Source organism: Caloenas nicobarica, chromosome 5 (genome assembly GCF_036013445.1).
Source record: "Caloenas nicobarica isolate bCalNic1 chromosome 5, bCalNic1.hap1, whole genome shotgun sequence".
Taxonomy (NCBI): Eukaryota; Metazoa; Chordata; class Aves; order Columbiformes; family Columbidae; genus Caloenas; species Caloenas nicobarica.
Window position 1 is genome coordinate 15189292 of NC_088249.1, and position 288358 is coordinate 15477649.

The 288358-nt window shown below is 40.9% G+C and overlaps 2 protein-coding genes across 5 annotated transcripts; both read left to right on the forward strand.

The window, feature by feature from the left end:
• The first annotated feature begins 35934 nt into the window (after positions 1-35934).
• CLMN (calmin) lies at positions 35935-113165 on the forward strand. The gene is made up of 13 exons (XM_065636746.1): positions 35935-36210; positions 87226-87287; positions 89780-89875; positions 91356-91439; positions 94198-94290; positions 95567-95757; positions 97537-97730; positions 98687-98769; positions 100221-101537; positions 102572-102753; positions 103502-103562; positions 104585-104646; positions 106307-113165. Exons 1-13 carry the CDS (start codon positions 36129-36131, stop codon positions 106458-106460), a joined length of 2661 nt encoding a protein of 886 aa, XP_065492818.1. The 5' UTR covers positions 35935-36128; the 3' UTR covers positions 106461-113165.
• Positions 113166-119474: 6309 nt separating this feature from the next.
• DICER1 (dicer 1, ribonuclease III) lies at positions 119475-187293 on the forward strand. 4 transcript variants are annotated; one of them, XM_065636744.1, is made up of 30 exons: positions 119692-119769; positions 121215-121288; positions 138454-138519; positions 139418-139518; positions 144789-144981; positions 145922-146084; positions 146521-146651; positions 147818-147952; positions 148705-148865; positions 150105-150273; positions 152338-152810; positions 156858-156990; positions 157390-157632; positions 157731-157885; positions 159208-159340; positions 159845-159920; positions 161053-161192; positions 164480-164659; positions 165428-165641; positions 166019-166172; positions 168349-168531; positions 168916-169021; positions 169118-169293; positions 169575-170358; positions 171762-171917; positions 175921-176803; positions 178993-179261; positions 181872-182034; positions 182125-182200; positions 182490-187293. In XM_065636744.1, the coding sequence occupies exons 5-30, from the start codon at positions 144838-144840 to the stop codon at positions 182653-182655; spliced, it is 5766 nt and encodes a 1921-aa protein (XP_065492816.1). In that variant the 5' UTR covers positions 119692-119769; positions 121215-121288; positions 138454-138519; positions 139418-139518; positions 144789-144837; the 3' UTR covers positions 182656-187293. The 4 variants fall into 4 exon arrangements, with proteins under 4 accessions (XP_065492814.1, XP_065492816.1, XP_065492813.1 ...); XM_065636742.1 differs by lacking the exons at positions 119692-119769; positions 121215-121288 and adding an exon at positions 119475-119552; XM_065636741.1 differs by lacking the exon at positions 121215-121288.
• Positions 187294-288358: the final 101065 nt, after the last annotated feature.

Consider the following 288358-nt stretch of genomic DNA (forward strand, 5'->3'; position numbering starts at 1 on the left):
TCACTCTACCCCTCTAAGATTTAAGAGAAGATGTCAGCTTTTCCGTAAGACTGTGCAGTTGTTTGAATAGAGTTCTAGCAAACCCAAAGAAAATGTGTATTTGCTAAATCACATTACAATTCAGTATGATTTCTTATGGTGTTGGCCTCTGACACACTCTCTCTGTGGGGTTGCCCTCAGTCCCAAACTCGCTAAGACAGGGGAATTTTTTGAGGATGCCAATCCTGTGTAGTGAGTGAGCAGTGTATTAGTTAAGCCACTGCTGATTTCTCTGAATAATTACTGCAGCATGTATGTGCGGATGCACAACTCTCATTAGCATCCAGTTAATTGCAGGTTTCTTTCCTTAATCTTTATGAGATAGAGTCTGCCAGGATCTCTGACATCAAAGGGCTCCAGGGGCAGTTACTTCTGGAGGAGTGGAAAACCACTATGATTTTTTGGTGAACCTATGGGCTAGGTTCCCTGTTGCCTTTATGAACACACAGAGCTTCACCCAGGTCTTTGACTTCTCTCAGGTAGCTGGACCATGTGGTCCTGTGCCTTCCTATGAGCTGTATCACGCTAAGCGCCCAAAAGTACAAGTGCAAACACTTCAGCTGATCACAGCTGTGCCAAGATCAGAGCAGCAGCTCAAATCCCTCCGAGAAGAGAACGGGGTAAAACAAGTCAGTGACATTCCCATAAGGGCTACAATTAGTACACGAAAGAAATTTCTGTTCTTACAATTTTTCTTCTCCTTCGCAATGCATTTTTTTCATCTTGCATTTTTTTTTTTTTGTGGAGCCAGAAAGTCAGCTTCTTTGTGTATATCAGGCCTGTTCTTCTGGAACCAGCACAGAAACTTGGGACATGATTTTGTCCCAGACACTGTACGTAGACCAGGAAAGACTGTCGTCCAGCAGGGAGCTAAAGTGCCTGACAACAGATAAAACAGCTCACACTTGTATGTATTTTGTTGACTAGGTTCAGGCTGCAAACAACTCTACAGCTGATCGGTGGGAGTTGAGATGGTCAATGAGAATTATTATAAACACTTTTAGAGGACAATGAAATACTCCGGGCAGTTATAAATCTCTTAGGTCATATATTACTAGAGAAACACCTGCTTTAGATAGCAACCCGGCTGCTAAAGGATGGAAGTATCTGTTTAGGTTGTAGCAGCGAAAGGTGGCAAGTTCAATAAATAAAAATAATAGGGTAAGACACTCTAGTGGAGTAAATCAGTGTAGCTTCATTGAAGCTGTTGGAACTAAGTCAATTTACAGCAGTAAGAATCTGGCTTGTAGTCAACAGGGATTTTACAGAATGCTTAAAATCTCTCCGGTTGGAGAGTTCTGTGTCTTACACCTGTGCACTAAATCGTGTCTGCACGAAAGTCCTTGCCGGTATAATGAGGTCATTTCGGATGTGAGCGTTCATTATATGCTTAGGTAAATTAAGGGAAAAAAACCCCGTAATTACCAAAGTCTTAAATAAAGGATGGAGCCAGGTTAGCGAGTGAGAACTATTTAAATAAAATCAGTCTCAGCCCTGGAGAGTTAATGAGGAGTGGCTTTCTATGGAAAAAGGCTGATGTTATGTTGATGCTGCACATAGAAGCTGAGCGCTGTGGCCATGAAAGATTAAAAGCAGGGACTGAGGTTTTTTTCTAGCTTAATGTTTCAAGCTTTCTAAATTTGATTCTTTGACATACCGTGACTGCAGCCTCAGTTTCCAACAGCAGAAAAACGCTCTGATAAACACATATTGCTGGAGCAAATGAAACTGAAGGCTCATCCGGTTTTACTGTAGCACTCGTGGTATTAAGAGGGATTGTAATATAATCCTCTTCAATGAATAACCCTAACAGATGTTATCAGGGTTGCTCTGTACGAGCCGTGGACCTCTCACTAGAACTCCCTCTGTGGAAGTCCAGTTCATAAATTGTCCTAATGGGCTGCCTGCCTCGTCCCACTGCTGCAGCAGCATGAAAGGGAGGTGGTTACCAGCGGCCCTGAAAGCCGGCATTATTCCCATCTGGTTTGCATTACAATTCTGCTAAATATTTCATGCTTTTTGTTTTACAAACAAATAAAAGCAGAACTAATCTTTTTGTTTAATGTTCCTTGATTGACGTTTCAGTGAGGGGAAAAAAGTTTTGGGTTTGTTTTGATTCTTTTTTTCTTTACTTCAGATCTTAACGTGGCTCTGCAAAAGCTTTTAATGGAAGATAGAGCAAATCACCGTCGACTTTTCTGGTGGGCTTTTTATGGCACCATTGATACAGGAAAAGATACGGGGGAAGTCCGGATGATTAATATGCTGTTCAATCATGTGGGATTTCTTTGCTTGCGAGGAGATAACTCGATGAAGTGCAAACAGAGACAGGGAGCAGACGCTGACTGCTTGTCAGCTGTGTACAGAGCTATCTCTGGCTGGGGCTGCTGGAAAGCACAGCAGCTATTAGTCCCCCTCTGCCCTTTCACAGCGCCCTGTCAGAGGGTCCCCAAGCACCCAGCAGGAGCCATCCATTACACCAGCCTGGGTAATCACCCCCTTCGCAGGGAGGGGGGGATTCAGATGGCATTTTAACCTCCTGCTTCCCCAAACTCCTGCGGAGGTGGATGGGGGAAGGTGTTCCCGCGGGGCTCAGCATCTCGGGCAGTGGCTGCTGCCTCTGCCCCCACGGGACAAGGGCAGACCCCTCCATGCAGGGACCCTCACCCATGGGCAGGCTGGCGTTCTCAGGAGCCCCCCTGGGATGCACAGCCTCCCCACAGGCACCCGCTGGTGGAAATGCCGAAAGTTTTGGGTGGTTTCTTTCCAATCCGAAGCAAATCCCGGCACAGAGCAGGGCCTCTCCGCCGACACTTCTCCGCTCGAACAGCCGCATCGTCTGGTTTATCTGGTGTTTGGACAAATATCTTCACTAGGGCTCCCCTCGGGCTGTGGCAGCTGTGAGGCCTAACCGCAGGCTGGGATGAAAAGTATGAAGTGTCACTCAGAAAGGGCTAAACAGTGAGGAAAGGTAAATATTCATTCTCTCAGCCTGTTGCAGCTTGGCCCTGCAATGGTGCGTTGGTGCAGATAGTTAAACCATCTTACTATTTTTGACTAGTAATATTTTTTATATCATTGCACAAACAGAAATGAGTTTTTCCTATACTTTCTTGAGATTAATTCTCTGCAGTTATTGCAGGATGAATTTTTCCCTGATGGCTGATGCATCAGTCCACCCATCCCTTCCTCCCGCAACCGCTGGCCTGAATTCAGAGGCAAAAGCGAGTCTCAGGTACTGACCCTAATGCTTGCCTGCAAATAGGTTTTATGACTTATGCAGAGCAAGGCACCCAAGCAGTAAAATTAGAAACTGCTTTCTGTATTATGTTTCTTATTTTTACTGGCATTTTCCTCCCAAGTATCTCAAGGCACACTGCAAGGTTTGACTTATTCTCAACATTCGTCTGTGAATTAAGTTCTTTTTGCTAATTACAGCTGAAATACTGTTGCCAGAGCAGAAGATTGCGATTCTTGAGCATCTCTCTGTAATAGTACATGGTAGTTTCACTTAGGATTGTAAAAATAAATTGTAACTTGTAACTGCTGCAGCTCCTTGCATTCAATCATTTTGATGGTGGATTTTGACGTTCTACGTAAAAAAATTCAAATCCAGGAATAGTAAATGCCGAGTCATAAAAGCTTAGGAAATGGGTCAAATCCAGAGTGCAAGGCAGCAGTACAGTGTCTGATCTGCTGTCTCTGATAATACCCTCACAAGACAAGGGTCTCTTTTTTTTTGCATGCTGGAACAAATGAATTGCAGCATGTACGAAATCTCCAGAGGCCATCTGTGACTGTAATTCATCTACCCACTGTATTGTGGAGCAGATTTTCCAGTGAGTTAAAAACTTGGGAAAGGAGGGGAAGGGAATAGTATGATGAGAAGGATCTGTGATCCATATCTAAAAATAAGAATATTATTCAATTGTCATATTTGATGGATAAAGTGTCTGACACACCAGGCGAAGCCATAGAAATAAGATAAATATGTTTAAAACATTTAATTTTGGTACATTAAGAACGAGTTGAAGCAGGGGCTTATCGACACTGAAACTAAGCAGACATTTCTAAGTTCCTAAAAGCTTCTGATTTTGTTTAGCTTGGAGGAAATTTTGCTGTAGATAACTTGGAAGTGCAAGGGGAAGTTAGACTTGCTGCACAAAGGAGTAGCTCTGGCAGGTCAGGACTAGCAATTACCCTTCTTCATCATCTGTTATTTTCCAAGTGCCCACAGCCCCTACCTGATCTGCGTTAGACCACACGAGGCCCCTCGGCAAACTTACAGACCCCTGGCTTCTGCCTTTAAATTGAAATCAGTACGTTCCTTTATGACCTTAGCTGCTACAAAAATATTTTGGTATATAAGGCGCTCTCAATATTTCTGTAGTGCTGTTAACGTTCAGTAATTGTAATTAGTAACACATCCTCATGAGCAGCCAATTAGTTATGTGGCTGTAAGCATCAAATTTCCTCCCTGAGTAATTCCAAGGAGGTCACCGAAGTTACAGCAGGAATGAATTCAGCCCACGCTGGCTGGCAGGGTGAGTGTTTACACTGCCTGTCATGTTGGTACCCACCAAAGATTTTACAGTCTGCACCAGGTCCTGTGTTTCTTCACAAAGTGATACCATGGAGAAGAGGGAAACAGTGCAAACTTCTAAAAAGTGTTTTCTGTGGACATCTGAGCTAGAGTTGTGGCAGAAGGAGGAAAAAGTTCATTTCCACGCAGTAATTATGGGGCTGCATCTGAGCAGAGAGGGGTGGAAAGGAAGGCAAGAGAAGGAGTGACACCCAGGAGGAGCAATTTCTCTCTCTGTCAGTCTGGAATCAATGAAAAGTGCTGCACCGAGCCTTTCGCCCGCAGCCCCTGACACCTGTAAGCGCCAGCGACAACCTTTTCCTCATAATGCATCAAGCCCTGAAATGTCTTTCTTCTGAGCCAGTGCAGAACTGAAGAAGGAGAAGGGTGTGCGGCTCCTGGGTCGTGCAAAGCAAGCCGAGGGTGCTTGGGGCTGAATGAAGCCTAGTTCTGCTAATACGGCTTCATTACTGCTTTCAACATGACCATCACAGCCCATTAGGGATGAAGTAGCTGCAGATTGTGTTGGTTTGGGGTTTTTTTGCTCATGCCTTCACATCCATAGCAGATAAAACACCTTGCAGAGTTTCCATAATGCTGAGTGAAGCTTTTTGACTGAAATTACAGAATACTGGCAAAACATTCAGTGACGTGGTTTACACCAGCAAAGCTGCATTTTTTTAACAACATCATTTATTTTTCCAGTGGAGAACTAAGACATATTGGCAGAAATACGCTTTCACTGGTGTAACTGTATCTATGCAATAGGCTTTTTTTTACGTGCCTATATATATATACACACCATGATAGTCATGATCAGCAACATTTGTAGTGTAAGGCTTGCCTTAGTGAATGCAGACACCTGAAAGAGGTGAGTAGCTCAGTTCTGTCCATTACTCTTCAAAGAACTGGGGAAGATGTGACTGCTTTGGCATTATCACTTAATTTACACAGACTGGCAATTTGGTCCCAGAAAACTGAAATCAAACTCAAAGAAAAGCAAAAATCATTCAAAATCCAAACTGTCCAAGACAAAACCAAAGAAATGGAAATAAAGGAAAGATGCAGCAGGCTTAAAAAAAATAAAATAAAATAAAAATACCATTTACATATGGACAATAGAGAAGGTAAACGAAAAATGAAGTGACAGCTTTCTAACAGAGGGAAGAGGAAAGCGGGGTGAGCTGCGGATGGAAATGCTGTTTTGGGGGGAAGAGGAGGGTCCCAGTGGGGATGAAGGAGGGGGCTACACACGATGCTGAGTGCAGGGCTAGCCCAGTGGGAGGCTGACATAGAGGTAACAGCTGAATGCCACAACGGGCCTTTTGCAGAGGCACCAGACGGGGCTGGGATCTCTGTTCTGCCTCCGGCTGGTTCACAGGTGTCCTCCAGCCACTTGAGGAACTGGGGTGAAATCCTCCTCTCCACGGGAAATCACCGCCAAAACTCCCCTTGGCTTTCATTGATTTCACAGTGGAATGGTGATTTCGCACTTGGGGAGTCTGGCTCACAAAAGTGCAGAAGAGTTTGGAGGGGGCTCAATATTTTCTGTGATCAGCTGTGGGTACCTGACTTGCAGGAGACCTGTGAGAGGCAGGACTCGGAGCTGGAGCAAAGGCACAGCCTCAGGCACGGCCACGTGCTCCACAGGGCACGAGAGCTGCATCCTGCTGCTGCCAGGGGATGCTGGTGCCACCTGCCATCCACCCCAGACAGCTGAGGTGCAGGGAGACCTCCAGGAGCTGACCTGGAAAGTGAGGATAGACATGGCTCCACAATGCTTCCTACGGGTCTGGTGAAATTCACACCCCAGCTACACAACCTGAAGCAGTGCTGGGTTTCCCAAGGGAAGAGGAGGCAGCAGGGCAGCATCTTGGGCAGCCAGGCTCTGGTCTGGGCACAGCCACCAGCCTGCAGGGGCACAGCCATGCCAGGGATCTGCTGCCCATGCTTCAGCCTGCTTCCTCGGAGCCAAGCAGAAAAGCAAAATGCCTTGTGCTAAAAAACATGTCTAGAGACGCTTTCTTGTAGCATTTCCAGTCAGGAGTCACATTGCTCATGGTAAGGAATTTCAAACTGATCTTCTTCCATATTGTCACTGCCTTGCTGCATTTGGCTCTCCAGCTCTCTTTCGGCAGCTAGCCGGGAGGAAGAGGGCTCCTGGAGCAGGGGGGTGCCCGATGCCCCTGCAGAGGAGCCAGAGACCACACATCAGCCCACCCTGGCCCCTCTCGCCACTGGCAGCGAACCTGTGAGGCTGATGTCCATCAGACGTTTGGCAGAAGTAACCCATATCCACAGGTTCCTTATAGCCAGCAGTTTTCTAATGGCTCATTTCCCCCCCAAAAACCATCTTGACAGTGTTGTACTGCAAGGCTGAGGCCAACAGAGATTGGCTTCTGGCCATGCCCATTGCCACACGGCACCCACAAGCCACGTCTTTGCTTCCCGGGCTGTCTTCAGACATGCTGGACAGTCGCAGTCCTTCCTTCAGCCCTTGCCATGGGTTGTTGGCGCGGGCTGCGCGGGTGCTTGCCAGCACCACAGTCTCCTCCAGAGGACACCTGGTAAAGCTTGAGAAAAGCCAGAGGGTTGTTGGAGAGTAAGATTAAATATCTGCACGAACACAGTCAGTCTCTGCTAGTGCCTGCCTGCCATGCTAGAAGGGCAGCTGGTGAGGTTGGTGTGTCCTATCACTTCAGAGAAGCCCCAAAAGGTGAAGTTTCATCCCAGGATGTGCAAGCTGGGCTGGTCTTGTCTTCCTGGGGTCAAATTTTGAGAAGAGCTGTTCCTGCTTTTGTACGCAGTGCCCTTTACTAACAGAGATGAGTTGTTCATATTTGTCCTTGATGGAAGCCTACTCGTCTGAGTTATTTTTATGGTATTTTAACCACTAGTCATCCACCTCGGTTTTGCTGTAGGAAGAGCTAAATACAACAATTAGAATGAACCGGCACAGTGCCACAATATTTTGTGATGTGTTTGGCGGCTCTGTCCCCTGCCCACCCCGTGTGGCAGAGATTTGACTTGGTAGGGCTAGTGCAGGTGGGAATGGTCAATACATACATTGCTGGGAGGTTCCTCCAGGACAGCAAAAAGGTATTTAATTTCTTATGATAGAAAACAGGGTCAAGAGAAGAAGACTCACATTAAGCAGGAGGAAGAGAAATGTAAGCATTTCCTTTGGTGCCACTTTCTTCCTAGCCTCTGAAAATGGAAATCAGCATCCTGGAGAGCTGTGTTGGACCAAGCTGGTAATCCAAAGTAGCAAACACTACTGCAAACACAGGTTTCATGGTATTGTTATAGTACCTGGAGTTGGATGTCACATTGCTCTGGCCATCTTTGCCTCAACTTGGGCTGAATCAAAACTGAAACTAGTTGTGTTAGGGTACAGGCAGCTCTTGCTTGCATTTGTGCAAATCCATTGATATTGGAGAGAGGAGAAAACCAGAACATTTTTACTGGCATCTATCAAATATCTAACAAAAGACACACTCAGGTGAGAGTACCGTGCTGCTTGCTCTCTGCTCAGATGAGCGCAGGCAGAAATGCCAGCAGCTGGCAGAAAAAGAACCACTTCTATTTTTAAACCCATTCCTGTTAGCATCGTACCCATGAGGAGCCTGGGTGCGCAGGCAGCAGCGAGAAAAGCTGGGCAGTGCCACCAGCAGAGAAACCCGCGAGGTCTGTGGGCCAGGGCCACCCATCTGAGAGCCTGGGAGCCTCACAGAGAGGTGTATTCCCATGGTGCTGGACACTCAGTAGAAAGTTGCCAGATGAGAGCAGCTGTGGCCAAACTGTGATCTGCAGAATGAAAGATTATCTGATTTATTTATTTATTTTTAATTTTCGAGGACTTGGCTGATAAGACCCTCCTTGGAGACTCCATGTGCTGACTTTGGATGCAATCGGGTTCTTAGTTTATATCTCCAGTTTGCACTCTGGAAAGCTCTTTCGGGGGCACACCTTTGTGCACACACGCACGAGGCTGTGTGTGCTGCTCAGGGGACTGGGCGGTCTCCGTTACTCTGCCCCTTTCGTACCACGGCCTGAAACATTTGTGTTTAAATTCCATCACATCGTGCAAAACCTCTCGTTTCAACTGGCCAAAACCAGCTGCTATTTCTTCTTTTGTTTGAAATAGCAATCCAAAACAGTGTTTACTTTAATTCTTCAGAGTGTCACAGATAATCTGTGCGATGGAGTCCTCATTTTCCATTTGCTCCGAAACCACCGGGTGTCACGCACAGCTGTCGGTAGTACAAAAAATTAAATCAAGTTGTTCAGCTCAGACAAAAGCAAACGAAAGTTCTGTGTGTGTTTTCTTGTAAGAAAAAAAAAAAAAGGAGGAAGGGATGAGGAGAACAATCTTAGTATAAAAGAAATGTGAGGATTTTAGAGACTCACAGGAGGATAAAAGAATCTGAAATCTGCCAGTAAAGAGGGATCTGTTGCCTTCCTGAAGCACGGGGATCTAATGACTCTTTTTTTCCCCTCCTTCATTATAAAGCAACTATCACAGAGCATAAATGACCTTGTAGACTCACTAGATATTCCTGCCAAAAAGCATATCCATTATCAAGCAATACATTTTCTGCTTGTGTAGCTCCAGTGTGTTCTTTTGAAAAGCAGTAAGTTCTCTTCTGACTCCCTTATCACATTTCAGGATGCCTGTAGTCATGGGACTCTGCTTATTCAGTAGTTCATGTCAAATTTACTTTAGTAAGCAAAACATAGAGTTCTTTGAGAGTTGCTTTCGTATTCCCCAGTGAGGGAGCTGTTGGGCTTGCTCCTTCTCTCACTAAAATATGTTTGAGGTTTGCTGTTGATTTCATGGAGGCCATGAAGGCACGAAACAATACTTCTTGAGAGCAAGTTGCTTTGGAGCTATGCTAATTCACACCATCTGAAGTGTCTTTTTGCAGTAAATCTTTTTACATTAAAACAAAAACAACAAGAAAACAAAACCAACAAGCAAACAAAAAAAACCCCAAACAAACAAAAAAATACATTTGGGACAAGCACTTCAAAAAGTTAGAAACACCTATGGAAGTGAGTCTGCAGAATTTTAATAGTTCTTCATATTTCAAATCATCCCAACTGGCTCTATTGCTACACAACTTGCATATCATGAAACCTAGGTCTCTGATAGGGAACAGCTTTAGATGGAAGTCACACAGCAATAATTCTTGACAAACAAAAAAACCCAAACACTAGAAGCCATCTAAAAAAGGTGGCTGCACCCCAGTGCTGTTGGGGGACTGTCATGGCCAGCCCTCCCTCCTGAGCTCTGCCCAACAGCAGCTCAGGACTGTGCCAGTTGTCATCGCCTGCAACCCACCCATGCACCATCTCAGCAGGTTAACCACAGAAATGACCGTGCAGTGCTTATGGTCACTGCAAAAAGCAGTAATTTAGACACAGTTTAGGGTCCCAAGTTCGGTTAAGAACATTGGCCTCTGATGCCGAAACCTGAACGTGTGTGCTTTGCTTCATGATACATTAAGTGCCACAATGGTGAAAGATTATAGGTTTATTAAGAGTGAAAAAATATCCACTACTTTTGGCTTAGAGAGTGAGCCTTTTGTTTGTTCAAAATAACTCATAAATGGGAGTTGTACCCTTAAGAATATAGATACTTGTTTTCATTTAAGAAAAATTAAAATTGCTATTGTTATTGTGCCATAGATTTTAGTAAATCATAATGGTACTCTGGTTTTTATTATTTATAAAGCATTTGGGTATTTCAGTCCCACAGAGGCATGAAACACCAACCGTTCGTGTGTGATGCATCTTTTAACTGCAGGTTTGCAACAAAAGGGGAAAAAAGGAAGAAAAACTTTAAAAGGAGTTTTCAACAAAAGAATCAAAGAAATGCAGAAAATAATTTTCATTTTTTTAAAAGATGTTTCTTGTTAGTACCTGTCAGTCATGACAGCCATGCTGAAATAGCGAGTGTCCCACGTTCACACCAGGGTCATTCTGTGTGCACCCAGGGGAAGGCACGTTCCCTCTGTCATTTTGTGATACCTGATTTTTGGCGTGAAGCAAGACAGACTTACTCTGTTCTGCACCTACAGAGTTCAGATATTTCAGGCTTTCTCAACATAAGAAGTCCAGTGTCATCACCAGGCTGAGGTTCATGGCTCTTTCCAACTCCAATCTCGCCTCTCACCCATCCTCTTGGCACATGGAAAGAGGGCAACATCTGGCTGTGCTTTAGTACAAGTCCAAGCCATTGCTCAACAGGCTAGACAAATGAAGCTTGGTGTGGACAAATAGTCCACTTCAGCCTCAAATACTTTGGTTTTGGCATGATTAAGTGTCGTGGTTTAACCTGAGCTAGTAATACAACCATGATAGCCGCTCACTCACCCTCTCCCCACCCCCTGAATAGGGGAGAGAATCGAAAGGCAAGGGAGAAACTTGGATTGAGATAAACGCAGTTTAATAAAATAACAAAATACTAATACACTACTAGTAAATATATGTATAAAATAGAAATAGAATATAAAATAAAAGGTACTCAATGCAATTCCTCACGAACTCCGTCCACACCGAGCAGCCAGTCCCAGGAAACAGCACCTGGTCCCAACAGCCGATCCCAGAGAGAGAAGAGAGAGAAAAAAAGGCAGAAAGGCCCAGAGGCCTCTGCAAAACGGCAGGATGGCAAAAGGCCGAACTAATGAAAGTCCCGAACTGAACTCCCCTGAACAGGTCTCTGAGAGTGAAGAAAAGAGAGAGACTCTCTCTCTGGCTCTCCTTAAATACGAAGTATGACGCTAACGGGATGGAATACTCTTATTGATCAGTCTGGGTGTCAGCCAAGCTCTGCCCCATCTATCCCCCCTTCCTTGATGCCTCACACCTGTGGGCAGAGTGCTCAGAATGTCCTTGGCTCTCAGGCAAGAGCAATTACAAACATTACCTCTGTGCTGAGGTGTTATCTCTTGTTCTCAGACTAAGTCCAAATAATGACCGTGCTAGCTAGGAAAAAGAAAGGTTTCTAACTGCATTAAGAAAACTAACTCATTTTCAGTCAAACCAGCACATTAAGCCTCCTCTTAACTTCTCATTGCAGATGGGGCCAGAAAGTTCTTTTGCAGGATCTGGAGTGACCCATACCTAGCTTTATTACTACATACATTATTACATACTAGCATTATGTTCCTGGAAATAATAATAAATACTTGAGAGAAAATGCCCTTCAAGGTTTGTGTCATTGTCCCCACTTACAGAGGGACAAGGAGGGGCCACAGGCTGCCTTGCACAGGATTACTCAGCAGCATGGCCTCAGGATGAGAAGGCTGGTGTGATGGGTCCCTCACAAGAAATCCAATTTTGGGGGTGGGAGAGCTTTTCCTGAGCCCAGCATCCCTCTTGAGCTGAGCAGTTCATGCTCTAGGGAGAGAGGTGCCTGAGGTGGCACCTGGATGTCGAACCTTCCTGCCCGCTGTGCTCCATCACTGTCTGCATCTCCCCCAGCTGGGTAAAACAAACCTGGTTTCTGGGTCCATTGAAGGAATCAAGGGGCAATCCCCATTGCTTCTGCAGGAACACGGCTTCTGGTTGAATGTTCAAGAGCCACTGATTCATTCTGCCAAATAGTCTCTAACAGCTCACCACAAAGTTCTCCACATTGATCTGAACTGAGTGGATAAAAATTAAGTATTTACAGGTTCTGTTTTCATTTCTGTTGACCATTTCAAATTTTTCTTTTTGTCTGCAAAATATGCAAGTAAATTCTTTTTAGATGAGCTTTTTCCCTACTGGTAGTGTCCCAGTAACTTCATCTGGGTGGATGTGACTCCTGGGATCCTTCCAGTCTACTGCTAACCCAGGAATGGTTCAGTCAGATCACCTGTAGACTCCAGGCAAGTCAAGGCTATCAGTCTCACTGTTCTCTAGTTTTCTTTTTTTTGAGGTAAATTATAGCATAGGATTAGACAGTTCTACCCTTCTCTATCCCTGGTAAACACCTTTATGCTGAAGGAGAAATGGTTTTCTAGGTAAGGAAGTGGACTCGTTTGATATGGACTGTCTTCATTGCTCTGCCATTGATTTCCTATGTGACCTGGGAAAACCTGCTCATCCCAAAATACAAACTTTCCCTCTCATTAATAAGGATATTAATATGCGTAGCACATTAAATGGAAAAAAGTATCGATATTTTTGAGACTACTAATAAAAAAATGCCATAGAACAGCTTTATAACTACCTCTAAGCAAATATCCACATCTATCAGCATCAGAAGCAGCAGATCCTGGTTTCAAGTGAATTTGCATCTTGTAGTTGACTTTTTTTAACTGGGTTAGGTTAAAGTTGCAACATGCGTTTGTGAGAGGAGAGAAGACTTTATGAATGTCCTTAGCACCGGAAAAAGCTCAATCAGAATTACCCTTTATTACACACAGGATATGTACTTCATCTGCAAAAGACAACCTGAATGATGGATGGATTTTTGTGTCTAATAAAGCATTAACCGCAATCTAAACTTTTCCTCCAGTTAAAGTATTTAGAACCGCTCTTTCCTGTGCAGATTCTCTGATGTCTCTCTCCACTACTTGGCTGCTTATTTAACAAAGAAATTGCAGGAGCATCCAATCTTTGCGATTTCTACTCCTCAATCAAATCTGATTGAAATTGGTCCATGAGTTCCAAAGCTATTATGGGAAGGGCAGATACAGATACACAAACACAGACTGCAATCATATAAGCTTTTTTATCCAAGCTAAAAATAGAAAACCAATGAAATACCCCAAAATTACTTTCAAAGATGAAGTTTGGGCTGCAGACAATTTTTTTCATCTCCAGTATTAACCACCAGTATTTTGCCGTCTGGCCTCAGCATGTCTATGGGGCGTGGGGTAACCCACTGGCCCCAGCAGTGGTTCCTGTGATTTAAACCCCAGGCGGCTGTACCACAACCTCCTCACCTGAAGGACTAGCATATGGGTGCAAATGTCACCTTTGGGGAGGAAAAGCTTCTGGTCATACCCTGCACAGCTGGGTTACCAAACCATCCCTTCTACACCAGCCTCTCCAGGGAATGCCACTGCCCCCTGATTTCAATATTTTGATATCACAAATAACCATGGAAATGGGATTAAGCCAAGATTCAGATGGGAATTTCTGTTGAAATTTGGATCAAAATCCTGATAGCAGGGCCCTGGGCAGCCTGGGAGACTCCAGCATTGGTACCTTGCTGACAATCCTGCCAGGGTGGGCCACTCATTCCCCACAGGATCTTCCCTAGGACAGCAAACACACCAGCCCATAAGACACTGAATCTCTCTCTCTTAAAGCAGACGAAGTACCCTGAGGTACCTCCACAGAATATGGCCTATCCCAAGCAAAAACATCAGATCATTTTATCAAAGACCAGCTTCTTGCAGGCTTGTGACTTGCTTTTCTCTGTCTACCCAAAGCCTAAGATTTCTTGATTTTGCAGAGAACCATTCCCATTCCACCTGTTGCCTGCCACAAAGGTATAGTTGTGCTGCCACGCAAAACGGAGACGGCTGCAGAAAAGCACCCAGACTGTCTCAACAAAAGGCCCTAAACATGAGGGAAACATAAAAAAAAAAAAAAAAGCAGGAGATGTAGCTCAGCCAATGCAAACATGTAAGAAACTGTGCAAGGGCTCAGAAGAGAAACCAGATTGCTGTTGAAATAGCTGGTTAACATTTTGTCTGGAAGCACAGCTTCAATAAAATAGGTAAGGAAACCAGCTAAGGACCCCCAATGGCAAACGTATTTATTGAGAATCCAATAAAAGTCTCAGAACAAACAGCCTGAAGGACCTGTAGACACAGTCTCTGCTGTAATAAAAATGCAATACAAGGCATCAGGGAAATTGTAAGGGAAAAGGGCTGCTCCATGAGAAAACCAAACAAGAATCCCAGAGCACGAGGCCTGGAGACACAGGCTGGGATGTAATAAAATAACTGCCATTGGGGAAAAAGAAAGAAAAACAAAACATCTAACAAAGGCACAAAGAAGCCCCAGATACCCTAGCTAGCCTAGAAAATCACCATGAGTTGCCATAAAAACACATGGGAAAATAGGAAAAGAATAATGGCTGCAAAGTGATTGACTCCTACAGGTACCTAAAGGCAGCGCATAGGCAAAAGTCCACAGGAAGCCATGTGAGCTGCAGTAAACGCTGAGGGTGCCTAGGAGACAAACCTGTAAAAGGTGACAAAACAGCGGCCCTGGGGGGGCTAAATCTCTGCACTGGTGAGAGAGTTACATTAAATGCATACCCCCACACCGCACAGAGCTGTGATTTTTGTTTTATTTATCTTGGTGAGCAAGACTTTTCAGTGGATACAAAAAGATGCTAGAGAACTTCTATTACAAGTGCACAGGAATAATTGGCTTCAGAGACATCTGTTAGCTCATAGGGTGCAAACCCACTTATTGTGAATGTCTATGTACTGTAAAAGCAGACAGAAAAATGTGCGATTATTTATCATCAAAGTCATTGTCATGTTAAGTACTGTTAATGAAAATGACATAAAATAAGGGTTCATAGGAATAAGCAAGATTTTTTTTTTATTAAGGCAAACAAGTAAATTGAGAAAGAAGGTGATTTTCATTTCCTGGCTTCAGTCACACGCTGCAGGTCACAGCCATAAAAGAGCGTTTGCCTGTCACAAAGCAAGGATCCACATTCTTGGGCTGCGCTGCTCCCTGGAGCCCGGCCGGGCTACCAGAAAGCGAGTCTGGACAGGGCATAGAATCATAGAATGACTTTTTCTGTTTTATTTAAGCTTATCATAGAATCATAGAATGTCCTGAGTTGGAAGGGACCCACATGGATCATAAAGTCCAACTCCTGTCCCTGCACATGACAACCCCACAGTTCACACCATGTGTCTGAGGGCGTTCTCCAGTCTCTTCTTGAACACTGTCAGGCTTGGGGCCGGGACACCTCCCTGGGGAGCCTGTTCCAGGGCTCCACCGCCTGCTGGGTGAAGAACCTTTTCCTAATGTCCAACCTGAACCTCCCCTGGCACATCTTCCTGCCATTCCCTCAGGCAGGTGTAGGCTGGCATCTCGGCAGCACGTCCTCCTGGCTGGTGGCAATGTAGCGTGCCTTGCTGCAGAGAGATGTTTCAATACAGGCAGCTCTGCCACGGACGTTCCTCTTTGCTGCCCCTGGTTTTATCATCAGTGAGCAAGGGCAGCATATGGCAGTGCTGCCTGTGTCTGGGTAAGGATGCCCTCAGGACAACCCAAGGTGCAGATGTCATCTGATTTTCTCCAGATAAATACCAGCTTTGGAGGAGCTGTTGCACACCCACATCCTACAAACGACCCAGCTCTGCAGTTGGGATCTTTGAGTCTCTTCAAAAATTCGTTCAATCCATGCCCAGAGCTTTTGACTTTTTTTTTTTTTTTAAATATATATACTTCTTCTGGAACAATCACAGAATTAATTTGCTTAGAAATGTGTTAGAAGTTGGCAGTAACAAAGTATTTTTTTGTTTACAAGCCTCTGAACTACGATACCTAACACCGATAATGCTAAGTCAGACCTATGAATCTACTTGTCAAGTTTTAATTTCCTTTCTGGCAAAAAAAGTACGTGCTTTTTCAGCAAAAAGTATGTGCTCCTTCTACCTGTTTGTATGTGCTCTTTCAACAAAAAGTATGTGCTCCTTCTACCTGTTTGTTAGCTATGTTCCTTACGCAAATCCCTCTACACTGCCTGCGCTCCTGAAATTGTCCTTCCTGAACTGGGATTCTTGGGCTGCAACAGTCTTAGGGTTTGCTGGGCACATGGTTTAATGACAGAAGATGGTATTTTCAAGGTTTCTGAATGACTCTCCAGCCAAGCAGGCAGCAGGCTGTTCCTCACAGCCTAGATGTCTGCATCTCCCATCAATACCTTTGAGTGCATTTTGCCCTCCCCCAGTTATTCACAGCAACACTCCGTGCCAAGGAGACCTCAAGTTACAGCCACTTCTTCCAGCTGTCAGGCCACCTGATGTGGATTTATCCATCACTACCCAAGTAGTTTCCGTCTGCTGCTGTGCCATGAAGTGCTCTGAGGACACGGCGGTGTCTGCAGTTCACAAAGCCATACGTGCAGGGGTGCTCTCATCACGCACAGGTCTGGAAGGAAGAAAACCTGGAAAGACCAGTTACAGCAAAAAGGTTAAGCTGTTACGTCTGCGGTCCAAAAGAGTGGCGAGCTGAGCTCATTCCACCAAGTCCCTTGCTAAGCTGGTGCTCTCATGGGTGCGAAATATTATCAGCTGTTAGAGTTATTAACCAGTGTTAACCAGGTAGTGCATGCACTGAGCTGTGCTTAAGGTTAACTATGCCATTAAGGGCTTACAAACTCAATTAAAGATTTTAGTGTTCAACAGTTAATGGTTAATTTCTGCAGATGTCCTGTTTCCAATTACTATTCATATATAATGTAAGCAGCATGGCATCACACTTCAACTCAGACAGACTGATTTTTTTTTTTTTAAATATGTTTTATACCAGCAGAAGGTTTCACTTAATTGTGTAATACCCAATATTTAGTATTCCTGGAGTGTCTTTGAAATCCCACTTAAATCCTGAGTATTTTCACTTTTCTTTTTCTATTATTATCACCGCTCCCTGCCTCGCTTGTGCTGATCTGACCCCGCAAGGGTACGGAGGTTTTCTCCGCATTGTGCCATGACCCTGCTGCCTGATGGGGAGGAAGGCACCCTGAACAGTGTTTCCCCTGGTCCCCACAGCCACAGGGCGGTCTCATGGCTTTTCTTTTTTCTCTCTTACTGGAAATGACTTGAGAAGCTCACAACCCCCAAGTGTACTGAGGAGCTCGGATGCGGATTTAAAAGCCTACATTTGAGGCCGTTGAGTTTGGAAAATTTTAAGCAACAATAACCCCCTTGTAAGGCAAACTGTGATAAGGGAGCATTTGACTAAATCTGCAGATGGAGTTAACTGGAAAGTTCTGAGTCCTGGAGTTACACCCAGGTGAAAAGAAACCTGCTACTGTCAGTAAAGAGAAAGAGTGAATAAATCAGCTCTCCACTAATGAGGCAAATAAATTCATAACTGGAAGCTGCATTCTTACCAACTCACCCATTAGGAAAAATCAATTCCTTTCTATACACGCAATTGTGATATTCCTCCTGAGAAAAACTCTCAGTTCAGCAAAGAACATGAACACATACCTAACTCTGCACATGCGGGTAAATCTCTGCTTATCATAAATTTAAGTTAAGAATATAATTAAATTGAAATTAAATATGAAATGCCCAGGGAATTACTCATGAGCTTGAAATTCAGGCATTTAAATGCAATGTTGAACTGGGGCATCTGGGACAAAAGGACTCAGGGAGATGCATATGGCGCTAGGCTTGCAGAATTCTCTGAGATGGTTTCACAAGCACTTTCAGGCATCTGATGATTGCACTGTTATTAAAAAGGCATGTCCTACCTCTTCCCATCACCATGCTCAGTACAGCAATTGTCCAGGCTGTTTGGCCAACTGAATCAGCAAACTGATCTGGACAAAAAACAAACCTACACAGAAACCAATCATTTCCAGATGGGGGTGTTCTCTGGCTGATCTTAAACATGTGGCCACACAACTGCAGGCACTGGCCTGTGAGACAGAGGGTGAGAGGACAGGGGTCCCAACACCTCTTGTGGTGGCTGCAGAATCTTCAGCTGGTCAAGCTGATAAGGAAACCTCATGCTTTGAGGGCCCGTTACAAAGTTCATGTCTTTTGGAAAGTCTTTGCAGTCACTTCTGGTCTGTTCTATTGCATGTGAAATCTTGGCTGTTCAAGTCAGTCTTTCAGGTAGAGGAGCTTTCTGGAGGACATCTAAGGAGATAATGTTCTTTGAGATCCACAGAGGTGCAGCACCAGTTTCTCCTGGGGCTCTATGGGCTATAGTTAGCCTCTGCAGAAAAGACGTGAGCCACCCAATGGTAGAGATGTAATTTTTTTCTAAAAGAAATGTCAAGAGGAGTCATTAAGCCCAGTGGCTTAAGTTCATGTGATGGCATATATAAAAATTATCATGGATGGAGATAATAGATGGTTGGGGCCCAGAATTTGTGTAGGCATCTCCAAAGTTTTTGGGGTGAGATCCATTCTTCTCAGGTATATGGAGGTTTTATGGTGCAGGTAGAGCTGCTCTGGACAGAAGCCTCAACTGTTCTGGTTGTTCAGAACCTGTGGGAGAAACTCCAGCAAGATGTAAGGCCCATCCTGATCCTCAGTGCTTTTTGCTCCAAATGTTAGGAGTGCTTTTTAACCTTGTTGTCTCCCACAGAAATGCAGATTATTGGGCACCTCTAAATGTCCCCCACCAAGACTCCATACAGGAGAGACCAGCCCACAAAAGCCTGTAGACAGAGCGCATGTGAGAGGAGGAATGAAGCATGTATGACAGATATTCATCACGTCCTTCACAGCATCACTGGATGAGGTTCACGCAAGCCATACAAGTACGAGCTGTGTAGAACAGATCAGAAAAGTAGCATTTGTCTACTCAAAGACAATGTGTGGCTGACATTTTCCCTTCATTTAAGCTAGTGAAAATGAAGGGACAGACAATCCTGCTTAAGGACCTGTTTCCACTTAGTGCTGAGTACCCCACTGAAGACATCTGTTTTTATCAGGCATTTATTTTACAATTGTGGTGGCACCTCTAACCAAGACCAGGCCACCAGAGTAGAGAATAACCCCAGCTCCCTCCAAGGAGATGAAATCAACTGACAGGTTGAAAGGGTTTCTCAGACCTCATAGGATTTTTCTTTGCTTTTTTTTTTTTTTTTTCCTCAGTGGAAACTCAGAAAAGCACTCAAGTGGATGGCAACATGTCTCACAAATATCTTGTATAGTTTGGCAACCACCATTTCCCACATCTGATTTCATTACAGGACATTAAATGTTTGAGGGTTTTTTACAATGGTTTTTGCACCTTTAACAACATGTTGATTATTGTGTTTTCAAATAACTCACTTCTTTAAGAATAGCTTAAGTGAAAATTTCATTTAGAATTGCAACACCTGGAGAAAATCAACATCATGTGACTTGTAGGCACTTCTAAACAGGAAATACTCCATTTATTTTTTTAGCTGTGTTTGTGTAATAAAGTCTAGCATCCAAGTGTGAGCAACACATTTTCTTGTTTTATTAAACAGCATGAAAGCCTTTATTACCTCTCCACTGAATGCACTTCTGGCACAAAATGGAGCTGGACAATAATTGTCAGGCACTGAGTTTAACATTACGAGAAAACACCTTTGGTGGAGCTCAGAGTTTATTGTGTAATGAAAAATACACCTAGATGGTGAGGCTTCCTTTGAGAATTTGCTTGGTGAGTGTAATCTCAGGTACTGCTGCTTAAGAAATTGGATTCTTTGAAATATAAATTAAAGTACTGAAATAATATCTAAGAAGGTTATTTTTCTTTTCCTCCTCCAGCTACGAGAAGTTCCTTGAGGAGGAAAATAGAGGGAACAGAGAACATTTCTTTTACCACTCAACAGGCTAGGGCTGTGAGATGCTCTCAAAGAGCCGTGTACCACACTTGGGACTTTCCTCCCTGTCTCCTCTGATCTTTCTCAGCTGTGCTGGCTGCTCCTGTTACCGCAGTCCCAGCCCAGGCCCGAGCCAGGTGTGAAGGATTTTCCTCTCTGTTCTTACTCCTTGTATTGTAAAGGAAAGGTTGCCCTGGGCAGGGTAGAAGCCTTGAGGATGGGCTTGGCTGGAGAGAAGTTGCTGAGTGTTTTGCAGGTGTGCAGCATTCTTGCACTCTCAGGAGTCCCCCAGAAATGGACACTGATGAGAAAAGGGGGAGATGTGGTTAAAATCCGAATCCTGCTCTTCAGAGGACGAGCAGAGGGGAACGCCCTGCAGCACTGTGCTCACCAGCTCCCTGCACCCTGTACAGGCAAACATGTCTGCGAACAGAGGCTGGAAATTGGGCACAGCAGAGCCTCATGCTCATTTGACACTTCACAAATGACTGCTCAAGGTCAAAATAAGCAAAAGACCCTGCATATCTCTATGGGCCTGGACTAGACAAATTCTCCCCAAGGTCTCAGTGGAGCATTGCAGCACTCAGCATTTGATTCGTTCTCCACTGAGACTGGCAGTGCATGCGTTAGACGTTTCAGGTTAACTACAGGAATGGGAAAATGCTTTGCACAATCCCCAGATTAGAGGTTCTGACTAATGAAAATGCTCTCCCATTGACTGCCTTTCTCGGTTGAGGATGGCAGGCTCGGCCCTGCTGCACGTCTGGCTCAGCTGCCCTGGTGGGGAATGCACGAAGATGGGGAGGACGTCATGGAAGGGGCCAGTCCCCCAAATGCAGGGAAACACTGAAAAACTTTTTAGTGAGAATTACCACAGTCTCTGTCTTTTAATCATTAGCGACTCCCCTTTAGTGATGTGTAAATGCGTCTGTCGGGTTATAACCAGAGAACCTCACTTCTTTTTTTGGTGTTTTTTTTTTGCATCGTGCCTGGTGTGTCCCTGTGGCGCGGGTCCAGCCCTCCCACACCCCAGCGCCACATCAGCAGCTCGCACAGGCGCCCCCGAGCGAGCCGAGATGCGGGCAGGCGCCGGGAGGAGGCAGCGGTGCCCGGGGCTGGGCGGCGGCCGGACCCTCCGCGGAGCTGCAGCCCCGGCCCGGGGCGGGGAGCGCGCACACACCGGCTGCGTCCACCACAGGGGCTGCACGTTTGCTTCATGGCTGAGGTTCCTTGTTTCCGTTCGCGGTCACCCCGAAGAGGGCACCCGTGTCCTGGTGCATCCAGCGCAGCATCGCCAGCCGGGCAGGGAGGGGATTGTCCCGCTCTGCTCTGCACTGGGGCGGCCTCACCTGGAGCACTGGGTGCAGGTCTGGGCACCACAGGATAAACAGGACATAAAGCTACTGGAGAGTGTCCAGAAGAGGGCTACGAAGTTGGTGAAGGGTTTGGAGGGGAAGCCGTATGAGGAGTGGCTAAAGTCACTGGGTTTGTTCAGCCTGGAGGAGACTGAGGGGAGACCTCATCATAATCTACAGCTCCCTCACAAGGTGAGGAGGAGCGGCAGATGTCGAACTCTTCTCTTTGGCGACCAGTGACAGAACCCGAGGCAATGGCAGGAAGATGTGCCGGTGGAGGTTCAGGTTGGACATCAGGAAAAGGTTCTTCACCCAGCGGGCGGTGGAGCCCTGGAACAGGCTCCCCAGGGAGATGTCCCGGCCCCAACCTGACAGTGTTCAAGAAGAGACTGGAGAACGCCCTCAGACACATGGTGTGAACTGTGGGGTTGTCATGTGCAGGGACAGGAGTTGGACTCGATGATCCTTGTGGGTCCCTTCCAACTCAGGGCATTCTACGATCTATGATCCAAATCACATGGTGCATTAATCATCAGACATACAGAAATTCTTCTTGCAATTGCTCAGCTGTAGCACAGGTTTTAACGCCAAGAAGGGACCTTTAGAGTGAGGCAGTCTGACCTCTTGTCTGAGTTGGGCCTTGCAACATGATCCCTGCAAACAGCACAGATCCCTTTGGAGACCTCTCCTGTGTGTTTGTAACACAGAGCATGGTGTATGTGCGGTGGGAAAGAGTGGTCCTCCTCTGCCGGCCTCTCCTCTGGTCCCCGCAGGGCTCCCACAAGCTTGGCCTGGCCCTTCTGACCCGGGGGATGCATGTGCATGTGTAGAGCAGGGAAAGCAGCACCAGAGGAGGGAAGGAGGAAAGTGGCCTTTAGCCAGCATGGAAACCACCCTTCCAGAAAAGCTACCAGGCTGACAGCCAAAGGAGTACAGAATGGACACAACAAAGATATCTACAGATCAGGACTGTTGCGGGAATGCTGGTTTTCCCCATCTTGTCACATCAGAAAAGAGGGCCTTGCCAGAAACGTGAAGATGGTGAAATCAAATAGGTCTTCATCTTTCACACGACCAGGTAGCGCAAAAGCAGCTCCTAGGACAAATTCAGAAGTTCTGCATTGGCCGATTTAATCTGTTACCAGATGTGTGCATAGGTATCACTAATATCCAGAATTGCATTAGTTAGCATAGACCAAAAAATAGCAGAAACAACGTTAAAAATAATGTGTCAGCTTTTAGGTCAATCTCTGTTTAAGGAACCAGAAAGGCTTCCAACACAGGGGACAGACTAATTCATGGATATTTAGCAAGAGGTTCTTGCATCTTTTAATTCTCCCAATGCCAGTCATGGTTCCAGGAGAGGACGCCAGACAAGAAGCCCCTCCTGGCTGACCCCGTCTGATCAACTCTGTGTTCCCATTTTTCCATAGCAAAGAAGAGCTGCCATGTATGTTTATTGGCTACTTTCAGTTGCTTTTTGTGAGCTTAAATGATCCTTTTTGTTTGGATGTACTGCAGAACTCATTGGCAATGTGTGAGAACCACAGATGAAGCAAACTGGAAACAAAAGGAAAACCTGTCTATATGAGCCTCTGCTTCCTGCACTCACTGAAGGAAATACAGAAAATCAGGGCCAGTAAATATATCTAAAAGTCATATAAATCTCCAAAACTGTTTATGCTTTTACACACTAATGTTTTGATCCAGAAAACAGTTGCGCGCATAATTAATGTTACCACCATGGTAATCCCATCATGGCACATTTGCTGTAGGTATTTGCATTTTTGTAGAACCAAAAGCCATATAAGGTCTTTCAGTTCTACCTCAGTTATGCAAGTTGCAGGATATTACGTCCTTATGAACTTGTGGATAAATGACGTTTTGAGGAAAATTATTATCATCGGTAGATATTATAGGCTGAAGACCTCATTATAAATAACAAGGTCATTGCTAAAATGAGGATACTTCCCAATCAATTTTAAAATTTGTCTGGAAAAAAATAGGTCAGGCCACCCTAAATATCGTTTGCAGTATGCTTCCAGGCAGTTCTCAAATCAGTTTAGAGGAACTGATTTAAAACCTACATGAGCTGTATCATACAAATTATATCCTCAGGAAAACTCTCATTGTATTTATGTGATTCTGCTCTGAGCATGAAACTTTGGTTTCAAAAAGCAGAATAATACCTGAACCTAAGAAATCAAATGTGAGAGAGAGGTGATCAGAAAATGTCCTGAAAACAGTCTTTCTCTTATAGGTATGTATGGGAAATGAATTATGACATTTGGAAGCAGTTCTGAGGGCCGTCCTCATCGACTTCATAATTCTCACTCCTCACAGATCATAGATGTCTCCTTGCAATCAGACCCTGGGGTCGCTGATCCAGGGCATCTAGCCTTCATTTGGCTGGGAAATGACTCCTGAGTATTGCAGTCGCACACAAAGGTATGCACTGTATGAAGGCCTGTTCCTATGGAAAAATGCAGCTGGGATTTGAGCCATTGCTTATATTTATACTTGGTCTGTTTTTTCATGAAAGGTCTATCCTGTATGATACTGATGGCAATTCTTGGGTGACTAGACAGCCCTGTGCCTGGAGACTGTTTCCACAGATCCTAGTCTGATAACTCATATTGGTGAAACTGAAGTCCGGTAGGAGAAAAAATAATTAGAAGTATTTTTTAAAAATGTGTCTACTTCCAAGTTTCTACACAAAAATCTAGAGCTGGCATTTTTAGCTCATGTTAACAGACAGGACCTTGTTCCTGTCTGATGATTCAGCAAAGCAGCTGAGCATGTGCTTAGATATGAGCAACAGCAGGGGTGGATGGAGGGAGAAAACCATGATCAAATGTACAGTTCTTCCTAGGTGGGCCTGGACCTTGGAGGTGTCTTGGGATAAGGAGGTGGTGATTAGAAATCAGGTAATTACATCAGGTTTAGGCAGAGAAGATTACCTCTCAAGAGGCAAGGGAATTGGGAAGACCCACATGGCATTGACAAAACATATGACAACCTAAAATGAAGCCAATAAATATACAGCCAGCCACCAGGTGAAGTCCTCTCTGGCGTCATCTCCATGAAACGCATGCATGTGGCAATAATTCCATTGCCCCAGGCTCTGGGACCTGTGCAGGAAAAGGTTAATTCCCTCTCAGCCTTTGTGGCACAAAGTAAAAGCTCTTGTTATTTTTGTTTTGTTTAAAAAAAAAAAAAAAAGTGTAGAGAAAGAGGCAGGCTTTAAATATTTGCGTAGGCTGCTTGGCAACAAACTGCATGTGATCTTTGTAAAAACAATGAGTTCTCATAGAATTTACATTGTGTCTGAACTGGGTGCTGATGGCTCCTGACCAGTGCTCAGTGACTGGTTTGTAGGAAGAAACAGCCAGAGCGTGTTATATTGTGCATTGTGTGCTGCGACTCCAGCTCTCTGAGAAAGACCAAGCTGTCAGAAATCGAGGACCAAGGTGAGAATAAAACTGTGGCTTTTGCAGTAAATAAAATGCAGGAGGTGAGAGCTGGCACTGGCGGTGGTTGTGCCCTTAGGGGCACTGCTGTGGGGTGTGATCCGCACACACGACGTGGGGCTCCGCAGTGCACCTGAGGGCTGCAGGCCTGTCTTCTCCCATCTCAGGAAATGAGCTGCGCATCCAACATTTTTCCTTCAGAAATGATGTCTACTTGTCTGTGGTAAAGGTGCTGTTAAGCAGATTGTAATCCTTCATCCTTTCCCTGCCAGTGAGGGCTGTCGCCTGTTCAGCCGTGCAGGAAAAGCAGAGCAAACCCGCACTTCCAGCTGCTCAAAGATTGTTGAAATCAGCTCAGAAATAATGAGATTTCTCAAAACAGCAAGCACTGTTTACTTCTTTTTTTTTCTTTCCCCTCCATTTCGGCCCTTTCACCTTTAGGATACGACTGAAGCATGTTTTCTTAAATTTCTTCCACTGCTGCTGAAGCCAAAACCGTACTTCACTCCCCCCAAAAAATTCTCTTCCTGGCAGGAAAACGGAATTTTAAGTTAATATCTCGCAAAAGCAGTGAGAGGAAAACAATGAGAATTTCTGGTATTGGATTTGCAACCCCTTCCATAATCTGGGGAGGTTACACAGTTGCCCTGCACTAATGGCATCCAGTTAGAACCTTTTGAACCATTCCTGGTGAGGGTAGAGGGGTTAAGTATGTGTAATACCAACCAGGTTGCTCTAAAAGAGGATACAAAAAAGAGTTGAACACAAGCGCATCTGATACCCTACCTTAACATGTGCGTGAATAAAAACTCTGATCACTGTTGCTTCTCTTTCACCAGCTAAAATACAGCCATTGCTGTCTGTTTACACAGGTAATAATGAAACCACATGGCCTTCCTGAAACTTCCCCGATGTGAAAACACGTGAATGTAGCAGCTCACAAGAGCTGGAAGAAGCAGGGCATGGTAAGCAAACACCAGCCAGTCCTGTAAATAAGACAATATGAATTCAGAGAAGTGACTTACATATGATCATGTATGCCCTAAGCCAGAGCCAAAGCCGAACCAATGTCCGGATTTTCCAAATTCAGGTGCTCTGAATTCAGTGGATGATGATGATAACTTTGTGTTGGGGGTAGCTATTTATGTTTTAGCTCTCAGAACTATGTAAATGGGGAAAAGGAGTTTTTCAAAAGTGTTGCCCAGTAGCAGGGCACCCACTGACTATCTGCATCACTCTCTGCAGATATCATGGGAATGTTACGCGTCTTCGTGAAATTGCATGAGAGGAGCATGAGGCAGTGGCTCCTTGTGTACAGATGTGTACAACTGGTAGAGATGGCACTGAATGAACACAGACGTGTTCACATGTTCATGTTCCACCAACAACACTCTTCTGTTTACTCCCGGATTCATTAATTCCATATATATGTATATGTGCATACATAGATAATTTTACACACCTATGGTTGAAAGGATGTACAGGTTACATACATACACAGGTAGAACTGTGCTATAACAAATATCTAGCAACATGTGACTTTAAACTTTGTGGCAAGGGTTTTGTCTATAAATGTGGGATAAACTTGCAAAAATGGACCGTGTGTTTTAGTGACTGTCTTGCTGGATTGATAGCAGAGGATTAAATTATGACTATGAAATGATTCACCTTTGCCAATGGATCTAATCACAATCTGTTTGATAGTGACAAAAAAAAGCCGTCTGATGGCAGCTTTGTAGTTTTGTGAATGAGTGAATTAGTTACCACTGGCTGAGCTCTAACTGCAAACTGTTATCACTTTGCAGCTGCTGTTACTACTTTTGCTTTGCTCAATGGCTTGATTTTTCAAGGTAGAAATCTGTAAGGAATGGAATTAAAAATCTTTGACCGAGTGTGTGTAAGAGCTGGAAAAATGAAAAGAAAAACAATACCCTTTTAAGATAAACCTCACAAAACTAAAGGCAAAGGACCATTAGACAGATCCTCTGATCCGGCATATGTATTATGGGCCTTTACACTTCGCACAATTAACCCACTTGTAAATAAACTGTACTGTGTTTGAGTAAGGCACATCTTCTAGAAAGGCATGGTCTCTCTCTGAAGACAGTAAGTTGGCAAATTGTCATTTCTCTGGATGACTGACTCACTATTAAAATCTCCTCATTTGGATTCATCTTGGCTTCAGCTTCTGGCCATTGGTTTTTGTCTTTCTCATCCCCGGTGCATTTAAAAATGCCTTGATGCCTGGTCCTTTCTTCTTACGAAGAAAATTAACTATATGCATGAAAAGCCCTGAACACTTTGTCTCTTCATGTAACACTTCAGTGGTATGTCAGCAATCATCATAAGAAAGAGCTGCTGGACATATACACATTTTTTTAACCAATTGTGCAATAAAATGCAACAAGGTGTGTAAAAGCAGGTAAAAATCACCGAATACAAAAGGCAGAACTCTTCAGCGTGTTGGCATGTGGTCATACTTTCACCTCATCCTGGAATTTTGAAGAGCTCCCATAAAAGTTTGTTTGAATCAAATGAGATAAGCCCTTGATTTGTATGAAAACACATGAGATATAACAAAGAAAACCCTTGATTGTTCAAGCTCTGGGCTATTGGGCAGCCTTACCAGATCTTACCAAAGACAGAAAATCTGGCAGATTTTTTCACTGGCAGTTCTGCAGTCTTGGAAACAGTTATTGCTGTTGGGACTTTCATTCAAACCCCTCACTCGCTGCTGTGTTGGTTTTGGCAGGTAGGAAATTGCACCGAATGTATTTTTTGGGTTTTTACCAGTTCTTCTAAGGGCAGAATTACAGAATATCATCTGCCAATTCAAGCCAAGTGATTTATAACATAAATGGACATATTCCTGAGCCTTTCTCAGAAGCAAAGTACAAACATTTCTGTCAAAGCTGAATTGAGAATATTTGCCAAATGATGCCTCATACTCTTGTCTTCCTGCTTAACTGCTGTTCATTTTTGCAAATAAGTTATTAAATCAGGGAAAACAATGCATAAATACATACAAAACCATCAATTTTTCAGCCCCTCAGCACTCACCTCTGCAATCCAGGCATGACTGGGTGATGCAGGGGGAGGTTGGACATAGGTAAAGGCAACTTTATTGAAATCCCTGTGCTGAACCATTGGCAAGTTATCACTTCAGCCTGCATTTCTCTGCCCATGCACACACAAATACCTACAAACTGAGTGCAATAAGTTCTTTTTTGGTGCCCCGCACCCCACGGATACCACTGTTCATTTTCTCTCCAGAATTTTCTGTTTGAAGGATGTGATTGAAATCCAGAGCTCAATTCTCACCTGTTCTCATCCCCCTTTACCAAATGCACAGTGATAAGAAGCAGGCAGCCACCTCGCACTAGAAACAGATCCTTACTGGGGTGCTACCCTCCAACCCAACATCGAGGCCCCTGCTGACCCCAGCAAAGCTAGGACATCAACATTTGCTTCAGCAAGGGCTCCACTGTTTTCTAACATGACTTTTAAAGTGATCAGTCTTTAATGTCATATCGGTTAAGAGGTTGATAAACCCTGACAGATGCTTGCAGTTAATTGTGGTGAGGTAACACCAACTATGACTTCTAAACTGCCATCTACAGCAACCACAAGGACATATCTGACATTGGTAGCACTCCTCAAGGCCACGCTTTGAAAGATGGTGAAGAGAAACTTTTGAAATCATTGTCCTCCTTCTGCTAGGGAATCACTGCTAGGTTTTAATTCTCCCTATTTTCAGAAGCTTCTGGCAGAACTGTGGCATTAAATATTCAGTGAAATACAAGTAAGGTTTGAAAATGCCTGCTCCAAAAGAGCTTGGAACCATTAGGGCATCTCACACTGAAAAAGCCTCTGCCCAGTAAGTTATGCATCGGAGTCATCTGCTTTTTACCTCAAAAAATGATCAGCTTATTTATCAGCTACAGGGAACCTCCCCTTCATTTGAAACATTAATATATTTCTGTTACTTGCAAAGCTAATGCTTTTTGGGAAGGACAGGGAAAGAATCTCTTCCCACATCTCTTTCAGTCAAGCTGACTTGACATTGGATGTAAAATTGGAACCACTTCTTCAAATAGAAACAAAAAATGGAAGAAAGGTTGAATTACTTCTGAAGGGAGATGCATCGACAGGCAGTTTAGCTGAATGTTGCATTTGGAGAATATTCGACATCTCCAGTGCTGTGGAAGAGGTCAGGCAGTTCAAAAGAAGCCTTCTCACTTACTTGCTTTTAAGAAACTAATTCATTTTGTTATGATGAAGTACGGAGAATAGATCATGCATAATTCATTCTTCCATAAACATTTTATTGCAAAAATATGCAGGTTGTTTTCTATGATATAAAATATTATTTCAGAGCTTGTAGATTTTGTTTCAGGCAGATTAAGCCAGGAAATTACACAAAATTGCAATATACAAGAGATTTGAGATCTGCAGATGGAAAGCTGTGTATAAAAGCCAGCCATGTTATCATTACTTTTATAGCATCTACAACTGCAGTGCTTAAACACTGTAATAACTACCTGCTGCCTTGCTTCTAGTCCTTGTATTCACAGGGCAAAAAATAGACCATGCAATCTCCATTTCTGACTTGAAGCATTCACTTTTGGTTGGTGCTGGAGATGGCCGATTTATAATTTATACCGTGTTCAATATTTGTAGTTATATCCAGAAATAGTATTTGCCAGTGAATATTATTGCAGAGACCTTGACTTGTATCTGTTGTGTACACAGTGAAAGTATCCTAAGTTTCTCTAATCAAGATAATTGAAGCAGAAGAAGGTAAGCTGGCCAGCTAAGTTCACCTGGAGCTGAACATTGTGCAGCAGAGTTGGTCTGCCCAACCATGTTATGGGAGCAGGTTGTGGAAGAGTTGGAAATTCCTAGAACACACTCAGATACTCTCACGATGAGAGCCTTACTTCATGGGTCTTTTTCCTGGCCTTTAGGGTGCTACACAACATCTACAGCCAGAAAAACGATCCCCTTACTGCTACACAGTGCAACCCTTGTTCAAGTATCTACCAGGGCAACAAATCTTCATAGCATGCTGGAGCGTACGGAAGGGAATCCTAAGGTCCTGAATTCAGTTGGTTGCACACAACTGAGACCAAGTCAAGCTCAAAGGGGAAGAATTACACAATACTGTCACATGGATGAGACCATCTGTATCCTGCGTCCATCAGAAACAGAGAAAAAAATAGGAAGGGAAAAAAAGGGAAAAACAATGAACAGGTTTCCAAAAACTAGATGGAATTTTTACTGTGTCAAGTCTTCTCTGAATCAAGGAAGGGTTTTGCCCCAGTAAAGGGAGAGATTGTGAATGAAAGGCCCATGGCAACAGAAACAAATCAGCTCTACAAGTACATAATATTCAAATGAGTTTTACATAACTACTCTCCTTTTCTTCCAGCCTTCGGACTGCATGAAAGAATGGCAGAAAACCAAACTGAATATGAGAAAACCAGCCTGCAGGCCAGGGAAGGATCTTTCCCATTGCCTCTGTAAAATAAAGCATGCATGTTCCCAATAAATCACACCTTAAAATAAACCACAGTCACCAAAGCAAATGAAAAAACCAAGAGGAAGGGCTGGGAGTGGCCCACACAACCCTGCTCCCACCATGCCAGCTGCCCTGCTGAAGAATCACAAGGACCTCACCTGCACAGCTCTCACATGTGGAAGCTGTCCCTGATGTGACGCCATCATCCCAAAGGACCCAGTCCTGGAAATACCACTGCCCACTGGAAAGTGCATTTTACTGTTGTTGGTACAAAATTCACCTTGGTAGCAAGCAAATAAAACAAATTCAGCTGAACGTATCCAAGTTAGAAGCCACTGTAACTCCTGGCATTTTTGGAGACTGTGTGGTGAAACTTATCTACAGCACATAGAGACTTTCTAGCAACTCCCACAGTCTACTTATTGCTTCTATGTGGCTACAGTGGTCATGAATCAGTGTGGCTTGTAAGTGTGGCCTGTGTGGTGCACTTCTGGGAGTCAATGAAGGAGAATACACAACAGAGTAGAAGGGAGGCTGGTCAACAGCGAGAGTTTGGACATATGCTCAGCAGCACATTGAGGCAGTGCCAACAGTCACCACACCTTTTCCCCTGATAGCATCTGAAAGGGACCTAAGATGAGGACTGGTTTAGTGGTGCACAGCACTCCTGTGTCTAAGCAGGTATTGGGTTGATTGATTATATCAATTTTGTCAATTAATTAATTGCTTGTTATCAAACTTTGGTTGGAGAAGTAGAACACACATTTTAGTGTACTATCCCTTGCGTTTAAAGTCATAAAGCACTTACATTTTATAGCTTGTTTATTTTTTGCACATGATCTCACTTCTTCCAGTTGCTTAATCCTCATATTACAATATATCTCATTTGGTTTGCACCTTTTCCTGAGTGTCTCCTGTTTACTTGGTCAAATTAATCTGTCTTTTTTCTCCCAACTTTTCTTGTGTTTTGCTTTGAAAGTCTATTTTACATGGTATCCCTCCCATTGTTTACATGTGTGTGGGAAGAGAAGCCAGACTAAGGGGTGGCTGCTGTCGGACAGGGTAATAGAACCTAAATCTTCACTTAGATAAACGTCTGGCACAGCTAATGAGTTTCTTCTCGTGGTTGGCACTTCTTGGTGGTTCAGATATGGGCTAAACAAGGAAAATTAAGTATTTATGAGACCTATGGTGGCATGACTATTGCCTTGAAATAGAGTCACCATTCAGGTCAGGTTGTACTGTATCTGTAAAATATGAAAGTTAAATAAGAATTTGGATTACTTTCCTGTTTACAGACTTCAACTTTCCTCCCTTTTCCTCATTCGACTATAGGCTAATAAAGCCTCCATTTTCAGTCCTCCTCCAGAAAGACTTCAGAAAAACTAAACAGATTAGAAATTGAGTGAGATCCTCACCTTCTCTGTAGCCCCTTTTTAAGGAGCCAGAAGAGCACAAAGACGTGAGGGCTACACCAGCAGTGCAGGGGCAGGACCCTAAAGCCCACACCTTTCCAGAAACAGAACTTCTCACGGGCAGAGGGGCACCTTGCAGGCCTGTGCTGTGCAACAAGGACATTTTGGGAGTGCGAGCTAAGGGAGCGTCTAACAGGCATCGATGTGGAGTTATTTTTGTAGCTCTTTGACCAGGGCAGTTGGGGATGGCTAAGACATGTCTGCATATGAAGTTATGCTTCTGTGAGGTTTGGGTTGAATATACACCGTGTCCTCATGTGGATGTACCTATTGCAAAACAGACAACATCTTTGTCTGGTTACCACTGGTCTGGAACTGCTTTAAACAAAGGCAGAAAATAATCCATTCCTGGAATGATTGTCCATATGGGGAACTCTGTTTATAAAGCCAAAGCAATTTAGCTACAATGGCATAAATATCTTCCTAATTCCATGAATAGCTTCCTTTGTGTCAGACACCTTCCCTTGCCATTTTAGCAGGAGCCACAAGGCACCATCCATCTGGACAGGCACAAAGCCTAGCGGTAAGATTTTAGGGTTTTGTTGCTACTATCAGATAATCTTCAATTATAAATTTTATTCTCAAACTAAGAATTCAAGTCATTAAATCACTCATATGTAAGACATGCAAAGGACGGTAAACTAAAAGGTTTTTAACATCTTTATTCTGCATGCACTAAAAAGAAAAAAGATGAAGGTGATGTAGAACAGTGGTGAGTTCCCCATGAACTTCCTATTAGACTCCCTGCCTTCTCATATGTGACCAAAATCTTTTTTTAATAAACTTGTTATTATAGTTCAGAGTCTCTGCCAAGTGTTTACAGTGTTGCCCTGAGCAACAAGTCTGAGCCAAGGGACTTAATTAAATGTAACCTGCTTTTTCAGTTATAGAATTGTCCTTAAACATCAAAAGGCAAGTGAACTTTAATAACAAAATCTGAAATCACTTTTTGTTTAAGATAAGTTATTTACTCCTCAAGATATATAATCAGTTACTTCTTAGAAAGCATATAGTATTTTCACAGATAATATCCCACAAGTATTTACAGATTTTATGACAAGTAACATAACTTTTGGAGTTCTGGCTTTATGTGAGAATCTCAGATTTCATACTTTCTTCTCGAGCTGATTCATAGACCACATGGTTGCAGAGAAGAACATAAAAACTTAAGAAAAATGTTTATAAAGGATGGCCCTTTTGATCTCACAATATTTTAGTGTCTTTACAATTTTAAAGCCTTAACTTTTCATTTTGGAGCACTTGGTTCTGCACATGTTGCAATTTTTTTTACAGTCACCTCGGAGGAGTTTCTACCGGTGAGGGCTTCTGCTAACTGCAAAGCTGGTTTAGGAAAGGTGCTGAAGAGTGACCCGAAAGTCTCGGATGGACAAACACAGGTGACAAGGCTGCTGCCTCCCTGGACAGAGCTGCACGCTTGCTAAGTGAAACTGGACCAGAGTTTTCATTCACAGCAGTTCATGGCCCAGTGTATTGATGTAAGATGAGGATGATGCAGCTTATATTGATGTGCTGGGCTAGAAACCAGAGTGGCCAACTTGCCGAATGGGCCTGCACCTCAGGCCGAGGTTGAGGTCCTGTCTGACTCGCGGTCAGGAGGAGAGGCTGTGATGTGGATGCTCTCGCCTCCCCTCAGTGCGGGAAGGGCAGGCGGTCCCAGCCAGTGCTGGACCACACCAGCCAGTGCCCTTTTGCCGGGCCGCTCTCCTTCAGAGGCTGCGGGTGCACAGAGCGGATGCTTTCCCAGGTGAGAAAGTTTCAATGCCTTTCTCCTCTCCCTCTGCGGAAGTTTTAACTTCCCTGTTCCCACAACGTTAATCATTTACAACATCTTAAATGCAAGCTGACCCTGAGACCCAGACTGCAGGTCAAATGCAGCTGCCTGGCAGGCCTGAAGATGTCAGAGGGACCAGGGCTGCACCTTCAGCCACCCTGATAGTGGAGCTGGGCAGCTCTTGCACAGGGACCAGGGCGAAGGCAGTAATTAGCCCCAGAAAAATGTGCAGAGAGCAATGAATCACAGCTGTAACATCACACGTCAGGTGGGGCTGGCAGCAAGGACCTACTGGATTGTTTCCTCTGACCTTTGCTCCTTCTGCCGCACCTCGGTGTGCACCTTCTGCTGCTGAAGGTTGTGGACTTGTTCCACTTCTCCATGTTCGTTTACCTCCATCTCATACCAACTCCCTGTCTCCAGCTGGCATACTGACCACAGCAAGTGGTCACTGGGAGGTCTCACGAGCAGGCCAGTGCAGACCGGGACAGGTTATCTGGAGAGCTCATGAAACCCCAACCCCTGGAGGGTGCCCACACACGTGAGACAAAGCTCCAGCTGTCCCCATCCAGTGTGGACTGTAGTCCTGCTTTGAGCAGCAGTGTGGACTAAGGACCTCTAGCTGTCCCTTCTGGAGAGGATTTCACCAATGCTGTGAAATCATTCACCTGCTTTTCCCACAGCCACACTGGCTCAGTTTCCAACTCCACCTCTAAAGACGGTACCAATGCATCCAGCCCACTTGGATACCTCCCGGAAAAAACAGGTCGTCCCAGTGCAAAATGAAGTCAAAGCCTGGCATTGTGATTTGTGTGAATCTGGTTGATTTCACATGCATTTTCCTTTTCACAAGCTCTTTCTTCTACTCCTTGAATTCAGGCTTATGAAGTCTTCAGTACGGAATTCTGCTGTCTTTACATTTGTGCAAAACCTTTCAGCCTTGACATGTAAACAGTAATAAAGCTGAAGATCGCTCCAGACTCTTAGAGACTGGATTGTGGGACAGTTGCTTGGTGTGTGTTACAGCAGTGATAAATAGTTCACCTATTAGATGCTTTATGGTTGACTTTGCCTACTCACCATCTCCATCTGATTTTGGATGGTAACAGAGAAATCACTGGAGCAGGCTGTGGGAAGAGCACTGCATTCCTGAGCTGGGTGAAACAACTGGTTGTGTGGAGTAAGCATTTACTTGAGATCACATAAACACTTCCAACTTGAAAGAACCACAATCTCTAGATCCCAGTTTGTTTATATTTAATTTTGTACATCTCAGCTTGTGTGTTTTGCTAGTCTAACTAATGATGCTATACTAGTCTGACTGGATTGTGTCAAAATTTTCTGTTTACATTATGCAGTCTTCATGGTTTGAAAACAAAATAGGCACAAAATACAAATAGTGGTATATTGTAATGAAATGCTCTCTACGTAGAGGAAATGCTCGTGCTCTTCACTAAGTTTGTAGAGCAGATCTTAGTGATACTGAAGAGCCTTGATAATAATTACCGTCCAATTTTGATGAAAAAGTGTAAATGAAGATATTCGATGTGAAAATTTACCACAAAGGAAATTTGACAGCCTAAATGGACCAGCATGACCAGGCTAAATAAGTATGCAAATGGCATACTAGTGCTTTTAATTTATAGTGGTGCACATTTCATCTCCATGAGGAAAACCTCTTTGCCGTTCACACTTTCTTCTTCCACTTCTGCCGAGAATGCGTGACATTTATTCCAGGGCACGACGCTTCTCCCGTCCCCAGGCACACCAAAGAGAAAGAGGGCAAGAGCTCGGTATTGTTTGCAGCCCCCATGCTGCCTCAGCAAGAAAAACGTATTTATTTAGAGTGCCAACAGCCCGCTCCGGAGCGGGATGGGGCGAGGGGCAGCGCGGCAGGCGCTCCGGCCGGGGGCAGCACCGCCGGGCCGGGGGCCGCGGGGGCGCCGGGGGCCGCGGGGGCTCCGCAGCGCGGGGGCCGGACCCGCCTGCGCCCGACGGGGCGGTCGGTGCCGGGGCCGCGCCGCCGCCCACGCCGCTCTCTGGGGAGGCGACGCGGGAGCCCCGCTGCGGGTAAGAGCAGGCAGGGGGCGGCAGGCGGAGAACCGCCCGCGGCGCAGGGCACGGCCGGACGCCCACCCCACTCCGCCCCGCGCTCCGCCGCTCCCGGCCGGGCGGAGGGACGGAGGGAGGCGGGCGGGCGGGGAGGGGAGGGCCGCGGGGCGGAGCGCAGCGCGGCGCGGAGAGCGGCCGCCCCCCCCGCCCGCTCCGCGGCCGCCGTCGGTGCCGGTGAAGGCGGCGGTGGCGGTGCCGCCGGCTCCCGCCGCCCCCTCTTCACCTCGCCCCGACCCCGGAGCGGGCGGCCCCGCGTCCCCCCGTCCCCATGGCCGGGCAGGAGTGGGATTGGTTCCAGCGCGAGGAGCTCATCGGGCACATCAGCGACATCCGAGTGCAGAACCTCCAAGGTAAACCAACACCCCCGGAGAAACCCCTCCCTCCGCCCCCGCGCCGCCCCGCTCCCCTTCCTCGCCGTGCCGGTCCTTCCTCCTCCGCCTCTCCCCGTGCCCTGGCGTGGGGCTGCCGCGGGCTCCCCAGCCCGCCCCCCCGGGCCGCCGTGTGGGACTCCCCGGCTCCCCGAGGCGGGGGCGGTGCGGGTGTGGGGCCGGAGCTGCCGAGGGGGAGGACGGCGGGGCCCAAAGTTTCTCCCGGGCGCGGCGCCGGGCCCGTCGTGCCCGCCGAGAGCCCCGGCGCTGGGGCGAGCGGTGCCGGGCCCCACGGGACGGACGGGGCGCGGGGGCTCCGCGGGCGCTGGGGATGCTGCGGCGGCGGGGGGCGGCACAGCCGGTGTCCCCGCCCCGGGGGGACACTGCCACCCACAGCCTTCTCCTGCGGGCGGTCGCGGAGGGGGCTGCCGGCTCCCCTCGCTCCCCATCGGGTGCACCTCACCGGCTGGGCGGTGCCGGGGCTCTCCCTGCCCCGCGGCAGCGGGGGCTTTGCCTTTTGCTGCTCAGGAGCCCCATAAACTGGGGGGGCAGAGCCCGCCCCGCCACTCCGACCTGGAGATTTGGAGGTACTCGGCCGCAGCCAGGATACGGCTCTAGGTCCGTATCAGCACAATCTGAAGGGAAGCCGATGGCTAAGTACTCAATTGAATGTACCTTCTCATAAGCTTCTTTTGAATAAACATGGACAGAGCTTTTGGATAAATCATCTACGAGATGCTCTCCTATTCAGCCACAGGCTGTGCTGGCGGAAAGGATGCAAATACCTAGATTTGAATGTAGTTTGGTACCAATGTAGTACTTCCTCCGAAGTTATGCTTGCCCCTCACCAGTTAACTCTCCGTGATTGGCAGGGACAGCAAGAATCGATGAAAGAAGAAAAAGCAGCAGTGGTTTATGGGAGAACAATTTGTTTAATGTAATATACCAATCTTAATCAACGGCTCACGTTACACTGCAATGTATCTCCATGTTCCACAAAAAATAATAGACTTGAATTATAGGTCATTATCTCTTCCTGTTTATGCATAATGATATTAGGGACCTGTCTACTGGCAGAGGCAGTGCAGTTGCTGAAAATTAGTTTGGGTTTGGCCTGATTATAGAAGGTGTATAATTTATCAGAAGAGACCCTCAAATTAGCCATTCTTTCAGCTCTTATGTTGTATTTATACAGTTAAATGCTGATGGGGTCACAGCACACCATTTTGACCTGCATCATCATGACCTCTGAAATTCAGATTTTGAGTACAGCCAGGACTGTTGGTTCCAGGTTGAACTCCCCTTGGGTTTTGACAGTCTCTCATTACAGTATAATTCTACAGTTCTACATCTCTGACTCCTGGCTCTGTCTCTTGATTCTGTGTATTAGTGTGGATGGCCCGCATCTGATCTCTTTTTGCTCAAAACTGTAGCAATTAAACCAGGTTTAACCATTAATTCATGGCCAGTTTTTGAGAAGGAATAGAAATCTGTTCTTAAAAAGAGTAACGTGTTTTTGGTTTTGCCTCTCAGCCATTTGTGTAAGAAGGAGTTAAACTCATTTTCTTTTCTGGAACTTAAAATGCATTTATACAGATGCACACAGCCTTCTCTAAAATTCCTATAGTCCTGTAGGAGAAAGTCATCCTACAGGGCAAATTCTTTTGAATAACATGTTCATGAAAAAACCCTCTTGTTCCCTTCTTGCCATACAAGAGGAAATTTGAGAGATGTATTAGTTGTCACCTTGCTTGCACTGCTAAATAGGGTTTTAAGAAGTTTGATGCCTGGCGTGGGCTATTATAGGAGACAAAAGGCATTTCTTCTAAGGTGCTGCTCCAAAGCAAGTGATAATATCTATCGCTTGCAGTATATATGATTCGTAACACATAGTTCTCACATTTTCTTCTGGAGATGAAAAACGTTTTACAGATGGTGAGTCTGATACTCGGGAGAGTGTGATTTTTGTCACTTGGGAGCTCAGTGGCAAAGCATGGTGCTTCTCTTCAGTGTGGTTTCTTGTAAAATGGCAGCATATGCTCTATGTTCAAATGTAGTAATTAAACTTGCTCCTGCTGTATAATTCAAAATTCATTCTCTTCAAAACAATGCAATCTGAGTCACTGCTAGTAGCATTGTCACTTGCAGAATCAATAATAGTTTTGATGTGCTAGAAAGTCATGAGTCTAGGATGAAAAACCAGCGGAGGCTGATGCAGAGTTCCCAGCGGCACCAGCAGAGCTCCTGCAGGGTCACGCTGCTCAGGGCCACGCGAAGGACCTCAGGTGCTGAGCGTCCCCATCTGCTGCTGCGTCTCCTGTTCCTGCAGCGCTCTCTTGCAAGACCAGCTGTGTTTGGGGTGGGTGCTGTGAAGCTGATGGCTTGCCTTATTCCAGAATGCTTCCTTTCAATGTGACATTTTACGTATGTGAGGGTGCTTCCCAGTCTCTGGGGCCCCCATGACATGAATTTAGACCCGAGTGGTGTCCGCAGTACACAGGGAGTATGTTGTAAGGAGAGGAGGAAAGGTAGCAGCTAAATATTTGCAGATGTGAACAATACAGGAACACACTGGCATGTCTGCATGGAGATGGACACTGACAACCTTCTTCTGTTGATGCACAGAGCCAGCCAAATATGAGGTCTTTCAGGTCTAGAAGACAGACAGCAGCATTATCGTCATGCTGTGTCCAAGCCATCCTGCCGAGCCGCTGATTGGACGTGGTTTGGTCCTAGAGTTAGGTGATGGTTGGACTCGATCTCAAGGGTCTCGTCCAACCAGAATGATTCTGTGATTGAAGAGCCAAACAAGATGAACCCAAGTGGTGATGACCATGAGAAATGGTGCCACTAGCACCTGAGCAGCCTACCTGGTATTAAAAGTTTCTGCAGGCATCATACAGCCATCTGCTGTAGCAGTTTTCCATACCCTTTCTGCCTCCTTTTTAAAAAGCTAGAATTATTCATTTCTCTTGAAAATTTCTTAGTTATGTCTTAGCTAAGCTATAGAGCACTGCTGACGAAAAATACTATTTGAAGACGGCATATGCTGTTTCAGTCTGTTGCATCTTCCCTCTTCTAGTTTGGCAGTTCCAAATCCAGGAAGGACCCAGGATGCTGGTTACTGGGAAGTGTCTGCTCTCATGGTGGTGCTTTTGCAGTGGTATGATCCCACTGAATTCAGGAGTTGTTCTAGGTGCGTGTGCTGGGTGCAGAAGTAGCCTCAGGGACTATATATTCTGTCATATAACCGATGGATGAAATTATGGCATCTGTGAGGCTTTCATCTGTTTCACCGGGAGACTAAAACTGACAGCCAGGGGTGAAATTTGCTAAAGTGACTGGACTTAGGGGGAAAAAAAAGATGGTTTTAAAAATGGAGTTACAGCCGAATGTTTAGACATGAGCATATGATGATGGGCTTTTATTTTTCTCTTTCCATCAAGATCAGAGATTTTCCATTTTATTTTTTCAATGAAGGAAGTGATAGTTCAAAGCTGTTTCAAGTAAGTGATGCTAAAAGCCAGGCACACTGCTTCTATTCTCGACAGAGGTAATTTCAGGGAACAGAGGCAAAAGTGACAATCTGATGGGGAAGAGGAGAGGGGAACGTAAAAAGGGAATCAGCACCAGGTGTGGTGATGCACAAAGTTCCTTACTCCAGGTCTGTTTGGTTTCTAGACACATTTAATAAACTGATATGCAATTTGTTCTATTTGTATATTCTCCATAGTGAATTTCTCCACATACTGAAAGAGAAAAATGGAAAGCCTGCGCAGAATGTAGGAGCACATCATCAAGCAGTGGAATGCTCAATAATTAATTTCCTGCCAGGAGATGGGCTTTTTTTTTTCTCTTTCTTTCATTACAACACCAGCGGGAACATTTTGTTACAACACAAGAATATTTTAAAATCTTCCCTACTGGAAGCTTGGTATAGGATCATCAAAAATATACTCCCTTATGTGGTGAATTGCACTCACTAGAAAGAGGCAACATCCTCTCCAGGAATTATTCTCTTTTAGATAATATTTTAGTCCTGTGCTTTGCAGTAGTCTGGATGTATATTTAGTATTATGTATCTTCCATTAAATTCCTTGGAATTAAATATGTGGAGATGAATACTTGTGCAGTCAGGTATTATTGGCCATCTCTGACAAACAAGTACCGTTACGACCATTTAAAATAATTACGGTTTGAATGTCTATTTCTTATAACAGAGTACATGGGCTGGGATGGTAGAACTCTACCATTTTTCTGTCAGAGGACTAGACAAGGAGCCCGAAGTCCTGCTACTCATCATTTTGCTACTCACTCAGGGTTTGATCCAGAACTCACGGAAATTCATAGATGTTTATTCTTTGATTTCAGTACATTTCAATACTTTCTTGAGTCTCAGGTTTGCTCTGCTGAGGGTTGCATGGCCTTCAAACATACTTGGAGGGCTATACAGGAACATACTGTAGTGATGTCACAAATAATGCCAAAACCACTGGTGACAGGCTGAAAGAAATAAACTGAGCAATACCAGCCCCACTAGCTCCCCATCCTTGCCCTAGTTTGTACCTTTTCATTAATCACTTGCTCATAAACTCACAGCAGTCTCTGATTTTGATTGTCTTTCTGTTTGGATCCTTAAGATTTAGACTTTCGTAAGCTGTGGACAGCAGTAACTATAGTTGTTACTGATATGAACCTCAGCTTCCTTTGAGATAACGGGTCCCAAAAGCTGTGTCTTAAGAGGCAGTGAGGGTGCTCAACTCCTAATAGTTAACTCTGTCTTTCAGTGAGAGTATCTACATATCTTTTCTTTGGGGACCTTAAGCATCTCTGATGGACATCCATCAGGAACTGCTCATAGGCAGTCAGGAACTCTTGAAAATGTTTCTCTCTCTATTTTTGCATATCCATTTATGTATGAAGCATAATTCTTCTGACCATTGCACCTAACTAGATAAAGTAATCTTCTTTTTTTTTTTTTAATTATAAGATACAGCAGCATTCAGTCTGTTTGCTATAGTTTGTCATGCCTTTCAAACACATGGAAATTTTACAAGTGGAAGGAAACCTTTTTTAATGTATCCATTCATTCTGACAGAAGTAAGGTGCTGTAACTGTTCATTACTTTAATTTGTCTGTAACTTGTCCCCATATCTAGAGGGATTTCATTCTGCCTGTAGACATGTTAATTTCAGTGGAGCTCTTTGTAGATTAAGGTGACATTTAGAAAGATTAAATTGCTTGGAGAACCTTAGGTGAAGCCCTATAGAACCACAAAGTGATGCTATTCTATGTAAAAGTGAAGTTAAATAGGCCTGAGAGTTATAAATGTGAACCCTCAAAATAGAGATTCAAATCCAGGTATAAGAAGCCAAAGATAATGCTGGAAACATAAGTCTTCTGGTGGGGATGGTCTCCATAAGGGCACTCTCATACCTGGCAGTATTTGACAGCAATGGAAGGAAAACTTACCTGCTGCGGATGGAGGGAGCCCTGGCAGTGACATGAAGGAGCAGTGAGAGGCAAGGTACAGATTGCATGTTTCAGCATGCAGTTTTAACAAGGTCAATGCCTCATTTCTCTAACAAATTAGAAGTCTGGTCTCTCTGTCCCATTGCATGGATGAAATTACACCAAATTCAAATCATGCCCAGTAGCTCTGCAGTCAAATGAACTCTTACACCTGTGTATTAACACCTCACCGTAAGAGAGACTGTGTTTGGCATCCAAGCATGGACCTGACTCGAGGCATGGGGTTGATCCGTTGTCACTTGCCAACATCACCTTCTCTTTTCTTTCCTTGGTGAGCTGTTGTTCAGTCACTGATAGCCTTGGTGTTAGGAGATCTGGTGACATCTCAGACCCTATCGCTTGCCTGAAGTTGAATGGCAGTTTAAAAATGACAGTCTTTAAAACACAGTGATTAAACCAGCACTGATTAAAAACTGTACTGTACTTTTCATAGTTTCTCCTGCTTGTTTTTTGCTTTGTTCACTCAGCTTGGACAGAAATTCAAAAAATGTTCTTTCTCCTAAAGACCATGTTAAGGTTATGTCACTTGCATTCTGAAGTATTTCTCACCTTTACTTTGAAAATATTACAAAAGAATTAATTTGTTTCCTTTTTCCATTTTAAAGACAGCTTCCTGTTGGACTAGAAGAAGCAACCTTGGGCATTTTGGCTTGTCAATGTCCGTTTAAACATTATTGTTTATGTCCTATGCTGTTTAAACTTAGTGTTATTGCAGAATGATTGTTAAGGGGAAGTGCCAAATGTTATCTGTCTCTTCATGTAGAAGTCAAAAATATTCTTAAAATTATATATTCAGAAGAAGAAATTACCTCTGTGTCAGTGCCGGGGTGGTGAAGGGCATCACAGCACCTTTTAAGAAATCTTTTTCTACATGTTTCTCTACCTGCTATTCTATTTTTACCTCTCCCCAACCAGTTAAATACAGGGACTGTAGGTGGAGGATTGCAGGATGGATTTTGCTTCATTATAATTGCTGCATATTTCTGCACAAACAGCTGAGCTGTGTTTTAGCTGTAGTTTGAGGCTTTATCGCCACAAACACGAGTTTAAATTGACATCTTGTAAGGAGGCTCGTAATAGCAACAGCCCGGATATCTACAGAATGAACACTTGTGGACATGTAACCTCAAGCAGAGAGCATTTCCTTCTAAAACCAGAAACACCACTGCATCTGAAAAGATGTTATCAAAAGCACTTGAAAGAAAACACTCATCTCTATGCCTGTTACTTAATTTGATGGCATGATTCATGGCATTTGTGTAATACTTTGAGGGATTTTGTTAATTATTTTCCACTAACTCAGACATATAGAAAAATATATTTTAACTGTAGTATCTTAAAAGTTACTTCTGATATATATCAGTGTAATTCAGACCCAGCGAATCTATGAACAATGAGTTTCCCTGTTTCTTATACTTTTTATGTTAGCATCTTTTACTGTTGTTAGTCAGAAATGAGATCTTTCTCATTCATCATTCTCTAGACCAATGCTGTTGATTTGCTTCACTGGGGAGATTTTTGTGTTTTTCTCCTTTGGTAGTATAATTCTAGTTTACAAAATAAACGCTCACGAAATATGTGCCACAGGATTAATTTCAAATAGAAACATTTATATTCCAGTCCTTGTTGCCTTTAATGCATGGATGCCTTTGGATCTTCATCCTACTCTAATTAAGACTGGAGATGAGTGCATTTCATAGTGTCCCGAGCTGGACAAAGAAGCCTCTGCTTTTGCGCAGTGTCCATTATCAGGAAACACGGCTGTTTAGTGGTGTTTAGATTGGCAGGGCAGGCAGACCCCAGCCCTGCAGCGCGGACCCCTCAGGCTGCGGTGCTGCCTCGCTCACCCCCGCCATGCCCCGTACGTCTGAGCCCATGCGGAGCCCCGCTAAAGTCAGGGATGCTCTGCCCATGAAATGGCCCAGCGAGATCAGATTGTGTCACCGGGGCCTTCATGTGCGCATGGATTTTAAGTAGAAGGCCAAATCTCGGCTGAAGGCAGCAAATCATGTTCGGCTCGTCTGTACCAGGGTATTTGTGGCTTTTCAGGCAACTGGACTTCTCAGTTTTCTCTTTCACGTTTGGGTTAGAGTTAGATGGCAATGAGTTAGAGGCTCTTGTAGTTACTTGGTTGTGAAATGAGTCTCGAGTGTCTAATTAACTGCCATCCCAGTGAACACCATGGTGCTCCTGTTCTTATACTGGGACCCCCAGGGTGGGTGCTTCATGTTTTAGCCAGACTCAGATGGAAGCTCGCATTTAGGTCTTGCACCGCAGGTTGTCCCTCAGAGGGACCAAGCAGCTGTTGTTCACTGTGGCTCAGCAGTTGCAGTCTCCATGTTAACAGAGAGACCTTAAAAGAAAATATTTTGTATGTTGCACCAGGAAGAAAGTATTTACAAGGGAGAAGATGAACGTTGAATACACTGCCTACATGCATTTTTTCCCTCCTCACACAGGTTACTGTCACTGTAGGAGGTTACCAATTCTGTCAGTGGTGACATGGCAGGTCTTACTGTTTTGGACCTGTCCCCCACAGTAATTCACTTGTTAGCACTTCTGAAACCCATGAAAGGTCTCCGATGTGCACTAATCTTGCTGTTGCCTTCTAACTCTGAAGTGCTTATGGTAAGCTACATTTTTATTCTTCCAGCATGTTTTTCCTACGTTTTCTTCAAGAAGCCCAAATAGCGGTACAATAAACCCCTTGACGATCCGGCGGCCGTGCGTTATTCATATGTTGTGAGAGCCGTATCACAGCCCAAAGTGTCCGTTTCACGGGGCTCCAGCTGAAGCTCTGAGTTGCTGCCAAGGCACAGGGACAGGTTACGAGCACGGGCTGTCTTTCTGTTGTGCACTAATGGTCAGATACAAGTACTTTGCCATTTTCTTTTATTCTTTGCAAAGAACACCCTGATGTATGTCAATAAGTGTTTTGCATATGTAGTCAATGTAGTTCATGACCAAGGGCTGATTAAGCTTCTCTTGGCTCGGTGAAAAATAGGAAAGGCAAGAGGCTCCTGGCACCGTGACAAATGAGAGCAATGCCAACGAAGATAACTTTGTTAAAATCTAATCCTTCATATGACTGCATCTGGACACATGATTAAAGCTTTCTGCCTCTTGCTGATGTTCATGATGAACACAAACTGCAGTTATAACTTAATAAAGATATTGAATTTATAAATAACATAGTATGAAATGTCCACTTCAGACTTATTGTCTGGGATATGTATAAGGAAATAAACATAAATCTGTCTGGGCTGTTTGCCCAGGGAGAGTAACCAGGCAAACAGAGGTAGGCAGATGGGGAAGAGCCATGGAAAAGCAGAGTGCCCGATCCCAGCTGCCTGGTCCTCAGAAGCCTGATGGTAGCGCAGGAGGGGCTGCGGCCAGCACTTTCATGGGGCACTTGAAATCAGTGAATCGTGAAAATCCTGCCCAAATGAGAAGATGAGATTCCAGAGACAAAATTCCCATTGATTCTCCCTTTTTCACAAGGTAGTTGGTAGACCTGTTTCTGTTACAAATCCTGAGTGATTCCAGCAGTTATTGTTCAGAGTAGCTGGAGAAGTGTTTGGTCCCTGTCCTTGTTCTCAGGTTCCACGCTAGGCAGGGGACTTCCCAGCCCTGATGATTAATGCCACTGAACAGCATTTAGTTCCTTTTGCTCTCAGTTGTTTTTTTTTTTGTCTTTTTTTTTTTTCAAGATCTTCCTGGGTACAGGGCAAGGAGTGATTTAAAGTTGTAGAGACTCTTGTGTGAGGTTTTCCATTTCAGCTCATTATAAAGAAAAAAGTTTTTAAGGGGCCTAATGTTAGTTAAAAAGAATTTGTGCTTAGCCTTCTTCCAGAAGTTAATACAACTATTTACCTTGGCTGAGAGAAGACAGAGTACGAATTTTTGCTGGCTAAGCTGTATTTCTTCTTTTGAAGGTAGATGGTCTTTTCGATGTATTCAATTTTGACTTTTCAAAACTTTAAAACATTGTGTGTTTATCAGAAGGACCAAAGACAGGAGCTTTAATTGTCTTCAAAAACTGAATATCAAGAGGAAGCACCATGTATTAGCTGCTGATACAGCTAAGGGATGCTATAAAGTCCTTCATCTGTAACGCTGCAGTTGACAGTATCAGTCATCATGAGTTCATTTTAATTTAAGAACTTGGAGGTCACACCTCCTGAAGTCAGGAAGCGGTTGTGACCCTGGTGGTGGTAGCCCATGTCTGCAGGACAAGGTCAGCGCTGCTTCCCATCCAGTCCTGGATGTCACCGAGAGGGACTGTCCTCAGGTGCTGAGGGATCCAGATGTAGCTGGGGAGGTCTGGAAAGCTGATACCTGTCTGTCTCACAAGACTGTTTGGAAACTAATTAAAGCATCCAATTATATTCAGATTTTTTTTTCAGATGGTCAGATCTTGGGTAACTTTCAAGTCCTTGACTTCCTTTAATTTTGCAGGGAGTGTCTAAACATTTTTTCATTGCCTATCCCACAGATGGCTCTAGAGCAATTATTTTCATGCAAGACCCCAATTTTTTCATGCATATTGAGTCCTTCACTTCTGTGCTGAGACTGATGATGAAAACCTGTTGCTGAGGTGGGCTGGGTACCTACAGCAAGCTCAGATGAGACCCCTGTGTTGCATCACTCAAGCCGATAGACAGCTTTGCCATTCAGGCACTTAATTATGAACCGAATGTTCACTTGACCTCTTATATCCCCATTTCACTAATGAACCAAAACTTAACAAAGAGTGACTGACTGCAGAGCTGCTGCAGTTTGGGCTCTGTGAGCCAAAGTTTCCGCTTATTTCATTTATCACACTAATGATCAGTTTTGGATCTCGAACACAGGCTGCCTCTCAGGAGCTGCATGGAAAACACAGCTTAACGTGCTAACCTGATGCCCACGTGACAAAAAGATTGGCATGGGCTGCCCACTTCATTTTGACTTGCTGGTCCTGCTACATGTGTATGTTATTGCACGCTGCATCCTTACAGAAAGAGGGGGCTGCTCTGGGTGTGGAAGTCGCATTTCATAACTGTGGTTTTACAGAGGGGGTCCAGGCTTGAGTTCTGGTACTCAGATAATATTGATGCCCATAGGCTTTGCTTTCCCACTGCTCTGCATTTGTCTTGACTAAAATTGAAATGTGTTCTTAATACATTCCAGCAGGGAGTTATTTCTGTTTCTTTCAGCATCTCCTGGTTTTGATGCATTTGACACCCCTACCTTAGGGTTGGAGATTAATTGCACATGAAAGCCAGAGGGCTTGTTTCAAGTTTATCCAGACAGCCTAATGACATACTTTTCTGTGTGTGAACACGGAAAGCTTTGGTAGAGCAGGCCTCCAACCATGGTCTTCTCTTTCCAAAGTGATCATTGTAACTACCTGACCAAATTCCTGTCTTCACACCTTCTTTTTTCTTTCCTTCACTATCTGACAGTAAAAGCTAATAATGTCATCTAACAATTCGCATGAACCGTAATACGTATATGCTGCCTTCTCTATTTTAAGTTTTTAAAACTTGCTAATTCACAGGAGTTACCAACCCATCTTTTGTCCCAGCATGTGGTGTTCCCATGTTTGGCAGTGGGTGGTTTCCTTCTGGGTTTGCTCGTGCTTGTTGGTGTTTTCTCCAGCGCACACCAGTTGGTGGAAAGGCTGAGTGCAATCAGATTTCATTTTGGCTTGCCTTAGGGTTTTTTAATGCAAGAAGAACAAAATGTTTGTGGAATGGAGTCCAGCTGCTTTCTTCTACTTCTCCCTGTTTGTGAAGATGTATTTTTGAAGTCTCTTGTTGATCATCTTTGTAAATTACTATTTTATCACCTTCAGGTAAATTTGTTTTTTTCCAAGTGCTTTAGAATAATCTCAGTCAAGATCCAAATCAGCTGTGCTCCTTCTGCCTCTTCTTACTATGCTTTCAGTTCACTGAGTTTGTTCCAGGGGTTTTGTTTGCTTTGGTTTGAGTATGTGTTGCTAGAAAGGAGATAAAGCGGAGCTGGGGAAGAGAGAAAACTTGCTACTAGAAGCGGGAAGAGGGTAATTCGTGGTGAACATCTCCAGGAACTATGATTTGTTTTCTTTGAGGAATGTATGCTAATAAAAGCTTTCTGTTTGCATGCATAAATGAATCAGATTAAATTTTATCCCAGGCTGAACTTGCTGCCAAATCATACTCTTCAGTCCTCCAAATCATCCAAATATTATTTTAACAGACAGCAGTGTTACATCCAGTGTCCTGAAGCCCTGTCTCCCTTGCGCATGGGTCTGAAAGAGATCGATGGTGTAGAGAGGAAGACCAAGGGAGAGCTTACTTAGGACATGGATGAGACATGTTTATCTTACATGAATGTAGAGAGATATCTACCTAAAAATGTCTTTCTGCCCTGGATGATTATAATGACATGTTCTGCAAGAGAAGGAAGCCAGAGAGTTTAGAGAAACAAAATTAGAAATAGGACAACAATCAGATTCTGTTTTTCCTTTCTGCAAAGGTCAGACGGCATTAATTGCCTCACCTTGAAATGTGGTTTATGGTGGAAGTTCTGTGATACCATAGAGTGTAAGCTGCCTTGAAGGTAGTTGTAGTTGGTGTCGTGTGGCGTTACAGCTTGATAAATAAGCCATTCTGACCTGCTCCTGGAAGACTCCTTTTTTTCTTCATTTTCTTTTCCCAGTTTCTCAAGCTTTTTGGTGTCTGGTGATCTCCATCTGGACTTGGCTTCATGGCATGAGCAGAGGAGAGCATTGCTGTTTCGTTTCATGACTCTTAGAGTTCAATTATTATTGCTAAAGAAATGAACAGATGACAGGCGCTTTGCTGAGCCCTTTCTCCCCGCTTTCTCCATCTTTCCTGTCACCGGAGCACGGGAAGTGCTGAGACCTGGCAACTCCTGGAACAGCCCAGGCGAGGCCTCCCCGTGGCACTCGGGCACTGACTTGAGATCAGTGTGTGCGTAGGAGCTGATCCATTACTTAAGGCTTGTTTGGGAACCCCGAAGAACAATAATATCCTGTTGACTAGGATTTTACTATTTATATCCATCAGCTGAGCAACCGCCTCCTCCTCTGCCCGCTCCCTGGTTACCAGTCTGTAAATCTCTCTTTGGGCCACGTTGTCTGTTGCATGGTTGACAATATGATTTTTAATTTCAAAATGAATTTGCTTGAGACACTTAGAAGGGCAAATACACTAATGAAGAAAGGTGTCAGCTTTTCTTGCTTAGTTAACGTGTTAGCTTTTTGGACATCAGGCAAAGAGACTGGCAGGATGCTAACCTAAAAATAAGGGGTATCATTAGAAAACAGTACAAACCTATAGCAATGCAAAGAGGAAAACAATTAGATCCCTTATAGGTATGTTTGTGGAGAAGTGCTGACATATACCTGTCAGATTAAAGACCGAATCCTGCCACCCACATACTCTCCCAGCAGTTTATTCCTTTCTTTTTTTCTTCTTTTTTTTTTTTTTTTCTGCAGCAGATTTTCAATGTACTTGAGTAGAAAAGGTGTCATCTTTCAGAAAAACCCTTCTCTGGCTTTGAAACATAGGGAAAAACATGTCAAATTTAGCCTGGTGTTTTCTAGACTGTTTTTTTAAAGGCGAACCTTTTGAGAGGGGCTTTACAATTTATTTCGGAGAGAAAAAATACAGTCAAACCTGTGGGAGTCTGCTAGGATGAAGTGAAAAGAGTGCAATTATTTCACTATGAGCTTTTAGGAAGATTTTTGAGGCTCCTTTCAGAAACTGAAGTGTGTTAATAATACAACTTATTCATAAAGCCCAATTGCTTTGGCTCCAATATGGATAAACCCTGTCGCGGTGGGAGGGGATTACACCTGATCCGAATCAGAAGCAGCCACTGCTCCGAGTTGGAGCTGTTTTTAACTGTGTGAACATGGATCGCTTAGTTCCCTTGTTTTGCTTTGGTGCCATCCTGCATGACCAGAGACCTGTTCTTTTCTGAAGACCTTACTGGTGTATCCCCCAGGGAAGCACCGCATAGCCTTCGGCTCCCCAATTGCTTCTTCTCCGCACTTTGGGAATGCGATGGTTCTGCACAGCTCCCCTCTGCCACTCCCCAGCTCTGCCATTTGAGGTTTTCTAGTGAATATACATCCTCCTTGTTAAAGCACTGCAAGCAAAATACAGGGCATGTTGAGCAGTTAAAAGTGAGCTGGGAATACTCAGAGAAACCAGTGTATTTGCTGAAACGATTTTTTAATTATAGTGAAAGCTTTCTGCTTATAGAAAGTTTGGAGTATTTTTGTTACCATCTGGATACCTAAGCTTGGACAACAAATCACTTCTGACATAATGACGACAGCGTATAATACTGTGTTCTTCTAACCCATGTCTCATTAATGTGGAAGCACATGGATTTTCCTGCAAAATGTTGATTCGCCATCTGTGCTAGTATTCTCTGTACGAAGTGAAAGACTGCCTTTTGTGTTGCGATTGCAGTAGACCCGTTCTGCTTTTACTGACTCTGTCTTGGACCAAATGGGTAGGTCACAGAACAAAATAAAACTGCACCAAGCAGTACTTCCTGCTACTGCTTATTTACCTTGCTTCCAATGTGGCAGCTATCAAAATTTATTAAAGGTGGAACTCAAAAAGATTTAGTGACATTTTTTGTTGTTCTCACTTTTCCTTTCCCGTGCTTTGGCTTTAATTTGCTTACTTGGGCTGTAAGCCCCTGGTTTTGGGGAAACTGTAAATTCCGTGTATGCCTGTTGTAGCTGTAAAAAACTAAATTGGAGAGTGTGTAAAGGACAGTAACATTGCTGAAGTTAAAATGGTTTAGGTAGATTTAAAGTGGTTTAGGTAGGAGTTGCCCAATGAATGGGTTGCAGTGTGAGTCATGTTGCACTTCAATTATTATATAAAGTAGCTTAGAGGTTATTTACCTTCAGAGCTAGGCATTAGCATTTTGAGTCTGGTCTAAGTCTGGGGATCCTCAGCTTCATTGTACTTCTCCACTGACTTTTGAATTGTGCCTTAAATTTTTCTGCCTTCAATGTGAGGCGTTTCATATTTACAGATTAATAGTTAAGATTCTTATAAAGAAGGTGTCACAAAGCAATCTGTCTCTTCACCATCATGTTATTTGAAGTATCACAAAAAAGATGTTTTACTTGCTCTGAAACTTTATTCCGCTACCATATAATTGGTAACTTGTCTCATACTCACAAACCAGTATTGGTGGTTTCCAGATTAAACCCATCAAACCCGGGGATCTTTAATCATCTTATTTTTTCATTATCTCTCTTGAGCTTTGCTTTTTCATGTTCTTGACCCTGAGAAAAAGATGGAACATCTCTAAGTAAATAGGTATATTAGCACTAAAAATTTCATCTGCTTCAGTAAATTCATCAACATAGTATGTTTTAGCACAGTACAATTAAGGGACAGATTCTGTTGAACTTTTGGTAGTTTTACTTCTGCAACCTCATGGAGATCAGCTGCTTTGTGGAAGATATTAATCTACATTTTATTAATGAATTTTTAAGGTAATTTTGCTACATCAGTAGATAAAACCAAAGCGGGAGGAAAGGGCTTAAAAAGAGATTCTTTCTGATGTTTTGTGAAACAAAATCCTCTACTGCTGGGGAGGACAGACAGGACAGCAAGGAGCAGCCTGCTCTGGTGGGGCTGGAGATGGAGAAGCTGGTGGAGCAGGAAGGTGACTGATCCCTGTTCTTTAGAGGCAAGTCCATCTCTCTTCAGACACAGTGAAAGACTCTGACTGGATTCAGTAACAAATTGGAAACAGCCATAGTGAAGCCTTTCTCAGCTCCTTGAGGCTAACTTCTTCTGGTGGGGTCTAACAAAGTGGAAGCAGCAGCGGCCGGCTGCAGTTGGCAGGATATTATCAGCCAATTGGTTGGAATAGCGTTTTTTGAAATGAGAGACTGTGAATAGGAGACACCTGAACATGTAGGTAGATAAAAGCCTATGATTTTGCCTGCTGGGATGAGAAAATCCAAAGGTGTTTGCTGGTGGCATGGAGGAGGAGGTTACGGCATAGGAAGCTAAAAGATATTTTGATGCTTTGTTCTTGACTTGGATCCACTAAATTATGCACATGTGCAAACCTCTGTAACTATAAGCTGTTACGCTTGCCTTCATCCTCCCTACTTGTCATATTAATATCCTTGCCTGCAACTGGGATCTGATCTTGCACCCACTGAATTTTTTGCCGTTGAGCTCAGTGGGGCTAAATCTGGCAGCTGCGGTGGCGGAGCCGCCCCTCTCTGCCGGGCCCACGAGCGCAGAGTTGCATGCTGAAGGCTCCGAGCACACTGTGAGGGTCCCCCAAGGGCTGCAGCATGGCCACAGGCAGTTTATGTAAATATATCTTCCTGCAGCCCAAAAACCTGAGTATACAGAAATACATACCAGAATTAGATACAGATCCTCGGATCAGCCTGACATCCCGTGCAGTTGTCCCTGGTTGGCGTGTTGTCAGATGGGCCAGCAGCACATGTGTGCAAGAGGGGTGATGTGGAAGCCCCTAGGTGGATGTTACAACAGCTTTATGCATATATTTGTCTAGGCGTAGGAGTCATTATTGTGGCTTCTGGCCTACTTCTCAGCAAAGCAATTAGCAAGTCCGAAAGGTCTTGCCTTAAGGCTCTCACAAGCCATGAATTATGCATTTAATTCTGTATCCTGCCTTCCATTTCTCTAACCTGCTCTTTCAGAAGATTGTGTAATATCTGTTTACCCCCTCGTTTTCCCTGTAAAAATTCGGCAGCCTGGTGCCCAGAGCAGGGGAACAGGAAAGAGTTTTTGTCATTGCTTTGCAACATACAACCTTTTTTTTTTTTTTCTTTTCAGGTGCTGTTTATGAAAGAAAATGCTTGTTGCCAGACAATAATATCTTTAGGCTATCCAGTACCTTCCCTGATGTGAGTCCTGAGAGCAATAGCAATCTGCTGGGCATTCAGCAGCAACAGCTGCTGCCTGTCTCATACCATTAAAACACAGATTTAGCATTTATTTACAGCACCACAGAGCAATGAACCTGGCTGCTGCCACTCTGATATGATGTACCTGAAGAGTAACCTAGGGTGCGTCTACATGAATACACTCAAAAGTTAACCCAAATTAACTTTCCTCAAAGTCAATTAACTAAACCCCTCTGGATGCTGGTGTGGTGGTTCCTCTGCAGAACGGAGGTGGCTCTATTTCAGGTGTTGATAGTTAAATGTAAACTGAATTAAGGATGCTTTTTTCCCCGGTGGTGTTTTGAGACAAGCTGTTACCAGCACAGGTCTATTGCTGCCTGTTTGGAGTTGACCCAAGTCCTGGCAGCAGAGGTGGATGCAGAGCAAGTGGTGAGGGTGGCAGAGAAGAGGACCCTGACCTCAGGGTCTGGACCATCGGGCTAAGCGTGTGCTTTGTACCAGGCTCAGCACAGGTGGAGCTGGGCTGGTCACAGCTGCCGGCACTAAGAGGCGAGCAGAGGAGCGGTTTGGCTGGAAAGGCTGAATGCAGAGCCCTGTCCTGCCAGAGCAGTGGGGCCGAGGCTCATTTGTGTGTGATTCTGGCTTTTGCTTTTGCCTCGCCTTGAGGCAGTGAGGAGGAATCATGTGGCTACTCTAAACAAAAATAGGTGAGCAGAGAAATGGATGAGTATCTCCCTGCATTTCTGTCTCCATGAGAAGCGCTTCTTATAACAAGGATGCTTAGAAAGGGCCAGGTGTCTGTGTGTGGGGGTATGTTTACTTGCATTTGACAAGGCAGAGTTATGTACCTCAATGTGCTTGTTTCCTGGAAGCAGGTTGTGGGTCCTCTCCAGACTTTGGGATGCTCCAGGGAAACCTCTGCACCCCTAAACTCTCCTGGTTGTCCCTGCACTGCCCCATGGCTGTACATTACCTGTTCATGTGCCGATCCATGGGATACAATAATTCCTCCAACTCCACAGAAAATGCTTTCCTAATTCAGTGCCGTGACAGTGAATGTGGGATGAAGAATGGCTTTCAGCCGCTTCAGGAGCTCGCTGCTGCCTCTCAGGAGTCCCCAAGGAATCCTTCACTCCTGCTCATCTCTCAGATCAGTTTTTTGGGATACAGACCCACCCACGCTAGCGATGGTAACTCCGCGCAGGGTCAGCTGGGAGGTAATTTGGTCCCAAGGGCCATCGTTTTGCTGCTGGGACTTCTCCGTGGATGCCAGGATTGCAGCGTGTGGGGGTGGAGGAGCTCGCAGATCCAGCGCCCACGCTGGCAACACCACACAGGCTTTGTTTCCCGTTCCGGTGTTCCTGTGCTTGCTTTGCCCTTCTGCACTGAAAACCCTGTGTAGTTACAAAAGTCAGTTATAAACTGAGGCTGCTCTTGGGCTTCCAGTAAATCTAAGATTTAGTTGTCAGGATGAGAAATATTTGGGTAGTGAAGTTGCTGCCATGGTATAAGCAAGGTGAGGTTTGTAGGGAGAGGTAATGTCTTTTATTAGGCTGGCTGATAAGTTGCTTTGTTGTTTTTCCAGCTCCTCTTTGTTGACCTAATAAAAGCTCCTGCCTCCCTCAGACTTTTTTTTTTGTGGCATGCTTATCTGAGTAATAGAAATCAATGAAGTTAGCCTAGTGCAAGTGGTCATGCTTCCAGATTGCAAACTATAAAACAAATTCAACATTAATTTGTATAAATCCAGATTATTTATTGCATTGCTTATGTTGCTTTTGTGGTCTAATTTGTGACTACTGGGAAAAAATATGTTCTTTCATTTATACAGAATAATCTCTTGAAAATACATCATTGCTTCAATAGCATGACTACAAATAAGTAAGATTACAGCAGTGACTGAGAATGACAAGAAACCAAAAAGCACAGCCAGGTCCAGCCTGACTGCAGTTGCAAAATGTGAAATTTTGGCCTTGATAGGTATCAAATGGATGGATTAAATTAAAACTGTAAGCAGGAGAACATTGTTTAGCTATGCTGCCATAACCCAAGTTCTCTGGGGACTGCCTGGTCCCTGAACAACGTCACCTAGTAGTGTTTCATGGTAAAAAGCAACACATAAAATGCACCTATCCAGTTTGCAGCTTGTTAGTAATTCCAGCATGTATAATATATTAAAACAAGAAGTTTCATTGCTTGAAATGTAAATATTACAAATCATACATACGTTTTCCCTAGCTTATTTGACTGCATAGGGCGAGGTCTATTTGAAGTTCCTCCTACCTTAGTTTATCTATGCATGGAAAGCACTTGAGGAGGACTCCAGGGAGGAGGTACAAGCAGAGGCTTGGAGATCCCTGAGTGTTTCCCAAACCCTTGCCAGACTGTCAGTGTTGTTCCAGGATCCCAGGAGCAGCCGCAGTGTTGAATTCACCTTTTCTGTTCTTGCGATGGCTGGCAGAGCAAAGTGGGAACGTGCTTTAATTTACTAAAGCAGGGTTCAATTTACTAATGAAAGAGCTACGTTTGAGAGAGCTGCAGTGTAAGCAGTAGGGAGGTTGCTTAGACTGCTCACCTCAAAACTATTTTGGCAAATGTTTCCTTGATGAAAATATAGTCTGCTCCTATCTGCAGTCACCGTAACTGCTGGTATTACACGCTTGGAAAGTCCCTTGTGTTGACTTACCCTCATTAAAGCTCTGCATTTCTCATAGCAGTGACTGTTAATGACAAAGACTTTGAGTCGTGGCACTTTGCAGTGGCTGGATGCGATTCCTGAGCCGAGCTGTCCTGTCTCGTAAGACCTCTGGGACTCTCTTTGCAATTTTGGTTTAATGGGTGGCATTTCTCTTTCTTAAGCCCGAGCTGTCTGGAAGCTGCACCTCCTCAGCTAGTTGTGTAGACTTCCTCTGGAGCCATGATTTTTCCGTGGTTTTGATGGTTATTTGCAGTAAGTGAGAATGTGAAATGCTAAATGCTGAGCTAGGAAAGGACTCTAATTTGCTGTTAGAGAATTAGGCTCAATTTCTGCCTCTGCTGTAACTCTGAAACATAGAAAAAGATTTGAGGCCAGCAATGTAAACAGTGCAACTACAGTGTAAGCCCCGCTGCCAGTGAAATGGCAGGAGTGGCAAGGGGGAGGCAGAGGTCACCCCGATTTCCTTCTGACAGAATCAGCAAACACTAATCCTTCTCTGCCAAAGGAAAGTTGCCCCACTCACTCGTGGGGAGCCCTCGGTCACGTCAGCCCGTGTTTATGCACCGCACATGGTATGAGCGCAAATAAAAGAGCAGAGTGTTCTCAGCTAAGCCTTCCCCGTCCTACATAAACACTGCCTTGTTTCGGCAGCTTGGCTGGTAGTTTTTATTTCATTTTGCTGGAGCAAACTCCTTCCCTTTTTCTTCCATGGTGTTTATAGAAGAGTGCAATCCATCTATTAATTGCATGTGGTCCTTGCTCACCGTGTCTGCTTTAGAAACCTCCAGGTTTGCACATCTGCACTGCCCTGGGTGGTGACCGTGATGTTACTGGTCAGAGTCAGTTCCTCTCTGCCACTGTATATTCTGAACCCAGACTTATCTGCTTACCCACATTCCTTGTTTTCTTCCCTAATCCAGATTGAATATCAAGTGTTTATGCACAGATAAAACTGTGTTTGTTAGAATTGAGTCAATCAGGTTAATGCTGAATTAATGGGACAACTAAGTGGGGAAAAAAAAACCAAACAGGTATGGTTGGGATGTTCATCTCTGGAGCAAGGCAGGGTGTTCTGACTTGCTTGGCAGGGATCCATTCATGCCCAAAGAGCATTTTGCTGTGGAAAAGAACAAATGACTCTTCCAAATCTGTTTTTCTGTTAACCTAAAAAAAGTTGTCAGCTGAATTCAGCTTTTGGTCTTTTTTCCATGTTCTTACTTTGTTCCCTTGTCCTCCTCTTCCTCATCCCACCAGCTTGAAATCATCAAATATCATTAAATAACTTCTAAGAAAATCAGAGCTCTGATGGCTGCAAACTTGACTTTGCTCATTGCTTTTCATAGCAAAGCATGCAAATGTGGAGCAGAAGACAACTCTAGTCCTTCATGTCTGAAAAAAAAAAAAATCTTTCCCAGGTCAAAGAGAGAATTTTCAAGTGCAGAATTTAAACTCAAAATGTAACTTTATTCTAGTGGTGTTAACTGTTTTTAAACAAGTGGTGTTGCAAAAAACCCAGTGGAAAGCCCGACAACACCCGTCACGTAGGTGATAACTCTTTAGAAGTGCCACGTGGCTACGGTCTCCCTGTCACTTCTCCTGTAGCATGGTGTGCCACCTTGCACATGTCTAAACTACGCTGAGCTGGTCAGGAAAGAGCCTGCAAGTGCTTCAGGGTAGGAGCCTTGTGTGTGCGTAGCTATGCAGTCTGGATCAAACTCTCTCTGATTTTCAGCCCTGCTAATAATTAACCCTCTGCTTGTAATAACTAGCCAGCGTAATGACAACCACACTGCTGGCTCTTGTCTACAAGGTTCTTAGGTACGTACTACACAGCATCTCCCTTCCACTCTGTGTCTGAGAGCTGATGTCTGTGAATGTGAATGAATGTGCAATCATCTAAATTAGGTATGCTTCCCAGTATCTTTTTCTGAATTCTGTTACTTTTTAGGCAGATCTCAGTTCATCTGTCCTTTGACCTGTTACATCAGGCTTGGAGAGCATTCTTCTTCAGAAGCTCTCAAGCGCACATTGTGGACTGTGCTGTCATGTTTGCATTAGTGATGGTGCTTTTTCATGTTAAACTGGTTTGACTGTAAAGTGTGCGAGATTAAGTCCACATCTGTTATATCTAGATCATTTTTTCCTACTTCCATGTTATGTGGGTTAACAAAGCAGTAGTTGGGCGTCTGTGCTTTTCATCAGTCTTTCTCTCCAACTCCTTGAGGTATGGGAGATGCAGATAGGCAGCGACTGTGTTTATTGCTGTCTATCACCAATGCTTCGGCAGCTCACATAGAAAACATTATTAAAAGGCGCAGAAATTAATGTAATTTTCGCTTAAAATATCATCTGCTTTAAATATCAGCTGCACTTTCTTGTTGGATACTTATTCCCTTTGCCCTAGCAGTGTTCCCTCAACTGATTACCATCCAAGCCGAAATCCTGGCACAGGCGATTTCAGCTGTGGAGCTGCACAATTGACTCTCGTTCTGGTGGCTGAAACTCTGCGAGGCGAAACTTTTCGTTGCAAACCAAAGGGAGCTCACACAGCCCGGGAAGGGGAGCAGAAGACCCCTCTTCCCCCGTTCTGCTGCCCGACCTGGCGCATGGTGACCCCGCATCTCACTCCGCAGATGGGCCGTCCGAGTCTCCCAAGCGGCCGATTTACTGCCTCTCTTTAAATACTTCTGCGAAGGAAGGGGAAAACTGAGCTGTAGTTAATCTCATGTTTCCAGGCAACCAGGTAATTCTCTGCAGCCGATCTCTAAAGGGAAATTCCTGTTTTCCTGCACCCCTGCCCAGCTGCAGCAGAGGACACCAGGCTCTCTGCCCCCTCCAGCTCCTGGCACTTGGGGCGGTGGAGTCTGAGGATGGTTACCGCTTTTCAGCATTTCTCCAAATGTTGTGGGGGAGGGCAAAGAAGCACAAAAAGGAAGCTTTGTTAATGGTCTGTAACAGGTAAGGGAGTGTTCATTGCAAAGTCAGGAGAATAGAGGAAGCGTCAAAAGTTTAAATATTTTTACCCATGGCTAAACTGAAAATCACAGTCACAAGCAGGGGCTTCCTCTGCTCCAAAAAGCATCGAAATTTCTGAATAATGTATTGCAAATCTTGTTTACAGTGAACCCTCCGTTCGCTATGAAGTTTTGGTGATAAAAATGACTGAATTCTGTTTTGAGTCTGTTTGAGCCCCTTGGGGTGACTGTAAGGAACTAGCCTTTTATTAATAAATGATCCCTGAACTTGAGACTGTCAAGAATTAGAGGAAATGATGATCAAATGAGATCTCTGAGCTTCTCCACCGTCTGAATAATTTGAATGCCTGGTTGGTGCCCCAGAATAATAATTACTAGACTCTTCTTGTTGGAAGCTACATGAACTGTACACAAGTAGTTATTCTGGGGAAACTTAAATCTGCTCAGCCCCACTACTAAAGGTGATGTGTGGTGAACCCAGAGGTGTGCTGGAATGGTGTGGGGAACCGGGCAGTTAACCCACATCACAGCTCCCGCCCCAGCTGGGAACCTCAGCACCTGCTCAGTGAAGAAGGGCTGGAGAACTTGAGAAATGCTCCTATGGGTCCAGGGACATGTTTCTCCCTTGCTGAAGGCTGCCCATTTGATGAAATATAAATGCTGTTAGACTGGGAAAAAAAAACACCTGAAGGAATACAATGGTAGTCAACAGGAGGGAATATAGTTAAGAGAAATGGACATGCCTTGGCCATGCAGGACAGATGCATCACTTACTCAGGGTTTGGGCTTTTTGACTTGCCCGCTGTTCAATAATCTGACACTCAACTGAGAACTAGTCCCTTTTGTCTTTTGCCCTGTGTATTGGCAAATACGTGATTTCAGCAGATGAGATTCTGGGTCAGATGGACCAGATCTGATCCAGCCTGATCACGGTCCAGAAAAGTGCACACCGAACCGCCTGCATGAGGGTTTTACAGCTTCGTTAACCACATGCTGGCAACGCATTTCTTTAGCATAAGCCTACAAGCCTGAAGCGTGTAAGCCTGTAACAGGTATGCCCTTTTATGATATGGAGTGTTGGAGTAGGTAAACTTTTGACAATATTCCTTCAGAGTGTGTTGTATCCTGAGTTGTAATTTGTGTGAAGGGTACTTGTGAGATGGACCCGCCTTTGGCCGAAGGCCTGACCAGGCGTGGCTCCTCGTCCCGTGTAGCTCCTCGCTGACCCCAGGAGAGCCAGGGAGCCACGCTGCTGTAATGGCCAAGTACCTTGTTCCCCAGCATCGCCCTGGCACTGCACTGGTTTACCTACTTGTAACACAACTGGAGATTCACCTAGACATGACCAACCCAAGGGCTGCCCTGCCTGTCGTGCGGCCTGTGCAGGGAGGGGACGGCTTTCTTTTCAAGGCAGGAAGTGTTGTCAGGGCAGATTATGTGAAATGACCAGGAAATCTTCCAGATAACTCATTTTAATCTTGGGTCTGGATATGTTTATGTCCTCTCATATAGCCATAGGAGAGTGTGTATCACAGGGCAGCGTGGGTCACAGGCTTCCGCTCCAAGTTCATTTGTGCAGCTGACATCAGCACGGCAGGTCCTGTGCCATTACATGAGGCCGTGGGTGATACCAAGGAGCAGTGTCTGGCTGATATCTGGCAGCGTGTACAGAGTAGTAAGAAGCACAGTGAGTTTCTTCCTCTCTTGTACCTTTGTTGAGGATCTGACCATGGGCAAAAGGAGAGATTAATGGGCAGGAAATGCCTGAGAAGACTGAGAGATTAAAGCTGTTGTAATTTTGGTTTGGGAACAGGGCAGAAATATTCTAGCTGACACCACCAAAGCTGCATTTGAGGTAGCTGTTTTCTGTCAGGCGTGTCTCCCCTCAGCACCAACATGGGCTTTCATCTGTCCTTAAATTAGTGTTAATTACAAGTTATTAATTTTTTTTTTTAAATGGCAAAATGCAGCTGAAAGCAATTACTCCTAATTGCTAATTAGTGTATGTACACCCAAAATGGTAATCTCTTCATCTGAACACCCAGTTCTCACTGGAGTCAGTCGATGTGTTTTTGCTACCATTTTTTATTTCAATTTGGGATGGCCTGACAGTTATTCTTTTTAGTGGCTTCTCTGAAAGCTACAGAACCTCTTCGTACAAGTGCTGCAATCATCTTGAAAGCGTGATCTTGTTAACAAGGCCTCAGTGAAGAGATGTTCTTTGGTTTTGGAAGTACAGCTTAAATGGCAGTAATTGACATTGGGGATTACTCAATTCTTGCAAGTTGTGCCTAAAATGCACCTGAATTTCTGTTGGGTCTCGATTTCATCTGTGAACAACATCATCCTTTTTCAGTGTGGTAAAAGCCCCACAGACTGCTGTTCTGCTGATAAATTCATGGTACAGTTCAGTGCTGACCTCTGCAATCCTAGGTCTCAAATTGTTTTGTACTTTAAAAAATTAATTCAGAGATATCATGGCTTCTCTTTCCATCTGTGTATTTTCATCCTTGCCAGTGTGGGAAAGATTCAAAGCTGCCAAATTCTGCCAGTGGGAAATGGCCTTTCTGATACTGCAGACACAATCTGGTAGAACAGATTGTTCGGTGGGTTGAAAACTGATGGGACCACTTTTGGCTGGACTCCAGGAGATCAAAGGGCTGACATCCAGCTGGCAGCAAGTAGTGAGCAGAGCACTCAGGGCTCAATACTGGGGTCCACATTGCTCGACATTTTCATCGGAGGGCTGGTGAAGACACAGAGTGTGCCTTCTCCATATGTGTTGATGGAGCTAAATTAGGTGAAGCAACTGACATGGCAAATGGGAAAACCTAAATCCAGATGCATAAACCTGGAGACTAGGCCAACATGAAGGTCGTGGACCTTGGCCAGAACAACCCCTTGCATTGGTAGAGGGTGGGAAGTGATGTATGACTTGTAGCCCAGCTGATACAGACATGGGTGTTACCCAGGATGCCAAAAGATGCCAGTAGAAATGGAAGTTGCAAACAACCCAACCGTGCACAGTGATTGCGAATAAGGCAAACCCTTTAATAGGCTACATTGAGAAGGTCACTGCCAGCAGATCATGGGAAATTACAATGGCCCTCTACTTGGTTAATGGGGAGGCCACAGCTGAAGTGCTGTTTCCAGTGTTACCCCCCCACCCCAGGTCAACAGTGATGTGGAGAGGGTCTGTTTTTTCACCACTGTTCTTCTTGAACTCTGCCTGTTCACACTAAAATATAAATATGCTAAGGCAGGAAAAATGTTAATGGATAATCACCAATCATTAAAACAATGGCTTTTATTCATCTAAAATAGCCCAGCTTTTAAAAAGATCTGAAGGAGAAAATAGAAGTGATTTTGATGCCACGTAATCTTAGCGACGTTACAGAACTGCCTGCCCTGTTTAGAAGAAATGCAGTGCTGCAGGTGCTCAGGAATTCCTTTCCAGAGGCCAAGACCCGCACCTGAGCCCAGTGCCTGCTCGGCACGCTGCCCTTCGGGCTGCCATTCCCACAGCCAGCAAATGCCAACACAATGTGATCACTCCTCAGAGAATATCAGTTGTGGCTGATGCTGAAATGCTTCATCCTACGGCAGCAAGGACTCACTCATAACTGGAAGCGGACAGAGGACTCTTCCATGATCTGTCTTCAGGTGTTTTAGTTCAGTTTGGTAAGCTCAGCATTCAAAGGGACTTTTTCTTCAAAACCTGTTCTCTGATTTTACTTTTCACATCCTTGACTCAAATGATAGATCCACCTCTTAGCCCGAGGTATATCTGTAGTATTTTCCTCCCACTAGTAAGGGTAAAAGAGCTTCTGACTGTGCCGCTGGCACTTCAAAGCTGTCAGGCTGTTAAGGAGGAAAGTGCAGCTGCCAGCTGTACTGCAGACCTCGCACATGTCTGTGGGCTGCAGCGCCAGCCTCCCTCGCTGGGCTGTAATGGAGATTTCTGGTGTACAGAAGCATTTTTCTACCTCTGGTCCTGCCTGGCAAGGTGAGGATCATGCTGTGTGTGCCCAGCCGATCCCTGTGAGCCCCAGCAGGGCCGGCAGCACCGAGCCCCCTTCGAGGGGCCGCCAGGGACGGCAGCTAGCAGCCAGCTTTGCAGCTATAGTGAGAGCAGGGCTTTTAGTGGGCTTCACCTATGGAAAGTGATTTTGTAGGCCTGGTCTATATTTAGCCGGCTTCTGTTTGTGCAGCGTTAAGTCATCGGAACAAGATAAGTTTATTGTTTCATTTCCACCAGTGTGGCATCTTGCAGCTAATGCAAGTCAAATCCCACAGCCTGAGTGCAGCTCTCGTTTAACCATGGGGCATGTTTCATCCTGGAGCAACTTGTAAAATTAAACCGAAAGAGAGAGAATCTTCATCTGCCTGTAACCTACCACCAGCGTGGGGAAAAGAGGGCAGCTGTGTGAGTCCTGTGCGAGGCAGGGCTGGGGACACGTTACCCCGCTGGATCCAGCGTGACTCAGGAGCGGTGGGTGTGCGCTGTACACGTCAAACCTCCGCTGCAAGTCCGCTCTGCACACGTCCAAGTGATTGATCTGTGACTCTGCTAAGCTTTTTCATATATATGAAAGTCTTGATCTGTTAGATTTTGTTCTGCTCCTAACTAAACATTTAGTTCTTGTACAGAATACCTACTGCCTTTTTGTTATTCATTCCTTCAGATATGAAATAACCAATATAAAGGATCCTTTTATGGTCAGCTGGATTTAAAAGGTAGCAGCCCCTTGTGATTCTGATATTTAACGCATGAGCAGGGACTGAATCCTGCTGTCAGGCCTCCTGAGATAGAGCATCAGCTGCTGCCTTTGGGCAGCATAGTGCACAGATGCCTGAGGGGCATTTTGTTCATTTCGTCCTGACCTGAAATGTTATAGCTGGAGTGACTAAGTATTTGTAATGCTCTTCTAACCACAGCTATCTCAGAGCACCATCAGAAATGGGTTGTGCATTGTTCTGGTTTTCTAACTTGTTGTCTGGTAAGGAAGGGAACTACCTCTGTAGATCCGTGCCACTTTATCTACTGTGAGACGGAAAGAACGAACAGAGAAGGGAAGAGGAACAGATAACTATGTACCAAGATTACAGACAAGATCAAAGGCTGAATGGGGAAATCAGCACCAACAAATCAGAGGGGCAGGAATGATGAATGCAAGGAAGGCAATGAAGAGGGTGGTTCTAGATCCTTACGTCTTCAGCCACTTATGCAAAACAAGTTCCTCCATTTACATCGTTGGGAGTAGGACTAGGATGAGCAGCTAACAAAATGTGTAATTTCACTGTTCTAAATCAACAGTACATATATTTTATTCTGTGGCTTATCACAGGATATGTGGAGGTAAGGATTAGGGACAAAAGGGAGAGAGAAATGGAATGAACTCTTAAGAACTTCTCTTGTAGTGCAGGCATACAGTCTTGGAGCAGCCCTGCAAACACACAGGAGAGAATGTACAGCCACCCTGTTAACATACATTTATTTGGTTTGTATCACGGCTCTGTGTTACGTTTTTAAATGCTTTGAAGAATCTCAAGAATCTTTTGTCCATTATTTTTTCATAGACATGCAATCGAAATATTGACTCTCATCCCGAGACCTTACAAAGTGCTTATGAAAGGTGGTGACACTGGGGCATGGAGACAAATTCTTTTGTTTGCTTCTCTCATGTTGGTAGCATATCTCAGCAATCCTCTGCTGTAACTACCAGACTGAAAATACAACCATTACATACAGCCATTGGATCACTGAATATTTGATTAGACATATCATAATTTTCCATCCTGTGTGACGACTCATGCTTTGTTTATGAAGTGTCTCCAGTCTGGACAGCAGCAAAAATCTGTGTGATGTATGTGTGACTCAGGAGACTAAATAAAATGGCTCAAGGGCTATTAAGACATACTTTTACATACAGTTTAAATAGAAATAAGCCAGTGCTGCTGCCAAGACAGGCAGAGCTATAACACACCCTTTTCCCCCTTGGCTCATACAAGCACATGTGTTTGTATGACTGTGCAGTGAATTGGATTGAGTGAGCAAGTTAAAATAAACCCTTTTGTCCACCAGGTTAATTTTAGATGGCATCAAATCCTGCATCTGGTTTCCCATAGAATCACAGAAGGATTCAGACCACTCTTCCCTATCTCCCACTTTGCAAAGGCCATTTGTGTTTGTGAATTGCTGGAGAACGTTAAGCAAATCTTGGGTAAGGGCTGTCTGCATGCCCTCATCTGGTATGTAAACTATGAATCCATGATAAAGGTACGGAAAAACCAGATGTGGCCCTACACATCAAATTTAGTCATGTAGCACTGAACGACAAAAAGAAAGCAAGTCATCATTCTGTTGGGTCTTTTCTACCTGATGAGATACCAGATTAGTACTTCAGACTTGCAGTAGTGAAATAAGATACATATTATGTAGCTGATGAAGACTGTTGTAGGCATTTATTCTTCCATTTCTGCATTTCTGCTTTTGATTGCTTCCCAGGATGAAGGTTTGAATCCATCTACGTTAACATTTCTAAGTTAGAGAGATAGTTTAGTGTTTTAGTTACAACTGTTCTTTCTAAGACCAGGTAATAATGAATGACATGTGACTGAGTTATAAACCTATTCAAAAATGATATTCAGACTGTCTCTCACTGCCTTCCATGAGAGTACCCTTTCCCTTGTGAATAAGTTCTGATCCAGGCTCTCCCAGCCAGTGTATTTACAGGTTTAAAGGCTTTAGTTTGCTTCCAGACCTTTATCAGCAAAGAACTGAGGGCAAAGTGGGACAGGAAGAATCTGCTGTTCTTGTTCTGCATTTGGATACCCTCAGTGGGTATAAAAAGGAGTTTGAGGCTGTCCTGGGTTGGATGGCAGCTGGCTGTGCTAAAATACAAGATGAACCAAGATGACCTGACATTAATTTTTTCCCTCCTGTTTGATGCCAGGACCTGGTGCATAGGCTAATGTGTGACAGCCTAACTCATGAAGAAAGTGTTTCCTAATGCCCCAACTCATTAAAACCAGGGGTTATTTTAGCACTACCTAGCCCATAGCTGTTAATATTGAATATATGTTGTTACTGTACAATAAAACAACACAGAGGTGATCCAGATCACATGCGGGCTCGCTTCTCTGTTGAAGTCACCAGAACGTGCAAGGAAGAGTTTGGCAGCTCTACACTTACATGCCAGCTATGGGAGACTAGATAAGAAACTGATGGCTTCTAAAACTTCGTGGAACAAAGTTGCCTTGCAACATGTTTTAAGTAATAAAGCTGCTAGATTAAGTTTATATTAGTTCAGCATTTTGTATGATGTGGGTTTTAAAAGAAATCTGGTTCTACAAGCTTTAGGATGGATTTACTGTACTGTTGAACCACAGTGGTGTTCTTTGCTGCTTATGCTATTAGGTTACTATGTTTATCTCTGAAGATAATGAAAATGAACTCAAAATTGACCTTGCTTTGCAAAGCTTTTAGGTGGTAAACTCTTAGCTAGGGAAACCAGCCTCAACCCAGTGTTATGAGTGTCTTTTTGAATGATTTTCTGGAAAAAATAGAAAACCTACATTTGGTACGCAAATTACTGGGGAAAATAGAGAAATTGAATGCATATGGGGAAAAAAATCACACTGTCTCTAATTTCTTTTCTTGTCTTGTGTCTTGGAACATCATTAAATGTTAAAATAAATAAATGACATTTTTATAAGGGTAGGGTGTATTTTTATGAAAGCATTAAGCAAATACTTCAGCTGTTTCAGAATGTAGCATAAAAACGAAGCTGGCAAAGGAATAAAAGATCATGGAAATAATACTATTAAAAAAAAACATGTCCAGAAAACACTGGCACATTGCTGAAGAAATATCCAGTGAGTCATTTCAACAGTCTGTTAAACAACAGGTATATTGTTCGGGCTTCTAACATGTAGGTGACGTGAAATCTCCAAGTAACGCTTCAGGCTCCGGAGGTGCGCCAGGATATCTGTCCTTTCCCATGAACAGCACCAGTCTCCCTGTGGCACCTTCTTATCTCATTCTTTTCCAGCTTCTGTGCCAGGAGAGGAGTCTCAGGTGTCTGTCTGCAAACGTGGCTGCCGGGCTCATACGCTATTCGCAGTTTAAAGATATTTTGCAATTAGCAGGATTAGATTTTGGCTTTTGTAATAAAAACATTCCTTCTGATAGGCAGAGAGAATAAACCGGTTAGAAATTCAACAGATCTCTTCCTTTCTTATGATTCAATAAAACTCAGTACACTTTGCATCAAAACCAAAACCAACCAAACCAAACCAAAAAACACCAAACAACCCCAAATCTGGAAGCTAGTATAACTTTAACGAAAACTTAGAGAAACTTAATGTTTCAGTAAATTGCAGTTGGATTGGACAGTCCTTCTTTGGAGCTACAAAAATATATGAAATGCTGACACTGATATGAAGAGAGAATCTAGAGATGGATATATACTTAATAATGTGTGTAAATCCTTTCCTTCCTTCCTTCCTTCCTTCCTTCCTTCCTTCCTTCCTTCCTTCCTTCCTTCCTTCCTTCCTTCCTTCCTTCCTTCCTTCCTTCCTTCCTTCCTTCCTTTCCTCTTGGCATGGAAGGTATTCTTTTCCATCACTTTGCAATTGCATGGCCCTTTTTGATGCACTTTCCACAAACTCTGAGCTGCTGATTAATCTTATTAAAGAGTCCTACCCAAATTATGCAACAGGAGTCAGTGATCCTTTCAGAAATCATAATAAATAGTGTCGAGTCAGCTGAGGAATAATGTGCTTACTGATGAAGGTGATGCTTTTTAAAGGAAGTGGCAGACATAGCTGATTCCTAATTGTTGAAAAAATTTAAACTAGAACCAGTTTAAAAACAATGCTGCTTCTGTAAAGGAACCTTTCATGTCTTGGAATTCTTTACAATGCTAGTCTGCTGTGCTTGTTCTTCTATCTGCTTTTCACATATGCAGAAAAAAATGAAATATAAAATGTTTGCGATTTGCGTCCACATTTTTTCCTTGCTCTTGAATGAAAGGAGATGATTTTTTTGTCACAAGAGTGTAAAAGGATGTTCCTACTAGAGGTCTAATTATCAAAGCTAGAGAAAGATGGGGGAGTAGTATGTCTATGAGGAACCACAAGAACTGCTAAAAAACAAGATGGAGAAATTTGCATTCAACTTCGAGGAAGAAACACAGGTTACAGAGGGGAGGAATTTGGAGAGCACCAGCAAGATGGTCTGTGTGCACCCAGTGAGATACAAACCATCCTTGCAGTGCTTCCACAAGCTGCTCCTGGAATTAGCCCAGGCCTTTCTGATACCAGCCTTTTCTTTTCTTTTCTGAAACATGATCTTTTCTGGTACATACTATGTGTAATAGAGTTGAAGTTGTCAGCTTAGCAAATAAAGAATAGAAAGGGAAAGCAAAGTAATGATAACTAGAAAGACTATACATCCAGCAGAAAGTACCTGGAAAAGGGGGCTTCTTGGCAAAAAAATGCTTGTGTGCACGTGGAAACAAGAACAGAACCTGAGTGCAGGGAGAACCATCGGAGAACAACAAAAAAAAGTGCCGTACTTAATTTTATTGTCTAGTGGTAGAATGGTGGAGGAGATGACAAGCTGGTGAATCTGCGTTATTTCTTTCTGCTATTTGAAGTATTCGTTACATCAGTTCTTAATGGGATGGAATGTACTTTTTGGGGAAAGAGGTGTGCAGTTTGTTTTTTTCTTTTCTGACTTGATTCAAGAAACAGAAGAGAGATGGATGGTGGGATAATATGTGGAACATGTGACTCTATGTCCCAGGAAAAACTGAGTTTCAACCCTAGAGAAATGCCTGTAAATAGCAAAGGCAGCTGAACTCTTTGGGGAAAGTCTAAAATAATACCAGCCACGAGTGTGGAAAAATTTTCCAGGCTGCAATTAAAGGAACTTGAAGAGATTAACAAAGGCAGAAGAAGCAGCATCTTGTCCACTGCACCTATTTTAGACAGCGGGATGCAAAGTATGAAGTAAAACTCATGGCAGGTTGGGGCAAGGGAGGAAGGGCAGCACCGTGCGTGTCCAGGGCTGGCAGAAATCTTCTTAGGGCAGCACGGGTTGTCTGCAGGGTTTGGGGAACCCAGCTCTGGGCAGAGGTGGAGCTCCAGCCACGGTATCCCTGCGCCCGGGGTCTGCCGTGTCACCAGTGTGGGACCTTCTGTCACGGCTCGGCCGCTGTGGTTGCACAGGGGCTTCAGCAAATGGGGATCATTTTGACAGAACAGGCTTAGCAGTGAGTTTCTCTGCAGTTTTGAGAAGAACTGGAAGGAGGGTACAAATCTGGGACGGTGATCTGGGACGCTGACAGTGGTGACGTGCAGCACAAGGGCACGTGTCTACAAATGGGTGCCCGGGGACGTGGATAGTTGAATTAGGCCTCATTGGGTCTGTAACTTCATAATGAGGAAGAAACTTCTTTTTCTGTCTAAAATAACCAAACTGAGGACAGAAATAATCCATTTCCAAGGACTAATAAGCTTGATACTACTCATACCATCAACTATAATCAGGGCAGAGGGTTTCCCTGTTTTAAACCAGGAATGAGTATACTGGTTTGCAGATGTCACTTATGAACGTCCTGACTACAGAGAACTGCAGATGTTAACTTGGTTTTGTGGATCTTTTGGTACAATTTGAAGCAAGTACTAGAAGGGTATCTAAGGGAAAAGCACAAGCTGGTGCTTCCAAACCGAAGGTGGAAATTCAGGTGTGCCATACTGGCCATTGAACTCTCATTGATCCATGCTACAACCTGAGAAACTATAAGTCGTTAAAGAAATGTCTTCTCCAAAATATGCGGATTGCTGACAGTGTTCTTTGGTGTGGAACAATTCCACCTTCTCATCTACATGTCTGAAGTGGATACGGAGTCTCAAAGCCTTAAGAAACTGCTGATGAGTGTGTCCAGAGCGATGCAGATCATTTGAGGTTTAAAGAGTACAGAGCAAGAAGCTCCTGCCCAGAAGCTGCACGTGGTGGCAGATAGACTGAATGGGACATGTCCTTGGGAGTGTAGCACAGGTGACTTTGTGGAAAAAGTGCTTGAATGTGTGCCTTACGTGTAGGTCATGAGATGGATAGTTGCTGCGCTTGGGGACTGAACTGCTTCCTCAGTAAGAACACAGAGTCCTTTTTGATAACTGTGGGGTTCTTCTGCTCCAGGTGCAATTCCTAAAAATTACTGGTTAAGAAATACTGCTTTTTTTTTTTCTTCAGAAAAGAACAGAGGTCGCAATGAGATGCTTTGCATTAAAAGAACATTCTCATAGCACCACACTGGCAGAATTTGTCAAAGTCAAATTCTTAGCTTGGTATTTGACTGACAACTTCGCTGCCCAGATAACTTCTCTGTCCCAGGATGCTCTTATGGGCCAACAGCAAGTACATTGGACAGTAGGTGCCAGCACTCCTGGAAGCTGCAGATTTCTTTAAAAACACTCAGTTGGTGTTGTAATGTTTCCTTCTTAAAGCAATTAAACACAATGGTGACCTTGTCTGTCAAGAAATTACATGATTAGGAAAAACTTTTAATAGCAGCATTTTCCATATCCCTAGCTGTTCAGCAAGCCTACATTTTAGTACAAGAATGTCTCCTGATGAAGGAAGGGGAAGAAGAAAGCTGTTCATACAGCCTGGTCAGCCCAAGGTAAAGCAGGCGAAAGTGGCACTTTCTGATCTCTGGGATGCAATTAGAGGACAGGCTGAACTAAACGGATACACAAGGGGATGAAGAAATAAATCTCTAGAAAGTGCTTGCATTGGTGAAAGTAGTGCTCACTATGTGAGTAAGAGAAAGTAACTGCTCTTTGAATTGTAGTCCAGATCCGGCAGACTGTTTCTGGTCTAAAAATATTCTCTCTGGTGACCTGTCTGAGAATAATTTTGCATCACTTTCCTGACTTTATTTCTGGCTTTCGATTTCCCATAGAGATCTGGAGTCTGATGGATTACACTTGTTTCTGGGAGTGATTGTGGCAGTCCTGTCTCGGCAAGGAAGGGCCTCGTATCTGGAATGTGCTTTCCTTGGCAAGTGCTGGGTGGTGGCAACCTTCAGGGTGTGACAGGAGGCCTATTTATTTACTTTGGTTCTTATGCTTACAGTAGGGGTTTTTCTGTGTGTGTCCAACTTTAGATGCCAATACTTCCCTCCCACCCACGGGCTCAGTGACAGCTACGCCCTGTAAGACACAGGCTGCGGAAATTTTTCATGGCTGTTTTATTAACAGACGACTGGTTTAACAAGGCCAGCTGTTTTATAAATAGGGTAATACATTTTAAATTAATAAAGTAATTTGTTAAAAGAGTTGACTTTAACAAGTGGTTTTATTTTTTTACCAGTAAAAGTGAGTAAAAAGCTCTTGGAGCCAAAAGGGTTGTCCTATCCAGGTCCTTCACTCTCCCCTTTTTTTTTTTTTTTGGTGTTTCTATCTCTCTAAGGATGGAACCATCCCAGATCATTCAAAGAAGACTGTAAAGTGATGTCAAATAGGGTAACAGTCATCTACTTGTCTGCAGTGTGAAGCCCTGCAGTAGATTGGACAGAGTGGGCAATAGTAAAAGAGAAGACCAAACCGAAACCTCTCACCTTCTCATGAGCCCATGGATTGCTATATGAGCATGGAACTACAAAGGCTTCTCACTTCTTCTTTATCTCTCAGTGCCTTTTATTCCAAATGCTCTTTTGCTTCAGCCTAGCAATATGACAGAGCGCCTTCAGGCCGGGTTCTCTCTGGCTTGTGCTGCCGCTGAGACTCATTCACTGTAATACGCAACAGAAGAATGCGCTGGACTCCGTGTAGTCACACCAGAGCTCTATCTAGCCAAGTATCTCTGACAGTGGCCAAAATGTGGTACCTAGTATAAGAACCGGGCAAGCACTTTTCACAGTTTCTTTGTGTGCAGCCATTTTGCAAACCAGGGATTTCCAGAGCCAGAATGGAGTTCATCGTAGTTAATAAGCACGGGTGGATTTCCCTTCTGTGACTTACCTTCCCTTGAGCCCTCACTAAATGTGTTGAATTCGCAGTGTCTGGCTGTGAGGACTTCCACAATGTAACTATGATGTGTATGAAGAGGCAATTTCCTTAATTTTGCTTTTAAACCTGCCCCCTGATGTTTTCATTTGATGTTCCCTAGTTCTTTTGCTGGGAGAGGCAACAACAAATTAGTCTCTCTCAACACCACTTATGATGTTGCAGACCTTGCACAATGAGAAAAAAAATATTCTGTCAAATATTAAGTATTTTTTTTCTTCAGATCAAATAAACTTTCTCTTGCTACCTCTCATATATCAAAAGATAAAAGAATTGTTTGTCACCAACAAAAATCCATCTGCCAAGTAGGTAGTCACAAGAGATTAGCGTTATGTCTTCCAGCACTTCTGGTAAAGCATAAAGAAGACAGGACAAAGGCTGATATCACCCACCCACTTTTTTTTCAGAGCCGCCTCTTCCTATGCAGAGGCACAAACCAGTAAATACTCTGCCAAACCCACTGCAACTTGGAGATCTTGTTAGGAAACATGCCAGGACCAGCGCTGCCTCCTAGTTGTAGGTGGATATTGGCAAGAAGTTCAGTGCAGGGTAACCAGACAGGATGCTGGAAATATGCAGCTCCTTCTTGCACTCTCACAGTGAAGTATTCACCAGCATTTATGCTTTATCCTTGAAGAAACTAAGACTAATGCTTACATAAGTGCCTGGGCAAGGACAGAACCCATCTCCTAAATCCAAGCACCATGGTGACTTCACGGATTTCCCCCACTGGTTCCCAGGAGCTCCTCAGAAATGTGCATTTCATCATTGCTGAGCTGGGGCAGCTCTGGGTCCTTTTTTTGTAAGTGACTGTGCTCCAGGCATGATACAAACTCAGGGTACAGTCCCTTTCCTGAGGTGCCCATGGCTCCTGCTCAAGCACCAGCTGTCTCAGTTTTGAAGAATGTTTAGCAGGAGCGTGTCCCCACTTTTATGCCAAAGGTCAAAAATCTGTTAGTACTCCTCCTAATGCATGAGGACTTGCATCTATTGACTTTTGGAAATAACTCGGACCACAGGTTACTGTTGTTGCTCTCTCAGTTATTAAAAATAGATGGATCCTGAGAAATTATGAGATTTGAGCACAGCAGGCAAGTTTCAGGGATACTAACTCAGCACTGATAAGCCGTCTCCGTACTTGAGGAACACACTGTTAGTACCAGATATGAGTGGAGCAACTGTATTTAGAAACATGTTTCCAGGGAAACATTAGTTTCTCTGGAAGACAACCCTGAGACACGAAATTTTACGTGACTCTTGGGACAAATGTAAGTTTGAAGACTTTCCCCCCCACACACTTTTTATAGCAAGTACATTCTGCTCCGGATTTATCTGTTTCAGACCTGTATGGTAAAACCTATTTTAACCGTGGAGTCCAGTATCTCAGTGGATTTCATTAAGAAAAGGGCGCACACAAGCTGCAATTTAGAGCTCCATCACTTGCATAGCAACTGCAATCAAATCAGCCCTTTCTAAGCATATCCTTACATAACATGCAAAGTGTCACATCAAGAGCAAGGCTCAAGATGTAACTTGGCTTCTTGTGTGGCATTAGACAAGTCAATTAACTGTAACTTGTTTGTAGAATCAGCATAGTGATAATTTCTTACCTTTGCTCCCCCAAATGTAAGGAACACTTTATTAAGCTTCTAGAAATCCAGAGAAAAAGGGCCAGTTTGTACTGGCTGAAAGTTTTTCCTTCGACTAGCTCTTCCTCCTGACACCAGACAAAGTTTCATCTCTTAAGCCCTTGGCAGCTTCTTTTCCAGGCAAGTTCCCTAGAAGACTGTTGGCTCTCATGTGGTGAACAGAGTGTATGTTCTTTGTACTAAGGAGGTTTCTGTTGAAATTGCAAATACTGTGAACTTGTATAAATATTTTTGTCATTATTTTGTAAATTGTGATTTACTTAGGAACTCAAAGTTTTTTTCTTGCCTGCAAGACAAAAAAACATGTCCTTTGCTGTATGATTGTATTTCTGTACTAGATAGTATAATTTTTTATTTTATTTCTTTAATGGAGAAAGTGGACTGGCAGTATGTTAAGTAAAAGGAATTACATAATTAAACACAGAAGTAAATGGATTGGTTATTATTTTCCAACAGAGACGTATGAGCCAATACTGGCAGTAATAAAAGTCAGCATTTATTTCCATTTTTAGTTTTCTGACCAAGGTAGGAGAGGGCAGATAAAGTTTGTCTTTTGAGTTTGAAAGGCCCATGGTCCTCGCTTCTCATCTGTTAACGTCAAAGAGTCTTTGTTTGCTTGTATGTGTGAGGTTTAATGTGAACATCCGTAAAACAGCTATAAAATTAAACCTTTTCAGCGTCGAAAGAAGAGAGTAACTGTTATTTATGTCATAATAAAATGGAGTAGGGATTCAATCTGTTTGTTTTAGAAGACAACACCTGACTCCTGGTGCCTGTCCTTAGCTGTGGGCGCTGCCAAGGCCGTTCTGTGGGACACGGCTGTGTCCAGGGCGCTGTGAGCTGAGCGGGGGATGAAGTATCTCCAGACCTTAGCAAAGGTGTGCAGCGTGTTGTGGTGTCATAGCATCAAATCCTGATTAAATTATGTGCTTGGGGATTTCTGACAAGCTTTTCCTACTTAAATGCCACCCACGTGTTTCATCTGGCATAGAACTGTAGGTAATTATATTGCTGTCTTTGGTCCATACTTGCCTTCTTTGCTTTTATCACCTGCTGATCTCCAGCAAAGCAGGAAAAGCCCTCCTCTGACAACCTGTCTCCAGTCAAATGGTTCCCACCTACTCTGCACACACCACGGAATGTGAAAATAAAGAGTGTGCATGTTATTGGTATTGCTATTGCTGACCGTTTGAAAACAAACAAAAAGTGAAATAACTGGTCTGGCAGCCAGACACAGCTGTAGTCAATAGTGTGAGCTGACTGGCAGTAAAGCAACATGGAGTGAAGTTATTTTTCAATCAAGTTAGGCTTTACCGTACTAATCCACTAAAACTGCAAAGGCTGTTTTCAGTAAACTCGTCACTTTATTAAATGGGAGCCAAAGGCAGAGGAAATCCACTTAAGAAGGAAAAGTTAAACAATGTAATTCTGCAGCTGTAGAAATAAATTGAAATAGAGAAGGTGTATTTTCAAAGCCATTCTTACAGCTAAATTGCAGTCGTTATTATTTATGGAGAAATAAACCAAAAGATCATCATAAGAAGTTTAATTCCCTTTTTCCAAGTGAAGTTGCACCAAACAAAATGCCCATCCTGCCTTGCTTATGAGTGTAACGCTGGCGAGCAAGGGAAGAATGGTCTGCTCATGAAGTTTAGTTCTAACTTTTTCTCCAGTATCAGAGGGTTAGGAGGTAAAAGGTGTTGCTGTCTTTACAACTTTGCTGCACCGAGGTTGAACTTTATGCAGGTGCAAACAGAACTAGCAGAAGAGTGGCACGCTGCTGTATCAAGTCCTGTTGGCATTCCTTTCTTGGCTATGTAAATGATGTTATTGATCAGCAGTTCTGATATTGTTAGATAGATGCATCACAAAAATCATCTCATGAATTGTTTATTTTCTAAACGTTAGGGCCAGACTGCGTAGTTGTCACCACAGTATCTGACTGCCTTTGCAGTCATTGTTTGTGGATTTAATTTCAAGATCTTTTCAAAGCATGAATCATTCCACTGTTAAACATGAGAAGCACAGAGATCATGGAAATTTGCCCAAGGTCAGAAAGGGCTTGCTTCAGACATTTAAGACTTTGAGCCTTCTCCTCACCATCTTCTGTACAGTATTTTTAAATGGAGATCACGCTGTGGTATCCATGACCTTACTAGCAATATGTTGTAGCAGAGTTTAAATGCTGTTTGGCATTGCGATTCCTTTTATTTTTTTTAATGATACCTCGGTTTCAAAGTAGCATCTTTTGCCTAAAGACTTACTGTTTCCCTGTTGCCGTGCAAGAGGCTGCAATCAGGTAGTTACATTCCTGATTATTTTTTTTTCTCTATGAAGATTTCGTTGTGTTTATAATCCTGAGGGAAACTGACTGTATGATCATGTTTTAGTCATGATTACTCAGTTCTCTGGTCTGACTTATACCCTGTGTGCTGTGAATGCTTTGATGAAGCTCATTGCCATGCACACTTCAAGCCTGCCAGAGTCCTTGGAATACTTAATAATGTCTTTCCATGAGCCCAAAATGACAGACATTGGAGATGTATGGACTCAGGCTCTCAAAACCCATGAGTCAGGTCTCATATTCCTGAAATGTTTGTGTTGCCTTAGGTCTTTTCATACAGCTGTAAAGAGTAGAAACTCTTCACAAGAGTTAAGCTTCTCACCTTAAAACCAGGCTCTCAAAACTAAGTGGTTGCTGAATACTGTGAGTAAGGCAGGGCACTGATTGCTGCACAGGACCTTGACCATCTGCAAAAGCTTCTCAGCTTAAAGCACCATGAGAAGACAGAAGGGCACTGTGAGATCCATGGGGTTTTTAGAATAAGAATCTTATATAATAATAATAATAATAATAATCATCATCATCATCATCATCCTACATAAGAATCTTATACAAGTCTTATACGAATAGTACTAAACCAGCTTTGAAGTCTCTAGGTCTAAGCATAGACATGGCCTTAGTGAAAAGAACATCTCATCGTCCTCTGTCACCCAGAATTCAATGTCCATGCTTGTACTAACTCAGCTGATCTCGGTGTTGTTGATAAGGCGTTGCTGACATCAGAGGCTGCGTGCAGTGCAACCTTCCTGGTGCTTTTGATCTCTTTTCCTATTTTACTGGATTGTCCAGCTTAGGTGCTGTAAGGAACTGCAGTGTGTAGTCCCAAAGGCAGCGGTGTCCTCACTGTCCTCTTCTGTTGCTCATCCACCCATCTCACATCCTACAGATGAGGAAAAATAGAGGCTGGATGGTGATTTTCCTGTTGGAAAGCATGCACATTCCAGCTCCATAGGTACCTGTAGGCCTAAGGAAGGTGGATATATCACCTGTTAACCACATTCAGCACATACACATGTCCCCTGTGGTAGAAGTAGCAGATGTGCCTGTCAGAGTGAGAAGAAGAGGCAGAACAGGCGCTGACTGATCAGAGCTCTTCTGACTCCCACAGCAGTAGGAATGCTGTCAGTCCTCATGCTCCGCGTTATTCCCATTGCACAACGTTCATGTTTTGATGTGGCAAATGGATAAAAAATGCGAGGAACACGCATTAAACAGAATCCTGTCGTTCGGGCTTGGGGTGAGATGCAAGGCAGCGCAAGAGCAACGTTAGGGGGAGGCATGAGCTAATGTGGTAGTGTCTAGACATATAAGGGCTGATGTACACAGCAAGCCAGCTCTGCTGCCAAAAAGCAGTTTGATGCCCTCCCTTGTGCCAGCCAAAGCGTTTGCTAAGCCTTTTAGTGGCAGTGTGGATCTGTACTGGCTTAAAGGGTGTGTGAAACTGTGCTTCTGCGTGGTGCGGCTTTGAAGTCCCACCAAGCACGCTGCAGCGACTGAATGGTTCCTTGTCTTCATCTCTGTAATAGTCTTGGGGAGTGGCCAAGAGCACCAGGAAGCTTGGAGAAAATCATTTTAATTGGCATTAAAAGAAAAATAAAAGTAGAGAACTGACTCAAAAGGCTGCAGAAACCAGACCCTTTGACAGAAGCTTCCTCTCTTTCCAAAGTGCTTTTATTCCTCTTGTGCTATGGACTATGACATATATTTGAAGGTCTGCCTTTCTTTGGGATGTCTGATTACTTTTCTTCTGAGTACAAGCTAACAGAGCAAATAAAATGGCTTACGTCCCATTTTGAAGTATATCTCTTAAACACAGCTCAGGAGGGATCGTTACGTGTGTTGAGCACAGTTCAAAGCAACAAAATAGGTTTTCTTTCCATGAGTTTTGTTTTTTTTTTTTAAACCTGCTTTTTGGAAAAACGTGATGTCAAAGGAACACCATTGAGTGTATTAAATGAAGGGCTTGTTCCTTGCATGATAATTAGTCCCTGAAGTTCTTGGTGCTTCCATTTTCTCCTTTGTAAGAGGAGACAATGCTATGTCTTGTCCTCAGGGATGTGAAAGTCTGATAAGGAGGATCACAGAGCTCATTGAGTTGAAGGTATTGTGCAAACACAGAGTATAACTATATGGTAATGAGTTTTTGCTTGAAAGAAGATTATCTTGCTATGAGTAATACTGTACTTGAGGAATGCCTCTCTGCTAAATTTTGTTTCTGTAGATGTCCATAAATAACAAAAATATTTCTTTGGCACTTAAGTCCAAATTATTTTATGTTTGCTTTTTCTTCTGGGTAGATGTTCCATGTGGGCCATGAAGGAGAAAGAGTGAGTTTTCATGGTTCCTGCCCTGTTCTTGTTTGAATTTTAGAAAAGAGCTGCAAAAAATACAGAAGGAGAAAGGTGATGGTTTTCCTGGGGGTTACAAGTGAGCTACTTAATGACAGAGGCAGGAGGCATGACAGCATCAGTGTTGAAGATGCGTGTAGTGTCTGCAGCTCATTGTGCTCTGGTTTTTTGATGGCATCGATTTAATGCCATGAAATGGTACTATTTTAGTGTTGGATCCTCAGCACAAGAGAACCTGTATACACATTTATTTTCCTTGGGCTTTCATCCTGGCAGATTTGCTGAAACCTACCTTCAGGGATACAGCCGAAAATGTGGAGCCTCCATCAGGAGCTACAGTCAGTCACCTGAGGGCTGCACTGCCACATTCTGGGAGACTGGTAGCAAGAACTGGGATCCTGAGTGTTACAGCAGGCCTTAGTCCAAGCCCAGGCCAAGGTTTTGTCTGACACCTAGTTTTGATTAATTGGTAAGCTGTGCCAATGCTATTTCCGAACGATCTTCACACGTTATAGCATGGTTTCAAAGCCTGCTGGAGCAAAGAAAGACTGCTGCTGACTTCAGAAAAATAATTTCTCTGCTAACTTTTGTCAGCTGGATAGCATCACCCAGAATAATGCCCAGAACTTGCAACTCATGGTTCCTTATGCTACCTAGAGCAATGCTCACCAGTGTACAGAGGGGACTAGACTTTCTGCAGAGGGGACAAAGCCTGTGTTAGGGTTAGACGGGGACAGAATTAGGGTCAGAGTCTTGTCAGGGAAGTTACATAATTGACTTAGTTGAACATGGACAAGTTTGCCATCCTTGATCTGCCTGTATCTTCTTCTGTGGCAGCTACCCTTTTCTTGGAAAAGCAAGTGTAACCCTCTTGAAGAATACCTCCTAGAAGGTCACTTAAGACAAATGGCAACTCCTCAGAGGTATCCACTGCATCTTAACAAGGACCTCTACTGTAGTTCAGCTTTTTAGCTATTTTCATCTAACTTTGGCAGCTTACATTCTGCCTTCATCCATTTTTAAATAGCAGTTGCCTTGCTCTGTGACACAGCACCTTACAGTGTAGCTCGTGTCTCTTACGTTGAGTTTTTGGTTTTGTTTTCCTCTCCATCACTCCAAGAACGGCTTCGTACCCTCCACTTCAGATCACGTGTCTGACCCACAATGGACAAAGCATCTGCTTATTCCTCCAAAGCCATAGGATTTTGCGCTACTTAATATTAATCTCCCTAAATCTCTTCAATCTTTTGCTTTTAGAGGTGCATGTATTTCTGCATGTTTCCAATATTCATCCGACTACCATGCTTCTCACTCTGTTTCTTCTGTTCTGCTTAGTGGCTTTGATAAGAGACATTAAAGGGGTGGATGAGTGGGAGAGAGGCAGAACTCAGTGTGATTCTGTGTAGGTTTGGTGGTCCATGCAGTGGATTACTCTTTCTGGCTTTAATAGTGTTTTTGCAGTACGGTCCATGTATAATTGTTACTTCTGAACGTTTTCTAGTGCTGTGCTGTCCTGCTCAGAAGGTTTCACGAGCATTTATTTCTTGTTTTGGATAATGTGCTTGGCTGGGTAATGCCCCCAAGTTGTTTGGGGACAATGAGGGAAGCAGAAAAGAAAGATCCAGAAGCCACAGGAACCCCAACAGGCTGTTCTTTGTGATTTCGTGGCTTCTGCAAGGCAGTTCTGTGTCACGCCATGTTTGTGGTTGCCTTTCCTTACCTGATCTTAGAAAATGAAACTATTGTCTTCTAAGTACAAGTTTCCCACAGGTAAAGGCAAATTCCAAAGAAGATTATACGTCTCTGGCAGTTGTCTCCTCAGCCCTTCTGTACCATCTCCTAGTTCTTTGAAGGTTCTGGTTACTAATTGTGAGAGTTCAAATGTTGCATTAGAGGCTGACTCTTGCAAAGGAGCTCAGGAAGCTGCCTGGGATGTGTTGCTGGTCGTCTGTGCCTGCGTTGTCTTCCTTCTACTCACAATTTCAGTTACAACATTATCGAATGCATAAAAGTAGAGTTAACCACCAACTTATTAACATTAACTGACAAATATAGGAAACAGTGGGATTCTGGGCACACACTAGTTCTCATCTGACTCTGAATGTCAAGAAATAACCCTGACACATAGTGTGGGTTTTGTTGGGCTTCTTTGCTCATCTCAAATTATTCAGGCTTTAGCACTGTTGTCAGAACAGATGTAAAGCAGAATATCTTGTTGCATTTCAGCTTTTGATGTCTCAAAAAAAATTAGCAGCCAAAAGGATTTTTTTTTCCTCTCTGGAAGGAAAAACCATAAACAATAAGGAATGTTTCACAGACTAGGCTTTCTAGGTTTGCCACAACAAATAAAGGTAAATGCAGAGCAGTGGAGATGAAACGGACTGGACTTTGTGACTCACCCTTACTTGGTTGAAGTAGGATGGCTTCTGGAAGCTCTTCTTTAATTCTTAGATGCTAGAGAATGAGCACCGAGATCTTTGGTTAGGAGTGATACATAGATATTGGTGCAGATATTGGTTGAGGTACGAGACATTCTTCTCCATGTCAGTGGGAGGGAAAGTGCTAGTGCTAGTAAAACCATGTTGGTGTGAAGTTGATTCAAGAGTCATTCCCGTAGCTAACCAGAAGACAGGGCTGACTGGTACCTGGCTGAATGCACAGACTACAATTCCATTATTTTCAGAAAGGCACTCCTGATTTTATTTCAGAGCAAGTTAAGAGAATCAACCCTGATATACTCAAGTAGGTAGAAAAGTTTCAAGAAGAGGTTGAAATGGAAGTTAGGCATTGCCTTTTGAAGCAGAGTTCAGCACTCAGGCAATGGCAAGTGTTGGACATTTTGCCCAGTGCAGAGCTGGGGACCTAAATACCTCCAAGAAACATCAGCAGTCCCAGGAGGTGAACCGTTCATAGAAATCAGTACTAGTGCAGCAAACAGCACTGGAATATGGTGAACCCTGGGCCAAGAGCAACTCCTGAACCACGATATTATCGGTGTGCATTGCTCCTACTGGCCATTGCCGGTAATAGCAAATCCTGTTCATTTTCATGTACAGAAGGAGGTTTTATGCTCCTTGTACGGCATGTAATATACCACAAGAAGTGGTGTGCAGAGTCTGAAAACCCCTTGCCAGGTCAGCACTTAAATCACTTGTTAAGATCAATCCCAAATCCATTGAATTTAACCTAATTACTACTTTGTCAGGTCCAGTAACCTTCCCAGTAAAAATGATGTTTATTTCATTCAAAGTGTTCAGAGCAGAACTGTATTTCTCTTTTTTAAAATTGTCAAAGTCTGTTTCATAAGAATATTCCTGGTATGTAAATGAGAAATTTTGTTAATCTGTTCAGTATCATTTTCTACGTGTATAAAAAGTCATGACAACAAAGATGCTTCCTTGTGATTGAAGGGTACAGGGAGGGGAATCTTTACCATCTGCCAATACCAAATTACTTTCCAAGGGGGAAAAATAAATCCCTCTCATTGGAAGCTATTTTGATCAGCTCTAATAGTAATATTTTATGTAGGATTTCTCTTCCAGAGCCCAGTGGAATTTATAAGTAAATTCATCTTTTAATGCTTTGGTAAGAGGAACATCTGTCTCAGACATTATGAGGACTGAAGCACTAAGTTTTTTAGAAATCTCATATTCATCCTGCAATATTTGTCTGGTGTATGTAATCCTAATATACCAATTGCAGCAGTAAATATTTTGTTATAACCAGACGTAGAACTCAAAAGAAACCTGTTTAGCTGCAGCTAAGGAAAATGTAATGCCCATGATCCTGTGATGTTTGTGTTCTGCAGCACAAATCTGAGTTTTAAAGAATTTTGAACTAAGACTCAGACTCTGCAACTTTGATGGAATGAAAAAGCTTCAAGCTTTCAACACCTGCCATAGAAATTTAATAAGGACCCTAATAAATGGGTCAGTTTCAACAAACAATTAACTTAACAACTTCGTCTGGAAGACTTAGAGACCTTGTTTCGTAGGAGGTAACTTGAGAGCAGTCTCATGTTATATAGTGTAGTTAATGTTTCCTTTAGAAAACCAGATTTAATATTTCATGTGCTCCAAATTACATCAAATTGGCATTTGGTACACAACAAACCCCTGTATAGATCAAAAAGAAAATTTATATTAATCTTTTAAGCTGTTTGGGGGTTTCTTGAGCACAAGGAATATGTACAATTCCCAGGAATTCTGAAGCTTATAAAACAAATTTTGTAGGCAATTTGGATCAAATTATTCCTTATACTTTGATTATGCCATTAAAATTCACACTCCTACAAATACGGAGATTTTCTTATAAGTACTCAGTACTCACTGAGCAGTGCAGCTTGGCTGAACCATATAGACTTGAGAGGAAGGTGTTTATCTACACATTGTTTTATGTTGTGAGCTATTTTTTTCAGCCTCTTGTAAACATATAGAGTAGAGATTAAATCTGTCAGGGTTCATAGTTCAATGTGTTTAACGTAACTCTGTGTTGAGATGAAACAAAAGTAGAAAATGTAATTGCACTTTTCCCTGCCCTACTTTACACGTTTCATCTTAAAGTCTCCATCTATTGTGCTGTCACTAGCTGCCCCTCACCCAGTCTCCTTTTCTTACCCCCCCTTTTTTTTTTGTCACAGCTCACCGCTAACCACCCTTCCCAGGTCAGATGTGTTGCTTGCATGTGCCCTGTCTTTTGTCTTTGCATCTGAACTTTGTCTCCCGTGTTGTGTTTGAACAGCACCAGGTCTCCTGGACAAGGATCTGTGCTTCCTTACAGCTGTCAATATCCTGTGCCCAACATCCACGTCCTGTATCTAATGTCTGACCGCTTATTGTAACTAATGGCATGGCCTTTATTTGCCCATATGGCACATGCAATTACTTGTATCTATATAGGCAAAAAAAAAAAAAGGTAGAACAGCATGCTAGAATTCATGTGTCCCAGCTGCATTGTGTACAGAAGCTTATTGAGGCAAATCTTAAAGTCAGATATCAACCTCTTTTTGCTAGTTTCACACCAAAATTCAACCTGGCTACTCAGTGCCATCAGTCTGGGTCTATGCAAAGGTACAAGCACCTAATTAAAACAAAAATCTACCAAGTTCTCTTTAGCTAAAGGTATTGCTGGCAGCCTTGTCATGATCTCTAAAAACAACATGGGCTTTCATGTCTGGAAACTCACTCTGTGGTGTTTGAGACATAGTAGCACAAGCTCGGAACATTGCAAAGGAGCGATTTTAGGTAAAATTGATTTTCTAAGGTGTCAGTCTGGCTTCCTTCATGAACATTAATTTCGCAGAGAAAACAGTATTCAAACTTGGTAGTTTGATGACTGGTAATCAGAAACACCTAGGCAGAATCACAGTGCAGGAACACCATGAACCCCAGTTTAAAATCCAGTTCTCATTTTATTTAGTGGCCTGAAGTTTGGGTTTTTCAAAGATAGATTGTTCAATGTATGTTCATTAGAGACCGATTGATTGTTTGGCTATGTGAACTGGGGTTTTGGGGTGAGGAAGGCAGAAGAGCAGGAATTTGCATTTCCCAAGACTTAGGGTGGCTGAACCAGATGTTTCATTGTGGAGTTAGGCTATAGTATTTGAACTTCATACATTTGCCCATATATTTTTGTTGTTTAATAACAAGTGCCATTTTCTTCAGATCTAAGACTTTGGCAGATGCTCTGATACCTCCAGAGCCATAAAGGTTATGAGCTCGTTCTGTGGTGGCCGTTGGTAACTGATGAGGTGGTTATGGGATGATTCTCCTGGCAAGTTATTGCCTCTGGAGCCAAGGGCAGTCAGGGCATCCTCTTTCACAGTTAGATGCCCAACACCCCATTTGTGTCTTGGAAACTTGCTTAACATTAATAACAGGTCTATCTTGTATCTATAGAGGTAATAACCTGTGGTGGAAATGAGGAAGCTGCCTTCCGTGCATGTTACAAAACTAGTACTTAACAAGATGACTTGAAGGTAAAGTTGCAAGTGGATTTAAAAGCCAACTTGGCCTGTTGTGAGGGTTTTAATGTCATCTGCTGATGATATTATCCTGGATGAAATGCTAATAGCTGTGGAAACAAATTTAAGTGACTTTCTGCTTTGCTTTGGGAGTAATATCCATACGTGGAAATCAAGCAGTTTTCTGAAGCTGTGTGATTACACACGGACAAGTGTTCCACTCACATCAGCTTCCACGTTTCGTAGTTCCCCTGTATGCCCAGCCCCATGGTGGTATGCCCCAGAGGATTATTCATAACTGGTTTTACAACAACAGAATAAATAGTATTTAAAAGCAAATCAATATTTGCTATCTCCAATTTGCTGTTGCACATAGAGGCTGTTACGGGATTGGCTTCTTGTAGATATTGCAACAGTAGTGACCTTTGAGGAGGTTTGAAGGAGGAAGAAATGGCATTAGCCTTAGACCTTACTGTGAAAGCTTGTTGCACTTGAGCTTATTGGAAGAGTATGGAAGACCCAGCTTCTCTGTGATGGTCAAAATTCCTTTTTATAATTTTTCTCTTATGTCAAGGTCTGAGCTGAGCTGAACCAAAATGGGCATTCCTAACTTTTTACTAACTTCCAGCATTGCATCTTTGAATCCAACCCTCACAGCAGGCATCCTTCTTTTCCAGCATAGGATTTGCGTGCAGGCCTGCCATATGGTGTGTGTAATTATTATTTTATAATGATGTTATTGCTCTCTAGTTGCCCAGTAAACCCAGTGCAGTTTCAGTAAACTATATACATAAGCATAGGAACTTTAGACTTGAGTGATTTTCTTCACTTTTATACAATAGTAGGTGCAAAGGAGAAAAAAAGATTCCATTTGATTTATAGAAACTGTATAAAGTTTATAGAGTCTCTACAATTGTCTCAAATGAAAAGGTTGTGGAGGAGAGGGGCTGTCCCGAAACTGGGAGGTCCACAAAGCTGGAGAATAACAGTTAAAGGCACATATCAGTAAATACCTGTGCTGAACTTTTCCCATTAACTCTACCATCGAACATATGGACTGCATTAGGAGTTTGTCTGCCTTAGGGATTTTATATGCACATTTCCTGCCCTTTCCTCTTCCCTGTCCTGTTACTATTGCTTTAGACTGTTACAGAATCAAATAGTGACCATTCTGGGGTTATCATTCTTACTGGAAAGTGGCTGTTTGCTGTAGGAATGTTCACCGATTAGTGTCAGAAACCTGTGTATATATGCAAGTGCTTTCCTGAATATGCCTGAGGTTTGGTTTTTTTGGTGTGTGGACTTCCTAAAGCAGTAATACCAGCTTGGCTTGCCCATCCTTTCAGGCATATGTGTAACTCTGATTTGCATCGATGCCACAATTTCTGCAGCAAAATTAGGAGCCAATGTGTGCTCAGCTTTATGAATGATCGGTAAATAAACACAGCTCTCTTTTGCATCCTTATTTACCCTGAAAACGAAGGTTGCCAAAGTGACTGGTGAAAAACAGGACCCGAAACCAAGCCTCTGATGAAGTCAGAAAACATTAATTTTGCTTCCATGTACCCTTCTGTGTTTCCTCTTTGATTTTGGTGAACACTGGAAGCCTGTATAGCCAGCCTGTTCGATAAGGTCTTCTGTACTTCCCGAAACCTGTCACTGCCCATCTGAGCATTCCTGAGCGCTTCAGACAAGCACGAGAAAGAGGTGGCCCCATGTCCTGCCCCTGGCTCCTGCGCCCGTCCTGCCTTCCCCGGTGCACCAACACATGTATTTAAACAAAACAAAGTGTATCTGGGAACAGATCTGGCTTAACATTAACCTCCACCCACCCTCAAAAGTTAATTTGAATGGGCCGGTGGTGGAAGTTACGCCCTGGGTGACACACAGCACTTGTACTGCGCAGAGGTGGATGTGTGAGCGCAGGGAAAGCCAGTGCTGGGGTCAAGGTGCTGAAGGAAGGGAAGCCCAAGAAAGATGTGACACGACTGTTCGTGTATTGTACTTTGAGATTTGTAGGTGGTAAATGCTGTGGGTCTTTTACAGATGCTCTGGAACCCTAATATAATTTGCAGTTGCATTTGTAGAGAGCTGTTTCAAATCTGTGCACATTCTTCTAAGATATTTTAAAAGAAAAGCCAACAGCAATAATTAGTTTGGCATTTTCCATGTTTTCTAAAGCACTTAAGGAGTAAGGACTTTTTTTAACCAATCTTACATAAAATCAGGTTTTACAGGAATAAGGGGACTTACAAGGCCTGAATGGCTGTCAGGGACAGATGTAATTCATGCAAAAAGCTCTATTCCAGTACATCAAAATAAGGAAAACAATTATACATATGATTAGAGGCTGCTGACCCTTCAGTTAAAATGATCAAAAAGAACAATATTAAAAGTTGATTTACGGAAGCTACTACTTAACTTATAATTACTCTGACCAATAAAAACAAACCAGACTTTTACAGAATGTGATTTCTCAGTAGATAGGTTAGCTATTTTTGTAAGTCTGAAGAAAGACAAAGTAGTTTTAAAATATATTTGATATGCTCTATGAGTAAATTGAAATACAGCATATAATGAGTTTTAATGGTTTTTTGTTCATAAATTGCCAGATTTCCTTAATTCAAGTGAAATTTGAGAACCGCTTGAGAATAATTGTCTCTAAAATGAAATATTATTTTGTCAGTCTACTTCATTTATATTAAATATATGGTTTACTTTTTCGTATTAGAAAGTAAATGAAAGCTTGTCAGTAATATGACTCCCCCCTTACACTTTTGGTGTAGTTCACTGTGGAAATGGATTCTGGAAATGGCCGATGTGATTAAAAACTCCTCAGCCAGCCCAAGAACTGTTTGTACAGCACCCAGCATACAGCACTTCTGGCAAGGATCAAGCACTCTTCATCTTATTGCAATATAAATAAAATAATTCTTCAGTGTAGGGACTTGGAATTTTCATTTTAAGTGCACTATTTAAGAGATTGGGAAGATGAGATTTGATGAGGCTTTTCCATTCATAAGAATGAAGACACAATTGTTGTGCTGGCTAATGCGGTCCTCCCGTTCCTTGTGCATGCAAGTAAGTACATTGGAATCCACGCCAGCCCAATTTGCATGAGGGTGTCAGAGCAATAATCCTATAAATTGACATGGAAGGGTCAAGCTGGCTGCTCAAACATCACTGGAGAGCTGTGCACAACATGTAAATATCCACCTCTCAAAAGCTACACTAAAGATTGCGAAACTAAGAGAGACTTCTTCCTGTGTTCTTTAGAACACATCTACAAGTGTATAGCTCATGTCTGGGCAAAGAAACTGAATGAAACACTACAGCTCAACCTTATATCTCCTGATTTGGAACATATTTATTTTATTTACAGGCCTCGCATGAATTCCAGCTTTTTTGCACATCACTTTTTGAAATTTCCTACGAACTTCCCCTCTTCCGGAAACTTAAGTGCTGTTTTTTGTTTTTGATATTTCTAGTGGAACGGGAAAATGTACAGAAGAGGACTTTTACCAGATGGATAAACCTACATTTGGGAAAGGTAAGACTGATGGTCTTGATATTGAGATACAAGGACACAACAGTAGACAGAATGCAGTTAATAGAATTTGGAAGCAAACTTGACTTCTGTGTATATAGGGAGGCTTGGAGGAGAATGAGGGGAAGCTGAAAGCGTGTTTCTGGTTAAATGAAAATTGCTTTTCAGGTGCAACAAATACTTGGCTGGCTTTAGTTCATCTCAGGTGCATTTAAGTCTTCAGTACGAATGACTGTTATCATGGGGCTAGAATTTTCCCACAGAACAAACCCACATAAAATCAAGTGTGGCTTAGGCTGCTCTGAGGTGACAATGTTTGTGTTCTTCCCTGGACTGGAAGTTTGAACATCTGAGGTATCATGGCCAAAGAGAGATGTTCTTCAGGACCTGGCTTCATCCCAGATCTGCAGATGGGCAACATTACTTCTGTGTCAGTCATGTTGGGAGGGGGGCTATATGATGGGATCTTTACATATCTACTTATATTACAGAACTAATTTTTGGACATCACTTCATATTTTTAAGATGTAATTGTTCCTTAATCACACCATAATATGTCTATTGAACCTAATTTACTGTCATTATTGATAGTAGACAAGTACTAACTCTCCTGAGTAGTCTGCCATCCAGACGATTTTCCTGCTGTTGAGGATGAAAAGACAAAAAAAAAATCTTAATATTACTGAGACAGCAGCAATGCTTAGTGAAGGATCAAGGAATGAGACCAGATTCCTGATCTAGACAAAGTCGTAACTCAGACTGGAGTTTGAGCTTCACAGTGCTTTTAGTATCTGTGGCTAAATTTCATAAAGTACAGACTGGGACTAAGTTTGAGGTACAAGATGACTCTCAGTCTAGCTCGTGTCGTTCTTGGGAAGTGATTGAATGTCAGACATAGTAAAGGGGTTTTAGAAGAAAGGCGTCACATATATAGTTGCTTAAGTCCACTGCTCTGCAGTGAGTGTTGCTGAAGGAATAAAGGGACCCTCTTAAATCTCACTGGAAGAGCAACATAAGGCTAGTTGGAAGTGTTTTCACTAGCAATTGCTCCCAAAGGTCCCTCAGAACAAAGACAGTGTTAGGCAATTCCTTTGTGAATCAGACTCTAGGGCTTTAAACTAACTGCAATTTTGGTAAAATGATTGTCAAATATGTGACTGTGGAGAAGGTCTTTGATTTACAGAAGGAATTAGATCATGCAAAAGGCTGTAGGGTGCTGTTAATTCTGCTGTGCCAAGCATATGAAGTCTTAGAAACTGTGGGCAGGTAGAACTGTTTTCTCTGGAGTGCATACAAATTCTTTTCCTCTCTGATTCAACAAAAAAAAATTGCTTTTCTGAAGCGAGGTCAAAAGTCTGCTGCTGTATTTATGTTTCTCCTGGAAGGGGCATAATAAACATATCCATGTAAATAGTGAGAGCTTCGCTAAAGCTCTAATTACAGGTGGACATCCTCTAATTCCCTGAGAACACCCACTGAGGAAGGTGGCTTCTGCTTTTATCCTCAAAAAAGCAGCACTTCTTGCAGAGTAGCTTCTTTCTTTTATGGCAGCAGTGAAGTCTTCTTCTTGTACTTCTTCAGGCAAGTTATGGTGTGTTGTGTCCCCTTTTGGAGCAGACCATCCCATGTAGGTCATCTTTTGAGAGGAGCTGGCTTTGCTCGTCACGGGGTAATAGGGAGCAGTCTGCATCTTCTGAGTTCTGGTTGTTCTTATCTTACGTACTGAAAGAATAAAAAAGGTTTGGGTTTGAGGCTTTCAGATAGGTAATTTGATTTTGAAATGAACAGTACTTTGCTTTCTTTCAGTGTGGAGCATTGTTTAGTACTCTTGACTGAAGACTAGTAAAGAAAATGTACGGTCTCAGTTTACCAGAAGCAGTGCTTAACCAAGCAGTAGTGCATTGCACAACCAAAGATGAAAAGATTTGGCTCTTCGGGGACACGTGAGTGACAACTGAACAGAGTGTAATTGCAGCAGCCGAGACTGCCCCTAAGGGCTGAGCCAACTTGGCCACGTGCCTCGTATCACACACATCATCAGACACCTCGGTGAAGTGAGGAGATAGATCCCTTTGGAGGAGTTTGCTGAGAAGAGAGAGACACAATACAAGAAGCTGCTATTTAAAGTATTTAGAAAATACTGGGAAACAGAATGGCACCACCAGAAACTTTACAGAGAGACAGGACATTGTGGCCGGCTGGGTCACAGGCTTATTTCAGCAAAAAGTGAGATTTGCTTCTGCTGGACTTGTCTTAGACTGAGGGAATAAGTCATTGTCTGATCTTAATTTTATGAGCACTATATCTCAGTTTCAGCTCAGACGCTCCTAGGACAAAATTGACACCGATGTGAAGAATAGTCTGCCCTTTCTTCCTGCAGGCTTAGAATTATTTCTAGTATCTGTCTTGTAAAATTCTCCTTCTTACTCTCTGAAATCATGGTGATGTACCAAGCAGTACTGCTTTAGAAGGTACCTGGTTTCTTTTCTTCACAGTGCAAGCCTCCTCTGAAAGTGAAGGACTTGTTTGTTGATATACAAGATGGCAAAATCTTGATGGCCCTGCTGGAAGTCCTGTCAGGACAAAAGCTGGTATGTATACAAGAGGGAGAAACCTCCATAGGTATGGAGCTCTCTATGTTACGAGCAACAATGTATGGACATCCAAAGAGTATGGTGAATTTGGTCCTGTGTCTTGGGTGTAGTAACAAGCATGACAGCAAATTTGTTGTGATTTCCTAATGTTACAGGCTGGTGTCCTGAGTTGTAACTTAGATTTCAAGGAAATACATAACAATGAGCTGTAAATGGTGTGTGGTCAGTGTAAATGTTCTTACCCCTCAGGTTTTTTAACATTTCAATACATTAATGCTCACATATTCTGTTCGGAGATCACCCAAGTCACGTTACCGATAAAAGATATATTTGCAGTATTATTTTTAATCCATAAATATTGTTTCTACATGTCTATGATCATGACACTTAATAGGTCTGCTGATGGTGGCTGTAGTTGTGAGTTTAGGTCTGGTATCCTGGTTTAGGTTTCATTAGTCTTACTGATATGGCCTAAATCAGAAGGGCAAAGTTTCACTTATCAGAATCTATTTCTCCCCTCTTTTGTTTATAAAAGCTGTATAAAGTTCCACATACCAGAGATGGAAACACCCAGTGCAAACATAAATGAGAAATTACAGTTGATTTAATGTTTTCTTTCTACATCAATCTTGCCAGCAAGGACACTCTTCTGTGTGGGTGTCACGCTTGGATAAGAGGAGAGACCTGTTCTGCAGCCGTTCCACCACCGCAGACACGCTTGCAGTCACAGAACCATCTCCATACTGCAGCATGAATGGCCACAGTGGTCATAGACTCAGAACCGCCTATTTTTTAACATTCTTGCAGTTTTGGGGAGCTGTAGCAGGAGCAGCAGTGTCTCTGTGTGCTTTCACACAGATTGCAATGAGAGCCAGTCTGGAAAGGGGAAAACCCACCATGGCAAACCCCAGGTGTGCCCTGGCAGTTCAGGGAGGAGGGTGAGGAAGGAGGAAGGGTCAACTGGCCAAACTTCTTGTGCTGGCAGTTAAGTGTTCCTGCTCACATGTGGTAAAAACAGTGTGCCAAAGTGGAATTGCGGAGAGACAGGCATGCAACAGATCTGTTTCATTTCTGCCCAAATGAAAGCCTCTGGCTCCCACCTGCCTGTGCCTGCTATGAGAACTGCTCATGCTTCCTAATTAGGATTATTTAATTTAATTCAATGGAAGAAAAAATCTATTATTACAAATTTTCAGGTAAATTTGATCCTGTGACTGAATGTGGTTGGGGAGTGATTACACAAATAATCAACGTGGCAGGTCCAAGAGAGTGATAACATCTGGAGAGCAGGAAAGCTCATTGTGAACCCTGTTTTGCTACAGCGAGGGTAGATCATGTAGTTGGAACACTGTACTAATCAGAAAAGATGGCAAGATTTCCTTAGCTTTATTTTGCCTCTGTAGGTTTTTTAAGCTTTGTATGAAGTGGTGAATAATTGGACCATTTTTGAAAACAGCATGTCTCTTATTTTTTCTAGATGCACGAATACAAATCTTCAACTCATCGCATTTTTCGTTTGAACAACATAGCCAAAGCTCTTAAGTTCTTGGAAGACAGTAATGTGAGTATTTTCAAAGGCTGGTCTGAATACCTTCTCTCGATGTGTATTGCAAATTGTAATTGTTGTAATTGTGTTTAGTTTGATGCGCTGCATGTACATAAGAGCAATGCACTGCTTAAAGGCTCTGTGACTTACCTTAGCAGCATGGCTGAAAAGCCACGCAAAAATGCACAACAAGAACACCTACGAAGTCTAAAACAAGGATTATTTGTTCATTTTATAACGTAAAAGTTCAGCAGGATTTAAGGATCAGGAACCCAATATTAAAAGAAAATAGAAAAGAAATGCAAGTAATCTTTATGAACTGTGTCTTAGTGGCATTGCTTCAGTTACGCTGAAGGTAGATGACTTTCTTTCATCAGAAATACTTTCAGTATTACAAATCATGTATTTATCTGGTAAACTGCTGCTGCAGCTGATCATGAGTCAAAGGCAAGAGAAAATTAAATCTGGGAACATGACATAAATGCATGATTCCGAGAATCAAAACCTTACAAGGACATAGCTTCCCTCATAGTCAGTGTGGCACTACTGCAACATCAATTCCTCAAGTTGTAAGAGACCAAGCAAGATCAGACCCTGTAGCCTGAAATGGTTCAATCTTTTTTTTCTTTTTTGATTTCTCCTATTAGGGCTTTATTCCAAAGCCCTATGGATGCCACCTCTGTCTTGAAAACCCTCTGCTCTTGAAAAGTGTTGGGAAGCAATGGTATCAAGAGAAGTCTCAGCCATATCACAGCTCATACACCTGGCATACCCAGATCTCTCAGAAAGAGAAAACTAATATCAGACCATGTCCCACAAAAGACTGCAGCATTCTTGCAGTACTGCAAGATCGTTTTATCTAGTATCTGCAATAAAGTTTTGCGGCTTCTCCAGTATACTCTCTGGGAAGAAAATGTAATTGATGATCCTGTTGACTCCAGGGTGCAAGTATTCTATAGAGATTAAACTTCATGGGTGAGGAGGGATCCGGTGTGTGCGCAGGGGCAAAACCCTGCCTGGCATGGAATAGCACAACAGCAACTGATGCCACTTTGCTGCTTCCCTGCAATGAATTTCCCTCTGGTTTCAGAGATCCAGCATCAGTGTGAGCCATGCAGGAGAGTCCCTGCAACCCCAGTGTAGGAAAGAGCATGATGTGAGGCCTCAGCATATCTCTTACAACCTGATAGATGTGGGAGGTTTAACCTCCTTCATCTTTTTCCCCAGGACAGGGATGTGAAAGGTCAAGTTGTCCAATAACTTCCAGGTGTTCCCAGTCTCCTTTTGGCAACTCCACCAGTAGGGCTGCTCTGGCCCTAAATGTGTATGTCTACATATCCTACTTTAGAACTGCTACAAAATATTTTGCAAGTTGTCACATTTCTTAACAGTTTCCCAGTTGGTGGTTTCTACCCAAATCCAGCTAAGACCTACTGGCAGATGAAGTTTTTTCTCTCTGTTGATATCAGCGTATCGAAGGGCTGTAGCTGAAGCATATCTGGTTGCCAGGAGCTCACTAGGGATCAACCTAGAACCTCAGTGAGCAAGGCCAGGCAGAGAAGCCTTGGACACAGGTGGCCTTTTTATTAGTAGTGCTACGACACCTACTTTTCTATGGATTTGTTGTTTCCTTAAGAATAAACAGCCAGTATCTTCTAGCTGGTTATCTCTGCTGTGCTGGGTGACAAACATAAGCAGCACTAACAGGACAGAGCAGATGCCAAGAGCAGTCTAATGATAAATGCCACTTGCTCCCCGTTTTGGAGAAACTGCTATTAAAATGTACTATGTCTTAACGGTTTTCCCATGCCAAATACCTTGGAGCTAGCAAGAAATCTGAGCCTTGAAATACGACAGCTAGAGGTGTCTTCTCGCTAAGATTGAAAACTGTTGTGCGAACCACTAGATTAAAAGTTACTTTGCTTTCCTTTTTTCAGTTTAACCAAACCGGTTAGTGAAGGGTGGTGATTAAAGTGTTGGCAAAATGCCCTGGCTGCCAAGAGCTTCAAGGTTAGATATTAAGCCACAGTGGGTGGAACCCGTCAGCAAACGCTTCCGTAGAACTGGGACAGCAGGGTAAAGCACTGCTAAATAATTCATCATGTACAGGATTTCTCAGTGGTAAATGGGCTGTATACTGGGCTTTAAATCGCTCTGAGTGCCATGTACAGTGCTGGCAGCTTCCTTGCTTCCTCCCTCCTCCATGACCTTTGCCAAAACCAAGTCTGTGTTGTCTAAGAGAATAACATCCTGATGTTATCAGGTGGAAGAAACCTCAGTGTGGGAAAGTCTGGAGTTTGCCTGGATTAGGCAACCCTATCCTTTGCTAACTGATTTAATCAGAACTCTGTGGCAAGCTGTGTGAGGTGAGATAAGCAAGGAGAAAAGAGATGCATAGCAAAACAGAAGTAAGCAGATCTTATTAGGATTTTAATTTTTTGTATGAGAATTGACTCTACTTTTTGAGAATATGATCCAGTGGAAGGAGCGCTATCTTGTTTTATTTTTGTATAGAGGAAATATATTTGTGGTTTTGAAGATGTAGAACTGGGCTCACTTCTGTTCTGCAGACTGTGCTGGGGGCTTGAGATGAGTTCCATGAGCAGGGTGGTTGTGAACAGGGCAAATTATCATTAACAAAAGATTTCAGTCTTGCTTTTTGCCTGCCAGTCAGTAGCAGAAGTGTCCTGGACATATCCCCTAGTCTCAGTGCATTGTTTGCATTTACCTTGCTTCTTTGAGTTCAGTTCTGAATTTATGATCTCTTCTACAGGTAAAGCTTGTTAGCATCGATGCAGCAGAAATAGCAGATGGAAATTCCTCTCTGGTACTTGGACTAATATGGAATATAATCTTGTTTTTTCAGGTAATAAAACTTGAATACTTTAATCATAAGTGAACAATCTTCATGGCATCAATCTATTCCAGCTGAATACTGATTTTTAAACCTAAAGAACATAATTAAACATACTAAACCTGATCTTTTTGCTCCTAATATATGCTAATTTTATACATGCAGCTATGCAGCTGCTTTCGTTTTATTTCATTGGACCTATTTTGGCATAAATAGACAATTTAAGCCCTAGTTTGACTCGGACCAAAATTAGAGCTTCAGATTACTACTTTCCCTTCTCTCCTGTGCCTTCTCAGGGTTCTACTCCAGATTCCTTGGATGTGAATCAACATCTTGGGTTTGGTTCCAGGTCACAGTTTATTTTCAATCGCCTTTTCTGGATTTGATCCAATGTGGTGGGAAATTCCATGTAGAATCACTGATCTCCAGAGAGTTACTCAACATGGCAAAAATTCACAACTGATGTAGAGGGCCAGATGAAAGGTCTTGAAGGGCCTGGAACTGATAAAACTGATTTGAACCTGAAAATTGATTTAGTCCGGGCTTAGTTTAAAACTGCTCCCTAATCTTACATGTATTTTGAAAACGCACGTCTAGAAAATACCAAATTCTAATGAACAGAGGGAGATGGAGGGAGGGTTCTGCAACTCTCATAAGACTGGGAGGCTCTTTCTTTCTCGAGCTTGTTTCAAAAATGGCTATAGGTTTAAAAAATAATCTCAAAGTTGCGCTGGGGTTCCTGTCCCTGGCTGAGCTAATCACACTGAACAGTGGTGCCCAGCACCGGCCTGGCCAGACAGACTCGCAGGCAGAGATGCTGTGACCAGACCCTGGCAGCCTGGCAGCAGTGGGAATGAAGGACCAAAGAGCAGCAGGGTGGATAATCTGGACTCAAATAGCAATGCTGACCAGGACAGGAGTGCTGCTGCAGGTCACCATTTCTTGACTAAAAATATTTAAACTCAAGCAAGTCCTGTGAAGAGGAAGAACAATTTCAGTTAAACTGACTTGTCTTTCAAGGACATGGATCTTTGCTTTTTGTTTAACATGAATTTGCTCGGTTCAGCCTGAACTGACACCTTGCCCTGCTTGTCTCCTGGGGTTGCCACTGGGCTGCTGCTGCCTGTCACACCCGTGCAATACAAGTCAGGAGTTATAATGGACAGGACTAAAATTAATTACCTCTTAAAATTCAGTTACAGCACAGTTATCTTTAAAGTTTACGAGAAAACAAGTGCTGAGTTCTGCATGTTAAACGAAACACTGCGTGTTCCACCTTTTATTACAGATTAAGGAGCTGACAGGCAACCTCAACAGGAACTCCTCCTCCTCCAGCTTGTCCTCTGGTCCCAGTGGTCCTGAGTCAGACACGTCCCACCCCAGCACTCCCAGCGTGGAGAGGAACATGTCGATTACCGTGAAGGACCAGCGGAAAGCCATCAGAGCCCTTTTAATCTGGGTTCAGAGGAAAACCAGAAAGTAAGCTAACAAACTCTCGTGGAAAACCATGTTTTGCCACCTGCACTTTTGAAGCGGAATCTCTTCACTCTCCCGCCCTGCTTGTGTATTATCATGTGCTGTGGCTGCTTCTGCTTTTGAAGTTTGCAGGCACAAGGTCTCTACAGGGGTTTTGTCACTATGGCCGTGTGGCTACAGCGGCCGTCTGACCTTGAAGCCGTCTGCATCGCTGGCTTCGTGATTTGAGTGTTAAATGTTAACTTACACTAATCTGCTTGGCACTGTTGAAAACAGAGTCATTCCCTCCTCCCCTTATCCCCTGGCTTTTGTGCAGTCTGTTTGATATATTATGCTAATTAAAGGGTAGGCATAAGCAACGGGTGAACTGAAAAAATAAATATATTGAAAGGCTTTAGCAACACTTTCAAATTCAGCAGAAGCCATGTGGGAGCTTCTCTGTGCTGCAGAGTGCCTTGAAGGACAGAGCCCCTATTAGAGTCCCTCTTCCTCAGATTTAAAGAGGGGAAGGAGGTGAATCTTAAGTCACTTCTCATGAATGTGTAACATTTAGGTCCATTTCTGTTGCTCAACACCTCTCTCTCCTCTTTAACAAAAAAGCAGATCTTTCGCCAAAGCATTTTGTCTAGTAATGCTTTAACCTGGCAGAGTTACTGTCAGGTTAAAAAACTTGAGTGTAAGATGTCTAGTGCACATGTAAATATTTGGAGTGTATTTTACATATATTATCTGAAGTGATGACTGTCAGAGAGTTTTAAAGAGGGCATGGGTCAAACATACTTAGAGAAGTTGGAGAGCTGAATGTTTGGCATTTTTGTCTGTTGATGGATTTATATGTCCAAATGTGCCTGTGAACAAAAATGTTAGTGTTGAAGATACCAATTTACATCTTAAATACTTGGTCCTGTGGGCCACATCATCCCATCGTTGTCTTCAGTGAAGCTAAGGGTGCTTGTTGTTCAGATAAACTTGTCACATTGAGTTCTGCAGTTCACTGCTGCCAGTGCAGACCATAGAGGAAGCACAGTTGTAGTCCCAAAATAGTGCTGATATTAACAGAGAGGAGGTACAAGGGAAGTGAGGACCAGAGAAGTAAAGGCCATAGACTTTTCAGTCCAGTCAAAGAGTACAAATTGAAAACCTCTAATAGGAGAAAATTGTTCTTGCACGTGCACTATTAAAAACATAACAACATCATTATAATCCTGTTATCCCGTGACCTGTGCAGAATTTTCTGTTATGGGTCTGTATTTCATTGCAAGTTTGATGGCTATTTTTTCCTCCAAAACTTTAGGCATCTAACACACTTGTGCTTTATACATATACTGACACCATTTGCATTTGGCAAAACACAATTTTCTGCTATAGAAGGCCAAGTACACAGGCTGTGAATCGTTTATGCTTATGTTTTTAAATACTTAAGTGTTGGCAGTCTTCCCAAGCTATGGCATTAAAATGCTGGAGAGCAACAGAAACAGGAATCTCAGAGACATTTGGGTTTGTGAGTGTTAAATGTGGTCGCTGAGTTCTTGAGGGCTTTGTTTTTACTAACTACTTCCTACAAGCAGGTTGATGTCAGCTGTTAGCCACAGCAATCTAGTTTGTGAATTCTGCTCTATGGATGTATTTTGTGCATTTTGAAATCCAGGAGGATCTCAAATGTGACTTGTGCAACACAGCAACCTTACTTTTTAACTTTCAGGAGTCTTTGAAAATAATGATGCCTTTACTTTGGATTTTGTAACACAACCACTCATGTAAACTGTATGCAATTCTGTTCAGGTACGGTGTTGCAGTTCAGGATTTTGCCAGCAGTTGGAGGAGTGGCCTCGCTTTCTTAGCTATCATAAAAGCAATAGACTCTACTTTGATAGATATGAAGCAAGCGCTGGAGAAATCATCTCGAGAAAACCTGGAGGATGCTTTCAGCATAGCACAAAATAAGCTGGGTGTTCCTCGGCTCCTAGAACCAGAAGGTAAGACGCCTACATCGACTTTGTTGGGTAACATTCAAGCTATAATGAATTCATGAATATCGCAGTATGATACCTACCAAAAACCTCCCAGTGATGAGGCTGTTGATGTGATTGGTGTGTTGGGCTGATGAATAAGAAAAATAGAAATGAATTGGTCACTGGTTTGCAGCCGTATGCTTCCAGTCATACTCGTAAGCTCTTCGGGGCAGAGATCTTACCACTGCTCCTGGTTAATGTTTAGATGCTATGTGACATCTGCATTACTAGCTGGCATTAATCACCACCCTGTTGTGCTGAGAGGTGTCTCAATGCAAGAGCTCCATTTCGTAATGCCTACAGTCTGCAGAGACTAAGTGTCACTCCAGGATGATGTATGCGAGTCTGCCAGGAAAATGGGTAGATACCTATTTGAATGTATTTGCATCTCCCAGTTTTTCTTTTACAATGCATATATACACATATATATATCTTAATATATGTAAACATAAGCATATGTGTATATAAATGGAACTGCTTCTTGCAGTGTTTTTTACCCAACTCTTCTAGAGAGGTGTTAGGCCTTGATTTTCTGATTGAAAGCACAAATTGGTCATTTGTACTTTCATGGGTCACCGGTTAGACAAACGGGCCATCCTGCTAAAAATAAACCTTTGAGCAGTCACTCAACAAGATCACTGTCTAGTGACAACAACATAAATGACAATATGAAGGTGGATGAAAAGGAACCCTGACCAGGATTTGGTATGTATTTGGAAACAGGACAAAATAAGATGTTGAGAACTCTTTTGAGTACCATCCACAGGGAAAAGTATTTCTCTTATCTGTCAAAAAAAGAAAAGCTTTTGTAGCTGTTATTTGTCTTATCATAAAGGCAGGATAAACGACTGACAATCTGTTCCTCTGCAAGAGCGTTTTAAAGCCATGTGTACTCAAGCCCCTTGCGTCTGTCTCTATAGATATCATGGTGGAATCACCCGATGAACAGTCAATTGTGACATACGTGGCACAATTTCTGGAACACTTTCCGGAGCTGGAAGGGGTATGTGTTTACTCCTAAATCACGTCATTTTTTTAATCTGCTTTGGTGTAGTTTATAAAGTCAAATAGTGCTGTATTTATCTTCTAGGTTTCTTTCTAAGCTATTTAAAATAAACCACAAACTCAGATTTAATTTTTCACATTTTTGTTAAATCCAGTCAAATAGGCTTTCATTGGCAATCGCTAACACATTTTAGGTAGAACTGTGCTTTCAAACATTTACATCGAATTATAACTTCCAGAGGTTAGAACTGGCTACATAGGGGTCTACTACTTTGCTATATTAGTCTTAAATAAGGCTGAAATTTATCCCTTCATCTATGATGATTCATTGGACTTTGAATGCCATTTTGACTTGTCTTCTCAAGCTTGAGGGCCACAATCAACCTGTATTTGGCAGCTATCAGACACAAAATACCAGAGGCTGAATCTTGTCAATGCAGCAGTCAAAAGCACTCATTGTAAGCATGAAATAAATTGCAGCTTAAAGGACCAGGACTTTAATGCAGTCTTTATCAAAAATAAAAGAATAGAGGAGCAAGCAGAGATTGACAGTGTCAGGGATTGACAAAGGACGTTTGGAGAAACAGAGGATAAACTTACAGAGGAACTTTGAGACAGGAAACTTGAGGAAAATGGGAAGTCCCAAGATCTGGAGAACTGATTTGCATAAGCTGAAAAACTGTTCTGGAGGCTGCTTGTAGTTCCAGACAAACCTAGTTCAACATAGTCTTTTTGGTTTCAAAGGGTCCCCAAGGGACTCGGCGTCCCTTCAGTATCTGGGTAAGTTTTTATGCTAGAGTATATGCACATAAATGATGGTTCCTACATGAAAGGCATTTCCTTTAATTTCTTGACTGAAGATTCCAGTTGATATGTATTTTGTAGCTTATAAAATTGGTGTGCATTATTAAAGTCACTGGAATTAAAATTATTATAATAGTGTAATTATTGTTATTAGATTATATGAGCAGTAAGATTTGTTGGCATTAAGACTTGTGGGCATTTTAATGGACAAAAAGAAGCCTACTTTTATTTTTTTTTAAATACAATCTGTTGGAATGGAATAATCTAGTATGATAATATATTTCACAGTGGATTTATTAGACTTATTAGATTTATTTTATTCCCAGGGTTTGTGATTGTGTGAAAAAGCCAAGTCAGTTGCATCCACAGGTGCAGCAGGGAGAGATGAATACATTAATAACTGAGAAGTAGGCTTGTCTGCATTCTAATCTTCCTGTACAAGTGGCTTCTTGACGCGCAGCTTTGTTCAAGTCACTTGACTTGCCAAGTTGGTTTCCCTGCTTTGAAAATAAGTGAGTCACTAATTGGCCGTTCACAAGGTAATCGGCTGATGGGCTAGGTAGTTATTCTTTCTGTAGTGTTTGGGAAAAGTAAAATGGTACCTGAGGTATGATTTGGCTTGTAATGGTGTATCATCACTTACAGGAAGACTTTACAGATCCTGACAAGGAGCTTCCGATTGAGTCCACATATGTGCACATCAAAGACACACCTTCAGAAAAGGAAAGCAAAATCTTGATTTTAAGTAGAAGTGAAGAAAACATGTATACTGTTAATCACGAAAGGAGTCATCCTGCTCCTCCAAAGGTTCACATACATGACACCCCTGAGATAATCCCATCAGAAACCGTTCCTGAAAAATGTAATGGGAAATTGAGTCAAGTGTTTGATGATTCACAGGAGGGATCTGAAGAGGAGCCTCAGAGGCCTACCTCACTGAAAATTACAGGATCTACCAGTTTTGAATCCAATTCCTCTTGGGAGGTTCTAAGCGATAAATTCATGTCAGGTGAAGGGGGCATATCTGATGATCCACTGAAACAGAACAATGACCTTTCTCCAGCTGTTCTGACAGATCAGAAAAATTCTGTTGACTCTTTTGAAGACTACTCTGAAGAATTAACTAAAGAAACCTCTACTGAATATGACAACGAAACTAAGAGCCTTTCAGCCAATACTTCTTCCTTGAGTCCATTATCCTGGACTTCAGGTATACTTACAGATGAATCTATAAATAAAGTAGACGAGAGCAAAGCCCAGACTTCAATTATTTTACCAGAAGATACCTCAAAACAAGAAGATACGCATAAGTATGTCCTTCACCTTCTAAATGAGGAAATACTGAAAATTCCACAAAATGAACACACAAAGCAATCACCTGGCTTTGAGGCAATAGAAACTAACCATAGTTCACTGAATGATTCTTATCTCAAAAGCCAAGAACTACCTACACAGCACAAAATATCTGATGACTCTCTCTCAGATGTACCTAAAAATTCAGAGGACCCAGACAGCTGTGATGAAGCTGAGTCTTCACCTGAAGTGCTACCCAGTTCTTCAAAAGTATCTATTATACCCCACGATCTCTTTTATTATCCACATTATAATGTTCCCATATCAGCTGTTTTGAACGCTTACCTTGAGCCTTCTGTTGAAGATTATGATATTGGAAATGACAAAGCTGCTTCTGAAGCAGTGATGGATGTTTTGCATGAGAAGGGCTTACCAGAACAGAACTACAAGGAAGATGCTCCAGAGCCAGACTTGGGGAATAAGCTGGGTGTCTCTCCATCAGAAGTAGATACTGAGAACAGTGAGGAGGAAATAACTGATATTAACAGTCCTATGAATTCTTCTGATGAAAAAGAAGTGCCATTACTAGAAGGAGAAGAGTTAGAAATTGAAAAAGATGACAAAAAAGCCACCAACCATGAAGATTCCACTATTCCACAACATCCTGAGGTATTTTATTTTTTTATTGCCAGCATTTTTTGGTGTGTATTTGGGGAATTATGATCTGACCTCAATGGTTTTCATTTGCTTTCATTTTGCAATGTTTTGGAAAAATATGTAAAATGCATTTTGTTTCCTGTCCCATAACACTGTTTGCCACAGCCCTCTACTGGAATGAAAGGAATTGCAGATCCCTGAAGCGATCTGACATTAAAAGAGAGAATAAGCCCTAATACTAATAATACTGCACAAATGTGAATTCTGATTGTGTTTTAAAGTAGTTTGAGGCTCCTGTATAATCCCTAGACATAAAAGATTATCACAGAGGGTATTTTTAATCATTTGTAATGAGATTAAGAGAAAGTAGTATTGCTGATGTAGAAAGAATACAGGCAAAGGTAACTTTTTTCTGAATGCAAATAAGTTTGCCTGCAAAAACTTAAACCAATTCAAGTAGGATAAGTTATGTGGGTAAAATGAAGGCTTGTCTACACTGAAAGAGGGGGGATTTTTGGTAATTATTCTGAGTATTGGATTTAGGAAATTTGCTACGGCATCTCTTCTTGCAGACACTGATTTTGAATTGTTTTAGATGTTTTCCAGTGCAGTAATTTTAGACGGTGTTTTTCAAGAATGAGCGTCCATTTAATGTTACTCTAGCTGTTGCTTAGACAAGTTGCTTGGACATGTTTTGGTGCTGACATTTACTAGAGCATTGAAGTCAATTTGCTGTTAGCTTCAAAGACTAATTGGGGATAGATTAAAAACAGTCTTAGCGCATTACTTCGAGGAGCCATGTCATGTCATGACTTCTTTTTATATAAAAAGAACTGACAACTAATTGTATGTATGTTGAACTGATGATACTCAATGTATACGAAATGATTTTCAGTAAATGAATTGCTTTTTTTCTCTCTTTAGTGAGACTTTCAATCTCATACTACATGCAAATTAGCATCTGAGTGGGCTGCACCACTAAGATATTTGGAAGGATGGGGAATCAGTCTTGTTGTCTAATGCAAAATGTTTTTTAATTTCAACAGGCCATAGAAAAACATCCAGAGGATTTATCAAAAGCCATACAGAGACAAGAAAAAAATAGTAATAGGGAGGAAGAAGAGAAAAATATTATCAAAGCAGAAGACCTGCAGATCTCAGATGTTGCCACAACTATTCTGTCACAAGATAAAGTGGAAGAAATGGCTGATTGTCAGGAGTTTACCAGGTATTTCACATTAACTTTGTCTTAAATACACCTAACTGGCATGAATGCCTGGTCTATTGAAGGGTGCCTGTCCATTGGATGTTTCTTGTAGACTTCTTTTAGGAGCAGTGTACTGGGACTCATTGGCTTCTTCCTGTGTTTCTCTTAAACATGTTGAGTGATTCTGTGCCAGTGGGACTTGATTTGATGTTGCTGTACAAACTTTGCTACACAAACCCCAACTGAAACCCCAGTGCATTTTGAACATGGCAGTGTTATAACTGGTTTTTTCCAACAGAAAAAGTGTTTTGTAATTTAGATTAAATAATCCATGTGCATTGTGACACTATGTGGAAGCCTGACATTGCTTCACTCCAGTAGGTATTTGTTGGCCTTTTTTTCTGTCTGTGAACAAGTGAACCAGAGCGTGGTAGGCTGACCTTGGCTGGCCACCATGTGTCCACCAAGCCACTCTCTCACTCCCCGTCCTCAACAGGATGGGGGCAGAAGATAAGATGAAAAATTCATGGGTCAAGGCAAAAGCAGTTGAATGAAAAAAAGCGAAGGCCACATTTGGAAGCAAAGCAAAAGGAGACAAAAAAAAAATTTCTCTACTTCCCATCAGCAGGTCCGTATTATAACACATGCAACAACACGTGTGGTTCTGCATAGCTTAAAACTAGCATGTGCAATTTCAGTGGCTATCTTTGAAATTAACCCAAAACTTAGCTTTATGAATTTTAACACTTAGCTTTTACATATGCTTCAGAACCAGTGACAGTGATTCCAACATTTGTCTCCGAAAAAGATCTCCTAATCCTTCTGAGGAGGTATGTGGAAATTTACTTATCTCTGCTTCTCTATTTCTCTTCAACTTCAAAACTTCACATACTGTAAAAGGCTCTCCTGTCTAAATAAAGCTCTGTGATAATACAAAAGCCCTGTGACTTCTAATAATTTTAGTGCCAAAACCAGGCATAGCTGAAAAGCTTTACTCAACTCTCCTAAATACATGGAACTTAACCTTATTGAACTCTGAACAAACCACAGAGGAGTACCTAGTACTACAATTAAATATATTGTAACTTTCAGGCTTAACTTTGCCATAACTGTCGAGCTGCAATAATTTGCGTCTTTGAAGCTCCCTTTATGTGCTGCTCCAGTGTCTTTTAGTTTGTGCATTCTCTCTTTGTATGTTGGTGTTCCTGCAAACATGCTGGGTGTCTCTTGAACTGCAGTAGTTCTTTCCCTGTCCTTCATAGTAGCTATGTATTACCTCCATAGCAGCAGCTAAACCTAAAAGAATTTTAGTTGTAATGTGAAACTGCATCGTTAATGGCAGATGTAATTCATACTGGTTTCTTGAGAGCACACTATACAACTGAGCTCTGGATTTTTAAGTCTGAAGGAATGGACATCATCAGTAATCGGGGCTCACTGAGCAAGCATAGGAATATGGCTCTTTTCAGCGCAGAATAAAATTCTGACTGTCTCGAAGTTTTAAAGAAATGCTGCCACTAATGTTCAATGAAACGGAGGTTTCACACCTTTAGTTCTTTAGTTCTGCAACACTGTCAGAGCTACTAGAAATACATATGAATAAGGGGAGCTTTATTCAACTGAATGATAGGAGTTGAAAGCAAAAAAATCTTATTTCACAATGTTTTTTCTTTTTCTATGTGCACACCAGACTGCAGTCGTGGATGTGCTGGCAGGGAATAGATTTATAAGTACACTTTCATTTTATTTGAGCAAATGTTAAACATACTCTGGATAAAATACCCACACAATTACGATATTTGCGAAATGCTGATTTTTTTTCCTTATATAATCCCTTCCTGGTTTGTTTAAGGAAATCTGTGGTGTAAACAAGCAGAAGATGACAGATATAAGTGAAAATCCATCAGTCATCAGGTGAGTCATACTTATTCAGGCAAAGCCTTTTGCAAGGAATTAGTAACTCCTAGCTACTTCTAACAAAGTTACAAAGGGAAATGAAAATTAACTGTAATGGTAGACACTGACTGGATGCCTCGTGCAATAGCTCCAAGTCCATATTTCCCATAGGTGTAAGATAGGAGTCACCATCCCTGGAGGTGTTGAAAAGGCGTTTAGACGAGGTTCTTAGGGACATGGTTTAGTGCTAGAGTTAGGACTCGATGATCCTGAGGGTCTCTTCCAACCAAAACGCATCAATGATTCTATAGAAAACTTCTTTATTGCTTCATCTCCCCCTTGAGAGGAAAGACTCAACTGTCAAAGCAAGATTGTGAGCACTTTCCCCACATCATGGATATTTCAGCCACAAAAAGATTGGGAGGACTTCAAATATGAGGCCCTCTGGCAGTAATGACTCTTTCCAGGTTTGGAAGACTGACAGGACAATATTTCTTGTGGTCAGTGCTAGGGAAAGACAATACTTCAGTGAAGTTCTGGCCTCTGTTAGAGCACCCATGAGTTTTTATAATTTGTACGTGTGTTTAGTTTAGATTTAGGATGATAGATCCTGAACCCAGAGTGTGTATCCCTTTGGTATTAGGGTGTCCATATCTATAAGAAACAAGGATTGCTTTAGGTTTTCCCTCTCAGTTGATATTGAATAGTACCTCCCAGAACTTCTAGTTAAAACGATGGTTGCATTTAAATGCAGAAAACACACAAAATACTATTGGGATCCAGTGTGCTGGTCTCATGCTTCTGTTAAAAAAATACATGAATAGCTGTCACAGTTATGCCTGTTTGCAGACTGATGATATTGAGCAAGTTTTGTGTAATAGTCAGGTATATATCCAGTATAATATCTGAGCAAGTAGGATGCTCCAAGCCAGAAAAAGGGCTCATTAAAATAGGCCAAAACCCAGTTTTCTCCAAAAGCAGATATAAGAAAAGTATACCAGAGGGTGATTCGTATAGTATTTTAAAATTATAAAATGACTGTGCCGTCTTGTGTCTTTTTAAAATAAGACCTTTTCTTGTCTTTGTGAGAGCTCAGTGCTGCTGGCAGAGTCCATCAGGCTTTGCCCTTATGAGCCACAGCTGGAATTTTGGAAAGTTGGAATTTTGGGGTTGTCCTACAAAACCCCAACTGCTAGTTGGTCTCTGGAATTTGTGGGCTTTTTCTGTTTAATTTTCTGGTGTCTGACATGAGAAGCTTTTAAAGTAGATGATTTGGGGAAAGTATATCAAGTCAGATACAGTGCATAAGTAAAATTGTGAAAGTGTGATATGTGTTGCCCAGAGCTATGTTTACTGTTCTGAATATAAAAAGGCATCTTTTTGACTAGTGGAAATCACCTTAGATCAAAGGACTGTACTGTAACGGCAGCTATTTAAACTACCTGAAAATTTGTCCAGAATTTTCAGAGGACAAATTGTTTGCACATTGGCTCCTAAGGGAACACACTGCTGAATTCCATTGTGCACCTCCTAATCTAGCTTGGACTCCAATGACCAGATTGAAATGGTTCCTTAAAGTGCTGTCTTTTAGTCCACCCTCTGATCTTTACAATATATATTAACAGTGAGAGGTTTTTTTCTTTTTCCTGCCTCTTACCAAATTCTCTCCTGTTTTCAGGAAGAAAAAGGATTTGGAAGCAAGTGAGACTCCAGCACCAACTCATGCGAATACGATGGTTGAGCAGCCAGATATTTTCTACTTCATCATTTTCTTCTGGGTTCTGGTCTACTGCCTTTTACTCCTTCCACAGCTTCTTAGCAACAAAGTTTGATCTCTCTGAGGTGTGGAAAAATAAAGGACGGGAGCTGGATTGCTTTGTGTATCTGCATATGAATATGTTCCTTCAGGTGAAGCACAAACAGAATTATATTAATAGGACCTGGTATTTATGTTTATTATCAGGTTGTCCTCAATTCCTCTACTGTTGTGCTATGACAGTGTCTAAGCACATTTTATATTACGGTAATTGTGTAAATATATATAAAAATTACCTGATTTAGTAGATGCGATTTTGTACATTTGTGCCTTGCTTTATAAGATGCTAAATAAACCCAGATAATTATCAGTAGAAAGATGAACAATTCAGAGCTCTAGTCTTCAAAAATAATTCTTCTGGCGTCATTTACTTATGTAGGGCTTGACAGCTGTGGAAGAGGGGTGGTGTTGACTTGCCCACCTGCAAGGGCAAGGCTGGAAATGCTTTTACACATTTTCCATGAAATTCTTTGAGAGAGTTGGAGGCAGAGCAGAGCGGCAGGTGATGGAACATGCTGACCTCAGGAACTGATCACAATTCCCATGGCAATCCAGTGGAGCAACAAAATCAGTTTCAGGGTTTATTTGGGTAGAGGAGTTTGGTTTTTTAGGATTTAAATTAATTTTTATCCTGCACCTTTTGTTATGTCTAATTCGTAGGAATAAATTGGTTGTGGAGAAGTGTGAAGAACATACATGCTAGCTGCTTCTTAGGAAGGATCGCATGGGAAATCTTAGACCAGAAACTTCTGTAGAGAATACCTGAAGAAATACACTTCTTCTATGTTACTGATGGTCACCATCTTTGAAAAGAAATTAAAGAAGCTTAATAATTAATAAAATCAGGAATAGATACCGTGGTTTTAGTTTTGGTACCTCACTGTTTCTAAGGCTGCTTCTGCTTCCTTTTTTCCACTGCTTTTACTTAGCAGATGATGTGAAGATTTCTCTTTTTTGAAGATACAAAAGATAATAGGTAACTTACTTTGCTGAGGCTACTCTAAAGGCACAAGTGCATGGTAAAAGGATTAGCAATATCCCTTAAGTGCCCAAATCAATAAAGAAAGAGATGACAGATGGAAAACTAAATACAGAGAAACATTGACAGGCGGTGTTGACTTCGTAGTGCAACTGAAGAGACTCTCATGGCTTGTCCATAGACACAGTTGAGCCACTTCTGCATCTTGTAATATTTTGTCCACATCAGTGATCCCTTCAGGATACTTGATTTAGGATTTTTGCCAGAGGAGGTGTTCCCGTGCATTACAGGACAAAAGAGAGGGCCTCAAATTCAATTGAACAGCGGTAACTTTTCTCTGTGTGACTTTCAGTGAAATCAATCTTTTTTATCAGCACAGTTTTAGTTTCACAGTATACTTTGTGAGACTACTTGATGTTGCTGCTTCCACTTGAAAATTCACAAGGTTGACTGCAATGTTCTTCATAAATGAGGAGTTCAATAATTTACATGGAAACTTACAACATGTGGCTATAAGCTTTACATATTTTGTTTTAGAATAAGGTTTATCTCTGCCCTGGCTTAGTTTTCAGCTGAACTAATGGTACCCGGTGTCAGGACACATCTGAATATATAGTAACTCGTTTGCAGGTATTTAAAACCTGTTTTCAGTCATGTCATCTGCTGGGCTAATCCTAACCATCCATCACACTTCACTCTTCTTTATAAGTTTTCTGTTTCCCTGGGATTTTTCTTCTGAGCTGCAGTTAGAATTCAATAGCGGCAGTGCCTGGCAGGAGATCTTAAACATTGAAGATAAAAATCTGAATCTATTTCAGTCAACAGAATGCTGAAATCTTTTCTATTCTGTCCTGTCACTGTTGACTAGAGCTGGATTCACCCTGTGAATCTAAAAATAAGACCCTTTGTGCTTTGTGAGGAACAGATCCAAACTTCCCAACTTAATTCAGTGTAAATCAACATAAGTAAAAAAAGATGGTCTTTCATCTTGCTGATGAAAATGTTCAGTATTTTGAATCATCTGATTTTGTGATGCATGAACCTATTTGTGCTTGTCGATGAAGACCGTGATACTTTTTTCTGAAAGAAAACCTATTTTAGAATTCTCGAAGATGCTTTTTTTAAGTAGGCTAAAATATAACATTGAAGGTCTGGTGCTTTTTCTCTGAAAGAATAAAACTTAATGCAAGAAACTTTATATCCTCATCTTGAAAATCAGTGAATACCAGGCTGGAGCTGGCAGCTATTTAATAGCAGCAAGTAGCAATGTACGTTATTTTGGAGGAAAAGTGTTGACAACTCTTAATTATCTGCCAGCCTTCACAGGCTACTTTGGTTTATGACAACTTTTTCTCAGCCTTTGTACCTTATTCTCTGGTTCTTCCATGTTTCTTAGTCTTTGGCAGAGATTATCTGGAGTTGAATTCAGTCTCTTCATAGAACTTTACAGCTAGCAAAGTTTAATCAAATAAAATAAGCTCCCTTCTTGTCTTCTCGCCTTCCTCCCAAGAAAATTAATCAGAATGAGGAGGTCTTTGGTTGTCTCATCTAAACAACTGACATCCTTAAAGAATGGAAAACTGAATGGGAATGCACTGATGCTGGCAGTTTCATTACACAGTATTTTCTTCCAAGAGGAGGAAAAGCCAGGGCTTGCTTTCTTGGCTCCCACTGATGAACAGTGACTGAAACAGTGAATTAAATGTGCAGTTTAAATGTCAAACGGCATCCAGCAATTGTCTTCATCATCCCACCCGATGTTTGAACTGAAGTACGCTTTCCAGCCTATCCGGTGAAGAGATGGGGGATTGCTTCTTCCCTGCAAAACAGGTGAACCCCCCTGCCCCCCAGATTAGTCCATGATACTTGGTATTAAGTTGCTTTCTGCATTTGGGTTTGTTTGTTCATTTGTTTTTTGCTATAACAGAAGTAGTCTACCTTAGCCCTTCCATGGGTAAGAAGATCCAGGGTAAAGAGTTGAGTGATTATACTGGTGTAGTCAACTGTGCATGAAAAGAGACTGAACTCTTCAGGATTTTTGCCATTACTCAGAACTGCAAAAAATGACATCTGCATAGCCAGCAGCTTCCTCCACTTAAATTGACTAGTAAGCCTGCGTCTCTTCTTCCACTGTGCAAAATCCAGTCCCTCGATGCAAGTGCCCCATTCTGAAAACATGGCTTCTCGTTGGACTTTGTGTCCTATTCTTAGCTTAGAGGCTAAAAGTCTGATTGTGAAGCATTCACTATGGCAAAGCCTGTTTGAACTTGCTGGCTAAACAACTGGCTTGAGGTAGCAGAGGTTTTAAAGGCTGGTGGGAAATCTCTCATCTATCCATTTTCCAACAAATATGTGCACTGTCTGAATAAGGAAGTTTTTCCTGAATTTTTGCTTGGAGTTTTGAAAAGTGCTAATCTTGAACTGACCGCATTTGGTACTTTGATTTAGCAGTAGAATTCAGATACACAAGGGTACTGATCTGTTGAGACTGTTTCTAGAACCCGTTGTTGAGTTGTGTGGGTAGCAGCGTAATGTGGAGTCTAAGTGTTGGGAAGTGCTTGAGGATCACTGGACAAAGGATGTTTGATGTTCACAGAAGCATCATTAAAGTCTGAGAGACAACTGTAACAGAATGGTTCAATGTTATTGTAGTCATGTAACTTAACTGCAAAGTGTTTTATTGTGATTTTATAGAAAGTGCAAGGAAGGATATGCTAGTAAAGACAGATTCCTGCTAAATATTTATGGGGCAGATGTCTTAGAGTTGACAAAATGAGTTAAACAGCCACATAATCTACAAACCGAATTGAATACAGCCTTTGCCAAATTGTTGGAAATGATCAATGCAAATATAGGGAAAGCAGATTACAGAAAAAAATGACAATCACTTTTCCATGCCATGAATATTTTTGATGGATTGAGCTCTAAAATGTATTTTTATTGAGTTTCTAGATTGTAATGAATGTGTCTAAAGAATTTTATGCAAAGCTTGAGAGTTCAGCTGTTTTAAAATGATTTTTTTATATAGCAGTGATTATTTTATCTATATATTTAATAGAACTGTAAAACCATTTTAAGAGTACCTGTAAAATTCTATGTATGTGATATCACTATTTATTAATTATGACTCATGAGAATGAACGTTAAGCTATGCATTAGTTGTGTCATCCATTTTAAAACTGGAAACTCCAAACAGGAGAAGAGATTTCATGAACAGTAGACTCGAAAAACATGAGAAATGATTGAATACAATTGTGTGACTCTTAAAGCTGCATAGCAATATGTCATTTTGTGATGTTAAACTTTCAGCTAAAGTTGCAAAATATACTGAGTGATTAAGCTACTTTCTTCCATTAAAACTTCCTGAGGCTGAAACTTCTACATGTTGATATTTGGTGTCTAAACACACTTAAATCCTCTACATCTTCTGGAGACTGCCCATTTACTCCAGCTCAGTATGACTATAACTTCTTCATTCAAGTAGTGAGCCACTGAGTTTACGGGGGTACCATGCAATACCCAGTGGGTTTTTTTAGGGTTTTCTGCACCAATCCCCACAGAATCAGAGCTTTAGAAGATTAATTTGGCCAGCGTATATGGTATCATATTCAGCCACCTAACAAGATAATAGTTATAATAGTGCATTATCACTTATGCCAGCTTTAAGTACTTGGAGTCCCTTCTTGCCAAGCGCAAACCTGAATGCATCCATCCAGTCACGTGTTCAGTTCCTCTACTTCTGTGGAAGTCAATGCCGCACATCTGTGTGCTCAGCACATGCTGCAGGATCTGGCCCTGAGGGGACTTAAATTGACTTTAATGACATAAGCCAGGAAGTAGCTGAAACCCTTAGCGCTGGATCTCCCCAATTCCAATGTACAGAAACAATGCCACTGACTTCAGGTAACCCCTCTGTACATACAGCATTTGTTTGCCTAAATTCTGCAGGATCCATCCTCTCTTTCTTGTGGGAATTTAACATCTACTTCCATTTTTGATTAAGAGAACAGTGGCGGGAAACAAATGGCTGGAAGATGAGGGTGAGGTTACCGGCTGGAGTGTGGCTGTGACAGCTCCCAAACCGCTACAGCCGAAAGCTCTGACCCTGAAGACAGGTTGCCCACTGTTTTCCATTGCACTAATAAGTAGTGGATCTGAATGCAGGTAAAAAAAAACCTTTAAGGTTTTGTATTTCCACATTGTGCAGTTTTTTGTCAGGTAAATAAAATTCTTCCCCTGGGCGTACCAGTGATAACACTAATTTACAAATTGCTCATACTCCAGGTCTGTATCTAGACGGGACTTGCAGTACGGCTTGTTCCCATGCACGCTGCCCTAACAGGTGAAGCTGTTCCTGCAGGAGGATGAGAGGTACATGCACATTAAATGATATGGAAAAGTCATATTCCAAACGGGATAGCTTGCTCACTCTGTCCATTGCTTGACACAACTCTAGAGACCACAAAGAGTGAAAAATTAACCCCTTTATTTTCAAGTGCCATGTCCATTTCAGGGTTATCTTAACTGAAATTGTGCAACATCAAAGTATTTCTTTCCTCCTCTAAGTGCGAGATGTGTAAAGCTTCCTTCCACCTCAGTGGCACTTTTGATGACTCCAGGCAGCTGCCACTGCTGATATTGGAAAACAAGAACTGTTTTATTTTCTCACCGTGAAGGGAATGTCCAGGTTTCTCTGGAACATAAAATTGGCCCCAGGGTGATTTATATACTTCTTTATTCATAAAAAGGCTAGAAGGGGCAATAAAAATAATTAATTTTACCTCAGCAAGAAATACTAAAACCAACCATTCCAAGAGAGGCTAGATCCTGGCCTTCACTGCTGCATTCAGATCAGGTAATATTTTATACCCCAATTAGTTTCATTACTTTCACTGGACCTTCCTGGAATCTCTTTGATTCACAGAATAGATTTGCTCTGTGTTCAAGGACCAATTCATATGGGGGGTCCTGATCCATGGCCATTACTAGACCGTAACAGAAAATCACCAGTGTTTACTTGGAAATGACTGGTCTGATTTAAGTCAAGTAACTTTCAAATTATATGCTGCTCATTTTTTGAGAGAAATAATGCAGTTATTTTTTAATGCCAAATAACTTACAGAAGTCAAATAAGTCTATTTTTATCATAATAAAAAATAAACTTCTGCTTTTGTCTTGAACAAAATGTATTTTAGTAGGCATACCACTTTGTGCTATTGTATTCTGCTGTGTAAAAAGCTGAAGAAAGCGTTTTACCCTTCTTGTTAGTTCTCCAGTTTAAAATGAAATCTGTCAAGAGCTAGTTTGCTAAAGAGTTAATGAGGGACTTTTATCGTGAAGAAATCATTTGTAAGTAAGGAATGTGGTATTTAGAATACATGCTGCCCTTTGGCAAGTGGTGAGCAATGATGGCTATTTAAATGAGAACAAATGCTGGGAGGATTTGAGTGGTAGCAAAAGATACACTGAAGGAGATGCATTTTTGTGTACTTTCAAATACATTTCTGAATGCTTTCAACCAGTGGTTTGTATTGAATGTTTGCACTTGTTGCTCAAAGATAACTTTTGTGAGAAAGAAATATTCTTTATAGTTGGTATGCCAGAAGAGTAGATGTTTTTAGAAACTGTTACACTGTAATAAGAGTAGTATTTACTAGTGAATAGTTCCACTTTATTTTATAAAATCTCCAATTTTGAAATAAATGGACAGGCTTCCTGTATATTATCTGTTATCTGTGGGTTTGTCCTTGTCCTCCTCAAAAAAAAATCTTCAAACATCTCATTTCAGGAGAGATCACCATTTTGTTCTTACTTTATTTATTTATTCATTACTATTATATCTACTATATAAGGTATATATTATTTTTATTTATGTATTCATTTTCATACCCAGAAACAATATTCACTTTTTAGCAGAGATGATCTCAGTAAACACAGCAAATTTGTAAAGTGCATTGTTTCCCCATCTACCCAAAAAGTGACTTTTAATTTGGGGGGAAGAATCTCAACTTTTATTCCAGTCTACAAACAGAATGAATTTTAAATTTTTATAAAAGTGAAGATTTATTAATTCATTAATGCATAGAAACTGGCATTATAGTGGCAAGCCGTGAGAAAGTTTACAGCAACAGTTGTGCTGAATTATATACTGTTCTTACAATTCAGTTTATCTGGCCTGTTTCTATGTAAATGTTTAGACGAGTGGATTAGTAAATTACTAGGTGCAGTACTGATTCATATTTACTATGTTCCTCCCCCTACACCTTAATTCCCTTTGCAGTATAGGATAAAAGGAAAATAAAGTACAACAGAGATGCAGTACAGTTCAGAATCAGCCTCATGATCTGTCTCCTGAAAAAAATACCTAAACTGGATAAACACAGAGAAAGAAAGTAGCATATGGGGGATGGAGTCGCAGTGCTTCTCTGTGGGTATCGTGCTTTAGGAATTGTATCTGTTCCTCTGTGCCTTCTACAAAATCAAACCCACGTTCTCTCTTCAGCACTAATGATACCTGATGGGTAAACAAAGCCAGCAGAGGCAGGACAACCTTCAAATCACTGGGCAGATAGAACAAAGACTTAGATTTGAGCTGTGATTTCTATTAAGGAACTAATACACATCAATAATATTTTCTTGAGTTGCTGTTTCTATTTATGTTACAAGGATTTTTTCCAGAAGAGTTAATTGCAGTAATTTATTAAATGCCTTTTAGTGTCTAACTCCATTCCTTGGTTAGACGGTACCATTGGCAGCTCTCTGTCCTTGCCAAACTGTACCGTTTACCTTGGAATATCATGTAACATATGATCAAAGCAAAATGTATAGCTCCATCTGCTGTAAATGCTTTGAAGTTATTATTTTTGCATTACATTTTTATGGCTGATCTGTACCCTGGAAAACAGATTTATCACTTTGCTGATAAGTATTTTCTGCATGTTAGTAGGAATCAGCATAAATACAGCAGCTAAGTACACTTACACATTGTGAAGTGATACTTCTCAGTTCTCAGGCAGAAAGGAGCACAAAAAAAGTATTTGAAGGACATTAGGAACTCCTGTTAATTGCCGTATGATGGATCTTTTGTACTGAGTCACTGCAGCTGTTTGTGAAATGTAGAAATTACGTGACTTGCTTAAAGTAACCTTGAGTCAGTGATGGATGGGAAGAGATTCCCAGTTACACTTCTGCTAAGCAATGGCTCTCCAGAAACAGCAACATTTTTTTAGGCAGTAGTCAGCAATGTGTGATTGTAAAGCTGCATAGGAAGACTGACTGAGTTGATATCCCATTTTTTATGCCAATTTCTACTGATTTGAAAAGGTGGACCAACAGTTTAACAAGGTAAAACAAACAAACAACAGTAAAGCAGTTAAAACCACTGACGCTTCTCTTGCACTAGGGAAAACATCCTTATTTAAAGTTATGAAGTCTGGGTCACTGAAGCATGAAAGCACACCAAAAAACATTTTAAAGAGCGTCTTAGGGGAAATAAAAAGTTTGTGCAACCTAACACCTTTTTAAAATCTCAACTCCAATTTTAGGAATGGAATCTGTTCAAAATAGGTTCTTTCTTTTTTTCTTCCAACTTCGTCCATAATCATACTTGCAGCTTTTTCTCATAATATATTGCAGGTGTTACTATTATGACTGTGGTTTAAAATGTTTGTAACTGCTCTTTTCTGCAGTGATTCACAGTTATGAACTGAAAAACCTGGTAGCCAGACCAGGGGCCGTTTGAGAGGAAAGTCTCAAACTAAACTTTCTCAAATGGGGTGCAGAATAGACACGTCCTTTCCTGGCCAGAAACTTGAACGCAACACTCCAGCCCATATTTTCTTGATAACTGCCAGCTTGTTTCAATGTGGGTTATTGAAATAGTGTGTGATGCTATGACAAAATAGCATCATGGCTGGTATCAACAGGAGGGAACAACAGAGGTCACCATTGTCTCGCGGGAAGGAATCTCCTCATTTTAGAACCTGATGAGGTGCATAGACCCAAAAAGCACAAAGTCTGGTTTCCGCTGCTGTGATTACACCATTCTACAGCATGAACAAAGACAACCACTCATGACACAGTGATTTTTTTTTTTACATTGCAATTTTCCTCTTTTCTAACCCAAACACTTTTTTTCTTACTCTTACCCAGTATGAAAAAAACAGAAACAGCCCCCACATCCCTTATTGATATGATTTTTTAAAAAGGGGTGATAAATAATATGTCTGTTTTCTTGTTGTGTTACAAGTTATCCCATAGAGTAAAACATTGGTATCTCCCATACTATAGATATGGGTGAATCTGTAATTTGGTACATTACTACTTATTCTGTTCTGGATTTTAATTAGTTGGGCTATTCCATTCTTTTCATCCAACGGCCTGTTTGCTTTGGTTCTAGGGTTGGTTGTGTAGTTTTTACCAGACACTGAATGCCAAACAGTTTGAAATACGTGGAATTTTTTAGAGTTGTGTATCACATTGATGACTTCATCTCACTTTTCTTTAAAAATCTTTGTAAGAAATTTGTGAAATCAACATAAAAGTCAATTTTTTGTTTGAGCTTTAAACTCTAGAGGTTAGCTATCATTATACAAGCATATGACATAAAAAATCCATTTCTTACGAAGGAAAGAGGATAGTGGTGATGGACTAGTAAGGAATAGCACAAATTTTATCCTAACTGCACTTTTAAATCAGAAACGCCTATCAGCATGCAGCCTTCATAAAGACATAACTGTGGAGGACATCCTTTTCTATCACGAAAATAACATCCAGAATTCTCCTGACATTAATGTGTTTTGTTTTCTGTGTTGTAAGTATTCTGCTTGTCTTCTCTTTGAACATACACAAATTGGATAAAATTCATTGTTAAATTATGGCCTGCAGAGGATTAAGGAGGGTTTATTTCTGCTCTATTTTACATTAGAAATAATTGATAATGCCAATTTCCTTCAGTACTTTAGGTAAAACTGGAAAAATAGACCCATATGTTCTGACAGCTCCCACTGGATAAGACTGAATAGCTGCTTCTCTTGCTAAGCTTTTGTCATGGGGTGTAATTATACTTCCATCCATAAAAAACCAGAAGGATGTCCCTTCAATACTGTAAAGTACCTAATACTGCAATATTTAACAACATGGGCATTACAGAAGACGTGCTATAAAGAGCCACAGAGGTTTGAGCCAAGAAAACACTTAATTTGATAATACCCCAGGCCTCTGTATCACTTTTAATCTGAAATAATTTTACTAAGGTTTATTTAAATGAATTTTAGAGTGCCCCAGTTAGCTCTATTGTCTTATACAGATTTTGTAGGCACAGTTATATTAAGGAAGATGCCAAGTCTGTGATAGAGTGCAGATGGAATGGGGGAGACTGGACCCCCAGTGACAGGCCTTCTGCTGCATAAACATGCCTTCAGCACAACTTCAAATGGGAGCGGCTGGCCACAAGTGGCTTTGCATTGCATTTATGGTTGTTGCCTTCTTTATTAGGCAACAAGGATGATCTCCAGGCCTTGCACAAGTGTCTTTGATCTAAGGAGACTCCTGACTTGGTCACCTAGTTGGACACAAGTGGATCTGGTGCTGCACCTGCGTACCTGACACATCCTGCAGGGTTTTGCAACAGGGCAAACAGGATCAGCAAAACACAGCACACAACCAAGTTGGTCCACCATGGAAAGGAGGTGTCAGGAGGAGGCAGAATGGGGCAAGCAACGTGTATGTACATTATTTAGAAATTTCCTTCCACCAGAGTGACCACATTGCCCACATGTGGCTATATCTTTACATTTTTGGTGTGGTGATTTGCATGAGTAGTCAGTCCATAGATCTGACCGCTCACTAGCACTACAGGTAGGCCTGTTCTGAGCTTTAAGTGTGTGTATCCCATCATGATGGTAAATTATCATAAAATACAGTATTTTTTTTTTCTTGCAGACGAATTAAGAAAACTACTGAAAAGTAACAGAGCTTTTGGACGTGTGTGAATGAAGGTCAGGGAGTAAGAGTTCAGCTTCAAAACTGAATTGTGCATTTAACAGTCAAAATGATACCAAAGGAAACTGGGGTCCCTAACAGTACAGATTTTTACCACTTACATCCATCTTTTGGCACAGTCCTTTTTTTTTCCATGCTCAGAAAACCAAAACCAAAACCACACAAAACAAGTAAAACCAACCAAAACCACACAAAACAAGTAAAACCAACCACAACCAAGCCCTTTCCTGTTGGTCAGCAATTTCATCTCTCCATAATGTAAATGAAATCCTGAGAAGGGTATCAAGGTAAAAAGGTGGAGCTATCAGCTCCATGGAGACTATTACAGAAAATCTTAACAGCTGAACATTGACAGTGACAAACATTCTGACTTTTGTGGAAGATGAGCACAATGCGTTGATGAACAGGTAGAGTGATTTGAGCCAGACGCGGCGTTTTCATGGTCACTTCCAAACACGGCTCTTCAGGAGTAAAGCAGCAGTTTTGTGCTCCACCACTACAGTAACTGACGACTAGATATTCAGCAGGACGAGTCCTCTCTGGTTTCATAAAACTGCCATTTATTTGGGGATGTGACTAGACATAAGCGTGATGTGATTATTGCATTTCAGCTCTTTGACAATCCATCAGGACTTACACTAGGCCAAGGAACTTTCAGACTCCAAATTTAAATTTACAAGAGTTACCTGTTTCATTACATGCCCTAACCACCTATCTGATCCAGGCTGTGGCTACAGATCTAAGCCATGCAGTAATTAAGCTTAGAGGTTTGGTGATCAGCTACATCTCTGTGAGGAGGGCTCAGTCTTCTCACCAGTCGCAAAGAGAATGCTGTTGGCAAGCGATGCCCTGTGAGGTAGGAACTAGGGAATTAACTGAGATTGGAATTAAAATAAACTGTAACGTAGCTCCAAACGCGCTACTTCTCATACACTAATTCACTCCAGTCCTACATCCTTCCTTACTGACCAGCTCTTCACACTTACAACTGAACATTCTCCTACATCATGCACTGTATAGCAGTTTTGTTGTGTTACAGCCCAGTTCAGGAAGATAATTTGTTCAAACGTTTCTCATTGTCTTACAAGTGTCCCCACAGTTTTGCAAGGACACAGCTTGCAGATTCCTGTCAATTGTCATTAAAGCTGCAAATCGGCAGCATGAGAGGCACAAGAAAAATTGTGTTCCTGTGTTTCAGCACCACGCGTCTCCCTTCGGTTCACCTGCGCTGAAGGGTTTTGATGGTGGAAAAGCTACCCTGCATCAACTGACTAACCCAAGAAATTTCAGGACATTTCTCAAAAAATTTAGTAGTAGCAGCTTGTAACATCACTCAAGCAACTGCGTGTCGGCAAGAACCCGAAGTGAGACCAGTGGCCCAGGTAGTCAACAGCCTGCCTTAAGCAATGGCAAAAGGAGATGCTGCTTAGGGAGTCCACGCAATCCAACCACCCCCGGGGGGCCTTTCTTCGCGTTCCGGGCTCAGCAAAAGCAAGGCCGCAGGGCACCAGCTTCCTGCTGGAAAAGCAGCACTTTGGCAGGAAGGCCCAGAGCGACCAGAAAGCTCAGTGCCGCTCAGGCCAGGCACTGGCCAGAGTCACCCAGCACTCCCCGCTGCTGCCAAAGGGATCACCTTTCTGCCGGGGCTTGCCTGGCGCCGTTCGGCAGCACAACCCCGCTCCCCCAGACCCGCCCCAGCCCGCAGCTCCCGCCGCCCCCGCTGCCCTGACCCAAGATGGCGGCCGCCGCCCTCGCCTCAGCGCGGCCGCCTCCCGCGCGCCACACCCGCCCAAGCGCGTGCACGGAGGGGAGGGCCGGCGGCCGCGAGCCTCGCAGGGCTCCGCGGGGGGAGGGGAGCGCGCGCACACACACACGCGCGCACACATACGCGCGCGCGCGCGCGCACACACACACACACACGTGAGCCCCAGGACCACCCGGCGGCTCCCGAACGGCTGCTGTATCCCGCTGTCGCATTGGCTGTCCCATGAACCTTTCACCTTTTACCCGCCTTTCTCCGCCAATCGCCTGGCTCCTTTCATAGCGTGGGGATGTGGAGTGTGTGAGCTGCGCAGGGTGGAATTCTCGGAGCGGGCTTGCGTTGCGGGCGTTGGGCGGCTCCTGTTGGTACGGGTGGGAGGGGTGGGGGAGGTGCTCCGTTTGCGTAGGGCCGGCAGCGCAGGGGGAAGGGAGGGGGAGGAGGTTGTCCCGGGCCCAGGTGAATGGAGGAACCTGACAGTTGGGGGGAGTGAGGCGGCGGCGGCGGCGGGGAAATGGCGGCGGCAGCACAATGAGACGCGGCCTGTAGTGGGGGGAAGCGCCAGGCTGGGTCCCGTCCGAGCAGGTAGGAGACAGCGGCCCGGGCACGCCGGCCCCTCGCACGGGAGCTGCGTGGCGGCTGAGCACGGGTGCTGGAGCCCGCCGGCCTGAGCTCCCGCAGCCCCGGCGCCGCCGCCGAGCGGGGTGGGATGGCGGCGGTAGCTCCCTGCTGCAGATGGGGCCCGCTTAGGTCTGCCCCGCCTCCGTCCCAGCGCCCGGCCTTGTCCCCGCGGGGCCCCGCCGGTCCCAGGGCCGAGACCACCGACCTCCGGGCCTCGGGATCGGCCTCGGAAACTTCCCGCGGGCCGCGGCGCCGGCAGGGCCCGCGTCCCGCGCGTGGGGCGGCGGCAGGGCCCGTGCGGCGGGGGCCGCGCTCCGGCCCCGCTCGGCTTTGTCTCCTCGGGCTCCGCGCCCCCCCACCCAAGGCGGCCGCGCGGGAGGCCCGGCCGGCCGGGCGCTCGGAGCGGCCGCGCCCGGGGCTGGGGGTCTCCGGAGCCCGCCTGCCGCGTCGCGATGGGCTCGGGGAAAGCAGCGCGGGGTGGTGAAAGAGTTTCTGCTCGGAAGTGTTAAAGGCAGTATAAGAAACTCTTAGCTCCTCTCTGTGCTTCCTTTTCGTTCTCTTCCAGTTCAAATGAAGGCAGCACATGGGGTGAAAAAAGGTAGTGGTAGTGTGATTAAGGCAAACCTTGGGCTGTGTGATCTTAACAAAAGGTTAAAAAGACAAATATTTTTGCACTGGAATTTGTTGCTGTGTTAAGTAATCTTAAAAAAACCCCTCGAATGAGTGGCGAAAATGGGTGGTGATACTGACATCTGAAAAACAAAAAGGATATCTTTTTGTGCATCATCATGAACCGTAAATGTTCGAACAAAGTCAATGTCTTAGTGGTTAACTTCAACTGCTAAAAGTCTGGAGGATGTTTGGCACTTCAGATGATCACTTATGAGTATTTTTGACGTTAAGATTCCGAACTTCAGGTTGTGTGGTGGGCTCAAGTGGTGGAAGTGTGTAGGCTGGTAGGTGATTTCCACTTTTAGAGAAACAAGACAAAATGGAAAATTGAAACAGAATTAACTTTGCAGACACTCAGTTTACACTATGTTCTATTTAGTCTTATGCTTTAGCTTTTTAAAAGCCATTTTGGGTGCTGTCTTGAAGTGCAAACTGCAGGTGTATGCTTAGTAAGTTGCGTGATGGTGTTTGTTTTAATAAGTTGATACAAATGCAAACTGAAACTGATATATCTTTTGCCATAATTATGCTCCTAAATCCTTCTCTTAAGAGAGTCTTTCCCATTGTCTGTGAGATAAGCTGTAGCCTACTTTAAAGCTTTGGAGATGCTGCTAAATGTTTTCAGCTGGAAGGTGCTTTTACATGCGTAATCATTGGATTGTTGCTTCATTATTTATTAATCCATAGGATTAAAAAATATATATGTATTTATTCAGAAGTCCTTTTTTCTGAATTAGGTACTGCTGTTCACGAAAGCATCTTGGTGATACAGCTCTCTGAAAGTGGCAGCTCAGTGCTCAGCAATCAAAAGGTGAATAATGCTAGAATTGGCAATTAATTGAAAAGAAAATGTCATCAGTATGCCATTTTATAAATCCTTTCTGGGGCCATATATTTAATACTAAATGCAGGTTAGGTATTTTCACTTTCACTCTTTCTACCTCAGAAAGGTTGTGTTAGTCTAAGAGAAAGAGGTACATCAAAAACTGACAAGGGCTTTCCACCTGGGGAAAGAGATACCAGTGGTGGGATAAGAGACATTATGAAACAAAGTAGATAGGGAGCTGTTGTTTTTTTTGTTTGTTTTCCTCTGTTTTTGAAAGATTTCTGTATTCTACAAATTCAGAACAAACATGATACTCCTTTACACCATGTGTAACTAAAATACCTGGTGCAGCAACATATTGTGAATGCCAAAAGTTTACAAGGAAGTTGAAACAATTAGTCTCTGGTGTTCCCTACAAATTATCAGTCACAGGAGTATCTTCCCAGGCTCAGCAAACATCGAAGTGGCTGGTCAGTGGAAGGTATTCCTGCAGGCTCCGCTATTATATTCTTTGGTACATGTCCTCCATTGCTCACTGGCAGGGAAGCCAACCAGCTAGAAAGCTATTTTGTCTGACATAACATTATATTAACATTTTAATAGAAGTAACAGGGTGGTTTGTTTGGGGTTTTTTTGAGAAATAATTTGATCTTCTGTAGCCTACGAGAAGAAAAAAAAGCAGAACATGCAGTTCAAAAAAAGTTTTCGTGGGTTTTGTGTAGTCTCTAGAGGTTTCTTATTTCCCATCTCAAAAATTTGAAAAGTACGTTTACTGACTTTCACAAAGATTAATGGATTACATTAAGTTGTTTTAGCACAGCCGATTAGAGTCTGAGTATCACTACTTCACCCATGTTCACTTTCAGTATGAGTTGACCAAATGTGCATTGATCTGTAACTGAATGCGAATTACTGGCAAAAACAAATAGAAAAACGTGTATCCTTAGAAGAGCAAGGAGCCATTTAGTAAAATGGATATGGTGAATTTGGGAGTTGAAATACTCTGAATTTTTTTTTTTTTTTTTGGATAATCTGTAGAATATAAGTGAGAGCAAAAGTTCGGGAAGATTTTGAAGAGGTTCATACGTTTTAGGAATGATGAGCGTTATAGTAATTGCTAAGACTACGGACAAGAGTTTTATTTCAGGGCATAATCTAGTCTATCAAGGAGCAGGTGGAACATCAAAACATTATTTGAGATGGGTTATTCCTTTATTCCATAATTCCCTGTGAGGAAATCCAAGGTTTTTGCTTTTGTGCAGGTGGTACAAACTAGCGAGAGTACTGAGCTTGATAGATTGTTGGCAGAACAGTGAGATGGTTCCTGTGTTCTGCTTCCCTCCTGTCCTAATGCCTAGCTGTGTAACCACTGACCATCTGTGTCCCATCACCTTCATATTTTCAACAGTAATTTCTTCAGACTGATAGTATAGAATTTCGATTTTTTTTCTTTTTTTCTATTTTTCTTTTTTTTCCCAGGAAGTGGCTCCTTTTAAAGAAAGTAAAAGTGTAATTATGGTATTGTATAGAACAGGAGTCTCTATATAATTGTCTGCAATATGCTTTTAGAGCACTCTACCCCAAAGACTAAGAATGATTGGAGTAGAGGAGGAAGCATGATTTTTCTTTGCACCAGACCTCTTCATCCTTTAACTTGACTTCCATATGTGTCATGACAAATCAGAAGAGAAGAAATCTGATATATAGCAAAAACTAAAAGTTCATTTGCTAGCTGAAGTTACTGCAGTCTGTGGTTGGGATTTGAAAATTGGGTGTTCAAAATGTGGTGGTTGTTTGGGGGTATGGATGGGTGTAGGAATGTCATTAAAATAACCATTCTAAAAGACTTAATGTACAGGACAAAGCAGTGCCCACTTTAATCTTGATATTGTATAAGGTGAACTATTGATTTTGGTAGTTCCTGCATACCTTACCTAGTTGTATCATTTTTCAAGTTTGAACGTTGAGCAGTATATTGCATATTCCCTTGCTATTTCTGCTCTGTGTTGCAGACTGAGTTAGTTAAGTAAATTTTCCATTATGTTTGTCATCTTTAAATTCCTGCAGCTTTTGGAGTCATGAAGCACAGAACTGAAACTAGTATCAAGGAATTTACTTGCATCACTGCACAGCTGGAGGTGCTGAACTCTCTTTCTCCTGTGGGAAAAGAAGGAAGAGCAATATTCTTCAACTTGCATAAATATTCCTGAATTCAAGAGACTTTAGTACCTCATGTCGTGGCTTTTACTTAAGTGCAACACACTTGTGAATCTGTGATCCTGGTTTTCATTGGCACAGGTGTTACTTTTGGGTCCTTTCTTACCAAGGAAAAAGAACCAAAAGTGTTTGTTCTTGATCCTTGCTAATACATGACAGTATTTTCTGCTTTTTTTTTTTTATATCCATAGCTTAGTACTTACGCGATGTAAACTGGCACAATCAGTTTCTGCCTATGTTTTGCATCTTCTGTTACTCTTCATAAATGCTCGTTCCTTTGGGTTCACCAAATAAGTGTGCGTTTATGTCTGAGATGCAGCAGGGTGGCTGCTGACTTTAGGGATTGGTTGCTGGAAACAGAAGTGGTCAGATTGGGACTGTTTTAGCTGGCATTGGGATTTTTGTTTTGGTTTAAATTGCTTGTCAATATCCTTGTGTGTTTTTTTTTCATTTGTACACCAAAAAACCCTAACCAACCAACAAAACCCCAACCCACAAATAAACAACGACAAAACCAAAACAAATCCACAAAAAACAACCCCAAACCCTTCACTGTTAATTATTAAAACCTGATTTCAGTACCTGTCTCCTCTTTTGGAATCCGATTCCTGATAAATTGTCAAGCCATGTAGCAGCCTTTTCCTCAGCAGAGATGCTAATAGTAGGTAGTGGTAAAAAAAAAAAAAAAATGGTCTCCTTGAAAACTTAAGAATTTAGGATTTCTTTTGACAATCTTTTATTTTTGAAAACTGGTTTGGAATTTTAGACCTGCTCACTTACTGATAGCATAAATTTCCTTTCCTTAAGATGTCAGGCAAACACAGCTTGCTTTTTAAAGTTAATTTGTTTGACTCCATTGAGATGATTTGGCTCTGCAAGCATGTCTGGGCTGGCTAACTTGACAATTCATGTGTCTTTTGTTTGCAAATCTGCTTTGTTTCTGATCTAGATCAAGCTTCTTATGGTTTTCTTGCAACTGTTACTGGCTTTTTATGGTGATTTAGGCTGTATATTTTCTTGTTCAAGAATAAACGAACAAGGCTTAATTACGTAAAAGTGAAGTTGAAAGTAGATAGTTGATAGTAAAAACTTCTAGATGTGATTTAGTGGTTAGGACATTGTCCAGGATTCAGAAGACCTGATTTCTCTCACTGACTCTGAGTTTTGGCAATTTAATTTGGGTATCTCTTTTAATCTCGTCCTTTGAGTTTAACTTTCAAGTGCTTAAATCAAAGACAGTTTTTAGGTGTTTATATTCTGCCTCTGTACTTCAAAACATTTAAATGTATCTAAGCCGACTTATTAATTGTGGTTTTATGAATTCACAATGTTCACTGGTTATATTCTTTAATCAGGAGATTAGTGCCTGGGATCAATCTCAAGTAAGACTTTTAGTTCCTCACTTAAGCTTTGTATTTCTGAGCAGACAAACCTGTCTGCCTTGCTGTCTTCATGGTCAGTGGCTAGTAGATTTTCATTCTTGGAAGAATTTTGCCATGTTTCCAGTAAAGTTGAGTGCCTCCTAAAGGAGAGCTACAAGAAAGCTGGAGGGGTACTTTTTGCAAGGGCATGTAGTGATAGGACAGGGGTAATGGCTTTAAACTGAAAGAGGGTAGATTTAGATTTGATATGAGGAAGAAATTCTTCACCATGAGGGTGATGAGGCACAGGAGCAGGTTGCGCAGAGAAGGTGGAAGTGTTCAGGGCCAGGTTGGAGGGGGCTTTGGGCAACCTGGTCCAGTGGAAGGTGTTTCTGCCCATGGCAGGGGGGGCTGGAACTAGATGGTCTTTAAGGTCCCTTCCAACCCAAACCATTCTCTGATTCTATATTATCAATTTGTTATGTAAAGTTATTAAGAAGTAAAATGAAGTCTGTGAAAAATTTCTTGGGGAAAAAAAGACATGCTTCTTGCCCCCACAGTTACTGAAGATCCCTCTTTGTTACTCTTGCTGTCTAATGTAGTGCTGTCTCAGTGATCCCCAAGACTTCAGAAACCAAATTACTGTTGGAGGTGGATAATGGCCATGAAAAAGTACACAGTTTCTAAAAAGAAAGATTTGAACCTCTGTTTCTGCTGTCTGTTCTGTGAGTTCCCAGGAAGTTATGTGTGCATTCTTCATTTACTCTTCTTGCTACTTATGCTTTCCTGTTTCTGTGAGGCAAAATAAGAGGAAAATTGACCCTAGGATAGTTTCTCCTATTGTACTGAATGGAGTCATCATGAATGGCAGACACTGTAAGAGTAGAGTGACAGAAGCATGTTACTAAGAGCCATGGGGTTATGTTTCTGTCTCCCTCTCATTATTTCTACAGTTATTGTAAGCAAGATCTGCATTTTTTGTTAGCTTATGAAGATTAAAAAAAATGCCATGGACTGCCTTGTCGTTTTTTAGTACTTGTAAAAAAAGCATGGGGGGGAAGTTTTTCCTTCATTGTTTCCAAAGTATATTGAACTGTGTCTGTGTCAGCCTCCTGAGTTGACATATTTTGACAACAAAGAAACACAGCAAGCTGTAACTGGTAGGGCAAGAAGAAGCTGTCTGTGTATTTTCAAAGGTTGTAAAGTTTAAAATGAGAATTGTATACCCACGTATTCAAGTCGATAGGTTTATATGCTGAATGGATCAGTTGATTTGTTTACCGTGTAATCAGAAAGACTACAACCTGCTGAAATCCTTCCCTGAAGAAGTGTGTCTATGCCATCTACTGAGGAATTTATCTCATGGGATTTGAGAGGAAAGAGTTTGAGCTGTGACAGGTGGTAGAGCTCTGGAGGAGGAGGTGTGTGGGTTTTATGAAGGTAATGGGCAATGTAGGTTTGCATTTTTACCTCCAAGGATTTAATTGAAAAAGGACTGGGAGAGTGCCAAAAACATTTATGAGCTCTCTGGGTCTTTGAAAGACATACAGTCAACTTCCAAGAGATGAGTAATTTTCCCTGTGGTAATCTTTGCATAGTTAATGCACTGCTATGCAGAAGTTGGAAAGTGAAATCTGCCTTGATTAGTACTAAATTGTCTGGAAAATAGTCTTCTCAAGACTGTGTGTAACCTAAACTGAATAGAAGATGAATTTTCAGTTATGAAATTTGTGATGTGTTAAAACTGTCTGCTGACCGGTTGTTATCTCATGGATGAGGGTCTACAAAGACTTACTGGATGATTTGACGGCCTATAGTGACTGGCATAAGAATGAAGCAAGTGCTGATTTCTGCCAAGTATTTTTAGTTGCATGCCAGTAATTCTACTAATGTATATGTTGATGGCCAGCTATTAACAGTTAAAATCTTTTATTGGTTCATCCTGTTATTGCTGTCTGCTGCCACTAGGTGTTTCCTTTGGCTGCATTCAGTTAGTTTTGGGCAAGACAGCAAAAAGTGTTGTTTCTGGAATTTTTAGGTTTATTGTCACTAGTGTAACATATTTCAGCAACAGCTGACAGTAGAGAAGAGAAGCTGGTGTCTGGTTTTGAGTGACAGTCGGAAAACCTGTTGAATCCAATTTGTTTGTTTTCTGTAATGTAGGCAGCCTAGTGGCTGTCAAAATGGATGACAACTGTCTCCTCATGCCAGCTCTAATACTCATCTGATCCCCAACAACTACTTAATTCAGCTTGCTGAACCAGCAGAAAACTTGCCTAGGTCAAGGAAAAAAAAATCACTTGGTTAGTGTGCTGAACTATTTTTTTTCTCAGAGAGTCAGACAACTGTCAAAGCTGTTTAGAGAAGCGAAGGAGCACTTACAGTGAGGTTGCTTCATCTAACATGGGGTTGCCTTGGGATTGGATCCACAGTAGTGTGAAATCTAATCCCAAAATAGTTTGAACTTAATTGTCTTCCTTATAGTATGAATATTGATGATTTTTTTTTTCTTCTCAGCTAGTAATTAAAAAGTTTCATATTTTTTCCAACCTTCCACTTTCTTGCTTATTGTTAATAGCTGCTGTTATAAGCAGGTGTATTATTACAGTATTTTGTAGGTTTTTTAAAATATGAAAATAATCTGTGGTAAATCCAGGATTTGAAGCAATGTGGAGGGGAAAAGCCTATGGTGTGTTATGAAAATGGAATAAAAATTCCATTAGATTTAACTACATTTCTTTAACGAGTAATATTCTGAGGCTTTAACAGCTTCTTAATGAAGGTAACAACCATCAGAAAGTACAGTAGTCAAGATGGAACACTTAGGCTCTAGCAATTAGCTTGGGAAGTTCAGATCTGAAGTTATGCCCAGTTTAAAACCTCTAATTTTTATCTAGTGGTAATTTGTAGTTGTGACTCCAAAATTAGGGAACCATGCAAGAAACCGCTTAAAATTTAAGTACATCTTTTCCAGTTTTCCTGAAGTGTGGTGATCATATATTCCAAGATACTAATATAATCAAATAAAAGCTGAATAAAAAATGAATGTCTTCCTTTATCCAGTTTTCCATTGTTCTGCAAGGCTGTTGTGTGTTCAAGTTCTCAGTTATACTTTGATTAGCTTTAAAAGCTCTTCAAAGCAGAGTGGTTAGGCTTCAGTGAGGGAAAGGCAAGTCATTGTCCTGATAAAAAAACCCAAACCAGACCAAAACAAACCCCACAAAACCCCAAAAAACAACCCCAAAACAAACAAACCCAAACAAGACACACACACACAACCCCAAACAAGCAAACAACAAAAGCAAAAAACAACCACCAAAAACAACCTAAAAGACCCTATGCACAGATACAAAACCAGAAACAAACAAACAACTCCCTACCAACATGGTAGAGATCTGTAACCTTTAATTTGAACGCAAAGCTTTAGGACCCCACACTATCCACAGCAGTACTCTTTGTATAACTACGTAGAAAGTTCAAAAATAATAACTTGGACTAGTTGAGAGAGGCAAGTCACCTTTGTAAATCAGGAAAACGTTCTGATTTTTCATTTTTCCCCAACTCGAGTAAGGATCTGTTTCTCCCTACCCCATAAATTTGCTTTCCGAGTAGAGCTGGAGGTGAGGTTAGGCTATACAGATTTTCCAGACTGTGGTGTTTGTGTCGTCATTGTCATTGTTTTTTTTCCATAGGCGAAACTTGGGTTTATGGTGAAAATTGACTGCGTTTTTTGTTAAAACATATAATTGAGTGGTGGTAGTACAGTTGAGATACATCAAATCTTTGAGCAAGAGTATCCAAAATGTAAACGTGCTTTTCAGTATTCAGAGCTCAGCACTTAGTGTGGGCTAAACTTTTGTATCCCGTTGGATTTATGGGATAAACAATATTTACAAATTTCAATTTGCAGGCATACTTCTGAGAACATTAGTTGAATGTATATATAATTTTCATATGAAATAGTAGCCAACACTTAATGCAAGAGTATTTGCATTTGATATTATTATACTGTCTAGAGGGTTAATTAAAAAGACAAAAGCAGAAAAGTTTCGTATAAAATATTCATATTCTCTAAAAGTTTGCATTCTAATTAGGGAATATATGATCATGGAAGTACTGTGCAAAACAGCAAATCCTTTTTCCTGTTAGGCATCCAAGGTGTATAGGCTGTATCTCGGGCTATAGTTTGACATGCATTTTAGATGGCATTTCTGCCTAGAAAGAAAATACCTGTATGTCTCCAGCTAGTGGTATTTGTTGTTAAGCTTTATTGGTGCAAGCGTTTCTGAAGTTGTATGGTAAAGTGGATTAATGAGACTTAATTCATCAAAGAAACAATTTTATTCTGTGTGATTTCTTTATTCTGTTATGGTCTGTCTCTAGATGTGGCACAAATAGCCTGGAAAGAGTCGTGCTGGGATAAGAGTGTGTTGGTGGCAGCCTGTATGTTGAAGAGTACGTATAGCAGTGCCACATTAAATGCATGTTAAAATGTGGTCTGAGCGCCTTTATTGTAGAGCATTTTGCCTCACTGCTGTGTGAAAGCGAAAAAAAAAAGTGATAAAATACAAAGTTCCTTTTCTATATTTTGTCTGCACCAGAGAGATCCTATTTCTTATGTTAGTATTTTAGAAAAGTTTGACTGTACAACCAGACACAGATTTTTATGAGCATATTTGAGAGAGTTAAAATGAAATACCAATCTGGTGAAATTACAGTCTGTTAAACCGCTGCATATGCTCTGAGTTTAATCCTACCAGAAGAGGAATAAGAAGGTCACTCAGTGACAGCTTGCCCATAAGGGCTTAACTCACTTTTACTTTTTGAATGAACTTCATCGCCTTATTTGATTAGTCTTAGTTTCTATAAGCTCTTGTTTGTGCAGCGAAGTCAGACTTTTAAAAACAAAATTTAAAATTTAATTTCAAAACTATTTCTATATTGCAAGTCTTAAGGGCCTAGATGTATAGCTTGGGATTTTGTTTGGTTTGAGATACTTTCACCAGTTAGTTTTAGTATGTGTCTGAAAGATGCTGAAGTAGCTGAAATTGTAAATTCTGAAAATTGACATTTTTTTAATGAATTATGTGTAGCTATGGAGAAAGGGAAAGTTTTTGAGTATTGGAATTGTATCCTGCCTTCAGTAAGTATCTGTCTATTCAGTCTTTAAGATGCTTAGAGCCTAGATTTTTGCAAATAATAGTACTTTTCAATTTTGTTGTGCAAGAAAGGTGTTGTAATTAATCTGTTAACTAAAAAGAAGTTAGATTTCCTCTTGCTCAGGGCTGAGAAAGCAAAGCTGAGGAAGAAGTGGGAAATCCTTCAAATCTCTATTGAAAGTTAGGCATGTAATCTGCTTAAATCATTCTGAAAGTCATACCAATCAATTATCTGCCTCTTTAGGCTTCTTACTGCATCTGTTTATGCCTACTCAAATAAGTCAGCTCATGAACTACAGCTGATAAAAGCAAATGATTAGTCAATGAAGTTGAAAGCCAGTTATATTTAAATATTCATTTTGCATAATAAAAAGTTTTGTTTATTATAACTTCAGATATATTTGCACTGAGTTGTAAATTCTTTTCAAATACACTGTAATGTGCATAATAGGCAGGGGAAAAATTGTTCTATATAATGGAACATACCAGTTAATAAGAAAAATTATCTAATTACTTGAGTGTTAATGGCTGTGACACTACCCTCCTAATTAATTAGGTGCCTGCATTTGATAGTTGCAAATCAAGGTAAATTATATCAATATGGAAGCACTTGTTTCTAAAGAAAACTACAAAACAAGTTTCTAACTGATAGTAAGGTTAGTTATATAAGAAACCTTATATGCAAGGTTTCCAAAAATAAATTTAATCTTGATAGATTAAGGGGTGTTAATGCCTTTGATTTAATCAGACTTGCTGTATTTGGATGTTATGGTGGAGTAATTTACCTTAAAATGCTTGATTATTTGCCTGCTTTTAAACTAAATTATTTGGTATCTTAAGACTCTTAATAAGGTGGGGGTTTTCTTTAAGCAGGAGTATCTCTACTTTTCCAAGGCTTTGATTGCCTTTATGTTTTCCTGGTTTGCTTCTAGAAATCTGTTCTTTTCCTTTTATTCCCTCATAACTAGATCGATTCTGTCTCATTTAAATGCTGGCAGTGGTTCTTCTCATCCTGCCTAAAGTGTTACATATTCATTACAGCTGCTCTGCTCTCCATCAGGTTCTCTGCTGCTTCGTGGATGCCTTCAGAGACTCTGGATTTGACTGACCGCTGGAGAACTGCGTGTTCAGTCAGTCTGACCTGCCAGAATTGGTCATCTCCAGGGTACTGTGAGGATAAATGAGGGCAAGAAAGTACTCCTAATGCAGTACTCATTGCTAAGTGAAAGTACTGAAGTATTTGCAGAGCTGCCCAATGAAAAGGTGTCAAGAAATGTTTCCATTACGTGTCTGCCATTGAAAGAGTCATAGAATGTCAAACACGGGATTTTCTTGAATTAATTCAGATTGAGAGAATGATATGGTGATAACTGAAAAAGATCATGTGTGAATATGTATTTTACTTTTCTAAATTCAAAATTACAGAGATGTGTTCTGCTGCTTATGTGATTCTCCTGTAATCTCCCAGTCTTTTTTTTGTCAATGACCAGGATTTCTGCAGTGAATGTACCTGCTAGGCTGTCACTTTTTTGTAGGTCCTGATGTGTCCAGAGTAGAAGCTGAGGACATGGGCAGAAAGGGGAGATAGTCCAAGCTCTGCTGATGCTGCTGTCGGGGAGACCTCACAGAATTTGGCTGTTTTCTTTCTCGGAAAACGCAGAACTAATGAAATAGTAAAACACCTCAAAGTTTTTGCTGATGATTGCTTGATGTCAGCTGCTTAATGTTGCTGCAATTAAGGAAGCTGTAAAATGTCTGCTATTATACTTCTGGTAATTTAGTGATATTAGGCATAATGATAGGTTGTTTGGCAACTTCCCTGCAAACTACAGTTGATGTGGTATGAAAAGGACAGAATTCTTTCTTTTGCTTCATATTTTCTGGGTTTTGGTAGTACTATGATTTGATAACCAGTGCCATGGAGCTGGTAGTTGAGGTAAAGCAAAATCTACAGTGATAGTTTTAGAAAAGAGGCTCTACTGTAACTAGTAAATTTGTGTTTAGTCCAGAAAATGCAGTTCACAACTGCTTGAATTACAGAACTATAGTTTAGTGTCATGGAAGAGAGGAACTCCCCTCAACTGATGGCTGTGGACTGGGCTCTGTCTGTCTTTCCAGTGCAGTATTGTGCCAGTTATTGAGAGAGGGTCTGGAATTGAAAGAAGCATAGGAATATATTCATTCTGAGTTGTGCTCAGCAGGAAAGTTAATTGGCAGGTGCAATACTATATTAATTTAGTTGTATTGCTTCCAGAACCCAAGCTAGTGTCAGAAACCCTCAACTGCTCCATTTACAGGGATTTAACTCCTTTAAAACATTATTTCTCATTCTAGAGTGGTTTTAGATAATAATGTACAAAACTGGAATTGTTTAGCAATATTCCATTATCTTCTGCCTCAATAATTGTTAAACGAGTGATGCAATATTCAGTAAACCACAACTGCTTTGAAGTTTGGAGCCATCCTTTCATTTGCATAGCTGGGAATGCTTTTACTTACATGCAGAAGTAGCTTTCAATCCATTCTGTGAAACGAAGGGTAAAAAATTAGATTATCTCCCCCCACCTCCCATCCCACTTTTTTAAATGGTGGCTGTAGCAAAACAGCTTACTTCAGTTTTTAAAGCTTTTTTTATATCATTCGACAAGGAGGAACAACTTGGATACTTTTTTTTAGCTACATAGTCTGAGTACCCATTACTATATATATAGTGCGCAGAGTTGATGTGAAAGATTAGACTAATGCTGCACTCGACTGAAGATATTCTTAACTGTAATGTAGACTTGGCATTGGGCAAAAATACCTATTAATATACATTCAGAGAAATCCATCAGGGCTACCTATATTAGCTTCAGTTATTCTTTTTCTTCTTGCCTTCATTCTGCTACTGTGGAAGACGATGCTACTGTGACAGATGATTGAATCAGGAATGGGTCTCTTTTCTGATTTGTGCCTGTGCACTGGGAGTGTTACTAGTGCTTAGTTCCATCAGTATTGGAGCTAAGGGACCCTTGAGAATGGGTTACATCACAACTCTGGCATGTAGGCTTTCACCTTGTGCTATCTTTCATAGTTGATCAGAATGTGAAAAGCTTTCAAAGGAGGAAAAAAGGCTTTAAAATTTGAAATGTCTCTGTCAATATTTAGACATTTGTGATCCCACATATTGGGGAGAGGAAGCTATTTCAGTTTTATTTTGTGGGTCGTGATGATTTTATTTTTTCAAAGTCAATCATTATTCAATATTTAAACCTAATCTTAAACCTAAGATTTCCACTTAGGGCACCTGTGAAAAGTAAAGGTTTATTTCTTCAATGAAAACTTCAAGTTATACGGCACAAGATGAAGTCCTCAAATCTTTGCAAACCACTCCAGTTTTTCTTAACTATAGTTCAGGACTGAAAATACACAAAACAAGTATTTCTCATCACATACTGTTATTTTTTGCTGCTTTACCTCAGATAATAACTTCAGCTCTCTTATCACTACCTTTTCCCCAAGTAAATTCTTAAATATATTTGAATCCGTTTCAGCATGATGTCGATTGTTCTTGAAGGTCAACAGTGCTACAAATTACATGTGATATGAAAATACTACATAAGCCTTCTAGCTTTATACTGTTAAAATGTAGTATTTATGGCTTCTTACCAGTTTAAAACCCCAGTCAGTAAACAATGTGCTTTATTGGACAATATTGAAAAGTGAAGATTGATTCATTAAAATAAATAAAAATTGTTAGTTGATGTGACCTGCTGAAGTCTTATATTAGTTTAAAGAATGTAAATGAATGATCATCTTCTATTCTAAATGTATATATTTACATGGAGGGAAATAATACTACCTATTAAAAAGCTACAGCATTTTATAGAATGTTCATTGTATTCAACTAGGTATGTATGATCTCAGTATCTGCTTCTATGCTAAGGCCTAATGCTTCAGTAGAATATAAAAGCCTCTGCCTTAAAGACTGCAGCTCTTTTTAGTTTGACTCTAATAGGAAACATTAATTACTGTTAAGTTAAAAGTTATTTTAATTTTTATGAATAGAAAATTCAGAATACTTGGAACCTATGTAAAGTGCTCCATGGTGCTCGAAGTTTTTTAGTGCTGCAGAATGCACTGCACTTGTTGATTTGAGATTATCATCACATGGATAATTAATGCTGAACTGGTTGATTCTTGGCTCTTTAAAGAAGAAATGGCTCAACATAAAAGCCTTTTCTGGCTGCTCTGTATAGTGAGTTGGATAGCCAGAAATGTAGGTTAAGATACGTAAGTATTTAATTTTCTAATTACCTTTCCCATTCTGGAATTAATGCAGATCATTTTACAATCAGGCACACTTATTCTTTTCTTGCAATCAGAACATGAGAATTCTGTTCTTCACATCTTGCGTGAGAGCCCTTGTAACACTGTAATCCACAGAGCATTTTCATCTACACCTTTAGATATTCTTACATATTCTGGGGAAAAAAATTGGTGGGCCTATGGAAATGTCTTACCAATGGTTCAGGTTTTTTTTCTGCAATAAATGAAGGAATCAGTTATGTTTGTTTGGTTGTTTATGGTGTTATCTATCAGGAGACTGGATTCTGTGGCATCTGAGCAGCATTGAATGTCTTCTAAATTTGGGAGCAAAAATAGTCTCTTATACTACATATTTTTACGAACTTACTATTGACTTCATCCCAGCTTCACACAAAAGAAAATTCCTGTAGAGTGCCTTCAAGTTCTTTGCAGGGAAAGAACATGTGTAGACATGTAGTGCAACTGGTGAGAAACTTATTTTTTAGGAAGACATTAAAAACTACAAAGCCCAAAATGTAATTGGAGTAAATAATGTGCTAATCAGTACATAATACTTCGGTATTTTAAGGTTGCATTAGCATGAGTTAGTCTGATGCACTGTTAATAACAAATACATTATTTTTTTCAAAATAAGCCAACTGTTTCTACACCGATTCTTGGGCGATACAGAAATTGATATTATGACCAACTATAGGAGATTTGAACTCTTATTTTAGACTTAGAAATTCTAGGGGGTGACTTAACCCCCAAATATCTGCTGGTTTTGCATCATACAATTAATGACTTCAGAGAAAGGGTTTTGTTATATAGGAGTTTTGGTAATTTTTGATGTTCTGGCACAGAGAACAGAACACTCTTTCGGGAAGCATGACTTTTTGCCACATGGAGAGAACGGATTTATGTTTATGCAAATAATGGGATCGAAATCCCCACATGGGGTTGTATTCAGGGGGCAGCTGCTACTTTTACTTATCATAAGGAAGAATAATTGGTGCTTTGGAACTGTCCTTGCCTCGCAGCTTGTCCAGGGTTTGGGGAAGAGAGAAATCCCTGCCTTAATGTCTGCTTAATTGCCTTCCTGTCCAAAGACATAGGTGCCTGAAACGCTTGAATGTAACCTTTAAATACATTAAATAATCACAAGTAAATAATTTGGTAACCAAGTAGAGGACCAAATGATAAATAAATTCACAGATATGGTCAGTTATCCCTTCTTGTGATATTGATATCATAGTATAGTTACCTGCATAAGTTAGGATCTATAAATTTAGCTGCGAATCTTCTGTGGGTTAGTTTTCAATCAGCAGCTTGGAAAAAAAAATACATGGAATAATTTAATTCTACTTACTGTTCAATCTATTAAATGTGTTTCTGAGGGTCCATATAGCTCAGAATTTTTTCTTTATTTATATAGCTAGAGAGATGTGTCCTGAGTGTGATTTTTTTTCATGACTGCCATGGAGAAGACTTAGTTCCTTGGATGCTAAGAGCATTTTGTTTCAGAGTTAGTCTGAGGCAGTAGGGAGTTTGTACTGTGGTTTCTGATGAATTTTATTGTTTGTACCATAATAAACCAAAGAAAAATATTTGAAATATAAGGTTGCTGGAATAACATATGGAAGAGAAGGATGAGTCCTGTTTTGTAGTCACCCCCTCCCCCGCTTCCAGCATCTGTTACCAGCTGTAATTAGCGAGAGACAGGATGCCAGTCCAGATGGACTTCTTCCTCCCAATCCTAATGGTAGTCTTTAACCATACCCCCTTTGATGCGGTGCGGGACTTTTTGATTCACACCGGAATGCATTTGTATTTGGATGAAGGTAATTCACTTCATAATAGCTCCATTGTGAACTTAAGAGTCCAATTGCATAGTTCTTCTTGAAAGATAAGAACCTCTTTTTCAAGTCGTTAACAGTTTGAACAATGCTTTAATTAAATAGTAACATTATTATTGAGATGGGGGAAGTAGTTGTGTAATTTCAAACTGTAGAAGCTGTTGAGGAATGAGAACGTCGATAGTCCTGTTGACTGTTGTGTGTCAGTAGGTCTTTTACTTCTAAAATTTCAGTCCTCCTTTTTCTGACAGTATTTAATAGCCACAATTAGATATCACATTAACATGATTACTTTCAAATACTGAATTATAAAACCAGGAAATAAAAATAAAACCTGTTGCTATATCCTTTTGTTTACTCTTTGATAGATTGGGACACTCGTGTTTTGTATTAGCAAATGTTTAAGTAGTAAATAGCCGGGATACTTGAAGATCTTGGTGGAGATTTGCAGAAGTGACTGATGTGTCACTTCTCAGCTGCTTCTCTTCATGTCTTTATAGGAACTGATTTTTTTTTTCCATGTTGCTACTTTATTCTTGGAATATTTTATGTGTGTGGTGTGTCTAGGTAGGCGCTGCAAATGGCTAGTTACCTTGGAACTCTCTTCTTCTACCTTTAGATAAAATATGTGAATGTTGAGCTCTTCGTAGAGCTCTTTGTTTTCTTAAAAAAATAAATGGTGGCATTACTGTTCAATAAAAGACATTCCAGAAGTCTAGTTTTTAGCAGTATCAGTGCTATGCACTTTCCATTTTTGTCCCTTTTGCCCTCTTTTAACAAGATCCCCAATCACTGTAGAGTCAAATGAGATGTATAGTTTGTTGTTGTGTGGTGGGTTTTTTGTTTGTGTTTGGTTTGTTTTGCTTGGGTGAGTGTTTTTGTTTTGTGGGTTTTGTTTGTTTGGGGTTTTTTTGTGGTTTGTGGGGGGTTTTTTTATTTTTATTTTTTTACATTTTTTGCTGTAAAACCCCGTTGCCGGGTCTGAGTGCGGGGGTCGGTGCGACTGTTCGCGGGCAGCCCCGGCCGGGCGGGTTGTGCCCGCGGAGGGAGGGGCCGCCCCGTCCCCCCCGCCTTTGTCCGGGGGTGCAGCGGCACCATTGAGATGCTAATGGTATCACCGCCCGGTTTTGTACTAGAACTTGACTGCATCTCAGGAATGTTGCCTGTCTGGTTTCGTGTTGGCTTCGGCACTGAACGTGCCTACTGTAATTCATGGCTGCCGATCGATTAAAGCTGCAGTCTGCCGGTTTGCGGCTTTGATGTGCCAAAGGAAATTGTTGGGGTTGGTGGAGAATTAAAATTTTTTTTGGTTCTCCCAGATCTTACCTGCTGATCTGTATGCTTTTTGTTTGCTATCTACGTTCAGGGAATAAAGTAAATTTGCTGTTTGAAGTAATATGTGGCATTAGCTTTACTGGCAGTGTTGAACCTTTTTTTTCCTGTTCATATTTGTTATATGGTGGGGGAACTGAATGCTATATTGTTCCTTTCTGCTTTTATTGCAGATATAAAGGGGAAGTATCTTTTGGTATTTTTACTGGAGATGTGACAGTTTCCTGTTGTTAGGCTATTTTCTGGTTCAATGGAATATGTATTCTGCTTCGTGTTTTAGATGCGGTGAATAAATTAATAACCTTGGTGTAACAGGGACGTGTTATAATAAATTTAAGTTCTAGTCACTGCGTCTTAAGAGCAATTTGCTGGGTTTTGTGCAGAAAAAAGATGCGTCTATGGTGCAAACACGAATTTAAAGAGTAGCCCTGGGAATAACATTTCTGCAGGTCTGTTTTGTACACAAATGCAGTACTCATCAGATTTTCTGTGCTGCACTCCCTACATATTCTTGTTGTAAAATAAAACAATAACTGTTGATGTTGTTTTCTCCAAACACATTCTTTAAGATTTTTTTTTTTTAATAAATGTGTTGAATGATAAGTTTCTTCAAGATTTCATTACTGTATTAGGTGAAACATGCATGAAGGGAGCACAGGGGAGAAAAATTGTAAATCTAGTTGGACTCAGCCAGCAGTTACTTTAGCAGATAAAATAAAATATGCAAATATCTGCTGACCACTCTAAGGCTGATCTTTCAGACACTGACTGTCTGTATCCTTTGCCAAAAAAGGACATATGATAATTAGATTTTGAAGGACCATGTGCTGTTGCTACAGAGCTAAATATTAAAATGCAAGAAAGCAGACTACCACATGGCACAATTGATTTTTATGGCAGTTCATGTTAAAATGCTCTCTTTTTATATTGCCTTTTAGGTTACCTAGGGTGAAACAAAATTACAGGCTTGGAGACTCTGGAAAAGCTCAGCATCAGCATTTGAGGTAAAATTGAACATACTGAAGTAATCTTGGGAGTGTCCTTCTTGTTAACTTTATGGAACTGATTGGAGTAGAAATTTTCATCGAGATCCATTTTGCATTTAAGTTTTCAGTATTGATTTAAAAAAAATTAACATCAGAATCTCTCTTCAGGTCTGGGAAAACTCATAGTTTAGGTGAATATATTGTGTAAATGTTTTATTTTAGAGCTTTGAGAACATCGTAGATCTGCTTACATCAGGTATTTTTAAGTTGTATTGTAGAATGCTTAATATATCTATGAAATTCTTTGTCATGTCTTTCCTTATTTTACTTTTATAGCTAAATGTATTTTTATGCAAATCAGTCTTTATTGTGCAATATTTTTCCTGTTATTAAAAAACATGTGTTAGTTTACTTAGGAAGAATGGTTGTTGCTTTTTCATGAGTTTACTGTATTAACCGTGGCTTCAAATTAAAATACTTTAAATTTGCATTCAGATTTTATTTTATGTTTTTTAACGTTTAACTTAAATGAAATGAAAATACATATGCATAATAAAAGCAGTACAATTAGACCGAACAAAACAAAATTATGTAGAACATACTACTGCTGTATTTCTCACATGAACCAGTTATATTAATTTTAGTAAGCTGTAAATAGGATTAGGGAAGTATGCTTTCCTCGTACATTTAAACTACAAAAAAATAGCTTTTAAAGCATTCTTTTCAACTTTTCTAATACTGAATTAATTAATGTTCAGGATGGACTTAAGTAGTTCATTTTCTGTCAGCAAGTTATAGTGTAGGATTGACACATTTAAATGTTTATAAGCAACTGAATTCCTACAGTTATTCCTGCTATTGTAGTTCCTTTTTCAAACCGTTTTTGTAGTTCATAGGTTTTGTTGTTGTTTTTAAGAGCCGAAGCTTGCAAATTATGTGATTAATCTACAAGCTGATATCATGATGTCAAAATGCAGTTCGGGAAGCATAAACACAGAGACTGCGGAAATTAAAACGGTAAGACTGTGCTTTGTAGTACGAGAGAAACAGCTTTTTGTGTATCGCTTCACTGTATTCTCCTATTTTATGTTTAAAGCTTCTTCAGGACCTTTAAAGTAACTTCCATGTGTGACGTTATAGAAATTTACTGTGAATTTCTTTGGAAAGAATAATGAAATGAGCTACTTTTTTATCCATAGAAGGTTAGATACAGCAATGGCATAGATAAAAATGTTTGTCATTAAACACATGCTTTGATATCTCTTATGAAGCTGAATATGATTAGAAATGTATTCATTTTTTAAAAGGGTATGTATTTAAATATTTCTTGTGGTTTTTATATTCAAATATGGTTGTGTTGGTGAAATACAATCAATTAAAAAAAAAAAAAGAGGAAAGGGGAGATACGAAGGTTTGGAATTAGAATTTAATTTATATGTTGTTCCCAATAGGAGATACAAAGTAAATGGTGAGGAAAGTAAATGACAGGTAAATTATTAAGGCCTTGGTTTCAATAACATGCTTCAGTTTGAATTAGGAGTTCAACAAAAATGGGAAAAGAGGCTATCTGATTAAAGCTATGTAAAAGAAAAAACTATATGTAGTTTGCTAACATAGGGAAGGCAGAAATGTATCCAGTTTTACTGGTGCTCACCCTGTCTTCCATCTTAGCTGCCACACAATTTAGGTTTTATCTTTCGTCCTTTGTGTTAAGGAGGTAAAAGAAGAACAATCTGCATAGCACCAGTTCTGCACCACTGATTAAGAAACTGCATAGTTAGGACTGTTGCACAGGGCCTTATACACATCATTTTAAAAAATAATTTGTTCCAGAATCAGGGTACATGTCTGTATTTGTTAAAATTGAAACACCCCCTTTCTAAACTTCTATCCTGAATGCTTCAGGTACTGGTGTCACTATAGAGATGCTAGAAAACTGATTTATTTTTTTTTCATGTTTTCTTTCTGTACTGGTAAATGCCTTACAGCCCATGTACATTATGCTGATATATGGTGGTATAATCCTTTTGCTTTAAAGACTTTTACAGTGTACAGCAGCATAACTTTGGTATGAGCTGGGTCTTGCTGGCTCTGTTGATAGAGCTAGACTAATTGCAACAGAAAACGTTTATTAGGCTTTTGCCTCAAATCCAGGCTTGATCATACTGGTGATGAAAATTAGATGAAGGACTTGAGGGGTTGTGTGTTTCTCGGAGTCTGCTAAGTGTCATGTTGTACTCCATTTCTCTCCTATATACAGACATTCAGGAGGAGTCTGCCAGGAATTCCAGCTGTTAACTATACTGTATTGCTTGTAGAAGTGCTTCAGAAGCAGCTCTCTCAAATCTAGAGCCTCAGTGTAATCTTCATTTAATAAGCTCTTTAATGAAACTTTTCTGAACAACGGAAAGCAGCTTTTGCTGCTCTAGTCTGTCTTGGTGTGCTATTGGAGACCGATGTTCTGCTTGTGCTGTGAGACTGGTCCTGTATCAAAAACAGAACAACTAAAATTCTTCCAGTTCAAGATGAACATTCACAATGAATATTGATTATTGTGCTAGGGAAACCAGGGAAGCTGGTTCATATAGGAATGCTTACATTTGAGCTTTGTAAGCATTTATGCATTCTGTTTGCCCTTCTTGAAAGGGAAGAGGTTGGATTTTTTTTTTTCCCCTTTAAGAATATTGTAAGACCAAATAGAAAAACTGCTGTTAAGCAGTGCATGTGGTGAAGGTCTTTGAAGTATAACACATAAGGAGTGTCTCGTGCAGCTGTGTTGTATGTTAAAGGTAGCATAACATAAGAGATTTCTGATTCACCCTGTTGAATGATATGTTTTGACAGTATTTCCTTATTTTAGACCTTCTGGGCCAAATTATGTGATTTAGAAACTTTGAATTTCGAGTTGGAAGCAGAAATCTCAATGCTTAATTTTCAAAGTATCCTACATACCAGCTGCTATATGGAGGAGACAAAGCCTTTTCCCATGAAAACGAAACTTTTTCGCTGATGTCTGGGATAGTTGCGGTTTGTTTTGGTTTTTTGTTTTGGTTTGGTTTTTTTGTTGTGTTTTTTGGTTTTTTTTTAATTTTTTTTTTTTAGTTCTCTAAGAGAACTAAAGTTGCAGGTGTTATATTCACAAATACGCTTTTGTAATGCTTTTGGACTATCACAGAAAAAGTCAAATCCTTTTAAAAAGTATACTTGTAAAAGCATGTTTAGAAACCAGATGACGTAGGACATCTTGTATGTTGACCTCACTTGGGCAAAACCAAATCTTGCCACTGAATACTTATAGTTTAACTAGAAGTTGCTTTATTGCAGATTTCTGCAGTAGTTGGTATAGAACAGGGGTGTCAAACTCATTTTAGGACTGTCCTAAAATTACATTTGGCCCTTTGAAGGCACCCACGAGGCTGATGTGACCCCTGGTGAAAATGAGTTTGACACCCCAAGTATAGAACATCCTTAGTGAATACTTTACATTTTGTAAGTTAACTTTTATTTTCTACTCTGTATTTTGTTATAGTTTACAGTTTTCTTTTTGTTCGTTCATCCATTACCCAAGTAAGTATTTTCTGTGTTAGATCTTTCAGCAAATTAATGTTTCATGTAGCATTCGGACATAAAACTTATTATAAAGCTTGGGAAGATGTGTATTGGGCTAGTGTCCTTGCCATGCAAATGCTTTCATTTGGTTAGTCACATACTGACTAACATGAGTACATTTGATGTGCACATACTCAGTAGATCAGAATGCCAAGGATGATCATCTTTGCTACGTGCCACTGTATAGCACATACATATCTTGGCTGCTAGTTGTCTCCTGTCACCCAGAGCTGTGGAGTCCTGGTGGAGGAGCAATCATGAAGCAACTAGTTCCAAAGATGGATTGAACCAAAATATCTTTTAGTTGTTCCTGACTTCAATGCTCTATGACGTTACCAGTTGAATTGTTAGAACATAACCTGCATGTGCTTGTGTGCATTGTTTAAAATGTATAAAAAAATTTAAAATTTACAGGATTTTTTTTTATTATAACTGAAATGAATAACGATGTACTACTGATTTTATGGTGTGTGTAGACTATGTTGTTTTCTATTTGCAGCTAAATTAAGCAATATCATGTTGATCCATTTTATCTATTTACATCTGAAAAACTCTGGCTGAAATGGTAGCTTAGGTTACAGGACTGAAAAAGGAAATGAGGAGATTTGCATGAGTTTGGAGATTGATACAAAAGCAACTGGAAAAAAAATCAGATAATATTTCAAGACGATTATTTAGTACATCTTGTGAAAATGTACATTCATTCCCTTTTTTCTTTAAACAATGGAACATTTGAATACATCTCTTCTTTTTGGGGTCTTCTCACCCTGACAGTTTGTCTGAAGCTCAAATTAAAATATCAGCTAAGATTCCTGCAGTATCAACACAGTTTTCTTAGTGAAGAAATACTATTTTTAATGGTGGGGGAAGCGCACTGATTACTAAGCCAAAACTCAAGAAGTTTACCCTCTTTCACTAAGTAGCATTTGCTAACGAATGTTTGTCTTCAAAAGAGAAATAATTACTTAGAACGAAGCAGAACAATGTTACTTAACCACACTATCCTTCAGGACTCCTCTGTCCCTTTGGGGAAAAAAAAAAAAACAGAGACAAAGCTTTCTCTCTGAATACTTTCTATAAAGTGGCATTACTCTGCATGAGTCTGCAAGAGGAATGATCATGTAATTCAATGTATTACTTTTTCTGTAATTTACAAGATATACCGGAGGCGGGAAAATAGAGAGAATCGATTTGATCTCTTTTGTCAGAGCTTCCAATAGTTATCCAATATTAGTGAAGTTAGAATATAAATCATAATCCAGACGTGGCCCAAATTATAATATTTAATTTAAAATTGTGAATATACAACAAAGAGCTACAGTGTTTTATAATATGAGTTGAAAACTAGGTTAAGTAAAATTTATCTTGGTACAAATACAAAAATAAATTATCTTTTTAATTTTTACTGCTTTATTTGTAATCTCTCAAGGCAGTTATTCCTCCAAACTATTACTGGTTAATATTTTTTTATTGGATACTACCTCATACTTTTCTCCTTTTTTTTTTTTTCCTGCTGCACATTTTCAAAACCTAACCAGTCTTCCTGTTATATGGAAAAGCAAGGACATTTCTATGCAATAGTATGATAGTTACCTTTTTCTCATGTATTTCTAATGAGTGATTACATTTGAAAGCATTTGTCAATTTTACGCAGGTATCATTTTGAGATTGATGCTAAAATGAATATAGAGCATCTAGGAATTTTGAGGAAAACTGACTTGAAAATGTTTTGTTGAAAAGGGTATGTATCTGATCTGACAGGGAAATATTCAGATTTCTTAGATTTGATGCCATATGTTTGTTATACTTCAGCAATATTTTTCTGCATCGTCAGGCCTTAATCAGTTTCCCTGGGCAAGGCAGAATTTTTTTTTTTCACCTTAGTCATTCCTGACAGAAAGCAAACATTTTAAAAAAGTCCCAGTGATGAGGACTTCATAGCCTTAGTAGGAAAGTGTTTTCCAGTCCGTTATCAAGTTGTGAATGGTTTGTGTATTTATCAATTAGAATATCTTTCTGGAAATAGGTGGTTAACTTGATAAGGGTCCTTTTCTCCATTAGTCTTTATCAGAGTCATCAGCAATTATTTATAATACTTCTGCCAGTTCGTTAAACAGATAACCTTATCAGAATCTGTTGATTGGAAAATACTGAGGTTCTTGTGTCGTTCCTGTTCTTTTCCCATTGATTAGAATAAAGTTACTGTTGCATGTGAGTTTGTAAAGCTTTTAACTGGTCATAGAGACTTTCGGGTTGGAAAGAAAAGTGGAAAACATGATACTTATTTATGCCTGTGTTCTACAAAAATAAATCTTTCTTGAAGTAAAGCTAAAACAGCTTTATTTTAAAAAAAGTGTTTTAAAAGATGTTTTAAATGGAATTCTGTCAGAACATAAATGGAGCTTTATTCTGAAACATACATGCATAAATCCAAATGCCTAGGATGAACTTTGCCCCATAAAGTACAGCTCCTTTTGAATTTCTTTGTACTTTGATGAACACCTATATTTAGTTGGAAAAGTGCCCATAAATTTAAAATTAACATTTTCTGCTGAAAATAATATGAAATTTAGCACTTACTGGAAGTAAAATCAAGTACTGTCCTTTTCTTAGAATAAATGTTCTGTTCTTGCTTTATATTGTGACATATCTAATACTGTTTCTTTTTCTTCTCACAGTAGGCTGTGCTGGAACAAAAATGCAATGAAAGAAACACTGGATGAATGAATGAAAAGCCCTGCTTTGCAATCCCTCAGCATGGCGGGACTGCAGCTCATGACCCCTGCTTCCTCCCCAATGGGTCCATTTTTTGGACTGCCATGGCAACAAGAAGCAATTCACGATAACATTTACACACCAAGAAAATATCAGGTACTAGTGATAATACTAATACAGTAATGTTATTTTAAAAAGTACAATTAAATCTATTAACTTCATAGAAAAAGCACCAGAGCAGCTGGAGAATGTGTGGTGTTGCACACAGTCTAGGCATGTCCCTCTCACAGCTTCACCCATTGGGAGTTAATTGTGTCTCTTTTTCTTTGGTTTGGTTGTGTTCTACATTTGTAATATCCCCCATTCCCTCTTCTCAGTTTGGTTAATGAGCAGAGCAGAGCAGATTTTAAGCTGAGTATTCTCTTGCTGCTTTCTGCAAAATGCTGTTAGGGACAAACACTGTAAACATTGCACCGTGCATCTCGATTGTGTGCATACAATCATGTCTCCGCCTCTGATCTTTGTTCTACATGGTGAATGTTAATTTTTGGTTCACATACTGGTCAGAGCAGCTCAGTAAGGTCAGAAACACTATCAGGGCACTTTGATTTTCATTTTGTTAAGCAAACCTGTTTCTGGGTTCTAGAATTTCAGTCCTCTTTGCACTGCAGAGGTGCTGGAAAGCTACCATTTGGTTAGTATTACTGAAGCGCTTAGATCACCTTGAGCTAATATACTTGCTTATTTGGCTGAATTGATGTATACAGTTAGATTTAAGAGCTCTAACTTCTTCACACAATGCGTCTAGCTAGCAACAGAATCATCTATTAAAAGGATATGGTTAGAAAGCTACTTAAAACAGCAGCAAATTGTGATACTAAAGGATTTTAGATTTAGAAGATCGCCTATATATAAAGTTTGTTAATATTTTTTTGAAAACTAGTTTTTTATGAAGGAGACATAGTCTATGGCACTGAAAAGATCTCTAAAAAAACTACTGAATTGTCTGTAGTTTATTTACCATTTGTGTTATTTTTGTTGTCAGCTTTTTCACTGCATTTCTGCAAGTAAGGTCATTATTATTTTTTAAACCCAGGTTGAACTGCTTGAAGCAGCTTTGGATCATAATACAATAGTCTGCTTAAACACTGGCTCAGGGAAGACTTTTATTGCAGTACTACTCACTAAAGAGCTGTCCTATCAGATCAGGGGAGATTTCAACAAAAATGGAAAAAGAACTGTGTTCTTGGTCAACTCAGGTAAGAGGAAAAGGACACTGAGTTCCTAAACATGCTGCTAATATTTCCAAGGAATGTTCCTTAATAGAAGTTTGTGTGAAAGCAAAGATGGGAGAAACTTTTGCATAAAATCCTGCTAAACTGATTAAAGGATGTAACACATTTAATCTTTTGCTTATAATCCATTTAATACAACCTGTTTGTCTCTGACATCTTCTGTTTCCTGGTTTAAAATTAAGATGTAGAATCTGAAGTGCAATTTAGTCAGCAATCTGTTTCCTTGCTGTGGCTTTTTACATGGAGGCAGTTGCTGCATACACCTGATTTAACATTAGTCTAAGCTAAAGATTGTTACAAAACTCACTACTAGGTAATATGACACACATCTTGAAAATTTATGTATGAAAAGACCTTTATGTGATTGAGATTTTTTTTTTAATATTTTTTTTTTCTTAAGCAAATCAAGTTGCTCAACAAGTGTCAGCTGTCAGGACACATTCAGATCTTAAAGTGGGAGAGTATTCAAGTTTAGAGTTAACTGAATCATGGACAAAAGAGAAGTGGAGTCAGGAATTCTCTAAGCATCAGGTAATGTATTAACTATAAACCGCAAATATAAGCAGAATCTACAGTATGTTATGCTTGATCAGAAGTGATCGTTTCTTCCAATTATACGTAAACTTTTTTTTTCTAACAAGTTCAGCATATTGTTGTTATTTGTATACCAGTTTTGATGCAAAACATGTATAGGGCTTCTCAGGTTGTTTTTAAAAAGCTGTCCTTTTAATCCTTTGTTTTCAGTCTCCTTGACTTGTGGTTTGTGATGGTGGTGATTGCAGGAGAAATTTTGAGTGTTCATAGTGTACTTTAAGTGCCATTAAAAGATATTTAAATATTAGGTAATAAAGAAGATTATAAAATTGAATGTTCTCTGAGGATGCAGCACATCCTCTTTGGTGCGCATTTTTTTCTGCCTTTTTGGGCACACTGTTTGTGTACAGTTCTTTTTAGATGGAAAGTCATTAGTTTCAATGGTAACATTTTTCCTTGGTGGTTCTTGAACTCTTTCTGTTATAATATTTTTTCTATACTGACCTAAGTATCTTGCAGTTACACAAATATTTGTAATTTCTGGTTGGTTTTTTTTTCTCCAGCATTTCGTAGTGGCCTGTGAAATATGTCCAAGGAACTCTAACAAGCTAAAGTGTTATGATACTTAGTGGAGTTCAAAGTTAACATAAAAATAGTGCATAATTTTATCAAGCAACTCAACTTTTTATCTGTGATATGTACAAGATATGAGTTTTCCTTTAAAAAGAATTTTGGTAACATCCTGCTTTTCTCTTACAGCTGCAGGTGGTTATAAATTTATGAAGAATTATCTTTCTTTCCAGAGACATGATGGTGGGACACATAACGAACACTAACTTGTTATGGATTTAATGACATTCGTTCTGTGTAGTCTGGCTGGTGTTGACATAATCTGTTTGTTGTATTCTTTTTTTTTTTTTTCTAGGCATGTGACTGGAGATATATATAAGACGTTCAGACAGCTTACTTTCTCAAGTAGAGAATGTTTTATTCTCTTTTGTCTCTACCTGGTGTATGTAGTTGAACACGAGTCAATATTTGCTAATCCTGTCCAGGAAGACCTGCAGATGGCTTTCCTACTTTCTTGACCTAAGACAGCTTGCACTTTTCTTATACTGATGCTTTTTGTTTTGTTTTGTTTTGTTTTTTTCCCTTCAAACTAGGTTCTGGTTATGACGTGTCATGTTGCTTTGACTGTTTTGAGAAATGAGTATTTATCCCTGTCAAATATTAACCTTCTGGTGTTTGATGAGTGCCATCTTGCAATCCAGGATCATGCATACCGTGAAATTATGAAGGTTGGTTTCCATTGCGTGAATGTTTTAATACTTGTTAGAGGAGGAGTCGTCAGGTGGGAGGGCTGGAGAAGTGGGAACTATTTTAGGGCAGCTTTTGTGACCAAGGAAAAATATTGGTGGAACCATATTTTAGCATGTTTGGGACTGTGGAATTACTATAATGAATTAAGACCTCCGTGATATCATGAGATAGGAAAATAATGTATTTAGTGCATTTTATTTTACAGTGGGGATTAAAGAACAATCTGGTGTTAACAGAGAAGAGAAGCTAAATTTATGGAATTAGGGGAATTGTGTAAATTCATTAATAAAATATTTGAGTTTGAGAATGGGATGCACTAACCATTTTTTATTATTTTTAAGATACTGATTGCTAAAGATTGTTGTAGGCCTCTTTCGGGGTATTCTTGGCTCCATGTGGTGTTTGGCTTATACAACACGAGAAACCTGGTCTTCCCGAATCCTCCTTCAAGTTTAACTAGATCATGTGTCTCTCTAATTTTTTTAGATTATGCTTTAGTTTTTACATGGTGTGGAAGTATTATGATATGTGTTTTACAAATGTTGGATATTCTGTGCAATGCTGTTTATTTCTTTATATTTTTCCAGATTGTAAATATTTATCTTTAAAGATTATTTCTGTTAAATGTTACTCAGTTTCCAACTAAGCATCTAGGTTTGCAGTCTGCTAGCTTGATGGTAGATTTGCATGATAACTGTCCTAAGGTATTTTATTCTGTTTCACTTTGCAGATCTGTGAGGGTTATCCATCATGTCCTCGAATCTTGGGATTAACAGCTTCCATTTTAAATGGGAAGTGTGATCCTGCTGAGTTAGAAGAGAAGATCCAGAAACTGGAGAAAATTTTGAAGAGCAATGCTGAAACTGCAACTGATTTGGTGGTCTTAGACAGGTATGTTGTACAATTATGGCTGTTAAAAACGCAGGCATCATTTTATTTTGGATAGAGGACTAAGCCAGTAGAAATATTTCCTCTTTTAAATTTTAAGAAAGTTTGTGTGTATGTGATGCCATTATTTATATTTAGGTCAGGGAGGGTATGTTAAATTGCTTTTTGAGTAACCAGTGTTGAAGTACATCTTTCCTTAATGTTAGGTCAAAGGCTGATTGGCTCTGATACTCAAACAAAAAATCCAGCCAACCAAAAAATCCCAAACCCCAACACACCACCAACCTAAAAGAATCACGTTACACGTTTTTGACTTTGTAAAATGCACCTTCTTATGCTTGGAGAATAAATGGTTCATGTTTAGTGTGTGCCGGAATGTTACTATTTAATTTAGTGAAATGTTGTAACATCCACAGTACAAGATGTTCTTAATGCCAGAAGAGTTGCATGATTTTTCTTTATTTTTTTTTTTAATTGAGTAGCCTTGGCTTAGAGGGTGATGAAAGACAGAGAGAGATGTGAGGAAGCAGTAAAAACTATTGAAGCAGCAGAGCAAGCGGGTGTTTTCCTCTGTGTTCCTACGGAGTGTAGAATCCTGTGAATGATGATTTGTTGTAGAGGGAAATTATTGTGAAATCATTCATATGTAGCATGTTTTCTTGCACCAGCTGTACTGTGTTGTATGAACTGAGTTTCAAAGTCGGTTATTTCATGTTCTGTAACAGGTGTTTTGTGGGTGTTTTTTAAAATGCATTTTTCTGAACTTGTGTGAACTATTTGCTTTTAAGAATTTCTCACTCGTATCTCTACCATTCAAGAAGAGCAATTGCTTGTGTAAGTGTGTATATATAGAACCTAAATTGACATTATGTGGATTATATTTGGTATGTCAAACAAAAAAGTACGCATTGCAAAACCAGAAGTGAAGGTGGTGGTCAAATAAATTCAATTTGCTTTGCCTTAACTTTTCCAATATTTGAAATGAAGATAGTGATATTGAACTTTCTTTAAGGAGTGTATTAGAAAGAACGGTATTTTAGAATGAAGTATTTGGTGTGGTGTTTTTTTTACTTTAAAGTATTTAACTGTTTAACTGTTCATCATTATTAATTCATGGTGAGAAAAGAAATGTACACCAACGTGCTTCATGTTGCTGTTGTTATTTGCTGTATAATCTTAACAGGCTGAAATAGCTCTGGCTTCCAAAAGCTGTGTTTAACTTGATCTTTGCCCTCAATTAAGATATACTTCTCAGCCGTGTGAGATTGTTGTAGACTGTGGACCATATACTGACAAAAGTGGGTTGTATGGAAGATTACTGAAGGAGTTGGATGAAGCACTTACTTTTCTAAATGACTGCAACATATCTGTACATTCAAAAGAAAGAGATTCTACCTTAATTTCTAAGCAGGTAAGGACATTAAGCTATGTGAAAAAACTGAAGAATAGAAATCTTGCTATTGTTTTTCTTTGCTGTGTGTGTTACATTACCAAAACTTTCTAAGCTAGTCATCCTGGACTATCTGAGCAAAAAGACTTCTGATTTTTGTACTCACTCAGTGGAGGTCTTTTCATAAATGAGTGGGGCTTGAATGTCAGTCATTGATTAGAACTTCATCTAGTTTGAGATTCACGTTTGCTTAAGGCAGTAAAATAGTTCTGCACCCTGATGTTGTGGGTCCTTTTTTCCAAAGTCAAGAACTTCTCCATGATCTCTCATGACCTTGGATAATTCAGTACAGAAGAGAAAATAATGCCTCAGGACCTAGTTGGGAAAACCATACCCAGGTGTATTAAAAGACAATAAAGTAAGAATTCAGGCAAAAATTCCAGCCGTAATTCTACAATTTTGCAATTTCTGCAGCTTATCTTAGAACAATATTGGACTAGTGCCACACTTTGCTGGAATGGAATTTGAATCTCAAGCTCGTCCCAGCTTTCTATGTGTTTGCCCCATGTTGTCATGTGATATGGCAGAGTAGAGTCCAGGAGGCACGGTGTGTTGAGCGGGGACCTCTCACACATGACATCCAGGCAGCTTTTTACCTTCTCGGGCTTTGTGGGTTGGAATTGCCTCCTGAGGTACAACTATGTAGGTATGTAAGTCTCTGTTTAGCAAGAAATCAGTAATGGATCACATTTCTATAATAGTCCATGAGGAAGTTGCAGAACATTTGTATTTCTTCAGCCCAAAGTATTCCAGTTTCCTTTAGCATTTATAGAAACCTAGAACTCTGACACTGTCCAGAAGATCATTTGGGCCAAGGATGATAGTTAAGGCAGCCTATCACAGCTGCATGGGAAAAGGAAGTCCTGGTTACTTTTGTGCTAAAATATAATAGGCCAAAATACATAGGGAATGCTGACAGCTGAGGGCAATCCCTGGGATTTGCATAGTCCAGAAAGGTGGATTAACTGGTATGTTTCTAATGCATGTAACCCTCTGTCCTTGTTTTCTGATCCAGTAGCTCTCCAAGAAGATGGAGGCACTCATCTTAAGAAAAAGAAATCAGTTTTCAACCTGAGGTGCCTTGGTCATCAAGCCTCAATATGCGGTTACAATTAGTTTAGATAAAATTTGCCCTTAATTAAGTCTTACAGCTAACAAGCTTCAGGGAGGGTAGTGTAAAGAGGATGATAACCTGTTATTCTTCACAGAAGGGAAGAAGGGAGATAAAACAGCAGCTGAAAACTGTATCATGGTGACTGTTATAGTTCTGTCATAGTTCTTCTGTTATAATAGTACATCCAAATCCTGAGTCTTTTTGATAGTGTTATCAATGTTTTTAGATTCTTAGTTTGTTGTTTGACCACTTATCTCTTCAGGAGGAAACAACTTGCCATGGCATAAGATGTTGATGATGCTCAAGTGCCTATACTATGCTCTTTGAGTATGATATAGTTCCCTGGTTTTGCTCTTCCACCCACACATACAAACCCCTAATTTTTTTCCTTTGAGAGGCTAGATTTGCTGAGATTACCCTAAGGCCACCCTATAACTTTCTGGCTAAATACTTTTGAAACCATGGCAAGTATCAGTAACAAATAAACTAAAATTCCCAGTAAAGTGTTTATTTTATTAGTTCTATGTTAAATATAAAAGATAATTTCTGCTTTGTTTGTCTAGCTGCCTCAAGAATTATTCTTCTTTTTAGCATAATTGTCTTAAGGTAAACTTCAAATTACAATTACACAAAATTCTAAAATATTCTTCAAACTTGTTTTTTTAAAGATTCAGAAATGTTCAAAGTTTAATTGTAGTAATTTAAGGGGGAGGAAAAAACTTCCTCCAGTAGAAACACTAAAGTTCCCAAGGTTGTCTAAAGAACAAAAGCAGACTTCTGAATATATTTGTAATAGAACAATTGTCATAATCCGTATAAAGATTGTGCTATATGAGAAACAAGATACTGGTCTTAAATGAATGGTTCATGAATGTACACTTTGAACTGATATTTGAATTCATTTGTTGTAGATATTATCAGACTGTCGAGCTGTGTTGGTTGTTCTGGGACCCTGGTGTGCAGATAAGGTAGCTGGGATGATGGTGAGAGAGCTACAGAAGTATATCAAACACGAACAAGAGGAGCTGCACAGGAAATTTTTATTGTTTACAGACACTTTCCTAAGGAAAATACATGCACTCTGTGAAGAGCATTTCTCACCTGCCTCACTTGACCTGAAATTTGTAACCCCTAAAGTAATAAAGCTGCTTGAAATCTTGCGCAAATATAAACCATATGAACGGCAGCAGTTTGAAAGTGTTGAATGGTATAACAATAGGAATCAGGATAATTACGTATCTTGGAGTGATTCTGAAGATGATGATGAGGATGAAGAAATTGAGGAGAAAGAGAAGCCAGAGACTAATTTCCCATCTCCCTTTACTAATATTTTATGTGGAATTATTTTTGTGGAAAGAAGATACACAGCAGTTGTTCTAAATAGGTAACGCTTTTTATTTTAAAAAAAAATCATTTAAAAAAAAAAAAGGGCAAAAAGGCAGACTCAGCTGCCAGTACATGGATGTTAATATCAGGAATATGTAAAGATTGTCTTGTATTTTCAGAACTCTGTTTTAAAGTTGGTTAAGGAGATCATACTGGATCTGCATAAATAACAAAAAAATAGTAATTCAGGATATGCGTATATGGGGTGGATGTGTCTTTGAAAATGGTACTCAAGGGCTTGTTTTGAACCTGAGTTTGTAATTTAATTCCTTTAGAAAGCAAAATCTGAAATACTATACTTAACCTGTGAAATAGCCATATAGTGATCTGTCTTAATTAGTCTTTAAATTTATATTTGCCAATGGATGCTGGAAACTTCTCTAGTCTACTGAGTGCAATACTTTTGGAAATTTTAACCTTACCTTGCTAAATCACGTTATTATATGTTCCACGTTTACAGCAAATCAAATTTGCCCTTGCACAAATATCTCTTAAGATTTACCGGTACTACTTTAACAGTTGGTGTTTATAAAATGCCTATTCGGTCAAACACTAAGCGCTTTCTTACAGTCTCCACCAAGAAAAATATGGACCCTGGAATATTTGCCAAGGTATACTTTGCAGTACTCTAATTCCTTATCAGTTCTTATTCCTGAATATGATCCATGTTAGTTATACATAACACTTAATTGTTAAATGCTATTTGTGACAAACAATGAATGACATCCGATTTATTCACCTATCTCGATTTTTTTTTTTGTTTTTTTTGTTTTGTTTTGGTAGATTGTTTTGATAGTGTGCCAAATGTCCTATGCAGTTTGTGTATTGCATTCTGGATACATCTGGATCTGACCCTTCTGTTAACTTTTTGCCTGAGTCAGTAGTTTGAGTGCGTAATATATTCTTTGACCTGCAGACTTGCCAATGTATTTTTGTAAACTTCATCTTTTTTCTTTGCCTTTTTGCATTTATAAATATATTTACATATATATGCAACATGAGGCAAACTAAGCCATTCAGTGAAATGAACATATTCTGTTAATACCTCCTAAAGAAATAACATTAACAGATTCTGATAAATTCTACTGAGCTGAAATGAGTATTTCATTATTCTCCAGGGAACAGAGTTGTGATTTTTTTTTTTTTCCTGTTAAGTCACAAGTGTCATTTAAATTATACTCTTTTTCCATTGCGTTCTTTTAGACTGATTTATGCACTATACTATATCGTAACTGCTGATGAACCTGAGAAAATATTGTTTCTACATCAAATAGGTAACCAAATTCTGCCATTTTTAAGCACCTTTGGTACAGGTTATTGGCAGTGAAAAAATAAAACCATATGTAATTTTATCCACTTCTGAAAGCTGGCTAGCAGACTCACAAAATGCTCCTTTACCTCATGTAACACACCTGGTTTCAAAATACCTGGATGATCAGCAGATGTGAGCTGTTGGAATGAAGACTGAAAGCCTTCAGTGGAAACCTCACTGTAGGTTCCCTTCAACTGAGTGGATTTGGTTCTAGCACCTCTGCTGATTGCAGCTGAATAAGGAAATCTTGACTGTTTGAATTAGTGTATCAAAATCACTCAAGCTTCCAGTAATCCAGTATGGATCACTATACAGAACTAAGTTAAAGCAGAGGTTTATTTTTTTTTTCTTAAAATATTTATTATGGTAGTAGTATTTAGAGACTGGAATCCCATTTTATGAAGTCCATGATGACTGAGGAAGGGCAAAATTCATGGCATGTGGTGTATTTTCTGGGAGAAATGGGTAGGAATTTTCCCTGAAGCAGTAATTAGAGCTAATCTCTTTCTTCAGAGACCTTTAGCAGTGGCCACTGCACATATACACATACTACGAATTAGAAGGAAAAAACCCGCAAAACAAAAAACTTATTCTTTTATTATTGCACACGACCAATGAAGTGGCTCACTTACTGTTTTGTTCAGTGTATATGGTTGAGTTCTGGTGCCTGTAAGCTCTTTTTCAGAAGACAAAAGATTTTTCTAAAGCCCAGTTTCCTTCTATTTTCATTGTGTTGCCTCTTGACTCCCTTAGAGCGGATCTGAAAGCAGAAGTCTTTGTATCTATTTGAAAAACACCACCTGTTACCTACCACTAATAACACTTTTTTTTTAACTGCAAGGTTGGAATCTTGAATGTTTCTCAAGAACTTGCCATAGATGTGCACAGCGAAATGTTTATTCAGATGTTTAATTGTCCATTTCTATAATAAGTGAGATACAGTAATAATGTTTGGGATGCTTAGTAGCTACTTATAGTGAAGCTATATAACTTGATAGAAATGCCACGAAGAAAAAAGAAATAGAACAAAAATAATTAGGGTTATCGCCCAGTTATTAACCCATACTTTCTTAGTATGTCTTTCTCAAGAGCCTAGTCTACATACAGAAATGTGAATCCATTTAGCCTTGAACTAGCAATTCACATTTTAGTACAGGAGCATGCTTGTAGTCCATTTCTGTAAGGATAGCAAACCATTTACCACTTTCCCATTTTGTGGCCTATATGCCCTGTCCCAGTTTTAACGGATTACAAAGGAAGGAAGTCTTCCAGGTGTTTTATGTTCTCATCAGTCTTGTTTAAAACAGTGACCAGGTAAAGGGGAGAGACTTCAGTAGTTTTCCAAAGGTAGAAAGGGCAGGAAGAACTTTGCCGTTTTCCACCTGGGTTGGCAGCAGCTGGCTGGGCGAGTGGTGGGCATGTAGCTGGGGACTGGCACAGCACCCGTCTTACGTGTGAGGCAGAGCTGCTGGAGGTATAATTGGGAAAGGTTTGAATTCCTGTTGGAGGTACACAGAGACAGGCTGTCCTTTCGTTATGAGGGCAACCTGGTAATGGATATAATGGATGTGCTGTCAGCAAAGTGGTACTGGGATGGCTGTAGTGAGACATAGAATCATAAAATCGTTTTGATTGGAAGAGACCCTTAAAATCATAGAGTCCAAACATAACCTAACTCGAGCACTAAACCATGTCCCTAAGAGTCTCATCTATGTGTCTTTTAAACACCTCCAGGGATGGTGACTCTACGGCTTCCCTGGGCAGCCTGTTCCAGTGCTTCACAACATGCAAGGGATGTCATTTTTTTTTGTATGTGATCCCTTGATTTTTATTGGCTCTGCTGCTCAAACTCTGCTGTTATGGTTGAGAAATCCCAGGTTCTTTCAATGCTGAAAAACAGGTCAAGTAAAGATGCTACAGCATCATTACTTTGATTGCACAATGTAATTATGCTTTTAAATCCATAAATGCCTAGTTCTAGATTTAGTGTATTATTTATATCTTATCTGTGAAATCAAAACCCTGCAGAAATGAGCCTTTTCTGCTTCGGTAATCTATAATCTAAAGAAAGATGTAGGGGAATAAACTGATAGCATGGATGATCCTCACCGCCCTCTTCAGTATTCCTTTTAAAGAATTGGATTAAATCCTCCAACTGTATGTAGTTGTATTTGAATTAATTTCAAGAGTAGTAAATATCTCACTGGGTAGGCTGAGCATGGCTCTTTAGAAAAACAGGTCAACATTTTGTCATTAGTATACCTGAACAGAATATATATTTTAATACAGAGAAGAATAACAATGTATGTTTTAACCTAAAAATGAACACCTTATATTGAGGAAACATATTTTGTTGAGGATGGATTTACAGGTCTTTCTGCTAAAATCAGTCATAATTTACAGAAAATGAGATTAACTAAAGCAGTTGTGAGTAGGGTGCCTTAACAGCAGGGAGCCTTAGAATAATAGATTGGTTTAAAAACATCTGGTTTTAACGTGATAGGTCTGAAATGTGTGTGATGCATGCACACTCATCCTGTGTATGTGTGCAGTCTTTTTATTGTCCTTACAGAGGTTTTCACTAGAACTAGTGGTTTTTAGAGAAGACTAAGGTCAGGTTATGTGCGAGCATGTCTTGTCATGCTTTCGCTTTTGATGTAGATCATGCAAACAATAGATTGTCTTCCATAGTATGGGTTGTGTAACGTCTAAAAACACATCTCATATTTTTAGGCTGATAAAAGAAGCTGGCAAGCAAGATCCAGAACTAGCTTACATCAGCAGCAATTTCATAACTGGACATGGCATTGGCAAGAACCAGCCTCGTAACAAGCAGATGGAAGTGGAATTCAGAAAACAGGAAGAGGTAACTTGAAGAAAAATAATTGAAATTAGCAGTACCTTCAGAGCCTTTGGCTTGCTTTTTTTTTTTTTAATTGGTGTATGTGTCTTTAAAAACAAAACAAACCAACAGGCAGAATCGGGGGCACAGTCATGGGAAGTTTCCAGAATGCCCTTGGTCTAACAAATATATTTATTTGAGATACAGATGTTCCTCATTTAAAAAAAAAAGGCAGCAGGTCTGGAGACATCGGTATGTCATATTACACAAACAGAAATTAAAACTTCGTGTAAAATCATGTTTGTGTCTAGTCAGATCATCAACCATCTAATTTTTATGCATTGGGTTAGTAGTAATATAGTTCCGATGATGGAAACAGGTCTCAGACTTAATCTCTCAAATTTGTCTTCATTACTTTTGCAGGTTCTTAGAAAATTTCGAGCACATGAGACCAACCTACTTATTGCTACTAGTATTGTGGAAGAGGGTGTTGACATACCAAAATGCAACTTGGTGGTGCGTTTTGATCTGCCTACAGAGTACCGTTCCTATGTGCAGTCTAAAGGAAGAGCTAGAGCACCAATTTCCAATTACATCATGTTAGCAGATACAGACAAAATAAAAAGTTTTGAAGAAGATCTTAAGACATACAAAGCAATTGAGAAGGTATGATGTCAAAGGAATGTGCCACGTTTTGTTAAATTTATCATAGTATTTTTTAAGGGAAAAAATCTCTCACCGTGTTCTGTTCTTGAAATGTTAAGATCCTCAGAAACAAGTGCTCAAAATCTGTTGATACTAATGAAACCGAAACGGAACCCATCATTGATGATGATGATGTATTTCCACCCTATGTCTTGAGGCCAGATGAGAACAGTCCGAGAGTTACTATTAACACTGCTATTGGACACATAAATAGGTAAGAGGCATGTTTATTTTTTACTTCTTGTCCTTGAATAAAAAGTTTCTTAGTCTGTCTTGCAACATGGAAGCATAGGCTGGGGCATTGTACACATTTCCTCTTGGGAATCTTAACAGGATCTTCTCTCCTAAACAAAGTGGTCAGAGTGGTTTGAACAGATAATTTGCTTTTTGTGTCTTTATCCTACAGAGGTTCTAATTCTGATAATAAATTTAGTGATATTGATTCCTGTTTAATTAAAAGCTGCACTGAAAACAAACAAAAAAAAGTGACTTGCTAAAACCGTAGTAAAATCTTCCAGTTCTAATATTCACATTTGTAATAGCAATCTGTTGTCATGTTTAGAAACAAAAATGTAGTAAGCAAGCTGAATATATAATACAAGTCCACAAGACAGGATGGTTCGCTTCCAAGGGAGCTTGCCAAATATCAGCTCTGTAAGGCCAATTAGAGGAGGTCCTCAGTGACAGGAAAAGGTAAAAGTTATGGCACTTCAAACAAGACAAGAAGATCCAGGGAGCTACAGACTGGGTAATTTTACCTTAGTCATATGGAATATAATGGACTAAGTCCTCATGGAATCTGTTTCCAGGCACATAAAGAGTTTGGCAGCAGCCAACAGGGTTTTATCGAGGGCAGGTTTGGCTGACCCACCTTGTTGTCTCCTGTGTGATGAAGTGATTGACTGTATGAACAGGGGAAAAGCAGTGAATGTCATTTACTTAAGTAAATCTTTCAATGCAATTACCATAGTACCTTAATAGCCAAATTCTTGAGATGTAGACCATTTCAGTGGACTGCTTCGTACATAAAACCTGGCAAAGTAGTCAGATTCAAGGGATGGAATGGTAGATGGTTCAAAGGGTAGCTGACATTACTCATGGGCTATTAGGAGGTCCAGTGTGGTTTAACATCAGCACATTTGCATTTGACACCAAGTTGTGATCAGGGAAAGAGAGTGCAGTAGATGTAAGGCCACCATTCAGATGGGAACAATGAGAAATAGGAGGAATAGGACAACAGTAAACTCAGGTTAAGCGAAGATATATGCAAACTGTGGGACCTGAGATGGAATAGCCTTGTGCATCTTTAAAACCTTGGAACTGGCTTGCTGGGGACCAGCTTTGTGGTAAAGGACTTTGAGATCTTCTGCTCAGCAGCTAGTTGAATATGAGTCAGAAGTGTGCTCTTGCAGTGCTCTGTATGGCCTGAAATCATCTTCTGTAGTGTTTATTACCAGTAAGGCAAGATTCCATTGAAATATATTTAGGTTTTAATTTGCAGGTTTTGATAATTTGTAAAATGTTTTGTCAACTTAGGTACTGCGCTAGATTACCAAGCGATCCATTTACACACCTAGCTCCCAAATGTAAAACCCGAGAACTACCTGATCATACGTTTTACTCTACTCTCTACCTGCCAATCAACTCACCTCTTCGAGCTTCAATTGTTGTAGGTATTTGGTGAAATAAAAACATCGAAATAAGTGAATGTGTTGGTATAGATGTGTCTATGCCCTTTCTAGAATTAGTTTCATGGTTGTTGATTAAAATCATGTGATTTTTTTTCTTTTCCTGTTTTGTGCTCTGTAACTGTATTTAGATCTGTTTGTATCTGTTATAATCTCTTTTCCAGCAGTTACTGTTTATTCCAAAGGCAAAAATATTTAGATATTCTTCCCAGTGCCTTGTTTTTTCACACACTCATGTATCAGTTGTAGGGCAATGTCCTTTATTGATTTAGATCAATAGTATGTTGAGTTAAAAAACTTGTAATTTTGGCTTCTGTGGAAAAACAACATAAGCCTGAGTTTCTTCAGAAAACTGTCATCAGTGTAATTTTTTGTGAAGTTTTGCTCACCTAATATGTTTGTGTTAAATTAAACTGTTTGTAACATGTATAATAAGTAATGTGCTATTCAACCAAAGTTTTTAAGAATTATGTAAATGTTTATAGGGTCCTCCAATGAGTTGCGCAAGATTGGCTGAGAGAGTTGTAGCTCTTATTTGCTGTGAAAAACTGCACAAAATTGGTAAGAACTGGAAAAGCAACACCTTTGATAAAAAATATTTTATAATTGAGAAACTGAACATGGTGCTGATGTTCTGCATATATGTGCATTTCTGCTCTAGCCATCTACTACAGCTTCCTTTCTCTTGCCTTGTTTCGTGATATGATCATGTACTTACTAATTTAACTTACACCTCATAAGCTAAAGATAAGTTTTCCAGGGCAATCTTGTTATTTAATATATTTTGTCTTAAACAGCAAATGCAATGTTAGTACAAGACACTCAGATTATGACATTGAATATACTTAATAAAGGCAAAAAGTCGTCTTCTCTAGAAGATTTTGGTTATAGGTCAGGGACTACATCCTGCAGACAAAAAAATAACTTATTCTTTAAAGTGAATTGTAACAAATAATAAATAAAATACACAGCCCTAAATTTATTGTATTCTCTACTGTATCATAAGTCATGTTCCAAAAAATAGGACCTGGCAGGATTATTTAATCTCTCTTGTCTCCAGTAAATATAATGGAGCATATTCTTCACTGTGGAATGTTTTAAAGAGAATTCCGTGTTATGGGTGCTTTGATAAAGTACAGAAGTATTTATGTATCTTTTAAGCAAAAAAATTTGTAGGTCTGGGGTTGGTATTTTTTTTTCTGTCTGAGTTAAAACTTTTGATCACTGAATTCGTACCCATAAATGTATCCAAGAATAACACCATGATGGCTCAAGTCAGTCTTGAGAGTGCACATTTGACAGTAGTAATTCCCTTTTTAGAATGATACAGAAATATAACTCTTCTCGCTTTCTTGGCTTAACTCCATGCGAGTGATTTTTTTAAAATGAATATTTCAGTCACTGACAGTTTTTATGGGCAAAAGGAGTTTATTTTGTTTTCATATTTTCATTATAGAATTATTTTTTTAATTAAAATTTCACATATTTTTACTATAAATAAATATTCTTGCCAAAAAATCAACCTGTATCACACTTTCCCCAAAGTTATACTCTTGGAGCCTTCCAGTACTCACTGTAGTTTAAAAACTTAGGTGAGGTGTTTTCATGAGCAATCACACCTACTGCGTAGTGTCTGAAGGAACCAAGATTGGATGTTCATAATGCTATTTCTTTGTACTCTCATAATATTCAGGTGAACTGGATGATCATTTGATGCCAGTTGGTAAAGAAACGGTTAAGTATGAGGAGGAGCTTGATTTACATGATGAAGAAGAAACCAGCGTTCCGGGAAGGCCAGGCTCTACAAAACGAAGACAGTGCTATCCTAAAGCTGTTCGTATCACTTGCTGCTCTCCACGTCTCCCATCAAATGCTTTATGTAGTGATAAGAAAACAAAATTGCCAACTCTAAATCTTAATCAATAAGAATCTTTTACAACAAGTATTGCATTTATAGTGGAGATACTGTGCAGTTTTAACAGTATAGAAGCTTGCACTAGTACCTGAATGAACATATGGGACCGTATGCTCTGGAAGCATGCCTGTACTTTCTGTGAAGTTGTTTCACTCTATTTGCCTAGTATAGAAATAACTCGGAGGAAAAATTGTCATGCATTAATAATCTATAAAAACTTTAAGTTTTCTGGTAAATACACTAGAACAAAGGAAGAATTACTGGCTTTCTAGACAATTGAAGATTGAAGGAGATGCCCAGGGGTCAAAGTTATCTGGCAGGTGCTAAACACAGACTTTTATATATGCTTGCTTTAGTTTGACTTTACTGATCAAACACAGAATTCCATAATTTTGGTTTAAATCTTAAATTATCAAGTATATTTTTAGTATTATTTACTTTTAAAATAGTCTCAAATATTATATTTAAAACACTAAAGGAGTCGCATAAGATATTTACTCTAGCTCTGCATTGTTAGGTAACTTACTGTTATGACAGCCACATCAGTTTGTAGAAGTAAACTTTAGATGGTATTTGGGGGGGGATGTCAAATACTTTAAGAGAAAGTGGGAAAAAGAAACTTTGTCAGAGTATTTTGCAACTACTTCAGAACCTTCCTTCTTCCCCTGCAGTTGTTACAGGTTCTGTCTGAAGTCCTTTGACCAGTATTATTCAATATATTCATCAATGATTTGGATGAGGGAATTGAGTGTACTATCAGCAAGTTTGCTGATGACACCAAGCTGGGAGGAGTGGCTGACACGCCAGAAGGCTGTGCTGCCATCCAAGCGAGATCTGGACAGGCTGGAGAGTTGGGCAGGGAAAAATTTAATGAAATATAACAAGGGAAAATGTAGAGTCTTACATCTGGGCAGGAACAACCCCAGGTTCCAGTATAGGTTGGGGAATGACCTATTAGAGAGCAGTGTAGGGGAAAGGGACCTGGGGGTCCTGGTGGACAGCAGGATGACCATGAGCCAGCACTGTGCCCTTGTGGCCAGGAAGGCCAGTGGCATCCTGGGGTGTATTTAAAAGGGGGGTGGTTAGTAAGCTGAGAGAGGTTCTGCTTCCCCTCTACTCTGCCCTGGTGAGACCTCATCTGGAATATTGTGTCCAGTTCTGGGGCCCTCAGTTCAAGAAGGACAGGGATCTGCTGGAGAGAGTCCAGTGCAGAGCAACGAAGATGATGAAGGGAGTGGAGCATCTCCCTTATGAGGAAAGGCTGAGGGAGCTGGGTCTCTTTAGCTTGGAGAAGAGGAGACTGAGGGGTGACCTCATTGATGTTTATAAATATATAAAGGGTGGGTGTCACGAGGATGGAGCCAGGCTCTTCTTGGTGACAACCAATGATAGGATATGGGGTAATGGGTATAAACTGGAACACAGGAGGTTCCACTTAAATATGAGAAGAAACTTCTTCACAGTGAGGGTGACAGAACACTGGAACAGGCTGCCCAGGGAGGTTGTGGAGTCTCCTTCTCTGGAGACATTCAAAACCTGCCTGGACGCCTTCCTGTGTAACCTCACCTAGGTGTTCCTGCTCTGGCAGAGGGATTGGACTAGATGATTTTTTGAGGTCCCTTCCAATCCCTAACATTCTATGATTCTATGAAAAGGATGGGTAACTCGTTCAGAACAGATTGCCTGGTAGCTTCTGATCATCTTTGCCTTTTACAAAGAAACCTACAGGCTTTGGTCACATGTAGGAATGTCACGATGTACACTCAAGTGGTAGGTTACAGTGCTGTGTTGTACGTTCAGGTGCAGCCTCAGGTATGGTGGTAACCTGTAAGTAATTCCATTTGTGGCATCCTCCACATGCCCAATTTGTGTTAGTAGTTTAAACAATTACTTATTGGGAAAGTTTAGGAAAGGATACCGTAGCATAACAATATATTACAGACAGTGACAGACAAGAAAACCTTTTTCTTACAAGACTTAATGAACAGTTTGAATCTTTGCGCAGTGTTTCTTGGTGCTTCTTGTTAAAAGTGCCTTTCTCAGTCTTACCTTGCTAGTGATTTTTGGAATCAGGGTCATTCGTAAAATCCACAATTACAGTATCTCTCATTCAGAGGAGATGATTTGTCAAGTGATGCATCATTCTTACTCAGTTATTTTTTTAATACAGAATCCAAGAATACTTTCCCTTTTGTCCCAACTTTTCACATCTGGAAAAGAAGCCTTGGCAAATGTTTAAGGTCTACAAGATCCTCTTGGGCTTAATATAGTTATTAAACTTATGAGTAATTTTCCAGTAAGCCAAGAGCATAGTTCTGCTACAGTATAACTTTAAAATCCAGAACTACATGTATTGCAATTTAGTTTCAGATAAACAAGAGGATTATTTTTGAGACTTACAAAGTAATGAACTCCTACCAAACATAAAACATGGTTTCTTAAGGTCTATGACAGATACGAGCAGCAGAGTTAAAAATGCTTATGGCTGTTTTGAGTATTCAGATCTGCAAACTAGAGTTGTTATCATAAAAGTTCTATAGTGTAGTGCCTGGGCAAAGAGGCAGTGTATCAAATTTTGTGTGTTTGTTCCAAGTATATGAAAGACGTTTTTGATACTTTTAAACAGTTCTGCCGGGAAAAACAAGTCCCTGTTAATGGAGCTGTAAGTTCACCTAACCTTTGTTGTGGTGGTTTTTTTTTCTTTGTTCTGTGTACGCACGTATTTCTTTTTTTTTTTTTTTTTTTTTTCCTTCTGCTGTTATGGTCCAAAGACCTTGGATATAATATGTGCTCCAGAGTTACTGGCTAAATATGGAAATTGGCATTGAAGCTTAAGTTATATTTTTGGTGAAGTGCTGTCTGTGTTCTATAGTTAGACTTGCATTTCTACCAGAGGGTGGGTATGAAGGAAGTTTAGGGATGTAATGGAAGTTGCCTCTTGGCAAATAGGAAGATCTCGGAGCATCGTGCACCCTTGATACAGGTGTTCTCACAGATCTCACGGTTGCCAGGCCAGGCTGCTGACCTAATGATTTCGCTTAAAAATGAAATTATTACTTGAGTCCAGATTAATTTTTTTTTATTCCTCATTCTTAGCAATACCTTTTCAAATAAACATGTGAAAGCTTGTTCAAAGAATAGTCTTTGGCTGAAGTTTGCTGGTTTTTATCACTTTAATGTTTTCCCTTTTTTTATATATTTTTAGATTCCAGAATGTTTGAGGGATAGTTATCCCAAACCTGATCAGCCCTGTTACTTGTATGTAATAGGAATGGTGTTAACGACTCCTCTACCTGATGAGCTCAACTTCAGGAGACGAAAGCTATATCCTCCTGAGGATACAACAAGATGTTTCGGCATATTGACAGCCAAACCTATACCTCAGGTAATGAGTCTAGCTCCTTTCCTTGTTCTACATGCCTTACAACCTGTCATTTTCCACTTACTCCCCACCCCCAGACTGAGGAGTTGGAAATGACCCTAAGTGCTGCTTGTATCAAGTTACCTTCAGAAAATAAGCGATAATATCAATCCAATCCAGTAACCACTGCATTTTATGCATTTAGTGATGTAACTGTTGTTTCACAACTTAAATTTTGCAGTGGCAAATTCAAAATGTTCCTCCTTTTTTTTATGAGATAGGAGTGGTGTATCAGCTACCGAGATGGCCTGAAGCACTACCTTATCTACATGAAAGCTATAGTAACAACTCCCCTCAGCATTCCTAGTCTGCAGCAGCAGAAAAATTAGGCACCTCTTGCTTAGGAAAGTTTTTAATAGACATTTTCTGTGGATGAGATTCAGTTGCAGAAGATTTTCTCAAATCGTATTTCCTATTGTCCACAGAAGAAAACATTTCAGGAATGTTGTTGGTTTTCACATTTCTTCCTCCATAATGGAAGGCTTCCATTTTTACTTAGTCTTACATAAAGAGAAGTGCTGTAAAACACAAGGAGAACTATTAAAAAAATCTGTCATTCTTCATGCCTTCAAAATCTCATCTATAACTGAAGGTCATCAAAGGTCAAAATTTTGATCCAGTTTGTGCTGGGGTCAGGCAAGCACTACCTCTTTATTTGACCTAAACAACTGGTACTCTGTAGAGGATTCACACTCTGGATTTTCTCTCATTATTTGTTTTTCTCGTATTTAGATTCCTCACTTTCCTGTGTATACTCGCTCTGGAGAGGTTACAATATCTATTGAGCTTAAGAAGTCTGGTTTTACTCTGTCTCTGCAAATGCTTGAGCTGATAACGCGACTCCACCAGTACATTTTTTCACATATTCTTCGTCTTGAGAAACCTGCACTAGAGTTCAAACCCACAGAAGCTGATTCAGCCTATTGTGTTCTACCTCTTAATGTTGGTAAGAACAGAGCTTTTGTTTTTTATTCACTTTGAATTCCTTTAGCAACGTTTGTTAATGTTTTATGTTAAATTTCTGGTGGTAGCTGTAGAAATAATACCACATGTGGTAGTGTGAAAATTTGTCAGTTATATTTTTATTACTTCTTCATGATTCCAAATTAATTTTAACTTGGTGATGTGAATTGATTTATAGTAGGTTCCAGCTGACTCTATAAGGGTCTAAAATCATATATATGTCTCCTTCTGAAATTTTTTTTTAAATAATCAAATATGTGTACAGAGTAAGGAAAAATATTGTAACTTACTACTTCCCAGAAAAGTTCCGCCTGGAAAACTCGCCTCTGAATAACTGAGTTATGCATTTTCTTTTTTAAGTTGATGACTCCAGCACTTTGGACATTGACTTTAAGTTTATGGAAGACATTGAGAAATCTGAGGCACGTACAGGCATTCCCAGTACACAATATACAAAAGAAATGCCTTTTATTTTCAAGTTAGAGGATTACCAGGATGCAGTTATCATTCCAAGGTGAGTACTGTGTACATACTTTAGGTATGTACCTATTGTATTTATACGAACACTTGTAATATGGAGATGTTAGTATCTGCACAGAATTGCTTGTAAGAAATGTGTGCCATTAACCTGAAGGTATCTGATGATGTCTTAAATAATTTAAAGATATTTTATAGCCAATAATTAATCTTGTATAGTAGGATATAAGTGTTTAGGCCTCCCAAGACTCATTACTTTTTATTAGGAATAGTAGATAAGTAGATAAGTAGATAGTAGGATACTACAGAAGTTTTGTAGTATCTGATAAAATGTTGCGACTTCATCAAGAGCTGGCCTACTGACAGCAATATTAATTTGGAAGATTCAGTGGAAATCCTGTTCTCTGGTTACTGCTTATTCATGCCAAAGGCCTGCTAAAGAAAGATATGCTCTTGGTAGATGGAAAAATTAACAAGTGATAAAGAACAGTTAAAAGAATCTTTCTATTGAGTGGTATTTAGAAGAGAAATTTACTTAATTTTATGTACTGTTGTCCAGAATTGGTATGTTGTCATGATGTGAAAAAAGAAAATGGACTGACTGGCTTGTCCTTGTACCTAGTATATTGTAAACTACAGTAGTTGCAGAATATATATGGAAGATAAATGTTAGTACTTTGTTTTAGCCTCATCTGTGTTAGACTTTTTTTTTTTCTTCCTTTAAATGTCTTCCTACCAGTTTAGATGACCACTGTGGTAAAAACGCTAGTGTAAAAAAGTCGTGACGGGCCATCACTCTGTGTAAGCATTACTTTGTATGATCAAGCTAATGCCATAGAAGTAGCTCCCAGGTGGTGCAGCTGAGCGCAGTTGCTGGACTTCAATGAAGTTATGGTATTTCACCTGTCTGAAGATTTGGCCAAAGTGCCTAAAACCTCTCATTTATGTTTGTTTGTTTGTTTTAATTTGAGAGTGGAGCTGGAGTAGGCAGCTGAGTACATCTTATGAGAATTATTAGTTGCTGTCTGTTAATATCCTGGCTTGAGAGAAGCCAAAAATTTTTGACCTGGTTTCACACACTAAGAGATCTCAGAATTTCAAGTGCTTTTGTTTTCAGTCAACATAAAAATGGTGGAAATATGTGCTTGTCCTTCTCTGTCCTGCTTGGTTGTAAGCTCCTCAGAGGAAGCATAATACCATGACTGTGTATTGGTACAGTTCCGATGGCATTCTTCAGAACAGGCATGATTGTGAATAAGATAAGAAAAAAGTATTTCCTGAAGGCTCCTTTAACCAACATGTTCTTCAGTGAAGAAGTTCAAAGAGCCTGGGAACATGGTTTTCATGTTTGTTTTTTTTTTTTTCTCTTTGGAAGAAAGCTAAACAGACTCATTAATAGTGTGTTAATTTTATTTAGAGATGTATATTTAGATATTTGAATAGAAGCTTAAGCTGATAGATGGAGCAGATCAAAGTATGAAATAAGCTAATATGCAGATCTAAATATTGAATGTTGATTTCATTGTTTTTAATTACTATTATTATTTTCCTGTGCATGTTTATCATCATATTACCCAATGAGCATCAGTAGCCACATTAAAGCTGTTGCTGCATTCTGGCTCTATTTTTCTAATATTCTGCCTATATTACAAGAATCGCATAGTACTTGGTAGGCTTGTGAATTTACCTTCCTAGGTACTTGTGGTTTTGTATTTTAACTTTATTTGGAGGTTGACTTGGTTAAAATGCCTGTTTAGATGTGAGTTGGTACAACTCTGTATGCAGTAGAACTCCATTTCTACTGATTGTAGCACATAGGAGACTAGACATTAAAAAGTCAAATTATAAAGTTTAATTGTTAGGTGTTTGGAATCAAGAAATTGTGATTTGCAGCATTACTCCTGGAGATTGCTGTCCAGTGCTTCATTTTATATTAGATATTGAAGACATAAATCCTGCATTGAACTTAAAACATTTCTGTAGAGGGAATTCTTTAGATTATAGGTTGGCTTTATTCTTCCTTATTTTATAGCACACTTCTCATTTAGTATTTGAGTTAGCTGAACAAATGGTTTCTACAACAGAAAAAGCCCACCGACCAAAAACCTCAAGTGAGCTATTTAACTGTTTTTCACCTGGCCATATTAGAACATGAAAAACTTAGCACAAGCTTTACCCTAACATATGCCCTTTTTTTTTTTTTTTTTGGTTAGGTATCGAAATTTTGATCAGCCTCATCGATTCTACGTTGCTGATGTATACACTGATCTTACTCCACTCAGTAAATTCCCTTCCCCTGAATATGAAACTTTTGCTGAATATTATAAAACAAAGTATAATCTTGACCTGACCAATCTCAACCAGCCACTGCTGGATGTGGACCACACATCTTCAAGGTAACAACAGTGACATTTGTATCTGATGAGACAATGAAGTGTCTCTTCTTTTTTTTTTTTTTTTTTTTTTTTTTAATTATGGGATACGGCTGAGGGCTTGTGTTTTCCAAAATCATTAGGTAGGGCTTTTTTGTGTGTTGGGGTTTTTGTTTGTTTGTGGTTTTGGTTTTGTTTTGTTTTGTTTTGTTTTTTCTTGAGGTATACTTGACTTACTTTGTAGCAACCATAACTTGAGGCCACTTTTTTCCAGAGGTAACTGTGCTGTCACTTCACAATGCATTAAGGTTAAATACTAAGAATAAGTCATCACTTAGAAAGTTTAGGCTAGTAAGTTCTGTTCGTTAATTATGTACTTACGTTAAAGTATTTTCACATGGTTTTTAGACTTAATCTTTTGACTCCTCGCCATTTGAATCAGAAGGGGAAAGCACTTCCACTAAGCAGTGCTGAGAAGAGGAAAGCAAAGTGGGAAAGTTTGCAGAATAAGCAGGTAAAACAGAAGTATCTAATTCAAGTCGCCTCTTTCTTAACGGTAATCTGACAACTACCTTTACAGGTAAAATTCTTTTCTTCCTCCTCTCCCCAGATACTGGTTCCAGAGCTCTGTGCTATACATCCTATTCCAGCATCTTTGTGGAGAAAAGCAGTTTGTCTCCCCAGCATACTTTATCGCCTGCACTGCCTCTTGACAGCAGAGGAACTAAGAGCTCAAACAGCCACAGATGCTGGTGTAGGGGTTAAATCACTTCCTGCAGATTTCAGGCACGTAATTTTTCAATATGTATTTTTCCATATGATATCTGACTTCATTGGAAAATGAGGTGAAAACAGTTACTGCATGAATTTAAAACTGATACCCTGTATTTAACTCATCTCAGTTTTCAGTGAAACATAGTTTAAAAAGACTCGATTGTGAATGGTAAAGTTAAGTGCTGCAGTCACTGTTCTTTTCAGAAGAATGTAGCTTTTTAAAAATATGTATGTGCATATAGTCATCTTGTGCTAATATTTTTTTTTAACAAAATCAGCATGTATCTTTACAGATATCCTAACTTGGACTTCGGATGGAAAAAGTCTATTGACAGCAAATCCTTCATCTCTATTCCTAACTCCTCTTTAGTAGAGAATGAAAATTACTGTAAGCACAGCACAATTGTAGTCCCTGAAAATGCTGCACATCAAGGTGCTAATAGAACCTCTTCTGCAGAAAACCATGACCAAATGTCTGTGAGTTACAGAACATTGCTCAATGAGTCACCCAGTAAACTCCAAATTGATGTCTCGGCAGAACTTGCAGCAATTAATGGTGTTTCTTATAATAAAAATCTTGCCAATGGCAGTTGTGATTTAGTTAACAGAGACTTTTGCCAAGGAAATCAGCTGAATTACTGCAGGCAGGAAATACCTGTCCAACCAACTACCTCATATCCCATTCAGAATTTATACAGCAGTGAGAACCAGCCCAAGCCCAGCAATGAATGTACTCTACTGAGTAATAAATACCTTGATGGAAATGTTAACAGATCTACCTCAGATGGATGCCCCAAAATGGCTGTGACCACCAGTACTTCAAAAGCTATTAATCTTTCAAAAGACAGAGCAGATACTGAAAAGAACCTTTCCAGTGGGTACTCCTCAAAAACTCTCGGTCCTAATCCTGGTCTCATTCTTCAAGCTTTGACTCTTTCAAATGCTAGTGATGGATTTAATCTGGAGCGGCTAGAAATGCTTGGTGATTCATTTTTAAAGCATGCCATCACTACATACTTGTTTTGCACTTACCCTGATGCTCATGAGGGACGGCTGTCATATATGAGAAGCAAAAAAGTAAGTAGTAACAATCCAATGATATTATGTAAAAGGCATGCTATAACAAGCCATAGATATAAAAAACGTACTAGAAAATTGAATAGCAACAGGTTGATTTAATTCCACAACTTTACTAATTATATACTGGGTAGTGTGCATATTAGGAATAAAAATACAAGACTACAGGATTAATGTTGCCATAAGTGTGGTTGATTTGAACTTGTTTTCTACATTTCATTTCAAAACCTAAATCAGCTCATTACCTGCCTAAGAAAGGATGGGACTGAACAGAACTAAAAGTTCTGGGTTAGTGAAGACATTTAGTGAACTGAACACTACAGTCGTATTGAGTAGAAACTCTTTAACAGGAGTGCTTGAACAAGGTGTGAGAGATAACAGCACGGAGCCTTAGGCTGTAGCTTTATTCGACCTTTCCTTTTTTATTTGTTGCTCAATAAGCTACTTTCCTTGAAAAATTTTAGCATGGCCTTACAGGAACACTCAAAATGAATCCACAAAAAAAAAAAAAACTTACAGAACTGTTGCATCAAAACTTTTAGAAGTATTTTGAGGTAAATGTAAACAGTAGTGAGCAGAGCCTTCAATTCTACTGCTGTTTTTAAATGCTGGAATAATCAATCATGAAAGTTTGCTTTGTTTGGGGTGTTTTCCTCACATAATGCGATAACTTGAATTAAATGCTACCTCTGATAAAACACATCACTGAGAATTAAATGATTGAGTAGTTCAATCTTGGAAAATAAGGAGGGCTAAATAAATTGCACAGTTGAAATAAAGCAAGTGATTGAATCTTCAAGTTCAAATTTCAAGACTTTTAAAAGAAGCATGGAAAGTGTGTGTAAAATAAGAAACAAATATCGGAAGTTGATAGTTAAAAAGGAAAAGGAAGTACATTTTTGTGAGAGTGCTTTTTCCTCTTCCCTTTAAAATATTTAAAAGAATTTTAGAGGCTATCAGAATAACGTCTGGATTATGACTTAATAAGATTTGTTATATGTAACTATTTTAACACTTTCTACTGCCAAGGTTTAGGTCAATCTATCCGTAACAGCAGTTATTTTTCATTCTAAATCTAGTCTGAATGGTGATTATTAATGCTGGTAATTAATGACACTTGTACAGCTTATATTTACTATTATTTTAAAACCAGCAATAATTTTATTTTGCAAAGATAATGTAATCTGTCAGATTTCTTTAGCTGAAATTATCATAGCTAAAATGCTTGACCTTAAAAAAACAAACAAACAAACAAAAACCTGAATTCCCTTTTGAGAACTAGAGAACATGCCTGATGGTACAAGATCTGGCTTGATATGTAAAATTGTTTTGCTCCTTTTGCTTTTTAACCTGTTTTCATGTAAATGTATGTCTAGAAGTTTACCAAAATGTTTTTCTTGAAGGTCAGCAACTGTAACTTGTATCGCCTTGGAAAGAAGAAAGGACTGCCCAGTCGTATGGTGGTATCGATTTTTGATCCCCCGGTCAATTGGCTTCCTCCTGGTTACATAGTCAACCAGGACAAGAGCAACACAGATAAATGGGAGAAAGATGAAATGGTAAGACTTTATTTAACTATGTTGAGGTGTAATTATTTGTGTGTCTGTATTCTCTCACCACTGCCTCCTCCCAGCCCCCAGATATTTTGCAGTTTTCAGTAAAATAATGTAAATCTGTATCATTGTTTCCTTTCTAAAATGTCACTGTAACTTACGGAAAATGAGAGGAAAACCAATCCTGAATAGAACCCAAAGTAAGGAAATGTACTGAACATCATCCAATAATGAGTGTATATATTAATAGAAAAGCAAGGAAGAAAAACATTTTCCATGTGGTTAGCATGCTCTCAGGAGTTTTTCTGAAATTTTTCTTGGAAGTTTTAAATGGAATTATCATTACTGGTTTTGTTGTAATATGTATAGACAGAAGACTGTTTCATTTTAATAAATAATGAGTTAACCTTCATAGAATATATGAAAAGGAGTTTCTGGTTTTTGTAGTGCTGAGGCAGAAGGAGGATTAGAACTGTCTTAAGAAGATGTTCAGCATTGGTTGCTGTTAGCTAAACCATGGGTACGACTGAGACTCCTTCTTGTCCAAAATACAGTGTTGGCTTAGATACCCTCACTGTCTTATCACCAAAAGCTTCAGAATGACAGATCTTAATGAGGAACAATTCAAATTATTTTCTAACTAAACTCATTGTATTTTGAGAGTAGAAGTGCCTGTTGAAGCAATATCACTAGTTGCAGTAGTCAGTAACATAATCTTTAAGTGTTTGAGACAAGTTTGGAGGTTGGGGGAAGGGGGTGGAGGGATATATATATATATATATTTTTTTTTTCCCCCCTCCCCCCCCCCCCCCCCATTCTGAAGACCATGCTTGGATTGTGGAACCACCAGAGGGCACATGAGAGGACTGTTAGGTAGAGGCACTGTACAAATAAATATTTATTGCAGAATAAAACTACCTGATTATTGTGGTTCCATATTGAGCCAAGATTTCAGCTCAAAGAGACTTACTGCTGTACCCTTCTAAAAATAGAATAGCACATTAGGGGCAGGAGCTAATCATTGCTTTTGAATAGCTTTCAGTTCTCCATAACTTTTCAGTGGCCTCTTCTACTTTGCTAGTCACTGTTTATTTGTAAACAATCCACACAATTTCAGACCAAAATGCAGGTAGTGATGCAACTAAGAAGTGGTTTCTTTGTGCCAAATAGATATATGGCTTTCTTTGGATGTGAATTTCATTCTCCATCCATGGGCTGATGGTCTATGACTGGGGCTAGAAATCTCATATCATAATGATGAATTATTACAAAAACATCCTAGTCAAATGTTAGTATTTTTTGTGTTACCAAGCTTAATTAAGGGGAAGAGTCTTCCTTTGTTCATTTGACCAAATAGCTGATTTCTAAAGAGCATGAAAAAAGTACATACATCAGAGGTGTCAAGCTCATTTTCACCGGGGGCCACATCAGCCTCGCGGTTGCCTTCAAAGAGCCAAGTGTAATTTTAGGACTTTAAAAATGTAATTACTCCTACATTTATACCCCTGACTTACATGTATTTATCTTCAGCTTGTAAGTGTCCATTACTTATTCAAAATCAATCAAGTATTTAAGAAAAGGTTTGTTCTTCTGGAGTTCATTCTTGATTTGTTTTTGAAATGCTGTCTAATGATGAAACAATCAACTACCAGAATTACCTCCTGGCTCCTTTACCTACTATTCATTTTCAAAACTTTTTTTTTTTTTTTATACAAGAAACAATGTGTAGACAATGTTAGAGTAGTTCATGTACCTGTCGTGCTAAGTAAAATTAATTTGATTTTGAGAAACCTGTTAAGGAAATTTTAGTAAAAAATGAAATATTTATTAAATCTTTGCAAAAACGGACACCAAAATCTGTTTTGAATCATCCATATAGACATGTCTCATTCAGAGAGTGTATTTTTATTTCACTGACGGATAAGACAGGTAGTGTGTAACAAGAAAAAAATGAGCACTAAAATAACTATTTCAAACCAAAATTTTGTCGTCTCTTTCTGATCAATTAAAGTTAGAGAAATCCTATATGTGAGATGGGTAATGACAACAGCAGAAATTATTTGGGCAAAATGTCTACTCTATTAATCTCTATAGACATTTTTATTTCCCTCTTCTCTCATTACTAATCCTGCTCCACCCTGATGAAGAACATCGTGATCTCTTTGATCCTTAGATGGTTTCGAGTGCTGCCTGGTGCGCCTTAGAGATGCCACTCATCTGCACCTCTGGAGAGTTGTGCCCTTGGCCCAAAGGGAGAGGTCCCCAGTGGTAGTATATGGTTCAGAGATTTCCAAGATTAAATGGTGGAGACCTACAACATGACGTACCTAGACTGAGGGCAGATCTAGGCTGCTTCACTTGATTCAGAATAGTGCTGGCTTTCAGGACCCAATCCAGAAAAGCTCTTGGAAACTGATCTTGGCTCCTATCAAATGCAGGGGCAGAATTCCCACTGACATCAGGGATGCTGGCTTGAGCCTGTGAATAGTCCTTTTGATGTTAGAAAGACTACTTGTGCATTTAGCAAATATGTTTATGTGCTTTCCTGGATTGGGCCCATGGGAAATTATGCAGCGTTGTATATAGCTTGGGCATATCTGTACTCGGTTTGTAACTTACATCAGTCTATACCAACTTGCTCAATATCGGCAGGGGAAAGACATGAGACATCAATAGTTTTACTGTTGTGGATATGTATGTAAATATCAGAAAATTGGTGTCAACTTTAACTTTTAATTAGTTAAGGCTATACGTGTAGCCTGAAAAAAGCAAACAAACAAAAACCACCACCACACCAAAAAAAAAAAAACAAACCCAAAAAACAAAAACACACAAAAAACCAAACTTGAAACAAATATATACTTGTTTAGAGGACAGGATTAATACTAGTTGTCTTTGCATTTGGTTATTATCCTATTTCAGGATTTAATGTATATGCTAATATTCAGCTTAAAAACAGACAACAAAAACCCATGTTACAGAAGTGTGCATTTTTTTCTGTTTTTCCATTTTTGGACCTGCTATACTGAGTTCCTGGTAATATTAAATGTATGACAAACTGGAGAGATGTCATGTTTGTTAAAATTAGGAACCATAGTACAAGTTTGTAATTCTTACAGAACCAAAAATTGGCCTATACCTAACAACTAATAAGCAGCAAGATCACTTACTGAATCTCCAACACATGTAGTCAAGACTGTCACCCAGATAAGCATTAGATTCTTGCCATCTAACTGGTATTAGATTCTCTTATGTGATCTGTAGTATAAAAATCACCTACACTGATTCACTAAACTTTTTACTAGTTTGCCAAGTAGACTGAATTAATTTGCAGCTATGTTTGAGAGCATAGATGAACGTATTTTGTTGCTTCAAGTGATGATTATTGAGGGACTAGAGTAAGGAAGTTCTTACAGTTGTTTCATTGAATGTGTTCTCCGTTTGTTTGTTCCAAAATCGAGACTATGATTGTGACTACTGTAAACCCTGCAAGCCCCTTAATATTTGCCATAGAAGGGTGTCGAAAGAATCTTCAGCCTTACATTGATTGAACATTTGTAATAGCCTTACTTAGCACTTAGAGAGAAGGATGCACCCAAAACTGTTTGTTGTATTTCTCTAAATTTGTTAATTTAAAATTCTTTCTTTTGTTCACTTTGGCTTGCAAGCATATAATGTTTTGTGGTTTTAAAATTAATTCTATGTGGGTCACATTCAAGTATAAGCATGAGTTCCTATGAAATGCAGCATGTGTTATATGTAGAACGTATGATATTGTGGGTTAGTAATAAAGGATTTTGTATTCCAGGACAATTATTTTACTCTTAGGATGTAAGTGTTAATTGAGGTTTTTTTGTGTATCTGATCAGACAATGTAATTAGCAACATTAATTTAAAAAATCCATCTTACTATTAGCAGAAAATACTCAAATCATGCTCTTCGGACAGTTCTGGAATAAAAGTTACTAATTTCCCTCTTCAGTACCATATTTTTTGTGTTCCTTCATAGACAAAGGAGAACCTGTTGGCTAATGGTAAACTTGATGATTATGATGATGATGAAGAGGATGAAGACCTAATGTGGAGGCTACCCAAGGAAGAAACAGACTTTGAAGATGATTTTCTGGAGTATGATCAGGAGCATATCAAATTCATTGATAATATGCTAATGGGATCAGGGGCTTTTGTGAAGAAAATTTCTCTCTCACACTTTTCAACCACTGATTCAAACTATGAATGGAAAGTACCCAAAAAGTCATCCCTGGGTAACATTCAGTTTTCATCGGATTTTGATGATTTTGACTACAGCTCTTGGGATGCTATGTGCTACCTGGATCCTAGCAAGGCTGTTGAAGAGGATGATTTTGTAGTGGGCTTCTGGAATCCATCAGAAGAAAACTGTGGTGTTGATGCAGGAAAACAGTCTATCTCGTATGACTTGCATACAGAGCAGTGTATTGCTGACAAGAGCATTGCGGACTGTGTGGAAGCCCTGTTGGGCTGCTATCTGACCAGCTGTGGTGAAAGAGCTGCTCAGCTTTTCCTGTGTTCACTGGGGCTGAAGGTGCTCCCTGTAATTAAAAAGACTGATTGGGAAGGCACTTTGTGTGCTACCAGAGAAAACTGTAACAGCGAGCAGAAAAATCCTTCACCAAACTCTTTTTCTGCTTCTGTAGCTAATTCAGAGCCTTCTCTGTATAAAGACCTGGAGTATGGCTGTTTGAAGATTCCACCGAGGTGTATGTTTGATCACCCAGATGCTGAAAAAACCCTGAATCACCTTATTTCTGGTTTTGAAAACTTTGAGAAGAAAATAAACTACAGTTTTAAGAACAAGGCTTATCTTCTTCAGGCATTTACTCATGCCTCGTACCATTATAATACCATTACTGGTAAGTTGTCTTAAATTATTTTTTTATTATATCGTAAATGCAAGAGAAGTAGTATAGGTTGTGTTCTCATACATAGTCTTTTTTTAGACATCACATGTTACTTTAAGAAGTTCATAGTGTCTGAATACAAAATCTTAGAAAATAATATCTTGCCCCTTATTTAGAGGGGGATACTTGTTGAAGCTGTATCTCAATGATTATTCATAGTTTGACTTGATACAGATAGAAGATTTACTAAAGCCTAACCAAGTTTTGGGAAAGAGCAGTGTTTTTCATCTCTGGTGCTATATCACTAGTTATATATGACTGACATTAAGCCCTCATTTAGCTGAAATTAGTTCTTGTAGAACTCTGGAAAATTGCACCGTGCTTCTAGAAGTAGCGATCATTTTTTGCAAATATATTTAGCAAATCTGTTCCATAATTTAATGCCAAGAATATTTCCCTTTGACTGTACTTCTGAAGATTAAAAGTAGACTATACAACTTACATTAGCTGAATAGTCTATAGGATAGCAAAATATGGAGACTTCCATTTGAAGTTGTGAATTGGAAGGCTTAATTTAAATCTAGGCATTTGATCGTGTAAATATTTAAGGTAGAAGTTTGAAGCAGTTGACTAAATCAGACTAAATATTAATTTCAGGTTAACTGCTTAATGTTTCTGTACATGAACTGAAAAGCAGCAGTACAAATTTGTATTTCTGTAATCTTCTTGAATTACTTTGGCTTATACTAATTAACTTAGTATTCGTTCATTCTAAAACTTTAAATATTTTCCTGTGATAATACGCAATTAAGAACAAACCGTGGTGGAATTCCAACTCTATTTCAAGTGACTGGCAGATTCCTGTGCGGTCACCAGTCTAAATTTTTCCTGGTGGTGAATTGGTTCCTTGTTCCAAGAAGAAACGTTTGCTTTAATTAAAGAAATAAGTCATTTTGAAATGTTAGTACATTGAGAAACAGTTCTGACAACACACTGAAATGATCCTTTGGTTTTTCATTCTAGGTAATGTAACCCACATGTATATTTACTTTTGACAAATATTTCACAAAACACATAGAAGGTAGATGATTCCTTTTTATATGTGTGCTAATGGACAGAAACCTTGAGGCATAGTGTCTAGATAAAATTACATTATTGGTAGCAGAACCTTTTGATTCCATTTCTATTTACCAAGTAAGACAACTGTGAGTTGCTGTTACCTATAACTTTTCTCTTAAGGAGTAACTAGCGGTTGAGATCTGGCAGCATCTATGTTCAGCTGCTGGAAAAGCAACTTAGTATTAGCCATTTCCCTCTCATGTTACTTTTGTAGTAATTTTGTCTTTCTTCTTTCTCTACTAATCTATCCCTATTTGCTTTCAAGAGGCATTTTTGCTTTTGTTTATATTCTAAAACCAGACCTCTGTAGCTCTCCGTTCCTGTGTCCCCTGTCAATTTTCCGAACAGCAGAGTCTTGGCAATTTTAGTTTCCAGTTAAAAAGACCCATTCTGAATGGGAGTATTTGCTCAGTGCTTTTTAAGAAATTTAAATGTGTGAAAAATTAGATTAAAAATCTTAGATTGTATGTTCCCCCTGCTTTTAATACATTGATTTCTTTATTAATTTTTTGGAGGTTTAACTGTTACGGTTTTCAGATCAACCTGCTGGTGGAATCTCTTGATTTTACTTTTTGATGTTTCTCAGCACAATGTGAAGATCTTGAGGAAAATCATTAATTGATATAAACACATTGGTTTTGCTAGCCTGACAAATTAACATTGGGTTCAAAAGTGACTTTATGATTAGGTATAACTTCTGGGTTTTCTCTTTCTTTTTTGTTTGTTTGTTTTGGGTTGGTGTTTTGTTTGGTTGGGGGGGTGTTTTTTGCTTTTGTTTGTTTTGAGTTTGGGTTTGGTTGTGTGTGGTGGTGTTTTTTTTTTTTTGCGGGGGGGTGTTGTGTTGTTTTTTTTAATATTTCAATAACACTCTTTTTAAACACAAATATGCCGGTTCTAAAAAAAAAAAAAAAAACAACAAACAAACAAACAAAAAACCAACAGATTGTCTTCTCTGAGCGTTGGTTAGTTTGTGGAATTTACATGGCAGTGTACCAAACCTCCTATCCAGAAAGGCCTGGAAGGAATGTGTGTGTTAAACTTAATTGTATTGTTTTACATTCCTCTATTTCCAATGCTTTAAGATTGTTACCAGCGCCTAGAATTCCTGGGAGATGCAATTTTGGACTACCTCATAACCAAGCACCTTTATGAAGACCCACGGCAACACTCTCCCGGAGTTCTTACTGACCTACGATCTGCTCTAGTCAACAATACCATTTTTGCATCGTTAGCTGTAAAGTATGATTACCACAAGTACTTCAAAGCTGTCTCTCCGGAACTGTTTCATGTTATTGATGACTTTGTGCAGTTTCAAATGGAAAAGAATGAAATGCAAGGAATGGATTCTGAGGTTAGTGGATTTAGAAGAAATGTATCTGATTCAGTATCTGATTTGAAGCATGTCGCTGGATTTCTTAGCATGATGTGCATTTTTGTAATGTTTTAGTTTTACGCACATGGCAGCCATAGAAGCAGGCTCTCAGTAATAAAGCCTGTAATATGCAAAGTAAAATACAGTCTTCAGAAAGTGCCAAGTCAGTAAGAACGTTCAGAAAATAATCAAGTTGAAACTAGTTTGCCTCTAGATTTTTCTGTGATGCTTGATTTTATTCACTATTTTGCTTTTGTGGTGGTGTTAGAACAGTATGTTGGGGGGAAACACTTAGCTTGCTTTTGTCACTGACACGTTGGAAGCACTACTGTACCATAAAATTTTGATGAAGGGTTACTAAGTCACGTAATGCTGACTCAGGATGTCCATTCAACATCATGAACAGTACTACCTTGGCACAATGCTGGGATTACTTCATGTAGCACACTGACAGAGATTTCTGCTGGTTTTCGTCTGACAATTTCTGTGAGAGCAGGTGTCATTGCACTGTGCTCAAGGGTCTTTCACATGCTCCCTGGTAGCCAGGGAAACATTATACGTGTCTTTCAAATAAACCACTTGAAAAATAGTTTAACTGAAGACTTGCAAACTCAGATCATATCTGTGCTATGCAGGAAAGCTAATGATAGTGATAATTTGCTAGAGAATAGACTAAAACTAACTGATTTAGATGAACTAGTCAGAAAATATATGAGAGCAAGGGCCTTGCGAGTCAAATTCTAATCAGAGTCCTGGAAGAGATGGACCTTCTCATTATCCTTTCTTTAAAAGTGTTATCCAATAGCTATCTCTAATAGTTAGTCTCCTGAAAAACTGATCAATCTCTTAGAAAATATTCTGAGAATACTGCAGCACTAAACAAACATGTTATCTTTGTCTTTAGTAATTTATTCTTTCTGATACACAATTTAAAAGCTTGGGAAGCAAAATAATTCAGTTACATAAATGTGTTTATAGCCCATGCACTCTGTTGCAAAGTGAACTCCATATGTTTTATGGAAAGGTTCAAGAAGACATTGGCTAATAAATTTGTCACTGAGATGTAGAGAATATAAATTATTTTACATTGGAGGATTAAACTCCGTTATCTGTTTTGTTTTCTTCATAATATGAGTGAAAAGGCTGAAGGCTTATTTAAAGAGCTCATAGTAGTTATTTTTAGCTTTGTTCAGTTTTTGTTAGTATGCAAAAAGATTGCCTAGAAACTTCCGCCAAAGTTGCAACTGAATTGTGTGATAGCTGTTTCAAATAAAATTCTTGTTTCGCTCTCCCTACGCCTGCTCCTTATCTTGGTCTGGCACTGAATTACTGGAACTCTTATTTCATCAGAGTTAATGCAAGAGTCTTTGTTTCTGCAGTTCGTGCCAGCTAGACTGGTTTCCATGTGTGTCTCCGTGTCATCGGCTTTTCTTTTTTCAAATCTCACTCCTGAAACATCTGTCGTCCCTTGCCTTATAGTTCGTAGTTTCTCTCTCCTTCTGTTACTTCAGTATAACTCAGAAGTGTGGCACTTTGCACTTGGTGTGAAATGTGCTATTCAAAAGAGTTGAATTTGGTTTTTAAACCTCAAAATTCCCATTTGGAGTGTGTACACATCAAGTCTAACTTCTTGTTTGATTTATTTTAGGTAGAAATATTGAGTGGGACTAGTTTGTGAAGTAGTACGGTGACTCTTAAAGAGGACAGAATCGACTTTAAAACCCCAAATAGGGGCCAGAGGGAGAGGGTAGCTGCTGGGGGAAAAGACTGACAAACTTATTCCTCTTCAGCCAGAGGAGAATAATGGTCAAACTTTTTGTTTTCAGCTTACTTTGTTATGACTTAGGTGAATGTATATTAGATGTACTTGAGTTATTTTCAGTAAAGGATTAGATTAAGTCAAGACCTTTAAGACATATACTGCAAGTTTAGTTTTAATAATGAGAATAGACTGTTGTCTGAAATTAGTAGCGTAGAAGAAAACACGGCCTGATACATTTAAAAATACCTAAATATGCCTGTTAGTTCAGACTGATGTTGCTGGTTATCAGTTATTTATGGCTTGTTTTACTAATGCTTGTTTCATGCTTGTCTTCTGGGGTAAATGAGGTAAGGAAAAGTACATCCAACTTTCATCCAGAGATTAGACTTATAGATTTTAAAGTCTCATTCTAAGAGATGTTTAATGTATGAACTCTTCCTTTGTTATGAGTAGCTTTCTCATATTAACTGATAGAGCCAAGTCTGTTTCTAATTGGAAAAAACAGACCCATGGTGAAATCCTACAGAATTATTTCAGGAGAAATTCACAAAGCATATGAGGTCTCTGTACGCAATGGTGGTTGGGATTTTTTTTTTTTTTCACATTTGAAAAATGATATATCCAGCAATTTGGTTTGGGGATAAAAGAACTATTTCACTGTGGAAAGTTGTCAATGAAAAACTTAAAGGAAGCAGCTCGGGATAGGATGTGAGCGCGCTTAAATTTCTGAAGATCTTTGTTTTATTTTAAAAGAAGTAATTGTTTCTCTCTTTTCTCCTCCCTTTCTTTCTCCCTCCCCCTCCTTGGCTTTTTTAAATTGCAAACAGCTCAGAAGATCTGAAGAAGACGAAGAAAAAGAGGAAGACATTGAAGTACCAAAGGCCATGGGGGATATATTTGAGTCCCTTGCTGGTGCCATTTATATGGATAGTGGAATGTCTTTGGAAATGGTTTGGCAAGTGTATTATCCAATGATGAGGCCATTAATAGGTATTGTCAGCTTTCAGAAAAAAAAAATAATTAAGTGCCATCTGCTATGAAGAGAACAAAGCTATTTTTTTTTTTTTTTTCCCCAAATAGAAAAATTTTCTGCTAATGTGCCCCGTTCACCAGTGCGAGAGCTGCTGGAGATGGAGCCAGAGACAGCCAAATTTAGGTAAGAATATACTTCCTTTGGTATACGCTGCCATAAAATGTTTTTAAGCTGTGCTTCATAAATCACTGATCTTTAAATGTCAGGAATTACTTTTAATTTCTGTTGCACTAAGCAGCTAGCATGGTCATTTGTTCACTGATTTTTATTTCTTTGCCTTGCATATCTTTCTGAGACAAGTAATGATTTGTTGAACTATACTGCTTTAACTTCTGTAGAAAAGAGAATGTAGGTCTCTTATTTAATGTTAACTTGCCTGGGCATTGAGTAATTCTTGCGTATATTTTTGCAGTCCTGCAGAAAGAACTTACGATGGAAAGGTCAGAGTAACAGTGGAAGTTGTAGGAAAGGGAAAGTTTAAAGGTGTTGGCAGAAGCTACAGGATTGCCAAATCTGCAGCTGCGAGAAGAGCACTACGAAGCCTCAAAGCAAATCAACCTCAGGTCCCAAACAGCTGAGACTCCTCTTAAAAATAAATAAAATGGGGGAAAAAAACCACATACGGATAAAGCAAATTTTTAAAAATGTTGATGTTGAGAGGAACAAATTGGAAGACAGAATTTAAAGTTTGTTTGATAACAAAATAGATAACAAAGCATTTAACATGTATAAAATTTTGGAACTAATTGTAGTTATAGTTTTTTGCGCAAACACAATCTTGTCTTCTTTCCTCACTTCTGCTTTGTTTAATCACGAGAGTGCTTTAATGATGACATTTAGCAAGTGTTCAGAATAATTGTTGTCAGGTCTTTTTGGTTTACTTTTATTGTCAGTACAGCTTTGCTTAGTATTAGAAGGCCAGGGATCTTATGCCTAATGCAGTTGCTAGATTTATATATAGTAATCTTGAAATCCTTCAATCTGTGCACTAGTGCCAGTCATAAAGCAGTTGATAAACTGTACTGGATGATTTGGTATAAGAAAGAATAAGTGTGCCAGTATTCTTTTTCCTTTTTTTTTTTTTTTTTTTTTTTCCTCTCCATGTCATCTTTTGACATTAAGATGGCATTCCCAATCATTATTGCACTTATTTGTTAGGGACAGATTTTAATTGAAATGGCTGGCATACTGGTAGAATGAAGCTCCAGTTTCTTTATGCCACACAGTCTTGCATAAAAAAAGGTTCTTGCCTTAAAAATAAATAAACCCTCATTAATAATCTTTAATTTCTGATCTTTTTTGGAACAAACTGTTTTACATTCCCTTCATTTTGTTGTGCATTTTACAATGATACAGCTCTATATTTACAGTACAACTCATTACTATAGCTGTGACTTATTACAGGATTATAATAGAAATTGTATTCATATATATGTAATTAGGTTATTTTTAACAATTCTGAGGAGGTGATTAGTCTACAATTTTTTTTTTATACCATAAACAAAATATGGTCTTTGGCTAAAATTCCAATTTTACACAAACATGCAAGCTAGATAGTTCCAATACTGGAAACAGTAATGAATTGCACAGTGCAAACTGTCACTCTAACAAAAATAACCTTAGACATATCACACCTAAAATATGCTGCAGATTTTATAGTCAATTGGTTACGTATTTAACAAACAGAGCACCTTTACACTTAAGAGATATTTCCACGTAAATTTCTTACTGTACTTTTCAGAGTTGCATGCATATTTCACCTACCAAAGCTGTGCTGTTAAATAACATGAAAGTTGATGTTTGAGGTATAACTGCCGTACTTTTGATACATCTGTGATTTAGGTCCTTAATTTAGAGAAACTAGGTCATTGGTGTTTTGGTCTACTGGGGGCGGGGGGGAAATCATACTTTTATTTGTAGGCTTTGCCTATACTTTAATTAGATTTTTGTAGGCACTCTTCACTTAAATACCTCAGTTCTTTTTTTCTGTTCTTTTCCTTCTTTTTTTGCATGCGTTGTTTTTTTTTCTGTTTTGGTGCTATGTTTATATATTATGCTTGAAATTTTAATTTTTTGCACTGTAACTATAATACCTCTTAATTTACCTTTTAAAAAAGCTGTGGGTCTCGTATTCCCACCAATATCAATAGAGGTTTGCTGCAATTTTGCCCTGTTAATTATGCTTGAAGTTTGAGAAAGCAGAGCAAGGTGTTTTAACGTTTTCCAGCACAATAGTTTGAACTTGATGCTGTGTCTTATGTATTAAATTACAAATAAATACTGTATTTCCTGCTTTTAAACCCTATTCCTTTCCTCACAAATGCACACTAAAACAAGACAAAAACTGTCAGCTCTTGCTTTCTTAACAAACAAAAAAAAAGCCTTTGTGACAAGGAGTAGACATTAAGCTTTTCTGAAATACAGTTCTCAGAAGTTCATATATTTTCTATCTCAGTCATTTTTCATTCTGTGAAACGGACCATTCTTGTATTTGAAAGCAGCATTGTTACAGTGGTCAGACCAAGAATTAAAATACTAGCTTACAAAAAATTCTAGCACATTTGTTTGGTACTTTAGTCATGAAAATACAACAGGGAAGTATAAGACATGCAAGTCTTGATGTGTATGAAACAAATGTGAATGAGACAGAACACTGAAAACATGCATCTAAATTGTCGAAGGTAAATAGCTTTGAGTTCGCTGTTTAGAAAAAAATATCACCTATTTAAATTATAGCTCTTTCCTCATGGTAGAAGTGAAGTTTCTTAGAGAAAATACATGATCACTAATGGTAACAATTCTGTGTTTCTGGCCAGACATCAATCAGCAGATAAGAACAAACCATCTAGAAAGTCTTGAGTAGTTTTAACTGCATTATGAAAAACTAAAATTTCGGTTGGTCTTTGAATGCCTCAAATTCTATATTGGCTGTTACAAGGTTATAGATTCTCAGGGGTTTCATGTAATTATTTGCATAAAAAGCTGTAGGGTGTTCTGATGCCAAGAATATTAAGTGAACTTGCTCTGTGTTTCAGAATAGTTTAATGATCACTTTGTTACTAAATAAAGCCTACAAATTGGAAATCTGAAATATGTAGTGGCTGACTATAAAGTAGTTTCTGCTGCTCATGCGTTTTTAAATGCTTTTAAAATGCCGTAATTTTTTTCCAGTGTGACCTCATTGAAATATTTTTTATTCTTTGAGATAGAAAATTCATATTAGTTTCCATGTTATACATCTGTGTGTTTTACCCTGCAGTTGATATGATTTTGATATTGGACAGTGTATGCTATTAAAGACCTAAATCTGATCATTTGAAGGTTGGGATAGAAATCACTTGACATGCTATAAGCACAAGTGTAAGTGGACTGTTGCAACCCATCTTCAAAAGCAACCACACAGGCTCATCATAAATAGTGTGGGGGTTAGTTGGCATGAACCTTGTTTGTTTTTTTTTTATCTAAGTCGTGTTATACTGTACTTTAAACAGTCCTCCTAACTATGCTGCATTTTTATTTTTATGGCTTTTTTTTGCGCTGTTCTGTTCATGTAGCACAAATAAGCATTGCACTTGGTACCATGCTTTACCTCATTTCAAGGAAAAAATACTTAACAGAGAGGAAAAATGTGGTTTGGCCTTGCTGCTGTTCTGATTTACTGAATTTGAAAATGATAATTATAATGCCTGCAATGTGTCATTTACTTGCACAACTTAAATAGGTCATTTGTAATGTCTGTGGCATTTTTACTCTATGTGGAAAAATACGACGAAGATGTGTAACAACTCTTGATTGTATTTTTAAAGCTATTGTTTCTCTACTACATCATTTTACTGTTATGTGAAGTAATTAAAATTAGAATGACCTCTGACACTCCAGTAATTATCTCTGAAGAAACCAACATATGATGTGTATAATGTAGTTTTTGCGAGAAGACAGCCCCTAGTAGTATGGTCAACCTCAACTAAATAGCTCCTCAGTCTGAATATTGAATGCTCAGTAGCGACTTGTGAAGCGTTTGTTCAGCTCGATGCTGCTAAAGTCCATACAGAAAAAAAGCCTGCTATTTTTAAGTCTCATGACACAATAGTATGTTGTGACTGCAGAGGACAGAACTTGGATGAGAACCAGTTTCCGTGCTGGGGAGGAATGTAGCGGTGCCCAGGGATGAGGTGCCAGATCCTCGGCTGGTGCAAATTGATGTGGTATCATTTTAACCGATGGAACTGCATCCTTTTACATACCTGAAGATCTTGTGCTTATATGTATGTTGCAAAGTTTGGGTTTTCCTCCTTGTAAGGAAATACAGAACTAGAAACTGGAAAATGTGATTTTTATGTTACTGCATATGACATAACTATGCGACCTGCATTTGTTGGTATAGAAAGTGAAATCTTTGCATCCCAGTCACAGCAGCACACGTAACCCGAGAATGACAGATGGCATCGGGGTCTGCTGTGAAACTGCGCTTGCCTTTATCTGACAGTATTCTGGGTTTGTGTGTTTTGGGTGGGGTTCCTTACAAAAACATTCTAATGGAAATCTCTGTATTTGTTACGTGAGTAAAGCAAGAAGGATTTTGATTTTTGGTACTTAATTACTGACATTGATCTTGTTCCAATTGCTCTAATTTTCAATAAGTTAATTTCTTTACTTTCATATTAGGTTTAAAAGTTAAAAACACTACAGTTTATGACCATGAAGTGTAATCTAAATATCAACTGTAACTCAGTCTGAATTATGTTAGCAAATATCTAGAGGTCATTGTAGTATACTCCACTAGCAGTTAAAATTAACTTCTGTCAAAGCTAACTACATTTCTAAATTTTATCCAATAAAGTCCTCGGGTTTTTTCCCTCTTTTATTTGAATGGCAACCACAGACTACTTTAATTGCTTTGTAGATGCACTCAGAATTTACTGCAGCAGCAAGTTGGAGAGAAAAATGTTTGTGAACAAGAATTGGAAATTGCAGGCATTTTTATTGTAAATAGTTTGACTGAAAAGATGGTTAAAATCAAGTAGAATGAATAACAAATATAATTTGATGGACAATAAAATATTTACCATCACATGCTGCAGCTGTCTTTAAGGGACATAAAATGTAATTCATTCATACTGTAATCATGCTGCAGAAGTTTGCAATCTGCACCTTATGGATCACAATTACCTTTAATAGTTTTTTGTAATAATTGTAGCTGAGTATATCTCCAATAAAGTTATGGTCTGTTCACCTTGTATTGTCTTTTTGCATTTGTTTTTAGTTCCTTTTAATCTTTCCATAAATCTTCTAGAGTTTACAAAATATTGCTTTTCAGTCTGGGTCTAAATAAAAAAAAAAATTGTGAAAACATTAATTCTTTACCTTGTTTAAAGACAAGTCTGCTTGTCTCTTTCCTCTGATGAATGAACTGTATTCATAGCTATGTGGACTCATAAGGGACACTCAGGTTAAAAATGATGATGTACGTGCTACAATTTGATCTCTGGGTTGACCATTTTACCTGCAACATTTCTGTTGGAGTTGGGAGGCCCCAGAGCACGAGGGTTTGGTAACACGCAGTTTGGCACATCTTTTAAGAACAAGTTAATCTTTCCTTATAGTCTCAAAATTAATAAAATTTATTTTAATTATTTTTCCAGTTGTTTTCTATTAGTATTTCACGCTAAATTTTGAAAGCCTGTTTGTAGAGTGTTTTGACTGGCTCACCAGCATCATGTCTGTTTTACGGAGATGAGCCAGACCTGTCAGTCAAAGATCAGGAGTTTCCCTTTTAGAAAACTTCCCCATGCAGTTTCTGGACATTGCAACGGGCAACTTCTACCACATGTTTGGTCTTAGCTGGTAGAGAAAAACCTGCAGAACTGCTGATGGGCATGGTGGTACCTTCTTCTGGGACTTGGAGGAGGACCAAATCACCCAAGTCTTTCAACGGTGTCAGTTTGTTCCTTGTCTCAGCTGTAATGATGCAAGCAATTCTCAGCTGAGAATCCTGAGGAACCCTGTGGATCTTCTGGGGCTTTCCAGCTCATTTTCCCCCTCTAGGTTCCACCCTGACACTGAGGGCACCAGTAGGTAAGGCCCTTTAGGCTCCAGTGTGTAGGCTAGTGAGCTGTAGTAGGGGATGACAACACAACCGCTGACCCCATGTTCTAGCAGCTGGATTAAATGAGAAAACTATTTCCCAAAATGTTCTACAGGAAAATAGGCCTGAAAATAATAAATTTTTTAAAAAGTTCCTTGTGGAGAAACAAGATGAGGAGTGGCCATCTAAACCCGAGTCCCAAAGGCAGTGGTCCATCCCCTGCCAGGCAGTGATGTGAAGCATCCAGAGTTCTCCAGAAAGTCAATGTGTAAAATCAAAGGTTCTGCGTCAAAGGCAGGTGGCTGCATTTTTCCCCAGTATGGGAGCATCACCTGTTCACTGTAGATTTTGAGTACAGCTGATTAGCAATTGTGTTGGAACTGCACAACATAAAAAAAAAAAATCCTTTTAGGTTTTTTTTAGAATGCAGCAACGACCGGGTTCTTCCTCTCTCCTGAAGGAACATCAGGCTTGACTTAAAAAGAGGAATAATTTACTAACACTATAACATCAAACCACAAATTTTCAGGATAGTTACCACGTGTCATCCTGACAGGCCTCAGTGGCCACTCTATAGGAATTGAAAAGAGAATGTCTCTGTGTCTATCTGAAGAAGATTTCCCAAGTACTGGTTTTCTCATCTTATTATAAGAATAAATGTTTCATAATTGCATCAATGAAGTTACGATAGCTATTTGGTTAGGTGTTAAATAAAACCATACAGAAAAAGGAATTTGAGTAAAAACTGAGAGGAATAACTTTCTGAAAATGTTTGCACTGAAAAGAGGTAGTAACAAAGCTAATCATAACTTCAAGTCCAAAATCAGAGGAGCAGATCTGGTGCTTGGCTGGGCTTCCCTTAACGCTTCTGCTGGAGTCCAGGTGCAGGATCTGTTCCTTAGAGGAAATCTCCGTGTCAGTGGACACAGGCTGTACTGACATGTAAGTGGGTTTTATTATTCTCATAACCGTGATTATGTCCTTATTGTAGAACATGAACAATACTTTCATTTTGGTGAGTAAAATAACCAAGGACCTTCCATATGTTATGAAAATGGTATCATTTACTTTGCAGCTTAACCACCTCCACTTACTTGGCTTATATCATTTATTTTTCAACATTATTTTATATATATATATATTTTATTGGAAGCTTCATGCTAACTTTTAAATTGAAGTAATTTTCTTCTGTTGACTTGGATATTTCCTACAGTTTTGGATTCCTGTCCAGCTCCCATTGAAGTCACTGGAAAGACATCTACTTGGGCTCTGTAATTAGTGTGCGTTTGAACTTAACACAAAAGTCCTTCAGATATAATAAGTGTAAATTCCAGACATCAAGTAAAAGTTGAGAAATGCAGTGATGTGAAATAGGAGCCTGTTCTGCTTTGCTTCTATTTTTGAGGCTTCTAAGTAAAAAGGGTGGCACATTTGCCAGCTACCTGCTTCTGAGATAGCCCACCTGTTGTAGTGAATATCCAACTGCTTGGGCAACGTTTAGAGGGGAGGAAGGAGGGCAACCGTCCTCACAGCTTTTATTAACATCTAGGATGCTTCAGCTCGCTTCAGGCTTGTGCTCTGTGGGCAGCTGCACCTGGGCTAACTCATCTCATCTGTCTCTTCTGCTTTCAGCAGGGCACATCAGCAGCCGCAGGGCACCGTTCGGTTTTCGTGCCCTTACATCACCCTTTTAAAATGAGATGAGTTGAATGGGAGGGAGAGGGCCCTTGCTCCCCAACCTGGGCCTGGCACTCAGCTCGTGGGATGGATCGCGCACTGTAGGCTGAAGCTGGACATGTTTATTCGGGGCAAAGAGAAGCGGAGACTGCATCGGGCTGCGGTGTGGCCAGGCAGTCACTAGTTACTCCAGGGTCACGCTCACTTCTTGCTAAGATGAGGGTGATCCGCCCTTTACTGCCACTCAGCCTGGAGCATGGGAGTGAGCATGAACTGTTGCAGCTGCTCCAGCATTTGTAATAAAATGGTGCTGTTTGCAGGCTTCAGTTACCAAACACTGAAGCACCGAGCTGCAGGAGGGGACTGCAGGATCGTCAGCCCAGTCTTCAAAGATACATTCCTTTGAGAAAGTAATTTTCATAGAGGTACTCGAATGTCACTTTGCCGTGTGTTTTAGAGTAAGGTTTTTAACTTCTAATGAGAATCTAAGTAACACAGAGGAGCAGCACTACAGTTGTGTGTTGCCCATTGCACAACTACTAGCATAGCACAAGCGTCAGTGAACACAGGTCTCACTAAACACAGACATCTTCTTCCATGTTCTTATACCACAGATGTCTACACCAGACATTTTTACTTTCACGTGTTCACTCTCCAGTCACCTGAATTTAGGCAAGACCCTGGTGTCAGAACAACACCCTCCCTGCATTCAGTCAAGCCCCAGTGTCATGATAGCTAAGATCTGCCCTATTCTAACACATCTATAGCAATTACTAGTATTTTGCAGCACCAATTTTAGAGTTAAGAAATTATTGCTTTCAGGGTGATTCTAGCTGGAATAGCAGGGCATTATGTTCCTGCCAGCAACACTCATCACCTTCCTCTCAGCTTTACATAGTATATGTGCTCCAGCCAAAAGAGATCTCATTATATAAACAGGCATGGCACAAGCAGCCGCACTCCCCGTCTCGCCAACTGGCTGCTGTGCAGGGCCGTGCCAGCAAAAAGCTCGCTTAAAACAAGGGCAAAAGTTCCCAGGACTCTGCCTTAACAACGGTGTTGAAGTTGCTGGTGGTGGAGATCAGAAGGGATCTGTGGAAGATGTAGTATCCTTTTTTTCCCGGACCGAATGCCCTTGCTGATCTTTAAAAAATTGCCTTTTGTGTGGAATCCACCAGCTAGAGGGGCTCCTGTGCTGAGCACCAAGCATGGCCTGCTGTGGGGGGCTGAGCTCCCACAGAGCTCCCGTGTCCCCAGCAGGTACAGCCAGGCAGAGGAGGGCAGTTTGGACCTTCCTGACCCACCCTGTAGAGCTGAATCAAATACACATCCCTGTGCGTGTGCATTGCAAGGGTGCTCCTTATTTTACTTAATGTTTTGTTGCAAGCTGCTAAATCAGTGTAAAATAGCCATACAGCAACCTCTGTGGAAGATTTCTTTTAATGTTGGTTTGTTGGCAGTTTAGTCAAAGTGAAGGGTTTTATAATGCAGCAGCTCAAAAAAATCACAGCAGAGCCTATGGCACATAGGCTGCAGGAATTAAACTAAATACAAGCATGAAATCTATGCTAGATATATAGCAGCTGCTTTTTGTATAGGATATGGTGTGTTGATGTGTGTCAGAAAATCCCAGAAACTGGAGTGACTGGGGCAAGGAATGATGGGGGACCTGCATAAACACCTGAAATGTATCAACAAATAGAGAAATTTGTAGGCTGGAAGTATTTCAGAGAAAATGCTAAGATTTAGAGGCACACAAATACAGAGAGGAAAGGGAACAGACCTGGGCAACTCAGCTCTTAAATCAGCTCCCCAAAAAGGGGTGAGCATCGTGGAGAAGAGCTGGGCAATGGTGGAAACGGGCAGAGCCAAAATTGTCTTATTCCAGCATCAGGTTTTAAGGTGACGGTAGAACATGTGGGAGGGACTGAGATCAAGTGAAGCAGAGCCATACAAGAAGCAGGAGTCGAGCTTGGCCGCCAGATACTGCAGAAGTCACTTATCAGTTTTTGCCACTTCCAATAAACTTTAAGACTCAGATATCCCTGAACTTAGTCCTCTGAGGTCCAAAATGTCCTGTGGTCCAGGACCTGAACATTGCCTCCTCCTGCAAAAGTTCAGAGCTCGTGACTCTTTGCATTGTCACTCCTGTGAGAGTTCCATGTTTTAACCGCAATAGCGAAAACTCTGTCTTGCATCTAACACAGGCTTGTGGGGAGAAGAGCTGTGGTCTGTCCTCTGTACCCCCAGTAAAGGTGCAGTTTCTGTGCCAGCCATGCCACACACAGCAGGCACAGGAGGGTTGTGTTTGGTAGGTGGGAAACTGGTTTTGCTGTCAAAGGTAAGACTATAGTTGTGGCCTTCTGGCATCACTCAGCTTAAAATCCCCTGCTGTTTTTCACCTCGTGATTATTCACATTGAGAACTATATTTGCTCATCTCCTATTGGCACAGTCTTCGGTCCTTTTTGAAAAGGTACCTCTGCCCTGAGCCTTGACCAAGATAACATATCTCAAACTACAGAGAAGCAATTGCATCTTAGGACTTTTGTTGTCTGGTTGAAGTCTAGTAGTCAGGATTAAGCACATCAGTGGCGATTTTCAGGGGACAGTTTTAAGCTTTCAACTGATTTTCTTGCAAAGCTAAATCTAACCTGATGTTTAGAAGTTGATTCCTCACTGTGATCAAAGACGTTCTGAGAAGGTCCTGACTGAGACCAGGCTGGAGATATTTGGGGCTGATGTGAAGCTGCAGGAGACTGCTTTGGCAATTATGGCAAGTATTAAGAAGCAGATGAAACTGCAATTGCAGGCAATGAGGAACACAAACGTTTTGCAGTGGTGTAGGTAACTGCAGTCTTTGATGGTCAAGGTCCAACCAGGTCAACGGTCCAGACATAAACCCATGCATCTGCCAGATTTTTCTCTAATGTTGCATTATTTTTGGATTATTTCACCCACTTGCCCACCACAGAGGTCTCCGGTCAGGGAGCTCCCGTTGTCCCATGGTTTTCTGGAAGTGCAGCCGGGGTTGGGTTGTCTTTGGAGAATCTGAGCAATGCAGCGTGAGAATGCTGGAGATGGGACCTTCAGCGCAACTCCCTCAGCAGCCAGGGGCTGCACCGTGGGGAGGCTCATCCCGTTCCCTGCCCCTGCCTGGGGGCTGGAGCCAAAGGCCGTGGCCTGACCCTACGGTCAGGACTCGTCACGGGTACTGCAAGGATACCCCAAATCAGCTCATGTCCTGCCATGGCTGCCTGCGCCTCTCCCTCGCCTGCAACTCGGGTTGTGCCTTTTACATTGTGCTCCGGAGACTTGGATAGGATTCTGTCCACTCCCCATTGCCAAGCATCTCTCTCGACTGTCAGTGTTTATAACTGCTGCGACAATTTCCCTCCTTCCCAAATCCCCTTTCCACCCCAGAGGCAGCTGTATTTCCACAGCAAATGAAGCTGTTCCTGTATGGGTGATTTTGAAGTGCTTCGAGAGCTTTGGGAGAGAAGGTGCTATTGTATAAGATATTATTAAAACAGGAATCTGCATAATGGGTGATAAATTTTAATACTGTATGTTTAATATAATATGACGGTTGTAAATCCAGTGAATTACCATAGGTATTTGCTGTGCAGTGTGTTTATGAATTGTTTGGGCAGGTGTTTTTCAAGTCCCAGTTTTTCACGTGAAATGTGAATTATAGGGCAGTTTAGTAATATTCCTTACTAGAGTCCAATATGCCACAGTTATATCATAAATGTTATCACTTGATGGCTGAGTTTGGTTTCTGATTAAGTCCATGTAAAAGAAGGTAAATGAAAAAAAGCAGCACAGAGAAGAGATCTGCAGAAGTAAACTTTTAGATCTGTCTTTGATCTCTTCGAAGCAAAAAGCAAATATCTTTTAAAGCTGCAGAAATTAATAGGTTTGGTATTGTCCAACTGTATTTTACATGTGCTTCCATATAGGTTAGAAGCAGTTTATTTTGATTGCAATAATGAAATGATTCCCTAAAAGTTTATATTCAATAGATATACTATTAATATTTATTGATGTGAAGGGATATCCGTACTGCACATGTTGTTTGAATCAAACCTTGCTGGATAGTTTTTAAATCAGATCCAAAATAACGTAATTCAGGATTACATAGGGTCAGAATATCTTATTTTTATTTTTTACTGACTTCCACATAAAAAAGACTTATAAGACCTTGAAAAAAACCTTTCCCTTCTCTGAAGAAGACAAAAGTGCTCTATTTCACTCTTCCATCTGCTTTTGTACTATGAGCTGAATCTCATCCTGTGTGGACATTACCGAATAGCACAGCAGTGAACTATCTAGAGGTCAGGCCAGGTAGAGGTTATTAAACTTAGTAACCGAAGAACACATCTTCTCCGTCACTAGGATCTTGTGAGTGTAAGCTGGGCTGTCAGTAGTTTTATTAAAGCCTATCACTGGTGTTCTTTGAGGTGTGGAGCCCTTCGCTTTTCACGTAGGTGTTTGCAGCTCCAGGGGCTTTGCCGTGACTTACGCACCTCTGCAGCCATTGCTGGCACCTTCCAGGCGAGCAGGACCCAGGGACGCGTTTTGGAGGTCCTGTGCTCCCACCGCTCCAGCTGACGTCCAGGGTGGCTGAAGGCGCTGGGCATCCCCACCCGCCTCTCCAAGCCCCGTCCTGCTGCGGCTCGTGCCTCCCTGAGCGCCCAGGAGCTCAGCGCTGCCAGGATCAGACCCGTCATTGAGCGTAGCTGGATCTCACCACAGCGAAGTTACAAGCTGGTAGCTGGGGTGCAGGTTTACTTCAACGTTTTGTTTCCACTCGACTGCTGTACGGAAGGCGTTTGCAGCCCGTCTCCCCTCCCCGCGCCGTGCCTTGTGTATGTGTAAAAGCTGCCCTTGGCCCCAGATGATATGTTTGCATTTCATAATTAATGCTGAGCTCGACTTGAGGCAGATACCAAAGGACGATTTTTTAAACAGATGTTGCAGGTCACTTGTAAGTTATTTGTCAAATAAGTTTCGGAGCGCAAGCCGCTGCTTTTGCCATTGTAACCAAAGGCGTATGCTGTTCAGCAGCAGTAATTACAAAGCCAGGGCAACGCAGGGAAAATTCATCTTATTTAAAAGTGTTTTAGTGTCACCAAACAGCTTGCTATGCCATTAGGCAAGTTTTGCTAGACACGTTCAAGTTGAGGATTTTAATTTGTTTGAAGTATTCTCTAAAACAGAATTATGTTGGAGTTTACATAAAATGAGAGAATGACATGAAAAGTTTTAACTTAAGCAGCAAAATATAAAGGCTAATCTTATTTAAAAGTAATATGTGTGTCTTGATTGAGTGCCCAGATACACTCAACTGGGACATTTTAGTGGAATCGGTTCTAAGCTGTTACACTGAGTTATACAGAGTAGGTTTTCCTGAGCTCACATTGCCAGACCTGGAATACTCTTGTGGCTGCATTTAATAAAGAAACGAAAGTCTTGGGTAAGGGGATATGATTTTTTATGACAGAAGGAATGCAAATAACTTTTAGTCTCATTGCCTAGACCGGGTTTGGTCTGATTTGATGGAGTTTAATAATGACTTATAACCTGTGCTGACAATGTGCAGACCCGCACAACGTCATTTAACTCATTTATTCTGCTTGCTGTAAAAACAAAGAGATGGCAAATAAATATATGGAAAGTTCATTGTTTGTCAGAGGGCCCAAGCCAAAAGTTTTCAGTGACCTTTTAAAATATGGTCCCAGGCTAGTACTAAAATGTCTGTCACTCAGCGCACACACTTGCACAATTTGGCCTTTTAACCCGTGCATCTTGTTTTTCTCTCTTTCAACTGGTTGTATGAATTTCAAATCAGCTGCAGCTATTTAAGTTTTTGCATTGGAGGATTACTGTAAATTGCAGTCTGACAATTACAATGTACAGCGCACAGGAGAGTTATTAATGGATAGGCCTACTGATGGCCTTTCAGCGCTGACGAGGGCCTGGTGTTCCTCACCCCTAATTAGATCCAGTGGTCGGGGCCTGTGCGGATGAGGCAGGGGAGGGGGTCGGCCGTGGAGCACCGCTTTATCAGAGGAAGATATCAATTGATCAGAGATAGTTACTATCGGCGACGTCTAAATCTCTAATTCACCTTCTTCTTAATGACTTGTATTGGCTTAAGAAGCTAAGTTATTTGACAGCGCAGAGCTCAGCTGACAAAGCCGCGCAGGTGGTTTTAATAGAGGATTTCTGTTGCTCGAGATTTCACCAAAGACGGAGCAACAGTTCAACAGACACAACAGAGGCCAGTAAAAACCCCGGTCTGCTGCTCTGCTCGTCGAGGATACCAGCGGGGCTCGGGCTGCAGCGAGCCACCGCTCCCACGTACGCGACACTTCTTCCCTTTGCAAACACCGCACAAGGGTTTTCTCCGAGGTTTCAGGATTTATTTTAAGGAACGAATCTTATGTGGGCATAAATTATATTTGACAAATGAAAACCCTTTGGGGGGGATTTTTTAAAAAATTTTTACTGCCCTATGAGAAACATTTTCCAGAACATAATGTTCCCGAAAAATTAAATATGCTTTTTAGGACAAAGAGAGTCCAGTGCCCAGGAAGAATGAGTAGGCTTCGTAAAAGGGGAAGACAATGGTCATTTACCATCAGTAAACCCAGAAAATAAACTGACTGCAAGTCAAGTGCTTAGATTAGATATGGCGTCATGAACCAAAATCTCAGCTTTTTAATGAAGTAACCCAAGAAGCAACAGTTTTGTGCTTACATTATCACAGTGTAAATCCAATAAAGGATGGGCACCTAACTCCCCGAGGTGCTGCTGATCCAGCCCTGATTCTTTCTAGTAGGATTGCAACCACCTGCCGGGAAGTTTTCCATGCAGTAGAGCGTGTAGCCAATCTGATGTTCATGGTGTGTTCCAGAGGTTTTTTATCACTGTTATTCAGATTATATATACCCATGGTGAATACAGGTTTGAGTCTGTTAAGGCTTTTTTTGGGGTAAACGTTCGTTTAAAATCTTGTTCCAATCTCTTAACCCATATTGAAGTAAAATCTAATTGAGTAGATCACTGGCATAGGTGGAACTTTCAGTTGTTCAGTAGTTCTGTGAGACTTTGAGTGGAAACATACTTATCAGTACAAAGACTGCTTTTTTAATTGATTCTGGAATTAGCAAAGCTGATGGACCTGTCTTCTGGTTTCACTACCAGGTTCGTGAGCTCACTCCCTATATCGCTTCTGGGTTCACTTCACAGTTTCTACTTGTGAGAACAGATTTGCCATTTGCACTTCCACTGTACTTGCAACCCATGTCTGTGAGCTATGGCTTTGCAGCTTCTTGGTCAGAGACCACTTGCCTGAAGTGCTAAGAGTAAATACACTGCATGCTTGTAGTGTGCTGTTATCTCAAGATTTCAAAGTACCTTTGAAACTTGCTACCTATGGTTTTATGGAGCTCTGAGTGTTATCCCTGTCAAAGAAGAAAAAGGCAGAGGGAAATAAGTAACTCTCCCAAAAGCAATAAATTGTTAAATGGTACATGAAGTGATTCACCCACACAGGGATACAGACTGAGCTGGAACATGGATTGAAATCCTGATTCTTTGATGCTGACGGTAAGACGACCATTGGCTTCAGTCTTGTCATGAGCTCATGGACTTTTTTTTGCTTTACAAGAGAAGAGCACCCAGGCACAAAAGTCATGGATGAGTTATGACATAATTAGCAGCTTTCCTAGTTAAAATGAGAGCTGTCATTTTGGAGCTGATCGAGCTAGCTAGCTGGGGTGCCAGTGTCACCCTGTCTCTAACATGGAAGTACCAGCAGAAAGCTGACTGGAGAATGGTGCTGCGGGGGAGGGCTTTTTCTCTTTACCATGAAGCAAAGAAAAAGCATAGTGATAGCAGTCTTTTTCAACCCAAAATGTAGCTATTCTGCCATGAACGATGAGAGATGTCCAAAAAGTCCTTTTTGGAATAGGTGTGTGAATCAGCTGTTTGTTATAAAACCTGTGTTTATTTTACAGTTGCATGTGCTTACGCCCTCAGACTTCTGCTTTTTGTGTTTGAAGTTACCTTGAGCAATGAAGGTTTCTTCACTCACGTTTGTAGAGCAACCTAAACAGTTAAAAAGCCATCACTGATGGATGTTATTATATATTAATGAATGAGTAGCGATGGTGGGGACAATAAGCAATGTGGCTCCACAAGAGCCCTGTGCCCCACAGGAAAGTTTCTCTCCGATTCCAGTCTTTAGAGAGCTGCCGGGTATCGGTGTTAGGGCAGCCTGAGTCTCAGCTCTGTCTGCAAGTACGTGCCAAATAGGCAAAAGTTTAACTTCTCACTGAGGAAGACTTTGGCACCAAGAGTCAAGCACGATCCTTTGTCTTGCTGTAAGTCTGTCTTTTTTATTACTTAATTTTCTTGTACGTATGGATTGGAATGTTTCAAGTACTTTATTTTCCTTTACCTGTGTTCAAGGACTTGCCGAAAGAATTCGTTTGGATGCAAAGAGCAAACCTTGGTCACCCAGCCCTTGAAGGTGACAGTTTTGGCACATTTGGAGGGTTCAGAGCAGGGGGGCCATATTCTTTCCTCTTATAAACAGGGGAACCTCTGCTGACTTAGTCAAGCTCTGTTCATTTACACAGAGAAGACTGGGCCCAATGGTTTGCTCTGTAATGGTTGACATAAGAGACATCTCAGCTCAGTCCCTGTAATAGTCTGTGTGGTGTGAATGATCACCAAGCTGTTAGCAATTTTGAGCAAGCATGTTAGCACCATGATTTGATCAGCTGAGTTTTGCAGAGAGACGTCGCTGACCTGTTCTGTTGCTCACAGCTGTGTTGCTCTTGAAGTTCACGTCTTCCTATGGGGCAGCGTAACGTGGGAGCTGCCAGTATTCGGTGGCTTTTCCCCCTTTTACTGCCCAGTGATGACTGTGCCCCACCGTGTGGTATTTCAATTCAAACATGCTTATTAAATTCAATGACTTTGAAGACAGTTGCTTTCATGTTTAATGCCCATTAGCTAGTGACATTGGAGTCAGCTGGTCAAAAGAGGGTACATGGTAGGTGACCCTATTCTACCAGTGTGCCCGCAAATCAAGACCAAAACATGATTTTTTATGCACTGGAGCATGTATCTATAGCTCCTTCTTCTTCCCCAAGTAAAAAATTTACCAGTTTAGTCTTTAGTGTGTATATATATACACACACCTTATATATGTGTATATGACCTGCTCATATATGACTTGCATGTCAAGTCATCTTATGACAAAGCAAAGAAAACAACCAGCTCTGCAGCTTCTGACACGAAGCACTGCTGCAAAAAGCATTATAATGAATAACTGACTTCTGTCTTAGTGGTGCCTTCATCTTTTTATTCCTTTTTAAAACAAAGTCTGTTTTGACTGCTTTGCTATACTGTTAACAGACAGATACACTCAAAATGTTGGCAGTTATGTTCGAGGCTGGATTAATATAGGTTTGTTATTTTACTAGCATATCCAAAGGCAAATACTCCTACTGGACTCCACCCTTCAGCTGTGAAGCAGGTTGTAAATCAGTCCCTTTTTTGTTGTTTTTAAAGTAGTTTAGGGGCTTTAAAATGGTATTTAACATTATTACAGTCTGCTTGAATATTATACAGTTTCTAACTATGTCTTCTTTTTTATATCCACTTTTCTGCCACTCAGAAGCTTCTAAAGAAAACAATACAGTCACTACTAATGCCAAGGTGTTGCAGAAGTGCTTATAATGTTCTTAATGACTGTTCTCCCCAAAGTATTTTGGTGCCATAATTTTTACCTTGCCAAAAAACCCCAACATTTTCACATGTACAGAGGGAAAGAATGGAAGCCAGATTTTCAGATTTTGTCCCTTTGTCTCTGAGGCTGAAACGGGTAAATTTGTCCTTACTTCTTTCCCTACGAAAGCTCTAGTAGGTGCACGGCCAGCTGTCCTTGTCCTTGTGCTGCCTTCCTTAATGTATCAATAAGACTATGGAAAAAAAATGTTCTGCATCTGGAAACATGGAAGGAAGTGACCACGGGGTCAGAAGCCAGCAGTTCTGATGCTAGTACATGTTCAGCCACATTCATCAAGCACTCTGTGACCTGTGAAAATTATATCCTAAAATATCCCTATTCATTTGTTTCTAATTTGAAATTGTGGACTCCGGGTTTATTCTCTTTCCTCCAAGTCAGAGCAATGTAATCTGAACACTGGAGGAACTGTTGTTTGAGCTGATCTTCTTGAATTCTTGACTGATTCTAAAAATAGTGCCCTCCTATCCATTAAGATAAGACTGAAACGCTGGTGACATTAAGCATGGCTAATAGCTTTGGTGGTCTGGTCTGCAAAAAAATGTCCATCCTGTCTAGTAGGTCCATTGTGTCTGTCTGGTCTCTCAGACTTGGGTTAGAGGCTCCAGTCTATGAAGTGTCACCTCCCACTGTGTCCTGGCAGCTACCGTCCCCACAGGGAGGGACCCAGTGAACATACGGTGTTTCAGAGCTCTTGTGATAAAGGTTGTGTGCCCTGGAAGACCAGTCGGCTTCTACCTCACCTTGTTCCCCTCATATTTCATGTCCCTGAAGCCCCCTGTGCTGTTTGTTTTTATTTTCTTTGCAAGACTGCCTTTTTTTTTAACTCCTGCTGGGTGTCACATTCCCTTTTGCATCCTGTCCCTGTGCTGGGTAGTATTTGTGGGAGGAACGCAGTGTGTGCACCCAGCCGGACTGGCATCTGTCTGCAACCTCTTGTGCAAGCCCAAGGCTGCGTGTTTAGAGCTTCCCAAATGTAAGGACCAAAAGGTGAAGAAATTATTATTTTTCAATCCCTGCAAACTAAGCACAATGTAGATTGACATGCAAGCCTTGCTTTCCTGCCCTCCTCTGCCCTGCCAGCGCTGTGTTCCTGCCGCTCCCCCAGCTCCAGCAGCGGTGTTTGTGGACTGCACGCTGAGCTGGGTGGGAGAACTATCCCCACCGCAGCCTACCTTTGGGTGTTGTTTTGTTTTATGGTCACGTCAGTTTCCAGTTGCATAGGGTCTCTCACCTGACCTACCGCATAACTTCAGGAGCACCAGCATCAACAGGAGGGAGAAGGCAGGGCTGCTGAAGGTGAGAAAGCACGAGCTGGCACCAGTCTCCGCTTGCCCTGGTTGCGAGCGTCTGTGGGACCACAAGCTGTGTGCTCCCACCCCATCACACCGACCGCGGGAGCGTCACCGGGATCAGCTCCTGACCTGATGCTCAGGTAACTCAACGAGCCAATGTGTCTGCGTGTGGCCGTGTGATCCCAGCACAAAGCAAGTGCTGGAAATGGATGAGGATGGGCAGGAGAGAGAGAGCCGGGCCACTGCTCCTGGGAGCAGCCCGTGGCTGGGTCAGACTGGCTGTGGTGTGAAACCGAGCCTGCGTGGAGCAACAGATCAAAGCACCATCTCAACGTGTTCATGTCAGACACAGCAAGCGTTTAGCAATTTACTTCGGTGGTGAGATAGAAGAAGTTTATTTAATACTTCTGTGAGATATCAGTCTGCGTGCTGTGGCTCGCTCCCACTCACCTCCTTCCCTGTCTGCTACTCACACACACGCACACAATGTCCTCTTTGTGGTACGGAAAAACACTCCACGGGGAGCTGCACATCCCAGAACGCAGCTCTGTTTGCGTCTCAAGTCATGATGGATCACTGTGGGGAACCTTAAATCTCTGCAGCTCGCAGATCTCTATCAAAATGGGGGCAGCTGGACTACGCTCCATTTAACGCAAACTACATGCATAGCTGGATTTCTTACCACCTTGTCAATGCCACCCCCAGCTGCCAAGGTCTGAGAGCCCCTGAGTCTACCGAAACCAAAGGGAGGTGAGGATTTTCTTTGACTTGGATGCAGGTTTTTTAGAGGGAACTTGGGAAATAATTAACACATAATTAACCTGTGGAACTTTCTGCCAGGAAGTATTACTGAGGCCAACTGCTCTGCAGGGTTAGGAATTTATACGAATAATAAGAGGTCCAAAGTGGAAAAGGTATCAGCCTTCAAAGTAAAGAGGACATCGTTAACCAAAATGAGCTAAAGAGATGGTTTTCTTATGGATAAATTATTTCCTAGTGGTCTATTATGGGATATCTTGTGCCTTTCTGTGAAGCCTCTGGGAATAAGTAGGTATGAAGACAATAGAGCACTGGTCTGATCCACTTCGGCAAATGTTTCCTATTAAATATTCAGTATTGCAGATGATGTTCTCTAGAGCTAATGGAGCTGCACCCATCCTGGTTCCTACTCTGCTCCAGGAAGTAATTGATTGTTCAACTGATTTAAAAAATATATCTTATTTGATCTCAGATCTGTTACTCTTGTAGATTGCCATTATTTGAATGATTCATTGCCACCTCATCTTACTGGCCAGTTGTTCATTAGAAATGAAAAAATACACATGGAGAAAGCCAGTGTGTTTGGGGAATGAACTACGTAAGGATGTGACATAAAGCTGTCAGAACAGGTCACACCAAACAACCACCCAGCCCAAGATGCACCTTTGCAGTGGTCTGTCGGTGTCAGAGGAAAGAATATAAGCAATGGAGTAAGTGTAGAGTTATCCTTCCTGGTAGATCATCTGATTGTGACACTTAATGACTTGTGGACTCCTGGAGCTTGAGGCTGTCTCCCCTTGATAGCCACTGAAGTTTTTTATTCCTTCTGCAACCCTTTTTATATTTTGGCCTCCACTACATCCTGCGGCAATTGCATTCAATGTTGTAATTACATCCTGGATGAGAAGGTGCCTCCTTTTGGTTATTCTGAGCTTGTTTGGCCTCATCCCATGGGATGGACAAGAGTGAACAATCATTCCCACAAGTTGTTACGGCACCAGAAACATCTCTCATATCTTCTGCCTCCTGCCTTCTCCCAGGTTATCATCCAGAAGATTCTGAGATATCTCAGAGCTTCAGGGTGCTCCCTTACTCCCTTCCTCCAAATAAGAGCTGAAGCACTTCTTTCCAGATGGGTTCAGCAAGAGACGCTGAGGCTCCGAAATATTTATCTTTGTTTTGCACCCTGTCCCCAAAGCAACAGATTTGACTTCCTTTTCTCCTTGTCCTTGCAACGCATCTAAGCTTTTGCTATCTACTTTCTCTGTAGCATTTGTGATTTTACATCCTTCTACTGCATCTCCTTACCCTCTCCATCCACAATACAGTCATTTCTTTTCCACTGTCTGCTTCTGTGTATGAAATTTCAGTATATCCTCGTCTTTTACTGCCTTTGGTGGACTTTTCTCCAATATCCTTGTAGCCTTTCCCTTTTGTAGTTCTGCTGCATCCTGCTAGAGACGGGGTGGCCGAAACAGCTCCCAGGATTGACAAAGAGGGGGCACCGTGCATTGACACAGTGGGGCAGCAAGCACTGCTGTTGTATTCTCCTAACCCTAAAATGATATTTGTCTTTTGGACTGCTGTGAATCCCAGAGCTGGCACTGTCAGAGGCCAAACTGTAGTGATACCCAGACCTCTTTCCTAAACAGTTTTTGAGCTTGCTTGAGGAGCACAGCTCCAGGAAGAATTCCTTGAGACAATTCCTTGTGGGTATTTTCTCTGCACTGGGGAAATGAAACATGGTTCTTCTAGCTTCTTCACAGGAATGAAACTATGGCCATATCGGATCAGACCAGAAGTGCATCTTGTCCACAATCCTGTCTCTGATAGTGGCTTGTGGATGCCTAGGGGAAGAATCAGGTGATATATTGTGATGTTTTCTGTATATATTTTCCATATTAGGCCAGTCTGTGTCTTGGAAACTTCTTGGCCAGGAGGTTGCCTCTGTTTGGGTTCTCACAGTCCTTGGGGGACCTTTCCTCTTTCACTTTCACGTGGACTTTTGAATATCTTTTATTTGAGCCATTTATTAAACCACAAGAGGAACTTGCCCTTATCCTTGAAGAGCCTAGTCTAAGGAAAAGCAGGTAAGAACTCTTTGCTTTTTGACCTTTTTCCGAAACTCTAGACTCATTCATCTGACGGCCATAATAGCCATTGGCATAATCTATTTGAAAAGTATCTTTTTTCTAATATAGCCTCCTTGTCCATTTTGTCTATCCATGTCAGAAACCTAAGGGGACCAAAGCTCCAGAAACCCTCCAACCTCGCTTGAAACTAGGCAGCCTCAGAGTGCTTGGAGATGACAGCGGGGACTACAGCCCTCAATGGGTTATTCAGCCTTCTGCTGCCATGACCACAGCGTTATCAGTACCCAGCAAGCCAGATGAAAGCTAGCTCCACTGTCTGCTCAAGTTGTAGTCACACCTCCAGGCTGCAGCACAGACACCCACTCCGTCTGAGAGTGTTACACTACATGAGTTCTTCCAGTTATAATAAATTAACAGTGAAATATTAAACACTGGCATGTACAATTTTTTGGCAAAAAGAAGTGAAAGTTGGAATCTGAATTTAAAACTGTAATGCAACAAGTGAACATGCAGATTTATGGGTTTAACAAACACACACAACTTTTGAGACGTGCCTAGCAGACATCATGCTTTTAAAATGTCGCAGTTCGTGTAGCTGTCACTTCAAACACTAAGGAAACTGGCACCCCAAAGTGCTAGAAATCTCTAACTGGACAGTAACAAGACTCAGAGGCCTAAAATTAAAAACTGTCCAAGAAAACATATAACTTCTTAAAGACCTCATTCCGAATGTTTTATACCACACTCCAGTTTGCAAAGAAATGGTTGTCTGGTCAGCTAAATAGAAATGAGATGTTTCCACCACACCTTTGGTAGAGGAAACAGAGCTGTCTGTAATGGAGCAGCTTCCATGGGGAGCGTTTTGAGCCCTGCTGATTGAAGAATGTCTTCTCCTACGAGGTTTGCTCGCATTTCTCTGGCAGACGTCTAATCAGTGAAGCTGACGTGTTTTATGCAGTGGCCCATCTGAATGTCGCTGATGAATAGGATGTATTCTAGCTCTGCAGTTATCAAAAGCCTCATTTCAGTTCACATGTCAGATAATTTTTCTTTCTGTTACAGTATTCTAGTAATGTCAGCTTGGAAATCTCATTGCAGCCTGTTTCAGCAAGTGAGGTACACTGACCTAATTGAGACCTCTAGTATAAACAGAGAAAATTCCCTGGGTTTTTGAGACCTGCTGCGCTTCTCCTCCTAACAGCAGCAGACAGACACCCCTGTGGAAGCATCTTTCTCCTGCTGAAATGCACCAAATCATTTGATAAATGAACCTTTTTCTTCTGGTGCTCCAGAAAGTTAAAATAAATATCAGAGCCCAGAATACAAGAACACGTATTATGAATTCCAAGCAGACTTCACTCTTCAAAGAAACATGTTTGTGTTTGAGTTTGGGAATTTAAAAATACAAATTTTCTGGTGAACTGAGACACGAGAACTCCAGAGTGAATTTATTCTCTGTTAACAGGATACTCTACTGATGCACAGCATTAAAAAAATTTAGATCAGATGTTGTAAATGTTATTTTCCATATACCTGGGTGTAGTTTTACAACCAGCTGCACCCTCCACCTCATCCCAGAGACATACTGCTTGTATTGGATTTTCCTGTCCTTTCCCTTAGGTTTAGTTCTCAGCCAGATCAACTCCCTCATCCAATTGACCTCACCCCCTCAAATCCTGCTGTGAACTCGTTGAGGCACAAGGTACATGTGGCTGAGCATGGAGGAAAGAACATCTCATGTCCTTTCAGCTGCAGGCTCAATATTACCTTTTTCAAACCTCTGATGCAGCTTTTGGACACTAATTAGTGCACTGATTACCTCGTTCCACTGAATTCTTTGTTTCCCTCAGTGGCTCCAGTCACACTTCCAAGCCGAAGGTTTCTACTGGGTACAGTGAGACTTTGCACTTTGGCTTAATTAAAGCACATAACAGAAGCACAGCTAGGCCTCATCTATAAAAGTGGAAGTGAACCACAAAAGGACAAAGAGTTTTGTTGTAGTGTCCTCTTCTAAGAAGAGTTGCTTTTGTGAGGCAACCGGAAATAAAGCAGAAAAATAAGGAAGTCCATTAAAATCCTAGGACTAAAAAAGAAGACAAGAAAAGAAACAACTCCTGCATTGCCACCAAGGGACACAGCAAAAATGAGTGTTGTCTTTCAGTGATGGTCAAGTTCCTTTTCTTATCTCCCCTTAAAGAACTGAAGACAGCAGCAAGACCCACAATGCCATTGCACTTCTCAGTTTACTGATCTCCATTCTTGCCTCTACCAAGCTGCCATGCTCCTGAAAAAAGCCTTTCAGTTCATGAAAAGTTCAAGGATTGCTAGCTTGCACATAGAAGGACTGAAATAAGAGACTTTAATTAAATTCCAGACTTGTTATTGAGGTAGAGTATTGTCACAACAAACCTTTTTATCTTGGAGATTTTTTTTTTTCTTTTAACATACAGCACAAAACTAAGTAGACCAAAATGAAATTTCTTCAAGAAAGTGAGGAAAAGTGGAATCTCCAGTCTTGGGGTTATCAGATCCTTTTTGCTCAGAGATTGTTACAGGCATGTGGTGGGATACAATGGGGTACAGTACTTTTTGAACAATACTACAAAAATGCTTTCAAAAAAAGTACTTCTTGCTTTCATGGATAACTTCCTTCTCATTTGGGTGGGCAAGGCTCCTTGCTCATGACTGCAGCTGGAGGGTTACTGCCCAAAACATGGTAGCAGTTTTACCAACTGAGGACAAATGTACACAATCTCAGCTGGACTCAAGGATCTGCCTTTCCTGAAGCAGTTACCGGGAGAAGCCATCACAGGCTTTTTAATGCCTTTCCAGTAAGTAGGGCCACTTTTCTCAGACTGAGTCCCACGGTTGGCTCCTTGGGAACACAGCTGCCAAAAACTTGAATTTTCCATGTATGACCACACGTCCTGCATGTCTTTCCCCTTCCAGTGCATGTGCATTGCAAGCCTCCTGCTTCCAGCCGGGCTGATTAGGTGTGTGGATAGACTTGACCGGCTATTTGGGATGATTTCTTTAATTACTCCACTGGGAAGATTAAACTATTTCCCTAGCTGTGTCCAATGAGCTGACCATGTATTTGACACCCTCTATTTACAAGGAGATGACAAGGCAAAACATTTGGTATTGGGTGTAACGGATGGATGGATTATGCAGAAATTTGGAGGCGGAGTAAGCAGCATATTAAGAGAAGCATAAATGTGTAGATTGAAACACTTAGATTAAAAACCTATGAAAGATTTGAGTCCTTTTATACTTCTGCTGCCCTAGATACCAACAGAAGAGTGAAATGAAAGAGTGGCTTATCGAGAGCTCCTTGGGTTCATGGAGTATCTTCCCAGAGAACAAAGGGGTTTTGAAGCTGACCTGAGGTGAAAAGGGAGACTTGTGAGGGGCAGCAGGTCACTCGCATGCCAGTGTCCCTTGTGCTATCATGACCAGTTTCTGGAGGATCTGAAGTCTCTTCTACCAGTCCCATGGGGACCTGTGGTGGCTTGGCTGCTGCGTAGATCAGGGTATACGTTTGCACTGCCACCTCCCAGCATTGAGTGCTGTGTTCACATCAAACTCCACAAAAGAGTACGACATAAGCTGTTTCTCACAAAAACTTCTGTCTTTAGCTAAGGAACTAATAAGAATGATGCAGAGAATGAAGGCCAAATGCCTGATGGGGCAGTGTGGCGTGGGCAGGCTAGGTGGTGACAGCCTCTCCCCTGGGACACCACATGTGTGCCTGGGCAGATCTAGCAGGGGACATGGCCCCTGTTACCCTCCACTCGGCAGTGTACATTTGTCACCACAAGGCATTACATATTTAATATCTCACAAGACTTGTATGACTTCCAAGGCCCATGTGTCACGAATGAGATGAAATATTTTTCAAAGTGTAAAAAACCCCCTTTTTAATCCCAGGGACAGCAACCCTAGATTTTTATGTTGATTCTATCATGTTTCTCCTGAGCCCAGAAGCAGCCTGTGGTTTCTCTGGTTCGTCCATTAAGTTCTGTCATGATCCCTTCAGTGGCACACAGGCTGTCTAGCAGAGCTTGATCCTTCTTCACCAGGTGGAGAGGCTGCAGGTCTTGCTGGATGTGCATGCTGAAATTAATGCAGATAACTGCCTGCACTGTCTTTAGCTGTAAAGCTCTCCCATAATTAAAAAAAAAGAGATTTATGGACAGAAGATGCTTGTCTGGTGTATTGGTAATAGCTTTCTCCTTGTAGAAATATATATTCAAAAAGATACAGAAATGTTGAGCTGTCAAAAGAGTGATTGAAGCAGCTACCTATTATCTTTCAGGGAAAAAATTCTCATTTGTCATAGACCATCTTCTCTTGATGTCGTTATCCCCAATTAGGGTAAAAGTGCTAGAATTACAATATAGTGTCTGCCAATTTAGCTTTACAATGGCTTGATAATTACAGAGCAGGAAAACAGTATGTATGGAAAGGTGTTAACTGAAGAGCAAGGGGCCGTGAAAATAAACTTGACAATGATATAGAAAGGCAAGAAAAAGACACTACTGGATAACAATGTTATGGTGTGCAGGAGTTATTTACATGCAACCAGAGCTTGTCATGAATAATGAGAATTAGAGAAAAGCCCCTGCCCTTGCAAGCCAGGCTTGCCATGCAACCTCTTTGCTTCAAAAACGCCAACATGGGAGTTTAATTTGCTTTCTGTGTTGCACAAAACAATGTCTTCTGACTGGGCCTAAAATGAGGTCACAGTGTCAGCCTCCACCTACCAGATCTCTAGGCAAGTTCCTCTTTCAGAGGACAATTAGCTCCGGAAAAACGTGGGAAGGGGAATATGGGACATGCAGAAATGTTTGTTTGTTTGTTTTTTGTAGAAACTATGGGGTTTGGGTGGTGGGGGAACTCCAAAGAGCTGTAAGACCTCATGGTAAAAACCACAAGAGCTAGCGACACTAGATACTGCTCTGGCCTTCCCTTCATCATCAAATAGCGCTTACAGAAAGATTAAACAAAACTTCTATTGATTTCTATGGATTTCACCAGAGACTTTTATGGCTTCATAAGGTCTTCAGCTTCTTTTATATGTAAAGAATATTAAAATGCAGCACAAATTCCTGCATCCTTTGCCTACTTAAAATAACAGCTTCTGCAATCCACTTGTAGAGCTTCTCAGCTCTATTAATTATTAGAAAAGTAAATTAATATAGACACAACACCGTGCTAACATGACCCCGTTGCTTTTAGCCTTCTCTGAGCATGTGCAGAGTGAGCTGATGTTTGCCTGGAGAACACTGTGTAAATGTTCTTTTCCCTAAATTAAAAGGAAGGCTTGTACAGCATCCAGCAGAAGGTCCTGCTCTGCGGCAAGGTCTTTTATCTGCACTGAAAAATAAACAAAGATCATATCCGTAGCTAATAAATATCTTCAGGATTTGGCCCATAGAAATGATAAATTGGCTAGGTCTGTCAGATTATGAGGTGTACGTAAGATTTCTCAATTTTTCTTTTTCTAACTGCGGCTGTGCATTAATGGAGTCACTATGCCAAAAACTACTAAGTATCATGATACCTGTATAGCGCATAATGCCCCACTATGTCAGTAGGAAAAAAAAACGCAAAAGCAAACCTAAACAAACAATATTCCTTCTTCTCTGAATGCAGAAATGTAAATTTTTAGATGTCATGGTGACACGGAAAGCTAGATGCAAGCTCAGTATTCAGGATTGAAGAGCAGGAAAGCAGGCAGCAGTTGCCCTGCATTTTTAAGTACATCAATTGTATGGATTATTTTTAAGTCATTGTCCTGATTTTGTAGGGCTGCACTGCTCTTCTTGCACAGGGAGGCTGCTTCCCACTGCCTGTTTCCCCTCTCTGGAATCACATTGCCTCCCTGTGGTTTTCCAGCAAACACTTTGACATAGGGAAAGTAATGTTGCACAAAGTTTCACATTTTTAAAATTTCTTTAAATGCAACAAAGCGTCTGTGAATAAGGGGAGAAGAGAGCCTTTGTCTACAAGCCAGCAGGTGCCCCCTGGATTTCCAGTGGCCAGTGCCACACAGCCTGGTTGGGTTCTCACCTATAGATGGCTCAGTAACGTACCATGTAGCATCCTGCGATGTTAAACATCCTGTGTGAGAAAAGCTCTACCACTCTCCTTAAGAGCCATTTCCCGGCTCAGTAAGTCTCATACTGACAGTTTTCAGAAAAATCACAATTATCCAATTCGCCCCATGAAGAACTGTTTTCCATCAAAGCGGTTAATGCCCAACCGTACCCAAGGTTGCTGCTTGCATTGCTGGTGAAGTGCTGCCTGTGAGCGTACACAGTAATGTTACAGCAGAATGCCTGACGGGATCACTGAAGTTCAGCTCAGCAAGTGCCTTCACCACCCTACACACTTTCTTATTCATCTTCGCACTTTATACCATTCCTGGCCTCAACTATTCTGCCAAGGCTGCTTGTATGAGTGCCTTGGGCTTGAACAGAGTTAACTGATGTGGATAACAGCATTCGTTTTCATCTGGGGTGTGTACAAATACAGCCTACCACAGCTGTGCTATGTTGGGTGTCTTCCAATCTTCTTTTCTAGTCAGGTTTCATATCTCTATCTAGGGATACGTAAATATTTCTGAATCTGGCTTTAAGCGATGAAGGTGCCTTAACACCATCTATTTTCTCTGAAACAGGCCGTATTCTTCCCGTCTTCTTTGGTCCCATGCCATCCCACAAAGGCTCCTCTCCAGTATTTCGAAAGGTTGGTGAGTCCTCCTCACCTGCGCTCTCTCCTGTCCCCTCCTGTGCTGCCCCGCGCACCAGGCTGATAGCACACGCTGAGCAGCAGTGCGGGGGTCTGTGACCCTCCAGCCCCGCACAAGGCATCGCTCTGGGGATGTCTGAACCTCACATTCAGCAGGACCTTCCTGTGGCGGCGGGGAGCTCCTCTCCCACTACTTTGCTGTTGCCCCTTTCTCCTTTACCTGCCTGTGGCTGGGCTGAAGACACCTGCCTGCTCCCCGGGCAGCCTTGCATTGGTGGGACACCTCTCGTTATGTGTTTGTTCATAGGAGACTTTGAACACTGTACAACAGCGTGTGTTTTTCCTGGTGGTTTCAAGATATTGCGAACTGCATGAGAACAGAGGCATGTCCGGGGCTCAGAAACATCATTCAGGGTGAGTGTGGGCCTGGGACAAGCCAAGGTCTCAGGGGATTCAAGATTTCATATTAATACTTCCTGGTAATGCACCCAGCAATTAAGAAGTCCTTTTCAGTTCCTGTGCTTCAATAGAGATTTGCCCTGGTTTATATCCTTCAAAAACTGGTTATGTTACACATCAAAATGGCAAAAATACTCAGTAGGATCTCAGCTGTTAAGTCTTCCTAGCCTGGCATCTATCTCAGATGCCTGAGCTCTTCCCTCCTCACTCACACTCCCGTGACTTGGGGGAGTCAAGCATATGGGCACTTTTTAAAAAAATCCCCTTAAGAGTCTGTCTGCTTCTCCAGTCACTTAAATATTCACAAAACTATGGCCTGTTGGCCCCTTAATAAGTTTTATCTCTACATATTTCGTGTATTTCCAGGAGCACCCAGAGTTTGGGAGCACAGGTGCCCTTCAAATTCTCTAACCAAATAAGCTGATTACCAAACATACTGAATAACTAAGAGAAAATTAGCAACCTAATAGTATGGCTACTTTGCATCCTTTTCATGGTTTTGTTTCATTTCCATTCGCTTGCAAAGAACCCGACTAAAGGGCAAAAATAAATACATATAGAGTCACCGGGCCAAACACATTCCTGATGTAAGTCCAATGAAGCTGCACTTGGGACAAATTTAGCTCAGTGGATTTAGGTATGCCTCTGTTTTCCCTGTCAAAGGGCTCACAGCTGGTAGAAAGCACATCTCAGCACAGTCACGCAATCCATGAAATGAACCTATGTTTCATGTTGTTTAAATCTGAAGACATACTGTATGTTTCATATTTCACATCAAGTAGCCCTCAGAAAGCTATTTCAGGCTACTTCTGTCCTTCGTGATGGAATCACCCACAAAAGCCGAGGTAACTGGTCTTTTAGGGACTTTTGCCTCTTCAGGCATGCCTCAGTGGATGGAGCAGAGCCAGGGCAGCAGGATAAATGTGTAACACAGAGTTATACAAAATGAATTCAGACCAAAGCATCTGAGCCTCCATCCAGTGCCTCCCTGCAGAAGAGAGCAGGGGAGCCATAGAGAATGGGGAATGCACGAGAGCAGCATAGATGTGGTTTCCCTTTGGGCCAAGCACACGACAAAACAGCAGTTTGCAGTTACCTTTCTGTCCTCTCCTTATCATACTCGAGCCCTGCTGTTGTGAGCTTTGCGCGTCAGATCCCAAGGATCTATCCAAAAATATTTAGCTCATTTTGTACATATTACCTTCAAGAAATCATACACCACTGAGTCATACATCATGGGATTAACAATCCTACACATGGTATAAACAGAACCTAAATAAAATCCCAGAAAAAGGATATTGCCTTTTAAATAAGTCCTGACAGCTGTGGAAAATATTATGCCCCAATACAACCCTCCCATACGACATACATTAATATGAAGAGAACCCCAAACTATTCCTCTGGATATTTTGTAAGGTTTTATTTTATTATGGATTGGACATATTGAAGTAAGACTATAATCTTATTGTGCTCTGACCTGTGTTTTTACTGTGCTGTATAAACAGCAGTTACTATGTTAGATGGAGAAATGTTTACAGAAAGAAGAAATAAAAACAAACAGATTTATTGTGTTGCAGAAATTCAAAACAGGGCCTAAAGGCTGCCCATGTGTTTTGTGCTCATAAGACCTTTCCCTGATGGAAACAGACAGCTTAGACATGACAGAAGCACAGAGGTCCTGCACTATCAAAAATAAAATGCAATATCCGCAGAGCACCGACTCTCTCCAGCCAGCCTTGCCTGCAATCAAGGCCCTTGATACAGCTCTTGCTGTTTGTTGTCTGTTCCCATACAGCGGGTTTGGGATCTATTTTTTTTAATAGATTTTGAAATTGTTTTTAAGTGCTAGTGAGAAGTGCCAGATTGACAGGTCTGGAGTCTCTTTTTAATCTCAGAAAGAGCACAGCACGGGAAAAGGCAAAGCAAACTTCCTTCCCAGCCCCCTCAGCACCAGGGAGGGAAGCACAGGAGGTTGTCCTTTTGTCCTTCCCTCCGGGCTTCTCTGCCAAAAATGCCCCGAGCAGGCAGCCACCAGCCTTCATGGGCTTCCAGGTGAGAAGTTGCCCCAAGGGACCCATAAAACCAGTCCAGGTATGCAAAGCACAGGGGAAGGCAAATCTCCATTTTGGGAAAGCCGTTTTCTCCGCCCCGCTTTGAAAATTTGACTGTTTCTCAAGGCAAAGATCATTAAAGAAAACTGGACTTTTTCACATTTCATGATTTGGCTGCTTTTTTTTTTTTTTATTTTTTTCTGTTGACATTTTTATCGACAAGTGTTGTCAAGATCAGTGCCAGAATGATCTTTTAGATTTTACTTTTTTCCAAATTCTGTGTTTGTGGCAGAAAAGAATGCTAATAAACATGTAAGTGATATCCTTGATAAAAACATTGATTAAAAATATCATGTGCAAAACCTTCAGTGATAAAACAAAGAAGTAAAAAACTGGCCTATTTTCAACTCTGCAAAATGGAAACAATTTTGAAATTTTTTTAGGATTTTTCTGTTTTGCATTTCAACCAGCTTTGTGATCCTCCAAGTCAAATCTCCACAGGCTGCTCAAAAAGGAAAAAAAAAAAAAAAAATCTTAAAATGAAATCCTGGCCTCACTGAAGTCATCTGTAAAGCTCCAGCTGAATTCAGCCCAGCTAGAATTTCACCCCTTATTTGTATACTGAGCAAATCTGATCTGGAGTCGGTAACACATAATAAACATGGGACCCTAGGATGCCATTTTTAGTCACTTTTCAGGGGAGAGCTGTGCTTTAGTTTATTTTGTCAACTGTTTCCACTTAGGTTTTTCCTATTAATGCTTCTGTTACCCACTGCACGGTAAGGTTATACCTCATATAAGTTGTTCTTCTCCCTTAATAGTTGTGGTACTTTTGCAAATGTTACTCTCTTTAATATGTGATTTCAGAATAATAAATGCTTGTCAAACTGATTTTTTGCTGTCTTAAAATGGGTGGATGTGTTAAGCAATTTGTGCTAAGAAACAGGCATCATATGACTTAAAAATGACAGTGGGACCACAGAATGGGCTGAATTATCCCGAGCATCTTCCCAATAATCAGATGTCAGCTATTTGGCTGTTAAAAGGGTGTTTCAGAATTCGTGGCGCTCCAGATGAATTTTGTCTCTTTCAAAGCCCCATTGTTCAATGCCTGTGTGTACAGGAAAAATGAATTTCTGAGATACCAGATAAAATCCTGAAAAATTCTGACAGCCACCAAGTAGAATGAGGAAGGAAATCATAGGCCAGGCACTATTCTTAGTAACACCAAGAATAGTTCAGAACATTAAATAAACCAGGGATGTGAGGAGATTATCCTGAAATAAGAATTAGTCAGAAAACAGAAAAAAAATATAATGAAGAAGTTTCCTGATTTTTTTTTCTCTTTTAGCAGTGAATACTACAAATCTTCCCCTTACAAAGAGCTTCTTGAGAAGGTAAAGGCTTCATGTTCTGAAAAAAGCTCAATGACAAGTGCCGCTTTTTGGATGGAAACTTTTACTAAGTAATAAATGTACGTGCTGTATCAAGACCAGCATTTCTAAAGCTAAAACCATTCAGATTTTAGTGTCTAATCCCTTGGTTGGGACGAGTACTGGCTGACCCTGCCGTGCCCCAGTTCCATCCATCTTTCCAGCAGTGCAAGGCTGTGAGCTGTCAGCCTCTCTGTTTATGGTAGTTTTACACATGGAAGTGGTGTCACTAGATCACATTAAATATTGGAAAGACTAGATGTTGAGAAATGATCATATTCATATAGAATCCCATGTTTTGGAGGAAAGAAAAGATTTTTCTAACATATGTATGGGTGTATGTATGCATGTATTTAAAATAGCTGTTTGAGTTTGGTTAGAGATTGAGAAAGCCTTAGGCAGATGCCTAGCTCACTGAATGCAGGTCATGATAGGTAAATAGACATTACACAGTTTTGTGAATTGTATGAGTTTTAGACTCACGGAAAACAGGGCTGGAAAGAAACTCAAGCTAACTATTCTGACTTTCTCCACTGAGGTGGGATCAATTTCATCTGTTGTGTGGAGTCTAATCTGCACCTTCCTAGCTAGGCGAAGGGTTTGAAGTGGTCAGAAGTGCATGATCTTTGCAGATTGCTGTCTGTCCTTGCTTTCAGACAGCAGAGCTCATCTGTTACTGTGATATAAGCGGGAATTAAGTGATTCACTTTGATGCTGAAAAAGCTTCCTCAATCCAGCATTAAGAGTACTTTGCATTGCAACACCACTTCTTGCCAGTGTGTCAGAGAACTATGTCTGAAAATGTTCAGAAATGTATGGACTGATAAGGTCTTAAAAACCTGCTTTATAGCAAAAATTGAAAGGAATGTAACCTATTTATTTTGTCAAACAGAAAATGGGTCACGGTTGCAGGTGTCAGAAGAACAAGTCCAGGAGCTCATTGCTGTCCCATATGCATGCTGTCTGCTCTGGGGATCACCTGCATATCCAAAATCCCTTGTGGGGAGGAGATTTTGGGTATCAGATAGGTCTTGATTTTGTCAGTGAAAATGGAACAAATATCAGTGGCCGAAAAGGGAAATTTTACAAGACAGTGATGTTTTCTTCACAAAAAGAGGCCAGTTACCTCTGCTTGCTGCAACAACTTTTCTAATGCTGTAGTGGATTGCCCAAGTTGGAGATCTATCTCTGTCGACATTCTCCAGCTCAGCCAGAAGGTATCAGTTTGGTTCAGGAATTGCTTCTTGGCCTTTGATATTTTATGGTCTTCATTATATCAAAAGTCAGACTAGACGATCATAACAGTCCCTTTTAGCCACCAGATCTTCAGATCTATTATACAATTTTAGAAAAACCATAACCTGGCTCCAACAAGTTACATGTGGTATCTGTGAAAGTCAGTGGAGAATATTGCCTGTTGAGGTCTGTGTGCTCTCAATGTCTCATTGTACGAATAGGTACTGTGTACAAAGTGAAAGATAGGCGAGAGCATGTGAGTGTGTGAATGAAACAAGATGATGCACTACAGCACGAATGAGAGCTCCATCAAATGAATCTCTATGTGAAACCAGCCATCTAATGGAAAAAGAGAGAACAGATGGTGAAATAACTCTTTAAACAAGCTGCTGCTTTGGACTCTGGCCTTCCACAAACAAGTTGCAAGTATTTCTGATCCATGGTCCAGTGATTAAAGAGATGAAATTCAAAGGAAAAAGTGGGGGAAATCAAAGGAGAGGGGGGGTAAGAATGCATAAAACCCCAACCCAGTTTAAGTTTCATAGTGGAATATCAAAGCAATATTGAAATATAGGAATATCAAATGCCAATACTTTTATTTTTATGTTTTGCATTTACTGAATCAGTTTCAATTCTATGAAGCTCTCTGCCCTTAAGCCCTATGATATAAATTTTATTGGATTTAAAGGAAACAGATTGGGAATCTGGGACAAAAATATATATATATTTTACCAGTACAGATTTTATGGTTTTGCCAGCGGAAGCCTCAAAACTGTTTGAAGTGCTGCTTATTTAGTACTACTAACATATTCAAGAGTTGGGGATGGGAAGAAAGAGAGAGGTAAAGGAAGGCACAGAGATCTGCGCAGAGACCAAGTAACATTCTCCCCCTGGAAGCAATAAAGCGATCAGAGGCTGCAAGTGTGCCTGGGGACATGTGAGAGAGAGACCGAGCAAGGGAGGTGGAGGTGGTGGCGAGAAGGGGCTCTAGCTGCTAGCAAGGCCAGATGATGTTTCCACCTAATTTTTTCCTTGCCAGTCTGAGGGCGAATGCTCTAACCTCACCATCAGACAGTCGGCTGAGATGACGATGGTTGTTTACACCCCGTTACCGAACACCTGCTGGCAGGAGGGCAGCCAAGCGCCCCCTTGGCGATGCTGCCCAGGAGGCTCCATCCCTCATGTTCAGGATGGCGTGACCGTCCTGCTCCTTCTCTGTGCCCAGCTAACAGGCACCTGGCCCAGCACCCCCGAACCCCTCAGGCACATAGCGGCACATAGGAGTGCCTTAGCCAAGGTCTGCGTTTATTTCTGCCCCATGGTCAGCAACCCACTGACAAGAGAAGCAGAAAAACACTGTGTCTGACCGAAGCTTTGCTCTGTGAGGGGTGTTGCAGGAGACTCTCTCATTTTGCTCATGCAGAGGTCTTACGTGTGAATTTGGCCTTCAAGCTACCCTAAAGTGAGCCCAGGTGAGGCCCTGGGCACAGAAAGGGGGCTCGTCACTCTCTTTACATCCCAAATATTTGCCGGGTCTCTGAAGAAGAGGTGGCCAAAGCACCTCTCTGTTTTTCAGGAAAATGTAAGCATTAAATTGAAATCTGCTACCTTTTGTAAAACTGACAGCCAGTCATCTGTTTGTCTTTTGGCAGCCTTTGTCATCATGGTGGTGGGAAGGTGATATGTTCTTGTTTTCCAAAGACTGGCTGTCTGCTCGGCCACCTCCCTTTCTGCCTCCTGCCAAGCCCTGCTATCAGGGGGTGCTGTCCCTGTTTTACTCTTTCAACTCTTATATATGAGAAGGTTGGGGAGAGAAAGCTTCTTCCTGGAGAATATAAGGAAAAGTGGAAGAATGTGTGGAAGACAGGTGAAGCTCTAATATTCCCCAAATGTTTGGACTATGTTGGTGCATCCTGGCCACGGGAAAGCTGAGGAAGCTGCAAGCACCTGGACTTCCATAGGTGAGGCAGGTATGGGCAAGAAGATGAAGTCTGTAGTCGTGGTGGTATCAGCTGTTGATCTTGGACACTGAGGAATTCAGATGTCTCCATCATCATTGGTTAAGTAAGGGACCACCCTACCATATGATAGGAGAAATGGATTTGTTCCTGCATGAGGGGAAGGTACTTGGAGGTAGCTGAAACAGAACGCTGAATGGGTATCAAAACGCCTTTCTTGAAACATGTGGGGCTGGGTATTTAGTTCTGGTGGCCAGTGACCTGTCTCCTTCAACCATGAGTAGCTCTGTGTTTACTGAGTATCCTCAGAGCTGCTCCAGGCAGAGGGGGAAAATGGCAAGGCAGAATACCTGGTGGAAAATGAAAACTATGGAGTCTTGTTTGTGGTTTCCACTTATGTTACTCAAAAATATTCCAGAGGCTCTGCCGGAAGAGGTAGGACCAGGCAGTTAAATCCTCTGCCATGGATGGGAGGTCATGCAGCTCTGAAATGTAAGATTCGTATCTGAAGTGCCTTAAATTCACCAAAATGACCATTTGTATGAACACACATACTGCAGAGTAATCTGATTTACTTGGGCATTTGTCATCGCTTGTGTTTACTAATGTCTGCTTATGTTGCCATCACTAGCTACAGTTTTAAGTCACTCTGTTCTCAGAGTTTACACTCACCCTTATGCTAATGTGTCACCACTTACTTGTCGCTAAATTATAGGTTGTATATGTCATGTCTTTAATAAGAGATAGTCCCAGCAAATAATTTCTAGAAAAATATTTTTGTTAAGCCAAGTCCTGAGTTCATTTCAGCTGTGTTTGTCTTCTATGAAATGAATATATGAATGAATATGAATATTGTAGAGAGCAACTTCACTAACAGTGATGTTTTCAGGAAAAACGAGAGCTGAGCAGATGCTAGAGAATATCAATGGAAAGTAAACTGTAACTATGTAAGAGTGCACATTAACACCTATCTTGTGGTAATCCAAACAGAGGCAGTAGCATGTAATGTGTTCGGTAGATTTAATGTTGAATATTTCTAATTTCTAACTAGAAATATTTTTTGCACTCATTTAATTTTCCACGAAAAAAGACATTTAGATTTTTAAAAATTATTTTTCCTTCTTCTGAAGGAACCTATGTGAACCAAGAAATGGTTCTCTATTCTGGCCTTTTTTCCTATTTCAACAATCAAAGTTTCTTGGTAAAGTGCTTAAAAATCTGAAAGAATTCTCATGAGATTCTGTGCAGGACCTGGAAATCTAGTTATCAAGAGTTACAATAATTAATGTGGATAAACATGTTAAGTAAGAAGTTTTATTTGCCAGTTATCTAATTTGATAACCAAAAATATTTTGTGGAACGATCTGGAAGAAATATAAAAGAGAAACTTGTAATCAGTTATTAGTGAGATTTTTCAAAACCACACTGAACATCCCCCACAAATTTCATGATAATGTGAAGCTAGAGTAACAAATTAATGTTTTCCAGTGACAAAATGATTTTCTTCCTTTTGACTTCAAGGAAAACTTTAATTGGATTCGCTGTAGTATCTAGGTTCTGAAAAGAAAGTTATTGCTATCTAATGTGGAAAAAGTCATCCTGTGGGAGAGAAGGGGTAACCATAATACTAGTAATGCTGGACAAAAAATCATCCATGTGGCTGCTGAAGGAAGACAACTATAGCACTAAAAAAAAAAAAAATCTTTACTATTAAATTACAATGTCTACTAAAACTTACACTCTGAAACAGACTTTCTTGTACATAATCCTGGTTAATAAAATGGTTGAAGCATTTGAATATTTTTTAGCTGATGGTTCTGACAAGTTAAGACCAAATATATATTGTGGCGACCACCGTTGTATATATGTTTCGTGCACAAATGGAGACAATAACATGTTGACTGTAATTTCATAAGACCAGAAGGATCAGTCTCAGATTCGTATCTTAAGATAAAATGGTGCAATTACCATTTCAGTCCATCTTTCTGGAATATCTTCAATCAAAGAAAAGTCAACCATAATTGTGGATTTAAATGGAATATAGATGTCAGAAAAATGTTTCAGACCACTGTGATTACATCATCTGCATCGTGAAGATCCTGTGCCATTCACTCCCAAGCCCAGCACCGCCACAGCTCCCGCGGCACATTGTAAAGATCCGCGCTACTCTACAGATGAAGAGAAAACAGACAAAACCCAATCAAGGCTCATAGGGGGTTGTTTGCTGACACGTGCAGGTTTTCTGACATGCCCAGGGAATGGAGGGTGAGGCTCAGGGGTCTTGACCATGGTCCTACTTTGCTCAAGCCCACAGTGGATGCTGGAGGGACCAGGGTTGGTGCCATTGCCCATCAGGGGGTCCCTCTAATGAGACTGTCAGGCCAGAGGAGACTGCCTCTTTCTGTGGACCGTGACCTCAGTTTGGGACACCTGAAAGTTTAACGAGGAGCGTCTTCTTACCCTTGGTGAGGGGAGTAAATGAAAACAGACTGTTAAATGAATCCCCATGTCAGCAGGGCAGGGCAGAGCTAAGACAAGTGTCTCCTCTTTCCCTCTCTTGCATTGTAGATGGACCTCGCTGGGATGCTCCTGTTCTGGCACCTCCTGGAGAGAAGTTTTGCCTGCACTGGGGCGCAGACAGTTGGACCCATCATCTGCGAGACTGTCAGGTCCATGATGGGTGGGAGGGAGACGAAAGGCAGGAAAATAGTGGGGAGCAAGGGAGAGGGCAAGAAGGATTCCCTAGCACTGTTACCACTCTGAGCTTTTGGGTTTTTTTCCATCCCACAAGGCACTGTGTATACATTGTGTATCCTGCTTCTCAGCCATAATAGACCAATGTGACATGCCACATAGGGTGTCATGGACCCTTTTTATTTAATCCACCCATGAAAAAAAAATGCAGTGCCACTGCCATCTCACAGACTGATGCAAGTTATAATAATCACTATTTTATTTTTTCCCACAACTTTGAGGCTTAATAGCTTTAAAATCTTACAAGTTGTAAAAACAATTAAAGCAATAATTTTAAAAATAAGCAGAATGGGACCTTCAAAAGAATGTGAACCTTTAACACTTCACGGTTAAATAAGGGCTTTGTAATACAGTCACTTGAAGGCCAGCCCTGAGAAAACGCAGAAGCATCCTGTGAATTTGTTGATGCTAGTTCAGACAGACTGTTTATTTTCATGATTTCATGGAAGAATTTTAATTTAATGAGTGTTTTATACACTAATGTAAAGCATAGTTTCAACCCTATAATTATAGTGTCAAAATATTTCTGCTTAAACAGCAGCAGCTGACTACAGAAATGTGATTTACATCTGAATTGTATCAGGGGGACACTGCTAAAAATAATCAGCATGTGCCTCTTAATTGAATAAAAAAATTAACAAAGAATATCAATGTATCTCTCAGCCTATGTCTTTCTGCCTTTCATTTAAACGCTCTGCTTATTTGCTTATTGCCTTTTTGTGGCTAAGGTTTCCAGAAAAATTATAAGGACAGAATGGCTGTGTGTCATTTTCGCCCACCCATTTCTCCCTATTGCACACATAGCAATGGGAAATTGCATGAGCAAATTGTCGGTTCCTGTCATTGGGAGCCTACATTTTTTAAAAATCTCACCATTAATCTTTCAGCTCAGTTTTAAAATAACCAACTGCCATCATGAAACAGGTTTCTCATGCTGCTCAAGGCTGTCAGCAGGTTTTGACCAGTTCAGGCCACATTTTCCTCTTGGAAAGGGGTTAGAAATCTTTTTTGTTGTTGTGGTTGCTGTTGGAGAATTCATCCTTTGAGGTAATGCCTAGGGCAGCTTCAGATGGGAGACATCTCAGTTGTGCACTCCCAATCTGTTTGCACCACCACACCACTGGAGATGGGAACACAGCCCTGCTGCAGCTGCCCCCGTCTCTGTCTAGCCCTTGTCCATCTGCAAGGCTGGATTATTCTCTTTTTGTCTCACAGTACCTTCTAGAGGCCCGGGATGAAATGGCATGGTGTTGTGCTGGGTGTTTTATGCACTCCTCAGAGAGGGGTAGTCTCTTCCCCAGAGAAAATACAATCTAGAAGCCAAGGCACACAGAGACAGGACCTTTATCCTCATTTTGGAAACAAAGGAGTGATGTTGGAGCTACATCCACATCTAGTGTGGGTAGAAGGACATGGGAGCCTTCTGAATATACACCTCTCCCATTTGCTGGCTCCTGTGCTTGCAGTTCCTGTCGTAAGAGCAGGAGAGGTGATAAGTGCTAAGGGCTGTGTCTCCAGTTAAGTCAGCCAAGGAACATGAGCCCAGGAGCTCATCAAGATACACTCCTGCCCTCCAGTCTGGCAAACTTCTGGGATTATGTTAACTTTCACATTCAACCAGGAGATCTGTGCTGAAGCAACAGCTCTTTGCCCAAGATGTTTTGTTTCATTCATGCAGGAGACTTTGGGGTGAAGAGAAGCCCATGATGCTATGTCACGTACATAAGTATGGCCGTGTTTGTCTCTAATGGATACAATAGCCTGCTTCTCCTCTTCTGTGCCGCCTGAGCTTTTGTGGGTTTAGGTTAAACAAATCTGTCTTGCTTCTTCAAAGAGGGTTTAAGACAGCTAGCTAGTCTGCAGGAGGTCCTCACTCTCTTCTCTCAACTTTCAGCTTTGGGCCAGCTCCTTCACACAGAACTTGTGCTTACAACCAGCAATTTATTTTCCAGCCTGGACGGCCTCAGCAGACCACTCCAGCAGTCACACAGCCAGTGTCAGCAGCCCAGGGCTCAGCGAGGAGCAACACAGCACAGCCCCAGTGAGTCACCGAGATCTCCATGGCACAGACTGATAGACAAAGACTGTCTACATCTGGTTTGTGCTCTTCGGTTGCTATTTTCTAGCCCAAGAATGTATGATTATGGTCTCGTACAATGAGTATGTGATCCTGAATGCATCTGCAAGTTAAAAGGAAGTTTCTGTTATGTGTGGCTAAACTCTATAAACATTGCATATGTGCATTATATATTGCATGTGAGCATATGCATGCATGCACATGTGTATATGTAAAAATATGATGTTTCTCTCATGTAATGAAGCACAAATTTGGGATCCTCTAGAATTCAAGGCCTGTTACTGATTCTCATATACATATTAGCTTTAGTTCATTGTATTCCTGCAGCACTAGATGCTCTCCAATGCCAGCAATGTGATATGAAACCTCTTTCACAGGGCAAGATCCTAAAGTTTTGCTGTGGCCTTTCATGACATTAGGATCAATGTATGGATGAATCTGGTATTCGTATAGATTTCAATGTCTCTGTGGGAACTGCATATGCTCTTTTTGTTTTATACTAAGATTTCACTATATTGTCCTTTGGATTTATTTCAAAGAAGGAAAGGGGGGAAAAGGCAGTAAAGATTGCTCTTCTTATGCTTTAGTTGTTTTTTTAACTCAATTATATTTTGACAATTCTGTATGCAACTTTGGAGTATGTCTTTGTTTAAGCAGTATACCTTCCATAGGAATAGTCAGTTAAATGTATATGGCTATTTTCAGGCATAACAAGCTTTGACAAGGGCATTTAGTGGTTGTAATTCAAATCTAATTCAGAACATCTTAGCGCTGGACCTGTCAAGCACTTGAAATGCACTGTAGCTGCAAAACCAAGGGATATAGTCCCAGTTGTGCTCTGTGTGGCATCAAGCTGATGTGTCAACAAGAGCAGTTACAATTACAGGTTCTTTCAAGCATACTAAACTAATTTACAGTACTCTGAAAATGTGGGAAAAGGCCTTGCCAGCATAAAGGTATACAGGACTTTCAGACTGCAAAGGCAAGGCAAGTGGCATGGCCATTTCATTCAGGAGTTTAAATATTGTGCTGTTTTAGTACCATCTTTGGGGGGGTAGATTTGTAACCAGATAGTTTGTAGATAATAACAGATTTGCCTTACAGCCATCAAATACTCTTGTCAAATCCCATTAGAATCACGTTGCACATTTATTTGAAACCTCAATCTAAAATGCATGCATTTGCTAAGTGAGGATGGGGTCTTAATTGCGCTGGCACTGACTGGTCTTTTCTGTTTGTCTGTCTTGTTTACCCAGTAAATATCATTTACACTGGTTGCACAACACTTAGGATTCTTCTGCTTACAGGGATTAGAAAACTTAGTGCAAAGGGAGAGGTCTTTCCAGAAGCAGATCTGATTCAAGGATGTCCCACAAAAAACAAGACAGAATTACAGTAACCAACATGTAATTTTAACATCAAGATATAAAAAGACTTGATTTTAAAGTGCACCAGTGATTTAAAGCAGCTGCACACATTTAAAGGGCATTGCTTTAATGTGCACACAAAGGCTAATGGAAGCTTTTACAAAAGAAAAAAAAAATCAGGTTTTATGATTTATCTACTTTTTATGCACAACATTATAGGCTCTCCCCCCAGGGACTCATAAATGTGATTTTTACTTCCCAAATTACAAAGCTAGTCAATTATTTGGGAATGAGTCATTCATTCAAAAGTGTCTGTAACGGGATGTGTTAACCATCAGGAAATTTTACACCAATTGGAATTATAAACACCAGGGTAAAAAAACCCCTCTTGGCCAACCAGCTATGTCTATTTGTGAAACCTTGAGTATGGAGCGCAGTGTACTGCAAGCTGGAGAAGTTCTGAGAAGCTGATTTGGAGGGGAGGAATGGGTGGTGAATTTTTTTTTCTTTTCCTTTTGATTGTATAAAATGTGTTTATTTTATTTTGAAATAATGTAGTTAGCAAGTCTGCAGCAACTTGCAGTCAAGGCTCCTAGAGCACCTTATAAACCTTTGTCGATTAAGCCTTGCAGCCATGTACAGGGTAAGGAACTATTAGCCCGGTTTTATGGAACGAGAAGCTGAGGGCCAGAGGTGGCTGCTGGTGGACACACACGCAGGCGTTTCCTTTGGTGGCAGAAATCACTCCTTCCCTTACCGTAACTCCATCAAGGCCAACAAGAACCAAAGGAGCTGGTTTTGACTTGCATCTGCTTCCCTCTGTATATGCCTGTTGGCCCCCAAGGACTTGCATTGACCCATCCAGAAGTAGCCCCTGGGGTTAATGGCGAGCCTCGAGCATGGATGAGACTGATGACTTGTGCCTAAAGTGGTTGCCAAAGGATGTATCGTTGAAACATCAAATTGTTCTTTTGGCCATTGTAAACTCTGGCTGTATCCTAGGCCAAAATTAGAAAACCTCTGGGGATCTTTGTTAGACACTACTCCTCCAAAGAGGACACCTGTCTGATAGAGAGGAAAGAGGGGAAGTATGTATGAATAGAGAGGTATGTCTCTGCTGACATTTCCTCTGCTCCTGCTTGATGAGGGAACAATCTATGAAGTCCCTTCTCATCGTCAGTGCACTTTTCTGGGGAAGACATGCAATCATTTTTGTTCTCAAAAAAAGAAATTCACTTGCAAATAGATGATTGAAAAATGAAGGGTGGAAAAGCAAGGGTAGCATATTTATATTGCTACTATTTTTTAAAGTATCATCAGACTTTATTTCTCCCTTTTTCTAAAGGAATTTGGACGTTGTAAATAGCTTCGGTGATGGAAATGTTTGCCATGGTTCTGCACTGAAAGCATAGCAAAGAACTGTCACCCTGCTTGTGTGACATTCAGCTTTTCCACAACTTCTGAAATATATATTAGTACAAAGTAGACTCTTAATTACTATATGTAGTCTTCAGGTTTCTAGGTGATACAACATCTGAAATTTAAATCTCAGCTCCTCATATCCAGAAGGGTCGCTGATTCCAACTGCAGAATACTTGAATGCCAATATAAGGACAGAAGTACAGTCATGGAAAGCTTGGAAAGAAGTCACCACGTAGCAACATCCTGATGAGGTCATACACAGCAGGTACTTCGGGGATAAGCCGTACAAAGAGTGATTCAGACTTGAAGAAATGGCCCACAGGGCCTTGGCTAAATCTTGTGAAGGATGAGGAGAACTTCCAGTACAGGAGCAACTCCCACAGATCTCGTCTGCAGGCAAACGCAGAGCAGCAATAGGTGTAATAGGACCTGCAGTAGAAAGGTTTGTAGCAAGGGCTGAGCTGCCCGTTGCTTTACAAGCTAGAGAAAAGAGACATCACAACGCTTATCCCCACTTAGACCACTTCCGTAAGGTTCATTTTCTGAGGCTTTGCACAGCACTTTGTTTCCTTTTTTGTACATTAATGTAGACCATTTGAGTGCAGAACCAGGCACTTCAGAGCAGGTATTTCCTTGCAGCTGCATTTCTGCTGTCTGGGTTGCAAATACTGTGGCTGCCATGGTAAGCTCTGTTTTCTTTTCTCTGGAAATGGAAGAAAAGCTAAACAGCATCTCATGGATCCTCTAAAACCTGGGTGTTTAGAATCTGTGTCCGGATTGGAATTATGTGATATAAACCCATCAAAATGACAGAGGAATGTACATTATTTTAAGATAGTAATAAACCCAAAGCGTCCTTCTAAATAATCGAGTTTATTGCATATACTGTTTGCAAGTCATGCCATTATCCAAGCAAAGGCTGCATCCTACAAGGACTTAAGAATGGCATTACCATTAAGTATGTGAGCAGATACATTGCCTTCAGAAAAGCTATATATAACAATATATATATAAAACCATATATTAAAATAATATATAAAAATTAAATGTATATTTAGGTGTTCACAGAACTAATTTCTAATAAAACCAGCTATGGATTGCTGAATCAGGCCCTGAATAGTTTGGCAGTCCATGATGAAAGATTTCCTTCTGTAAATTACTTTCTGTGAAACACTTTAACTGAGTTCCAGGCAAGTACGAAGACTTTAAAAAAGATGGAAAATTTCAGAGGAAAATAGATTTCCTGAAGTCTTAGTTAATACTTCAAGAACATATCTGGTACATAAGACTAAGGAGTTGGTTGTCAAAATTTTAAATATTTTCCTGACATTTATTTTTGCAAAGAAATCCAAAAAATGTTAAGTAGCTTTGGCTCAGGTATTATTTACAGTGCAGATCAAGAATTCTTTTTTTTCCACCAAACTCACATGCCGGGAATCTGACATAGGATCTGAACCAAAACGATTGAAAATTAAGGAAAGTAAAGGCTATTCTTTTTGTCATCACACTTCCACTTATAGTGATATGCTCTTTTGTTATTAAACAGGCCCAATCAAAACAAAAGGGATACTGTTTCTTTCATGAGTAATGCACTAACCCGCCAGCAGAAAAAAGTTCACGTAAAACGTATGGGTTTGGACAGCATAAGATTTATTACGATGGCTACAAAAATTATTCCTTCTTAACAGCACTTAAATTGTCTAATTATTCACAGCTGTTTTCAATTTGTTTCAGGTTCTTAATTAGGCGGTTGGGTCCTCTGCCCAAGTCCTAAACTAGCACTGAAAAAAGCTAAGAATTGCTTCATACTAAACCAGCCCAGCCCTGGGGCAGATTAGTGGAATCCACTGCAAGATAATTTGCTATTCATACTTATCCATCCGCCTCCCGCTGGGCTGAGATAACGATTACAGAGAGGCACAATTTCCTTCTTGTTTGTATAATTATTTTGATCCATCAAGGCAATCATGGTCTCAATGGAAGGAAAAAGAAAAAGAAAAAAAGTAGTGTTTGCTGTTCTTTTCGAGGAGCAATGCAGGGTAAACAGATATGTTTGGGAGCCAGCACCTGATAATCTTAATTAATCTCTGGATTTGGGGTTAGGAGATCCTTGTTAAAATTTAGCATGGCAGCAGGAGGCTGCGTGCCTGAGGAATTCTTGGGGAGTACATAAATGTGCAGCCTGCAGGTAGGAGTAACTCCTGGGGGTTTTAGACTTCCAGCAAAGGCATCTTTCCCGAAGGGTGTTACAGCTGGGCACAACTGGTCTCTGCTGATATTGGACAGGGAGCTAACTGTTTATTGCTGAGAAGTACATGCCAGTTCTCTTTATATATATGGGACCATAAAAGTGGAGGATTATGTCAAATTTAGAAAGATGAGGACTCAATTATTATTTTCAGATTGCCCCAGATTCGTCATAGACATTTTCTTTACTTTGAATAGTCTCTATGCTTCAAGTATTACAGTTTCGAGAAGCCAAAAGCCAGAAAGACTCCTTGTTCTCCCTCCACCTGTGGAATGGTCGTGCATTTTGCATCAGCAGCATGTGTGTAGGTGCAATTTCTGCCCTTGCATACCGGAATTTGCACTTGGGTTGGATGGCTGGCTGGGTACATGCAGTAAAGGGAGCTCGAGACAGTTCCAAAGGAAGTCTTACTGGTTTAAATGGGAGTGAGATCAGGACCTGAATAAATCTTTCAGGTCACCAGCTGCACTTAGCTGGCCTCATTAAAATTCAGGTCCGTAATATCTGTAGGTGAGTGTATGAAAGGGGGTTACGGGGTGAATTGGTCAACAGATTTGAGGTTTGTTTGTGCTCCCTGTGGACTCCCCTACTGAAAAAGTCCTGAAGAGTTTAACAGGAAAAAAAGAACCTGTGTTATTCTGGTTTTAACTATCCTATAGGATTTAATAGGGAATAATATCCTGACTATGGACATTTTTTTATGGTTCAGATAACCGTAGGCAAGACTGATTTGTGCATTAATGCATTTTTCTAGTGTGTCTCAATTATAGAAACATCTGCACTAAGTGAACTTGAAACCTCTTTGATTCCCTGTGCAAATTCTCACTATTCAAAAATCTTCATGTTTTCCTATTTCTTGCCTTTAGCTTAATAGTTTCAGAGTGGGTTGCAATAGTATGTAACTGTGTAGCTTAAGAAAGAAAGAGGCATTTTTAATTTAATTATTTAAATCCTTCAAAGCCTGCATTCAAAAAACATACACAGCTCAGCACCACTTTATCTCCTGGAGGTTATGAGCAGCATCTCTTATCTCTGGCAAAGATTTTCGGCCCTTTTTACAGTCTTGAGTGTTTAATGGAAGAGAGGAGTTACGTCTATTTTTTAAGCCTGGTGCATAGTGTGATTTTCTGTTGCTCTCTTGCTGTCATTTGCACCACTGCAAAATTAGCATAAACTGCTACCTTTAGGTGGGCTATTTCACAAGGGGAAGAGCAGAGGAAAATTATTTTTTCGGCTAATTGGAATATGAAATACTACCATCTTAAAACACATCGTTAAGTTTAAAAAGTAGTTTTCGAGGTTTGTATAACAAGTTTACAGCAAGTTGCTCTCGTTCTGGGTGTGTGGGATAGCCGAAGCAAACTTCCCCAGGTCTGTTCGGTGGTGAATGGTTTCAATTCACTGTTCACTGCATGGTACCTCCAAAGCATGTGTGGTACCAGCTCCATGTTACCAGCAGCATGCTCCCTCTGATGAGATGGCATGAGACCAGTTTTTACTGTCTCTGGAGCCCAGACAATCCTCTGCAACCAAAATGCCATCTCACACCCCCATCCTGGGTTTTGCCCCTTGTTTTTTGTCCACCTCAGGAGATGCAGAGCCTCTTACTTCCAGCCAGCAGTGGGCTGTGAGCAAGGGGCTTTGCTGTCATCTCACTTTGCAAAAAGCAGTCCAATTCCTGGAAGGTTTTCTATCTAAACAAGTGAAAAAAAAAAAAAAAAAAGCTAACAACTAATCCCAGAAACAAAGACATTGAAGTCAATTACTCTCATTACCATAATCAGGAGAGTCACAGTGGGTGTGGGCTGGGCCCTATGGCTCTCCCCTTTGGAAGAAGTGAAGAAGACTTCCACTATGGTGGAGAATCTGGGGGTAGATTAAGCAGGTTGTCCAGTATCACCATGGAGTGTGTGGCAGACTTCAGAATTGAACTAGATGTTCATATCCCATGTATAACTTTTCTGGTGTTTTTGGTTTGTGTGTGGGAGGTGTAGGTTTTTTTTGGTTTTTTGGTTTTTGGTTTTTTAATTTTTATTTTTTTATTTTAACTTTCTGAAATAGCTCCGCTTTAGCCTTTCCACCTAGATTATACATGCTGACACAGCTTTCTTACTGGGGCACAAACGTCTGCTGCATCAGTGTATGTTGGTTATCATAGTTAGATGGATATCTGCAGATATATACACTTCTGTGTATATAAGGGCCAATTCTCACTGAAATAAATTGAAAGTCTATTATTAATATCATTGACCTTTACCTCAGACCTGGAGTAAAAGCGTTTGCACAGATATTTGAAAACTTTGGTTGTAATGTGACCATCGCTGTTTGTGTGTTCTCTGCCCAAGCTTGGCAGCAATTAGATTTTGATGGGAGAAATGGCACTGGTGGCTTTGAGATGGCCAATATCTGCGTCTTGAGAAGATTCAATCTGTTTTTGGACTTTCGTGATAATGGCTTGAAATCTGTCCAGTAAACTCAAACCGTTCGGGACAGACTTCAGAAAAAATGTGACCAATATGATTTTATGTTTGGATGAATCATCCCAGTGTTTTGTTAAGTCTTAACTTAGTTTAGGTTTTAGTCATTCACTGAGACACCAATAAGAAAGAAATATCCTTAAAGAAAAAACAGCTAGTGACTCAAAATCAAATCCTGCTAATATTTCTCTCCCAATAAAATTGGTCTCACTGATATGAAGGCAAATTCTTCACATTGTACATAATATGATATACTATAATACATAATAGAATATATATGCACACATAAAACCATAATGCTTTGAGAACTAGGATTTAGAAAATATACAGGGAAACAAAATTACATTCACTGCTGGGCACCCGATTACCAAAAAGGATCTAGATAAACTGGAAGGACTTCAAAGAAGAGACGTTAAAGTGACTGGGAATCCAGCAGTATTGAATTATGGGGAGTGATTAAAGCACCTAAAAACTGTATCTAGGAATAAATAAGGAGGTGACTCAGGGCTCTGACTCACATCAGAACTGGCACCATTTTTGGTTGGTGTATGAAGGTAAATTGAAGCCAGGGCCAGTTTGCACTGGCAGCTGAGTTGTCTCCACAGCGGGGCTGGAAACCTCGAAACACAGGGCTGGAAGGGGCAGCCAGGGCAGATATGTCATCATGCTGCCCAGGACAGCTGCTCCATCCAGAGAAGGTGATTCCCAAGCAAAATGCTGACATCAGGTCAGGAAACTGCACCCAACCACCTAATCAGCAGGAGCTTCGCTTTTTGAGGGTACTGGTGACTACAAGGCTGGACCCTGAGGGGCTGCTGTGTCTTGAACAGCTGAGAAGGTCCAGGTGCCACTTTCTAGGTGCTGTTGTCCCTGCATGTGGCAGCAGCGTTACCCCAGGGGCTGTGCTCCAGCTGAGAAGCTCAGGGATGCAGCAGGAAAATACAAGTATTCTGCAAATGGCTGAGAGAAGGGAGGAATGGAGGCATCTGCTCATGGACACACAGTTTCCAACAGAGGCAGGGACCCAGCCCAGACGCTGAGGTCCAGGTATGTAACCAAACCAAAAAGTTCCCTTCCCTCATGGCACAGCCAGATTAGAGTGAATACCGGGAATATGTACACGTGAAATCAGAAAAATCAGAATCGCGACAGCAAAAATTCTTAATGGTAAGACATCACCTTGTGAGTGGACTGCTTGCTCTTTTCCCTGTTTTCTTTCTTGTTGTTTTTTTCGTTGTGTTTGGGTTTTTTTATTTGGTTTTTTTTGTTGTTTTTTTGTAACAGACGTTTTTCACAAGAACCCACTTATAAACTTTCTCCATGCCCCTTGGGAAGGTTCTTGTTGTGGGACCCAAAGGCCATGGTTCCTGTTATGCAAGATTTTTATATTTAAATGCAGCAAAATCACATTACAGGAAATAACACTGCTCACTATGTTTGTCTTTGCCCTCTCAGAGAGGTTGGTTGATTTAACATGCCTTTTTCACTTCAAACATCAGTTATTACTTTTCAGGTATGATCTAACAAATAAGGGTGTCTTTTCATAACGAAATCCTACCCTTAATTTTAATCGGTCACAAAATGAGATCTACTCGTGCAGGAACATTAAAAAAATGACTTCAAGGTCAAGATATCGATATTATATTGTAATTTTAGGTGCGAGAAGATCCATTGACGGGAGCTCTATTAATGAGGATCTCTGACTTGCATACCCTGGCACATAAGACACAGCACATCAGATGCTGATACCACTTTACTCCAGTGTGTCTTTTATGGGGACTGACTGCTAAATTTTTCAAAAAGTAATGGACTCTGTGCATAAATTCTTACTGAATCAGATCACCAATTGCTTCTGTTTCCCCCATATTTGGAACTTCCTCTTCTTATTTTGTTTAGAAAAAAGTGTGCTTATCCCACTTAAAACCATTTCCTTTTTCCTCTTTGCTAAGTGAAAAAGCAGAGATGTGAATTCGTAAACATAAAAGAGCTATACATCTGCTGCAACAACTTATTGTTGGAAATCTTGAATCCTAATTAAGGGAAAGAAAAGAAACTGATCTTTGGAAAGCGATAATGTTGTAATATTTTATGTATACGAGCATTTGGAAAACTGCAACGACTTTTGTGTTGAATTTATAAGTGAAAAGTAAAATATTAATGTAAGTGAAACATGCTTCAAGCAAAGAACAAAGCAATGAATCATGTTAAATTAATTTTCAAAGAACGTGCAATGGATGTGTTCCTATTCCTGAATGGTTAGTTTCTTGCAAAGAGCCTGTTAGATTGAAACCGTATCTGTCATTTGCTGTTTAATGAAAGAGCAAGATAAACTGGGGAGACTACAACAATAATGAAAAACCAGAAATCCATGAGACAGGTTTTGTAGAGCACTTCCTCAGGGAGAGGAAAGGCAGGAGGGATGGATTGCTAATGACTAGAAGTAGAACATTTGATGGCATTACCAGGCAATGTAAATATGGACTAATGGCCTCATCCTGCAGCACCTCTTCTGAGGTGCTGAGTGAGCAGCCTGAAAATTGACCACAGCCAGCAGAAGCCTAGACTGCTTTAGGATGAGACCTGGAGTTACTGGGAATGTGAAGCAGGATTTCAGTCCCTGCCTGCACTGCTGGTTGGAACACGGGATCTGGTCCCCAGAACAGACAAGCTCCCTGTCATGCTTCTGTCTAGGGTAGCCCGAATTTCATGGGCTTCTGTACTAATTTCTGCTTTAAAGAATCTCATTCTTACAGTTACTTAAGGAGACATTCAGGTCCCTAAATGCAGGTGCCTTCCAGCCACCACTCCATAAGGGCACAAGTCTCTCCTAGGGGTCCTTTGGCATCTCTGCTGGCCTTGTGCTAATGTCCTAGGTACCCTCAGAAGTCCAGGACGCACTCAATACCTACAGCTAGGCAGCAGCACTGTTCCCTTGGTTCCAGCAGGAGTATCTGTATGGAAGAGGTAAGTTTTAATTTATTTCAGTAATTTCTCTCTAATATTCCCACTGCGTTCATGCAGGTGGAATGTTCTTGGCTTAGTCTTCTGGAGGCTGGAATTCTCCCCGGATAAGAATTGGTCTGGATGCAGCAACGTTTTACAGAAGTATAACAGATCTTAGACTTTGAAAGTTTACGAAGAGGAGAGTACTCATGGTTACTGTGGTTGTCTAAAAAAACCAAAACTGCCATTGTGCATTGGAAAAGAAAAGCAGTAGCTCTGGCACTGGAGCAATATTATATAAGTCTTCTTCATGGGTCTTGGGCCAAATTCAGCTATTTTTTATGTGCATGTGCTCCTTTTGAGTGGCTGTTACTCTTCCCATGGATATGAGAGCACATTCCCTCTTGCCATTTTCCCTTCAGCTGCACAACTCCTTCTTCAGGTATGGCAGCTTTAAAACAACACAAAAGTACTCTTTAACCTGGCTGACCTTTAAGCACATGGCCTGTGAAAACATCGTCTTCTTTATATCTACCATACTCTGTATATCCAAGCACACATTTGACATTTATGTTTTCCTGAGGCAGTAAATTTTCCTTCTGCTGACATTGAAGTAAATGCTTTAATCAGAATAAATCTGACTCTTTAAATCAGCTAATTACATCTATAGCAAATTAATTACTAAAAATGGCTGTGCTTAAGGAGGCTGGATGTTTCTATTATTTATTGAGTTCATGACTGTTTTTTTCTACAGTTTCTCAAGAGGTTTAATCTCTGCACAGTTGAATAATTCCAGTTCACTTTAATGGTACTAGTGTGTGGGTTAGGCATTATTAGTTTGAGTCCTAAAATTAATGTGAAAGCTACTGCAGGCAGCAAATTTCTGTGCTCCGAGAGGAAAAACAGGACAGGACAAGGATGAAGGGAGTAATCTTTAACTCACATTGTCTACAAACTGGATGTTCCTGGGAGCAGGTGATGTTTGAGCCTTTGCAGAAAGGGCCATGGGCGTTGTGGTCAGCCTGGGGCTGGAGGTGGCACATCGCTGTGCCGAGCACGGGGCTCGAGGCACGGGCTGTGCCAAAACATCTCTCTGCTACCAGCCTTGCACCAGCCGTGGCTCCACCAGGAACCGACCTGCTCCTAAAACACTCTGCAGGTACGGCCACTGAGCCCAAACTGGAACCTATGAAAAACTTCCCTGCAGTTTTTAACAGGAAACGTGTCCGGTCTCCGTAACAACAGAACTGTCACAATTAAAGACACTCTTTAAAACTTCATTTGGTTGAAAAAGGAAGCTTTGGCTGTTTGGAGAAAATGCCAATCCAAACCTTTTTTGTGAAAGGAGCCTTTAAGGACTTTCAAAACCTGCTGTAACGAACTTAGCCAAACTTCTGAAGACCTCTTTCTTCCATGCAGATGATCAAAGCAAGCTTCCTCTTCTTCTATTTGTTTTGTATTTCACAAATTTCTGCCAATCATATTGAAAATGAGCAAGCGCTTTAGTTCATACTTTGTTATGAAAGAATGTATTTTCCAGTTTTTCCAGAGTTTTCACAATATCTTTCCCCTAAGTATAACTGCTGCTCCTCAGAAAGCAGTGAGTTTGGCCCAACCTCTTTCACAGATGAAAACCACAATGGGAAATAAAAATAAGACATTCCCCCCGCACTGATGGACTCCCATTATTTAGGTCTTTGTTTCTTTCCCAAAATACTTTAAGAACAGAATGGGCTGTATTCAAACCCATCTGCCCCAGCATCACCTGCGCTCAGTGTTGGGCTGTTTCCCAAGACACTATTGAACATCCAGTTTTAGCATCTTTCCATCAGAACTCCCACTCCCTTGGTTAAAATGATGACCCTCAATTGCAGTGGGTCTGGGGATGTGTCTGAACCCATACCAGGGTGTCCCATGCTTGCTTCTGGTTAACTCTGAAAGGAGTTCAGGATCTCGTGTGGTGGGAGCAGAATACCGAGCAGAATTGAAACCCTGGACTTCAGCAGGGCCAACTTTGCCCTTTTCAAACAATTGCTGGGGGAAAATCCCGTGGGCAAGGCCGCTTGAAGGTAAAGGGGCCCAAGACAGTTGGTTAAAATTCAGGGACTGCTTCTACCAAACTCAAGATCAGTGCATCCCGACGCGCAGGAAGTCAAGGAGGGGAGCCAGGAGACCTGCGTGGTTAAACAGGGAACTACTGGGCAAACTCAAATGGAAGAGGAGAGTTTACAGATCATGGAAGGAGGGGCTGGCCACTTGGGAAGAATATAAGGCTGTTGTTAAAGGATGTAAGGAGGCAACTAGGAAAGCTAAGGCCTCCTTAGAATTAAACCTGGTGAGAAGGGTCAAGGACAATAGAAAGAGCTTCTTCAAATACGTGGCAGATAAAACTAACACCAGAGGCAATGTAGGCCCACTGATGAATGGGGTGGGTGCCCTGGTGACAGAAGATACAGAGAAGGCAGAGTTACTGAATGCTTTCTTTGTCTCTGTCTACTCTGCCGGAGGCTGTCCTGAGGAGCCCCGTACCCCTGAGGCCCCAGAGGAAGGCAGGGCAATGGAGGAGTTTGCCTTGGTTGATGAGGACTGGGTTAGGGATAAATTAAGCAATCTGGGCATCCATAAAACCATGGATCCGGATGGGATGCACCCGCGGGTGCTGAAGGAGCTGGCTGAAGTCATTGCTGGACCACTCTCCATCATCCTTGCCAAGTCTTGGGAAACAGGAGAGGTGCCTGAGGACTGGAGGAAAGCAAATGTCACTCCGGCCTTCAAAAAGGGCAAGAAGGAGGACCTGGGCAACTATAGACCGGTCAGCCTCACCTCCATCCCTGGGAAAGTGATGGAACACCTTATCCTTGGTGCCATCTTAAGACATATCAAGGATAAGAGGGCCATCAGGGGCAGTCAACATGGCTTCACCAAGGGGAAGTCGTGTTTGACCAACCTCATAGCCTTTTATGAGGACATAACAAGGTGGATTGATGAAGGCAGAGCGGTGGATGTGGTCTGCCTTGACTTCAGTAAAGCATTTGACACTGTCTCCCACAGCATCCTCACGGCTAAACTGAGGAAGTGTGGACTGGATGATTGGGTAGTGAGGTGGACTGCAAACTGGCTGAAGGAGAGAAGCCAGAGAGTCGTGATCAATGGGGCAGAGTCTGGTTGGAGGCCTGTATCTAGTGGAGTCCCTCAAGGGTCGGTACTGGGACCAGTATTATTCAATATATTCATCAATGACTTGGATGAGGGAATTGAGTGTACTATCAGCAAGTTTGCTGATGACACCAAGCTGGGAGGAGTGGCTGACACGCCAGAAGGCTGTGCTGCCATCCAGCGAGATCTGGACAGGCTAGAGAGTTGGGCAGGGAAAAATTTAATGAAATATAACATGAGCAAGTGTAGAGTCTTACATCTGGGCAGGAACAACCCCAGGTTCCAGTATAGGTTGGGGAATGACCTATTAGAGAGCAGTGTAGGGGAAAGGGACCTGGGGGTCCTGGTGGACAGCAGGATGACCATGAGCCAGCACTGTGCCCTTGTGGCCAAGAAGGCCAATGGCATCCTGGGGTGTATTAGAAGCGGGGTGGTTAGTAGGTCGAGAGATGTTCTTCTTCCCCTCTACTCTGCCCTGGTGAGACCTCATCTGGAATATTGTGTCCAGTTCTGGGCCCCTCAGTTCCAGAAGGACAGGGAACTGCTGGAGAGAGTCCAGCGCAGGGCCACGAAGATGATTAAGGGAGTGGAGCATCTCCCGTGTGAGGAAAGGCTGAGGGAGCTGGGTCTCTTAGGCTTGGAGAAGAGGAGACTGACGTGTGACCTCATTAATGTTTATAAATACGTAAAGGTTGAGTGTCACGAGGATGGAGCCAGGCTCTTCTCAGTGACAACCAATGATAGGACAAGGGATAATGGATTCAAGCTGGAACACAAGAGGTTCCACTTAAATTTGAGAAGAAACTTCTTCTCAGTGAGGGTGACGGAACACTGGAACAGGCTGCCCAGGGAGGTTGTGGAGTCTCCTTCTCTGGAGACATTCAAAACCCTCCTGGACGCCTTCCTGTGTAACCTCACCTAGGTGTTTCTGCTCTGGTAGGGGGATTGGACTAGATGATCTTTCGAGGTCCCTTCCAATCCCTAACATTCTGTGATTCTGTGATTCTGTGATTCTGTTTGGACCAGCAGAAAATCCCAGCATCACTGGAGGAACAATGTGGCCTGTACCTCCAAGGGCCTTCTTCCCTGTGCAAACCTGCGCTGAAGTTGGTGATGTGACTTATGTTTAAAATAGACATTGTTCAACTGAAAGTGGTGGCTCTGAGCATTTCAGCTCTTCCGAAATCTGGTTAAGGATGTGGTTTTGGGGTAAAAGTAACATTTTCTCAGAATCTATATGGATGCTGAGCAAGTCCTCACTCCACTCAAAACAAAAGAAAACAATAAAAGAAAACAAATAAACATTCTCCAAAACAAAAACCCCCTCAAAAAAACCAAACCAAAACCAAACAAGGAACACACCACACAGACAAAAGCCCCAGAAGCTAACTAGATAAGGAACAGGCCTTAGCTGGATAAAAACAACAGCAGTTGCAGATTTTTTGTAAGTTTGATGAATAAATGATTTGACACTTGCTTGCAAAATCCTGCATAATTATTGAGGTTTTACCCTCGCTGCTACAATGAAAAGCAAGTCAGAGATTAAGCAACTGATCCACTAAAGACTTCAAACTCTGCTGAAGGGTGGAAGCCAACAGAGCTGCCAGATTCCTGAGGTCATGTTCAGAGTGAGATAACTGTGTCCAAATCTTGTTCTGAACATGAGTTTGCCTTCTGGTATGCATGTGAAACCTTTCAGTATCTCCATTGACTTTAATTTTCAGTTGTTTGAAGCTTGCTAGACTAGCAACTTGGACAAAGATGGTAAATAAATAAATAAATAAATAAAAGAATGTGTTTGCCAAAGAGATAATTTTCTGACATTCTTTGCTCAGACTAAAACCATTTAAAAAAAAAAAAAAAAAGTGCAATACTGAGCCAGCCAGTATTGCAATGTGATTAACAAAGATTTCACATCTGTAGGTGCAGGAGGGTTCACAACCTGCTGTGAATTGCATCACTACACTGGTTTGTTTCCTTCTCCTAAAATTTCATCCACACCATCAAATATAAGCAAATTCTGGGTAATTTTGGACCTGAACTATTTAAATTGGCATCTAGCCTATAGACTAATGCTAAGCCACAAAATAATGCCAGGAAGTGGGAATTTGAATCAATGAGTACCTTGAATTTTTGAGGATGTCAGAAACAGAACAAATAGTAATCATAGCTAATGATGGAATCATCATTAATAAATTCACAGATTTTTCCCATGGTGTGCTGCTGCAGTGATTCCAGCTACGATTTTTTAACGTGTGGATCTCACGCTATGTAGTGAAATACTTACATTTCATCATCCCTGTTTCTTCAGTCAGTGAGAAGGTCTCATGCCCAGGATGATCACTTAAAAAAAACCAATAAAAAGGCCCCAGGTGGTCCAAGACATGTCCCTGTGCTGGATTACTGGAGGACACTGGCCACATCCAGCTCTTCCCGTAGGTGACCAAGGCCGGCAGAGGGACCAGGTGAGGGGCAGGTGCCCTGTGCTGGGTCACGGCACCAATGACCCTGCTCAGCCCTGCCCCAGTGCACAGCTAGACAGGCTAATGCTTTTCTAGAGAACAGGATTTTATATGTGGTCTGTGATACAGCTTCTAGACAGACCACCACCCTGACACCTTCCTTGGGGGTGGTGCTGGGGCTTCCCCAAGCAATGGGGAAGAGAAAAAGGTACAATGTGCTCACTGAGGCATGGGAATTGGTGAAAGGAATCTGAGCAGTACCTGAGACGATGGCTGGTTTTAACTTTTAATTAACTGGATATCAGGTTAATTAAACTTCTGAGGCCAGAGGCAGGCTGTTCTCAGTAAATAATTCAGGGGATTTGCATTCTCCAACAGGTTGCAATAGACAGATTTGACAGCTGACTTTGCAAGTGACCCCTGCTAAGGCAGAATATGCAGCAAGTCTCTTCTGCTAGACTGAAGCAGGGTGAGAGTCACTCAATTATAGCTCCAGTGACGCTGTGCTGGCCTGAAGCATTTACAACTTACAGACTCACTGAAATACCATAACATACTGATGTCATTTTTATTTACCAGTATAGCTCAGAATTAGGTATTCAGGTACCCAATCTCCGCTGAAAACGTATAAATTAGGCATTTATATTTAATATTTTAGAAGATCTCAGCCTGAATCGTGAAGTCTTAATTCAACAAAACACTATCCTCTGACTACAACTGGAGCTTTGTCACCGTAAGGATTGAAGGATTTTGTCTTAGAAGGCAAGTAGTTTTAAAACCACTGGCAACTGGATGAAACTACTTGTTTGGGAAACTCAGAGCCACTTTCGTATAGCAGTAGCAAAAATGCTAATACCTTTTTTTCTTGCAGATCAGTGACAGAAACAGAAGTATTAAAAAATCTGGTTTTTTAATAAGTTTTCTACTACTTTAATGTTTCTGCGTAGATTTGTGGGCATGCTGAATTTTCCTGTCTGTAATCATTATTAGATAAAAAAAGACTTTAAGGTAACTATTTGGGTTAAAAATGATAACTTTCTAGCGATCATCTGCACCCTGTCATTTTGACTTCTTAAGCCTGAAGTTTGCAGTGCTTCAGGCAAAAACGTTACTGTTACCGAACGTTAGATAAGATGCAGCCTGGCTTTTCTTATATATAATATTTATTGTATATTGAGCATTGCTAAAGGGGATTTTATTTTAACTGAAGCCAGATTTTCTGGAGTTAATAGAGTTAGGAATGGTGTATTATTTTCCAACTTGGACGGGTTATTAATACTTATAAGTTGTGAACATGGAAAGAATTCCCATAAATCTGCGCAGTGCACTGTAGATTATGGCTGAAGAGATAAAGACATATAAAAAGCTGCTGAGTGCCTGCATGTTACATTCGGACCCTGTTCAAGGGCCCAATTCTGTTCTGTGGCTCTGGGGCTCCTGGAGGAGCTGCCTACATGGGGCTGCCAGCAGGATCTGGGGTCAACTGTCCTCCTCCCCAAAAGCCGTTCTCCAGCCCTGCGTGTTTTCTGCATGTGTCATGACAGTCCTCTGCTTCCCCAAAGGGTGTGGTTCAGCCAAAAGTGGGAGGATTTACCAGGACATTGAAGAAATGTTAAAGGACTGGTGACTGATTATTTTTTCCTCTCCATTTTAACAGGCAGAATGGGCTACATATTTATTCTGTGTTGCTCAAAGGGATGAGCATCATTTTCAATCAAAAGGCCTCACTCCAGTTAACCAGAGCTATGTTCAGACTTCAGTGTCTTATATCAGATTTTTGATCTAAAGACATTTATATACACCTGTGTGTGTAAAGCTGGCATTTTCCCCTGCTGTGCCATAAGTAATTTACGGGTCATTTTTATCCAGGCTCCTCTTTTTCAGTCACACACATGCCTCCCTTGCATGCACAAGCATGGCATTCATGCAAACCAGGTGCATACAGAAAAGAAGTTTGCTCTGAATATTTAGGCGGCAGTAACTCAGCTCCCCAAATTCTTCTCCTGAGGTGCTCAGGGCTTTGTGTAAAGCCCGGGACAGACTCTCACTCTTATTTTTAATTTCTCAGTCATCCTGTTCAGGAATCCAGAGGAGATATTCCCACAATGTGACCGCTCTGCTGCTGCCTCACTGCATGACTTTTGGCAACGCAGGGAGTGCACAGCACTACAAGGTGCTGAGTGCTCTTATCCCCTTCCAGCAAAACACTTAAGCATGTTATTGAAATCAAAGGAAAGTCTCACTGGCTTCAGTGGAATCAGTGCTTGTTCTTTCCTTGAACAGGTCTGGAGCATTCAGTACATTTTATTTGATCCAGCCCTTGATGGTTTCGTTCCAGCTCTCTCTTTCCCTCACTGTCTGTAAAAATGCAGGTAATGGTATTCAACTTGCAAGGATTTTTTTTTTTTACTCTATGTAAAAGAAAATCTCAGGAAAGTGAATCATAAATGTCAGTGCATTTGGGGGAAGTGTTAACAGGAAATGTGATATATCCAGTCTACTTACACAATAGCAATTACCATCATTCTTTTACATCTTGTCTGCATTTATTCTCACCACAATGTGCAAGGTCTTTATGGATATATAGCTAAGGGAAGCTAAGTGACTTCTATAGGTCACAAAAAAATACATGGCCATGCAAAGTCTCAGGTATCTTACTCAGGGTGTTACTTCTGAATTGCCTTAACTAGATTCTATAAATAGCCTGGGTACCAATTCTGCTTCCACCTATGCTCCTGTAACTTCAACCCATCCATCTACGTGTCACTGCTCTATGTCTCTTGTAAGAAAGTTTAGAATTCAACTTCAGATTCCCTGCTGCTATATCTCATGTTTGATAAGGAGATGATAGATTAGATTACTAAAGCTACATAACTAAAGTAAGACTTACAGCAGACATAAGTACCAAAGTAAACAGCCCTCTCTCAGAGATTTACGATTGTGTTCTATGCGAATGTGGAAGTGGTCTTATATGTGTCTGCATATGCATTAAGCACTGATCATATCCAACAAAAAAGCAAAAATGGAAACCTCCTTTAAGGCAAGATCCCCAAATGCATAATTTAAGGCACAGGATGTGTGGATGGTTGCATTGCTTACACCAAGTGCTGTAGGACGCACAGCTGCAGTTTTCTCCTTCTCAGCACTGACATCTTCCAATACGTGGTGGTTGTGTAGGAGAGTGGGTTGTACCTTGTGCTTTCTTAATGTACTCTACAACAAACTGAAAAATCAGTTTTCAATTAAGAAGTGACTTTCTAACATTTTTGGTTATGAAAAACGTAACTAGTTGGTGTTAAAGACAGGACATGTGTCTGCATGGACCTTTGGCCCTGGTACAGGTACTATTATGGTCTGATGAGTTTGTAATTGTCACATCCAACACATGAACGTGGGGAGGAACTATCCAACCCATCTGACAGCGAGATTTCTCTTCTTATAACTTATTTTAGCAGGATGCAACAGTAGTTTGAAAAATAATGAATGTTTCCACTTTGTACCACATCAAAGATGTAAACACTGGCCTTTCATTTTGTCTTCTGATGATTCAAAAATACAGTAGCTCTCTGGGAGATGCTATTGAAATATTTGCTCTCAGTCATTTGCTCTCAGTCTCAACACACCTATAGGACTCAGATCACTGGGGGATCTCTGTGTGACAACCTTGTTGACACCACTATGATAAGCCTTCCCCTCCAGGGAAGTCTTAAAAGCTAAAATTCTTTCTCTTCCAGGGCTCTGATTCACAAGCGCTGTTGAGTTAAGTTGTGTTAAGTTAGTTGGAAGGTGCCTTCATCAGCCAGAACAGCTACACCTGTTGGGGGTTTTGAGTTAGTTCACAGACCAGCACAGTAACATAAATTGAAATATATGCTGATCTTTTTGTTTGCATACCAGGCTGTGAACATGAAAGGCTTCTGGACAGGCAGGCTGCCTGGTATTCCCACCTTCATGTAGATACCATAACTTTGGTAGATAGCCTGGCCAGGTGGGGAGCAGAAGCTTCTATCCATCACAACTAGAACTGGCAGAACTTGTGAACCACGGACTGCTCCTCTCCTTGTCAAACTGTATCTCATCCACATGGGTGTAAGGAAGGAATAACTGGCCTAGGAATGTCTGCAAGTGTGTTGTGAAACTGCACTTCAAAGAAAGCAGTGTTGTGAACTGACTGTGTTTTGATTAAGGCAAGTCCTTATGAGAGGTTTTCAAAGCATCCAGATGGTTAATTCGTTCATTTAGTGACAAACTGGACTGCTCCAAAGGACTTTCTATATATACGGCTTTGGAAACTTGCTTTCAAAGGACATTTTTGATGGGATGGATTTACCTTTGTTACTGGATGTATTTTTCTCCTGGAGAATGTTCAACTATGTGCTCTGGGTGTGGGGCTAAGAAGTTCAACAAGGCCAGTGTTGAAAGATGGGTAACAACGTAGGTGGTAGGGTACCTGTCAGCGCAGTTTGCAGCAGGCTTGGTAAGCTGCAGAGACATGCCTTGAACTACTGGCAGTAAAGGGCATGATCCCAGCTTGCCAAGGAGGTTTCAGTAACTCATCATCGCCAACAAAAGGTAACAAGGAGAGTATCTTTATGTGGATGAGTCACTCGTTGCAAGCACTGAGGTAGTAGCTTAACATTTTAAAGAGCAGCGAGATGACTACAGAGCTTACGTGTCAGATATCTGCAGTTGCCGTTGTTATCTTCTGGAGTTGGAGTTAATTTCTAAAGGTGTGGGGCACCTACTTGTACAAGAAAATCTTAGAAGTCTAACTCACACATGGCAGCAGCTTAAAATCAGACCTCTGCAAGGGATTGCTGTCACCAGTGCTCACTGCACGGTGCTAGAGGAGGTTGCTGCATTTATCCGAAGGGCAGGTAGAGAGCTCATGAAAAGCCTTGTGAATCATCTCCCTTTTTGTTCTGATCTACTATGGCATGCTAAACACCCTTTCAAATGGAAAGTGGAAGCATACTCATTCTGCACCCAAAGCAAGCTCATCAACCCAATGTGATAGACTTCCTACTAAAACCTGATCAGAAGCTGGGCTGAGCTGAGATGTTCCTTGACCACAAACACAGGAGCTATGAACCTGTTTTGGAGAAGCTGTATGTGAGGCAGAGATAGTGGGAGGTGGGAAGGCAGAGAAGGGAAAGCCAACAGAAAGCAAAGTGAAGGGACTGTTGCTGCGTCCTTGAGGGGGAAGCAATATTGAAAGGACTCCAAGGCAAGTTTGTAGATTATGAGCAAGGATAGCGCATGCTGTTTGCTTCTCCGTTGTTCAGAGGAATGAAAATGTATGTACAGTCACTTAAATGAACTAGATTGCAGCAAGAAATATCCCTGAATTAATCTTCCATTTGTTTCTCCAATAATTGCTCCAGGGTCTCAAGCTGCAGCAGATAAATATATGGTGACCCTTTTGTCCCCAGTAGTTAGACAGTTTTTAAAGAAGGATACTAAATACTGAAAGACTGTTGTGTACACACTTGCATGCTGTCTTGGAGATCTTGTGTATGTATGTGCATTTTCCAAGCTCGTTCCCAGAGAGAATGGCGTTGCTCCACAGCCCATACAATGACTTAGTTATTGGGGAAGGCGATCCCGTTGTGATTTCAATTGTGCTTGGAGTTATTAAAAAAAAATATCAAACATGGTTTTAATTGCTACAAAGGTTTAGTTACTTGTAGCCAGGAATTGAGCTCAAAATGTCTGCACTCCTGAGTTTAATTTGTGCAAACTTTAATACCTTTGTGCAAAAAACCACCGAGGTATTTCTGTTTTTAGAGCAATATACTAAACCATTCTGACTTCTACAGGCAGGATCAGTTTAAAGCTTTGATTACCTAAGCTTTAAATCCTTAATCTGTGCTTCAAAAAGGCAGGGGAGGGCAGTTAGTGGCGAGGGGCAGGATTTGCTGAATGTCCAGACAAGTATTTCCTAACAAAACCGAAAATAGATTTTCTGTGGCACAGATGCACGTGAATTTGCCCGTGGTAAAAACACACCAGCTTGCTAATTTGGCGGGTGAACGCATGTGTGGCACACGCGTGGTCTCTAAAGCCGAGAGCAAGTGTCGGTGCTCCACAGCCCCTGCCCCTTTTACCCTGCGCAGCCATGTGCGAGTAAATCACAGCTGTCAGTATGGTAGCAGCTTGATTAAAGTTCAGGGGTTTAATAGATCATTTTAAAAACCCCAAATTACTCCCACTCCCTAGTCGATCCACCTGGACCCTTGCCCTAGGTGCATGGCAGTTTTCAACCAGCGCTGGAGAAGCCAAGTCTGGGCCTGAGGTTCCTGCTTATTCCCCGAGGATCCTCACTGCAGACCTAGACCAACATTCTCAGCTGTATTTAATCTGCTCTGAGACAAGCTGGCTATGAGAAAATGCAAAGGAAAAGGCACATAAGCAAAGACATGCAAAAACTTGGACAGTTGGCCTGCTTTGTTCACTTGGTAAACTGGAGGCCGGCCAGTAACAGCGGAGCTCCCTTGGCAATACAAGTCTGTTCCAATTAATCGTGTTTAACCATTCTAATCACACTTTAGCACATTAATCCTATTTTCAATCCAAAACACATCTGAAAGAGCGGCATGTGGGCCTTTTTATAGCAACCGCAAATCAGATGTAACTGAGAGACATAGGGCCCTAGTTTACTCTGCACTTTCACTGAACTTAAACTTAATAAAATATGTGACTGAGTTGTGGTTGGATTTACTGCATGATGTTGATGCTTCCACATATAAATAGATCCCTTAAGTAACTTTAAAACCTGTCAGAAAGGGCAGTGAAAATTTGATTATAAGGTAACCAGTGTGTGTGTTTTCTAACAATGACATTGCTCCTCTGGCCAGTCGTATTGAGAGAACTTTTAAAATTTAATCTGCTTATGGATATAAATGATGCTACACTTGGAATCGTGGGCCTGCATTTTGTGTCTTTGCCACTCTCAGCTACAAAGAATTTTATGGTTTGCTTTAACCATGAAAACAAGATAAAGCTGTTACCTTCTCCCAAGCGTGCTTTCTTCTGGCATTTAAAATGTTTTAAAACAGCAAAATTTTAAAGTTTATTGTATTCACCATGAACAAAGTGAAATACTATTTTTTCATTTGTACTCCTGATAAAATTTAACTGCTTTGCATTGCTTTTGTGTTAAAAATCTTTCTTTCGATGAGAGATGATCTTATTATGGTATAGATCCATAATGATGCATTTGACTCAACTCTGTGTATTTATTTTAAACTGAACAACAGCAACAAGCAAAAAAACTTGTATTCAGATATGTCCACCCCCAAACCTATTGATGTTTTTAGTGTCTGAATCCATGTTTATTAGACAGGCTCAAAAGAGAGGCATTGAACTGTAAACTATGCAGAAGGGCATGTGTTTTAGCCTTGAATATAGCTGTGGAGTGAGAATGAAGTTATCAATTCACGCTAAATGGAATATTTAGCAAGTCAGAATATGACAAGAAAAGGCATATAAGAAAGTTCAGTCTTGAAAAGGAAAATCTTGGACAATTACCAGGATTACACTTGATGTTTGGTTTTCTAAGTAAATGCTTCTAGCTTTTTATGTTACAAATAATAATCTGGAAAGATGCATTAGGGGAACTTAAATGCAAACTAGAAATGAGTTTATCCAGGTAAGTAAGATTTTATTAAACAATTTAATTCATTCCAGTTCCTTTGGAAGAAATTACAGGTTATGGTTAATGTAGTGTATCATACAGGAATAGCATTCACAGAGCCACCTGCATTTAATATACAACTGTCAGAAACCCCTACTGACTACCACTTACCCAGAAAGAAATATGCAACAATTTGATCAACTCAGGATTTTTTAACATAAAAAAATAAAAATTAAAAAAAATCTGAATACAATGAAAATACAGACTCAATTTATGGGATTTTGCTCTTCAGTAGAATCTATGTGGGTCTTTTTGAGCTTATTGAATTAACTGTCATTTTGGCCCCTTTTCTATACTTTAGTAGGCACTGGAAAATGCTATCCACTGGGACTGTAACCAAATAGAGAATTAAGACAATACATTCAAGGCAAATCTCATAAATAAGCTTTTCCAAATATCATGAAATAAGGTCTGAAAAAATAAGTTAGTGCTAGCGATGCCAAAGCCTGAAAATCCTTGGGTTAAAGATCCTAACTGATGCATGGAATATTACAAAATTCCAAAACTTTCTGATGGAAACATCTTCTTTGGCAAGTATTTCTAATATTCTTCAAAAGCAGTATGTTAGTGGTGAAAAAAAGCAATTGGGTGACCTGATATCTGTGGTGGTAGAGCACAAAATGGTGAGCTGACAGTTTTGGCTACTCCCCACTGCTAATGAAGAGCATGACCTGAAAAGCTCTGAACCTCTTTTTCTCCCCTTGCCCTGCAAAACTGGAACAACTTGAGGAAGGTCATGAAAGTCAATTTTACCAAGGCAGGAGCTTTGAGGTGCCCACTAGACTAGGCTGCCTTCATAGGGAGGTGGAGGGGGACAACCACTCTAATGGGAAGTTAGGAATAGCATGAATTATTTATTTTTCACTATCATCTATACTGTTTCCTGCAAAAAATTTTCACAGTTGAGTGACTTCAGTTTAGATTTTAAGTGTGAACTATAGGGCAAATGGGCAGAGTGGCAAGTACTTCTACCTGCCCTAGAAAATAAGCTACAGCCAGAGTTTGTTCACTTGTGCTTCAGGCCAGTGACCAGAACCACAAGGGGTTTAGTGTATTAATCTTTCCCCTCCTGAAGTTCAGTGAGGTTTTTGCCATCTATCTCAGCAGAGCCAAGATTAAATCAAAACCTACCTACAGTCCTATTTCTGCCGCAAACTTTAACAAGTACCATGGGACTCTGCTGAACCAGGGAGAAGAAAGGTTGATAGTTTATTTCCTTTCCTTTATTAGGAAACCTTTCCATAATTTGTAATAATTCATCTCCTGAAGGGAAGCTCTGCAGCAGATGAGGAGTTGTCTGGTGCGTGCTGGCCAGGTGGCAGTGGGGAAGCCCCACAGCTCTGCACCCCACAGTCCGACTTTGGGTACTCCCTTCACCGCTCACCTGCCCACATAAAAAATCCATCCACAGCAGCCTGAAAAACCTTTGAGGCCAAGCAAATCACAAATGCATCAGCAGTGAGTACCTGCTCATCCCTAATATCACAGTCTCCTCACTGTGCCAATGCCTTCTTTTCATCGGTCCCCAAAAGTAAATCCTCCATGGGCTGATCACAGAACTGTTACCTGGATCTTAAACATAGATCTTAAACCACATCTTGAATTTCAGTCAAAAAATATTTGGTTCCTTTAGGCCAGGTTTCGTCATTGTACTAGTACAGAAACTCCTCACATGTTCCCAAATACTTTGTGTGTTCAGCAGGGAAAGGAGACAGTACAGGTAAGGGTATTGGGAGCTGGTATGTGTTTAAGTATTTTGACATTAAAGCAGGTAAAAAATTAGAATTTGGTCAACTTTTTAGAGAGGCTATCCCTGTTGCTTAGAAATGTATTTATTTTTAATCATCATTTCAGATAAAGGCAGGGTTAGAATGTAAACAAAATAACTACGAAAACACAAGCGATAAAGTAAGAAACAAAGGTGTAAGTGTAGTTACTTGGCCACGTCCTGGATTACACAATGCAGTGGATTCCCTAAGATCAGCATTACACTCCTGGTCTTCATGGGGGATCAGGATAGGAAGATCTAGATTATCTGCTTAGTTTCACTGATATGAAACTGGAGTAACTCCAGTATTTCAGATTTGGATCCAAATTACAGTAGTTCAAATCCTGTAGTAACATTATTATCCTCTAGGCAGCCTCTGGAGCTTATCCTGGTTAATACTCATGTAAATAAGATCACAGCTTAACTCCCAGAATCAGTTTGGAAACTTTTTATAATGCTAATTTTAATTCAGACTTAGTTGGTCTCTAATCTTCTCCAAACTCATGTCTTAGCAGTAGGTGCAGGTGCAGCAAGTGGTATAAGAGCTGCTGTGGAAAGTCCCTAATTCCCCTTCAGGAAGGGTGTAATCCCTTTGTTTCAGGTTCTTCAAGAAAAATCTTCCTTTAAAAGGGATGCTTTTATCTTTGTCCTGGGATAAGACTTTTGTACCCAGACTGTTTCTATTCTCTGGAACAGAAAAACCTTGAATGTATATCTAACCTCTTGGAATGGCTTGAAAATTCCCATTTCAGACACGGTCATGTATTCCACGGGTGAATGAAAGGGCCACCACGTCATGGTCCTGTTTACTACATGGTAAATGCTTCTATACAGATTTCGTGTTGAATGCACTCACATGGCTCAGCTTGCCTGTTCAATTGTACTGAAGAAGAAACCAAGGACCAGCTCTGTTGTGTTAAGCACAACAGAGACTTGCAATGAAAAGATGGGCCCAGTCCCCCTAGAGGACTCGGCTCGAGCTTAAGGCATGGATGCTCTTTACATTAAATGGGCTTTAGCCCACTTTCTTTCCAAAAGTTTTGGATCAACAGACCTCTATCAATTCTCAACACTTCTCAGGGACCATATTTACAGTAAAACGTTTAACTGAAACATGATTAAATCCAATTCTTAGTGTGGCCCAGCCATGGACCACTTACAATGGCCTCATGATGTCCTCTAATGAAAAAAGGAAAACGATTATGACTATCTCTTCAATAGGCATGACAGAGATGAAGATCCTATTAAAACTGCTGATTGTGTTCCTACAATTTCCTTTTAAAAAAATTCTTATATGTACCATTTGTTTTTTGACTAAGGAATATAAGCTCTAGACGACCTACAGGCCAGTCTATATGACAGATAATGCCTGTTCACTCAAACTGAGTTGAGTATATAGTGTGTGTCAAATGCCAGCAGGATTGCACAGGACACCTAGAAAAAATGCTGTAGCCTTTATCTTAAGAGGAAGCAGTACACAAGCTGTGTGTATGGAAGTACAAACGGGCACCACCTGGTGTCAAGAGACCACATCTAAATACATCAGACTGAATTTCTCAAGTGTGGAAGTGCGTGAGACCTCGGTCCAGGACAATTCTTGATTTGTCTAGAATATTATAAACTTGGCAAGAAAACTCGTTTCCTGACAAAATACTTATTCTGCATGATGGCTGAGGCCCCAGGGGGTAAAGGGGACAAGGCCTGCAGGTTTTAGGCATGAGAGCTTCAAATCAGCTGGGCAGTGGTGGTTAGAAAGAGGTCAGTGTGGTGTTAAAGGAAACTAAGCCCAGTTTCAGCATTCTGCTTGTGACAGTGCTTGCTTGTGGCAGTGTTTTACATTCAAGCAAACTATGTATTTCAGTTGTAGTAGAGTCACACAGTTTTGCAGGCTGGGTGGTACTAATACATATTTTCAAACTAGCTAAGCATCTGCATTTATATTGCTCAGTAACAGTATTGTAGTTCAATCGTTCGATATTGTGCAATAACAATACTGCAGTGCTTAGGCATCCCAGGTATGGACAAGAACTACCAGGTCCTGAAAAAATACAGGACAAAGAGATGGCCCCTGCCCTAAACACATTGTCCTAGCAGATAAGAGACAATAGATGTGAAAAAATTTCCATCAATCAGGCCAAGTTAGTCTGAGTCGTTATTGGACAGTACATTAGTAAATTCATTTTACATTTCCTTACTGCTGAGCTGTATAGAAATTGATCAAATATCTTATTCAGGATTGGGATTTCTTTTCACAAATATTTTAGCTTATTTTAAAAATTGCTGGGAGGTGTCCTAGCAAAGTCTCTGTAACTCTTTGCACAGGATAATATGAGGAATATAGACTTCTTTATAGTTTCCTGAGCACGACGAATGTTTCTAATGCACACACATGCATTAAAAAAAATAATGTAAATAATTTCTGTAGCAGATTTGTATTTAGACCAAACCAAAGAGACAGGTTTTATAATCAGCCAGTCATTATAGGTGCAAGCTTGCAGCCTTAGGGGTTTTGGATAGGGAGAACCATCATAATCCCATTCCCCAGAAGGGATATTCTCTTGTGCTTGTTTGTTTAGCGATGCTGTGTGTTGGTCACACAGATCTCAGGGATACATAAATTTTGTGGTACCCTTAAGGAACTGCTGCTGCCCTGCGTGCTCCTCTCTGATCAAACTTTGGCAGAATGACAGCCAAAGGAGAAATGCAACAGGCTGATGGACTGCCAGCCTTGCATCAAAGTCACTGTGTCACTGAAACATCACTTAGTCTTTTCACTTTGGGTGAGAATTTCAGCCAGCTGCATTTGGCCTTTTCACCCATGTCTGCAGAGACACAAATACGTTGGAGTGCACGTTAACTCAAACATGGCCAAGGCTGCCCTGCTATTTTAAAAAAGGGAAAATAAACCCTAAACGTTGTTAGGGATGTAGTTAAAATTAGAAATAGATCCAAGTGGAAATACAGGGAATTAATCCATTTTGAATTAGAGACCGAACCTGTATTTTCACCCTGCTTACATCTGCAGCTCTGAAAAGAGAGTCTGGGGTGTGTTTGAAATGCACACAGGAGGTTTGCGGCAGGCCCATCCCTAACTGCACTTAGCAATGGTTCCCACAAGGCAAAATGTAGACTCACAACTAAGACAGATGTATATTTTCAGCCTTATAGAGTCCAAGTCATTTGGTTTAGGCCTTATCAAAAGAAGGGTGCAATGCATTTGATGGCAGGACCATCTGTTAGAGATTTAAAAAGAGACGACTCCATAGCCTACTGCACGGATATAAAGATGTGGCCTCCAGCACTGTACCTCAGTCCTTGTTCTCACCTGGCTGTGAACCAGCAGGGTGTTTGGAGCAGATTTAGAGCTATGCAGATTTCGTCCAGCATCGCTGCACTTCCCACAAGCACAGCATCCCAAGGGGGCTGTAAGGGCAGCCACATGCCCTCTCCTAAACTGCTTCCAAAGTACATTTTTAACAAAGCTGCGGCAAGCTATTTTTTTTTTTTTTTTTCCAGCCCAACTATGCCTGATGAACAAGACAGAGAAACCCAGGTCAAACTCACTGTTGATTTACAGAGTTCAGGAGACTGGAGATACTTCTTTGCTAGTGCATCTGGACTGTGGGAGCAGTTCAGCTGCTGAGCTCCACCATGAAGCTCTCTGAGCAGCAGAGGTTCGCTGTTAGTGCCTGGTCAAGCTGAGGTGCATCTCTGCCCTGCTGCAGTGCATCTTGATCTGCAACCACAGCCTGGGCAGTGCTGGTCTCTGGAAAGCAAAATGGTACCCACAACCACTTTCCATCCCATCCCATCTCTGATTGAGCAGGCACTTGGGTAACAGACCTGCTCTGCATTTTCAGAGGGATGTGAGGAATGCGGGGCTTTTCAAAAGCAGAGGATGGGCTCAGAGCTCACTACTGAGGTGTGTTTGTTTGGGTTTGACAAATTTAGGTTTTCCTTTGCAAGCCCAAACCTTCTTTTTGAATGCCTTTGAATTCCAGTTTTGAATTCCAGCTGCCTCAGTTTCAGGCAGGCAGATTTTGAGTCAGATCCTTGTGGTTTTGGTTTAGGGTTATATCCACAACTGAAATGGGCCTTAATTTAGCTAGTTCCTCTTGGGAAGAGGGCCAAAATATTGAGGTTTCTGCCATCTTGGGCACAACCTTCATAAGAAATGCTCCTGAAGTTTCTTTGCTGTCAAATTCAAGCCCTCCACAGTGCTTCGGCATGATATCCCAGGTTAAAATCTAAGCAGAACAGATCACATTCTGAATCCTTGAACTTTTGCGGGTATTGGACAGGCAGGGATTATAGCAAACAGCATTCACCATGCGCTTTGCTTCCTCATTACTAGTTGAGATTTGAGACGGCTGCAGTTCTCACTCCTTCCTGTTGTTCTGGCCTTGGGGATTTTGATTAGGAAAAGAAATAGAAATGCCAGCAAAATGAATGGAGAGAAGAGGAAATTGCCAAAACCAAACTGCCTTGGGACATATCCTAACTGAAGTCATACAAGAGAAGTAAAGCTGTGGCCTTGTTGTGTTCATATTTTTGGTCTCACATCTCCCCAGCAGAAACGACGATATGCCATAAGCAAGGGAACACATGCTTTCATCCCACATTTGATTTCGTTTGTCCTGGTAAATGAGCAAACTGCCTCACACACCGCTGTGAAGTGCTGCTTCGTGTCTATGTGATAGCACCTGTCCTCTTGACCACAGGGACAGATTCAGGGACTCCAGAGCTGAAAGCTGTGTGCTCCCGGAGCTGCCATGTGGCTCTTGGGCCCTGAGCGGAAACCAAGACCTTCCCAGAGAGCACTTGTGGGGCACAGAAAGGTGCCGAATGAAGGGTATGAGTCTCTTGGGGCTGGCACTGGACAGGGGTGGGAGAGTGCCACTGGTGATGTATGACAGTATAATCTCTGTAGCTCTCTGCATCCAAAATTTAGTAGCTGTTCCTTCAGACTGTGCTGCTTGGAGGAAGTTTTTCAAAAATTTTGACAAGATAAATCTTCTGGGGTTCATCACCGGATATATTATTACATAGCAGCAGCCCTTGCACTTTAAATAGATTCCCAAGGCCCCCTTCCCTGATGAATAGCAACATCCTCTAGTGCAGGAGCGCCTGGGAGAGAAGAATGTTTTCCCAAAATGCTGTTCTGGCTGTTGGCTCTTTAAATATAGCTAAGAGTAGCTGCAGCAGCCCAGAAGCAACTGCAAGCCATTTTAGGTCCTGTCATCACTCGCTCTGTCTCCTCTTCCAGCTGGTAGCTCGTGTCACATCCTTCTTTCCTTGTTCCAGAGGAATCTCTGGGTGTTCGTAATTATTCCTCATTGCTTCTAATTATTCAATCAGTCCTAACATCTTCTACTCTCTCTCCTGCATGTGACTGGCATGGGTTGCGGCTTTTTCTCTAGCAAACTCAAGAGGGGAGATCCTCAGGAGGGAAGATGGGAGATGTGTCTATATTTAGCAGTGTTGATGCTGACTGCAAAATCCCTGCTGAGCTTGTGCTGGGAAACCTGCACTGAGATGAATTTTAGTGTGCGCCTGGGGTGACTTTCTCTCCCATGCTTTATAGCTTTACCTGCCTGCAGAGGCACAAACCTCCTCATGCTCTCTGATTCAGCTGCAGGCTGAGAGGGACCAAGGGAGGAAAGGGCATCGTCTCACCTTTGGACTACACATTTGTTATTATTTCATTTTAATTGTCCCTACTAATTCTAGACTGCAAGCCACTCAGTGCATCTGGGGAAGTATGACTGTACAAAAGCATTTTTTTTCTATTTGAAGCATTTTTTCTTTTGGTTATTGTTCAGCTTTTATTTTTCTTAAATCTTCACTTTTTTATCTTTACAAAGAAATATTGCATTTCTTCTTTTTTTTTTTTTCTTCTAAGCTATCATTTACTTGTTGTTGAAATGGGGAGCACAGGAAATGGTAATTATTACTACTTTTCACATTATATAAGGATACTGCTTTATCACAGCTGCTGGCCATATGACCAGCCTTTCTTTGGGGAAACCCTGCTTGGTTTCACAGTGTAATTCTGCACTCATCCAAAACCTGCCCATGTGCTGTTATGGACTCTTGTAAAATGGACATTTTGTTATGAATTCGGTGTAGACGTTGCAGAGAAATTTAAAAATACTGAAGATCCTGATATCTAGGTACAGGGAAAAATGGGTATTTTCTGACTGGATTACAGAGGTAATGATTTTAGTGGGTAGTATCTTTCAATGTTTTAAACACTTGAACTAAGCAGAAAAACATTTTGAATCCCATTATTTAAACAAAAATGGGATATGTTTTAGTTTAAGGAGGGTTACAGGCTTTCGGTTGTGACATTGGCTCTATACTCACAAAGTTGTGAGTCCGGTTCTAAAAATCTGGTAATGGACTCTTGCACAGAGAAAGTAAGTGAAATATGGGGGATATGGAGAATATGGAGATATGAGGATTTTTACGCTTTCACATACCCCTTTGATATTTTCTGAAGCTCTTATAGAAGTGGGTGGAGTTGCACATTCACATCACTTACAGCTCTGTTGCAGAAATATCTGCCATGTGGAGGGGACATTCTGGGGACCAGAGGAGCTCCAGACAAGGTTGGGATTGGGCACCCTGCCCCAGCAAAGTGACCCTAGCACAGGCAGCCAGCCCCCAGGCCAAGCGAGCATCGCAAGCAGGAAGACGGCTGACACCAGTGAGGGAGAAACCACCAACCGTTCTGCAGGTCTGCATCTCCTCCTGCTCTGCTTGTAGAGCTTTTGCAATGGTGTTTTCAAATGAATAAATATGCAGGCAGGGACCAGAAACCAGGCCTGCTGTTTCTCCAGGGCTCAGCCCATAGCACGGCTTTGTTGGTGGTTGGGCCATTCTGATGCAAGAGGAGAGAGGTGGGTCTAAACCTCCAGCCTGGGAAGGACTCCAGAGGAGGTCTCCTGCTTCATGAGCAGGTTTCATAGCCGCTGAGTAATTTTGAGAAGCCTGGCTTCTGTTACTCCAGCCCTGGTTTTGACTGAGAGTAGCCATTGGCTGCCATGCCCTCACCTCAGTGCTGCCAGTGTGTGTTGAACCTGCCAGCTGGAGGTACTCATCTGTGAAGGAATAGCTGTTTTGTTTACTCCAAATGGATTTGTTTTCTCTAGGTGCTAAAAACTCAACTTTGCCTTGATTGGTGTCCAACTGGGCTTATTGGATAGCTGTGGTTTCCTGAAAGTTGTGGTTAAAATGAAGATTTCTTCAAGCCCCAAGGCACCCAAGCATTCAGACCGGATTGCTGAGCTCACCTGGTTGGGTTGCCAAATTTCACCCAAGGGATACAGATCTCTGGGTATTTCCTTTGCATAGCTTCTCCTCCACTCCTATACTCACCCCTCTGTTCTGACATAACCCATGGAAAACCCAAGGGAAGTACCTCTGAGGGTGAAGGCCATCCAACATGGTCCTCTCACAGCATGATGGGCAGCATGGCCATGCATGAAGACATGAGGAGGACGCTTCAGCTGTGGAGCTGAAGGGGCACCGAACAGCTGTACAGGAGCAGGAACATCACCCAAGGCTGCAGGAGATGGGAGCTTCTTCAACTGCCATAGAGAAAATGTTTGCCTGCTTTAGTCCTCTGATGAATCAGCCTTGGTGTCTGTCAAAAAGCGTTGTCTATTTGTCAGTGGGCAGTTGTTTCTCCTTGGCTGATGGACAGACAAATGCCTGTGGGTAGGAAGACATGTGACATCCTGGATACCAGAGTCATTTTTTTCCCTTTTCCAAGAAATGAGGGAATCGCCTCTCTTTGTACTGACTGGGAGCAATTAACCACTTGCTGAATGCAGGTCTCCAGGCCTGAATTACAAATAGATCTGCTGCCATTATCAAGCTTTTTTTTTAATTCTTCAGGGCAACACTTGAAGAATATTCAAGAAAATGCAAAATGACAGTAAAAGCGTGAGGCTCAGTTTTCGTCTCACTGGATGCAGACCTCCTGCTGACTTGCATTATACCCCAAAAGCAATTGTGGGATCATGCTGGTGGTGTTAAGGGGTGATATAGAAGGTACACTGAGGTGGGGAGTGGGGAGAAATGGGTGAGTTTACCTTAACGTACAACTTGCTGTTAGGGTAATAAAACAATACAATACATCTGGGTTGATTTTCTCCTTAGTGATGGAGGCTTGGTCTAATAGCAAACCTTGGTCATGGCTGACTTGGACATATTTTAAACTCTTTGATAGGGTTCTCATATCTTTTTCTCTTTTTCTAAAATCATGACAAGAGGAAAGCATTTATTATAAGGAAGGCTGCACCCCTAGGCAAGAACTAGTCATCTCTGATTTAACTTTCAACTTAAGTTGCTGAATTAAATGTACTTTTGTTTTTATCTGTTTGCATGGAAGGCTTCCAAATAAAACAACTGTTTTAGTGACCTGTGCACTTGTATCATGTTAATTAGGTTTGAAAACTCATATATTGTTTTCATAAGGCTATTACATTTTCTGTAATTAAATTAAGCAAAAAATAAGGATGCATGGCAATAATATTTATTATTAATACCAGACTCAAAAGGCTTACAACATGTGAATTGAAGGTAAGAACCTTGAAGACAGCCTGAACTTGAAAACAATGTCAAATAACCTAGTTTTTCAGCAAGTCATTACTGCATGTATTTAAAGAAAGCATTTATAGAGTGAGAAACAACCCATCGAATAGACAGGCTCCTGGTCTTTTTTGAAACTAGACAATTTCTAGGACCTTTACTGTCTGAATGGGAATGGAGATGTAACCCTAGTTAAATGGATAGGGGTGTGATCTTGTGCTGTGTCGTGTGTCCGAGCTGGGGATGAGGTCTGGGAGGCTGCCTGCATGGTCACCTTTCCCGGGAGTCGGGGAGGGAAGAGGACAGCATGGGAGCACAGGAAGGGGCACTTAGGTGGCCTGGCTGCATGAAACCTGCACGTTGGCTCCGCACAGGAACAGCCATCCTGTGTCGGGCCAATGCTAGCTCCCTATCCCACCTGGTATCATACTTTTGGTGGTAGCCAAGACAGATATCTAGGAAGGAGTACATGTATACAAAAAAAGGCAAAAATATTCTGTAGAATACAATCCTATATTCCAGTGACATTTGCTTTAGGGGTTTTCTGAGACAGAGGCTGTCTCACATGGTATCTCTGAATGTGGTTTCTCTTTTATTCAGTTGCTGTCTGAATTTGAGTTAACTTCTGGCAGTTGCTTAGCTGCAGGTTGTATGAAGGACAATTTCCTTTTGTTTGCTCTAAATCTGGAACCTGCTTCTTTCTTCTCTTGGTCTGCAGCTCTGGCAAATGCACGCTGCTGCTGGTGAAAAGCATCTTAGTGTGTGTCCAGTGCTTCACAGGCAGGGTGGCGGGAGATGAACATGTATCTGTCCCATTCCTAGACTCTGCCAAGTGGTGAGGGCAAAATTTTGCCTTCAAAATACGTTTAAAATAAGTGGACATTAAAATAGACCCATGCTGTGGCTCTGACCACAGAGATGAGAGCCAGCCTAGCTAACACACTGTTTGGGAGCAGATGTCCTGTATCCTTCTTGGTGTGCCAGAAAGCCACTGGGCTCCGGCTGCAGCTTAGCACAGCTGGACTATCCCACATGGCCAGGCTCTGACACCAGCAGCAGGGTGGCCAGTGGCTTGTATTTCATAAGATTCCTGGCATTTCACCCAAGGGCAAAGGCAAAGCACTGCCCTCAGGAAGGAAGAGCCCTGGCAGGGATCCGGGCTGGCACTGCCTGGCTGGGCAGCTCTGCGGGAAAGGCCCTGCAGGGTCATTGGGCAGGGAGCTGGGCACAGACTTACTGAGGAGAGGCTGTGGGGCTAGGGTTTGTTCAACTAGTAGGAGAAACAGCTTTGGGAGGACTGAAAAACAGCCCCCTGGTACCTAGAGGGAGGTCATGGAGAAGATAGAGCCAGGCTCTGCTCAGCCTTGCATGGTGGGAGGACAAGAGGTGACCATACATTGAAAGCAGAGGGGTTCAGACTGGGCACAGGGAAACACTTTCTCCCTGTGAGGACAGTAAGAGGTGGGACAGGTTGTCTGGAGAGGTTGTGCAGCCTCCATCCTTGGAGGTTCTCCAGACCTGTCTGGACAAAGCTCCAAGCAACATGGTCTGGCCTCATGGTTTCACCCAGGGTGTTGGACAAGAGTCCTCCTGGGGCCTGTGCCAACCTGAAATACCCTATGGTCCTATGAAATATTTCTTGTGACTGAGAGTCTCTAAATTATCTTTCTTACTTAGGTTTTCTGGTGTCTAATAGCGGAGCTTTTCTCGTAGTGGGGAAAATTAACTGCAGTTTCTCCTCTCCAGAAGGTTGCCTGTTTGCAGGAAACGCAGGAAAGTACTATCTTAGAGACCTTCCACCTCTGCCAGGTTCAGCTGACCTTTGCTAAGGGGTTCAAAACTTTGAAGGCAGGGACACGCAGATGAACAGACACAGACATACATGGAAACAATGTGACTGAAAAAGCTTCATCTTCCTAGGTAAGCAGGCTAATAAATACCCTAGTTCATTTCTGAAAATGGACAAGAGTTTGAGTGAAATATAGTAATTGATAAACCAGTCCACCTGGCACTGAGATGTAATGATAATTGAAATAGGTAGTCCTTCCCTGAAAATAAATGCATGGCAGCTAATTGTGGTTGAGGTATGCTAAAGTACAAGCAGACTGCATGCCTTCTAAGCAGAATATTTTGAATTGTCTTCAGTGCACGCACATCAATCAACCAGAATTAATCTCAGAGTAAACATATACTGTGCAACAGCAGAAGCCATCACTTGGATCCTCTGAAGTTTAGTTAAAAACCTATGAGAGATTTTTAGACACTAAATGAGATTGATTATCAAATGTGGTCATAACTGTAGCAACAATATTTGCAATCTTGGGCAGTGACCTTTAGTGCTGTGTGTCCTGTAACAGTATAATTCTGGAGGCTCAAACATTTGTTATTTTACAAGGTACTTTTAGCTGGTTCTTACAACGGTGTCTTTACTACTTGGGCCCAGGCTATTGGTGGAAATATATTGCTCGAAGTATATTACTTTGCATGCTTACATCTAGATAGATATGTTGACCAGCTGCATTTTAATGCCTCCCAAAACAACAGCTGTCCTGCAGTATTACTGTTTAAGGCAGGTTTCTGAACCAGAGATAGAGGTTCCTCATAGAGGTCTGGCTCTTAACTCTGAAAGTCTTTGCTATCACTTGACCAAAATGTTCCCTCCAGTTGTCCTGCAAAATCCCTTCCTTCTCCCTGAGCCCCACAGGCTCCTCTCCACCCCACCACAGGCTGCCATCCCTCTGTGCCACAGGGCCGTGCAGTCCCATGTAGCAGGACCACCTGCACTGTCCTCAGAACCTCTCCCCAGACGTTATTTAGCTGGGTCTCCAAAGCTCTTTTGGTAGTAACCCCCATGCCCTGCTCAGGTGCATGGTTTTATGAAAGCAGCGTTGCCATCCCCTTCTCTGTTGCCTTTGCCTAACAATAAGCCACCAGTAGGAGAAAGAACCAAGATTCACTCTCACTTTGCTCCTATTTTACATAATGAATAAGCAGTAGTCACAAGATGACTGTCTGTGGTTTTGTTTTCATGTCCATAGAAAGAACAAAATCGTTTCAGTAAAATTATTATATTCATTTTCTCACACTGCTGAAGTTGTGCTTTGAAAGCTTTCTGAATAAAGCAATCAATCAGTGGCCTCATTTGGGACACATTATGGATCTTTGGAAACTGTATTGGTGTAAGGATGGCACATAAACAAAGCTTTTTTTCTTTTTTTTCTGGACATCAACTGCTGGCAGACATAGATGAAAACAGCTTCTCACACCATACCGCCTATTGACATTTTCCATATGCTGGATTTTAAGATTATAGGGTTTTAGATTCTGAGTTTGCATGTTGTATTTTACATAATAATGAGTTTGTGTCTGAGGCTGAGTTGATACATGAGAAAGCAAAACCACCACCACCACCACCCAGAAAGCAGGGAAGCAACAGTACACATCTTGGAAAGAAGCTCTCAGTGAGCTCTTCACATTTTTTTCTGGGAAACATCTTCAAGCTCTGTTTTCTATCCTGCAAATGCTATCTGCTTTTGGGCTGCATGGAAGGAATCTGTCTTCTTGCTTTGTGGATCTGTTTCCAGAAACCTCCTGGTAAAGAGTTTCTGAAGTTACATCCATCGGATTTTTTAATTCCAAGTTATTTACTCTATTACAAATCATTCGCTCTAATAAATTCTTATTTCAGTCGTCACCTATAGCACTTTTGCATGTCCTTGCCATCACAGAGTGGCCTTTTACTGCCTGTTTTAACTGTGGAAATATCACTCCAGCGAAAGGGAATCCTTGGGTAATGCTGTGCAACCTTTGTTTCCTCTTCCTCTCCCCACTTTTACTTCTAGCAAAATTGAAGTAACTGGTCTTTGCCACAGCTGAAAGCCCATTTGTGGATGGATGCAGAAAATGAAATCCTTTCTGTCTCTCAAAAGTGGCTTAATGTCTTCAGAGACACTTTTGGGTCATTTCCGCAGTCGCTATGCAGCTGGTATCGAACACTTCCTTGACCATACTGGTGTACAGAACCATCACAACCTGCCTGCTTCATCCCAGTCTCCTCTTGTCCCGGTGCTTCTCCATAGCCTTGTGTAGCAGAGGCCTCGCAAATGTCACTGTTACACCGAGCAGAAAACTTGAAACTCGTGTGTGGAGGAATCCACATTTTACACTTCAGACTCAGTGACTAGTTGTGCTTAAATTGAATTCACACATTTTTGTTGCTTGTAAATAGATTTTTCCAGTTGCCCTTGAAGGAAGACTTATTTCAATGCATATTCTCAAAGGAAAGAGAATTATAAGAATTCCCCAGTCTTTTCATGCATACTTTTCATACTACTAAATATTAAGTGCTTTTACAAGCACTAAATATTTGTGTTGATGGTGTGTTACTAATAAGACATAACATCTCTAAATAGCAATCTCTGGCAGATTAAAGAACCTCGAGCTTAGGACAGGCATCTGTAGATGGATCTTGCATAGATTCCTGGTCACTTGAACTGAACAGACAAGTCCAAACACCTTCAGTAACACTGGTTACATCAGTTTTTGGCATTAGAAACAGAGGATTATAAGAGTACAGGATACTGCAGAACACCTTGTCATTACTGTGGTATTGACTGAGAATGAACACGGATCTTCTGTTACAAAGACCTACAGCAAAATTTTGGAGACACAAAATATGTCTGAATTCTTCAGCTTGAGGACAGCTGTAATTATAATGAGCTTGCAGAAAAAAAAGGCTGCAAGAGTAGCCTGTTCTCTTCACCGATCTGGGGTTAAACATGAATGACTCATAGTGAGGCGTAACACTACCTTTTCCTTGAGAGGAATGTCAGTTATCCAGCTATATGATAAATCATTACATGTTTATTTAGGGAATGGAGAATGAGAGAAACTCTTCCACTATGTGTTTACCCAATTTGTGTCCAGCTGCTTTAAGAACACCCTATTCCTATTTAGTATCTTAGCAGGCTTTGCTAAATCCATCTGTTCTAAAGCAGTATTGTATTAAGCACAAAATAAAGAACCCAAAGCAGGCAGCAGCTGCAGTTACCAACAAGAAGGCTATTGAAATCCACTTGGTCTAGCTTACTAGACACTTATGAGAAAGAAAGACTATTCTAATACATTTAAGGCCAGAACAAGCTTGTGTCTCCTTGGCTAAGACAAGCAGCCCTGATGAACATAGCTGGTGGTCTGAGTGGCAAAAAAAAGAAGGACGGTCTAGTAAAAGCTCCTTTGACTTCAATCGCAATATGGATTTTGCCCCATGCAAACAATGGGAGTATGTGAAACTAATTATCCACCCATTGAGGTTTTCTCCTTCACCTTGCCCCTTTCTAATTTCTAATGAATGTAGATAATTGCTGTGTTCCCACTAACACGCAGATTAGGCCTCTAGGATTAGGCTATGTGATTGAGTAGCTAATACTAAGGGTAAACGCCTCTGGTGTTCCTGCTAAATGCATTCTTGCTAGTAAGTTAAATAATCACTCTACTAAAGCATTACTAGAAGATTTAAATACTTGTTTTGGAGACTTCTAGTAGATTTCAATAGTTTCTGACATACTGTGACATGCTTCAGAATGTTCATTTATATACAGTTTGATTTCTTTTGATGATTGTCAACTTAGGTTACTAAAAAAGGAGAGTATTTTGTACAGAGGAGGGAAGGGGGTGGAGGGAAAGCAATATATTAGAAACATGAGTAGGTGCCCTGGCTTGTCCATCAGTCTTGGCATCATTTTCTTTATACATTTTCTAAAGGATTAGAAATAATCAGTTCCAGAGGATGTGCTCTGGAGTATTGGCAGCATCTACTTTCTTGGCAATCGTTGCAAATATTTTATACAGTTTCGTATTGTCTTGTGTCGTACTGAGCACTGGCAGTTTGATGTAAACTGTGTTAACGTTTTAACTTCTATGGCAGCAAATTTTTTCCCCTGCAGTGCCCTGCACTTTCCAAAGGCTCAGCGCTGGTGGGGCCCATTCGGCGTGGTGGGAGCGTGCACCTGGGAGGAGCAGCAGGACCTCATCCTCCGAGGTGAGGCACTGCGTGGCTCTGACCATTGCAGCACCACATCCGAGCCCTCAGAGCCCCTCATTCTGCCCTCCTGACAGAAGGTGTCTGGAGGCAGCAGGGCTGGAGCATTCCTTGTGTGGGACATGCTCATTCTGCTCATGTTTACAGCTCTGCTTTACTCACCAGGTGAGAAATAGCAAAGTTCCTCAACCCCTTTGTTTTAACACTTGCAGGTAAATAACTCCCCAGGTGCAGACTTCACCATGCAGTTACGGATGCTCCAGGCAGATCTCACCTCCATTGGTCCATCAAGGTTATGACTGGAAGCAAGTTTAGGGACCAGACTTGACTGATTCTCCATAAAGAACACGTGAGAACCCAGCACGGGTTCTTTTCCTCATCTACTGAGTGAGGCTGGCTGGACCTTCCTGATGTAGCTGTTGGCTTCAGGGAGATACTTTGAATAAGAGGTGTAAGCCAGGGAATTAATGCAATAACTAGAACTGTGAAGCAGTAGAAAAGGTGAGAAAGGAACATGGCTTAGAATCCCTCAGACAAGAAGTAGAACATGAATCAAAGAAAGCTCTGTGGTTTTGGAGAGTTAACTGTCCTGTTAGCAGAAAGAGCAAGGACATTTTGAAATATCAGCAAATGGTTTTCAGAAATGTCTAGCAAAGGTCTGGCATCTAATAAAATCTAGGTAACATTGTGAAAAGAAACACAAGAAATAATTTTTTCTTAATACGGCATTTGCCTAAAGTAACATTGAGGTTGATTGAAGTAATGTAATTTTCATATCTAAAATGTTGCAGAGGAGACTATGTCTATTTCATTTATGTTTGCAGAAACTTAATCTACAGGAAAAGATTTTATAACAGAATTGGAGGTTAAATTTCATTTGCTGATTTAATAAAAGCTAACAGGATGGATTTGGGGATATTTCATTAATCTTTCTTTCCTTTCAGTGAAAAGGAAATTAAGTTCAATCTAGTTCAAACTTTGCTTCGCTATTATACAATAGACTGCCAATGCCCATGTTCTCTCTGGCAAGTTAAAACCTAATTAGTCACAGAAAATTCTTCCCTGATCCTGTCACTATGAGGCAGGAAAAGCCTGGGCTGCAGACAAAGAATGCAGATGCACTCGATGCTTTGCTGTGGCTCTTGGTTAATGTCCATGCTCTCCTATGCAGCACGCAGTGACACAACCGAAAACGGCTTATTTTCTCTTTCATGCAATGAGATCAGATATAAACAACCTTTTCAAAACATAAAGAAAATCCTTTAACATGATTCAGTGCAAAGAGCATGATGCTCTTGACCTCTTCCCCATTTCAGCCCGTTTTTTACAGCAGCTGGAGGGAATGCTTGGGTGCTGGTTTTACACAGTGAGATGACCGGCTGGGCCCAGCTGGGGTGGGTAGGGGCAGAGGTTTGTGCCTGGCTGAAGCTTGTCGAACCTCCCCTTGGGGAGCCATCTCTCAGCTGAGCTGTCCCGTGCCTGGGCCTGCTGTGGAGATGCCCAGGATGCCCGGGTGGATGCCGTGGGACCAGACGAGGAAGGTCCAGCTGCTCCCTTGGCTCCTTGTGTCCAAGACCTGCTGCGTTCATGAAGTGCAGCTTCGTATTTCAGTCTTTTAGAATTTTGAAGAAAGGGGTCGACTGATAAAATTAATTTAGAAGTACTAATAAGACGGTATCTGGCACTTCCCCTACCACTTATAAAAAATGACACTTGTTCTTTCAACACTCTTGATTACACCTAATAAAAAATAATTACTATTAAAAATACCTACCCTTTCTTATTCTAGGCTTATTTCTAACAACCACCACAGAATTATTCTGAGGTTGAATCTGGCCCCTCTGGCATCTGTGTTGTCTCATATTATATTGAATTTCCACTATCCTATAGAATTTTTATGGCATACATTGAAGATGAGCTGGGAGAGGAAAGCTGTTTTACTTCTTCAAGTGAGATTATTTCACATAATTGGCACAAGAATATCTTGTAAAGAAGAGCTTTGTTTTTTCCTGAACTGCTATTCATAGTTGGGTCACAGGTAGAGTGTCAAATGAGTTGGAAGGGTGATCTGTTGCTGCTTGCATTCAGACTGAAATTTTCAAAGACGTGTAGTGGCACTGTCTCATGCAACCCCTCTAACAATCCTGGCGGTTGCTGCAACAGCTTCTCAGTGAGCTTCACGAGGGAAAAAAACCTTCTGTGGTGTAGTCCAAGAGCAATCAGCAGTAATTCCACTTATTTCTGAAATTCAACAACAAGGCATGAACCTTAGGGAAAATTTTAGCTTCCACTTCTAACCCTGTCCTGAGACAGGGTATCTGGAGGCAGCCTTTTTTTCTTTTTACCAGAATATATGGACTAGAAATAGTTGAGTAATTCCGCTCTTCTGCTCTTCCAGCAGTTACGCGTCTCTGAACAGCAGGTGACTATAGCAATGCATGTATGCTGCCCTGGCAGAGAATTATTGCAAGGAAATCCTGTAGACTTTGTTTTATGAAGACTTTTTTTTTTTTCACTCCAGTGATGTGGCTTTGTGAGCTAGGAAGTCACCCAGCCCGCCCACCCCGCCCCTGAACTTGAACATCCCCAGCAGCTGCATCCCTCATCCAGTGTGTCCTGACCCCTCCTCTCTGCTTTTGGAGCTCCCTGGGGGAGATGTCCTTGTGAGGAGGGGAGGTGTCCCTGTGAGGAGGGGAGGTGAGTGTTCTGGGGTTAGTGGAAGACGAGCCCTGCAGTGCTCCTTCCAGAGAAGGAAAAACCCCTGGTATCCAGCTGTGTTTACAGCCTCAATCCATGTTCTGTTGGTTTCTATGAAAGCCACAATTGAAGCAAACCTCAGGCTCAGCCCAAGATCTGTGTGCAGTTTTTGCATGAAGCCTGACTGCAGACTGACTGACAAACCACTCCAGAGATGTGTTCAAACTCCATTTCTCCCCTTCAGGCTATGTAGCACTTTGCTCTGCTCTGAACTGCTCCTGCCTTTTAGTGCTGGTGCATTTGAGTGGCTCCTAATTGGAAGAATTAATCCACCGATGGATTGTAAGCAGAGATTCACCCTGTCTCTGGGCAGGACTTGGACAGTCCAAGGTGATCTAGGTGCTGGAGAACTCCTCTCTGCATTTCAGCGTGGACATCCTGGCTAGTGCTGGGACAGATTTCTCCAGAACTACTGTGTTGGGCATCGGAACTCCACAGGCTTGTGAATAATTCAGTATACTGAGCTGTGGCTTGCTTACAACATTAAACTGTTGAAACAGACAAATAGAAACAAGATAATAACTTGAGCTTAAACACATAGACTGCAGCAACTCAAGAATTCATTATGCTATTTATCTGCTACTGTGGAGCAGAATTTTAAATGGATGTGTCATGTCAGAGCTCTCTTTTTTAATGACTGTTAAAGAACATGCTACTACCGTGGAAGATATCAGCATTCCAGGCTTTTCCTATATTTGATTATAGCTGATAGCAATCAAAGTAATTTTACTGCCAATAATAACACTGGCAGCAGCTTAATTTAATAGCATGGAGGTTGGATCTTATTTATATCATTCATCAAATATTGATAACTTTGAATGTAACTACAAAGTATTTTTGCAGTGAAAACTTAAATTATGGGATATTTAATTCAGTGCTCTGGCCTCACTGCTTAAAAATTTTCCAACTACACAAACACGTTCTTACACCAATTTTTTTGCATGACTTTTCCATGAAACACAGGCCTCTTTTGTGATATTCCGAGAAATGCTGATCACTTTATCACTGTGAAGCATGCCAATACTTGAAAAATCAGTCTTCTTTGAGTAACTCTGTAGTGTGCTGAAAGTAAATAACTCCATTAACCAATTTTTTTTCCACATCCTCTCTGCTTACCTTACCTTGGTAGACTTAGAATTGCATTATTGCCACAGTAGTTTACTACCACCAGCTTTGATAGTTACGTCAGAGTTACACCACTAGAAAGGAGTAGAGTTTGTCTCATTGTAATTATGGGATTTTTGCCACTGCCTCAAATGGAGCAGACTGGCTTATAGAAAACAGCAGGGTTTCACCCATGGACTGTGCCACCCATGAGATGAATGCTGTAGCTGCTAGCAACGTGGTGCATGGCTACTGGTTTTGTTCGGCTCCTTATTTAAAAATATTTATGCACTTATATACTCACAACCCAGCATCCTTCACCACAGACTTCTTACTGACATGCCTGGTGCTGTGTTCACGACTTGTAAGGCTGGAACAGACTAGGCAGGGTATGGATGGGAGCTGCCATAATCTGCTGTGCTTTCCTCTTGGTCTGCTAGAGCCTCCTCAGGGCTGATCAGAGCAGCCCTGAAATGGCTTCCTGTCTCCCATAGTTTTTCAGCCTCCAAAAGCTAATTTTCTGGAAAGTTTTATTCACAGAATGGCATCAGGTTTAAATGTTGAAGAGGAAAACGTGATGTTTTCATGCTTTCAGACACAGCTGGTTAATTCTGTGATAGGGAAGTAATGTTATCCCCTGTTACAGAAGCAGCAGCTAAGTCAGAGATGTTGAAAGTGAACTGTTCAGGGAGAAACAGAGCCCCAGCTGACTCTGGGACTCCAGCCTGCCCTTGGGCTTGACACTGTGTTCAGGCAGCCAAGACAGGCTTCCTTTTCTGGGAGAAGAAGAGCCCAGGGAAAAGAGCAGCCACGTCTCCTGCTGTGGGATCAGGAGAGTCTCACAGGGTACGTAACTCAGTGATGTGTTCATGGTTGCCACCGCCTGCCAAGATGAGGATGCTGAAAGCAGTACCAGCCCAGAGAATTACCTATCCTGTCTGTTTCTGCCCACCTTGTTCTGAGGAGTTGCTGTGAACAAGATCAAGAAAAATTTGTGGTGTTTTTTGGTTTTGGGGGTGGGGGCGGCGGTTTGTGTTTTTTATTTTTTTTATTGTTGTTGTTTGATTGTTTGTTTGTTAATTTTTTTAACCTGTTCCTTCACCATTCTCTCCCCTCAATATTTGTTTTGAGATTATGTTTCTAAGGTGACCTGCCTACAACGACACCTGACAACCATGCAGACGGTCAATGGCAGAACTGGGGAAAGCAGGGGAGAGTGACTGGTCTGGAAAGAGGAGTTCCTTACACCAGTGTTGCCAACAGCACACCCACGTTGTCAAATCACCAGCATCTGAGGTACTGGGCAGAAATTGTCTGAGGAGTAGTTTGGCAGCCTCTAGCCAGGACCTGAATATTAGGTCCCTGTGCTAAAGCCACTTCAGCTGCTAAAAAAAGACAAAGGATCTCCAAAAATTGACAGAGGTGGGCCGGGGAGTACAGAGAATCATGAGCCAGGAGCAGAGAGGCTGGAAACCTCAGTGCACCCGTGGCATCTTTCCGCAGGGAGTCATCTCCCTTCCCACCAGCTTCAGGAGAAGACAGAGACAAAGAGCACCCTGATCTGCACTCTCTGCTCAGGGGAGAAGTTCTTGCCCGTGCCCATCTCCCCACCAGGATGATACACCCGAGGTGGGGTGGTCAGCACATCCCGGCTCTCTTGCTTTCAGGAAGCCCTGCTAGACTCACCTAAATACTGTATTCAAAAGCTCCCACCAGATTAAGTTAAACACAAATAATGAAAAAATCAATCTTCTCACTGTGGAATGAATTGCCTCTCTGCTTTAATAGACTTTGTGCTAAAAGACAGAAAGAATCATGTATTTATTTCCAAGATTATTAAATTACGTATAGAATATGCTTCCTGAGTATTAGCAGAGTTTGTAACTGAATTAATGCTATCCATGCTCTAGTTACGTCTAATGAGGATAATTATTACATGGCTTAACTATAATTTGGTATTGACTCTTTCGCACATGAAAAGCTTTTGTTGGCAAGCATCAGTGGAGAGCTTCAACAAAAGACATCTTTAGCTTGTGTAAACATTGTTATTTCGAGGTCTCACCCTAGCCTAACCTGCTTTAGGCTAAGTACTTTCTCCTCAATTGAGTTAATATAGCCAAAATGATATAAGGATGGGATTAGATACTAGCTTACACTACAGGGAAAAAATGAAAGTTGGACAGGGAAAAATGCAGTTAATTCCATCCTGTCAGCAGTGGATATTAAAGATTATTAGTTGGCACACTCAATTATGTGTGAATCACAATAGTGGTACTGTTACTTTTTTATTCGGTTTTACAGGGGCAGGTAAAAGCTTAGGTTTAGTACCATCTGCAGTGATTATTTGTTGCTTGCAGGGATTTGAGGTTATATTAAAGTGTTAGACAGGTTCAGAGGAAACATCTCTGTGTAATAAAATGTCCCACTTTTACACGGTCTTAGTCACTGAGTAGAAATGAACAAACCTGCCTGTCAGGAGTTTGGCAGTGTCTGCCTTTTATGAACACATTTATTTAAGCAGTAACTAGTTATTCTATTTAGAGATTGTTAAAATGATAAACCAACAAATATAGCTTTCTTTTTGCTGCTTCCCTCTGCTGGATAGAGCCAGTAGTGTTTAGTTATGTGTCACAGGCCCATTAACATCAACAACCACAAAAGTCTTCTCTAGCACTTTAGGATCTGGGCTTTCATGTCACAGAGAATAAATCTGAATCTTGTTCTGACTCTCATAATGAATTTTTCAGTCTTCAGGTTAACCAGCATTTATAGAACTCACAACAACATAAAATCCTTGGCTCAAGTAAATGGCCCTAGTCTGGGGCTTTGGTGCTGGAAGCTCTTCTATTGAGGTGGGAATGTGTGCTGGGCTGGTGCAGGGTGCTGGGCCCCAGCCCTAGGGCAGACTGACAGCAGGGCAAGGAGGTGTACTATACAAGAAGTCAAATTAATTATTGGATGTATATATTGAAATTGTTGGTTTTTAACAAAATCAGCTTCTGAGCATTGATTGTGTTTTGCTTGTTTTCATAGATTTCCATAGCCAAAGAAGACCACTGTGATAATGCACTTCGACTGTTTGACCACTGTTCCGAGACCAGTAACAAACGCTAGCTGAACTAGAGCATATATTTTAGGAAAAAAAACCCAAACCCAACCTTCTAATCTTGGTTTCCAGTTTCCAGTGTCAGAGGGCCTCCCACAGCATGGTGACATTCCATGGCCATGTCTCCTTACACAGTCTACATCCGTTCAAAAGGCAAATGGGTCTCATTCGAAGATTTAAATGTCAGGATTCATCTTTCATCTGTGGGATCTTGGACATTTTTTCTCACCAAAACTGACAAAGTCGATCATGATATGTGTGTGGCCTGAATGGATACTTGAGAAGAAGTAGCTTGGACAGCTTTGTATCTGAGTGCTCAGACACAGGATTTTACCACCTCTCATTCAGTTGTCCCATCAGTACCCATTCCAGAGAAGGACCAGCCCTTTAGAGCCAGTGGTGGAGATGATGTTCATCTGAATACCCACAAAGGTCCTCAAGTCCCTTCAGAGATACCATTTCCCAGGCTCATAAATGAGACCTACATGCTTAGTGCTTAGATGTCTGACTTTTCAAGCTGACTGTACTGAAACATGTCATTTAGGCTAAATTTATCAAGAAATTCAGACTACTGCTCTATGCTGTTTTAAGAAAGGTTTGTGTTCACAGACTATGCAAAAAGTTCAAACCAATCTTATTACATATTGTTGTCAAAAGCTGTCCTTCAACCAATAGTTTATTATGACAGGAGTAATCTTCAGCAGTTGCTTCTACTACTAGTGCTCATGCCCAGGTGGGAGAATAGATCCTCCAAAAAAAATATTTTTTTTTCTATTAAGCACATTTGTCCAGTGTATTTAGTCTATGTTAGTCCAGTGTCTTTAGTCTAAAGATGTGGCAAAGCACCCTTTGGATCACTGAGTCAAGGCCCTCAACTGCAGCCAGCTTTCTGATCCATTGAGCTTCTACTCAATGTGAGCTGAAAAGCAACAAGCTTCTATAGTCTGTAATAAATTTGAGACCTATTGTACAGAAGGAATGAAAATCACAGCTAGAGAAAAGACCAGCCGCAGTAACCTTGGCTATAAGAGAAATGAAGCTCCTGAATGCTGCTGGGAAGTTGACCATGCTTCAGAGGAACACTGAGCAAATAAATTTTCCATTAATGCTTCAATATTGATCCCAGGAAGAAATGGCCTTTTTGTATAATGCTTATATGAATGCTAGTGCTCTTCGCCTGTATGCTGTCCCTAGCTATCACTATATTCAGTGCTTCAACGGTAGGGAAAAAAACCCCAAAACAAATAAACAAACAAACAACAACCCAGAAACCACTTGTCCAATAGAAGAGTGGGAAAAATATTTCCTGATCTCCCAAGTAATCAGTGAAAGTCCTGAAATATTGGTTCGATATTGCATAAATATCTAAATTCATCAAGCACTTACTACCACTCAGTTCCCTCTTGATAACCCCTTAGTAACTGGACATCCAGAGAGTCCTGCTGTAAGTTTAATTCCCTATTTCCAGGAACTGTCTGGCTCTGCCCCTTGGTGGGGTTATCACATTTCTTCTTAAGACTTTTAATGTAACTTTTCCTCAATACCTTGTTTGAAAAATTTAAGCCAAGACTGAAGTCTGCAGACAGTCAGGAAAAAACCTTTTTTTAACTTTAACACCCTCAAGTTTTTTTGCCTCACTATTGTTCCCAGGCACCAGAGGGTCTCCAGTCTTATAGCCAGGTGTTCCACATGGTCACTGTGCAATTCAGGGTACCATTTCAAGATACTGGGACAACACTGTTGACATCCCCACAGGAGGACAAAGACCACACCAGGGCAGCCTAGACCCTATTATGTAAATGGAACAAGAGAAGATTTTGAGCAAGTGGACCACACACTTTTTGTCATGTTCACACTGTGATTCGGAGTCCGAATGGATCAGGTTTACCATGTTGTTGCATAGATTAGATGAATAAGAACAAACCCTTGAAATTTAAATAATTGGCCAGAAAACCCCAGCCCACTATCTTCAGGGTAGCTCTACACATGATTTTAAGTGTCTGAAGCTGTTCCCCTAGCAGCGTGCAGAGTGCTTTGATTTTCAGAAGTGCTGTGGTGCTTGCTGATCAGGCAGGACAACCAAGAGATTCTGTGTCCCAGCAAGGGCTTTTGCAAAAATCAGGCACTGAGAAGGGAGATTTTCTCAGCAGGTGCAGCATATTGCTTTCTGTTGGCACAGCAGTTTCGGCTTGGCTAAAATGTATATTTACTTTATGTAACTCTGAGTGCAGCAAGAATGCTAGCAAAAACCACTTGGAAAATGAAAAAAGGAAATGTTAAACCTTAACTCTGCATTCTCAATTAGATGATTACTCCTTCAGGATGAAATTGTTCTTGATTCTTATTGTAAACCTTTCAATTTCTTACATAAATAGCATGATTATATTTACATAAATAGTTGCACCCTGGAGTACAACAATCCTATTGTACACAAAAATCCTATTAACATTTCCTGAGAGAAGATCACAGCTTGAGCAATGGTCTGTTGTGCATAAAACCAGACCACCTCACTTTTTTCTTTATGCAGAGCCAAACCATGGCTTTAGATGTGTGCACCCCAGTGCAGAATCAATCCCTCAGAATTCAGTCCTAGACTCCACTATAGGAAAGCACATTCATGATTGAACTGATATTTCAAAGCAGCATAATGTCCTGATAGGTTTCTTGCAAGTTGATTATGTGCATTTAGAGGTGAGATAGCAAGCATACCCAGAGGTGTCTGAGTTGTCCTTGAAAGAAACAGCTGCAATCTTGTCTTCTACCTAAAGCAACTGTAATCCCAACATCTAAGCACGAAGGAGCCCGTGTCTTAGTTCATGTCTCTTTGGCTTTTTGATACTCTAAATTCAACTAACTCTAGATGAATATTTTCAGCCTCCACAGAGTAATGACAACATATAAATCTTGAATTTTCAAAATGAGATGTAAAGTAAAATATGGCCCAATGTACTCTCTCAGCCACTTGGATAAGGAGGCAGGTATCCATGTTTGACCCTAACTGCAAAACAAAACTTTACATAAATAGTTTTAAATAAGCAAATATTGTTGATTAATCAGAGTATCCACACCACAGAACAGCATATGGACACCAATTGAAACTATGAATCTGCTGAGGAGATGGCCATTGATCCTGCTACTGCTGTAGCAAAAACAAACAAACAAACAAAACAAAACAAAACCAACCAAACAAAAAACCAAACACACCAGGAAAGAAGACCACCCTTACCACCCTTGAACCTCATTCCAAATTTTACCCGAATCTCTGATAATTTTTCATTTTGCCAAAATTATAAATTTGACAATCAGTATCCAACTGAGGAATGCAATTCAGACCTCTATCTAACAAATGATCTTCCTGGTATTGCCAAGTAGCAATGCAGCAAAGATGCCTCTGACTAGATTCAGTGACAATGAGACTGTTCATGAGTATTGTAAAGGATTCTGTAATATTTTGAAACCAAGCAGTTGTGTGCATGTGAAGAAAACTAAATGAAGCAAAGACAGTAAGAAACACTTGTAATCTGAAAAGCAGGAAAAGAGAGGCGCTGCAGACAATAACCATAGCAGGTGAGTAAGGCTGATAATCCATGCTGCTGCAGGCTGGACACGCCATCCAAATCATTTTTTCGAGAGCTGGCAAATCTTTGATTTTGAAAGTGATGGCCGATGACAATATATTTTGTGTTTCCTGACACAGCATGAATCTAAGAATGTTTCTTATTTCATATGGGAATCATTTCAGGATGCTAGCGACATAACATCCAGCGAATGAACAGTCTAAAATTTCTATAAACACCAGAATCAAGGCATTTATGAGTTTTAGTAAAAATTTTATTGAAGTCTGGTCATGTTGGCATATTGTGCTTTTTAAATGTAAATTAGATTACTGGCAGTAGATTCAATTTAGTGGTAAAAACGTAAAGAAAATAGTTGGGCTACAGATGAAACAATAATGTAGCTGTTCTTTAGTTAATAGAAGAGTGAAAGCCAGAAACAAATGGTGTTTGGGAACATTTATGGTAGAGGAAACATGCTGTATATGATTAGCTTTGTCAATTTTATGCAGCACAGTAGTTTTTGTTCAGATTTGAAGAGCAGTTTCTGATAGTGAACATATGATAGAGTGAATGGATGGCTCTGAGGATTTCCAATGGGAACAGAAAACCTTTCATCTTCAGCTCACTTGTTAAAGTGCAGCCCAGGCTGCGAGCGACCAATGCTGATGGGTTTGTGTGTGCAACCTGTTTGACATGACACCAGGTCTCCTCTCCTCCTCCTTCCCCTATTACACTGTTTCATGTCCAAAGCCTGTGTGACTAAAAAGAACCATACAGCTTTGGCACTGCACTGGCAGTTGTAGGAGAAAATCCACTACTGAGGTGCCAGCATTTGACTACTTCTTAGCTGGCTTGTCCCATGGTCCTGGTGGTGGAAGCAGCTGACCCTCACTGCATCGCTCTCCAGACACAATACGCTTGCTCTCGTCGGGCTTGTCATTAGGCACCTTTCAAAAACTTTCAAATCTCCTGAAAAACACCAAGCATTTAAATGAAAAATCCAGATAAAGATTTAGTTAGTTGTAGAAGTATTTAAAATAAAAATAAATTTAGGGTCTGGAGATATAGCAAGATGTTTTATTGAACTATCAGTAAGCTTCAGAATATGTTGGAAAGAAAATCCCAGTTGCCTCAAAGATGCAGCTGTACTGAAGTGTGATGATTTTGCATGTACAACAATCACTGCAGCTTGCAAGTGGCTAAACTGGTGCAGAGAAGTGAAAGTTATAATACAGTTATTTAATTAAGACAAATCTGTTCCAGATATAAAGCTATTAAAATGGATACCATTCTTTATGCACAGTTAAGACATACCCCATCGCCCCACTGTTACTTCTGTTTTTAATTATGAAAAGATAGGAAAAGAAAAGAGAGTGAAATCAATCAGAAGTCACCCTCCTGCACCAAACAACCAGGATGCTCAGGCTAAGGGCAAGTGTCAGAATATTGTCTTACATGTGAGAGACATCAGGGTTAAAATTCTGTTCTGTAGTGAACTCTGCTTCCTACACAACTGCCATGGTAGCAAAGTGAAGTTCTCTTCAGAAATGACTGTGGGCAAAGGTTGATGAAACAATACTTGCGCAAAGAGGGGTAATGGCCCAGGATGCTGACAGTCAGTTGTGTGTTTGGAAAGAAGAAGCAGGAAAAATAACTTAAGGCATAGATGCCCATGGCTCTGTCAGCCAAAGCAAGGGTTGGGGTCAGGTCTGGAAGAAGCTGAGAGGGTAGAAGAGTTTCCCAGCAAAGCCTATACTTGGCAACAGTCTTGAGAGCTGGTTCCTGCACTGCTGGCCTCCTAAAGCGTGGCTGCTGTACAGGTTCCTCAGGTTGGTCAAGGAAACACCTCACAACTGCTGATTTCTTCTTATAGAGAAACCCACAAAACCATAACTTTTTGTTTAGCTGTTTGGGTTAGAAAGCAAAATACTATTTTGTCTTCCTGGCAGCTTTTTGTCTAATTTTTCATGAGCCTTCTGGTGTGCTGCCTATTTCTGTGTGTTGACAGTAGCTAGCACAACCTCTACTGAAGCTTTTGTGCAGCAAACTTCCCAGCAAATAGTTAAAAGATGAGGAAATCTTCCAGCTGTTTGGAAGGATGGACTGAGGACGGGGTTGCAATTGCACCTCGAGTGGGAGCTGTTCATGTAGTGCAGGGACTAACAGTGTTAAGATCAAAGCCATATAGAGGCACAAGTAAAGCTGAAATGCAAATAACATGAAATTGCTGGTTGCTGGTTTTCTGATTGGAATAAAAGTAATTACATGTCGTACTGAACCTCTGAGATCACAGTGTGACCATAATAAGTGTTCAGAAGATCGTAATAAGTTTATTGGCTAAGTCATCTAGCTGCTGCCAGACCCCAGTCTTCAAGGCCATGTCCGTAGTATGTCTGCGTCTGTGCTCTGCCCAGGGGCTCACCAGCCACAGCTGGAGTGAAGACCTGGTCTAACAACAACAAGGGTTTTTCCGGTGGCTTCATCACTAGGGCCAAAGTTTGTATCTGCTGTAGATGCTTAGCTGCTTTGTATTCTCAAATGTTATTTAAAAGGGAGGGGAAGAGGAGGCCTGAGGAGCATTATGGCAAGAAGTTACATAGCATGCTGAGAGCAGGAGCCAGTGTGTAGTTAGAAGACTTCATTTGAAAGGCTTCTCTTGCTTTCAATAGCCATTAGAAGTGGTTGATATCTTTCTCATGTAACTTTTGAAACAATTGCTTTTTGAATCAGACAGTTTTGTAATCAGAAGTCATGATTTTGGGTACCTTTTATTATTTAAAAGGTGAAAGGCAGTGTAAGAAATCTTTTAAGAAAATAACATCTGCTCTTAGATTTCTTTAAAACCCTTTACCCCATCAGAGTTCTTTGGCTCAGAGTTCATTGGTGAGAGAACAGTTTCTTGATCAGAAAGAGAAATAAATATGTCACAAATAAATGAAAAAAAAAGATGAAAACTTCAAATAAAACAGAAAGTTTTAGTACAAATTTTATTTGCCTGCACTGTTCTATAAGAGCTATTCCTTCATGTACCTCACTGTGAGTTAGCATTTTGCTGTGTTGCAGAATTTCAGAGTATCTTCAGCTTTCACTAGGACTTTGAAGTAGTGGAAAACAATTAACTGGTTATTCTTCTTTATTATTAAGAGTTACATTTTTAAGGGAAAAATGTGTGCTTTTTCACCTTAATCAGAATAGTGAGATGCGTACATGAGGGGAAATGCTAGCACGGCAGGTCAGCTGGAACTGGTTTCACTTTTTGACTGCCTCTGTTGGGACCCGTGGCTGGGCAGAGCCCTGCTCCTCTGCCAGCAGCACTCTTCCCTCGGGTGGCCGCAGCCTCTGTGTGTCTGTGGTGCCACTGCTCTTGTGAACTGGTTGGCTTCTGAGGAAAGGCTTCGAGCTTGGATATCTCCGCTTTGCTCCCTCCAGCTCCTAAATCTGTACATATTAGGCAGCAGGACTTTAATTGTTTTCTGTCATGTACCAATTGGAATTGTTTTGGCGAGAGCCTTTGACACCGCCTCTCAAGTGGGAAGTTCAGTTCTGTGGTTAAACACTGGGTAGAGGTTTGAGAGGCTGAATTCAGTGTTTTGCTCTCCCATTGTTTTGCGTATGCCTTTGGCTAAGTCGCTGGAGGAGGAGGAATTCCTCTCATCTGGCTTCAGCTGTTACAAATTAGGCATCTAATCAGAGTTTGTAGTCTGTGCTCCCTCTGTGGTCAAGGGAGAGCAACAGGGACCTCCAGGGCTTGAGTCATCCCATTCAGAGGTGTCTGCTCTCTCCAGCGGCTATAGGAGGACCAGGCAACTAGTTGAGATTCACACACCTTATTCTCAGATGCCTGAAATAAGTCAAATTGAGTCCCACCCCAAGTATCTGTTTTCTGGCTGTTATACAAAAGTGGAATCCATTAAGGCTATTAAAAACAATGCAATGCTGTGGCTATTCAAATTACTCAAAACCAAGGCCAATTTGGAAAGTACTTGCTGATTTTCAAACCAGACCTTTTAAAGATACTTAGGAATCTAAAGGTGTAGAGAGGTGACTCTTGAGCTTTTAACATCTCCTAACTCCTACAAAAGTCATAGGAGTTTTTGAAAATCTCACTATATGCCCATCTCTATTTTGAGGTATATAAACACCTTTCAAACTCCGTCACTAGTTTTATTAGGGAGAGCACTATATTAAAATGCATCCAGGTCTCCAGGTACCATACTCCCTGGCTTCTGCACCCCCAGCCACCTCTGCTTCCATGGTCCATGACTCTTGCCCCTGGCAGAAGAGGTTTGTTTGGATGAGGAGAGTATGTGACGCATAACACTCCAGATCTTCCCTGCTGGTGGATAATTCATCAGGATGAGAGCTGTGGCTGAGCTGGGGAGAGAATCAGTGAATCATAACCTCCCCTCCACTTCAGCTGAACTGTGTGGAAACTTGGCATGGTGGAGAATCTCATATATAAACCATATTTTATTGCTTGGAGTTGACAATTCAGCTGTGACCATGGAACTGGCAAATTGTAGACAGAACGCAGAAGATGTAAACTTAATTTGTCCTTTCCTTTGGGCTGCCTTGCGTCTCTCGTTCCTTGTTGTTTCCATCAAGACCTCTCTTCTGATTCTCCCTTTCTCTTCCTTTATGTGAACAGACTCATTCACCATCCCCAAGAGTGCAAGAGGAAAAAGTGAGGGGGAAGCTGACAAACAAGGAAAATAATCCCTTTGCCCACCCCTAGTGGAAACTCTGTTAGCTACAACATGGCAGCTGAGACAGAACGACTTAGCCCAACCAAATATCTTTTATTATGTTCCCGTGTTTATTTTTCCTCTGTATTTATGAGTTAGCATGTTGGTTTTGGTGTGGAAAGGACTCTAAAGCTGTAGATATGTGTTGTAATTATACAAATTCCTCTGCATGGAGTCTGTTAAAAAGATTGATCTATTTTTATGAGGACACACACAAATACTCATTTTGATGGACCTCATTGGCATTTATTGCAGGCCTGCCACTACTAAAATTTAAAGCCAACCTTGTAAATTTTATGGAAACTACATGCTGCAATTATTAGCCCAAAGACCTCCTGTCTCGCAGGAATGAGTCAGATTTTGCTTTCCATGTACACTGTGGTTTACACCTGAAAGAGATTAGTGGGGACCACCAGTAGCTTGAAAACCTAATCTCCAGTATTTTGTTTCCAGTTTAGCCCTGAAAGATACTCCAGGTGTTCTCATTAATTAGTCATTGTAAGTCACTGTGTCACTATTGTGCATAGAACAGCTGTTTTCCTGGTGCACTTTTTCTGCAGGAGTGTTTTAAATTAAAAGTTGGTTTATATACTTTTTAATGTTTAGAAACATTTCTTGTGACTGGTGAAAATGAACAAAAACAAACTCTAACAAGTCAGTTTAGAAGGACAAATTCTTGAACCTAAATGTTTCCTGTAACGGTGTAACTTTATGGAGTTTTGTCTGAGCGCCTTGCTCGCATAGCGGAATATCCAGCTAAGTGTTATAAGCAGATCCTGCAGTTTTTTCTGTGACAAAATTCCCACTAATATCAGGAACTGCTCACAAACCTTATAGGTTGTGCAGTAGGTCGTGAAGTTCTCCTCATTGTCTGACTTTATAGTCACAGACAATGAGACAGAGATGAAGTGGATTGAACCTACCAATCCAACACTTACTTTGTAGTATCCAGTTTTGGTTGGTCTCAAAGAAAGTTGCAGAAGAGAGAAGCCACTCCTATGCTTTGGAAAAGTTATTCCTGCATTCACTTCTGTTGTTAAAGACATGCAACCTGATGCTGTGCTTTTTACTACTGTTTGAATCCCAGCCAAAAGCAAGAACTCAAAAGAATTTATTTGAGTTGGCCAGAAAAATGAAGATGAAGTTTTGGAGTTACAGGTAACCTGAGTGACAAGGAGAAAGGGTGACCAGTAGATGTTTGTGGAATTACCACAGAAGTGCTTGAAACAGTTTCTTAGCAATCTGGAGTAGTGAGATAGCAGAGGATTTGCTTTTTTTTGCTTCGTGGTCTCTTGCACATGGGGTGGGACAAGGGAACTTTGTTCCGTCTACACACAATGCACACAAACCCCTGCTGGTTGACTTTGTGGCCCAGTCCATCGCTTCATCATGTTATTTGATCCAGTTAGGTCAGGGGGTGGAGGTAGCAACTCACTGACACAAGGAGTTTATTGGTCTTTACTCTCAGCTATCTCTATGCTCATGTGTCACTGCCCCAGCTACTCCAGACATGCACTTGAGCTCTTTCTCACACCCACAAACATTTTATTAAATACTACTGACTTTTTCACTTCGCAAATGACAACTCGGACATGGCACCAGCTTCTTGCCCAGTGAAACAGATAAACAGAGACTTAGCTCCTTTAAACTGAAATGCAAGAAGACGTTATGAGAACAGCCTTTCTCATATTTTAATAAGAAATCATACGATTAAAATAACTAACTCCATATCTGGTTGCTTGAAAGAGTGGCATACTTTCTCCTGCTCTATAGATACTGTGCTGATCTATCGTGTCCAAGGAGTGGTGATTTGTTTCCTCTCCTGCTGCAATAATGAATATGTAAACCTCTCTGACATGTGCGCAGGACTTTTCTGTATGTGAATTCTTTCTAAGTGGTTTCAGAATTTTTGTTTCACCTTGAATAGTTTCTGCCTGGGATCTGATAAACCTTTATTCAATAAAGATTTTAATAAAGAAAGGGACAGAGAATCTGTTTGTAATCAGCACTCTTCTAATGTAACAAATTTAACAAGTATTCTGGTTCTAATGGAATACACCACAGCTGCTTGTGAAATGAAGCAAGTTCAGCATGCTTTTTCTTTGCTTTCAGATGTAGCTGTATCTAAGTGAAATGTTGTCTCTTTAGCTCGTAAATAGTCAAGGTATTAAAATGTGCAAAATGCCAATAGAATTTGCACCATAATATGCTTTAATTTGATTTGACATTAGATTTCAGCTCCTCATATTTTCACGGTAGCTATTGAAAAGATGTAATTTTATTCTGAAGTCTTAAATTTTACCTTTGGTATCTTCCAATACATGGAAATTGAGGAGGGAAAAGTTATAGTGCAGAGTTGTGGACACATGCAAATTAAGTTTTGACTTTGATTATATTTTTTTGCACTTGCTATTTGAGATGTGCACTCATTCTATTTTTCTTTTCAGTGAATATTTATCCTGATGGCTATCACTAAATAATCACTTGGTGTCTAAAGCTCTTTTCATATGACAAGCAATTCAAAACCTTGATCAAGGTCAATTGTTAAGGTGTCGAAATCTGAAAATTTAATCATCACCAAGAGGAAAATGATACTCAAAATTATGCCTTTAAGAAAGCCCCAAGGAAAGTGTTTTTTATATCCAGTGATCATAGTAATTTCTAAAGTGGAGCATCTTAGAATCTGCTTCGACTTATTCACTTGAGAAAATGGCTGGCTATTTTTTCCACTTGGGAAATTCTGGACAGCTAGTCAGAAAAAGACAAAAATCTGATCTGATCTGATCAACAGTAACTCAAGTTTTTTTCTGCAACTCAGAGAAACTTGGTACAGTAGCCACAGTTTGGTCCACCTCATACACTTGTAATACACTGCAAGTCCTTGCCCTATAACTGGCTCTCAACTGAAAGCAAGAATTTGCAGTCCCTTTTGATAAGAGTGATGTGAAATTATGCCAGCTGGGCTGTGGTCTCCCATGGTGCCAGGCTCCCATCCTAGATCCGGCTTCCACTCACGTGGAGCTGTAGCAGCATCCAGTGATGCCAGTAGCTCCTGTACACCAGACAAGTTTAATTGGTTTATCTGACAATTTCTTGTATCCACCTCTGCAGTAGCTCAGGGTTCCTGATGGCTACTTGCACACACAAAATTGGCATATGGGAATCCTGTTTGCAGTTACATACAGAGATGAATTTAGATACACAGGTGACTGACCCATCAGCACGCCACAGGGGCCTGTCCAGCTGCATGACAAGACCCTCTGTTTCCAGCTGGGGAGTTGCACATCATCTGATAAGCACGGTGTTGGACTGGGAGCAGCACTGTCATCTTTTATGGTGTGGTGCCTCACACAAGAGCGGTCACTGCAAAAGGCGCGGGAAGGACAATGTCCTCATATAAAAGTGATGAGTTTGATTGTTACCCAGGATTCCAAAAGCAGCTCAGACCTCACTTGCTGCAGTTGCTGAGGTGCAAATCCAGTGCTCCATGCAGTGGAAACCCCAGGACTGGCTTATCTAGAGGGTGTGTGTTATTTTGGCAATAACAGCAGTTTGCTAAACTGGCTGGTCCAGAGCGATCCCCACCACCTTCCTGAAATAATCTCGGCTGCTTAGTGAGTGCATCTGAAGTTCTCCAGGTTTTTTGTTTATTTTTCTTTGTTATTTTTCTTGAATTTTTAAAATATTCTTCCTGATGGCCATGTCAGGAACTTAACTGGGGAATGGCACATACGTTGTTACTCAGTGGATGCTGAGTCTTCATCCACTGCTCCTGGGCTTCCCAAGGCTTCTGAGAAGATGCCTCTGATACCTGTAGATACCTCAAAGAAGGTAGGACAGCAGAGTGTCATGATGACAACTTTTGAGTAAGTGGCCAGCATACAGTGCCACTGAAATTACCAAGCAAAACTGAAGACTACACAGAAAGATACTGCACTGCCACTGCTTTGTAAAAATAGCACATATGTATTTGTTCCTAGTGCATAAGGGTCTGCTTCTGGACCATGACACAAGGACCTCATTTTCCAGGCTCTCTACATACGAGATCTTTGTTCAGGTTAGTGCCATAACAATTGAGCACCTTTCACCCACAGGGGTGGTACCAACCCATGTAAATGTACCCAAACCAGATAGCTTAGATACTATGTATAGTCTTGGTAACATGCAAAAGAATCCATTTGCAAAATCTAACATCGTAAATGATACCAAATATTTGAGGAATAAAGTCAATAGCTCTGTGCTGTTGTGACTATTCTGCTAGCAGGCCTTGAGTATGATAGATTAAAGCTTGCTTTTGTGTATCTGTAGAAACGACCATCACACCCTGGACTGCTGCAAAGGCAGCACATTAAATTCAGTGGTAATACGTAGAGTAAATACCATCATGATGCTTCCAAAGGAGAAAAAAATGTAGAAATCAGATTGTTCTAATGGCATAGAATTAGAAGACAAAGCCCTCAACAAATTACAAACCTCTATCTTTGGGGTGAAAAGTAGACTTTATTATCATAATCTCTTCTGATCTAACTCCCCACTCAAAGTTGCTCAGTTCTTCGTCAAGTTTTGAAGATCTCCAGATGTGCAGATGCCACAGTCTCTCTGGACAACAAATGTCAGTGTTTTGTGGGGAATTTTTCTTATATCTGAAATTTCCCCTGCTGCAACTTGTGTTTGTTGCCTTTTGCCCTTTTCTGCACACCTCTGAGAAGAGTCGGAATCTATCTCCTTTATAATCACACACTATGAAGCTGAAGAAAGCAATTAGGTCTCCTCTTAGCCTTCTTTTCTCCAGGTTAAATAAAGCTATTTCTTTAACTTCTCCTTGTACATCACATGCTCCAGCCCCCTAACCATCTTGGTGGCCCTCCATTGGACTAGTTCCAATGTCTTGAGCATCAAATTGGACACAGCACTCTCTGTGCGATCACACTTGTGCCTAAGGGAGAGGAATAACTACATTAATTGACCTGCACACAGCTCTCTGAACACAGCTGAGTGTGGTTATCATTTGTTACCCAAAGAGTGCCCCCTGTCTCAAATACATCACTTAGGATCTTTTCCTTTCTGCAACATCCCATTAAATATGTATCAGTGGGAGAAGGGAGAAGAAGAAAGGACAGGGAAATATAATATTTTTTTCAAACTATAGCTTCCTCTAAGGACACAAAGGCAATGCTAGAAAAGACAGCTAGGTGCATTTCCGAAAGCATTGGATCTCTTCTCCCCACAGAAGTATGTTATCTGTTTGCAAATGTGGGCTTATAAAAAAAACAACAAAAAAAGGTAAATTCTAAATCGAATTCTAAATCGGTTGACTTGCGTAAAGTCACAAATTAAATTTATCGAACTGAGAGCCCCAATTACCTTGTTCAGTTCTCAGTTTAGATTACAAAGTCACCCTTCATTTAAAATTAATTCAGATCAGACTATTTGAAATGTTTCTGTGACTGTTTTTTCTTATTGTCTCACTAGTGAAAGTTTGCTACAAATACTTTTAGCTTGGAACCTAAAAACACATCAACAGCCACGAAAGCCTTTCTTCTGAAAAAAGTGTTTCATTTTCTTTTGGGTTATTTGTTTTTTCCCTTTGGTAGGCGTTCAGCCATTTTTTACTAGGTTTCTTCTTGCCACCTCAGATTAGATTCATAAAAATGTCAGAACACACGTGATCAAAATTATTTTCTCATCCACGCTGTGGTTCTGTTGGGAATTTTTCCCTAGATGATGCTATTTGAACCTGACTATTGACAATAAATTTATTGCCTGTAGAGCTCCAAATGTGTGATGACTTTTCCTTCACTTTCCTGACTTGATGCTTGCAACTTTTTTTCTTTTCTGGGAAAATATTGCCACCCACAAAACACTTTTATTCGTTTAGAAGTTGTCCTGTGGTACTGACCATAAAAGGGTCATGTAAGCCAAGGCTTCAAGATGAAAAGTCAGACTGAATTCACAGTGGGAAGGAACAAGAATCATATTTAAGAAAAATAGTCTGTTTCCCTTCCTTGATCTTTGGTTTGTATTTAGTTTGTAGCAACTGAAGTTTGTTGTCGTGGCCCTGTAAATTGCTATGGTATGAAAAAAACAGCCATATGACCATCAGCCTACCAGTGTAAGTACCAAATGTAGAGGTATTAATATGAAAAAAATTGGCTTAGTATGCACTATTTTGTGTTTTGCAAGAATCATTGTATTCTGAAAGAAAGACTGTAACGGTGCTTTCCAACAGTCATGATTTTATTACAAGTCTCATGACATTTGGTGTTTTTCCTTAAAACACTATCTCCTGGAGACATCTCATTACCTGTGATTCTCAGCTTTCATTGAAAAGCAATGCTTTTAGCTCTTGTGGTTGCAGAGAAAAACATGCAAGTCTGAGCCGTAAAGACTTAAAAATTAGAAGGCAAAGATAAAGGCCAAAAATTTTTGAAAATTCCAGTTTTTAAGTCGAACTTAGCTGTCTTTGGGTCTGATCCAGAACTTCTGAGTGTTTGAGTAGATCTCCTATAAAGTTAATGGACAGAATTTTTAAAATTAATTTAAATATATTTACTATGTATACATAACTGCATATAGTTATAACTACAAAACACAGATTTTTAGATCTTTTTGTTTGCTGCTCCAGACTTTAGTCCTACACTGTTGATTTCAAAGGTGGAAGCCTACACAAAAATAGAGGTGAGCTCAGGGAACAGAGTATTTATATGGCCAATATAGATTTATGGCCTGGAATATTTCTGTATCTAAGAATATACATGCAAAAATATTAACAGAGTATTGCATAAGATTATTTTGATAATTTGAAACTAATCTGCGTTTGCAGCATTTATTTTTTAAAATAGAAAAATTCTGAAGTCAAACATCATGATAGGAAAATATTTTAATTTCGGCTGTGTGTGCAGAGCTGCATAGGAATGGCAAAGGAATGGATGGGGAGAGGGGATGGGTATAATAGATTCATTTGAAGGATATTTTGAAATGTTTTAATTCCTTTTCTATTAAAAGTGATTAGGATAATTTGTGTTAATGAGACGGTTTACAAAAAATGAATATATTAAAAATCTAATTATCTGTTCCTGCAGGACTTTTCTGTTCTCCAATACGAGAATAAAACCAATACCATGTGCCCAAGGTGGTTTGTCGTGCTGCATGAACGGCAACCAACAAGAAACACAGAAAAGTGCACAGATTGCAAATGATAAACATAAAGGAATGTATTTGTCTTCAAATACAAAAATAGTTTGGAAATAACTTTTGATTGGAAAATTCATAAATTACTACAATGTGTTATGACTTTAACATTTATTCATCTGTACATGTTTATATTTTACCAATCAATATTTAACTCAGCTCATGATCCCGCCACATTCTATTTATACTTATGTATCTGAATCAGATAAAGTTTTTACAACTATGCGGTAAATTCCAGTCATGCGGTTCTGACTTTTTTGTGATTTGCTTGAAGAAATAAGCAACGCAGACGAACTGAAATAGAAAAAAGGTTTAAGAACAATCTCTTGCTAAAAAATGAGAAATTCAAATATCTGAGTAGAACTGGCTCCAAACAAAACCTATTTCTTCTTTTCTACTAGGGTTTTTCTACGGATATAATTATAGCTTGTTTTTAAAATTAAAGTTGTAGAGTAGGCAATGCCAAACCAAACAGAGCTGGCTAAAGGGTTTTGATCATTTTCTCTGGCCCACACAAAGGCCTGCCTACTGTATTTATTGCAAAAGTTCCTTGAGGTGAGTCAGAAATGCCATGTTCATTGTGCCGGTCATTAAGTTTTGCAAACATCAATTAGGATCAAGTTTTCACTTCCTAACAACCCTCTACCTCGTCCCTCTGTGAGCTTTGCCTCTTAAGTAAAATGGTCAGGGGAAAATCTGTAAGAGAAAACTTTCTCATATATATATATATTTCTACACATACACATTTATATGCACCTGCGTGTGTATACATTTCAGAAAAGGTATATTGCATTTCTGTATCCCCACTCTCTCCTGTGTACAACAGCACTGAAAGACGAGACGGGAGGCCCCAGCACTGCTGGCTGCTGGTGTCAAAGAAGATGTGCTGTGTGTTGGACTGCCATCATGGTCCTGTTTGTGCTGGTCATGCCAACTTCTGCAGCGACAGCAGACAAAACCTATTAATGTGATATTATCTGTTTGGTGTGACCAGGAGGAAGTTCTTTCCTGTGCTGGGATTCAACCACAGAGCCCTCAAGTCATCCTGGTTCTCCATCACGTGGTCTCAGGAGCTCCAGCACCACGGGGCATTTTTGGGGTCCTGCCTGCGGGCTCTGTGTGGAGCATGGCTTGCAGTTACCACTCACATGTAACCACATTTGGGGATCATTTTCTTGCACAGCCACCTGCATTCAGGTGGAAATATTGCTCCTTTGTTTCTCTGCTATTTTTATTCTATCTCTGTTTCTTTTGCTTCTTTATTTCTCTGCTTTCCATTTCCCCTTACTTTGTTTTGCATTCTTAATCTGTTAACATACTGGGTTTTGCTCTATTGAACTAAATTTCCAAGCAGTTAATCCCATTAAGTTTTTTTTTTATTGGATTTGAAATGGATTTGTCAAGAAAAGAGTATTGGCACAATTTATGAATGCACTGCAGCGCCTCTAGGAGACAACTGTCTCTGCGTTTGGAACAGGAAATGTTAAATGGAAATTGAGAGAGAATTTGTAAGATTTATTTTCCACTACTGCAAGCCTTCAAGAACTTGATCTGAAAAATAGATTATTCCTTTTCTCCTTGTGTCCAGGAGACAGTGCTATATTTTTTTAATAAAGATCATACAACCTTGGAAAGCCATTTAACAAGATTCCTTGCGATATTACAGTGCAAGCAGAGTTAGTCTATGAAAAATTCTTAAATGTGGAAAATCATTTTAAATTTTGGACAAGCCGTGGCTCACTTACTTGATTTTGTTTTTAATGAAGTTACAAAATAGATGTTGTCCCTAAATAGCCTAATCTGCAACGATTAAACTCAGTCTTGTGTGAAGGCCTGGCACAAATCCTTTGTATCACAGCTTAGTGGTTTATTTTGCTTGGAAAGTAGCTATTGTCCTGAACTTGTCCCTGTTTAAGTCCAAATGACTTCCATGAGAGATGGTTTGGGCCCTGTAGTTTGTGTGTGATAAAAGAATTAAATCTGTTTTGAATAAATAGTACTGGATCCAAGGCACGGTAGGGCATGGCCATGTGGGTGCAATATGAAATACATTTTTATTCTCGGGTAGGGTAGCTGGAGAATGCCTTGAGATAGACCCCAACCCCATCGCCTGCCGCCAGAGGACTGAAAGAACAGGAGAAAGAAGCTCAGCCACACCTGGGCAAATGCTTCTCCCTTGTGCGAGAGCTGTGTATGGGGTGGCTGCTGGGGAGGGCAGGAGAGAGGAGAGGGGCAGCCAGGAGAAGCCGCAATAGAGCTGTGGATGTGGGGCAGGGCAGACTCCAGCCAGGTGGACACACGAGGTGCTGGGAAGGACCTGTGTGGCCCCCACGTGAGAGCCAGGTGCTGTTTAAGGGACCTTCCGGGGGGATCCAACCTCTGAGGTCTCCAGTACCACTCCATGGGCTCCAAAAGGGCTGTGTGCAGCGTACTGATTTACCATTGGCAACAGGTTTCTTCATTCCCTGTCCCTTGGGTTAGATTATGTCATCATGCCAGGGCATTAACCTAGGGCTTGTGCATCTAAATTTATTTGGGTTTGGATTTTCTTCTCTTCTAATATTACAGCTTTGCCTCTAGTTTATAAATATTCCATTTAAGGAGCTATTTAGCAGTAACAACATTCCTGAGCTCAATCCAAGAATTGAGCTAATTATGGCTCCCCTTCAAAAATCCATCTCCAGTCCCCCTCCTGTGGCCTTCTCTCCCCTGTGGTCAAAGAGACTGAAGATAATAAAGTGCAAAAAACTCCTACCTAAATAAACAGATGAATTAATTGGATACATTGTTTCTGACAGATTAGTAAATCCCAGTCTTTCAGTCTTTATTTATGTGAGTCATCCTGCTGAGTGGAAATATTTGTGTAAGTAATACCCTGATTTTTAAGAATTATATTCAAAACCCATAAAAGACAGCATTTTTTTTTCAGCATCTTCCATAAATAGGAAAAGGAAGAGTGGCAAATAATCTCTTTTAGCTACTCATTAGCTAATTAAAGCAACTGGTGAAAAGATACTAAAGAAAGTTCTTTCTCTTGCAACTACATAATGGTTGCATTAATTTTTCACTTTTGCATCCAAGAAAAACAATGTCTTAAAGTATCCTTGGAAAAAAAGCCTTCTCTGTTTATAGGCAGTGCAGTTCCACACTCTTGGTATATGGAACACCAAATGTCCTGGGATAACC

Excerpts from the sequence above, each read along its gene's own strand:
- CLMN (XM_065636746.1), top strand. The coding sequence starts at position 36,129 with ATGGCCGGGCAGGAGTGGGATTGGTTCCAGCGCGAGGAGCTCATCGGG. Across the intron at positions 97,731-98,686 it reads TCGGCTCCTAGAACCAGAAG|ATATCATGGTGGAATCACCC; the intron begins GTAAGACGCCTA and ends CTGTCTCTATAG. Across the intron at positions 98,770-100,220 it reads ACTTTCCGGAGCTGGAAGGG|GAAGACTTTACAGATCCTGA; the intron begins GTATGTGTTTAC and ends CATCACTTACAG.
- DICER1 (XM_065636742.1), top strand. The coding sequence starts at position 144,838 with ATGAAAAGCCCTGCTTTGCAATCCCTCAGCATGGCGGGACTGCAGCTC. Across the intron at positions 147,953-148,704 it reads CATACCGTGAAATTATGAAG|ATCTGTGAGGGTTATCCATC; the intron begins GTTGGTTTCCAT and ends TTCACTTTGCAG. Across the intron at positions 156,991-157,389 it reads AATTCAGAAAACAGGAAGAG|GTTCTTAGAAAATTTCGAGC; the intron begins GTAACTTGAAGA and ends TTACTTTTGCAG.